Source organism: Trachurus japonicus, chromosome 7, assembly GCF_045865225.1.
Source record: "Trachurus japonicus isolate A0001 chromosome 7, Traja_1.0".
Taxonomy (NCBI): Eukaryota; Metazoa; Chordata; class Actinopteri; order Carangiformes; family Carangidae; genus Trachurus; species Trachurus japonicus.
The window spans coordinates 1,438,733-1,727,090 of record NC_140913.1 but is presented as its reverse complement, the minus strand read 5'-3'; the positions used below and the strand labels follow the sequence as shown (position 1 = coordinate 1,727,090).

At 43.2% G+C, this 288,358-nt stretch overlaps 8 protein-coding genes and 1 long non-coding RNA gene across 14 annotated transcripts in view; 5 read left to right on the top strand and 4 right to left on the bottom strand.

The window, feature by feature from the left end:
- cacna1fb (calcium channel, voltage-dependent, L type, alpha 1F subunit) overlaps positions 1-46,562 on the bottom strand; it is a 66,182-nt gene extending 19,620 nt beyond the window's left edge. Inside the window, exons 1-23 of the mRNA XM_085780753.1 lie at positions 46,405-46,562; positions 26,057-26,319; positions 24,636-24,736; positions 24,217-24,322; positions 20,306-20,445; positions 12,865-13,016; positions 12,630-12,782; positions 11,841-12,037; positions 11,640-11,743; positions 11,388-11,539; positions 10,876-10,950; positions 8,960-9,041; positions 8,817-8,843; positions 8,563-8,723; positions 6,761-6,986; positions 5,663-5,870; positions 4,697-4,817; positions 4,459-4,534; positions 4,308-4,365; positions 3,516-3,579; positions 2,940-3,042; positions 1,878-2,007; positions 78-137 (exon numbers count right to left, since the gene is read on the bottom strand). Of these exons, the coding sequence (XP_085636879.1) occupies positions 78-137; positions 1,878-2,007; positions 2,940-3,042; positions 3,516-3,579; positions 4,308-4,365; positions 4,459-4,534; positions 4,697-4,817; positions 5,663-5,870; positions 6,761-6,986; positions 8,563-8,723; positions 8,817-8,843; positions 8,960-9,041; positions 10,876-10,950; positions 11,388-11,539; positions 11,640-11,743; positions 11,841-12,037; positions 12,630-12,782; positions 12,865-13,016; positions 20,306-20,445; positions 24,217-24,322; positions 24,636-24,736; positions 26,057-26,319; positions 46,405-46,426 (2,781 nt within the window). The 5' untranslated portion in view covers positions 46,427-46,562. The remainder of the gene's footprint in view (positions 1-77; positions 138-1,877; positions 2,008-2,939; positions 3,043-3,515; positions 3,580-4,307; positions 4,366-4,458; positions 4,535-4,696; positions 4,818-5,662; positions 5,871-6,760; positions 6,987-8,562; positions 8,724-8,816; positions 8,844-8,959; positions 9,042-10,875; positions 10,951-11,387; positions 11,540-11,639; positions 11,744-11,840; positions 12,038-12,629; positions 12,783-12,864; positions 13,017-20,305; positions 20,446-24,216; positions 24,323-24,635; positions 24,737-26,056; positions 26,320-46,404) is intronic.
- Positions 46,563-66,719: 20,157 nt separating this feature from the next.
- Positions 66,720-143,995, top strand: magixa (MAGI family member, X-linked a). 5 transcript variants are annotated; one of them, XM_085780751.1, is made up of 22 exons: positions 66,720-67,222; positions 91,598-91,649; positions 91,734-91,971; positions 92,878-92,994; positions 93,091-93,210; positions 95,990-96,163; positions 97,398-97,596; positions 97,832-97,902; positions 99,066-99,233; positions 104,793-104,962; positions 105,079-105,178; positions 106,142-106,313; positions 108,386-109,028; positions 110,329-110,392; positions 110,486-110,704; positions 114,733-115,014; positions 126,696-126,890; positions 127,826-127,902; positions 128,003-128,149; positions 131,294-131,432; positions 134,573-134,660; positions 140,999-143,995. In XM_085780751.1, the coding sequence occupies exons 2-22, from the start codon at positions 91,608-91,610 to the stop codon at positions 141,003-141,005; spliced, it is 3,432 nt and encodes a 1,143-aa protein (XP_085636877.1). In that variant the 5' UTR covers positions 66,720-67,222; positions 91,598-91,607; the 3' UTR covers positions 141,006-143,995. The 5 variants fall into 5 exon arrangements, with proteins under 5 accessions (XP_085636877.1, XP_085636875.1, XP_085636876.1 ...); XM_085780749.1 differs by lacking the exon at positions 134,573-134,660 and having other exon boundaries at positions 66,975-67,222; positions 97,401-97,596; XM_085780750.1 differs by lacking the exon at positions 134,573-134,660 and having other exon boundaries at positions 66,975-67,222; positions 105,085-105,178.
- Positions 143,996-150,029: 6,034 nt separating this feature from the next.
- On the bottom strand, positions 150,030-155,626 carry LOC146983937 (uncharacterized). Its single transcript, XR_015036205.1, has 4 exons — positions 155,592-155,626; positions 155,414-155,519; positions 152,321-152,464; positions 150,030-150,059 (listed from the first exon to the last, which is right to left on the bottom strand). It is a non-coding gene; the product is annotated as an uncharacterized LOC146983937 (long non-coding RNA).
- A 7,767-nt stretch (positions 155,627-163,393) lies between these two features.
- LOC146983936 (GATA-binding factor 1-A-like) lies at positions 163,394-166,518 on the bottom strand. The gene is made up of 6 exons (XM_085783052.1): positions 166,408-166,518; positions 166,174-166,303; positions 164,965-165,259; positions 164,739-164,878; positions 163,733-163,858; positions 163,394-163,648 (listed from the first exon to the last, which is right to left on the bottom strand). The coding sequence occupies exons 2-6, from the start codon at positions 166,210-166,212 to the stop codon at positions 163,436-163,438; spliced, it is 813 nt and encodes a 270-aa protein (XP_085639178.1). The 5' UTR covers positions 166,213-166,303; positions 166,408-166,518; the 3' UTR covers positions 163,394-163,435.
- Positions 166,519-167,209: 691 nt separating this feature from the next.
- Positions 167,210-170,174, bottom strand: cdk20 (cyclin dependent kinase 20). Its single transcript, XM_085780746.1, has 9 exons — positions 170,059-170,174; positions 169,571-169,680; positions 169,316-169,429; positions 169,044-169,232; positions 168,710-168,831; positions 168,542-168,604; positions 168,097-168,220; positions 167,753-167,908; positions 167,210-167,533 (listed from the first exon to the last, which is right to left on the bottom strand). The coding sequence occupies exons 2-9, from the start codon at positions 169,643-169,645 to the stop codon at positions 167,342-167,344; spliced, it is 1,035 nt and encodes a 344-aa protein (XP_085636872.1). The 5' UTR covers positions 169,646-169,680; positions 170,059-170,174; the 3' UTR covers positions 167,210-167,341.
- A 731-nt stretch (positions 170,175-170,905) lies between these two features.
- Positions 170,906-176,988, top strand: uxt (ubiquitously-expressed, prefoldin-like chaperone). Its single transcript, XM_085780745.1, has 6 exons — positions 170,906-171,194; positions 172,178-172,259; positions 172,997-173,064; positions 175,221-175,328; positions 175,562-175,625; positions 176,582-176,988. The coding sequence occupies exons 1-6, from the start codon at positions 171,076-171,078 to the stop codon at positions 176,642-176,644; spliced, it is 504 nt and encodes a 167-aa protein (XP_085636871.1). The 5' UTR covers positions 170,906-171,075; the 3' UTR covers positions 176,645-176,988.
- Positions 176,989-178,350: 1,362 nt separating this feature from the next.
- Positions 178,351-203,416, top strand: elk1 (ETS transcription factor ELK1). Its single transcript, XM_085780744.1, has 11 exons — positions 178,351-178,608; positions 189,997-190,205; positions 190,914-191,099; positions 191,193-191,366; positions 194,485-194,631; positions 195,510-195,962; positions 196,053-196,203; positions 198,720-198,868; positions 199,564-199,647; positions 200,030-200,131; positions 202,581-203,416. Exons 1-11 carry the CDS (start codon positions 178,584-178,586, stop codon positions 202,677-202,679), a joined length of 1,779 nt encoding a protein of 592 aa, XP_085636870.1. The 5' UTR covers positions 178,351-178,583; the 3' UTR covers positions 202,680-203,416.
- A 49,922-nt stretch (positions 203,417-253,338) lies between these two features.
- LOC146983932 (leucine-rich repeat neuronal protein 1) lies at positions 253,339-264,442 on the top strand. Its single transcript, XM_085780736.1, has 12 exons — positions 253,339-253,475; positions 254,968-255,113; positions 255,204-255,305; positions 255,432-255,616; positions 257,667-257,909; positions 257,985-258,107; positions 258,276-258,398; positions 258,641-259,064; positions 259,141-259,270; positions 261,270-261,442; positions 262,379-262,537; positions 263,813-264,442. Exons 1-12 carry the CDS (start codon positions 253,394-253,396, stop codon positions 264,377-264,379), a joined length of 2,457 nt encoding a protein of 818 aa, XP_085636862.1. The 5' UTR covers positions 253,339-253,393; the 3' UTR covers positions 264,380-264,442.
- An 8,276-nt stretch (positions 264,443-272,718) lies between these two features.
- Positions 272,719-286,814, top strand: srpk3 (SRSF protein kinase 3). 2 transcript variants are annotated; one of them, XM_085780737.1, is made up of 17 exons: positions 272,719-273,219; positions 273,876-273,969; positions 275,959-276,827; positions 278,428-278,536; positions 278,620-278,707; positions 278,790-278,877; positions 278,995-279,101; positions 279,189-279,354; positions 280,793-280,818; positions 281,122-281,214; positions 281,369-281,420; positions 281,519-281,719; positions 281,800-281,897; positions 282,002-282,109; positions 284,444-284,513; positions 284,608-284,700; positions 285,976-286,814. In XM_085780737.1, the coding sequence occupies exons 1-17, from the start codon at positions 273,210-273,212 to the stop codon at positions 286,158-286,160; spliced, it is 2,457 nt and encodes an 818-aa protein (XP_085636863.1). In that variant the 5' UTR covers positions 272,719-273,209; the 3' UTR covers positions 286,161-286,814. The 2 variants fall into 2 exon arrangements, with proteins under 2 accessions (XP_085636863.1, XP_085636864.1); XM_085780738.1 differs by having other exon boundaries at positions 272,764-273,219; positions 281,372-281,420; positions 285,976-286,436.
- The last annotated feature ends 1,544 nt before the right edge of the window (positions 286,815-288,358 follow it).

The window sequence follows — 288,358 nt, the reverse complement described above, 5'->3', positions numbered from 1 at the left end:
CAGAGAATGAATGTTAACGTTAAATGAAGATAATGAGAACAGGGAACACAGTCTGACTGAATGTGGTTTTATTTTACCTTTAACAGGATCTCCACAGTGAAGATGGAGGTGAAGGCGTAGTCTGCATAGCCCAGGATCTACAAACAAACACCAACTTGAGCATTAACATAAATACAGAGAATAAACTCATTTCAGATCACAAATTCAATTTAAAAAAACAAACATTTTTTCAGCATGACAACAGAGAAATGGCCATAAGGTAGGTCCAAGTCGTACCACAGCATTAACCCTCCTTCCTTCTTTCCACAATCCTTTTTCCCCTTCCTTCTTTCCTTTCTTCCTTCCTTCCCTTCCTTCCCTTCATCCTTACTTCTTCTTCCTTCCTCGTTTGATCCAATTCTGTTCCCTCCCTCCTTCCATCTTTCTTTCCTGCCTTTTTCCCTTCCTTCTTTCCACAATCCTTTCCCCCTCCCTTCCTTCCTTCCTCCTTCCTTGAACAAATCTGCTCCCTCCCTCAATCTTTCTTTCCTTCCTTTTTCCCTCACGTCCTTCTTTCCTCCATCCTTACCTCTTCTTCCTTCCTCTTTTGAACCAATTGACCTGATCTGTTTAGTCCCTCCATCTTTCTTTCCTTCCTTTTCCCTTCCATCTTTCCACAATCCTTAATGTCAGGATCAATGAGTAGCAAGTCAAGAGAAATAAGTAGGCCTACAAATCAATATGGATGAGTCTCAAAATGTCAAGACCAACAAATTGTAAGTCAGGAGAGCAAACTATTGTCAAGTTTAGATGAGAAAGTTACAATTCAAGACAGATAACAGAGAGAGTACCAAGTCAAGACAGATTTGTCCCAAGTCATCTTGGGGGTGTCCCACATTAAGACAAAAAAGATGAGTTAAATCCTAGTTGAAAAAGGTAAACACAACACAACAAACCCCAAGTAAAGAAAGGTAAGACCTTCATCAAGATGTGAATATCAGTAGAGAGTCCTGTCTGTGGACATCAAGCCCAACCAATTAAAAGGCTTTATGTCCAGTTTGGTCACGTTTAACCATATAAGATACACACCAAACCAAACATTAATATAAGTAATACAGACAACATGGAAATCAGTACAATTTATACTTTCTATCGGCTCTTGTTTTTTGTCTTGTCCTCTTCTCTTCCTGTCTCACTTCAGCTTAATGGTTTAAACTTGTGACCTGATGATAGAACTTCCAAAATAAACACGCTGGTGGACAGATTGGCAGGGTCAGCACAGGAAGTGGGCAGGTTTTTGGATAAAATATAGAGTCAACATCTGTGTGTGAGTGTGTGTACAGTATGTGTGTGTTGTTGATTGTATGTTAGAAGTCGTTCTTCCCTCAGCTGCTTCTAATTGCTACGTCTTCCGTGAAGACAGCTGCTGCTGCAGTGTGTGTGTGTGTGTGTGTGTGTGTGTGTGTGTGTGTGTGTAGTCAGTTTTCAAGATCAGACGGTTAACTGGTGATCTTCTCTCCATGCGTTTCCATGTGTTTCCTTCTTTAACCCGGTTAGTCACTGACCCAGTTCCGCTGTGTAATCTGTGGAAGCTCCGCCTCCAGCCCCAACCATAGAGGTGTGATGATGACATCACCAGTGACCTCACTGAGCCTCACTATGCTCTAATTGGCCCTGGATCAAAAAATAAGATCCAACCCTATAATCCAACCTCCCTCCTCTTTTAGCTTAGCCATGATGCTAAACAATGCTAGTTTGTGAAGAAGACAAGGAACTGTAAGTGCAGGGACTCAGCTGCTGTAGAAGTAGGCTAACCTACATGAAACAGACAGTATGTTACAAACCATACAGCTGCTACAGAATAATTAAAGCCACTGTGTGTGTGATCTGTGACTCACAATGTTCCTGTTGGAGTGGGCTCTGATCGGATCCTCGGCAGCCAACGAACAGCTGCTGAGGATGATGAAGACGAGGATGAGGTTGGTGAAGATGTGGTGGTGGATCAGAATGTGACATCCCACGCGGATACTGGAGACAGAGATGGAGAGACATTGTCTGATGTCCACAGCTGCTCAGGAAAAAGACCTCCCTCAGTCTTAAGCTTGGACCGTTTCAGTCTAGGAGCTACGCTAATGCTAATAGACAACTCTAAAGCAGATAAAGCTGATCATCTCATGTTAATCTAAGATATGTCCCTTTCAAAGTGGAAATTCGTGGATAAACAAATGGCTGTGGCCCAATTTAGGGGCTACATCCTCCAGAGGACAGACTTGACACTGCAGAACTCTCCTGTCTGCTCCTGATGGTCTTTCTGCAGCATCTCAAAGTGATGCCTCCTATTGCCAGGCAACCTTAAAGGGGATATATTATGGAAATATCACTTTTTGAAGCCTCTTTAACATATATTTAGGTGTTTTGCCTTTCGGCCCCCAACATGTGAGAATTGACAAAGAAATCTGTAATTTGACTCCCTTGGTTGAAATCCATGAAGTTTTACGAGCTGTTCCCTCAGTTGTCTTCCAATGATGTAACTAGTTTTCGAATTTGCATAATCCCACCCCTACCTGGAACTGGTAGAGGGGGCGGGGCAAGCAGTGGTTCATGTGCATTTAAAGGGACAGACACTGAAACCAGCTGTTCTGAACAGGGCTGTTTAGAGAGGATGAAAAGAGCTGTGATGTTTGATCCTTGGGGGATTTTGACCAAAGCATGTCACAGACATGTCTTTAAGACACCTGGGAACTATTTTAATTTGTGGAAAAGGGTGTATAATATGTCTCCTTGAACAACACACAACTTTTCCGCAAAAACTTGGGACAGAATAGTTGCACGTCTGTGAGGCAATCAGTCTTGTGACACTGCCTCTGAAGGATGTCTTTGTAGCTGCAGTACCACAGGTGACCACTGGATGAGGCGCTACACCTCCTCTCTAAAAACACCCACGATGAAGACAGACTTACGGGTTTGTTTTGCTGAGACAGAAGAACGCGCTGCCTTCTGGGATCGGAAGAATCTTCTCTTTAGGAGGAGCGAGGTCGGCCATCTTTAATTGGTCTCCTGCGTCTGTCAGGAAGAGAGAATGAGAGTGAACAGTTTAGTCCGACACGTTTAGAACTTGATGCTCATCGTGTGTGCAGGTAAAAGCGACGTTAACTCTGAAGTGAAGTGAGCTGGCTCTTGTTCCGGGTCTTCTTCAGGTATCACTCAGGATTCCCACAGCAGAGGCTACTTTAGGGTTCATAGGAGCACCTGCAGACAGTACTCAGGGCTGAAGAGAAAATTATACTCACCCTCCTCTGCTGTTTAATTGGGGGAAAATAATCACATTATAGTATCTTTGTAACGTGCAATTTCAATATTCAGAGTAAAGCCACTACAAATGAAGATGACTGAGAGCTGCAGCAGAGGACAGTTCCTCCAGAGACAGCCCATGTTGTGGTTTGATGAGAGTTCAGCCAATTCACATTTCATTTGGACCGTGGTTGTTGTCCTGCACTGCGGCTCAGCTCATCCTCTCAAAGCATCATGTGACTGACCTTCGTCTCCTTCAGGAGGCTCCTCCTCCTCCTCCTCGTACTCGACCTCCGCGTCAATGTCCACCTGAGACAGACAGTCAGACTGAGACTGGGCAGAGTGATGTTGGAAGTCCTTAGAGTCCTCACTTAGGGAAAAACTTAAAGGGATAGTAGCATTTTTTTAAAAGTGGGGTTGTATGATCTACAAGTAGCCCCTAAGTACTTTAATTGCAGTAGAAGACTCTCTGCACTCCTCCCGTTAGCAACGCCAGCCCATAGCCCTGCCCAGAGATTTACAACATACAGTGTTGTGAACAGACTCAAAGAAACGGCCTATTTTAGCGGCCTAAAAGAGGTTTTACCTGAAAAAAAACACACAGTTCCATTGTTCGCTATAATACAATTTTTTCCAGCCCTTCAAAGTGCAGGAAAAACGCAGTTTTTATTTGGACCTAACCAACTCACGTATCCCTCCGCCCAGGGTTAACGCCCACCGATCAGCAGTTGGTTAGTAAATCTCTGGGCAGGGCTATGGGCTGGCGTTGCTAACGGGAGGAGTGCAGAGAGTCTTCTACTGCAATTAAAGTACTTAGGGGCTATTTGTAGATCATACAACCCCACTTTAAAAAAAATGCTACTATCCCTTTAACCATGTCCGAAAACCTATGAGCTCATCACTTCATTAATGTTAGTGTAACCGTAAAAGTACTAATTTGTGTAATTAAACTATCAAATTAAAAGCAGTTTCTGTATTAAAAGTATCACAATAATAATAATAATACTTAACGTATCACAGTAAAAGTTTAAAATCACCTTCACTTCTCCCTCTGCCTCTGCCTCCGCCTCCTCTTCCTCCCCCTCCTTCTTCTTTCTGCAGAAACAGGAAACAGGAAGTAAACATTCTGCCTCCCCCCCTGCACCATGTCACTGGCTGCCCTCCCTCCAGCCTCCCTCCATCACTCACTCGTCCTTCTTGTCGTCCCCGTCTCCTCCGGCCAGGTTGTCCACGGCAATGGCCAAGAAGACGTTCAGCAGGATGTCTGACACACGCTAAGAACATGCAACGTATATAACACGGCCGGGACAAGATATGACCCACTGGGATTTGTGTGTTTACAAGGTTTTACAGACCAATCGCTACGTTTTCCTGCAGTGCCTGAATGCACCAACAAGGGGCAGGACAGTGTGCAGGTGAAGGATACAGTTACCACAGATGAAGAGGATGACGAAGTAAACACAGACAATCATCCCTGGAAACACGGGGCCACCGTAGGCCATGATGCCATCATACATGACCACGTTCCAGTCCTCGCCCGTCAGGATCTGAGCACACACACACACACACACACACACACACATCAACACTGCTGTGTAAACTACCAGCATAGATGGACAGAGTACTCGACCTCAGTACTCGAGTAAGAGTACAAATACTACTGGTCAAAATTTACTCCGTTACAAGTAAAAGTAGCTCAGTCGACATGTTACTTGAGTAAGAGTAAAAAAGTACTTGCTTTTAAAAGTAATTAAGTATCCAAAAGTACATGCTTTACTTTAAGTAAAAGTAAGAGTAAGAGTAAATTTCTTATATTTTTTTCTAAATGAATTTAAGGACCTTTTAACTCTTGTTTCTGAGAATTAACTCTTTGAAACCAGCTGCACTGATGTGCTGCTTTTACTGTATAACCACAATGTTATATACAGCTGCAGAAACACCTATAAAAACAAATAAAATGAATGGGATCATAAGAGGACAGCAATTGTCATTTTCACGACTCGCGGTATAGTTTTGAGTTGACAAACGCAGTTGAGAGCGTGGCTACAGTACTTTGGCGGTATCCTTATGGGGAGGGATGACGTATTTCTGCTTTTACGTAGATCCCAGTGGAGAACTTGTGTCCAATAGTATTTTAGAAAAAAAAAAGAGCAGATCTGAAAGTAACGAGCTCTTTTCAGCCTTCCTAGAAATTAACTCAAGTAAAAGTAAAAATATTTGTCTTGGAAATGTATTCAAGTAAGAGTAATAAGTACCAAAGAAATCTAATACTCAAGTAAAGTACAAATCCTCTGGATATGTACTTAAGTAAATTTACTCGGTTACTGTCCACCACTGACTACCATCATCCCTCCTCCTGTGAGGACACGGCCAGTAGACAGTGAGGTATTACCTGGAAGCAGGTGAGCAGCGCCTGGGGGAAGGCGTCAAACGTGCTGCGTTTGGTCTGCGTCTCATCGAAGTTGAACTTCCCTCCGAACAGCTGCATGCCGAGCAGAGCGAAGATGATGAGGAAGAGGAAAAGGAGCAGCAGCAGGGAGGCAATGGACTTCATGGAGTTCAGCAGGGACGCCACCAGATTGGACAGAGCCGTCCAATGGCTGAGCAGAAGACAGAGTGACATGAGAGGAGGTGCTGAGCCGTGGCTCTCTGACTCTACAGGAGTGAGTCGCTGTCACCTGGGCTCCGTTTCACAAAGCAGCGAGTTTGTTAACCCTGAAATGAGGCAAACTCTGGGTTTTCCGTTTCAGAAAGGGAGGTAACTCAAACCAGGGAAACAGGAGTAACTCCAGCCCGTTTCACAAAGAGAGGTAACTGAAGCTCAGAGTCAGTTACTATGGCAACACACTCTGTGAACCTAACCTGGTCGGGAGCAGGTTTTCTCCAACTAACCCTGAGTTTCTCCTTTTTATCTGAAGCTGCAGACTGAAAGCAGCGGTTGACAGGACTGAATGTTTTATTCTCCATGAGGATTTGTTTGATCGTTCCCATTGTTCTGCACCGTCAGTTTATCTGAACAACCTTCACATGACACGACATGGACACCTCTCTTATTTTTTTCATAGTAGGACGATCCACTTCTGGATTATTTCCAGGTGATTGATAACTACACGCACATCCCTGTCACGTTATAATGGACACAAACTTGAACATATCAAACACACATTTGGAGTTGCACCTGCTCAAACACACAATGTTTAATAACTCTCGAGATTTATTTATTTTAGATTAATACTCACGTATTGTCCCGCGGTATAGAAAAAAAAAATCAGAGCTCACGTCCATTTGCCGCTGCTGCAGAATATCTTTTTTTTTAGTTTTTTTGAGGGGGGGGGGGTTACTCAGAGTTGATTGAACTAACTGTTATCACCTGTTCTGAAACCCAAAACTCTGAGTTTCCTATCTCAGAGTAGATCAACTCAGAGTTCAGGATTAGACTCAGAGTTTGTTGAACCTGCTTTGTGAAACGGACACCTGCGTGTGTTCTCACCGTGTGACCTTGAAGATCCTCAGCAGGCGGACGCAGCGCAGCACGGAGATGCCTAGAGGAGGCATGATCTCCAACTCCACCAGGATGGTCTCCATGATGCCTCCACACACCACGAAGCAGTCGAAGCGGTTGAAGAAGGCCACAAAGTAGTGAGCCAGACCCAAACTGTACATCTTCAGCAGCATCTCCACGGTGAACAGAGACAGCAGCACCTTGTTGGCGATGTCTGTGGAGATGGAGGAGACCACAGCCTCACTTATCAAAGTATCTCATTCATTTATCTGGAAAAAAGAAATCCTGAAAACTGAAATCCAGCCGTATGTTCATCATTATCCTTCTGGACATTAGTAGGGACCTGAGTAGCTGCAGCATCCAACACATTACTGTAGTGGTGGGAATCAAACATCAGCTCTAAAAACAGCGGCTGTACCTCTTTTAATATTGCAACAATGAGTCTCTGAAAATGTCCAGAGAGAACTTGATATTTGCTGTAGTGGACACTTGTGTACATGTAGGTAAAAGAGTTTGTGTAGTTGTGTAAATCCATCTGTTTCTTTAGCACCACGGACAGCGTCATGGTCCTAACGCTGACACATCCTCATGGTCCAAGCTCAGACAAGCCTCAGTGGAACTTGTGCAGTTTTGACCCAAACATTCACCTGGACTCACCTGAGTTCATGGTGACCTCATAAGCCTTATGGATAGGATATCTCTTAAAGGGATATTTCAAAGGAGGTTAAATCGAAAGCAACTGGACTTAGTTATTTGTCTAGGAAGACGTTTCACCTCTCATCCAAGAGGCTTCATCAGTTCATGTACGCATCTGACCAGGCTGGGACACACCAGTTAGTTGGACCAGTTCTAGCCTGGTCAGAGGGGTTCGGGGTCACGGTTCGGTGCACACAGTCACACGACGAATACGTCTGAGTGAATATAAAAAATAATTATTTTTTTAAAAAGTCCAGCCCTCACTCCAATCTAGGTGGCGGTAATGAGCCTCAAAGCTGCCACAACCGTCATAACAGACAAAGAAGAGAAGTGATGAGAGAGTGAAGTTAGAGGAGAGCTTCCTGCTTCATTTATGTCACCGTGTGGCTTCTCAATCAAACACAACGGCGACGGCTCGCAACCATAGACTGTAGCAGCTCGCAACTGGTCCACCGGACAAAGTCCGTCGGCGAAGTTTCACGGATGCGTGCTGCGTCGCTAGAAACGCATCAAACACATTACTGCATGTCAATCACTGGTGCAAGGAAAAAGGCAACTTGTGTGTAACAACTTATCCCGCTGCTTCTAAGCCTCTTGACATGAACACAGACAGGACCAGAAACATCACCAAAGAAACTGGCATCTAGTCTAAATTAACTGTGTAAACCAACATTGATGCAGTTTTTTTTAAATAATAGTTGCCAGTTGTCAAGTGCAAGTTTTTTTTCCTCTAGAATTAATGAATGGCATTATAAGACTCCTAATGCACTTGTTTTATTTTATATTCTATTTTTTTTCCTACTTTTATAACACAAGACAGATTTTAGTTTTAGGCTCCATTCAATTAGTGTCTGTTGTACCGAACCCGTACCGAACCCGTACCGAACCCGTACCGAACCCGTACCGAACCGTGACTTGTGTGTGTACCGTTACACCCCTAATCATCACAGGACTGAGGGTGTCGCCTCCTGGATTCAGTTTCTCCTTATTGTATCAATCAGCGTTGCCTGCTGTCTCTGTCTCTGTCTTTGTGTGTGTGTGTGTGTGTATGTGTGTGTGAGTGAGTGTGTGTGTGTATGTGTGTGTGTGTTTACCCTGGACTTGTGTGAGCCAGTCAGGTTGGTTGTAGTGCTCAGAGGCACTGAGAGAGGTGTTGAGGAAGACGAGCAGCAGAACCAGCCAGTAGAACGTCACCGATTTCACCGCAGTACGACAGTTCCTGCGACAGACGCGGTTCCAGCGACGCAGCGTCCGACTGAAAGAGAGACACACACACAGTTGTTACAGTGATGCGTACCACAAACAAACACACACACACACGTGTTCTCCAGTAAGTGTGTGAACTCACCAGCAGCCGATCTTCATCATGCGCGCGCTGAAAGGAGACGGACTGAAGTTAGTTCACACGTAAAGTGTCAGAAACCACACCCACTGACTACAGGTGCCAGACAAAGAGTGTGTGTGTACTGTATGTGTATGTGTGTGTGTTACCAGCAGGCCTGGCAGCAGTTGGTGTGTTCCTCGTCTATGTTTTCAGTGTTTGTAGAGGCTGTTTCACTGGCAGGAAGACTCGCTGAGAGAAAGAGAGACAGACAGACAGACAGACAGAGGTTAACTAGTCTCATTCCACATGTTGTTTTCTCTTTTTTTAAAAGGTGTTTACACTGTGTGTGTCTGTGTGTGTGTGTGAATATTTAATATCTCATTTTGTTTACAAAATCAAATCTTGGACTGCAAACCCGCTGTAATCTGAACTGACTGAGACTGAGAGTTAAACCTCCTGATTAGAAACAGGGTCAGACACAGACCCAGATATTTTTCAGGGACACACTGAAGGCTTTCCACATTTAGACTGACAGAGACATGAATACACATACCAGCTGTGTGTGTGTGTGTGTGTGTGTGTGTCACTCAGTGATTACTTTATTAGGAACACCACGCTGACACTGAATCTGGTGGAAGGCATGGATCCACCAGATGTTGAAACTGTTCTCTGAGACTCTGCCCCACGTTGACATGATGCATCACATCCTATCTGCAGATTTGTCAGCTGCACGTTCATGCTGCCAATCTCCTGTTCTACTATGTCCCAAAGGTGTTTGACTGGATTCAGGTCACTGAAGTTCACTCAACTCACTGACAGGTTGCCATGGGTTTTGAATCCAAATATATACAACATCCCATCTGTCCACTGTCTATACTGCTTATCCATGCGGGGTCACGGGGGAGCTGAGGGCAATCCCAGCAAACATGGGCGTTTGGGGGCGGGGTTCACCCCGGACAGGTCGCTGCCGTGAAGTAAACACACAACCTGAAGATGATCTGGATGCATGTGAACTACGCTCATAGTTACTGAACCTAAGTGTGATAAAAGCTTCAAGTAAAAAGCCAAAACTTTGAGATATTTACTCAAAGTACTCCTCGTTGTCATTTTAAATAAAATAATATTATTATAGAAAGATTACAGCCTTATGCATATGTGATAGACACAAATGCATATATAAACTGTATGTGTGTATTTCTGGGCTGTAAAAAAAAAAAACAGAGCAATGTACAATCAACTGAAAACAGTGAGCCCAAAAACATGATACGAAATGAACTGTGGAATTTGTGAATCTTTCCATCCCTAATATACAGTACATCATCTCACAAAAGTGAGTACACCCCTTACATTTATTTTAAATATTCTATTATCTTTTCATGGGACAACACTGAAGATATGACACTTTGATACAATGTAAAGTAGTCAGTGTACAGCTTGTATAACAGTGTAAATTTGCTGTCTCCACAAAATAACTCAACACACAGCCATTAATGTCTGAACTGCTGGCAGCAAGAGTGAGTACACCCCTAAAGGTCTTTGCACACTGAGTCCGTTTTATTCGCATACGTTTTTATTTTGTGTTCCAAATTTCGGAGAAGGAGACAAAATCGTCACACAGTGATGCACTTTGTGGTTCTCTCACTTGTTGAGAAATGAATTGTGTCCATCATGAGAGGACACCAATCTGCCTGCTTGTAAATGAGCAGCGGAACTATCATGATCACTTTAACAGTTTATTTTATGTCAGTGGTCGAGTTTGATAGATATTGATTATTAGCTCACACAGTAAACAGAAGACGGACAATTTCCATGTATTAAATGTTATGTAGTATGTATGTAATGATCCTGAACAGCGGCTGGCGCACGCACACACAAAGACACACACACTCAGCGGTAAACAGCGGCTGGCGCATGCACACACACACAGACACACAGACACCCAGCGGTGATCCCCCCCTCTCACTACAGATGTTCCAATAGAGTGTTAATTGAGTGTACCTGAGTGCAAGACCATGATAATACACAAAGATCTGTGTGTGTGTGTGTGTGTGTGTGTGTGTGTGTGTGTGTGTGTGTGTCACACCGTGTGTATCATTGGAGTGACTGAACCATCCAAACTTCCCTCTCTTCTTATCTGACAGATCTCCCAGAGACAGACCTGAGAGACAAAGAAACACAACAGGTCACACACTCACAGAGAAACTCGACACAATTCCACAGTCAGGAGCCAATAAAAATACAGCAGACTTCAGATGAATTCTCAGAGAAACCAAATCATCCAGACATGGCTGGGTAATGGGTCCAGGAGGGCCGGACTGACATGGCTGAGAGATGGGACTGCTTTGTTATGACATCACAAAGTGACAGGAAGTCCTAACAGCAGGTTTTAAGGCTCAGTTCCTGAATATAGGCTGTGTGCATTTCTCTGTGGACGGAGAGTTTGATACTTTCATGGAACTAACATAGAATCTAGAGCTGCTTTATAATCAAAGAACACATGGACATCTACCTTTAGACTACATGGGACCTTTAAAACAACTCATAATGAGATGAGTCAGTCATTAGTTGAAATCCATCATTATGTCCCAGTCTTACGTGGGTTTCCGTCCTCATCCAGCTCGTCCATGTCCTCGGCCTGAGTGATCCAGTCCATGTAGCCACACAAATCCTCCTCCATCTGCTGCTTCTCTCTCAGCTTCTGAAAATCCCCCCGAGCCTTCGCCTTCTCTCTCTCTTTACTGAACTCTCTGCAAAGTTCACACAGTGTGGACATAACATTAACACTGCCTTCACATAACACTTCAGAAAGGCTTATGTGTATCTGATATGTTTCAGTGAGGAACGGACCCACTCAGGACTCCCAGGACGAGGTTCAGAACAAAGAACGAGCCGAAAATCACCAGACTGACGAAATAGACCCAGGGCAGCTCGAAGCCGATGGCATCGTTCATCTGCACAGAGGGAAATATCCTAGTCTTCATCACACACACACACACACACACACACACACACTGAAGACTGAAGCATGAAAGGGGACGTTGGTCTTACCCAGTAGAGGACGTCCGTCCAGCCCTCCATTGTGATGCACTGAAACACCGTCAACATGGCGAAGAAGAAGTTGTCAAAGTTGGTGATTCCTCCATTTGGACCGTCCCACCTCCCCCGACACTCTGTGCCGTTCACTTTGCACTGACGCCCGTGACCAGCAAATGCACATGGCAGCGGGTCATCTTCCACATAATTATCTGACACACAACCACACACAGTCAGGTATGAGGTCAAAGGTCAACTCAGACCAGATACTCAGCCTGATGTGATCAGAATATTTCATTTTCATTTGTAATATAGGTTTTCTGTATGTTGAAGGAGAATTTATGTAATATTAAAAGTATTTATAAATAAAATGATAGACCTAATATCTGATCCCTGAAAAATATTCAGTTTCATGTAATCAAAATATGATCAGATAGCCAACTTGAGGAAATAACACTTGTAGTAGGGAGGGTAAGTGTATCTAATTATTATAACTTCTAGAGAAAATAAATACCTAGAAAGTGGATACGCATGAAGACAGTGACACGGCAGACCAGAACACTGCTTATTTAAAAGCACAAAAACAGACAATAGATACAAGGTCCATACTTCTTCAATACTTGGTGGTTAATAAGAATGCATACAACTCCTGTCAAACTCCACCCATGTAAGAATGAAATGTTATGAAGAGAGAGACGCTGCTTCATTGTCTATGGGAGTGTCCAAAGATCCAAACTTCTGAGAGGAAGGTTATATGTTTGTGTGTGTGTGTGTGTGTGTTTGTGTGTGTGTGTATGTGTGTACCTGTTCCTATGTAGTAGCAGGTCTTGTGCATGCGTCCGATGAAAAGCTCCAGACCAATGATGGCATAGATGATGATGACGAAGAGAACCAGCAGAGCAATGTGGAGCAGAGGAACCATTGCCTTCATGATGGAGTTCAACACAATCTGCAGACCTGAGACACAAACATGAGGCTTAGCATGTATACAATAATAAAATGACAGACAGTCACTGACGATCAAGTCCAGTAGACTCACTGGGGACTCCAGAAACCAGCCTGAGGGGCCTCAGGACTCTGAAAGCTCTCAGGGCTTTGACATCCAGACCTCCAGGTTTCCCTGGCACGTGATGATTGGTTGCTTGCTCGCCTGATTTATGAGTCATTGTCTCCAAGACGACGCTGAACAACCTGCACAAAAGACAACAGAAGAAGACCTTAGTTGTGAACAGTGAACTAAAATTTGGAGGTTTCATTTTGTGACCTTTAAAGGGACAACGAGGAGTTTTGGAAAAGCAAAGTGTTTTCACACTACATTTATGAGCCTCCGCGCACTGTGAAATTCTTTGACCGGCGCAAGACAGACTCATGTTTTCATTCATCAAGAATTAAAGTCAGAGGTTCAAATACGATCACATACCGTCGTAGTTCCGACCATAAACGGCGATTCGGCGGCGTTATTCTCATGACTCGCCACAAAACCGAAAGTAAGGAAACGCTGGTCGGCTCGACCAGCATTTCCACCACCACTAATAATAACAAAATAACGATAAAGACAAAACGATATATTTATCTAAAAAGGGCCCATTAACAAGTGTGGGTAACGTAGATTCATCCACATTAATATGAGACTTTTTTATAACCAAATAGAAACTCCTCGTTGTCCCTTTAAAGGTGTGTGTAATGATATGTGTTATTGTTTTGTTGTATTGTGTGTGGGTAATCCCCATCTTTTTGATTTTATTTTTTTTAATTTTTATTTTAGTTATGTTTCGCTGCCGGTGCTTGTTTGTTTTGTTTTGTTGTCATCGTCTAGTGTGTTTGGAGTGTATATGATTGGTTGTTGTTGTTTTGTTGTTGTTGTTTGTTTTGTGAGGGAACCAGGCCCATTTGGGATTGAATGACTGTGATATGAAGTGTTGTATTTTTTTAAAAAGGAAAATATCTTCCTTTCTTTTCCTCTCAGTGTTGTTAAGCTGACTTTGTTTGGTTTGATTTATCTGATTTTCTCTTTGTGGGGGAACATGAGATTTGGTGATGTGAGTTCCTGCTGTGTGTACCCTGTGGTTAAAAATGAAAAATATAATTAAAAAAAGAATAATAAGAAAAAAAGAAAAAAGTACGAAGCGTACCATCTGCATATAGACAGACATGAATGTTGTTTATTTCCATCCATCCATTTTCTGCTGTCTCTCTGGGGCCTGGTCACAATGACAGCAGAATACAGAAAAAAAGGTTTTCCAGGTCCTCCTGTTGGACCCTGAGGCATCCCCAGGCCAGATAAGATGGACAATCTTTCCAGTGTGGCCTGGGGCCTCCTACCTGGATGAGACCATAAGAATTACCACCTGCTGTGATGTTGTGATCTCTATCTTCATATAAACCATACTCAGTATTCTCCCTGCCATCACTATGGGTTCTCATAAGAAAGCTGTATACAATTCAGTGGAGCATCCTAAAGCAACTTGGTACAACAGCCTTTTTTTTCTGCCCGGTTTCAAAACCAGATTTTAATGTTCAAAACGTTGAACCTTTGAAGGAATAATGATGTGAAAACTTTTGTAAAACAAAACTTAGAATTGCTATCTAAAGGTTGTTTTGTCCTTCAACCATCAAATCAAGTTACAAGAGAATTCGGTCACAGTTGACCAAATTTGACCAAACTGAATGAAAACCATTCAGTTTGGTCAATATCGAAAAAACAAGTACTGTTTATTCATTGTTTCCCTTTAGAAAATGGTCACATTTGACATAGGCAATCAAAAAGTGCATAAAAACAATGAAAACTGAACAGAAACTGAGTTGCTGGCAATACTTTACCCCAAATTTGAAATAAAAAAATCAATAAATATCTTGATCATATCTAAACCCAGGAACAAATCAAAGTGCATAAAAAACTAAAAGGTGCCAAGTATTAGCAATAACTTGTTTCTCTTATGAATTTGAATAAACTATTTGGTCACCTAGGCGCACCTCAAAGTGCATTAAGAAGAAAAACCTTATTCACAGTATACTGTAGGAATTTCTGAAGGCTCATGGTTCAGGTTTTTCTACATTTCTTATGGGACCCTGGGCCGAGCCACTTGGAGGTTCTTCTGCATGTGGTCCCTGGGCCCTTGAATAGGCCTGCTATAGACATCTGAGTTGTGCTATAATCAGTGTATGAATATGTATGATAGACACCTGAAAACACGATGCCTTTGGCTGTGGCTGGCACCAGCATGGAACCATAACTTAATTTATGGTTTAATTTTGCATCTTGTCCCCAGAAGCTCTCCAGAAAAAGACTGATTCCATCATCCCTCCAACACAGAGTCTAAAACTCCCGATAGAAACCTTTGGTGTCCCACATAAAACAGCCTCTCAGAGTACCATCTCTGAATGTAAAGTGGAACAGAGCATCCTCAGGCAGAGTTACCACGACAACAAGCTTCATCATCACCTGCCCGGGGACGTCCAGTCACACTGCCGTCACGCAGCGTCACACAACACCAGCATGGAGGACAAAGCTTGGAACATGCAGGACTCATGATGACCTCAGCAGGTGACTCTGCTGTTGCTATAGGTTCTTTATGGTTAATGGTATTTTAGTCATTCATCTCATTTACCAGTGATAAAACAAGTCTGAACCTTGTCATTAGAAGATACAGGGCTTGTTATTATAAGATGAAGTTCTCATCACACAACTCAGGTCATAATGTCTGTTGCATTTCCCTGGGAAGAGGTATTACACCCTGACATTGAAATGATGCCCAATCGCTGTGAGGGTGTAGCCTAGAAATCTAGCTGCACCCTAGCAGCAGCAAATATATTTGCTCCGTAGGTGGGTCTAGAAACGAGCCATAGGAACTTTTTGAGTCTTGAACACCGTTTGTGTTCACCAATCACAGCGCTCTATCTGTTTAGAGAGCCCAGAGATTTACAACATACAGTGTTGTGAACAGACCCAAAGAAACGGCCTATTTTCACGGCCTAAAAGAGGTTTTACCTGAAAAAAAAAACCACAGTTCCATTGTTCGCTATAATATAATTTTTTTTCCAGCCCCTCAAAGTGCAGGAAAAACGCAGTTTTTATTTGGACCTAACCAACTGCTGATCGGCGGGCGCTAACCCTGGGCGGAGGGATACGTGAGTTGGTTAAGTCCAAATAAAAACTGCGTTTTTCCTGCGCTTTGAAGGGCTGGAAAAAATTATATTATAGTGAACAATGGAACTGTGTATTTTTTTTTTCAGGTAAAACCTCTTTTAGGCCGCGAAAATAGGCCGTTTCTTTGGGTCTGTTCACATGTTGTAAATCTCTGGGCAGGGCTATGGGCTGGCGTTGCTAACGGGAGGAGTGCAGAGAGTTTTCTACTGCAATTAAAGTACTTAGGGGCTATTTGTAGATCATACAACCCCACTTTAAAAAAATGCTACTATCCCTTTAAAGCAGAAGTAAGCGATCCGGTGGTTTTGGCTAACTTTCTGTCAGTAGATGGAGTTAGCAGTCCCTGCCCTCGTCCCTACATCACCACATTCACGTGCATCCCTTGGCTGCACACACAGAGAGGACCGCCCCTTTATGCCGTTCTCTCTCCTCATTGGATAAAGGTTGTAGGATACAAGGGAAGTTTTCTCCTCGGCTTACAGCAGAGCAGAGTGACTGACAGACCCGTGTTTCAGACCAAACACTCTGGGCCGGATTTACTAAGATCTCAGATAACGGGCGCTATATTGTTTGCGCCCGCTATAATATTGCGAGTTTGGTTAGTGCACGCAAAACAGGTGATCTACTAAGAGTAACCCGCTAAATGAAAACACGTGCAAACCGCAATATGTAAATGAGGGTTTTGCACGTAGTAATCGTTTCCGCCATGGAGAGAGTGGACAGAGAGCTGGATGGACGAAGGGACAGAATGACATTTGATCCGATGCATACAATGACAGCATGTGTGTTCATCTCTCTCGCGCTCTGTTTAGATAAACACAAATCGCTACAGGGCCCAACTCGTCATATAGTGACGAACAGGCAGCAGCTGCAGCGACAATCACGCACCTATAATATGTGTGTGCCGCCCATGATCCAGTGGATTAATAGAGAGCTCAGGTGGGACACATGGATCTAAACGCTCTGACCACTGACCAGAGGGATCAAAGACGGGTGAAGGCACCGGTGACGTGTCTCAGTCCGGGACCAGGACTGAGAGACGGAGCTGAGCAGCCAGGTGAGAGGAGAGGAAAGCAGAGGTGAGGAGAGGTGAGGAGAGGAGAGGAGAGGAGCGCACTGCAGGACAGACGTGTGCCGTGCGTAACGGCGCGTAAATGACTTTTAACACGGCTGAAAAACTGTTACAGAATTACCCAGACATGAGGAAATGCAGAGATGTAAGATCACAGGGCTCTGACAGGTATCAAATCAATAAACGCATAGCCTACGTTTTGGCAAAGTTGTATCAGTTAGTACATGGTTTTCAGACGTGGTGAATAAAGACGCAAAAACAGCCACCGCAATCTCTTCCTGGTTTGGTAAATCACATTGCACGCGCTAAATAAATCGATTTGCATCTACTCCTCCCAGTATTCTGCACGTTCTGGCTGAAACGCCCATATTTACATATTCATCAAGGCAAACACGCTAAATGGATCGCACGTGCTATTCTGCCCGTGTGAGAGACGCAATCCTCGGTGCGTCCGGTTAGTAGATCAGGTTCCACATGTGTTTGCGCGTGCAATCATGTTTGCACACGTTTTAATACACGCAAACCTTTAGTAAATCCGGCCCTCTATCTAAGTGATTGCTGTTGGAATATAGAACTATTTAAGACTTACCGTAATTTCCGGACTATAAGCCGCTACTTTTTTCTCAAGCTTTGAACCCTGCGGCCTGTACAATGATGCGGCTAATTTATAGATTTTTACTGGCCAACGGCCTCCGGGGGGCGTTCTAGCAGGAAGAGCTAGTGAGACAGACATGTGGGGAAAGATTATGCGCCGAAGAAGACACTGGTTTTGCGTTTTGGTGCAGAGTTTTATTTTCTAACCAGGCATGTTACTGTCGTGTTGGTGCTGTGTTGATGCCGTGTTGGTGCCTCCGAAGTAATTGTGATGGTTTAACTCGGTACATGACTTGTTAGGAGTGAGAACGGAGGCTCTCTGTCTTCACCTGGCGTCTCACGGCTGAAAACCAACCTTCAACATCACTACAGCACCTGGTCGCTGCCCCGTGTCCCAGCTCTCGTCTGCACACCGCAACACAAACGCGCTCCATAACCCATAATCTTTTGTTCATGAGGGTACTACACAAACACACGCCGTAACAACGTATGTTATGTAACGTTATCCACCGCTCCATTTATTGATTTTTCGCCGGCTTCGTTGTCAAAAAATGCACATGGCTGAGAGGAGCGGAACCAAAACAGCGGAAAAGCGAGCGGACTTGTATAGTTCCACACATCTTCCGTGTACTGTCTTTCTGTGTCTCATGTTACAACATGAAAAACCTGCGGCTTATATTCAGGTGCGGCCTATATATGTACAAAATGTATTTTCTTTTAAAATTTAGCTGGTGCGGCTTATATTCAGGTGCGCTTAATAGTCCGGAATTTACACAAATATTCCGCTTACTTCTGCTTTAACAAACAAACTGTCTGTCTGGAAACATTATTTTAAGGCCGAAAAACTCTGCAATGTTACTTTCATTTCCTCCTTCATAGGCGACAAGATGACCTGGTTGGTTTGCGTCGTCATGTTAACTGTTATTGTATAATAATGTAAAAACAGCCCTGCAGGTCAGAGTGATTATCAGGCTGCACAGGCTTCCTCAGTCCAACCTATATAGGTCAGTACCTGGTTTCACACCAACACATGAACCTTATGTGCAGATCTCACTTTCGGACACATAAACATGGACCTGAACTCTTTCTGATCCCATGAACGATCCCATGAAGCGGCTGAGTAAAATGAACAGAGTGAAGAGTGAAGAGTGAAGTTCCCTGTATCATTGTGGTGAGGAGCCTGTGTGCACCGTGACAGTTAGAGTTCCCTGTAGCAGGATGGACGTGTATATATTTAGAGCAGAGTGTACTTACAGTGTACAGTGATCACAGTCGGCTGTCACATACACTCAACACACAAAAACACCAAAATGAGATAAATTGTGGCGTCGCCGCAGGGTTTGTTCCTCCACCGGCCACAGGAGTTTACTGCAGTCAGATCAGATTTACTGCTGCAACACACACACACATGCACACACCACAAACACACACACAGACTCGACTTAATAGAGAGAGTAACAGAGGGCTACAACAATGTCCTAGTGCAAGATCCAGGGTCTATTAAGAGTCTAAAGGAAGAACCACTCTGTAGAGAAAAAATCAGGATCAGAAGAAAGAAGTAATATTTACTTTTTATAAGAAGCCAACGTCTCATGTCATTTCAACATTATAAAAAAAAGAGCCACAGAGATGACAAAGAACGACATCTTAACAAGCAACCAACATCTTATGGTCAAATCAATCTCTGAAGACAGAACCAATATCTAAGACAGACCAGACATCCACTGACAGAACCAGCAACTAGACAGACCAGACATCCACTGACAGACCCAGCAACTAGACAGACCAGACATCCACTGACAGAACCAGCAACTAGACAGACCAGACATCCACTGACAGAACCAGCAACTAGACAGACCAGACATCCACTGACAGAACCAGCAACTAGACAGACCAGACATCCACTGACAAAAAAAAGTATCAAACAGCTGCAGCTGGAGTTTTAACCAGAACAAAGAGATCAGATCACATCACCCCGGTTCTTAAGACCTTACATTGGCTCCCAGTCAGCTACAGAACAGATTTTAAAGTTCTGCTACTGGTTTACAAATCACTGAATGGTTTAGGTCCAGAATACATGAATGACATGTTAGTAGAGTCTAAACCCAGTAGAGCTCTGAGATCTACTGACTCAGGTCAAATAGTGGAGCTCAGAGTTCAAACCAGACATGGTGAAGCAGCATTTAGCTGTTATGCTGCACACAACTGGAACAAACTACCAGCAGAACTGAGATCAGCCCCAACTGTAAACACTTTTAAATCCAGGTTAAAAACATTTCTCTTTTCATGTGCTTATAGCTGAGCTCTTTTTAAGAACTTTTAATTTTATCAATTTTCTTTTCTTTTACTTTTTTATTCTTCTTTGCTCCTGCTTTTAACCGTGTGTTTTTTTTATGCTGTTCTTTTAAAAAAAAAAAGTTTTGTCTTTATGTAAAGCATTGTTGCCTTGATATGAAATGCGCTATATAAATAAAGATGCCCTGCTTGCTTTGCCTTGACAGAACCAACAACTAGACAGACCAGATATCCACTGACAGAACCAACAACTATAGACTATAGACCAACATCTATAGAAAGAACCAACATCTAAAGACAGAACCAATATATCAGAGGGAACCAGCATCTAAAGAGAGAACGAACAGTTCCATTGGTTCCTGCTTTCCTCACCCAACGATGACGATGACGAAATCCAGTAGGTTCCAGCCGTTGCGAATGTAGGAGCTGGGGTGCATCACCAGACCGTAGGCCAGGATCTTCAGGAAGGTCTCAATAGTGAAGATGATGAGAAACACATACTCCACTTGTTCCTGAAACACAGAGATCATCTCATGTAAGTTGACATCAAGAAGGATATGAGACACAGTACACCTGCAGATGTACCTTTTTGTTCCTGTTCCCCAGAAGATCAACTCTTTGGATTTAGAACTCAACTATACAGCAGCGCCACCTTCAGGGCAAATTCTACATGTCCAGCTCCAATGCTCCACTGAGACTTCAGGGGAAGATAAAATATCAGGATGTTGTTTGTTCATACTGTTAACTGCAGCATCTAGAGGGCTGTACAGTCAACTGAAAGGATCATTTCTGTGTTACAGTTGTTTTTGACACAACCGTGTTATATATACGTTATATATATATTTCTTACCAACCTTTAGAAGTGAGCACGAAACATTATCATTTAGTGATTACAACATGAATGTAAACATAACTTCTGGTCAATATGTAATACATAACACATAGGATTTTAAGTTGTAGTGATGAGCCTTTGATTCGCTGAATGACGGCTGTACTGCACGAGAACATTTATCAGGTTTTACACAATAAAACAGAGAGAAAGCTATGGCTATGGATGTGTGTGTGGTGTGTGTGTGTGTGTGTGTGTGTGTGTGTGTGTGTGTGTGTGTGTGTGTGTGTGTGTGTGTGTGTGTGTGTGTGTGTGTGTGTGTGTGTGTGTGTGTGTGTGTGCGTGTGTGTGTTCAGATGTCTGCGTGTGTATGTGTGTGTGACCTGGTAAATGTGGATGTAGAGAATTTGTGAGCACTTCAGAGGATTACCAATCTGTCATAGTCTCTGCTACACTAACACACACACACACACACACACACACGCACACACGCACACACACACACACACACATACACGTCTTTGTACACTTGTGAGGGCTCTCTCTGACAGTCTGAGGACTGTGGCTTGATGCTTTTCCTGCCACTCTCACCTTAAACATCTCACGTTATAGTATCAGTTGTGGTTTTAATTCAGCCATCACATATAATACAGGGAATTATCAGCATTATAAAACACTAACCTACATTAATGATCTGCCTGACACGTGGCCAACATTTTCAGGGTCTCCTGTATTAGTTAACATAAACACAGTGATGCTACTCCTGTTGTAGTAGTAGTAACACACACACACACACACACACACACACACACACACACACCCATGCATTGAGGCATCACTTCAATGTAAAGTGACTGGATAAACAGTGTGTACAGTCCGACTGTAACTGAAGGTAGAGAGACAGAAAGATAGGGAGGGAGTGAGAGAGAGAGAGAACCGAACCATTGAACCGTCAAGGCACAAACTCAGCTGATCAGATTTGATCACAGACCTGTCAATCACTTCCTGGATTTATGCATAATGATACTAATAACACGTTTATTGATCTGTATAATCTGTAGATAAGGATAATAACTACTAAGACACTTTAATAACTGATAAGACATTGTAATGCAGCTGTAATCAGAGTTCCGTGTTCATTAATGTATTTGTTAACAGCTCCAACTCCTCATGTGAACACTCATCAGCGGAGGCAGCTGTTCGAACAGATGACGAATGACAACAGCTGGAATAATTCAGAATATGTAGAACAAACACTGCACATTAATGTTAGCCACATTACCATCTGTTATAAACCATACAATCTTTATAAATATAAACAAATATCTTTTATAATTATAAAAGGGCTTCAGTAAAATGTGATCGTTCACTATATATTGAGAGGATGGATATTTGAATATGATAAATTTAAATATTCACTTAAGGTACAAAATAAAATATGCCTGGTAAAAATTGGAGGGATTCTGGGTAAATTCCTAAATAATTAGGGAATCGGTTATTTGAAGGGTTTTGGCAGATTACACTGATTTTTTAAAGCAATACTTAAAGGTGTACAGAAATGGCCGTTTGTCCTGTTTGTCGCACCAAGTTTCCACGAGTTGCAACATGAGTTTACCCGAGCAAGGAAAACAAATTTGATTGGTCGTTATCGAGCGGGGCGGGATATTCAATGTTTGGGGCGAGACCGAGCTCGGTGTGTGTGTGTGTGTGTGTGTGTGTGTGTGTGTCTCAGACGTTTGATTGACGGATGACGGATCCAATATCAGTGGCTGATGAATCATGAGCAGGCTGACGTATAATCCGTGCGCCTGCATTATCCAATGTGAAAAAAAACTACCCCACTTTCATCCCAGATTTACTCGAAAATAGAATTTTGCAAAAAGTTTGGCCTACATTGTCTGATAGATGAGTTATTACACTAATATTAGGACCCACAGTGGGCTCAAATTCAGTTTTCTTTTCTGTACAGCTTTAAGGACTTTCAGTTTTGGTTGAGTTTGGCGGCGCCAGTGGACCAAAGCGGTATTGTTTTGCCTGAAGGAAGACCCCATTTCCCTTGAGCACCGGCGCATAGCGCCGTAAACATCCTGATCTCCCGGTCGCGTGCAACAACTCGGTGCTGACCTGTTGATCTGCCTGTTTAGTGATTCTACAATCAGCATCTCCTGGTTCATGGTGTTAACGGGGTGAAATAATCTCTGAAAACCTCTGACCTGTTGACTTCAGGCCTCAGCCCATTACAACGTTGTCAAGGTGTAGTGCGGGAAATATGATCCGCCGTAAACATGGGGTATTTTATTTTGAAAATTAACCGGGTGTTTTGTTTTGTATTTTGTACAAGATTTCCTGTCCTGCACGAGCTGCTCTGGGCTGACTTTATGCACGGTGCTCCAGCGTCCGGCAAAAATAGAAGCTCTGCATGTTTCGGAGGGCTTCTGTCGGTAATCCCATATCGGAGTTTGCGGCGACTTCCGTCTTTTTAACGAATGGGGAAAGGGGGAAGTGACTTATGCCGTAAAGCAGTCAGCACATTTGTAGTTTGGGGTTCCTACCATCCACCTGGAAGCTGCTTAGTGCCAGTGAAGGCGATACAGACCCTCAGGCCATGACAGAGCTGTTGTTGAAGTGAAGTCGATGTACCATCACAAAAGTTCTTAAAGGGATAGTTCAACATTTTGGCAAATTGGCCCATTGCCATAATCGCTATAGTCATAGCAGTAGGTTTGTTACCTTTATTTGTCGGTGTAAGCTATTTTTAGAACGGCGGAGCAGAGCCGTGAGCTGCTCAGAGCTACGCTATGGAGGCTAAAGGAATTTCTTGGTTTCCCTCATCAAACTCATCAAATGCAAAATCCCAAAACTCCAAAACGCTTTCATGGACAAGTTGTGACCTGCACATTCACCACGCTATGAGATAATAATGGAATGTTACGAAACAGAGCTGTTTTCAAGGTAAATACAGAGACTGCTTGCTGAAAAACTGTCCCTGAACGCAACGCGCATCAGCGGTTTTGCATGAATTTACCTTTAAAACAGCTCCATCTCGTAATGTTCCGTTATTATTTCATAGCGTGGTGAATGTGCAGGTCACAACTTGTCCACCAGAGCGGAGTTTGGAGTTGTTGGATTGTGTATTTGATGAGTTTGATGAGGGAAACCAAGAAATTCCATAAGCCTCCATAGCATAGCCCTGAGCAACCTGCTGCTCTGCTCCGCCGTTCTAAAAACAGCTTACACCGACAATTAAAGGTAACGAACCTACTGCTATGACTATAGCGATTATGGCAATGGGCCAATTTGCCAAAATGTTGAACTATCCCTTTAAAATATTATATGAAGGTTGAAAAGTTATTAGTGTTGGTGTAAGTGAGGCCACTCAGCTTCATTCTCTAAAAATACAAATAATTGTTAGTCTTGTAACTGTGTAGTTATGTAGATGTGTGGTAGATCTCACCAGGTCGTGGTTGGTGGAGTTGGAGTCGTCTTCAGGAAACGGTTTGGAAACTCCCAGAGCGACACAGTTAGCAAAGATGGCTAACAGGATAAAAATATCAAATGGTCTAAAGACACGTTAAGGAAGCACAGCAGGCTCAAACAACATTCAAACATCTTCACTGCATTTGGTTATTCATGCTGCTGTGGCTCAGAGGTCAACAACCCACTGAGGTTTCACATAGTTGATGATCTTGTCATTTCCACACAATTGTTATTGTATTATACCCAGTATACTGAACATATAGAATGTGAAATGATACTTCTTCCAGGGGTCTGTAAATAATTAAAATGATGACTCATTAAATTGCCCATTAGTAGTTTAAAGAGATAATTTAACTAGTATAAAGCTGACAGCTGATTGATCAAAATAAAGGATACTTCCACTCAACAATGGAGAGAGCGGCTCGTCTGATTGGATTGTTGAGTTTCAGACAGTACAATGCTCGAGGAGCTCGCTGGACCTGATTACTGCCCTGCACCTGTGGAATGAGATCATCATCATCACCATCATCATCATATCATCATCATCATCATCATCATCATCATCATCATCATCAATAATAGCTAGGACAGTTGGTAAAAAAACTTCTGTGGTGCCACTGAAATCGCATTTCTTAGCATGTCATCTCTCTGTCACACCTGTGTCTTAGCATGAATGAATGAATGAATTTATATTTATTTACGTGTCGTGCACCAATTAAGGCGCCCAGCCTATAAGGGCTTACAAGACACATTATCATCATATTTAGACACCAAACAAAATCATCAGAGCACAGACAAAACCAAAAACCACATGGAATTCACATAAATAATTCACTTTTTCTTTTTGACCAGGCACTTTTTATGAAAGTAGCTATAGATGGTATGCGTTTACGTCACGTTGCCCTCGGCAACGCCCCGTTCGATCGGACTGAGTGGCAAAACAAGCGTCCCTCAACATGCTGGCGGATAGCGGTGGACTCATAAACTGGATAAAATATCTTATATCAAAACAAATTGATGTCAAAAGGAATCGACAACCAGCTCCCCAAAACCGTCTGCTCCACTGACACTTCCTGTAACACAGTGTGTGACCGCGGTACCTGCAGAGTGACTGACAGGCTCACTGTTACTGTGCAGAGGGACGAGATTACAGCTGTTACTGTCGTCCTGACAGTGACTCCGGACACTAAAACACAAGCTGCTTTTATTCTGAAAAACCAGTCAAACTGTAGGATGTGTTAGAGGACTAATTTATCTGTCTAAACATCAGAACTACGACACCTGAAACTGTAAACACAGCTGATCGATCGAAAAAAATGACCGCTCCAGTGAATTTACTTTCCGTCATTGAGAACAGGTTCTTGAATGTAACATGGTCAAAGTGAGACATATCCTCAAGATTTTTAGCAGCTCTGTTAGGTCATGCTGCTTTACATGCTGGCAAAGCTAGACTTGTCAGACTTGTGTGGGCTCGGAGAAAATCGCTTCGTTACTTGCTCGTTTTTAAACTTTGGCGGCTCTGCCACTCGTCTTTTTGCCACTCAGTGGACGTTCCACAGCGACTTCCGAGTACCGTGACGTCATGTGCATACCCTCTATAGTGAAGACTTCTTTCCTGAATAACCATTCCAACTTTACCTCATCATCAACCCAAAACAACTCAGGTTTCACATTTTGCATTTTCTGAAACAAAAATGCATGTTGCATGTTGCACCTCTTTCACAGCAAGTTATCTCTGTGTCGTACCTGTCATGTTATTTCACCTTGTAGTTTTACCTGTGTTATGTAACCTGTTCCTTTGCATGTTGTTTTCTCACCTGTTTCTTAGCATGTTGTCCTCTCCTTCTCTGAGTACCGGTCGAACTTGTGGTCGAGTGAAGTGTGTCAGTTCTGGTCATCCTCACGCCCCCGTCATTCTCTCCATCCAACTCTTCATCCCACTCTGCGTCCCTCTGCTCACCTCCTTCTTCTCCTTCTTCTCCTCCTCCTCCATCCCCCTCTCCTCCCTCCTCCTCTTCCTCACCCTCCCCTCCTCCCTCCTCCCCATCGACTGCATTGGTGTAGCCGTTACGACCAGCACCTGCAAACACACAGAACATATAGGTAAATGAGCAGGTGGTTGTTAAAGTACTATGAGGTTTTTGTTGAAGTATATTAGGTGATTGTAAAGTAGTATCAAGTGGTTGGTTCTGCCGTGAACTGCTGGTTCTTCCCCAGGAAAGCACAGTATGTGAATTTGTTGACGGAGCCAGAAAGCAAAGAGGGTTTTGTTGGAGGGGGAGAAAAAGAAAAAAGCGAGAAAGTGATCGAACACGAGCCTAGTCAGAGTTTTTATTCATTTACCTCTAAAACAACTCTGTGGTGAATGTGCAGGTCACATCTTGTTCACCAGAGCGTTGTGGAGTTGTTGGATTGTGTATTTGATGAGTTTGATGAGGGAAAACAAGAAATCCCATAAGCCCTGTAGTGTAGCTCTGAGCAGCTCACGGCTCTGCTCCGCCGTTCTAAAAACAGCTTGCACCAACAATTAAAGGTAACAAACCTACTGCTATGACTATAGGAATTATGGCAATTGGCCAATTTGCCAAAATGTTGAACTATCCCTTTAAGTATTAGTATGTACAGTATTAGTATGTGGTTTTTAATGTATTGTTAGGTGGTTGTTACTATTTTTAATACCAGTAATACATATGTAATACAGAGTATCACCTGTAGTAGTATTGGTATGTGGTTGTTGAAGTTTCAGGAAGGTGGTTGTACAAACAGAACAAAGCCTATCACCTAGCAACACATGGGATAGACTGACTGACCACAGGAGAGACGAGAGTAGAGAGGAGCAAAGGAGAGGAGGTTAAATGAATGGAGAGAAGGGAGAGATGTGACTCCAGAGGAGGTTAACACAGAAATATTGTAGTGAACAGCTGTGACCTAGATTTGTGTATCAGTGTGTGTGTGTGTGTGTGTGTGTGTGTGTGTGTGTGTGTGTGTGTGTGTGAGTGTGTGTGTGTGTGTGTGTTCAGGGTCCTCAGGTACTAACATATAAATCACGGCCCAGATCACACTCACACACACACACACATACACACACGCGTGCGCACACACACAGATAAACCCAGTGATGGACAGCACAGTGTGATTATATGATGATCGCTCTCTCTCTCTCTCTTCCATTTTCAGTCTTTCTCTCTCTCGACCTTTGTTTAGTGATTTCCTAGATTTCCTGCGTTTCCCATAATGCCTTGCTGCCCTGTCCAGCTGTTTTTACATGCAGTTAGAAAGTCAGAGCAGAGAGGAGAAGAACCGAGCTTAAATCCAACGATCATTCTCATCATACGAGAATCTATTACAGTAAGACACCAAGCCTGGGTCAGAGGATGAGCTTCTGGTTCGACCAGTCAACAGTCTCATCTGCATCCATAACCAGTCAAAATCAAGGTGATTGATCAGTGACTGACTGATCAGACCAAACATGATCACCTTGGAAAATAACTAAATAACTAATAACTATCAAACATAAGACATTTATTGTCATGTTTTTCTTTTTTTCTCTTTTTCTCATCATCTCATTCATTATTATTGTTTTGTATTATTCATTTATGTATGTATTTTTCCTTAATTCCTAATATTTACTGTTTAATCACTTACTTTTCTATTTATTTTTCATTATTGTTTAATTATTTCCTATGTTATTGTTTTTAAATTGTAACAAATTTGGTTTTTGAATATGTGTGTGAGATTTTTATATCAGCCCTTTTGGGTTTTATACCTCCCCCTTTGCACATCCCAGTTATGATGATTGTCCATGTTGTTTTAAATGATATTGTTTGTGCTAAATAAATAAATAAAAAAAACTATTGTTTCTAAAACAGCAACATGTTCCTTTAACGCGTCTCCTCCTCTGAACTCTTGAGCTGCTGCATCTCAGCAGGTTTGTCATCCGTCCAATGAGCAGCTGAGGTTTGGACGGTGCAAGTCACATGACTGTGGGTCACGTTGTTTTATTCCTGTGTGGAGGAGCTGCTTCACCCGCAGGACGACAAGAACCACCGACTAATTATCCCTGAATTATCCCAAGTCAACTCACATCATCATGACAACAGCATGAGTGTGTGTGTGTGTGTGTGTGTGTGTGTGTGTGTGTGTGTGTGTGTGTGTGTGTGTGTGTGTGTGTGTGTGAGAGAGCGAGAGAGAGAGAGAGAGAGAGAGAACCCATCCCATCACTCGCACACAACCCACATCCGCCTTGTTAACTTTCTACTTTTCACTGCCCAATTTCACTGAGTGTGTCTGTGTTTGTGCGTGTGTGTGTGTGTGTGTGTGTGCGCACGCATGTGTATACATGTGTGCGTGTGTATGTCACACTGCCCTCCAGCCTGGTCCAGCTGGAAGGTCATCAGTTCATTTAGTGAATGTTGGGGCAGTTTTTCTTCTTCTTCGCTGCTCAGTTCTCTGTCTCACACACACACACACACACACACAGCGAGAGAGAGATAACGACAGAGGGAGAGGGAGAGAGAAGCAGCAGCAGTGGTTGTTACAACAGTAAAAACACAATCAATATGTCTCCATCTACTATCTGTGCTGAACTGAAGCATCAATCAGTTTATTAAAATTGAAAGACAAAATGGACAGAATAGAAGGAAAATGTTTGGAAACCATTTTGAATTTTGATTAATTAATGAAAATCATCAATTATCCCATCAAATGTTCTTATTTGTCAGCTTATTTGACACGTTGAACACTCTGAAGTGTCTGTCTATAATACATACTAATGATGACGTCAAAGGTGATTTTCCATTTAGTTGACATCACTGTCTCTGAAACACAGGAACATCCTCCATCATCTCTGTTAATCCTTTTCCAAATGATCTGAGCCAATCAGCAGTCTCACTGACTACTGGAGCTCATACATGTGGAACTGTTTCAATTGAAATACAATCATCTACTGATTCTCTGTTTTCTGTCACAGTCTCTTCAGGTTTGGGACAAAAACGAGACGCCGCTGGTCCATGGGACATTTCACATTTTTCAACAGTTTTTGACATTGACATCATGAATCAACCAGATCAATTGATAATGATGATAGTTAAAGATACACCATGTGGCCAGAGGGAAGTGGGAGCGAAAGCTGTCTGTACAAGCACTGTGATGGGGGGTAGACAATATAAGTTTGCTTCTTTCTGCCCCCTTTCATTCAAGAGTTACAGTATTGTCATTATTTAATGAAAATACTGTCATTAAGTTTTATTTTATTTTTATTTTTTTTATGCTCGATAAATGAATGAAATAAATAATTAAACTAAACTAATAAACTAAACTGATGTACAACACAGTTTTTACAATGACGTAAATATCAAAACAACACTTAGGCTACATGAACTGAGCAAATCCTAAATTACGCTTAAAGGGCCTTTCACACCGAACGCGGTATGCGCTGCGCCCACCGCGAGGTACAGCGCAGACAGGCGCAGAGCAGGGCGGCAGCGCGTACACATATGGCGCGAGTTGCTGAGCAACCGAACAAACAAGACAGGATTTGGGGGGGTAAAGATTATGTTCGCCAGGAGCTACAAAACGACCGCTTCCAGGTGAACTTTAGCGTCAGGCTGAGCAGGGAGCAGTTTAACAGCCTGTTAGAGAGAGTTGGTCTGATCCTCAGGAGGATGACAACTCACTTCATGCATCCCGTCACTTTAACTGAACGTCTGGTCGTTTGTTTTCTCTCTGCAAGCGGCTGATTTTTTTTCAGACTCCACTACATCCTCTCCTATTGGACGCGCCGAGATGTCGTCACAGCGCGCTGCGCCCGGATTAAACATTTTTTAATTCAGGCGCAGCGCGCCGCCGCGGCATGCGCCCACCTCGCGTGCCGCTCAGCTCGGCGCAGAGCCGTTCGCCGGTGCGCCGCGGTAGCACGTACACAATGAATGGGTTTGCTGCCGCCTTCCGCCGCCTGCCGCGTTCGGTGTGAAAGGCCCTTAAATCAGTGTTTTTCATGGTAAAGGTCGGGGGCAGCAGGTCACAGCTCCACCTGCTGGCAGCACGTGAGGAGGCGGGACTCTGGGGTCAGTGTGGTCTTGATCAGATCTGGTCTGTGGGGGTCTATTGGTCCTGATTGATTGATTGATTGATTGATTGATTGATTGATTGATTGATTGATTGATTGATTGATTGATTGATTGATTGATTGATTGATTGATTGATTGATTGAGCTTTAAAGGGGAATTGCTCCCTGCTGGCTCATTGAAACAGCCAATCATATCCCTGGACTACGAGTGACACACAAACAGCCAGTCATTGAGCAGCTGTGCAATTCAGTTGACACAACAGAACAGCTGTAGTACAGAACATGAGGCTGAAGGAGAATTAACAAAAAAGGACACGTTAGCTGGACTGTAGCCTATGGTCAGAGTAACTGAGACTGGTGTTGTGGTCTGCCCTGACTCTGAAGCAGCAGCGGAGGCCGCTCAGCATCTCCATAGTGAACCGCTCGGGACCTCGGAATAAAAACACTGTATTTATACACTGTATACCTGACGTAGAGCAGGCGCCCCGTAAACACAGACTAGTGACTAAAGTCCCGTCTGCAGCAGCACCAGGTCCGATCCGAATGCAGAAAAAGTCAGAGGGAAAAAAAACACGCTATAGTTGATGTGTATGATGAGTCACACAAGCTGCATTTTTGGCTCTGATTTGTGTGATTTGTGGTTCAAATGAGCCATTAAGCGCAGACAGAGATCATGCACTAAGGTGTTTGGTCAGGTCACATTGATCGCTTCATAAACAGCTGTTATAGACCTCATAAGCTCATCTTCATCTTCCTCACGTGCTGGTTGTCGACTCCAATTTGTTTTGATATAACATATTTTATCCAGTTTGAGTCCACCGCTATCCGCCAGCACGTCGAGGGAGGTTTGATTTGCCACTCAGTCCAAACGAAAGGGGCGTTGCTGAGGGCAACTTGACGTAAAACGCATACCCTTTACATATTAGGGCCCGACCAATATGGATTTTTTGGGGCCGATGCCGATTACGATTATTAGGGGGGAAAAAATCCGATGACCGATTAATCGGCCGATTATTTATTTTTTTAAATAAAGTTTTAAAATTGTATTAATTTAAGTAATATATATATATATTATATCAGGGCTGACCCCAAATGGCACTGGTCGACCAAAATTTCATTGGTCGATTGGTTGCAGGAAAAAAACAAAACATTTGGAACCCTGTCTTGTCAAAATTAAGTTAAAATCAATATAACTGAACTGTATATTATGAAAGGCTATAGGGCTTTTATTTTGAAGGGCCAAATACAGGAAGTCATGAGTTGACATGTGACACTTTTTTGTTGTTATTTTTTTTTTACACGGCACAGCAGAGGCCTGTACCACGAAGCAGGATCACTGTCTTAGCGAGGTAACTTCAGGGTTAACCCTGGCTTTCCGGTACCACGAAGCTGGATTCATTCTTACCGAGGTGAGTTACCATGGTAACTTACTCTGAACGGCAAACCTGCTCCGGGGCAGGGTAGCTTTCAGGATTGATCTGAATCCAGTAAAAGGCTCCACCCACCGGCCAATCACCTGGACGGGAATAATGACACGTGTCCTCTCACAGGTAACACGGAGCCCAAATAGTGAGTAGAGCGTTATGGCTGTAATGTTTTATGATGTTCAGTGTGCTCTTATTTTGAAATCCTTGTACCGGGGGTTACTGTTACCAAGGAGACGGAAATAAAAGTAGCGAAGCTCCGGACAGAGTTGCGGTGATTGTATCCACTTGATGATACGTTATGAAAACACATGAGTCTATCACAACAACGGATGAAAGGATTTTCCATCATAATCACGCTTATTATCCATACGAGAGGTAGGCTGCCGGTTCTCATGGCCCGGACTTCTGCCAACTGTTTTTTTTTTTTGAGGGTGTGTGTGTGGACCAGTCTATAGAGACACGCGTCTATATGGGACAGGCTTTTATTTAATTTAGAACAAACCTTATGCTCAGCAAAGATGGAAAATATATACGTAGTCTAATAGGCTAAAATAAAATGGTTCTGTTGTTTGGCCACTGTTTAAAAGAATCAGAATATAAGGAAAGAATCGGATCCAGAGCAGAATTAATTTACAAGTTTAATCAGCACTGATTAAACATTTAATAACTCGGGTTGGGCCACGACCGCGGACTTCTTTTTTTTTTTTTCTTCCTCACAGGAGTGTGCGCTCCGGTGCGCTCACCTCGCTTCTCTCTGACGCGTCAGTGCTCATGGTTGTGATTGGTCAGCTGCCTTGAATCCGCCCTTTGTACGTGCGCGTTCACAGATTCACAGCAAGACAAGCCGGGGTTGAGTTACCAAGTTGATAACCAGCATCGTGGTACCGCTGATCCAGAGTCACAGTGTTGTGGATAGGTTCAGCTGGATGGGCTGAGAGTAACCCCGGGTAGGCTGAGCTCGCTTCGTGGTACAGGCCTCAGGTCTCTCTCTATTTTTTTTTTTCATCAAAAGCGACTTTTTCCAATGTTGTTCCAGACGTTTCTGGTTTGTTGATTCTGACATGGAAGCACGTATCACTGCTGTTTTCAACCGTTAGCGGGTGCATTTTTCATGTTTTAAGACATGTGTACAGATGTGATACAGTCAGTGAAAGCTTAATTAATAAACATAAAGTTTTGGCATCTGAAGGAGGAGATGCCTTGAACAGGAAGCAGACCGTGGTGGTTTTCAATCACACACTCTGACGTCACTTGTTGCAACTTTAGAAAATTTAAGGCTTAAATATAACAGACGCGCGGACACCACGGAAATTAAACAGTGTAATAATTCCTGTGACAGTGACTGCAGCTGGCCACGGTAGTCCAGGTCAGATCCACGTGTCAATCACGGGCTGCATCCGCTACATCACAGCGGGGGATTTAATTACCATCGCAGACCAAGCGGCAGACCGTCACGGATCCGTCACGGTCTTGCCGCGGACCGTGCGTGGAAACAGGGGAAATGTTTCATGGCTCCTAATGTATAATTAATACATAACAGTACGAGAAATACCAGAATACATCATAAAAAGTATTACCTACAAGTTACACCAACTCATCAGCTACAGCTGATTCAAATGTTTAACAGCTAATGGGACCAATGATCTCAGGTATCTCTGGCCTTCCTCCTTTCTGAAAGTAACAGTCTGAACTCCTTGTTCAGAGGAAGCTGGCAGCATGTACAACTACTGACTGAACCGGAGACTGGAGCAGTTGGAATGAACCTGATCAGCTGATCAGATAAACTGTCCCCTCACTCTAAAGTTAAAATAAGCCTTGTTTCATTGCCGGAACAAAAGGGCGGATTAACTCTGCTGCTATGGCAACAGATGATGTCACGTGTGTTAATGCTCATTTCCATGACAACGTTATCAGAAGGTCCATGGAGGCCATCTTAGTTCAGTGAGCAGAGAACAGGAAGTCTGATCCTCCTCCAGGATCAGGATTAATGAGTGGCTCTTTAAATGATGAAGGTGACTCGTGTTGACCGCGCCCCTCCTGAGGTCAGAGGTCACAGACTGACGGGACGTGCATACTGGAAACTGATCCCATCAGTTGACTGAGAGACAAACATTCAGGCTCTTTGACAGTTTGTCCATCTTTCCTGTCAGTTATAGTCAACATCAGCACAGACACAGAAACATCCACACAGTCTAAGAGCTGGTTCCAGACCTGAGGGTCTAAATCTGAGAGGTGTGGAGGGGATGTGAGGAGGACGGACTGACAGACATGTCTGTTGTTCTGGTTGTCTGGTTGAGAAACACTCTGAGAGAGAAAACTCTCCACAGTGAAGCTCCAACCTGCATCACAAACAGAAGCTGCTTCACCAAAGACTGAATCTACAGAGAATCTCTGACCGAACACAAACAGAGAAGCTGCTGCAGCCCGCCAGTCACACTCTAAAAACGCAACTGTCGTGCAGACATTACATTTAAGCAGAGGTGGCAAGTAACGAAGTACAAATACTTTGTTACTGTACTTAAGTAGATTTTTCAGGTATCTGTACTTTACTTGAGTATTTATTTTTCTGACGACTTTTTACTTTTACTCCCTACATTTATACGCAAAAATATGTACTTTCTACTCCTTACATTGTAAAAACAGGCTCGTTACTTTTTTTTTTTGACACGACGTAAAAGCACCGGTAAAAGACATGACGAACTAGAGAGGGAAAGAGGGAGAACAAGAGGGAGGAGGGAGGGGGGGGGGCGGTAGAGAGAGAACCGAGTTACCAACTTGTACTGTAGCAGCAACATGGAGGCAGCAGCATGGAGGAAGGAAGCGATGGTGGTCGGACTATCCAACGGGGGGGTTGAACACTGTACAATCTGCGCAATATAGCGCATTTATCGTTTACGAGCGGCAAAGCGCAACCTGTCCATGCGCCCGTGTCTGTGTGTACGTGCGCGCGCGTACGTGTACGTGTGGTGCGAGAGAGACGGCAGGTGGACTGACTGGCAGAGATGAGAGGTGGTGAAACGCTGTTTAAAAATTCTTATTGTTATTATTTTGTGAGAGTCTGTGGCGGCCCAAACGTTGGGAAACACTGCCTCTGGTCAGTTCAATCTTGATTATTCTGTCTGAACTTTTTTTGTTTAACAAAATTATCAAATGATGTAGGTTTCATTAACGGCAAAAATTCATTTTTACTTTTTACTTTTACTTTGAAAGTACATTTCAGAGCCTGTACTTTCTTACTTTTACTTAAAGCAGAAGTAAGTGATATTTTTGTGTTAATATAAGTCTTAAATAGTTATATCTTCCGACAGCAATCACTTACATAGAGTGTTTGGATCGAAACACGGGTCTCTCAGTCACTCTGCTCTGCTCTGAGCCGAGGAGAAAACTTTTCTCGTATCCTACAAGTTTTATCCAATGAGGAGAGAGAACGGCATGCAGGGCTGTGTGTGCAGCCAAGGGATGCGCCTGAATGTGGTGACGTAGGGACGAGGACCAATAGATCCATGACGAGGGCGGGGGCTCCATCGGCTGACAAGACGTTATGGTGCGTTCAAGGCAACTCGTAACTCGTGTTTTTCCGACCTGTGAAGTCGTACCAGTTCGATCTGGTACGACTTCACGGGTCAGAAGTTACGAGTGGCCGTTATAGTGACTTTCACAGGTAAAACAGGTCGGAGAAACACGAGTGGGTTGCCTGGAACGCTACAAAGTCGTAAGTGTTGTTTCAAAAGCCTGCCTGGAACGCAGCATTAGCCAAAACGACCGGATCGCTTACTTCTGCTTTAAGTACAGAATATGAGTACTTTTGCCACCTCTGTGTACAATACAAATGCCTACAATTCACCATAGTGAAGTACATTAGGATACATTTTGTGTCCGGCAGGTAAACTTAGGCTATGTGAACAATAACATTGATGAAATGGATTCAAGATGAATTATCGTGTGGTTATTTGCTTTGCAGTGAATCGTGCAATGGAAATACTTTTTACTTTTAATAATACTTTTGAGTAAATTTCAGAGCCTGTACTTTTTACTTTTACTTGAGTAGATATTTGGATCAGTACTTTCACTTTTACTTAAGCCGTTTTTTACACAGGTACTTTTACTTCTACTCGAGTAAAGAATCTGGGTACTTCTGCCATCTCTGCATTTAAGTTGGAAACAAAAACCAGGTCGATGTAAAAACTAGTGTTGGACATTGTTACGTTCAGTGATAAGTCATTATGTCGGTATTCTACATTAATTGGGATGTGACTAGTGCTGTCACGATAATTAATTTTTAGTTGACGATTAATTACCATAGAAATAATTACGTTTACGATTTAATTTTCTTTTTCTGCTTGTCAAACATTTGCAGCATTTCTTTAAATGCTGGTTTTCCAACCAACTGCATTTTATTGGCTAAATACAGCGTTACACTTTCTGTTAACATGCGCCATCTGGTACTGTCACGTTTATATTAAAGGGATAGTTCAACATTTTGGCAAATTGGCCCATTGCCATAATCGCTATAGTCATAGCAGTAGGTTTGTTACCTTTAATTGTCGGTGCAAGCGGTGCGAGTGGAAACGAACGGACGGAAACTAGCTTTGAGCTAAATCGGCACACTTACATGACGCCACAGCGTTAAATTGTTCATTAATGTGCATTGTCCTCGACAAATAAACAATAAATGAAATGAAATGAAAGCTGCTCAGAGCTATGCTACGGAGGCTAATGGGATTTCTTGGTTTCCCTCATCAAACTAATCAAATACACAATCCAACAACTCCACAACGCTCTGGTGGACAAGTTGTGGCCTGCACATTCACCACGCTATGAGATAATAATGGAACGTTACGAGACAGAGTTGTTTTAGAGGTAAATACAGAGACTGCTTGCTGAAAAACTGTCCCTGAAGGCAACGCGCATCAACGGTTTTGCATGAATTTACCTCAAAAACAACTCTGCCTGGTAACGTTCCGTTATTATCTCCTAACGTGGTGAATGTGCAGGTCACAACTTGTCCACCAGAGCGTTGTGGAGTTGTTGGATTGTGTATTTGATGAGTTTGAGGGAAACCAAGAAATCCCATTAGCCTTAATCACATAAAGTTACCTGTGTGTGTTTGTGTGTGTGGGAGAGGAGTGCGCGCATCAGTGACGTGCGGTGAGGTTTGTGGTTGGGGAGGCACTGACTTTGAAAGTCAGATTTACAATCGTAATTCTAATAAAATTAGATAATTCGGGTGAAGGGGTCTTCACCCCGCCAATGCAATAACGTCCACAAACGTAATAAAAATCAGCAGCTTTATTCCCACAACAAATCCAGCTGCTGACTCTCTGCTCCGCTATCACACAACGTCTTTCAGAACCACAGGTGTGGACAGCGGCGAGGAGGGAGAGACGCATACCGTAGATGACCATTTATTAGCCCGGGCGTTTAATATGCTAAATGGACTTAGAGCCCAGGCGTTTATAAGAACCAGGCGCGTATTTGCAACAGGCTACAATTTATTTTTGCAATGAGCAGCACCAGACCATCATGCAAAGAACAAGGAGCTCACCATAGGACCACTGGAACAAAACTACTTTTTCCCCCGACGCATCTTTATTGACATCAGACAATAAATAAAAAGACAGTTTGTCTGTGTTACCGCGACACAGGGAGCTGATCAGAGCAGTGTTATGAATGATAACGGAAGGGGAGGGTCGATCGCGGTAATTTCAACACTGTACATTAGCGCATTTATCTATATCCCTACTGTATATCCCTCAGTCTAGCGCGCCTGTGTTTGTGTGTCTGTGTGTGTGTGTGTGTGTGTGTGCGCGCGCCTGCATGCGAGAGAGAGAGCGAAAGGAGGGGCTGACTGACAGAAGAGGTGAAGCGCTGTTAAAAAAAAACTTTTGTTTTCTGTGCAAGACTATGGTAAACACTTAATCGCCCGGGCGTTTAATTGAACCGGCGTTTATGCCAAATGAGGTCGGACCCCGGCGGCTATTAGAGCACAGGCGCGTATTTGCACGCAGGCGATTATTTGGTCATCTACGGTATAATATCGTTTGCATGTTAAACTGCTCAAACGGGCGATCGTGGGCTTCAAGAGATTTTGTACATAAACAAGAACTTGCAGAAAATAGAAATAGACTGGTTCTCTCTCTCTCTTTAGCAGTGTTCGAATTACACAGTGATATTCGGGGAGCCCTGTTATATATTTTGTGAGCGAGCTGCGAGCGATCGCGTCAAGCCGGGCAGCAAGTCAAACAAAGAAACATTAGAGAATCCGGTCAATTTTCTAAATTAAAACAATTTTAAAAATAAAACACCGCGATTGACAAATACGAGGGCCAGTGTGTGTGCCTTAGTAGCCCATTTGTTTTTATTCAATCTAAACAGAGCGGAGAGAGAGATGAACACACACACACACACACACACACCTACATGCACAGCTGAGGGGCAGAAGCTTGTCGACCGGCGCAGAGAAATGCGCGTCTGGTGTGAACGGGCCCAAATCAACAGCCTATTTCAGAGCTCCAGCTCCCCCGTAATTAGAACACTGTATATAGGCTATATATAAAACACATCTTCTCGCTGGTTGTAGCATAGGCAAACATAAATAAAATAAATATAAACAGTAGCATAAACAGTGCTTTTCTCCCTCCTCGCTGCTGTCCACACCTGTGGTGCTGAAAGACGTTGTGTGATAGCGGAGCGGAGAGTCAGCAGCTGGACTTGGCGGACATTACAGAACCCGTACTTTGTTCATACACATTAAACACAAACTACACTATAGAGCGAGTTACTCCCGTTGTTTGAAGCAGATCTCGTAGGTCCGGTGTCGGTCTCCCAGTTTGTATTAATTCTTGCTTTGCTTGAAAGTCCAGTTTTGAAAAATTCCTTAGCTTCAAAATCAAATCCTCCATTTTCCAGCGAGCAAAAAAATTGCATATTGGATTGATTGATTGTTTGTTGTTAGCAACAGTAATTCGGGTATTAAATTATTGACCTTCAGGCTCACTATCGCCCCCATCGGTGAGGCACAGGTAGGCCACTGCCTGCCTCAAGGCAGGCTTTTTCCTTGTGGATTTTTCTCCGATCAAAAGACTTACTGTAAACTAAACTTAAATATTACACACATAGGCCTATGTGAAATACATTACCAAACACTATGGCAATTAAGATGTATAATTAAAAAAATGTCAAAGCAGGATATTGGAAACATACAGAGAAATGGCAACCAGCACGCGCCAGTCAGTGGCGTAGGCAGAATTAAAATTTTGGGTGGGCCAGTACAAAATTGGATGGGCCATCTTTTCTCAGGTCAGTGCATTTCATCTAGCACACATCACTGTTAACCATTTTATTGCACAACATACAACAACATACAGATGAAATGATCTTTCCTGCCACTATGATGATAAACTGTATTTAACTGTACCTGCATGTACATGTAAACAGTAAAACTCAGTAACCAATCACACAGGCAGCTCCATGTTGTCCCTGTGTGGTGTTCAGGGACAGGTCAGGACAGTCTGAGGACAGACAGCTTTGAGGTTGAAGTCCTATAAAAATGAAATGCACCTGTGACTGTGACAGGTCTGTAGCTACGTCTTGACCACATGTCAGCTGATCAAGTAGGCTAGAGGAAACTCCGCTCCACCGCGAGGAGCGCTTTTTTTTCTTCTTTTTTTTAATTAAGCTCCGGTAGTGACCGGCTAATATACGAGAGGATAGGCTACTGTAAAGCAGCGCAGATCCGCTGTATTTATCAAAGCGTCACCATGCTGAAGCACCGGGTCTGTTTGAGCTGCGTTCATGAAGTTAGAGGCTATTCAAACTCTTCAGGCAGTGATCAGTTATCAGTGTCTGCAGCTTTTTGACTCGTTATAGCCTACTCACTGGTCTCAGTGTTTTAGCGATGGTGCTACATGGCTGAGTCCAGTATTATTCAACAGGTAACATTGTCTCTTTTCACCTCCTCTCTCCCTTGTGTGCTCAGTGCGCTGCACCAACGTTTTAAACAGAGATCCGCTACATGTCTGTCGGCTTTGTTTGTTTATATTTCACAGAACAACTCCCATTGAAAACGATCGATTAACTGCATTTAATTTAATTTAATCAATACAATTTTTCTTCTTATGAAACGTGGACGGGCGGGCCAGTGATTCGTGTGGGCGGCACTGGCCCGGCCAGGCCCACTCCTGCCTACGCGCCTGGCGCCAGTGCACGCGCACAATCCACTTAGTGAGGGATTGAGCTATCTGGGGTGAGGCACGCCTCTGCGCTGCCTCACCTCTCGTCTCTTTGCTGTATTTGAACAGGAAATACAGGATTTCAGCGATTTTGACTACAAAAATGATCAAAACTGGTCGGAACCAAGGCCAGTGGAAAAATATTAATACTTATTTTATTTTATTATTTTATTTATTTTTTTCTTCTCTCTCCCCTGCCTCCCCTGACCGCACGTCCTTGGCGAGCATACGCGTGCATGTGTATGTTACCTGTGTGTGTGTGTAACTGTAATCACATGAAGCTACCTGTATGTGTTGGTGTGTGTGGCTCCAGGTGGATTGTTTATAAACATGTTAACGAGCTTATAAACCTTACGACAGGGGTGCTCACACTTTTTCAGCCTGAGAGCTACTTTTAAAGTGACCAAGTCAAAATGATCTACCAATTTTTGGTCGTCCAGTTGGTCGGACTATGCGGCGGGGGGGGGGGCGGCAGCTGCATTTACCGTGCGCCCCTGTCTGTATGTGAACCTGTGTCTGTCTATGTGCGGGCAGAGATGAGAGATGGTGTTTTTTTTAATAATCATGCTAGCGTTTCACCAGCTCTCATCTGTCAGCTGTCAGCCTCTCAACCTGCCGCCACTCTCGCTTGCGGGCGCACCGCACGTAAACACACGTGAGGAGAAAAAAAAAAAAACTTTTTTTTTTCTGTTAGTGGGAAACACTGATCAAGCTGTGCGTACGCACAACTCTGCGCAATATTCCATTGATAAATCACACCGGACCCAGGGGCGGTGCGTGGCGCAGTGGGTAGAGCGGCCGCCCCATGTAGAGGCTACAGTCCTCGCCGCAGGCGTCCCCGGTTCGAATCCCGCGTCGGGCAGACCTTTCCTGCGTGTCATTCCCCCTCTCTCTGCCTCCCCATTTCCTGTCTATCTCTACTGTCATCACTATCAAATAAAGGCAAAAAGCCGAAAAAAATATACTTTAAAAAAATAAATAAATAAATCACACCGGACCCAAGAATGGCGCAGACATGAACACACCTCATATTCCACCCCCAGAATGCCTCAGCACAACCATATGGTCAGCACGTGCATAATTAAGTAGCCATGTGCGCTCTGTGGAGCGGCAACAAAGTGACAACAAAGACAACGGGCGGAGAGCTTGATTCACCCGGAATGATGCTTCGGCGGACCTGCCCTCGCTTTTGAGGTCGGTTCTTTTACAGTCTATGGGTCGGTTGTGAGAAAAATGCCTGCTGTCCAGACAACTGTGTTTTTAATTTTTTTGTTCTTCATCACGCGATCGACCCAAATGTCTTGTAATGAGCACCCCTGCCTTACGAGCTCTGGCCTGAGGCTCAGAGGTTACCACGGCAACTTGAGGCGGTTGCCAATGACGATAGAGGCCCCCCAGGCTGAGACAGACAGAAACGTCGAGAAAAGGAGCTATTTTCTGCCCCTGCACTGGTCTCACATTTAGGCTTACTCTGACAAAACGGTAACTCCTATCATAAAAAACCCAGACCGCGAGCGTGTACAAGGACTTCCTGAACAATTTGGTACGATTTGGTGTTTCTACAGTAAATATTTTGCTGAAACGTGCGATTTTAAAGCAGTACTTAAGAACTTTCAGTTTTGGTTGAGTTTGGCGGCGCCAGTGGCCCAAGTGGTAGTGTTTTGCCTGAAGGAAGACTTCATGAGCACCAGCGCGAAGCGCCGTAAACATCCTGATCTCCCGGTGCATGGAAATTAACAGAAGACGGTTCCTACCATGCTCCTCAAAGCTGCTTAGTGCCAGTGAAGGTGATACAGACCCTCAGGCCATGACAGAGGTGTCATTCAACCTGTTGTAAGTCGATGTACCATCACAAAAATTAGTAAAATATTATATAGTTCCTTAGTGGGGCGGCGTTTAGCTCACTTGGTAGAGCTGCCGCCCCATGTTGAGGCTATAGTCCTCGCTGCATGCTCTTCACTGTGCTATCAATTAAAGGCATTAAAAGCCCAAAAATATACTTAAAAAAAAAAAGTTCCTTAAGCTGCGTTCACACTGACTGAAATAAATCACACCGGACCCAGGGGCGGTGCGTGGCGCAGTGGGTAGAGCGGCCGCCCCATGTAGAGGCTACAGTCCTCGCCGCAGGCGTCCCCGGTTCGAATCCCGCGTCGAATCACACTGACACACCTTTTGTTTTTAGAACGAGCGACGAGTTTACATGTTAAGTCAATGCAAACGAGCGTTGGAGCGTTTTTTCGCTCGAGTCGCTCCCGTCGCTCGAGATGAGAAATCCCAACTCTCCGGCCGTCAGTCGCTCGTCGCTCAGCTCTGATTGGCTGCCGTAATCCCAGTGGTGCCGGTGTAAACAGAGACACATGGCAGTGGGCATGACGTCATCAAAGCGAAAATGCGAGTATGTGGCTCTGTGTCAAATTGATGAGCGTCTGCACCTGAGCGGCGGAACGTTTTTTTCAGAGCGATACGAGCGTCAGCGACAAAAACAAAAGGTCCGGTGTGAACGCACCTTTAGTGTTGGTTTAAAACAGAAGTCCATTCTGCTTCTCTCAGAAAATCTTTGTATTGGAGTCAATAAGGAGCAGAGACAGACGTGGCCGCACCTAGAGGCTGACAATTCAAATTCTGTAAGTCTCTCTGATATTTTGAGCACATTGTGAGAGACAGAACATGATTGTCTACAAATTTGGAAAAAATCATGTGTGCAGAGCGTAAATTGTGTCCAGGAGGAGTGTGGAAAGAGAAAATTTCTGGGCTCTCTCCCACTCTAACCGATGATGTCACCCACTCTGACACAAACATTCCGTGCAATACACACCCATTATAACACAGCTCTCTTGAATACTCGATTCTGATTGGTCAATCACCAATATTCTGCGGTGTTTATTTCTCGATAGACCACCGCTGAGCGGACCGTTGCTGGGGACTCCATAGCAACGGCTGACTCTGCATGTCCGGTCACGGCCGCTGTTTTGCTGAGCCTCCTCCCGTTCGTGCATTTGAAGCCTTTGATAATCAATCAATGGATCGATGGATTACCATACACGTTACGATGTATTTTGTGTAGTCGTATCTGTCATAAACAAGAGATTACAGGGTGCGGGGTGCGTTTGTGTCGCAGAGGAGAGGACAGGAGAGGAGAGGAGCTGTGACACGGGTCAGAGGCTTTGATGCAAGTTTGCTTTTCAGCCACGATGTGGAAATAAGGAGACTCCGGCCTCCACTCTCCCTGTAACAGGTTACAAGTCATTTATCTAACATCACAATTAGTCCGAAGCTGTTTAATGACGGTAAAAATTAAACATAAGGTAAATATCCTGCATAGTTTCTCTTTTCTGTGCTGCGCTGATCAGAGCGGCGTCCCTAGCAACGGCATAATTTTACACGAATAAAATATATTTTAATCATTATTTTGTGTTACATTATTGAATGATTTAGTTGTAGGCCGTGTTCTAAGCGGGATAATGTATAGTTGGTCGGTTGTTATGGAGAAATAAACCCCGACAGGGGTATGGAACCCCAACGCGAAGCGGAGGGGTTTCAACAACCGACCAACTATACATTATCCCTTACATAATTTCTCCAAAAATGATCATGGTCATTGATCAGGGATTGATTAAAAACTATATGACCTATCAAAACGTGGAATAATACGCCAATACACAAGACTTGTGTCTGCTGTTTTTAGTTCAAATGAAGTCTCTAGGTGAAAGTATGCCTGAGCAGTAGACGTTTGTAAAACTCCAATGATTATTCTTTTTCGCTCTTTTTTTTCCCGCTCGTCCCATTGACTTCATTGCAGCTATTTCATAGCTGTAGGGGCCAGTGCCCGGTGCGCTTGCCCTGTGGCCCTAACTATGCAAAACAATGGCGGTCAGGTCATTTGTGATCAGCTAATCATGTAATAATTGACCCTTCGCTAAGCCCCTCCCACAAACGGCTATTGTCCAATCCTACGTTAGCAACTGTAACTATGCACAAGAGGCCAGTCAAGCTTTCGGCAGAAAACAATATGCTGAGGCGGTGTGCGTACAGGACATGCAAGTCCAACACCCGATATTCCAAAAGTATAGGGTGGTGTTGATTTTTTCTCCTTCTCTAAGCCCAAGACCTGAAGATTTGTGTCATTAGACGTTAATGCAGCAACTAAACAGCACCGATCCATCCCTCCTTCTCTACAGCAATGCAGGCCATCTATAGAGGCTGTGACGGGGGGGGGGGCAGTGATGTATATGGTTCCTAATCGCCCAAAAACTTGCAGTTTGACAACGTATCTTTCATAATCAGTGAGATCACCTAAGTCTTTGTGGGTTGATAGACGGGATCCTCCTGCGCGAGTCACGTCACTGAAAACTATGAATGATCTTAGAGACTTCTTCTCTCTGATATCTCAGAACAGTTTATCCACAAATTTGCTGATATTTCCTTAGAAATCGATGCGGAAAGGGGGGCGGGGCTTAGCGAAGGGTCCCTGAGTAACACAAACATCATTTACAAAATTCTAACGTCAACATCTGAATAACTGACGGTGGACATTAGATACTGGTCACATTATGTGACAACCTACAACCAACCAGATATCAAGTTGTGGAACAGGTGTCATTCACCACCTATAGTGACTCACTATTAGAGAATCACTAAACTGGGTCTATCATCTCTGGATGTGAATCTAGTCTCTGGATGAGAATCTAGTCTCTGTATGAGAATCTAGTCTCAGGATGAGAACCTGGTCTCAGGATGAGAACTTGGTCTCTGGATGTGATTCTAGTCTCAGGATGAGAACCTTTGGTCTTTGAATGTGAATAGTCTTTGGATGAGAACTCGGTCTCTGGATATGAATCAAGTCTCTGTATGAAAACCTAGATGAGAACCTGGCCTCTGCATATGAACCTGGTCTCAACCTTTACCCTTGCCACTATGATATAATTGACATACACACACACATGAATGATAATGATCATGGTGGTGCTGTGATGTGGGTCATCCTGAGCTGAGTGTTACAGCTCATCAGGAGATTCCACTGCTCTGGTCCCACAATGTTTTATGACATTCACTCCCTGGGATGACACATCCAGGCTGCCGTAGATTGAGTGAGTGCAGAGGGGTCTGGACACTGTGAGTAAGAAGTGTGAGGATATCTACGTTTCTTGGGCCTGCTGCTGAATGAATCACTGATCTCTCTTCAAACACACAGGAGCTCTGAGCCGCTGTCGGCCATTCAGTTTCCTTTGATTCACATAAAACCCGTGATTGTTGTGTGAATATCTGATGAAAGGCAGGAAACAGGAGCTGATCATAGTGAATTCAGTTTGAATCATTTTTCAAATGTGAACAGACACAGACTAAAGGACGGCACTCAAGTTGTAGCCCACAGCCGAACTCACTGATCCATGACAGCACTTTACTTCCTGTTGATTAAATCACTGATATCTAAGCTCTCATTCTGCACACTCTGATTTAAAGTTGGGCTCTTTTACAACGACTGGATCAGATCTGTTCAAAGGGGCTCTTGACTCACAGCAACTGATTGACTTCTGGTTTGGTGGTTTGGTGAGGAACTGAACGACCAACAAAGAAAAATGAACAGAAGAAAAGAAAAAAAAACATCTAAGGATAAGACAACAGCTCAGACTGTTGGAGATGAAGACAGCCATTAAGAGCTGAAGCCTCTGTGAAGGCACTGTCACCTCTCTGCTTCTGAACAACACGTCGATGCTGCTGATGAAGGTGTGAACGTTCACTCCATCACTGCATAAATCATCATGTGAGTCAGAGTCAGCATCAGTGAGAAGCTTCAGGTCAGACAGCAGGAGGCCTTCTCAGATTTCAAAATTGTCATAGAAATGATTCTTATCTTATTGAAATATGGTGAGGTCACCATTAAATTAAATTTGACAGCTGATCCATCCACTGATGAAGCCCACAGATGTGGCTGAAGGATCGGTAAAAAAAAAGGCAGTAAGTGGATGTTAAGCTGATCCTCTGAAACAGGTTTGTTATGATGGTGAATCTGTGCAGCTGAATTCTTCCAGAAGAGTTTCTCACTGAGCTCCAACTGCATTGATTATCAGATGTATAGGTGATCGATCGATTAAGTCTTTGACACATGTAAAATAAATGGTCTGTTAAGTTCCTGTGACAGACACTGGCCGCAGGGGCTGGTGGGAGCATTGACGGCACAGGCAACTCACATAGGCTATCTTTTATCAAAACAATTGCTATTTTATATCCTGTCGATTAACTAATCAATTTATTGATTTATTATTTACTGGGCGGAAACAGAATCTTGTTGCTAATAAAACAATAGTTTGATCCAGTGACAACTTGCCTCAGGTTCACATGAAGCAGCTGATCGATCACATCTAATTAATCGATATCAACTTTTACCATTTGTACACACTCAGATCAGCTGAATGAAAAAACCTGAAACAGTCGTTTCTTACTTTTGCGGCTCTCCTCATACATCTCCGCTGCTTGTTTCCTCTCAGCTCCAAACACCGATAATCATCCGTAGTTTGATCAGTTTCCCGTCGCGTGCATCCCCATCTTCTTTAGATTCACGAACGCGAACAACTTCTCCACATTTTCCCGCGGTCACTGTCAAATTTCTCCCCCCCCAAAAAAATCTATCGACTTTTCTTCTGCTGCAGCTGCCGATCAATTCATAGAATCATCGATTTATTAATATAACAGCCTATGGATGAGGGGGAAGTGAAGAGATGAAATAAATCCAGAGAAATCCGCGGAGACGAATTCTGCTTCTTTTTCAGCTTCAGTTCACTAATCTGACTCTCTCTCTCTCTCTTCATCTATCTGTTCATCTCTCTCTCTCTCTCTCTCTATGCCAGTGTCTCTCTGCCTTTCTCTCTTTCTCCCAATTGGGGATTAAATAGAAAAAAGCTCAGTGTGTTAAAGGGGAGGGCAGCTGGAAGCGAATTAAAGGCACAGAGAGAATAAAAATGGGCCTGAATAGACTTGTTTTTAAAGACAGATATTCAAAGATATCTAATGAAGATGATGATGATAATGACAGTGGAGATTAAGTACAGGCTCAAGAGTCAGACTAGAGGTATGACCCTGCAGAGAGCAGACAGCTCAGAGATGAGTGTCCCTGAACAGTAAAATGATTTGACCTTTTGTTTAATGAACAGGAACCGGAGGAAAAAGCTGTGATTTCCTTCTGTGATTCGTCTCCACAGAGAGAGAGAGAGAGAGAGAGACTCAACCCAGACCTTTGGTTATTTCATCTCACAGGGAGCAGAAAAAGAAGAAAATGTAGGAGGATCCTCCAGAACTGGACTCAGACCTCCTGCCTATGGAGGGGGACACCAGGGCACAGTGGAGGGATTATATTACATCACCATCTCCAGTATGCCCAGCACTGAGTGCTGCACAGACTGTAGGACACACGTGCACAACTATGGTAGTAAAACAATGTGAGTCATTATTTATCAGGACATGGAAGATGACAATAAACTAACAAGTGAACACTTTACCAACACATTATTGTATCAAGTCATATCAGCTAGAGTGGCTGGTCTGGTTGACTTGAGTTAAATCAAGTCAAATGGAGATTAATCAGAATGAGATTAATTAAATTGAGATGAGTCAAATCATGATAAATCAAAGCGAAATGAGTCAGGTCAAGAAGAGTCAGGTTTAGATTAGTCAGGGTTAGATGAGTCAGAATAAATTTAGTCAGATTAAGATGAGTCAGGTTGAGATGAGTTGGGTTGAGTTGAGTCAGGTTTAAATAAATCAGGTTTAGATGAGTCAGAGTTAGATGAGTCCTGAGGTGAAAGCCTTATTCAATGAGTCAAATTTAGTTGAGTCAGCACATTCTGAGTCCCTACACTCAGGTAAGCTTTTCTTTGTCTGATTGGAGGTTCTGATGACAGAGGGTTGCTGTAGCGACACAGACCGTGGATTTAAACAACGCTTGACCTGTTTTCAGCCGGTGGCCACTACTGGAAAAGGTGAGAGCCGTCGTCATGTCGACCATAGAGCACAAGATTACACTTGTTTCCAGGAGGCAGAACAGACCTGGAACGACCTGAACTCACAGAAATGTCAGTAAAGACGTGTTCATCCCATGTCTTGAATCTCAGAGTTCAGCCAGAGAGACAGAGACAGAGACAGAGACAGAGACCAGTAGTCTGCGTAAGTGGTCAAATCACAACTACTTGAAGGTAAATTGAAGCATTAAGTGGAGAATGATGAAACATTGACCTTCACTGCTGAGACAGAGGTGAAGGATCTCTGCTTTAATAAAGCATGCACACACACTATTAGAGTGTATAATGTGTTGGTTGAGGGAGTCTTATTGTTAATTTCCAACACAAAGTCAAGAAGGAACTCCTCTGACCCCTGACCTCCTTGACCTCCTCTCCTCTTTCTGTTTTTTCTATTTCTACATACTTCTTGCTCCCTCTTTCTCCTCTTCTCCTTTTGTCCTCCTCATCCACTCATCCTTCTATACATCGCTTCCCCCCTCACTTCTTTCACTACATCCTCCACACCTCCTCTACCTCTTCATCTCCTTCTCCCTTTGAATGATTTTCAATTCCTTCACTTTTCTTTACGACAGACAGACAGACATATAGATAGATAGATAGACATATAGATAGATAGATAGATAGATAGATAGATAGATAGATAGATAGATAGATAGATAGATAGATAGATAGATAGATAGATAGATAGATAGATAGATAGAGATGGCAGGATGCAAGGCAGTGTGTTTGTGTTAGTGTGTGTGTGTGTTAGTGTGTGTGTGTGTGAGTGTGTGTGTGTGTGTGTGTGTGTGTGTGTGTGTGTGTGTGTGTGTGTGTGTGTGTGTGTGTGTGTGTGTGTGTGTGTGTGTATGTGTGTGTGTGTGTGTGTGTGTGTATGTGTGTCACTAAGCTTCTATATTAAGCCGTCCATAATCCTGCTGCTGGACTCACAGAGAGGATTTACCTCTCTCTCTATCCCTCTCTCTTTTCTCTCTGTCATTTGTTGTTTCTGTTAAAATAAAATAAAAAGGTGAAATTAAAAACTAACCCACGAACAGATTGTTCACAAACAGCTGAATGAATCCAGATGTTTCTCCAGCTTTTCCTGTTCATGTTCTATCAGACTGTGACACAGGTGAACTGATCTGTCACTACAGGTGTGTGCTGCATTTGCTGTTTTTTCTGGCTGTTTATTCATGCAAGTTGATCCTAATAGGTTAACATTGTCTACTGCTCTTTTAAATGTCATCAAATGTAAGACACTGCTATATAAAGTTAAATAATTAAAATCAATGATATTTGTATACATTTTTGTATCATAACAAACTATCTCACTGGTCTTTACAGTGTCAGATACAGACCTGCCAATATTATAAAGACAAACCAACAGTTGCTACAATCAGCAGCACATAGTGAGGAGGAAAAACTCCCTGTCCTGTTATCTCATTTTTTTTCTATCCCATAATCCTCTCTGGCTGACCTCATATCCCTCACATATTAAACACATCTCTGCTGCCTCCTGCTGGGAAAACAGCATTCTACAACCAGTGAGGGAGAGGAAGAGGAGGGAAGAGTGTCCAGAGGAGGTAGAGAAGGAAAGCAGGATGATCTGGAATTTAGAGAACCTGGAGAGAAGGCACAGGGCGAACCTGTTAACTCCATCTGAAAAGGCTGCAGTCTTGGGAACTGAACCCAGAACCAGGGTTGCAAGTTCTGTGAGGCAAGCAGCCAAACAGCAACTCAAAACCACCAATACCAGAACTCAAAATATGCCAATAAAAATCCATATTATGTTGCTTTAAAAGTCCAATAACATTGTTATTGTTGTAAAATGTACTACAATATTTAGGCTATAAATAACACCATAAATATTAAAGGCAATTTTCCTGAAACAGATCTTTCAACTATATGTCCTAAAAAGGTTTCATTTCCAAGTACAAGTTGTTTTAGTAAGTAAGTAAGTAAGTAAGTTTAATTTATATAGCACTTTTCATAGATAAAATCACAAAGTGCTTTACAACGAGGATAAAATGCAATAAAATACAGTTGATTCTGTTTTACCTGCGTCTAGATGAAGACATCCAATCGACGTCGCGTCACGTCGTAACTATAATTCGACTGTTTTTCAACATGATCAAATAATATCAGGGGAAACATGACCTAAAAAATATGCATTTTAGAGGGCTTTAACTGAATAAATACTGCCAGCAAACATTTTCTCGATCTGTGTCTAGATGAAGACAGCCAATCGACAGCATCAATTTACGTTGTTTTAACGTTGTTTAGACGACTATTAGTCTAAACATCGTTTAGAAGACTATTCGAAATGATGGAAATATGTTTGTGAATTAAAGCCCCTGTACGGAGCTTTTAACTGGATACGCAAAAGTCTCTGGTTTCTGCTGATGTGTCTCTGTTACCTACAACAGCAAATGAGCACATCAGTGTGAAGATACGCTCTATAGTCTTCTATACCTCTGGAAGGCATGGTCGGGTCGGACCACTGACGAAACGATACCAATAGATACATTACGCTGCTAAAAAAAAAAAAACGTTTCCAAAACAAATCTACACGCACCGGCCAGACAAACGTCTTCATGACAGTGGGAAATGCAGTCTTCATTCCACCGCTTTCGTCCACGGGGGCCACCAAAATCTACACTAAATGAAAAGTCTGTACAGGGGCTTTAAAGAAAACAATGTAGCTATCGTGTATATTGGCAATGTGGGCTGAAATGTTTGTTATTCTAGCATCCATCTAGGAATAATTTTTCGTTAGCGCACCTGGTGTCTGACGCATGCGCAAGAAGAAGTAGTTTGCAGTTGGCGAGAGAAGCCCCAGGCTGCAGCCCGCGGATCGGGGCGTGGCTCAACGTGGGCGGACATAGGGTCCGGCTGCAGCTCGAAGCCGTTCACGGAATGCCCCCACAGTCGTGGCTCACGGAATGCCCCCTTGCTCACGACACGCCCCCTCGTTCCTTATTCTTCAAAATATGGTAATATTAGAGAATTAAAGATATGTACATGATTGCTTTAAAGAGACAACAAGGAGTTTCTTCATCGGCAGAACAAAAAATTCTGCGACAATAAAAAATTAATGTGGATGAATCTACGTTACCCACACTTGTTAATGGGCCCATTTTCGATAAATATATGGCTTTGTCCCTATCGTTATTTTGTTATTATTAGTGGTGGTGGAAACGCTGGTCGAGCCGACCAGCGTTTCCTTACTTTCGGTTTTGCGGCGAGTCATGAGAATAACGCCGCCGAATCGTCGTTTATGGTCGGAACTACGACGGTATGTGATCGTCTTCCAACCTCTGACTTTAATTCTTGATAAATGAAAACATGAGTCTGTCTTGCGCCGGTCAAAGAATTTCACGGTGCGCGGAGGCTCATAAATGTAGTGTGAAAACACTTTGCTTTTCCAAAACTCCTGGTTGTCCCTTTAACCTGTGCCCTCAAAGCTTTCCCTTGTTGTTGTGTTTTTCTTTTCTTCTTTTTTTTTTGCTTGTTTGTTTTTCTTTTTTCATTTTCTTTTGTGTCCTTGTCGTGTTTTGTATGATTGGTAGTTGTTTGGGGTTTTGTTGTTTGTATGTTTAATAATGATCTGTACTGTTTGGTAACTTACATTTGTCTCAGGTAAATCACTCTTGTTCTGCCATTACAGAAAACCTTGTTGTCCAGAGTTGGTGGCAAGAACATAAAGGATTGCACTACCAAGTGCATGAACAGGTATGTTTACGTAATAATTAAATATTATTACAGGTGTGAAGTGTGAGAAAAGTCTATACAACTTGTCTACAGGGGAGTTGTGCTGGGCGTACAGATAACAATTGTTAACCCTGTCAGAATAAATGCTTACTTGGGAGCTCTGACATGATATCAGATGTGTGAGATGTTGAAACAATCTGATAGCTGCAGTTCATCATGTATAGTGTTATGTTCTAATAACATGGTCACACTGTGATACATGGGGTTTACTGTATGTTGCTAAATAGTGGTTAAGGTGCCTTTAAGAGACTGGGTGATTATTATGGGATGCTACGTTACGTGTGGCGCACACGCAAAGTAGCTAAACAAGGAAGTGTTGATCTACACATGAGACTGAAGTAAAAAGGCAGTGGATGTTCTGAAGTAAAACGTGTGTGCGTGTCAGTCTTTCACACACAACATAAGTTGGACCTGTGATTTCACTTTTCCTAAAACGTCCTATATTACTGATCCAATGATGTAAATGACAAACTCTTTTGGTGCTGTTTTTATTTTGTTATATGTACAAAATGCTAACAGGAATTTTGTCTTACAGGGTCATAACAAATGGAGTTACGTATGTCAAATTACAACATGCATGTAGGGGGACAACGCGACAAACGTCTGTTTAAGGCGACAAAGTTGTGTCATGTGATCAAGTATAAGATTAACATTACTGGGGCGGTGCGTGGCGCAGTGGTTAAGGCGGCCGCCCCATGTAGAGGCTACAGTCCTCAACGCAGGCGTCCCCGGTTCGAATCCTGTTTATTGTTTATTGTTTATTATTAAGTTCCCCATTAGCTGCAGCAAAGCCACAGCTTCTTCCTGGGGTCCAACAGTATCAAACATACAGCTGAAGACACCAAACATAAACATTATAAAAATTAAAAACAAAAAAAAAAGTGAGCGATATGCTTAACCTAACAAAACAAAAACAGAGCAAGTACTCACATTTCCTAACTGTGCCCCATCCATTCCTCGTCACATTAACTGCTCACACACCAATCCCACTACCCACATTTCTACACATCATACATGTACGTATACTGTACATCATTACACATCACACATCATACTTGTATATACATTCACTCCACAGAACACACACCACAATAACACATATCATATATCCATCTAAATATACTCCATACATAAATATACCATGTTGTCCTACTTTGATAAATGCTGCTTCACCAATATTTTGAATTTCTTTGTGATTGTGGTGAGTTTGATATTTTTCGGCAGTGAATTCCATTCTTTCATACCTCTATACAAAACTGTACGCTTGATGGCGTTAGATCTTGCTTTAGGTAATGTAAAGTTTCCTACAGCTGCATGTCTGGTGATATATTTATGACTCTCTGCACTAAAAGCGAGGTTTTTAAACAAGATGCAGGTGTTTTTAGGACAGATATATTTCTAATAACAACAAACAGTGAGTACAATAGTCTGTCTTTGACCAGTAACCAGTTAAGCTTCTTGTGCATAGAAATTATACTTGTCCTGTAGTCACACTTCAGTATTGTGCGGGCAGCTCTATTCTGTATACATTGTAGTTTATTTAACATGTCTCCAGTGGCATTTGACCAAACTGCTGGGCAATAGTCGAGATGTGATAATATTATCGATTGGATTGCTGTTTTCAAGATGTTTACATTTATAAAAGTTGCATGTCTTCTTAGAATTGATATACCTCTACCCATCTTTGCAATCATATTATTAATGTGTTTTTTCCATGATAATTTGTTGTCAACTGTCACTCCCAGCAATTTGTTCTCATGTACCTGGTGATATCTTTGATTTTAATATTTAATACAGGATTTCTATCAATATTATGATTTGAGCCTACAATCATGCACTTAGTTATATATATGTTCAGGACCAGCTTGTTTTCTTTAACCCATTCAGCCACACTTTCTAGTTCCTTATTCATAGTCATTTCTAATACATTATTAGTAGATGCTGATGTATATATGGTTGCGTCATCCACATACATAACTGTGTTAGCTTTCTCTAATACATACAGTAAATCATTTGTGAAAATACTGAATAATAAAGGACCAAGGCAGCTCCCTTGAGGTACTCCACATGTCGTGGTTTTGGTTTCTGAGTAGCTGCAGTTAAAAAAATACTGTTTGTGTCCTGTTTGATAGATAGCTATAAAACCAATTAAGTGCAGTTTGCTCAAAGCCATAGCAGGACAGTTTTGTTAGTAGTAAGTGATGCTCAATTACATCAAAAGCAGCTGAGAAATCCAGAAATACAACACAAACCATATTTTTGTTTTCAATTGCTCTAAGCCAATCATCAGACATGCTTGTCAGCGCCGTTGCCGTGGAGTGAGCCGTTCTGTAAGCATGTTGAGAGTTACAGATAATGTTATTAGCAGATAAATAATTATTAATTTGTTCAAATACAATCGTTTCCATTATTTTTCCTAATACTGGTAATAAACTAATAGGACGGCTATTTGAGCCGGAAAAGGGCATTCTCTTGTTGCTTCCATGCTTGTGGACATGTACCACACATAAAACTTAAATTAATTATATGGGTTAATGCAGTAGCTATCTGATCAACAGCTATTTTGAGAAGCCTGCTGTCAAGGCCATCAACACCCAATGGTTTGTCTTTGCAGTTTTTTAGGAAATCCTTTACCTTTTAATGCTTATATTCTCCAGTTTAAACTTGGGTTTTTTTCCATTCCCGTGTCGGGCAGACCTTTCCTGCATGTCATTCCCCCTCTCTCTGCCCCCCAATTTCCTGTCTATCTATACTGTGTGCTATCAAATAAAGGCAAAAACGCCAAAAAAAAAAAAAAAAAGATTGAAATTACTGAAATGACTGAATGGGTTTCATTTGCATGTGGCTATCCTGGACTCGGGGCTGGGCTAACATAGCATAGACTGTTCATAGGTAGATTCAGGCTACTGTGTGGGTCTAAGAAGTGGTTCTTTCATTACTCTTTCAACTCCCAAAACAAATTGTTCCTGCCATCTATAAAGTGCATTCAACATCTGAATTGGTGCTCTGTAAAAATGTTTAATTTTTTCTTGTGCTCTCTCTCCAGCTGCATCAAGGCCACAGACGCAGACATTGAAACTGTGATCCAGACCAGGGCAGGAATTTCAGGAGGGCTACGAGGGCCATGGCCCTTGTGCCCGTGCGATTTGGCCTTGTGCCAAAAAAATATCTGCCCTAAGGCCACAGTGGCCTTGATGCCACACACTGCCCCGGTTGATTTGGCAGTTTTCTCCTCTGCCTCTTTCCTGTCAACACGGCTTTGACACCTGCGTCTTTGAAGAAAATACAATGCGTATTTTGATGCCATTCTGGCAGCAGCATCACCAGCAGTGGGTTTGATTCCTAGACTGTAAAAAGAATGGACGTAGCACCCGTGACGTCACCCATTGGTTTGGGGGAGTCTGTTTTGTGCTCCTATGGGCGTTTGAGCTGCGCCATCTTGGATTTTAGTGAGAGTCTACTTTCCATATTTGGAGAGGTGCAGCGGTTTGCCGGCCGAGAACCCGCCCACTGAACTCGAAGCAACCAATCAACGGCCGGTAACTGTCTGCAAACCTGTCACTCAACGGGGTGGCGTTTAGCTCACCTGGTAGAGCTGCAGACGGCCCGGTTCGAATCCCGCATTGAGCAACCCTTTCCTGCATGTCATCCCCCCTCTCTCTGCCTCCCCATTTCCTGTCTCTCTCTCCACTGTGCTATCAATTAAAGGCAATAAAAAGCCCCAAAAATATACTTAAAAAACAACCAAAAAAAACCTGTCACTCAACGTAACCACGCCCCCATTTATGAAGCCTAAACAATACTAAAACGGTTGTGGTACAAAAAAATTCACCCCCCCCCCCCCCCACACACACACAGTGTTCACGAAGGTGGAAACTATCGGTAGAGACCAAAAAAATAAAATGTACCAGGCTGTAAATATGTTTTTTTAAGCTGTAAAGTCGACTATTTTAACACGGGGCTCAATGGAGAGTTGCTCACTTCCGGTACCAGCCCCCAGAGGCCGGACGGGAACTGCAGCTTTTTGAACGCGGAAGTGGTCTTCACTTGTAGAACCCACAACTCCCCCCTTGGTTTGATTCGAACCTGGCATAAACCGCTCGGGCGTTTGATGACCAATCAATCACCAGCCAACCAGGAGACTTCATCAAACACCCCCACCCCCGTGTGTCCACATCCGCGAGGCTGTGACTTGGGTCTGAGACTGAAGAGAGGGAGAAAGTCGCCGGGTCTGGGCGATAAAACGATAAAGATATATATTGCAAAATAACTTTTCCTAGACAGAAATACGAGGCGTAGACAGAAATAGATGGCGGGAAAATAAGGGTTTAGATCCCCAATGTGCGGTTAGTTCAGTGTTTTTCAACCTTTTTTGAGCCACGGCACACTTTGTTCATTAAAAAAATCCCGCGGCACACCACTAACCAAAAATGTTAGAAAATGACACAGTGCAGCCTAATGCAGTAAATATAATACACATTATACACGTCTCTTACAGTGTATTTAGTTTGTTCTGACTCAGTAATGGTCACTGTGCAGGCTTCTGCCACTACACTCATTGACATAAAAAAAAGTCCTATTTTATTAGCCAACTCTGCCAGACAGTCACTATTGCAGACACAGATGCTCAACAAAGCCTTTTTTTTTTAGCTGTCAATCAACTCATGGGAGCTTGTCAACACATGCACACTTCCACTCGTGCCTTCAGCCATATTTCACAGCAAACATGAGAGGACTTAAACTTATGCTGTGCACTCCCTGTGATAGAAAGTCAGAACAAACTCTGAGTGCAACCTGCAACGCGTGCTTCACTCTGCCTGGTCGCACATCTCGCGCTCTGGAGCACAGTGCGCGCGCCTGCAGCGCTTCAGATCGGTTCAGTTCTATTTTTCACGCGAGCCGCGAGCGAGAGCGCCGACTGTCAAGCTGGATAGACCAGATCGTACCAGACAGGAAGTCGGGCACAGAAAAGGCGAGAGAATCCGGTCAATTTTCAAAATAAAATAATTAAATGATGATTAATTAAAGCAGATATCAGTGGAATGTTTTTGTTAATATAAGTCCTAAATAGTCCTATTTTCCGTCAGCAATCACTTACATGAAGTATTTCAGCCTAAACACGAGTCTCTCCGTCACTCTGCTCTGCTGTAACCCGAGGAGAAAATTTTCCTTGTGGGATACAAGTGTTATCCAATGAGGGGAGAGAACGGCATGAAGGGCTGTGTGTGCAGCCAAGGGATGCGCGTGAATGTGGTGACGTAGCACGAGGACCAATTGATGCCTGACAAGGACGGGGGCTGCTAACTCATGGTGCGTTCAAGGAAACTCGTACTTTGTGTTTTTCCTTCCTGTGAAGTCATACCAGTTCGATCTGGTACGAGTTCACGGGTCGGAAGTTACGAGTGGCCGTTATAGGGAACTTTCACAGACAACAGGACGGTAAAAACACGAGCTACGGGTTACCTGGAACGCTACCAAGTCGTAGTTGTGACTTGAAGCTGTAACTTACGGTTTCAAAAGCCTGCCTTGAACACAGCATTAGCCGAAACGGCCGTGCCACTGATATCTGCTTTAAGTTGTTGCTCGTCCGTCTATACATATTTGACCGTTGCGTCTGCACACGAGACACACACACATGTTTAAAATGACGTGTGTGTGTGTGTGTGGAAAACCGAGTGAATACGAATAAGGACGGTGCCCCTAAAATAAAAAAGGAGGGGCTCTCAGCCGGCTCCCCGTCACTCACCTGCAGCTGCACAGACGAGCAGAGGAGCGCTCCGCTGGCGTGGATGAGCTGCAGCACAGCGGGAGCAGCGCGCGTGTGTTATAAAAATAAAAAACAAACAAAATGAGACTGGCCGGTCGGCACGAGCCTAGTCAAAGACACTCGATGGAGTGCTGAATCTCACTCGTTAACGGTTATAATCGCTTATGAGCGTCGGTTATCGGTCTGAAAAAAAAAAATCAAAATTTGCATCACTAGTTTGGATCAATTAGCCTAAGTTAAATTTGGTGATTTTCCACGGCACACCTGGCGAAAGCTCACGGCACACTAGTGTGCCGCGGCACAGTGGTTGAAAATCACTGGGTTAGTTTATCCAAATGACGGCTGTTTAGAAGTTTGCTCCGACGTTGGGAGAAGTGAAGCTCCACCACAGCAGCGGCTCCTCAGCAACCCGTCTGCAGAGCTCGTTAGCCGGCCAAACTACGTCGTCATGCCGGGAGGAAATGATCATTAATTAACTTACTCGCAGGTTTGTAGAGGTTTACCGCCGACTGGTTAAATTCTTTTTAGGAGATAAATGTTGGGCTCATTGATGAAATACAATTGTGGCAGTCCTATTAGTTTGTTTGAATGAAAAGTGAAGCTTCACACAGAGCATCAATAAATACATGTTTTACAATGAACCAATTAAATTTTTTTTATTTTATTAAGTTATATAACATGGTTACGGTACACGACAGAGAGCAGCATAGTATGCGGTTTCCAATACAGCCTGCATGTAGCCCACTGGGCCAGCCACATTCCGGCTCTGTCCTTCCTATTTCTGCCGTGTGATATCAAAGAAATATGACCATAATAACCGATAATAGAACACAATCTTTTTTTTCACGATCTCGTTTCATCTCCCAGCCGTATTTGCAGCTCAGTGGAAGCTAACTGGCAACCCAGAGGCTGAAATGCCACAGACGCTGTGACAGGGAGAAAGCGCTGGGTGGCGACACATGCCAACCATAGTAATTCAAAACATAAACATGATTTGCGGTCTGCAAAAAAAATTTTTTAATGCGAATATCTTGGCTGTAGGATTGTTGTTGGTGAGTTCAGTATGTTATATAAATATTATTCCTGAGTCTCTGTTACATATTAGGACGATTTTACAGCCAGTTGCTTTAGATTTCTTACATACTGTACCTTTAATGTGTGATGGCATAATGTGCTAGACCCCACAGTGCAGGTGGCCTCACGGTCTGCAGCCAGACTCTCCTTCCAGTTTATTTGTTTTTATTTTGAAAAGAATCAACTTACGTCCCCACAGTGCAGGTAGCCTCACAGTGCAGGTCTGCAAGGAAGTGCCCTGACAGTGCAGGTCTGCAGCCAGACCCCTCTCACCCCATCATGCATTAGGTGCAAACTGCAAACAAACCAAACACGCAGCCTAGATTGTGTGTGTCTGTCTGTAAAATAAACAAAACGCTCATGTTTACCAAAATAGGCAACAAGAACAATAACTAACAACAGTAACAACAGCAGGGACACACACACACACACGGTGGCTCGCATGCTAAGTTAGCATTGCTAACATCACTCACGATTGGCACCTGTTGAGAAACACTGGTGGAGCAGGTGTGTCTGCGAATGATGGCTGAACTTGAGCTAAATTCTCTCCTCCTGTCATATAGAGAATATGAAGCTGATGTCACGCCGCTTTGCGGTGTGGGATGTCGGTGCCATCTTTGGAGGAACGCAAACGTAAACAGAGAGTGGGGACTGGATTCAAGACCCAGATTTACTCCTTCCACTGACTTATCCAGACATCGTGAACTATCTGGTTTTTGGTATTAGTGCATACTACTGTGGCATTTTTTTACGCAGCAGCTGTCCCACCATGATTACTTTTAAGCGACTTTGGGGAACTTTTTTTAGGGAGACGAGCAAGTGTTTACATTCGCGATCCTCCAAAGATGGCGTCCAACGTCCCACGGTGTGACGTAACTTCACATTCTCTATAGTATTTGTCGTCCTTCTTTGTTTACTTTCACAATCAAAAGCTATGAGCTAGATGGACAATGCATCGCGCTGCCATGTTGGAACTTTGTTTTTACAAAGATTGTCAAAGCACAGTGAGATGTATCACTCTTCATCACGGCTGCATGACAGGTTCATCGTATTTACGATGTTCCTTTATTTGTGTGGTGTTGGCATAACGTAGCCATAGACTGTAAAAAGAATGGACGATTGGTGAGTCTGTTTTGTGCCGCTACTACGGGGGTTTGAACCGCGCCATGTTGGATTTGACTTTCCATATTTGGAGAGGTGCGGCCGTTAGCCGGCCGAGGGCCCGCCCACTGGCTTCGAAGCAGCGGCCTCCGGACCTGTCACTCAACGTTTCCGCGCCCTAATTGGCCAGAATTTTAAACCTAATAACAGTAAAACAGTAGAGTTTTTTAAAAAATTCACCCCCCTCAGAGTGTGTGCGGGGGTAGAAACTATCGGTTGAGACCAAAAAACGTAATGGTACCAGGCTTTTAACATGTTTATTGAGGACGTAAAGTTGGCTATTTTAACATGGGGGTTTATGGAGAATGCTCCCTTTTGGTACCAGCCCCCAGAGGAAGCCGGGGGGATTGCAGTTTTTTGAACGCGGAAGTGAGCAAATTTGCAAAAATTCGCATAAATTCCACCATTTTGACGGCACATGTATAAAGGTGCTGTGGTGGTACCAGCTTGAAAATTGGAATGAGTTGACTCCATCAGTCACTCGACAAGAAATCACTTTAAATTTCAAGATGACTGCAATTTTTCAAGATAGCCACATCCTTAGTAGAGCAACATTTTTTGTTTGTCTTAATGTAAGTAATCAACTCAGTAATTTTCATGGAGATATCTAAAGGTTAAAAATGTTACCCTATTCACATGAGAAAAATAATGAATAGGCGTATAAATGGGATATATTTGGGTCTTTTTCGAAACTTTCCCCTAATGGGATTCTTCAGGGCTTTTTCCCCCTCACTCAGGACATGTTGAGGATACAAAATCAGTTGAGTTTGCTTCTGTTGCAAGTTCAACCTTTTTTCATAAAATGGCTGGACTATTAATGGAATAATCTGATAACAACTGTCCTCCCTGTCTGATCATCAAGACTTGATGAATTGATTATCACACATTTTCATTTCATCAAGGGGAAAGTGACATTAGCCAGGTAACTACACACACCAACATTACACCTGCTGCCTCCTCGGTCCGTCTCTGACGTCCACTGAGCCAGTCACTGCTCATCGCCACAAGAGGGAGCAGTTACACAGGCACACACTCACGCGCACACACAAAATGATGAAGTGATCATTAGGCTTCATATGACAGCGTACAGATGTGTGTGTGTGTGTGTCAGAGTGAAATCCTTGGAAGCACTGGCTCTACATTATTCTTCAGCTGTGATTGGCTGAGTTGCGAGAGGCTGATTCCTCAGTGACGTCAACTCTCTGTTTGGAGTTACTTTGATTTGTAATAGTCCATGAGCCAGACCACCAATCGCAATCGAAAGGGTGGGCAAATTCTTGTTGCTATTTTATTATTCCTATATATGTCCAGATTATTAATTGGTATGATAACCTTCGCACAAGAGTAGCTTAACAATATTTATCATGCATTCACTATTTTGACCATAAAAATGCCATATACACCAATTATGGCCATTCTCCGATGTTGCACATTTCATAATTTGTGTGCCACTACTGATGATTTAGAGCGCCTTTGCAGTTGCAGAAAGGCCCTGCAGATAATATTTGTTTGCACCACTAGTTGGCGCTAATTCCACTGGGTGCATGAGGGAGCGAGGGGGAAAATCGGCTTTAATACTGCTGTTGGCAGGAAGTAGCAGAGGACTTTTGTGAAATCACATTATACAGGGAACATTTTTAATGGTTTATATATACATCCAAGGTTAAGAAGGCTAAGATGTAGTGAGTAAAGATGACATTAACATTATAGCATATTACATCCATAGGTTTAGGGTTATTTAGGGGGAACTGGGGCATTGTTCATTAGGCTGACTGCAGAGAGGAAGAAACTGTTCTTGTGGCGTGAGGTCCTGGTCCGGATGGACCGGAGCCTTTTGCCAGAGGGGAGGGGCTTGAAGAGTTTGTGTCCAGGGTGAGAGGGGTCAGCAGCTATTCTGGCTCTGGTCCTGGAGATGTACAGCTCTTGAAGAGATGGGAGGCTGCAGCCGATCACCCTCTGGGCAGAGTGAATGACACGCTGCAGTTTGGCCTTGTCTCTGGCTGTAGCTGCAGCACACCAGACTGACATGGAGGATGTGAGGATGGATTCAGTGGTGGCAGTGTAGAAGTTCACCAGCATCTTCACAGGGAGGTGAAACTTCTTCAGCTGCAGCAGGAAGTATAGCCTATCCTCTGCTGAGGCTTCTTGGTGAGGGAGCTGATGTTCTGCTCCCATTGGAGCTCCTGGGAGATGGTGGTGCCCAGGAAGAAGAAGGACTCAACCAGGGTCACTGTAGAGTCACAGAGGATGACAGGGGGGAGGGCAGCTTGGTCCTTTCTGAAGTCCACTATCATCTCCACTGTCTTCAGAGCGTTCAGCTCCAGGTTGTTCATGTTGCACCATGACACCAGAGGGTCCGTCTCGCTGCTGTAGGCCGACACGTCCCCATCAGAGATGAGGCAGATGAGGGTGGTGTCAGCAAATTTCAGGAGCTTGACAGACTGGTGTCCAGATGTGCAGCTGATGGTGTACAGGGAGAACAGCAGAGGAGAAAGGACGCAACCTTGGGGGGATCCAGTGCTGATGGTCTGGGTGTCAGAGACATGCTTCCCCAGCCTCACGAACTACCGTCTGTCAGTCAGGAAGTCCGTAATCCACCTGCACATGGAGTCAGGCACATTAAGCTGGGAGAGCTTGTCACGGAGCAGAGCTGGGATGATCGTATTGAAGGCAGAGCTGAAGTCCACAAACAGTATCCTGGCGTAGGATCCAGTCCAGGTGCTAGTGGAGGGCCATGTTTACAGCATCATCTACAGATCTGTTGGCTCTGTAGGTGAACTGTAATGTCCTTAAGGTGGGACAAGACGAGGCACTCAAAAGTCTTCATGACCACAGAAGTCAGAGCAACAGGTCTGTAGTCATTAAGGCCAGTGATCCTTGTCTTTTTGGGAACTGGAACAATGGCTGAGGCCTTGAAGCAAGCTGGCACATGACAGTTCTCCAGTGAGGTGTTAAAAATGTGTGTGAACACCGGAGACAGCTGATTGGCTCAGTGCTTCCCACTGGCCAAAAAACCCTTTTAAACCCATAAACGCACCGACCCGCGTCAACCCGGCACGTCTGTCTGACTACCCATTTCTCCGACCATACATTTCTTTATTTTTGAGTCCATTAGTCCGACCTCCCATTTCTCCGACTTAAGTAGCCCTAACTCTCAACCTTACCCTAAACCTAACCTTAACACTGTAGAATGGGTAGTCGGAGAAATGAGCTGTCGGACTTTTCAATCGGACTGATGTATGCCCCCCCGTCGACCCGCGTCAAATGACTCGGCAAGCGACGCGGGTTAAAATCGCCTTCAATCGGCTCGACTCTGATCGGCTTGCAGTGGGAACACCAGACCCGGCTCAACCCGCTAATTTATGTGATGACATTGGGCGTTACGTGATGCCACATCATCGTACCAGTCGCGTCTCACGTAGGCTACCAAAACAAAGCTCTGCTTGCATTCAAGACTGGGATTTAAAGATCAAAGAACACTGACCAAAAAAGATTGAAAAAAAAGAAGCGACAGTCTGTTTAACTGACATGTTGTGCCGCGGACGTCCATCATAAGGCGGCCGCGGCAGACTCGCTGTCCTCCGTGGCGGGCGGCTGGGGCATGACACGGTGTTTCTCGCACTGCGAATGAAAGCGGGGCGACTGTTTTATGCGGGGGTTAGACAGACAGACCCGGCTCATTTTGGTCAATGGGAAAGAAGCCAAATGCCGATTGTTAGCGGGTCGACCCGCATTTAAAAAACCTGCGTCGACCCGCTGATGTTAGTAGGAAAACGGCTAGAGTTTGGGCCTGCAGCTTTGCACGGGTTCAGCCGTTTAAACAGTCTCCTCACCTCTCCTTCTTTGATTTGATTTGATTTCTACGATGGAGAGAGGTGTGAGAGGTGTGGGGGAGGGTGGCACTTGGGTGTGGGGCTGTGTAGGTGATCCAGGTTTGGAGGAGCTGTTGCTGATCGATGGCTGGTGGTTGGAGGTGTGGGGGATATCAGGTCTGTCCCATTGTCTTTCAAAGCGGCAGTAGAACTCGTTCAGGCTGTTGGCCAGGCGTAGGTCATTGACAGAGGGACACTTGAAATACTGTACTGGCAGTATGCTCCACATTATTTGTGACAGAAGGAGCAAGCTCTTTAGTTGATTTTAATTGTGTAAAAAAATATTTGTTTGTTCTTGTTATTGCATGAAAAGTAAAACACTCTAAAAACGTTGGCTATTTCATGTGTAGGCCTATGTTCTAATTTTTATCACATTTTCATTCACATATTTCTGAGGTGAGTCTATTATTATTACAGTAGGGTCTTGATAAAAGGGAAAAACATCCTTGAAGTGATTTAGGCACTGAGTGGTCAACAAACAGCATAATACCGAACAAGCACTATACACAGTTTTCAAGTTTCCACTCTACCGGTCCACCTATTCAACACATGATAACCACCACTAAGCTACCTGTTTGCAATGGTTATCATGCCAAACTGTTCACTAGAGATGTCTACCAAGTCAAAAAAACAAATTAGAAATTGCCCACCCGTTCGATTGCGGGAGGCCAATTTTGGGGTCTTGGCTCATGGACTATAATGAATAAGATCGATTTACACCACAACATTACAACAGTTAGTGTGAGACTGTGTGTGCATGTGTGTGTCTGAAAGTACAGTCTTTAGGTCTTAATTTATTCATCCAGTCTCTGTTGTTGCCTTTCTGTGTGATAATAATTCTTCAGCACACAGAGATGAAGCAGCTCTGACCTTTGACCTCTCCATTCTTTATTAGATTATTTTGATCAACTGGCAGATCTGAGGAGAAGCCTCCATCCATCCATTGTGAGGTTGAGCGAGGTCCAAACGTCCCCCTCCCCTGGGATGAGATGTGACATACTGTATAGAGCCTCTCCAGAATGTTCTGGATCTCCTCCAGTCAGACGTGCCCTGGATAAGCTCCAGACAGACCAGACCAGATCAGATGCCAAACCCCTTCAGCTGGCTCCTCTAGATGTGAAGGAGCAGCAGCTCTGAGCTCCTCAGCTACAGAGCAAACTCCTCCATCCATGAGCTGCTGCTTGTATTCATGATTTCAGCCTTTCAGTCTACACAGAGCTCATGGAACAGAACATGGTCTGAGCCTCGTTCAAACCCTACTTTTCTTTTTTTTAAGTTAATGTTTGCGCATTTTGTCTTTATTAGTTAGTGGAGGTATACAGTGGAGGTATGGCAGGAAACAGGGAGAGACAATGGGTGGAACAGACACATAGTAAATGATCATGGTGGTTGGGAGTCCTGTACAAAGGACCAGAGGCCTCATGGGACATGCTCTCCCATACCACGCACTCACCCACCAGAGCCAGAACAGTCATTTTGATCAGTGACATCAGCTGTCGACTCTGTCTATCACCAACGAGTCAGAAATCCGCAAGCATCAAAAAAATGAAGCAACCGCAGAACGAAAACCTGCACTTCCTTGAATGACCACTAGAGTCAGCAGTGAGTCAAGTCTTCATAGACTCCCATGTTAAAATGTCCAGCGTTACTAGCAGAAATAAACGTGTTTACAGCCTGGTAAAAAACAAAGTGTTGGTCTGTATAGCTAATTCCCTCCTTCATATAACTTTGTAATTTTAATCATAGTCATATTCTGTTTTTAGGGTGACTTTTTAACATCCGTCTGGGGACTACAGTTTCTGGCGCATTTACAGTGATGTTATTAATGTGCACTGTCCCTGTTTTCAAATCAACTTATTATATCAACTGTACTGGGGTGAACGTTTATATCACTCACCTGTTTATTTGATTAAAGGTCGATTTTTGGTGAAGTATCCCTTTAAGTGTAGCCTACAAATGAATATGCCCAGAATTCTCAGCTCCATCCAAGCCCCATCTCTTTGCCCATTTCTGGATTTCATGAAAGTTAGGGGCGGGGTCAGGTTGTGCTAAAATGACGATAATGGAGCAGCTCACGCTTTATTCTTTATTTACAGACAGAGGAGTGGGACCTGAAGGGTGAGGTTAAAATGTAGACATGTCGCTTGGTTTGTCTTGGAATGTGTAATTACGGTGAACAGGTGAGCTGTGAGCGTCACACACACACACGCTCCATGCTAATTTGGGTCCGTACTGGAGCCTAAATATCTGCAGAACTAACAGAATACCAGAACTCAGAGGTCAGAATGATACCTCTGTATTTCTATGTGTCTGTTTACTGTTGCTCTGTGATGTTTGAATTGAACATCAGTGAACAACACTCTGTCTGCACACATATCAAACTGAGTGTGCTTGTCTCAGATGTTGTTTTCTATCGGCAACAGTGAGTCAACAGGGAATAGACTCTTTACTTTTACTTTTTATGGAAACAGAGAAAGAATTCCGGCTTTTTTCTGCTGTTAAAGAAACAGGACCAAACAGAACAGCAGCTAATGAGCAGTGACATCAGGCTGAACTAAAGTCACCAGGAATCAACCTGAGAGACGACTGTGAGGGTGAAGCTGCACAGGAAGAGACACCTGAAGCCGTGGCAACCAGGCACAATGTGCTGGTCCAGCTCCAGCAGACAGCTGTTTCCAGATGTGCTGCTCACCTGTGCATCAGAAGTCAAGAACTGGACTGTAGAGTACCAGGCTCATTCCTCTTCAACACCAGCTCCTCCTCAGCTCCTCTGTGACCTCACCTCACATTTATCAACACCTCCTCCTCTGTCATACATACTGTCATACTGTGATGTGCTTTTGGTGTCTGGTCATCTGTGAATCTGGACCCCCCCCCCCCCCCCCCAACTCCTCTCTCTCTCTCTCTCTCTCTCTCTCTCTCTCTTGCTGATGTCAGCCTATTACCCTGAATACCCCCCTCATCACGCAGACTCCTCCCTCTGAAGGTGGAGCTCTCTCTCTCTCATACTTCCTCCCTTTTTCCTTCCTGGTGCCCCACCCCCCCCCCACCCCCCCACCCCCACACGCACGCGCTTCCCTTATCATCACCCTCTCTTTCCTTATTGCCTCTATGAAAGAGAGAGAGGGAGGTTGGTAGAGAGACACTAGTCGTCATTGCTTTCACTGTGTAGTAAAGCTCCATTAAGCTGCTGCACAGTCAGCTACCTGCGGGCACAAACACACAGAGACACACACAGAGACACACACAGAGACACACACAGAGACACACACAGAGACACACACAATGTTACACTTAAATACCAGTGCACGGTGCGTGCACGCGTCTTTCAGTGTAACACTGTGTGTGCTTGTGTGTGTGTGTGATCTTCCACCTTTCAAGCTTTGAATTTTTACCTGCAGTGGACATCACGCACTGTCACGCGTGCACGCGCACCATCGCCGCGTACGCTCGCGCACACACGCACGCACGCAAGCAGCAGCAGCAGCAGCGGCGGCACCGAGGGAGAGATCAATACGCTAAAAGCCCGGAGAGGATTTTTAACCGGAGCGGAGAAAAGACGCGTCGCGCGGCGCTGGAGGAGGAGAAGAACCGGAGGAAAACGGCAGGAAGAATGAAGGTAACGGAACCAGCGGGGTCCCGGTTTGTTTTTGCCATCTCTGTAGCACGAGGCACCGGGGCGCGTTCTCGGTCGTTTTGACCGAGAAACCCGGTTTTTTTTTGTCGGAGCGTTTTTTTTTCTCCTGCAGGTACAAACGGCGCTGTCAGCACATTCACAGCCGAGACATGCAGCCTGCTGCCGGGATGAGGAGCATCCTCCACTACCACCACTACCACCGTGTGTGTGTGTGTGTGTGTTTGTGAGTGTGTGCCTGAAGGTCTCATCTGTCACCCTGTTAAACCACCATTGTAAACTAGTCTACCAGCTGCTCTGGGATCAGAGTGAGTGAACGGAGTTGACCGTGTGTGTGTGTGTGTGTGTGTGTGTGTGTGTGTGTGTGTGTGTGTGTGTGTGTGTGTGTGTGTGTGTGTGTGTGTGTGTGTGTTTGCACGGTGGACAGCAGCTGGATATGCGCTATAGAAGCTGCTCTTTGTCTGCTCTGACCGTTTCTAATGAATGGCAGCAGGAGTAAGAGGAGGAGGAGGAGGAGGTGTAAGAAGGAGCTGGGTACAGTATGAAGCTGTGGGTCACTGATGAGGACAGGAGGTGGTGTGTTACTGTAGCCTACAGAGGAGCTGGTGTGTTACTTTCCACAGGCAGAGGTGCATGCTGTGGTTTTCAGTAGTAAACACCATGATGCATGAACAGAACCTCCTCATTGTTCATCACAGGTCAACAACAACACGCTGCTCAGACCACTCAGACTGCTGCTGGATCAGAGACTCTGGACACATGTCCAGTTTGGTGTTTTTAGGAGCAGATTGGTGTTTCACTGACGCTGAGGGAAGGAGGTGTTCTGTTATATGAAGAAACGATGTATTGAGGCACTGAGAGGAGGCGCTGTCCAAGGAGGAGCATCACCAGGAAAGAAAGGGGAAGTAAGGGATAAAGAGGAGAGAGGTGGTGGCATATTACAGAGGAGTTGGTATATCGAGGAGGAAGTGGTGTGGAGAGGAGATCAGAGAGGAGATGGTGTACTACAGAGATACTACCGAGGAGATGGTGTACTACAAACAAATAACACAAATGAACAAAATTAATTATTGGAGTGTAATTGGAATATGGTATACAGATAAAAAGATGTTGACCTTGCATATAACGAGTTTCTAAGAATATTTTCCTCATTATATGATAAGCATTGTCCAATTAAGAAATATAACAGAAAACTAGCAAACACAAATTGTCCTCGGATTACAAAATGTCTACAAAATGCCTGTAAAAAGAAAAATACACTTTACAGAGATTTCATAAGACAGAGAACTAAAGAAGCAGAATATAAATATAAAAAATATACAAATAAGTTAACTGATGTTATATGGACAAGTAAGAAATATTACTATAAGAGGATATTAGAGATGATATTAAAAATGGAAATATGGAAAATACTAAATAATATTATAAAAAATGGATCTGCCTAAGTATTTCATTGATAAGGATATTGAAAATTATAACATGAAAAATGTGGCAAATAGTTTCAATGAATTCTTTGTAAGTGTGACCTGAAAAAGAAAATCCCTGACTCAAGGACATATGATGAGCATCTATTAGAGATAAATCATTGCTAATTGTTTCTTCAAGCAGTGGATGAAAATGAAATTTTGAATATTGTTAAAAAATGTAAGAACAAACAGTCCACTGACTTTAATGATATAAATATGTCACTAGTAAAAAAGGTCATTGGGGAAATTTCAAAGCCATTATACATCTGTAATTTATCATTTCAAACTGGTTCATTTCCCAAAAAAATGAAAATAGCTAAAGTCATACCTTTGTATAAGGATGGAAACAAACATCATCTCACAAACTATAGACCTGTGTCCTTGCTACCACAATTTGCAAAAATACTGGAAAAAACTCTTGAACCACAAATTGGACTCATCTAATTTCTAAAGCACAAAATACTTGTAGAGAATCAGTATGGGTTTCGGTCAAACAGAGCAATATCATTGGCAATAATAGAGGCAATAGAAGAAATCACAAATGCCATAGATCACAAGCAATATGCTGTTGGAGTATTTATTGATTTAAAAAAAGCTTTTGACACAATCAACCATGAAATATTAATCAAGAAACTGGAAAGATATGCTATCAGGGATACAGTAGTGCTGAATTGGGTAAACAGTTATTTAAAGTGGGAGACAGCAGTTTGTGAAATTGGGTGATTGTGTTTCTTTGTGTTTGGACATTGCTTGTGGTGTACCCCAGGGGTCAGCGTTGGGCCCTTAGTTGTTCATTCTGTACATTAATGATATATGTAAGACCACTAAGATATTGCATTTCATGTTGTTTGCAGATGACACAAATATTTTCTGTTACGGAGATAACTACAGAAGGACATTACTATAGAAATGAACAAACTGAACAAATGGTTCGACAGAAATAGATCATCATTAAATTTTAGCAAGACAAAAATAATGCTGTTTGGAAATGGTACACTGAATACTCAGGTAAAAATAAAAATAGATGGAGTTGAAATAGAAAGAGTTCATGAAATTAATTTTTTGGGGGTAACCATAGATGAATCAATTGGAAATCACACATCAAACATGTACAAACCAAAGTCTCAAGAACCATTGCAATAATAAACAAAGAAAAAAGGTTTTGGATCAGAAATCACTCCACACTCTTTACTGTTCCCTGGTCTCACCATACTTTCAGTACTGTGCTGAAGTTTGGGGCAACAACTACAAAACATCACTACGGCCACTAACCAACCACCATGCAAAAAAGAGCAATACGGATCATTCACAATGCTGGCTATCAGGAAAACACAAACTCATTATTTCTACAGTCCAAATTACTAAAAATTTACAGACATCGTGGACTATCACACAGCTCAAAGCTAAAAATAATCTATTACCAATAAATATAGGCTACAGAAATTATTCAGTATTCATGTGGGGACTTATAATTTAAGGGGAAAAATTAACTTTAATTCGCACAAACAGGAAAGGTTTTTGTGTTTCAGTCAGTTGTTCTATGGAACAAGTTTACTACGGAGTTGAAGCAATGTCCTAACATGACACAGTTTAAAATGAGGTACAAAGATATTATTTTCCAGAGGTACAGGGATGAGGGAGATGTTGGGTAGCACCAAGTGTTAGGAAGATATTGTGTGTGTGTGCGTGCGTGCGTGCGTGCGTGCGTGCGTGCGTGTGTGTGTTTGTGTTTGTGTTTATTGAATGTGAAGGTGGATGTTGGTATATTATATGGGTACATGACATGTATGTATGTTTGTATGCGTGGAGGTGTGTGTACATATGGATGTTTATGTGGACATGTATGTAGATATGTGTATGTGTATGCATGCGTATTGGTATTTATGTATGTATGTATATGTGGATGATATGTGTTTGTGTAGGTATGTATATATAAATTCTGTACTAAGTGTAGCTACTAGGTGGGTCCAGGTGGGTGGTGCTCGGGGCTGCTGACAGCACTAAGTTACAGGAAGAGTGTAAAAATATGGAAGAGAGGAGGTGTCATCACCAGCTCCTCCTCCTCCTCCTCTGTTTCTGCCTCCTGTTCTCCAGTGTCCTTCACTGTACACACTGTAAAACATGATGTTGGGACATATAACTAAGTGGCTTGGCTGTAGCTGCAGGCTGCAGTGACAGGTGTGATAGATGCTACATTAAAGACAGTGCTGTTTGTATTTTTCACCACAGTAACACAACAGTGAGAGGCTGCAGGTACTCGACAACCTGCTGGAGATGGTGTAGAGGTGGTCACTGTTCTGTCAGTGACAATGAGGAACCTGCTGACATGTGGTATATGTGGGAGTTTATTTATTTATTTGACTAGGACAATGCACATGAATCAACATATCAGCAAAAGCATCAACATAGATATGCTGGAGTTGGCACAGTTGCTAAATTGAGGATCTGGTGTTGAAGATGAAGAGCTGGTCACATGTGTCCAGAGTCTTCCTCTCTCTCCTGCAGCGTTAGTGCTTAATTATTCTTTTAGTTAATGGTTGTTTAGCATGTTTTAGCTTGTATGTTTCTAATAAAGCTAACGATCCTGCAGAACCTGCTGCAACAAGCCCGAGAACAAATGTCAACACATATTCTGTTATAGACTACTCTGGTTGTAGATGGTTAAACTGGTCAAAACTGGAATAGATAGAATATAAACTGAACCTATTGTGATGTCAAACACCTTAGCTGGAAGCTATTTCCATTTGATAAGATACTGCAGGTAGGTAACAAAGACTGTTTCTGTGGAGGAATAATATGATAGTGAAACCATGTTGTTCAGATGAAGCAGAAAAAGTGTGTGAGTGTGTGAGGGGTGTGCTGGGAAGGCGTTTTCCTCATGTTAATATTTAGCCAGCGTTCCAGCAGGTGACAGATTAGTGAACACACACAGGTACACAACCAGTTGACAGAAACTCACACAGGAATGTAATGAAAGCACAAGTCAACAATGACAACAACTAAACAAACAAACAAGTCTGAGGCTGAAATCTGATCACCTCATGTTCTCTGTAAAACGCTGAGGTGACAATGACATTAGCCTATACAGTTTAATCTCTAGGATAGGTTTATTTTAGCTCTGCATAAAGGAGCAGTTCACACACAAAACACTGAACAGGATGAAGTCAACCAGTCGTCACATTTTCATTATTTTAACTAGTTAAATATATATTGTCAGAGCAGGGAATGGGGGTCATCAGACATGTAGTTAATACACAACATAGACCTCCTGGATTAGCCCAGCAGTGAATATTAATCTAGGGTAGCTAATGTCAGAGCTAACAGGCGAGGCTAAGTGGCTAACGCTAGGCTATGCATATGTTTGTATTGAGCCATGTGTGAGGTGAATGACAGGTGAACGTTTACCTGCTGACATGTCACCCTCTTGGGATTGACCTTTAACCTCTCTTGACTTCCTGTCTGAGACCTTTCATTACTGTCTGATAACCAGATGAGTACACTGACTGTCTGACTAACTGACTGTAGTCACCTCCTATAGATTTTCTTCCAAGCAATCAACTGACCAATCAAAACCTACCTAACAAAAAACTAAACAATAGATAGTGTTTGTGTTCAGGACAGTTAGCCTAGCTTAGCATTAAGACTGGATGCAGAGGAGAACGGCTTAAAGGGACAACGAGGAGTTTCTAATCGGTTATAAAAAAGTCTCACGTTAATGTGGATGAATCTCCGCTACCCACACTTGTTAATGGGCCCATTTTCGATAAATATATCATTCTGTCTCTATCGTTATTTTGTTATTATTAGTGGTGGCGGAGATGCTGGTCGAGCCGACCAGCATTTTTTACTTTCAGTTTTGCAACGAGTCATGAGAATAACGTAGCTGAATCGCCGTTTATGGTCGGAACTACGGTGGTATCTGAACCTCTTTGAACCTCTGACTTTAATTATTGATGAATGAAAACATGAGTCCGTCTTGCGCCGGTCAAAAGAATTTTACGGTGCGCGCGGAGGCTCATAAAGGTAGTGTGAAAACGCTTCGCTTTTCCAAAACTCCTCGTTGTCCCTTTAAGAGAAAGAGAGCAAAGTGTGTTTTTATTTTTCTGGTTTCATTCAGATTGAATGTGTCAGTCTGTGAGTTTAGAGACGTCTCTCTCAGATGCAAATAACTGGACAAACAGACAGACCAACACAGTGAGGAAGAAAAGAGGATGAGGGGAGAGGGTAAAAATGAAAAATGAATAGGAAAAAACAAACAGGGAAAGAAAAGAAAGTACAAGGAGGTAGAGAGGGGGTCTGACTGAGAGGGAGAGAGAGGAAAGCACAGAAAGAGAAGAGAGGGATGAGGAATGACAGAGTGTAGAGGAGGAATAGAGGGAGGAGGGGACATGGTTTCTTCAGAGTCAGCACATCACAACAGAGTGAGCTGTGTCTGCAGTCAGGAGGATCTGTCTAAGCTCTGCTCCGCACCGGTCTTCTTCCTGGAGTCTGCTCTGATCGCTCTGATGGGTCCATTTCGCATTGATTGCAGATGTGATCAGGATCTGCTCTGGTGGTCTGGGTCTCCTCTGTGATCACAGCTCTGTAAGGGACTCTGGGTCTGAGGTGAATCTGATCCGTCAGCAGCTTTGGTTTCTGCAGTCTGACACAGCTGATCCAGGCTCAGGCAGTTGATTATTGTTTCCTGTTTCCTTTTTAATCCTACAGCTGTTTTTCTTTTTTGTTTTTTTTTTTATAAATGAGCATGCAGATTAGATTAAGATTCCAGATGTGCTGAAGTTATGAAACTATCATCATCCTACTGAGGAGAGCAGCCCTGATGTCTCGGTGTAAGAGGATCATTTGTTTCTCTGAAGGTGAAAAAGCTGCAGCTGTTGTTGAACCAGGTTGGAGTGTTGTGGACATTAATATCTCACTAAGTACACCCTTACAGATCAGGACACGTCAGTATGGTTGAACCATCTGGAGCATCTTCCCTATTTTGAAGATAATAGTGTTAGTTGTTCTGTGATAAAGGGCAGGTTCACTCTTATTAGACAGCAGACTGGATATGAATAGATACATATCACCTATACAGTGTGTTTCCAAATGGAGTCATCGGCAGGAAAAGTTCAAATGTAGTTAATATGGGGCTGATGGGACAAACCAAGAGGACATCTAAACTAATATGCTGCACTGATTCAGGCAGTTTTTTCAAATTAAAAGCCGACTTAGTGCTGACGGGATTATGCAGCTTGCAGGATTTTAAAGTGAAATGTGCACGAAGTGTGGAGACCGGTTCTTGACCTTTGACCCCAGGTGTACATCAGTGTCGGACTGGTTTTAGCCCATGCTCAGTCCATGCTCTGCCCATGACATCATCAGAGGCTCCTGTCTGCGGTGATGTCATCAGTGGCTGCTCTGCTCGCTGTGTGTCTGCAGACTCCCCCGGACTCAGACTGACAGCCGCTGTCAGACTCGGTCAGCCTCACAGGACACCGAGCCGTCCTCCCTCCTCATCCACATCGTCGTCATGGCTGCACACTCACAGGAAGGAGGATTTGTTCCTCTGCTGTCAGACACCTCTGACCTCTGACCTGCTGGTTTGATGCAGCAGAGTCTGAACACAGAAACATGAGAGAAGAAGAGCTCCAGCATTTACTTAGGTACACACAATACACATATAGTAAACACAATATGCACTCCACACATACACACACACTACATATAGTACACACTTTTTGAATGTATTAATCACTTTATTGAGTCTTTGATCTGAGCATTTGTTATTTTTTATTAATAAACTGACTTGATTATTAATTATTAATCTGTAGATTCTATTTACACTTAATATTTACAGATGTTTTCACAAGTCCAGGTGGAGGAGGGTGGAGAGGAGAGTGTTGTTGGGTAAATGATTCTCTGAAGGGGTTAGTGAGTTAGGTTTGGGTTAGTTTGGTTTAGTTTGAGGTAGTTTGGGTTATTTACAGTGGCAAGAAAAAGTATGTGAACCTTTTGCAATTTCCTAGTTTTCTGCATTAATTGATTTGCTTTCCTTCAGGCCTGAAGTTTGCCACTCCACAACACTAATGGGTAAATGTTTTGTGGACTGATGAAACTAAGATTTCATTTTTATTTTTTTATTTATTTAACCTTTATTTAACCAGGAATAATCCCATTGAGATTCAGAATCTCTTTTGCAAGGGGGTCCTGGCCAAGAAAGCAGCACAGTACATCCACATTTAGACAACATCAACAAAACAAACATAAAAACAGCTAAAACAATAACAGCAAATCGCATCAATACATTATAATCACCAGCTGCGTTCGGTGAGAGAACATGTGCATTCAGTAGTCAAATAGTCCTTGATCCTAGCTTTAAAATCTTCCATACTTGGGAGATAATCCAATTTAAGATGACTCTGTAATTTATACCAGGACGAGGGTGCGAATGCTCTGAAGGCACTTTCCCCAAAGACAGTCCGTGTACGAGGAATAGTATTTTAGTATTTTTTGGACATGGTGTAAAAATGGCTCTGCATAGCAACATGTAAACATCATGTCAAAGGTGAAGTACGGTGGAGGAGCATCATGGTTTGGGGCTTTGCTGCCTTAGGGTCTGGACAATTTGACCTCATCCAGAGTTTCTCCAGGCTTCCTACAGGATGATGTCAGGGTGGCTCCACCAGCTGAAACTCAGCAGGACAATGAGCCTAAACATTGAAGTAAATCTACTATCTAGATCAACTAGAGTAGCTTCACAAAAAATAAAATCCAGCTTTGGGAGTGGCCCAGTCAGAGCCAGACCTGAATCCAACAGGGATGCTATGGAATGACCTCCAGAGAGCCGTTCACACCAGACATTCCATAATAACATGGCTGAGCTGAAGCAGTTCTGTCAGGACCAGTGGTCCAGAATTCATCCTGAGTATTGATCAGTCGTGATCTGCAGCTACAGGAAACGTTTGGTTGAGGTTGTTGCTGCCAAAGGAGCTTCAACCACTTATTAAATCCAAGGGTTCACTTACTTTTTCCACCAGCACTGTGGATGTTTAATTATGTTAAATAAAGACATGAAGTATTTAAGCACATTGTGTTTGTTTATACTTGTGACTTAGATGTAGATCGGATCACAGTAAATGGCCAATTAATGCAGAAAATTATGAAATTCCAAAGGGTTCACATACTTTTTCTTGCCACTGTATTTAGAGTTGGTTGGGTGTACAGTTTGGTTTGGTACGAGTTAATTTGGGTTAGTTAGGTCAGAGGGCAGACACAGCTGAAACTCATCAGCTCTGTCTGTGAACACAGGTTGATCATTAAATGCTCTCTTTGTTCAGACATCGCTCATTAGCTCCTCTCGCCTCTGAGCTGTTGCGTAGCAGAGTACAGATCTTTGACGTTAAAGACTACAACTCCCAGCGGGCGCAGCGAGCCTGTGTTTGTGTGTTTGTGAGTTCTGAGTGAAGAGCTGGAGATGAGAGAGACGAGCCCTGGGGGTCACGGCGCTCGTCTGAAGCTGACTCTGTGTGATCCTGACAGGTCGTCTCCTCTGAGACACATCACTGAGTAGGAGGCAGCCTTGCACTGTAAAAAATGAGCTGTTAAACACACAGGACAGATACAGTCTCTGCAGGATGCTCCATCACTCTCATTGGTTTTAGAGGAAATCCTCCAGAAACTGAAAAGGGAAAGGCCTTTAATATTTAAACATCATTCTAAACTCCCCAATGAAAGAATGTTTTCACCACCACTCCCAAGATTTGTAAAATCTTCTTTAATAATTTACTGTCCAGTTACATCTTCTGTGTCTGATCTGTCTGGTGGAGGTTAAAACCTCTCTGCTCCTTCTCAGTGAGACAAAGTCAAAACAGAGCACAGTCTGGGTGAACTCTTCTCAACACTGTGTGCTCTGTGGTCAGTGATGTTCAGATAACCTTGTGATACAGTCGGTTTTCAGTGATTGAGCACCTGTCCTCTTGACCACCAAGATGTTCATATGTGGTCCAACTGCAGTGGTTCTGGCCATAGACTGTGAATAAAGGTGGATGTGGTCTCTGTGACATCATCCACAGGGTTCTGGAGTTCAGAGTGAGCTGTTTCACTGTTGCCATCTTAGCAGCACCGGACTCTGCCCCCGACTCTAAGCTAAGCGCAAAGTCGTGGAGTGTGTGGAGCTGAGACAATAGTTGCGTTTCCATCCACCTTTTTTTATTCGCATTTTCAAAAATTGCGAATAAATACTTGGATGGAAACGCCGGAAATTCGAAAAAAGGCAGTAAATGCGCATAAAAGTTTTTACGCTTTGGGGGGGTGGATTTGTCAGCGTATCGATAAAAGGAAAATGCGACTTTTTGTTATGGAAACAGATTATGCGAATTGAGCCAGAGTTTGTGGGTGACTTCACCCGCTGACGTTCAAACAAATGGAGAACGACGAGGTGTCCCAGCTCTCGTCTCTGCACCGCAACACAAACGCGCTCCGTAACCCGTAATCTTTTGTTTATGACGGTTAAGACTACACAAACACACACGTCGTAACATCATATATGTTATGTAACGTTATCCACAGCTCCATTTATTGATTTTTCGCCGGCTTCGTTGTCAACAAATGCACATGGAGGAGAGGAGCGTAAGCAAAACAGCGGAAAAGCGAGCAGACTTGCACAGTTCCCGACTGTCTTTCTGTGTAAATATCTCATGTTACAACATGAAAACCTGCGGCTTATATTCAAGTGCGGCCTATGTATGTATTTTCTTTGAAATTTAGCTGGTGCGGATTATATACAGGTGCGTCTAATCCGGAAAGTAAGTAAATTGTCCATGATGTTGAGTGTTGGCTGAGTGTCAACTGTTGTCATGGATAAATTCACGCTCTCTTATGATGTAATCTCACGGCGCACTTCTCCTCTCCCAATAATCGCAAAACAATAACGAATGGAAACGGGAATATATTCGCATTTGCTTTTTGCGCATTTTCACAAAATCCGCTCTTAAATTCGATACATTTGGATGGAAACCCAGTTAGTGACTGACACTTTAAGGAAAGCATAGGCCCACCCACCTGTCAATCACAGAGGCCCTGCCCTCAATTGTGACTGTAAATTTAAGCCTTACTAAAATGTAAACAGGTCATTTATATACTGTACAGTCATCATGAAGGAGGAAGTTAGCCATAGGGGCCATGTCTGTTTTTGTACCAGCCTATTGCTGCTATAGTTAAACACTCCAACATAAGTCTATAGCCACGTTTAAGGCCTTTTCACACCGGGGACGTAACGAATAAACAACACCAAATTCATCAAAAGCATTCACACCGGCGCCGACATGAACATGCAACAGATGCGACAATTATATTCCAAAGTTTCACTTTGCGTCGGTTGGTTCTTCACCTCCACGTCATGTCACGGCAGCAGGTTTACCAGGCCTAGGTCGCCATAGTTACAACACAAAACATGTCAACAGCGCAGCAGCATGCCTACCTTTGTCACTACAGTTGCTGTAATATCAGTCATGGCTTGGTTCGGTTTAGGAGTAGATGGTGGTTTGGGTTCAAATAAGTTTGTCCACAACATGATGATGATGATGTATGTCGTTATGGTTGCAATGGGGTCATTCCTATGTTCCCACAGCCTTATGTTCCCACATTTCTAACTTTTGTTGTCACTGAAAATTAGGCCCTATGTTCCCACAGCCCTTTGGTCCCACCATTGGTTGGGTTTAGTCAATGAAGAAAGGAGTTGGTTAAGTTTAGTAAAAAGACCAGGTAGAGGCTAGACAGGTCAGATAGATAGAGTCCAGATAGGTAGAGAGAGTCCAGTGGGAACATAGGGCCTAATTTTAAGAAAAATCTTAGAACTCTGGGAACATAAGGCTGTGGGAACATAAGGCTGTGGGAACATAGGCATGGACCCGTTGCAATAACAACAACAAATTATCCTGACAACAGTAAAAAGAAACTTCTGCCTTCCTGTTAGAATGGAAACATGGCTCTCCTGTGTAATATTCACCCATCTAGCTCTACAACCCAGCGTGTGGTGTCATCTGGTCTCTGCTGCTGTGAGTGGAGGTTGGAGGCAAATGAAATGATTTGATGGAACAAATTATGAATGTGAGGCTGTTGCTGTTGTGTGAGAGTGGTTTTATATTTACAGGTCATATGTAGGTCAGTCACATTCAGAGATCCTCGCTTCACTGAGGTCTCATTTACTCTGTTTTTCTGTCTAACTGTATGTAACCTATTTTTCATGCTCTCTCTCTCCGTATCTGTGTGTGTGCATGCGTGCGTGTGCGGTCTGACATTTCAGTGTCTCTAATGAGGCTGTAGATCTGCAGCTTAGTCTAAACCAGCTCTGACACTCAAACACTGATAATAAAACACAACCGAGCAAACCAAGTGAAAATAAAAGTCTGAGATCCTCAGCTCAACTGGAAACATTTCACACATTTCATACAAAACATCCTGGAAAACCTCCCCAACCACAACATGTATCACAACATCATTACCAAAAAGAAAGTAGGTCCAACACAGCACTGTAAAACCTCACTACTGTAAAAAAAAAAAAAAAACAACAACTACTGACTGATGTCATAATGACCTCTCAGTACTCATGGGTGTGAATGTCTACATGTTGAGGTGTTTGTTGTCTGGTTTGATATTGATTTCTATTTACATATATGGATGGATGGATGAAAGGGTGGATGGATGGATGGATGGATGGATGGATGGATGGATGGATGGATGGATGGATGGATGGATGGATGGATGGATGGATGGATGGATGGATGGATAGATAGATAGATAGATAGATAGATAGATAGATAGATAGATAGATAGATAGATAGATAGATAGATAGATAGAGATTTTACTCTTTGAATTTTTTTTAACAAAATGTATATAATAAATTATTGTTGATTACTACTATGGATGATCACAAAATAACTTTAAAAAGATAAGGTTAATACTGTGTGATATGATATTTGAAAAATAAAAGGATTCCTCTAAATCAGCTCTAAGCAAATGTCAGTTTTATTTAACATCAATCAGGATTTCAAACCTTTCATCCGTCAGATGCATCATGTCTGAATATAATCAACATTTGTCATCAAATCATTTTAATAACACAGGGCATGCTGAGACTTAATTTGATCACTTTGAACATTTCTCTCTGTTCACGCTCTTTAATCCTGACTCGCGACCAATAATCCCGTCAGCAGCAGTGAAAATACATTTCATCAAATTTATAAAACCATATTATAGAGTTACCTCTGAGTTAGTGTAAAATTACATAATAAAGCCCAGTTTTCAATAACGTACTGTAAAAATACACAGATACTGATGTATGTACTGTTCTATTTGATATTATCAGAAGATTATCACTGATACATTAAAGTGCTTATTAAGGTATTTATTATTAACTTTGATTTCCCATTGTGAAATATTTTACTTTCACAAGAACTAATTACAACACAATTAAACCGAGGAATAGAAAAATTGTCATGAGCCACAACAACCATATAAACTATAAATATCATAATTTCAAACAGCTATTATTACAGTTTAATCCCTACCAGCATAGAATCATATTTAAATTAGGATTACACACTATGCTGTTATTTACAACAGTGGCTCAAATTTTGAATTCATTCTAGTGGACTGCACATCTGAATTTAATGTAGTTACAACGATGTAGTTCTTGTTATAAATAAATGGAATAAATGGGAATAAATCAGAAATTTACAAAATTGAAGGTTAGTCCTTAACAGGGAACTTAAATATAGTTGTGAAAAATATATTGTAGCAAACTAAAACAACCAGATTTAATGCAAGTACACTTGAATATCAATGGAAAGCATAGACTGTAAAAAGAATGGACGTAGCGTCCGTGACGTCACCCATTGGTTTTGGGGAGTCGTTTTTGTGACTCAAATATGGCGGCCTGAACAGCGCCATGTTGGATTGGCCGGCCGAGAACCCGCCCACTGGCCTCGAAGCAGCTGTCCACGGAGCTGCTCGGACCTGTCACTCAACGTTTCCGCGCCCTGATTGGCCAGAATTTTAACCTAATAACAGTAAAACTATAGAGTTAAAAAAAAATTCACCCCCCTCAGAGTGTGTGCGGGGGTAGAAACTATCGATTGAGACGAAAAAACGTTCTGACACCAGGCTTTTAACATGTTTACTGAGGATGTAAAGTCGGCGATTTTAACATGGGGGTCTATGGGGAATGCTCCCTTCTGACACCAGCCCCCAGAGGAATCCGAGGGGATTGCAGTTTTTTGAACGCGGAAGTGAGCTTCACTTCTCAGACCGACAACTGCCCCCTTGATGGAAAGCGAAGTGTTTTCACTACATTTCCCATGAGCCTCCGCGCGCACGGTGAAATTCTTGGACCGGCACAAGACGGACAAAAGCGAAAACACTTGGCAAGAATGTTTTCACTGATCAAGAATGAAAGTCGGAGGTTCGCAGATGATCAGATACCATCATAGTAATTAGGGCTTTCCTTTTCTTTTCTTTTTTTTGCCGCGGTCGGGTGAATTAGTTAATGCTCGTGACTCCGGCCGTGTTGGGTCCGAGATTCAACAAGCCGGTCGGGTTTTACCGTAGGCTAATTACCGGCAGTATGCCCGTTTATCACCAATAAACACAGTAAATTTAATACCTAAATGAGGTGGGTGAGTGACTGAGCTGACTGAGGCTGTAACGCGGGGGGAGGAGGGGCGGCGGTGCGGGTCTCTGACTGCAGTGGGACTATCATGTCTCTGCTCCGTGAGACTGTGAGACTGACCGCCTGTGAGCGCTGTGGGACCAGGGCTCGCGGCAGCACCCGCTAAACATTGAAAACAGCGGTGATACGTGCTTCCACGTCGGAGTCAACAAACCAGAAACGTCTGGAACAACATTGGAAAAAGTCGCTAAAAAAGAGAGAGAGAGAGAGAGAGAGAGAGAGAGAGAGAGACCGCCGTGCCGTGTAAAAACAACAACAAAAAAGTGTCACGTGTCATGACTTCCTGTATCTGGCCCTTCAAATTAAAAGCCCTATAGCCTTTCACAGTTCAGTCATTGATTTTGACTTAATTTTGACAAGACAGGGCTCCAAATGTTGTTGTTTTTTCCTGCAACCAATTGACCAAGGAAATTTTGGCAGCCCTAATTTATATATTATATAATTTATGTAGATATATGACTTAAATTAATAAAATTTTAAAACTTTATATAAAAAAAAAAAATCGGCTGATTAATCGGTTATCGGATTTTTTCCCCCCTGATAATCGTAATCGGCATCGGCCCCAAAAAATCCATATCGGTCGGGCCCTAATAGTAATATAGTGTATATCGAGGGCTTGGAGCCAGAGGGGCGTAAGTGGCTTTTGACAAACTTTACAGGAGAGACAAAACAAAATTTTGACCACACTTCAATCAACTGTATTCATTAACCTTAAACCACAACATTGCAACCACAGACATACTTATATGAATGAGTATTTATGTAATAAACTTATGGCATATTAACACAATGAACATGTTCTAAAACATTTTAAAATCAAAAAAATATGGCAAAAACGTCAGATACGCCCTTTTGGCACCAAACATTTCCAAGTCTTCTATGGACATATTGGGCGTATCTGCTGAACAATGCATTGAATTGATTGAATAATTAACACTTAAATAACACTTGAATAAGTAATTAATTTTCATTTAACTCATTCATTAATTATTTCAAAAGGATCCTATGTTCCCCGCTGTTGCCGATCAATTGACTCTCTCTACTTATCTGGACTGTCTCTCTCTATCTGGCCTGTCTAGCCTCTACCTGGTCTTTTTACTGTATTAAACTTAACCAACTCCTTTCTTCACTGCCTAAACACAACCAATGGGACAACTACACGTCCCACTCAAAGTCACAACTCAACTTCTCACTCCAAAATAGGCAAAAATCTGCAAAGTCACAACTCCACTGCAGGTATGGGACCAAAAATGGCATGTTCCCTGGGTCCTTTTGGGGAAAAGTTCTATGGTTCCCCAGGTTCTATGTTCCCCAGTCACACACAAAACAGCTACATAGGACCCGGAGAACATAGGGATGACCCCAGTAAGGCTCTCAAGGCATGATTCTGTCTTACTGTCATCACTCTTGCGAGGACATACATTCAAAAACAACTCTGACTCATCTTCAACTTCTTCAATATAGGATTAATCAGTTTGTTTCATAATATTCATCAAAATCTTTTCTGCCACAGACAGTTCCATGTCTGCAGTTTTCTCAGCCATTTTCAATGCTGTTTAAGGGCAACAACTACACTTACGCCCTTCTGGCTCTGAACAAACATGTGGGTCCTACATGTATTTACATGTATTTTTCAGGGCCAGAAGGGCGTAAGTGCACTTACGCCCTTCTGGCTCCAAACATTACTCACACTTTTGTGTTAGGTCTTTATTGTTTTGTTGCTTTATTCAATACAGTTTGATCTCAGATAGGTCTTTTTGGCACCATTGGATAGAGCTCATCAAGACCTTTCTTTTGATATATAGAACTCATTTTCGCCCAAAATGCCACTTACGCCCCTCTGGCTCCAAGCCCTCGATATATACTATGTATATATAGTAGTATTTTAGTCAACATTCATGTTTTTGTTGTTCAGTAAAAGAATTGATTGTTCATACAATAATTAAATTCCCAATGATTCCTATAAATTCCCATAAATTCCCATAATTCCCATGGAAAGTTTCCAATTTGGAATATTTCCAATATTCCCCGGCTTAACTTCCCATGGAAAGTTTCTGGAAATTTACCGGAAATTTACTGGAAATTTTCCGCCCCTTTGCAACTCTAGGAGTGACCGAGGTAGATTCAGCCTGGCGTTCTTAATAAACTGACCACTGAGTTAACAGGAGAAGTTTGTGACCTGTTTGACTTAACTAGTGTGTGAGCCATAATCACTGAAGGCAGTTTCTATAGATCAAAGCACACACACACACATTCCTGTAAACAGTACACATAAAGAGAGTAACACAGTCCACTCCCTGAACATACTCTTACATCACACTGTACTCTGACCACCTTATCAGAGAGAGAGGGGGAGGGCGAGAGAGAGAGAGAGAGAGAGCAACGGACAGAGAGAGAGAGAGTGCGAAAGAAAGAGACGTGAAAGTGAAAAACGAAGGTCAAGAGACATGAGAAAGAGGAGAGCGAGACCAACAGAAACACTGAGGTAGTCTGGACATGTCCACTGAACACACACAGGTATGACACACACACACACACACACACTCACCCGTGTACTGAATCAGTGAATGCTGTAAAAGTCTTTTATTTTGACGTGAACGAGGCGACGGAAAGGAAGAGCCAGAGAGAGAGAGAGGCTGAGTGAGCGAGCATGTGTTAATGATGTGCTAATGGCAGCTCACACTGTGATGAGTGTCACTGTGAGAGACACCACACACACACACACACACACACACACAGGCTCCGCCTCCATTCACACACACCCTGCGTCCCCTCCTCCTTTATGTCCTTGCTCCCTCATTAGCCTCATCACCTTCTTTACCTCCTCGTTACCTACTTCAACCCCCTTTACCTTCTCATTTCCTCCTTTACTTCCTCACCATCTTCTTTACTCCCTTGCCACCATCTTTACCTTCTTGTTACTTTATTTACCCCCTCATCACTTCCCTCACCTCCTCATTACCATATTTACCTCCTCACCACCTTCTTTACCCCCTTGCTACCTTTTTTACCTCCTACTGCCTGTTTTACCTCCTCACTACGTTCTTTTCTCCCTCATTATCTCCTTTGCCTGTGTGATACTAATTTCTCTTCTTACTAACTCCTTTACCCTCTGGTTACTTTATATAATATCCTCTTTACCTCCTCATCACCTTCTTCACCTCCTTGTTACCTCCCTTACTTCCTTGTTACTTCCTTTACCTCCTATTGCCTCTTTGACCTCCTTGCTGCCTTCTTTACCTCCTCACTCCCTACTTAGTATTACCTTATTTACCTCCTGATTACGTTCTTTACCTTCTACCCCCTTTACCTCTACCTATTCACCTCCTCATTTCCTCCTGTCTTTCCTCACTACCTTCTTTACCTCATTGCTTCCCAATCCCAACAAAGATGCCTCTTACTCCTTCCTTCCTAACTAGGAAACTTCTTTGCCTCATCATACCTGCCTAGGATCCTTCTTTAGCTCTGTCCTTTATCCTATAGCTCCATGTCAAGGAACCTCCATGTTACCTGATTATAATTAAGCAATATATCACGACAGGCCGTGGTATATATGCTCATTATACCACGGCTAAGGGGCGTTGTTTGGCCAATAATGACAATATGAAAGAGGGATCATACGCAATCAATTTCATGTAGTTTTATTCAACCAGAAATGCATATTATTCAATAAAATAGCCTCACTGTGAAAAAAATAGTCCCACCTCTCCAGACGTTAGCTCCAAGTAGCTCTGCATCTCGTTTTTTCCGCTTTTTTTCAGGTGAAAGTCACTGCTCAATCCCCTCTACCATTGTTAACCCTCCCCGGAGGTGAAAGTTCACCTTAAACATGTGAATTCAACTACTTTAGTCCATTTTTTAACATCGTAAAAACACAGACTGTCTTTGGCTACGGACTGCAACAGTCCGTTGTCATGGATACATGACAACAACTTCCATTCATACCAGTCATACGTGCCTGACGCGGAGTGATAGCTTACGCCAGGGTTATTCAACTATATATATATATATATATTTTTTTTTTTTTAAAGTATATTTTTTGGGCTTTTATGCCTTTATAGATAGTACAGTTGAGACAGACAGGAAATGGGGAGGCAGAGAGAGGGGGGATGACATGCAGCAAATGGCGCCCGACGCGGGACTCGAACCGGGGCCGACCGCAGCGAGGACTGTGCCTCTATACATGGGGCGCCCGCTCTAACCACTACGCCACGCGACGCCCCTCAACTATATTTTTGAGGTGGCCAATTTCGTTGGAGGGCTGTGGCCCGGAGGCCGGTCATTCTTCTGAGCTATCTTCTGTTACCATTTCATCGACAGCAGTGTTGGGCAAATTACTCTTGAAAAGTAATTAGATTACTGGTGGTAGGCTACTGATTACCTCCTAAATAGGCTAATCAGGTTACAGTTCTTATTACTTTATTTGAAAGGTAATTAGTTAGATTACTAGTTACAGTAGGGTATAGGAGCAGTCCTGGCGGACGTAATTTATTTAGAAATAAATGAATGAACTTATGGAAAACACTCATGTGGTGTGGGAGGATCGTGGAGGTGAGGCGGGGAGGAGGATGTGTAGTGTGGGTGAGAAGAGCTGAGAGGACCATGGAGATCAAGCAGAGCGGACAAACTTTGAAAGCGACATGTTTACACCTCTGGCCAGACTCTCTCTGGTCTGCTGTCGGTAGTGTGTGTGTGAATGTATCGTTTAGGAGCGTCAAACATTTCTTTTGGCAAATATATTGCACAATTTCTTTGCTCCTCACATTTAATGTTGGGTTTTAAGGAAAAAAAAATTGCAGGACCGTTTTTATTTTTTGTATTCTTATGATGATGATTATTCTTTTTATTATTATTGGTTGATGGGCCGGGGGCCGGTCCAAAAGACTGGCGGGCCGGATCTGGCCCGCGGGCCGCTAGTTGAATAGCCCTGGCTTACGCTGTGATAAGGCTTTAGAATAGTAGCCGTGGTATATGCTCAATATACCACGGTTAACAACCAATCAGATCGCCGGATTTCACCTTTCCGTTTAATAAAGCTTCGTAACCCACTTGTTTACGGTCTAGGAAGTATCCTTGTCTCCTTATTATCTAAACCCCCTGACTTCATTCTAGGATTATTGTCTAGTTGCTGAAACTCATTCACAGTTTGTGTTACTCCTCACAAGGGGCAAAAGATCACACAATGACCTTCATCGTCCCCACGTGGTATTTTGTGCGTTGTTTAAATTTGTGGTTAAGTCTGAAATCTGTGCTTGGGGACGATGTTGTTTATTTCTCCTACTCCTACCTTCACATATGTTCATCCATATTTAATGTACAACGTCTAGCAGCCTGTGTGTGTGTTGTGTGTGTGTGTATTTCCCTGTGGGTATGATTGTATAAATGAAATGGTGTCAGTGTTTGGTCTGCATATATTAGTGTTTGTGTGTATGTTTAGCTGTGTGTCTGTGTGTGTGTGTGGGGGGCTCCCTGCTGTCTGACACCATCTGCTGTTCTCTCAGACTGAGGCAGTGAGTCGATGAGTTGATGGAAGAACTGATCCCAAACGCTCAGAGGAAACAGGAAACACTTCTCTGCTGATTAAACATTTTACTGTTGCTAGGAGACAAATTAAAACTGCAGGTGGATTAAGAACAGGTGTGTCAGGTGTGACTGTCTGAAAGAGAAGAGAGGAGGTGAGGAAGCTTTGTGTTTAGGTAGTAGGAATATGAGGATGCCGGTAGGAACTAAAAGACCTCTCTGATAAGGATGCAGGGTGGGAAGTTAGGGAGCAAGGAAAGGAGAAGTTTCTTAGGATGTTTCCTATTACTCCTACTAAATAGCTTTTCTCTTCTCATTAGGTTAGGTAGCAGTTATCTAAAGAAATAACCTAGGTAGGTAGAGAGAGAAGAGAACACATTGGGTCTAGAAAGACCAGGAGGTCCAGAAACAGGGCCGGCCCAAGCCTCCATGGGGCCCTAAGCAAAATCTTTATTTTGGTGCCCTCTATTACTGCCAATTAGAGGTCTTCACGGGTCCAATTTGACGGACCCGAACCCAAATGGACCCGTGAAAATTGGACCCGGACCCGACTGGCCCCTGCGCCAACAGGGTGTTGAGGGCACTGCACTCGACTGGCTCACCTCCTACCTCACCAACAGACAACAGTTCGTCTCCCTCTCTGGCCACACATCCACCCTCTCCCCGGTCACGCAGGGGGTCCCCCAAGGCTCAGTCCTCGGCCCCCTCCTCTTCATCTGCTACCTCTTCCACCTTGGTCACATCATCCGCAATCTCAACCTGGACTATCACTGCTACGCCGACGACACCCAGATCTATATCAGCACCAAATCCACCCAGAACCCTCCCCTCACCCACATCGAAACCTGCATCTCCACAATAAAAACATGGCTGACTCACAACTTCCTCAAACTCAACAGTGATAAAACAGAGCTCATCCTCATAGGCACTAAATCCACCCTCAGCAAAACCGGACCCATCTCACTCACCATTGACACCTCGACCATCACTCCCTCCCCCCTGGCACGCAACCTTGGCGTTATCCTGGACCCCACCCTCTCCTTCGATCACCATGTCAGCTCCGTCGTCAAGACCTCCTACTTCCACCTCCACCGCATCGCCAAAATCCGACACTGCCTCTCTCCCCCTGCTGCCGAATCCCTCATCCAAGCCTTCATCTCCTCCCGCCTCGACTACTGTAACTCCCTCCTCACCGGCATCACTTCCCATTCCCTCCATAGACTTCAAATGGTCCAGAACTCTGCTGCCCGCCTCCTCACCCACACCCGGTCCGGTGAACACATCACTCCCGTCCTCCACTCTCTCCACTGGCTCCCCATCAAACAGCGCATCAACTTCAAGATACTCCTCCTCACCTTCAAAGCCCTCCACCACCTGGCCCCCCCCTACCTGTCTGACCTCCTCATTCCCCACCGCCCCACCCGTGCCCTCCGATCCTCCTCCACTCTCTCCCTGACAACACCCATATCTAAACTCAAATCCTTCGGCGACAGAGCCTTCTCCCGTACTGCACCCCGACTCTGGAACTCTCTCCCCCCATCTGTCCGCGACTCACCCTCACTCCCCACATTCAAGTCCCGGTTAAAAACATACCTCTTCTCCCAAGCCTATGACCTCCCCTACCCATAGCCGGTCTCTCCATCACCTCGCTCATTAATGTGTCACTGTGTACTGTCTCTCCCTCGTCTCCCCCTGTATGTCTCTACCCTGTTTCTTTTGTGTCTTTGTAAGCGTCTTTGGGTTATTGAAAAGCGCTATATAAATTAAATTAATTATTAATTATTATTATATGAGTTCCGAACCTGAACTGAACCCTTAAAAACCCGTGGACCCGAAATGCCCGAGTTGCTTTATGATTTAATACAAGTTGTCTAGCGTTAAATAAGACTTGTTTTTATTAGCTACTACTTTCTGTTTCTTACCTAAACGTAGTCTTCTTCCGCTGCCAGCCCCCCTGGCCATAATGTGATGTAAACAGAAATAAATCCACGTCGTCATTTTCTTGTTTAGATGGTCATGTACTGTAATCCTTCTTCTTAGCCATTGCTAACGCCAATCCACCAGTCATTTCCTCTTGTTTAATTAACGTTATAATTTTGGAGTTTCCATGTGCTTTGCGGAGCGTAACGTTACCGCGGTAACAACACGCTACGGCAACTTGATTATTTAACTATTTTGAACCATTAACCATAACATTACGTTAATAAACAAACTTTTTAACTGCCCCGAGTCCTGACCTAGGCTCTAACTTTTGCTTGAACTGTCACCTTTGACGTCATCATCAGAGTCGTGTAGTTGTTTTGATCACGTGACATAAGTCACACAGGCAGCTCGCAGCCTCGCATTGGACGGAAGGGGGAGGGCGGGGTGATTGACAGCTGTGACAGCCAATCGGCGGGTCCTCTCGGGTACTGTAGGACCCGGCCTTTCACAATAAGCCCGAGCCCCGAGACAAACCGGGGCCGGGTCGGAACCTCGGGTTTTCGGGTTGTCGGGTTTTTCCGAAGACCTCTACTGCCAATAATACTATTTCATTTTTTACTCCATCATTACGAATCATCATATCCTGGCAGGTTTTTACCCATCTATGGTTTTTATTCTGAAGTGGCACCAAATTTAACTAAAAGTGCAGCTTGGGGTTGATTTACATTACTTCAAATTGATATAGTACTTGGATACTGAACGTCACCTCGGTCGACTGAAAGTAACAAAATAAACCAACAGACAATGCATTTACTGTAAACACGTCATCTGCTTTTTAAAATTTTTACAGAAAAGTGCAACAACAATTTGAAATGCAACAATAATCAAAGTTTTTTGTAATTACGCAGTGTTTCTATAAGGATCGACAAAAGTTACGCACTACAATTTAAAAAAGTTACTTGCCTTTTGGGGGCCCCCCAATAGTCACGGGGCCCCAAGCAGGTGCTTAGTTCGCTGATGCCTTGGGCCGGCTCTGTCCAGAAATGTCCGAGTTAGTAAGGGTGGAGGTGCAAAAAAAAGGAAAGGGGTTTCCAGGGGTGGCCAGGTGTCAACATTAATGATGAGGTGTTTACAGGTGTTCACACAGCTGCATCTCCAGCAGCTTACAGGTGTGCTGTCTGTAACAACATCTACTGCACGTCTGTCTGTCCTGGGTGACGGATCCCTCCTCTGTCCCTCACCCTGAGCTTTCTCCTGGTTTTTCCCGGGAATTTTTCCTCAGTGGATGTGAGGGTCTGAGGTCAGAGGATGTTGTTATGATGCTGTGTAAAGCCCTTTGAGACAAACTGTAAAAACAGGCTATACTAATCAAATTGCCTTGCCTTGCGTAAAACAGTTAATGAATTTGTGTTTGGTTCATTTGTCTACACAGACATTTCAAGGTGTCTACAGACATCTATGAGGGTTTTCGTGTGTCTAGTAGTGTTAACAGGTGTTAAAGGGATACTTCACCCAGAATCAATTCACCAATTTTCTACTCACCATCATGTCAAGGAAGGGTTTGGAGAACTTTTGGAGTTATTAAAACGCTTTTGGAGTTCCAGGGGGGGGTCCGGCTGGCAACGGATTTTCATATAATGGGGACAGATTCAATTTTGAATCATCCAAAACACACACTATGAAACATCCAGATACCTCCATACTGCTCGTCTGTACTGACCCAAGAGTCCTGAAGCCGCCACATGGAAAAGTTGTTTGGAAAAAATAAATGTGATCTCTGTTTTTATCCTTGTTGTAGTAGGAGCTCTCTGTGGCTCTGTTGATGTTTGTGCGTGCGAGATTTGCTGAGAGATGTTCGTCGTAAAACATGGATGTTTGATATAAACACGGAAGAACATCTCGCTGCAAATCTCGTGCAGCCACTGGGAGCTACTGCTACAACAAGGCTAAAAACAGAGATCATATTAATTTTTTACAACTTTTTCATGTCATGGCTTCAGGACATTTGGGTCAGTATGGACGAGGATAACTTCGAAAGTTCTCCAAACCATTCCTTGGCATGACGGTGAGTAGAAAATTCGTGAATTGTTGATTTTGGGTGAAGTATCTCTTTAATAGAGTTTTAGGGCGTTAACTGTTGTTTACAGGCAATGACAGATGAGGTGTCCACAGGTGTGATTGGGACTGTTCTAGTCTCGCTCGCCAGACCCTCCTCCAGAGAAAAAGGAGAGTCTGGCTGCTCCGCCTATGATTCTGCCATCAGAGAAAAAAACACTCCGGCCGTTTGGAATTCTTTCAACCAGTCACAATCGTTGTGGTCGGCGCCGTAGCAGCGGTGTAACGACGGTCGGCAACCGTTGACGGATATTTATTCTTTTGTTCGGTTTAACGGCGGTTGACAACCGCTGACGGATATGTCTTCTTTTGTTCAGTTCATGACATGGATGTACAATAGATCCGTGGTTCGGTTCCTAACTTCCTGTTGTTGTTTTTTGATGTTTCCCTTACCGGGTGGCCCGTTCCGACCAATCAGAGGCTAATTGCAGCAACGCACTTCCGTCAGGCCAGACTAGGACTGTTCTAATAATCTGTCTTTGTTCAGCAGAGATACTGTATATATGATAAGGGAAATCAGTAAATCAAAGTAAAAAAGAAAAAGTAAAGTTGTGTTGTGTGATCGAGGTGTGTTGTTTAGAGAACCCGTAACCTTTCACATGTCTCCTCCTGTTTCCTGTAAACAGCTTGGCCGCCATGTCTAAAGCGACGGTGAAGAAGCTGCACTGGCGCTCCAAGGTAACGACAGCTTCACCTCCACAGACCAGATTCTCTGAGTGTGTGTGGAGACGACACTAATGAGTGTGGACCTGTGGTCTCCAGGTGCAGGAGAGCTTCGTCCCTCTGGGAGGGGGCTCAGGAGAGCTGGGTCTGGCCATCGGGGGCGGGGCCGACTACGGTGAATTTCCCTTTGTCACAGCAGCTCCCGGGGGCGGGGCCACCGTTGGTGACATCATCTTAGAGATCGGGGGGACACCCGTGTTAGGGATGACCCTCGGTGATGTCAGAGGAGTCCTCAACTCCTGTCCTCATCCAATCAGAATCAAGACGGTGTCACCAGGTGAGAGCTTGAGTGGTTCCTACAGGTTTTTAATGGAAACCGTCCTCATCATCACCTGAACCTTCAAACAGCAGGATGTTTCTTTTGGCCTCTTTTTCACGCCTGTTCATCATTTTTAGTTTTTCCATATAAACTCAGCAGACTGTTAATGGCCTAACTGCAGCAGCTCCTTTCTAATTAACATCACACTGTGTCGCCTCTGGAGGACACATCTGAGCCAGTAACAGCAGTGATCATTCAGGAAATTACGGGGGAAACTTTCCAGGAAAATACAGAACCAGAAAGAAAGACAAATGGATGGATGACTTATGCTGCGTTCAAGACAACTCGGAAGTCGGAAAAAAACGAGCTCCGAGTTGTAAAAAATGAATTGAACGGCGTCGAACTCGGAAATTACAGGTCGGAAACTCGGGTATCATATCAGAGCTCTGGCTTTCCGAGTTGACGTCACAACAACATCAAAACATGGCAGCCCTCAACATTTTAAGTTATTTGTTGAGGTTTGAATGCATATTTTTGTGTATTATTGCAGTAGCCTATATGAAATACGTTTATATTAAGCTGTGATTGTTGTATGGTGTGAAATTGCGGTCCTCGTATGTGACGGAAATAATGTTTAACTGTTATCAAGGCTATAACATTAAATGTGCACTCATCTGCAGCGTCTCCTCTCCTCCAAAATAAACATCATTTACTGCTGCATTTATTTTTCGTATTCAGCTATGAGCCACAATACGCCAAACTACTTCCTTCAGGTATCCATGTTTTTTTTCTTCCGAGTTCCTGCAGCGTGAACGCAATGATGCCGGAAGTCGGAGATTTCCGAGTTGGGAATTCCAACCTCCGAGTTGTTATGAACGCAGCATTATGACATAACTGTGACATCACTTCCTGTCTGTGTCTCAGGCTCCTCCCTCTGTAAGGACCTCAGGTTGTATCTCAGCAAGTGTTTCACTCCAGGCTCCATGGACAGTCAGCTGCAGCAGCTCATCAGAGAGAATCTGTATCTGCGCGCTGTTCCCTGTAAGACACACACACACACACACACATCACACTATCACACATCACACCTGTGTTAACCTGTGTGATGACATCACAGTGGCTCGCCCCCCCCTACAGGTACAACCAGGCAGCCTCGGGATGGGGAGATCTCAGGTGTGGACTACAACTTTGTGTCCATTGAGGAGTTTTTCTCTCTGGAGGAGTCTGGAGCTCTGCTGGAGAGCGGCAAGTTTAAAGGTACAAAAAGCAAACGCACCCACAACAATACATTGTAAACACAGCAGACTGTCCCTTTCTTATATATAATACATTCATAACACTGAAGTGCTTTAGAGGTGTTTATACAGTGTGGGGTAACTATTTAGTTTTAAGGCGTTACTGTTATCCCTTGTTGATGTTTGCTGATGTATTTTCTATGTATTGATTTCTTTCTCTTTGATGCCAGAAAATAAATGAATGAATGCTTTATTGTCATTGTACACACAATACAATTAAATTAAAAGTGCTGAAACTCAAAACAGTGCAAATAAAACAGTCACATACAGTACATAAGAGACAAAACAACTCCCATATACAACAATCACACAGCAGCATGTGCAATAGGATAGTGTGCAATTCATAAGGACTTACAGACATATCGAATTGGGCAGCATGCACTAAACACGTCAACTAGCACTAACAGCACTTCAGCACCTTGTACTGTAAGGTTTGACTAAGTCCCTGACACTGTGGGAGATGTCTGGTGACTGGTCTGGAATCAGTGTTTGGTTTTTCAATTTCAAAAAGAAATCTCCTTCCATATTGATAGTTGTTGTTGCCTTGTTTCTCCTATGACTAACACCAAATTATTAGCCTGGGCTATAGTCTCAAACATATTTCTTACATGAAAGTGTTCATTAATATGTATGTCCCATTTTTTAAAGATAAATACATCTCAAACCAATAAATACCATTATCAATACAATAAAGGTGAAAGAATATATATATATTTTTTTTTATTAATAGTTACAACCATGATTGAGGTAGTGTGTACTAAAATAGTTAAAATGCATGTTATAGTCCTGGTGACAGAGTCAGAGACACTTTAATGTGACAATCTGTGTTTAAAGGTACGATATGTAAGAATGTGGCCAAAATTGTTGCTGCAGTCAAATTCAAAACACAGCAGCGCGTTGTCCCCCCTCCCCTACCCACCAGACTCCAGGTTGCCAGACAGTGACGCGCTAACCTCCACTCTGCTCACTCAGTCAGTCTCAAAGCAGAGTAAAAAGCTAAATATTCATCAACAACCTCACTGTTTTTTATTGCTCCGACTCACAGTAACTATGAGCGGAGTTCACGTCACCCAGGTGATCTGCAAGTTATTGTTAACAGTTACATTACTGCTCCGACGCTGTGTCTGTGACACACACACACACACACACACTGTAACCCTGCATCTACAGGAGCCTTAGTGCGTGTTAATCACGCCGTAGATGAGCCAACATAGAGACGTCTTACCGCAGAATAAACAACATGAGCCGCTCCGTTTCATTCCGTTTCTCCCTTTACAGTCTATGGTTTCTCCTCCACTTTCTGACGATGGATCATAAAACATGACTACCGGAGACAGGCTACACATTCACAATCACTTTATTTACCATCGGCTCCATTTCGCCACATTTCCTCCCTCTTTTCTAACTTTCACTTTGTAATTCTTCCCTTTAGCTTAGCGTTAGCAGCAGCTGAAACTAACTAGGCTATAGCTCACAACAAGCTGTGTATTAAAAGGCAGAGCGACAAGCCTGCTTTTTTATTTCTAAAAAAATAAAAAATAATTTCTACCATGTGATATCAAGGAAATATGACTATAATAACCGATAATAGAACACAATCTTTTTTTTTCACGATGTGGTTTTATCTCCCAACCGTATTTGCAGCTCAGTGGAAGCTAACTGGCAACCCGGAGGCTGAAATGCCACAGACGCTGTGACTGGGAGAAAGCGCTGGGTGGTGACACATACCAACCATAGAAATTCAAAACATAAACAAAAAAAAATTTTTTTTAATGGGAATATCTTGGCTGTAGGATTGTTGTTGGTGAGTTCAGTATGTTATATGAACATTATTCCTGAGTCTCTGACTGTGACATATTAGGACAATTTTACAACCAGTTGCTTTAGATTTCTTACATATTGTACCTTTAAGTCATGGAATCTTCTGTCTTCTGATCATCAAATCAGCGGATCACTGCGCTTCTATGGTGAATTACACTCAACAGAGCTGATGAACATCAGATGCGTTTATCTGCTCTAATTGTCTTTTATTTTCAAATACACATTCTCTCAGATTCACACAGCTTTTTAAAATGTAAAAAAAAAAGAAAAGAAAAAAGAAGTCAGAGTAAAAACCAGGAAGCTGGTCTCACTGCTCCGGTAACTTGACACTAATGTGGATGAAGCAGTGACAAGGTGTCATATATACAGTGTCATCATTATATGTACAGGTCAGGACAGGTGTTCCTCCTCAGGTGAGAAGGCGACAGGTGTGTGTGTGTGTGTGTGTGTGTGTGTGTGTGTGTCTGTGTGTGTTATTTTGTGCAGTGCGTAGAGACGTTGAATGAACAGTGTTTGGGAGGAAAGAGGATTTTATGTCTCTAATCCTTCAAACCTCAAACACCAAACCTGCTTCACTCTGTCCTACATCTCTCTCTCTCTCTCTCTTTAACCCACCATGTGTGTGTCTGTCTCTCTGCCCCCCACCCCCACCGGTCCCTTCAGTATTAATCTGATGGGATTCATGTGACTAAAATAGAAGCTGAATTCACACATAAATATCTGTGTTCACACTAAATGAAGTGACAGAGGCTGATCAGAGGCTTTGAGTTTTTTTCAACTTTTCTCTTTGATATTGATTTTCAATCTGATCATATGGACTAGAAGTTTAACCTGAGCATCAGGTGTCACTGTCTGTCACTGACCAATCCAAGCACTGCGTTCCTGCTCATCCCTTCTTCTGTTTCTCCTTCCAATCACAGGAAACTACTACGGGACGCCCCGCCCCGTCCACATCGGTCCAGAGAGTCCACCAATCACATACCAGGAGCATCGAAACCTGCTGAGGAACTTCAGGACGAGGAGCAAGTCTCTAAGCAACCTGGAGAAAGCTGTGGAGGAGGGGGACAACAGTGAGGAGGACAGTGGACTGTCGGGTAGAGACACACAGAGTTTATACTTCACACACACACACACAGAAAGGTATACAGGCTGAATGCTATTCAAAGTCGAGCTATTCGTTGTTTTCTAGGTGTGCATAAATTTACTCCTGCTCTGGCTCTCCAGGGTGACATGGGCTGGGAACCCTGTTTGATTAAACAGAAAGGGGAAATGCTCAGGCTTTGGAATCGCTTGTCTTCTATGCCAGAGGATAGAATAGCCAAAAAAGTCTTTAACTGGGATAAAACACATAACTATCCTTGGTATCGTGACATCATGAAAGCTATTTTTAGTGAGGCTCAACAACATATTTTCACTAATGGTTTGCGTTGAAATGTTAATTTTGTGAAACACAAGTTAATTCTTGAGTATAAAGAAAAATGGGCTAATGATATCTGGTTTAAACCAAAGCTCAGAACCTATTGCCAATTGAAAAACGTATATTGTTCAGAACCCTATATGACTTTGCCATTGGATAGATCCAAGAGATCTTTATGTGCTGGGATTCTCCCTCTGGCAATAGAAGTTGGTAGGTTTAACTCAGTACCTGAGGATGAAAGACTATGCACATTATGTAATTTAAATGTAATTGAGGATGAAGGGGCGGTGCGTGGCGCAGTGGTTAGAGCGGCCGCCCCATGTGGAGGCTACAGTCCTCAACGCAGGCGTCCCCGGTTCGAATCCCGCCGACCTTTCCTGCACGTCATTCCCCCTCTCTCTGCCTCCCCCTTTCCTGTCTATCTCACTGTGCTATCAAAAAAGCCCAAAAAAAAAAAATGTAATTGAGGATGAACTGCATTTTGTGTTTCATTGTCCGTTATATGACAAAGCCAGGCAGTTTTTGTTTCAGAAAATGCAAAATGTGAAACCTGAGTTGTTTTGGGTTGATGATGAGGTAAAGTTGGAATGGTTCTTCAGAAAAGAAGTCTTTACTAGAGCTGCTTTCATAAAAAAGTGCCTGGTCAAAAAGTAAAATTAATTATTAAAATTATAAATTAATGAATTATTTATGTGAATTCCATGTGGTTTTTGTTTTTGTTTGGTTTTGTCTGTGCTCTGATGATTTTGTTTGGTGTCTAAATATGATGATAATGTGTCTTGTAAGCCCTTATAGGCTGGGCGCCTTAATTGGTGCACTACACGCAAATAAATATAAATTCATTCATTCATTCATTCATTCAAATTCATATACACACACATACACATGCACGCTCTATCTCTCTCTATCAGCAGGTTCAGCTGGAGCCCCGCCCAGCACCCTGCCTCTCAACCAGTCCTGGGAGACGGCGGTGGGGAGTCGGGAGCCGCTGGAGAACGGAGGAGGAGGAAGAGGAGTGGGGAGAGGAAGAGGAGCAGGAGGAGCAGGTGGTCCCCTGCCTGAAAACTGGGAGCTGGCCTACAGTGATTCAGGAGAGCCGTACTACATCGAGTCAGTGTCTCTATCAGTGATCATTAATCGATTCAAACATCAATAGTCAGCTGATTAGACCTTTCATGTTCAGTAAAAAAAAAAACTAACCAGGAAGAGAAAAGACTGAACAAATCCTACCCAGCATTCATTCTGTATGATGATGATGATGATGATGATGATGATGATGATGATGATGAGGATGATGATGATGAGGATGATGATGATGATGATGATGATGATGTGTCTCTGTCAGTCATAACTTAAAGACAACCAGCTGGCTGGATCCTCGAACTCAGAACAAAGAGATGACTACCTGTACAGAACGTAAGTTTATCTTCTTATCTGATTGATTGATTGATTGATTGATTGATTGATTGATTGATTGATTGATTGATTGATTGATTGATTGATTGATTGATTGATCTAAAGTCACTTGGCACCACCTTCCAGCTGCTGCTGCATTGGTCATCTGTTACTGATCACAATACGTTTATAATGTTCTTTTTGTCACAATTATTACAGTATAATAATTACATTGTAATGATCAGATCATATCGATCAGATTGTGACTGCATTTACTGTCGGATGAAAGTTGATTTGTGCTGACACATTAAACATTAAAGGGGTAGGGGTATATAAGCTTTGGCTTCAACCTACACACTTTCGGTTATATAAGCTTGATATATACCGAAATAAATAAAATTCATTCATTCAAACTGATCTAGAGTCAGGACCAGACCAATGCTCTTCCTGTTGGGCCTTTTATTTTTACAGCAGCAGCCAGCAGGGGGCAGCACAGATTCACAGATGGGTTCTGCTTTATTCTACTGCATCTTCCACTGTCCATCAGCCTGCCATCAGGTTGATGGACAGGCAGATGGAACAAGGGGGGAGTTGTGGGTTCTACAAGTGAAGACCACTTCTGCGTTCAAAAAGCTGCAGTACCCCGGCGGCCTCTGGGGGCTGGGACCAGAAGGGAGCAACTCCAATTGAGCCCCATGTTAGCCGGCTTTACAGCTTAAAAAAACATATTTACAGCCTGGTACATTTTATTTTTTTGGACTCTACCGATAGTTTCCACCTCCGTGAACACTGTGGGGGGGTGGTGGTGGTGGGGGGGGGTTTCTCTTACTGTCTTCTAGTGTCTTCTACCAATGTCCACTCCACTGTCTTCTACTGACCCCTATGTCTTTTGATGAGCTTTCATCTGTTGTTGTCTAATGTCCTTACTTAAAGGGATAGTTCAACATTTTGGCAAATTGGCCCATTGCCACAATCCCTATAGTTTTAGCAGAAGGTTCGTTACCTTTTAATTGTCGCTGCAAGCTGTTTTTAGAGCGGCTCTGCTCCGCCGTTCTAAAAATAGCTTGCACCGACAATTAAAAGGTAACAAACCTACTTCTATAGGGACTATAGGGATTATGGCTTTTGAACTATCTCTTTAAGCCTTCCTGTCCTCTCACTTCTTGTCTTGTCCTCTATGTCAGTCCCGGAGTTCACAGACGAGCCCAGTCAGTTAAAGGGTTACTCCATCCACACCCGACTCTCCAAAGGACCTCGAGGTTTCGGGTTCAACATCGTCGGAGGAAGTCGACCACGGGAGTTTCTCCAGGTGTACAGTGTCACACCAGGAGGACCGCCGGCTCTCAACACAGGTACTGATCTGGTCATGCTGCTGCTGATCCTGCTGAAGGTTCTACTGCTGCTGCTGCCAGGTGCACAGCCTTTCACCATGTCACTGACTTCTGCAGCCAATCATGTCACAGTCTGTCATGTGTCATGTGAAGGTCTGTGATAAGACATCCAGACATCCACAGTTCATCTGGGTTTTATTGTACGGCGCCCTCTAGTGTCCGTGGCCGTTCTGAGGTCAGCTGACAGGTGGTGGAAACTGCTCTGATTCCCATGTGAAACTGATCATCACTGTTTCTTTTCCTTTTCCTTTTCCTGACCAACAACCGATGACACACAACCAGGTGTTTATTATCATTGCCATGACGACTGCTCTTAACAGGCTAGGACCTTGGGACCACGATGTCATGATGTGCTACAACTAATCCACACACACACACACACACACCAATTCTTTAATCTCGCCGACACACAGCCTCTTTTCTCTCCCAGACTGTCAGACCTGCTCACGTGCACAGAAGTCAGGAATGTAACACACACACACACACAGTGTTTGTTCATGAATACTCTTGGGAAAATGAGGCTCTGTGTGGTACTGCTCAACGGCACAGAGGAATAGGGGAATAACATCATTTTAATAGAAAAAAACTTAGAAAAACTTTTAAATAGATAAATAATAAATAAATAGAAAACTTTAAGATGGAATGAAAAATAGATAAACAGTGTTTGAAATCTCAATGACAAATTTGCTTTCATATCCTGCACATGTTCATGTCTCACAGATAAAATATGCAAAAAGCAGTGCAGGCTGGAAACAGTCACTGAACATCAATAGAAACACTCTTGTGCCTTACATCATATCACATTTCATGATCAGCTAATGCAGGAAACCAGGTCATTGCCACTGTACGTCCGATGAACATGGAGCCACACACACACGCATGCGGTGTAGACACACAACTGTATGTATTATTCAAGCAAGGTCATTTATTTAAAGCTGCAGGAGCAGGAGCAACACGTCACCCTAAACCAGGGCCACCTCCACTACAGCTCTGTATCTGCAGACTGGAGGAATGTTAAGGTGCGTTCACACCAGACTTTTTATTTTTGTCGCTGTCGCTCGTATCGCTCCAAAAAAATTTGGCACAGAGCCACAGACTCGCATTTTCGCTTTTATTTTATTTATTTATTTTATTTTTATTTAAGGAAGACAATGCACATTAATGGACATAATAAAATGTAAAAGTGCCAGTGTTAGCCAACGGCTAGTTTCCGACTGTCATGCCCACTGCCATGTGTCTCTGTTTACACCAGCACCACCGGGATTATGGCAGCCAATCAGCGCTGAGCGACGAGCGACTGACGGCCGGAGAGTTGGGATTTCTCATCTTGAGCGACAGAGCGAAAAAACGCTCCGTCGCTGTCGCTCGGAGCCCTAGCGATTTTTCGCCTGGGTGATTAAACGCTCAATCACTCGTTTGCATTGACTTAACACAGAGGTCTTCAACAGGGGCCCCCTAGGGGGTCCGCGGAGGTACTGCAGGGGGGGTCGCGAAAGTTTTGGTTGAGGGAAAAAAAAAAATATGAAAAAAGTTACAAATGGAAGTTATGAAAAAAAGATCCATTGTGAATATAGGGGTGTTCCCTGCAGCTTAATTTTGGATTTTTACATACAAGTCCTTTGTTTTCCTATAATATAGGTGTCAGGAGCCTTTGTATTGTATCCGATACAAACACGGCACACCGTCTCTCTCTCGCTCTCTCTTGCTCACTCCCCCCCACCCCCCTCTAGAATCAGCCCGATCGCGGGCGCGGGCGCGGGCACACACACACACACACCACTGTCACTGGTGCTGTGACACTCGGCCCCTGAACCGTCACAACGATGGGACTTTAGTTTTCATTCTCCACACACTCGTTAATTAACAGCACACACTCACACAACGGTGACATTTACGCGCCGCCGCGTCTGCTCATAGCGCAGCAGTAATGAAGCAGCGTCAGGCCGTCACTGAAACGCTCCGTGGAACCGAGACATGACACGGTGCGCCCGGTGGAAATGTTCTCAGAATCAGCTCCGGTGACCGCGGCGCTGACGACTGGGGGTGAGTTGCGAGCGTCATATGTCTTGGTAGAGCACGGCCTCTGCAGCGACCCTCCAACAGTCCCATCGCTGCGTGTCAACCCCCCCTCTCACTTTCTCTCCGCGCCCCCCGTCTCTCTCCAGCTGCCCTTCAAAATGAATGCATGAGAAAAAAAAACACAGTAGGGGAAACACTGCTTTGTGTTCTCTTTTTATGGTTTAGTAATTCTTTCATTGGTGCAGTAGCAGCGTTCAGTTACCACAAGCGTAGTTGTGACCTGTTGTGATCATACTGTAGATCTATGACATGGCTTTTTTTTTTTTTTTTTTTAAGTCCCTTCGAAATATAGGAGTGGCATGACCACCAAAAAAAGCGAGACTTATAGTTCAGAATAGAGAGCCTAAGCGGAAGCAGGAAGTAACGTCGCCATGGGACCTCAACTCTGAAAAACTATCTATGCAAGTGAACGGGACTGAAAATTTTATTTCGTGATCCGATTGAATTGTGCCATGAGAAAAAAATATGACCTCTACCTGTTTAAAACATCACGTTTCATCCGGGGAAAAAAGCAGTTTATCATAAAACGGCAACAGAAGAATGTATTTTGTGTGACGACGCTCTACGGACTACAGATCTGGTGTCCCACAAAAAATACGTCACCAACTGACACGGGAAAGGGCGGCATTTGGTGTGTGACGTCACCTACGCGACTTGTAGTCTTTCTGGTTACGGATTCTTCCGAATTTTATTTTACAATAGTTTTACAACAAACTGCTGATTTCTCGGCATGAAACGTGATGTTTTAAACAGGTAGAGGACATCTTTTTTTCTCATGGCGCAATTCAATCGGATCACGAAATAAAACTTTCAGTCCCGTTCACTTGCATGGATAGTTTTTCAGAGTTGAGGTCCCATGGTGACCGTTACTTCCTGCTTCCGCTTAGGCTCTCTATATGGCAGTTAATATAAACAGAGAATTTCTAATATTGAGGAGAAGTGCCACTCTCGTCCAACTTCCGGGTTTTCAGAACACGTCTCTGTCCATGTGGGGGCGCTCGCAGGCGAGTGCAGAATGAATGGGAGTCAATGGGGATACACCCCTAAAAATCCACTTTTCTCTGGAAATAATTTTTTGTCAAGTAATTTGAATATTATTATCAAAAGGGGGAAGCAATAAAATGCACTTGGCTGAATATTGGATTTTTTAAGTTCACTTTTCTGTTCTAAAAAGCTGTTCAAAAAACATGATGACGTCACAGACAACTTCTGAGTCACCTCAGAGCACGATGACAGCCCGTCCAGCCCGTCTACGGAACCGCGGACCGTAACCATGTTAGCGCTGCTCTCTGTCCAATACACACATGAAGCTTCACTTTTCATTCAAACAATAAACTAATGCTACTGCTACAATTGTTAGATTTCATCAATGAGACCAACATTTATCTCCTAAAAAGAATTTAACCAGCCGGTGGTAAACCTCTAAAACCCTACGGGTAAGTTAATTAGCGACCGTTTTCTCTGCCGGGATCGACGACAGAGGTAGGCCGACCGAGCACGTCAGCAGACCGGCTGCTGCCGCTGTGATGTCCCGGTCATTGCTCCACAGGTGGAGCTTCACTTCTCCGAAAACATTGGAGCAGACTTCTAAACAGCCGTCATTTGGATATATTGGGGGACTAAACAGTTACTTTCTCGCTTGAAAAAATATTAAAAGTTAAAGCAGAAGTAAGTGATATATTTGTGTTAATATAAGTCTTAAATAGTTATATCTTCCGACAGCAATCACTTACATAAAGTGTTTGGTCTGAAACACGGGTCTGTCAGTCACTCTGCTCTGCTCTGAGTCGAGGAGAAAACATTTATCGTATCCTACAGTTTTTATCCAATGAGGAGAGAGAACGGCATGCAGGGCTGTGTGTGCAGCCAAGGAACGCCGTGAATGTGGCGACGTAGGGACGAGGACTGTTATGGTGCGTTCAAGGAAACTCGTATTTTTCCGACCGTGAAGTGGTACCAGTTCGATCTGGTAAGAGTTCACCAGTCGGAAGTTACGAGTGGCCGTTATAGTGACTTTCACCGGTAAAACAGGTCGGAAAAACACGAGTGGGTTGCCTGGAACGCTACAAAGTCGTAAGTTGTGACTTGAAGCTGTAATTTACGATTTCAAAAGCCTGCCTGGAACGCAGCATTAGCGAAAACGACCGGACCACTTACTTCTGCTTTAATAAAGTGCATAATAACAGCGTTACAGAAGGAAATAAAACAGCTTTTCGCCCGTTTTACAGCTATTGTGTCATCAGGTGGGATCTCTGGTCGTAAATGGTCGCAAGTCCGTCACTGACCAATCAGCATTCATTAGCAGAATGCTAGCGTTTTATGGGCAACAACAGCCCAACCTATAGGAAATCGAAAGGACAAAACTTCTCAACAATTTCACTTTTAACCTATAATCCATATTGATCTTGCAGAAAATACAACAATATTTGCGATTTTTTGACTATTACCAGGTGAAAGGGACAAATTTAGCCTTCTAGCTCCATAGGGCCCCATTCATTCTGCACTCGCCCGCGAGCACTCCTAGTGGAATTCTGGTGGAACTGCAACCAAGTTCGATACAATGGGGCTAATGGAGAGTGGCAAGGCTCGTCAATAGACTGGCTCTGATATAAAACACATTTTATCCACCACTTTATTTTCCCATGATCCATTGCGTCACATAACAACGGAAGTCGGTTTTCAACTTCCGTTTTACCCGTAATATAATCATAATACATCCATGAATATAATACATCCATGGTTTTACCCCGTAGTAGCATTCTAGCGAGCGGCTAACTGGTAGGCGTTGGCACCAAATGCGGGGGCTCCGGGCTGCCAAAACTGCCCTGACTAATCTGATGTTTGTTAAGTCTAGAAAACGAATTACCGAACAAACACCACCACTTCTGTGTGCACGCCTCTGCAACTAGTCATGGCTATCGTAGCCGTTAGCTTCGCTGCCGCTTACAGCCAACAGCAGCAGCAAACCAACATCAGGACGTCAGCTGTCAAAACCCTCCCGTTGTCGGAAACGACATGAAACTACTCCAGTTTAGCTCAGTCATGTTGTAACTAGGATATCCGCTGGAAAAAAAAATGTTATGGGCTGTTTATTGAGGTATTGAAGACCCTGCTAACAGCTAACGGTTAGCCCAGCTAACGTTAATCTAAAATGTAATGAATGGAGTGTCATGGCGACACCCAGCGTCGTTCTCCGGAAAGTGGTGGATACAATATATATAAGTAGGGGGTCCCCGCTCCATCTCTCCATCAGTTTGGGGGTCCTTGGCCTGGAAAACGTTGAAGACCCCTGGACTTAACATGTAAACTCGTCGCTCGTTCTAAAAACAAAAGGTCCGGTGTGAACGCAGCTTTATGTGAGCTTACTCAGTTCTTCTTCATGTCACTGCTCCTGTCAGACTGTGACATGCTAACCTGCTCTCCTGGTCTGTGGTCCTGCAGCCGACATCCTGGTCTACATTAACGACAGCTGCGTGCTGGGTCGTTCTCATAAAGAGGTGGTGGAGATGCTGAAGTCAGTGCCAATGGGTCAGAGTGTGGACGTGGTGCTGAGGAGAGGATACCCCATGCTCTACAACCCCGACGGCTGTCCCAAGCAGAGTCTGGAGACGGTGCGCTTCGCTTTTTTTCTGCTTCACAGTTGTTTTATGTAATCATTGCTCTTTGTATAAACAGAGTCATGTGTCCTTGAATTAATCACTAACCTTGTATGCGACTCATCTCATAGCCACAGACCCCCAGCGAGCCCTCCAATCCCCCCACCCTGAACCGAGGCCTGACACACCTGACCTACAGCTGCTCGCTGGACGCCAACGGCAGCACGCCAGGTCGCTCCACCACACCAGCCCCCAAACACCAAACACAATTCACACAGTAAAAACGTTAACCCAAACACCCAGAGAGGCTGGTTCACATCCAACCTGAAAAACACCAACCACTTAGAAAGGATGGATGTCTACTTTGTTGAATCAGAGTCATGACATCACTTCCTGTCTCTCCCCTCTAGCTTCTGTAACTGAGTCTGATTTCATGAGTTCCTGCTTTAAAAGAATAGTTCACCCAAAATTCTAATTGCACTCTTTATCTACTCCCCCTCATGTGGACTAAGGGCTGGGAGAAGTTTCAGAGTCCTCCGTGGCTTCTCTGAGTTACAGGGGGTCTCGGCGTAGCAGTGCATGTCCATATAACGGTTGCAAATGGATACAAACTGTCTTCGTAACAAAAAGACACACCAAAAAACATCCAAATACCTCCATGCTGCTCGTATGTAATGTCCGTCTTGTATTGAAGCCCCGAAATGCCGTCCATCCAAATCTCGCGAGATTTGGACGGAGCAGGAAGAGGAGCTTCCGTTACAAACAAGCTTGAAATATAGACTTATTTAATTTTTTTCGGAACAATTTTGCATTTCGGGGCTTCAATACAAGACGGACATTACATACGAGCAGCATGGAGGGATTTGGATGTTTTTTGGTGTGTCTTTTTGTTACGAAGACAGTTGGTATCCATTTGCAACCGTTATATGGACATGCACTGCTACGCCGAGACCCCCTGTAACTCAGAGAAGCCACGGAGGACTCTGAAACTTCTCCCAGCCCTTAGTCCACATGAGGGTGAGTAGATAATGAGTGCAATTTCAATTTTGGGTGAACTATTCCTTTAAATATCATAATTTTAACCTGTACTTTATCCATCTATAAATCCATATATACATTTGTCTATTTATTATTTATTTTGTATGAATTGATTAATAATTATCTGTCTTCTATCTTTTCCATACTCAAATCTAGGACTGGGACAAACCCCGCCCTCCTACACTGCTCAGCCGATGACTAACGGGTTGACAGGCCCACCCACCCCCACTTCCTCTGATGCCCCACTGGGTCCACCTCCCCCTCCAGACAGGATAGCAGCCAATCACAGTGACTCTGATGGTGGCTTGTCCAACGCTGGAACTTCCAGGTCAGTGTTGCTATCAGCTTTGTAAGTTCTGACAGCAGAGGCCCCAGTCAGCTGAGAGCCTAGTAGGATAAGCAGTACAGAAGATGAATGACTGTTATACTATTACCAAGTCTTACAGTTTTTTTTTTTCGATTACTTAAGCATGACTTTGAAAACTGGGTCCGGTTTGTCAAAACACTACATACAATTAGCACAACCATACACCCAATTAGCAGAACACCTCAGATCTTTTCCAAAATGAAACACTCTTGTAAAAACTATACACTACTTTACAAAAATCACATTTTGTTATCATATGGAAACAGACATGTTTCATATGCCATTACTGTAAACAACCCTGTGTTTATGCACCTGATGGTTGTGTTTAACCAATTGGCTCATGGGTGTGATCATTTGATAATCAGTGCTTTGGAGTTGCAAAGAAGTGACATTATCACATACATCACTGTGTTTAGTGTTTTTCAAAAAGTGTGAGGCTGACATTGTGCTTATGTGACCGATGTGGTTGTTATTAGGGATTTCTGATAATACCAGCTGACTGATAATATTGGCCGATATTAGCATAACAATGTAATATCTGTCCATATCGTTATCGGTTTATAGGCCGATAATAAAATCCCGATAACGTAATGCCTGGAGTTTATAGTGAGATAGTGGTGGACCGACGCTAGTTAATTCGCTACTTAGTTATTGCCGTCACTGATTCAGACGCACAATAATAGTCCACATGTTCTACAGGTGTTCCGTTGTAAACAAACTAACATGGCGATGGTGCTGCAACCAAGCTACACAGCTGTTACATGATTGGCTGTTCGCTGTCACTCGTAGGGTCCAGTGATAAGATGAGCCAGACAGAGAGCACGTGTCTGTAAGATGATTGGCTGTTCACGCGTCACTCCCCGATTTCCTTATAATCTGTCTCTGCTCCAATCGTCGCCATCCCGCACGTTGTAGCAATGCAGCACCCCCATTCAAGACAATCAGCGTGTGCTGCGGTACATCGCACAACGTGTGCAGTGGCTGATGGTTTGGTCCGTCAGTCAGAGCGCTTTGTGTCTGTGTCTGTCTGTCTGTCCGTGTGTGTGTGTGTCTGTGTCTGTTTGTCTGTAAACAAATAAACAATGTTAATTTGTGGAATGCATCCACCGGGCGCACCGTGTCATTCCAGTGGAATGACACGCAGGCTTTTTCCCAAAAGGCAGGCTTTTTCCCAAAAAACTAATTAACAACATACCACCCACCGGCGGCCAGTCACACAGGAGTGTCACGGAGCTGCTCCGCTGCAGCCAGAGACCCGCACCGCTGCACTCCACACTGCCACACCCCCCAGATTTGCCTACAAATATACTTATTTAGCTGTAGAAATGATTTGGGAGACATGCCACACTGCAGAGTAGCGGTAAAATGAGCCGATTGCCACTTGACACAAAAGTGCATTTTTCTCTGAAACTAGAGCGGGAGCTCCGTTTTTGGAGAAACCCAGCTCTCTTCTTCTCCTTCGTACTCACGAACGAAACGGCGGAAAAACTCACCGTTTTTTCGAGGAGCACGTTGGAAAGTCACTCTTCAACCACGTGAAAACCGTTTGTTTCTAGGTGATGTACAGAGTTCGGTTCGATGTGAGAAAAAAGGTAAAAAATAGCCAAAAACATGTGGTCCGGAGCGGATGTGCTGAGCAATTAGTGTGGTCGCGAAAGAGTTAACGGTGCGTTCACACTGGGCGCGAGTAAAATATTCACCTCGCTCTTCTCGCTCGAATTTGCCCGCTGGAATATTTGTTTTTACTCGCGGCATTCACGCGAATATTTAGCTTGAGTTCAATATTTTGAACTCGAGCGAACGGGCGAATTTCGCGTTTTCGCTTCATTCGCGCCACACCATTCAAGTCATTCGCGCTGCTGGCACAAATTTGCGTCCATTCGCGTCTGTACATTGACTTTGTATGTAATCTTATCGTGCGAAAAATTCGCCTCACGCCCGGTGTGAACACGCCGTAAGGTTTTGATAATTGTGTAATACATTTTTAAAAAGTATTTCCTGTCCCCGCTCCCTCCTCTTCCTCTTCCTCACAGGTCTTCACTGATTCGCTACAACAGCAGCACTCTCCCCGCCCTCTCCTCCTCCTCCCTCCACCATCAGAGCTCCAAGTCGTCAGAGAGCGACCAGTCTACCACCACCTTCCCCATCTTCTCCTCTACGCTCCCCATCGTGTCCTCGTCGTCCCACACTCTGTCCAAACTGCCCCTCTCTCAGCCAGAGACGGGCCCCCACCAGAGCTCCCCGAGTCCCACCGGAGTCGTCAACAACAACAACAACCCCCCCGCGGCCTCCACACCCCCAGCCCACCCTATACACCGGCCGCCGATGCCCCAGACCTCCCTGGCTCCAACCCCACCCAGAGACATCCCACCCTGTGGCTTTAACGGGTGTCCAGCCAGTCACCAAGTGCCCCCCCCGGCCTCCCGAGGCCCAGGATTTGCGCTCCCCCTTGGGGCTGGGTCACCGGCGTCGGCCCCCGGTGGAGAGCTTGTACCGGTGGCCCTGGGGCGCAGCGAGGGTGGGGGCCTGGGGTTCAGCGTAACAGCTGGGGGCCAAGGGGGTCAGCTGGCGGTGGTGAGGCGGGTCTGGGATCGAAGGCAGTGCCCCTCCCTGCAGCCGGGGGACACCATAGTGAAGATCAATGGAGCCGACGTCCAGAGCCTCAGCTTCTCCCAGGTAAAACTTCATATGGAATATGTTTGGATCCTGGAGTGAAACTGTGATTGGTCAGTGGTAAAGATTTTAAATTTGAAAGCCTCTGAAATGAACATGACATTAAAGCAGAAGTAAGCGGAATGTTTGTGTTAATATAAGTCTTAAATAGTTATATCTTCCGACAGCAATCACTTATATAGAGTGTTTGGTCTGAAACACGGGTCTGTCAGTCACTCTGCTCTGCTGTAAGCCGAGGAGAAAACTTTCCTTGTATCCTACAACCTTTATCCAATGAGGAGAGAGAACAGCATAAAGGGGCGGTCCTCTCTGTGTGTGCAGCCAAGGGATGCGCGTGAAGGTGGTGACGTAGGGACGAGGACGGGGGCTGCTAACTCCATCTGCTGACAGGAAGTTAGCCAAAACCACCGGATCGCTTACTTCTGCTTTAACCTAAGAAAGTACACTCGTGGTTCTTGTGCTGCGTTCCAGGCAGGCTTTTGAACCCGTAAGTTATGACTTCAAGTCACGACTTACGACTTTTAGTGCTTCCTTCCTGATTGAAGTAGTAACAATTAACCAATGAGGTGTTTGGCCAGGTGGCACATATATTGACCAATTAGCTCATGTAGTGTCATTTTGAATGGCAGTGTTTTGAAATGTGACTTTATGTCAAGAGTGTCTTATGCAGAGAGCCGTGTTCAGTGCATTTAAAAAGTGACATTTTGAATTGCAAAACATGTGTAAAGCAGAAAATGTGTAAATGTTTTGGAGACTGACGTGTGTCAGTTTAAATATTTGTGCTATGCATATCGTTTTAGTGTGTAAGCATGGGAAAGTCTCCATTAAGATCTATCAGAAATAGTAACTACGAGTGTCAAGTGGCCCTCACTCTTTTTAACCTGCAGCTTCCCCCACTTGAACAGGCAGCTTGCTTCAGAAGATTTGTACTGGAATTCACTTAATGACCAAGAATCAATTATTTCTTTTCTTTCTTTTATTTTGAAAGTTGTCGAGGCCAAAAGCAGGTGAAAAACCTTAAAATACAACCACAAATAGAAGTTCAAGAAAAATGTAACCCAATAAAACCATAATAACTCAGATATCAAAATCAAATACCTAATTTTTCAATCTTGAAAGTAAGTTGAAAATCCCCACATTTAAACTCCCAATAAAAATTAATTACATTTTAATGCACTGTTCAATGATGATTTTTAACCTTAGAAACTTTCAACTGCTGTAAATACACAAATCACATTTACCAAATGACTTTTAGCTTGAAACTCTTTAAAATACATCACACTTGAACTGTTTCCTCCCTCAGGTCCAGAGAATCCTGCAGGATCACACTAAACAGGGAGAGGTGGTGCTGCTGGTCTACAGAGGAGGTACGACTCCCCCCTGTTTAATGTCCGCTCCATCGTGACTTCTGCTCCTGTCTCTGTGAAAACAATCCAAACTGTTAACTCTCTCCCCCCCAGGTCTCACCCTCTCTCCCGTCATTACCCCCAACCTATACAAGCCCCTCCCCTCCCCTCACAGCGGGGCCACCCCCACCTCGTCCCACCCGCCCACCTCAGCTGACTTGCCTTCCCCGTCCACGGGTGCCTTGGTGGGGAGCGTCCCCCCACTCAGCCAGGCTGGTTTGGCCCTGGAGAGCCCCCAGGAGGGCCACCCGCTGGCCTCAGGGACCCACCAAGGTAAGTCCTGCGCTGCCTGATGCTGGGAGTCCTTGAGAGACCCTATGGAGAGAATTTTGTTCCTTTATCATTCAGTCAAGTAGAACAGATTTGAAACCAAAAAAGAGATTTCAGAGCAAAAGAGAGTAAGTGGCAATCAAAAAATATTTTTTGGAGATCGAAACAGAACAGGTTGCAATTGAAAAAATAAATTGAGAGCATATTTCTTCAACTTCAATCAAAACTAATGTTTGTAAGTAAAAACATACGACCATTTTGCTTTTAAATCAGTCCTCTTTGCTTGCAAGTTCAAAGGTTTTGTTTGCGAATTCAACTGCACTTGATGGGCGGGGCCTACGCTGGTGGATGAGAGAAGAGTTTCTATTGGTTGGTTTGACCTGGCTCGGGCGCCAGCTAGGCCTTCTGCATTACACCCACTTCTCCCTTGTGCTGCTGCTGCCTGGAGGTAGCTGCCACTACTTACTGTAAAAAAAAATCCTAGAGGAAAACACTGCGTATAATATTGTTTGCACTTGAAAAAAAAAAAAAAAAAAAATTGTTTTGTTTAATTTATTTTAACTTTTATAAATTTTAGTTTTAGTTTCAATTTGTGGAAGAAGAAATTTATTTAAAGCTCATGCTTACATCATGCATGTAAATAGTTACAATAAAACATTTCAAAATGCATCTACAACTCGAAAATAAAAGTCTGTTGGTCCAGTCATATTTTGTCATTGTAGTTTTCTTAAAATCTCGTCTTGTCTCGATCTCGTGAACCCAATCTCATGTCTCGTCTCGTTTCGTAAGATGAGTGTACAGTATCGTCACACCCCTACCCTTAACGTTTCCCATAAGTAATGAATTGCGCTAAATATGGTTGGCTCCAGCCTGCCGTACATTCACAACAACAGCAACAACAATACAAGTGTAACGGAGGTCCGCGGGTATAGCCACTGACAGTCACGGGGTACCAGTGAGGAGAAGTGATGACGTGTGGCAGTTTGCAGTACTAAAGTTAAACTCACTCACCCATAAAAAATAAAAAAGACATGCAAACCCACTTGCCAAGTGGTCATTGACCTCTTGGCGAAACGGTTTGCATCGTCGCCTGCAGTGTGAGAGACCTGGGTTCGAAACCCACTCAGGGCAGGCCAGACAACATTGGTCACACAAGTAATGAATTATAATGCCCGGCAGACAGCCCGCTACAGAGTGGAAACTGTCACCGTGTTCAGCGGTAGTTTAGTAATCCACGGTACTCACGGTACTCGCGGTGCCAAAACATCACAGGACTACTACCGTGGATTACTATACTACCGCTGAACACGGTGACAGTTTGCACTGTGTAGCGACAGCCGCAAACACACGTGGTGAATAAGTTCGCCACATGTGTTTGTTTACATTAGAACAGCTGTAGAGGAGGAGGAGCGGCAGCCCGCTACACAGTGGAAACTGGCACAGCGTTCAGTGGTAGTGTAGTAATCCACGGTACTAGGAACCGCTATGTTTTGGCACCGCGAGTACCGTGCAACACTGAATGTTTAAATCACAGCCCTACTGTATGTTGTATAGGCCTCCCTGTAACTCACTCACTCACTAGGTTACTCTGCTCAGGCAGCAGAGGTGGTAGTAACGCGCCACATTTACTCCGTTATATTTACTTGAGTAACTTTTTGGATAAATTGTATTTCTAAGAGTAGTTTCAATGCAGCATACTTGTTACTTTTACTTGAGTATATTTCTTCAGAAGAAGCGGTACTTTTACTCCGTTACATTGAGCTTCATTCCGGTCGCTACTCGCTACTTGCTACTTTTTCTTATAGATCTAATGTGAAAATTGTTTTGTTTTAATGAGATACTTCCGAGCCTCTGTCACATGACTGCGTTTCACCAATCAGATGTAGCCACTCGCGACGTTTGCCTCCGTGTAACCAATCAGACAGAGCCAGGCAGTCACATGACTGCACACAAAATCTCCGCGGTAAACAGGACAGCCACTCGTCCTCAAATTTGAGAAACTGCGGCTACTAAATAATTAGGATGACGTCAGCCCTGGTATGTCGTGGATAATGTCCGTGAAGGCAAAGATATTCAATATAAACCGTCTTTGGTGAAGGTTCTCAGTCATCCAGGTGCGGTATCGTAAGGAGAAGCAGACGTGAATTTACTTTACTCACTTTTATTAATACAAAACAATAAACCGGGAGGACGTCGTAGGTAGCATTCACAGGTAGCATTGCATGTAGCTTCAGGCAGTAACCAAGGGGGCAGTTGTCGGTCTGAGAAGTGAAGCTCACTTCCGCATTCAAAAAACTGCAATCCCCTCGGCTTCCTCTGGGGGCTGGCTCCAGAAGGGAGCAACTCCAATCGAGCCCCATGTTAAAATAGCCGACTTTACAGCTTAAAAAAACATATTTACAGCCTGGTACATTTTATTTTTTTGGTCTCAACCGATAGTTTCTACCCCCGCACACACTCTGAGGGGGGTGAATTTTTTTTTAACTCTACCGTTTTACTGTTATTAGGTTAAAAGTTCTGGCCAATTAGGGCGCAGAAACGTTGAGTGACAGGTCCGGAGACCACTGCTTCTAGGCCAGTGGGCGGGCTCTCGGCCGGCTAACGGCCGCACCGCTCCAAATATGGCAAGTAGAATCCAACATGGCGCGGTTCAAACCCCCGTAGCGGCACAAAACAGACTCCCCCAAACCAATGGGTGACGTCACGGGTGCTACGTCCATTCTTTTTACAGTCTATGGCAGTAACTTATCTTCTTCTTCTCTACTCTACTCCTGCTCTGTCTACTCTTACTCATAGCGCCTCTAGCGTTCAGGAGGAAACACCACACCAGGTCATCTTATTTTTCTTCCTCCCCAGGAAGTTTAAACCCCATACACACATGTGACTCCTAGTCACATGACCACCCCTCCAGTTTCGGGGTGTGGTCATGTGACTTTGGTTTCACTAGAAACCAATCATAGGACCACCCACTCTGGGTTTAAATACCTGGTTCTGGCATTAGTCTCAGACAGTTCATAGGCCTATGTAAGTTGTTGTGGCTGAATTTGTCTTAATTTATGTTACTTTGTTAAAAAATAAAAAATAAAAAATAAGTCATTTAGGCTATTGTCTTAGTTGTTAAATGTTGTTCTTTGGCAATATCTGAATTTTTTCATTGCTATTATATTTCTGTGTATTTGATTAGGCCTACATTTACGCACTGATGATTAAACGAACAAATCAGAGGTTACTCAGCAGTTACTCAGTAGCCTACTTGAGTAGCTTTTTCACCAAGTACTTTCTACTCTTACTCAAGTAAATATTTGAATGGCTACTTTTTACTTTTACTTGAGTAATATTATTCTAAAGTAACTATACTCTTATATATTACTTGAGTACAATTTTTGGCTACTCTACCCACCTCTTTCAGGCAGTGACTAGCAGAGACAACCATGTTGCTGCTAATCAGTGTGCTTGCAGCAGCAGGGCATTATAATTCATTACTTGTATTGTTGTTGCTGTTGTTGTGAATGTACGGCAGGCTGGAGCCAACCATATTTAACTTATGGGAAACGTTAAGGGCAACAGGCTATCAGCTACCTCCAGGCAGCAGCAGCACAAGGGAGAAGTGGGTGTAATGCAGAAGGCCTAACTGGCGCCCGAGCCAGGTCAAACCAACCAATAGAAACTCTTCTCTCATCCACCAGCGTAGGCCCCGCCCATCAAGTGCAGTTGAATTCGCAAACAAAACTTTTGAACTTGCAAGCAAAGAGGACTGATTTATAAGCAAAATGGTCGTATGTTTTTACTTACAAACATTAGTTTTGATTGAAGTTGAAGAAATATGCTCTCAATTTATTTTTTCAATTGCAACCTGTTCTGTTTATTTTAAATAATATAAATATAAATATTTTTTGGCTGCAACTTACTCTCTTTTGCTCTGAAATCTCTTTTTTGGTTTCAAATCTGTTCTATTTGATTGAATGATAAAGGAACAAAATTCTCTCCATAAGCACCCCCCCCCATCGGTCTGACTCCTCTTGATTTTCCAGGGACCCCTCCTGCCCAAACACCGAATGGGCCCCCACCGACGACCCTCATCCAGAGCACCAGCTTCTTGGACTCGGTTCCCGTGACGCTGACGTTAGAGCCCCGTGATCTGCTGGGAGTGGAGGAGAGTTCAGGGGGGAGCGGCCCAAACAGAGGGGGAGGAGCCCTGGGAGCAGTCACCAAGGATGGGAGGGGAGGGGGGAAGATGGTGGAGGTGGAGCTAAGGAGGCGGCCGGGTGAAGGCTTCGGATTCGTCATCGCCTCTCAGGAAGTGACCAGCGGCGGTGAGTCACAGAGACGCCCTGTCCCATGTCTTTACACACTTGGCTGAGTGCGCTTGGTTACACACACACTCTGGTGACGTTTGGCTGGTGGAACCTACATTTACATACAGTGTGCAGCATGTATTAAGTGGCCGATTCAGAAGCAATCAGGACATAGCCTACTTGACAAGTGCAGCCTGTCATCTGGGCCATTGTGCACACTAACACAACTCCGACACCTTTTCTCCAAACATATTTTGCATGAACATCTAGAAGGTTAGAGTGAGGATTAGTTGTTTGAAGGTGGGTATCTTCTTGTCAACAGAGCTGAAGCGCTCTGCATGAGCAACTGGTACAAACCTGAACCAGCCAGGTTTGTAATTCATTATGTGATGTCCAAGCTTTGAACAGAGTCCATCAGGAGTGTCTGCTTAGATATTTTCATCTGTTCATGTAAAGAACTCCATAACAAAAGAAACAGTGCACAGCAACAGTTTTAAAGGGATAGTTCACACAAAATTCAAATTTCACTCATTATCTACTCACCCTCATGTCGACTAAGGGCTGGGAGAATTTTCAGAGTCCTCCGTGCCTTCTCTGAGGTACGGGGGGGTCCGCGCAGCAGTATTTGTCCATATAATGGTTGTGAATGGGGCTCACTTTTCTTCATCCAAAAAGGCACACCAAAAAACATCCAAATACCTCCATGCTGCTCGTCTGTAATGTCCCTCTTGTATTGAAGCCCCAACATGAGAAATTGTTCCGAAAAAAATTAAATAAGTCTATATTTTAAGCTTGTTTGTAGCGGAAGCTCCCAGTGTCTCAGTTCACTGCTCTTCCTGTGTCAGTGCAAATCTTGCGTGATTTGCACTGACCGGCGGAACAATTTCTCATGTTGGGGCTTCAATACAAGAGGGACATTACAGACGAGCACTATGGAGGTATTTGGATATTTTTTGGTGTGTCTTTTTGGACGAAGAAAAGTTAGCTCCGTTCACAACCATTATAGGGACAAATACTGCTGCGCGGACCCCCCCCCCCCGTAACTCCGAGAAGGCACGGAGGACTCTGAAAATTCTCCCAGCCCTTAGTCAACATGAGGGTGAGTAAATAATGAGTGAAATTTGAATTTTGGGTGAACTATCCCTTTAATAAACAGTGCTGCTGGATCACAGTCTCATCTACTCCTAACGTATCTCTATGCGCAAGATTCAAGTCACAAATGTGTAAGCCCAACTCGGTAAGTAAAAAAAACAAAAACACACAGGATTAAACAGAGTGTGATGAAAATATTCACAAAAGTTCAGTCAATAGAGAAAATACATAGGCCTAGTTATGTGATAACAGGTCAAACTGATCAGATGTAGATGCTGCTCCCGGTGACGGCAGAAGTGCCCAAGTGTGTAAGTGTGATCGAGTGTGTATACTGACAGGCCCAGAGTCAGTTACACTAAAGGTTCAAGCTCAGTGTGTGTGTGTTTTTGCCAGTCATCAGGTGATGACACTTGGAGGCATCAGTAGGCTGGACAGTAACACACAGTTCTCTGACGGTGACAGTAATGGAGACAGGAGTGAGCAGCAGGATCATCAGTAATAGTGAGTAAGCAGCTGTTCTAGCCATTACTGCACTGGTCACGTGATAGTGCTCAGCCAATCACAGGAGAGAGACGATGATGATGATGATGATGACAACAACAAAGAGGACTCACCTGCTGCTGCAGCCCCACAGGGCGCTCACACACTATGAGCTGCATGTAAATGAGTTCAAACTAATTATGTAATTGTGTCAGATTGTGTGTTGTGACAAGGTTCCAGCTCCTCTGCAGGTGAGACTGTGAGGAGTCCTGCAGGCTGCCAGGCCCTTCCCCTAGCACCAGGCCCCTCCCCTCAGCACCAAGCCCCTCCCCCAGCTGTTTGTGTACCTGGCCTGCTTCTCTGGTGCAGCATACAGATGTTGTAGGCCTCATAGGACGAATCTCCTTGTTGTTTACAATTACTTCCGGGTAGAAAACCAGCATGAGAACAATAGTGACGGACGAGAGTTTCGCTATATATAATTTTTCATGTCGCCGTTTAGACTAATCTGATGTTTGTAAAGTCTATAAAACCAATGATTGGACAAACATTACTATTTCTGTGTGCACATTTTTGTAATTAGTCATGGTTATCATAGATTAGCAGGGCTAACGGTTAGCTAGCTGTTTAACTTTAATATCTCAGTGACTTAATAAACGGCCCATGAAAAAATATTTTCTCCTATCTGAGTTACAACATGACTGAGCTAACTGGAGTAGTTTCATGTCGTGTCCGACAACGGGAGGGTTTTAACAGCTGACGTCCTGATGTTAGCTTAGCTACCGCCGTTAGCTTTGCTACCGCCGTTAGCTTAGCTACCGCCGTTAGCTGTCCCTGTCAGCTGCAGCCACTGATGCTTTCTAGACACCGTGATTCCTCCAAACTTAATAAATACAACACATAGCAACACAAAACACACACACAGAGATAGTAATGTTTTTCAATAATTTCAGATTTGTCTAAACGGTGATAGGGCGTGAAAAATATGATATATAGGCTATAGCTAAACTCTCGTTACTATTGATCTCATTCAAATTACGTGCTGGTTTTCTACCCGGAAGTAGAATGTAAACAACAAGGCGATTCGGTCTATAGACATCAATGTGTGCAGCTCTGAAGAACACACCATTCACCAGGCTGTGGGTTCATACAGCAGCTGTAGTGAGTAGTGCAGCCTGTGGAGGGCGCTGGTGTGTGTGTGCAGCCCGCCGCGCCGCGCCACGCCGCCACCACGACCCACTTCACATGATGTGGCCAACCAGTGTGTGGCTGATGAAAGCAGCACCTGAGCTCCTGTTTGTTCAGTGGTTCAGAACACAGAGGTTCACGCAAACTATAATCTCTGCTGTTAAGCCCCCGCCATCCACCCCCACCCCCACCCCCCCAGAGCATGTGCTACCGCTAGCGCCCGCCCACCACTATCTGCTCTCCTTTAGCCACACCCCCACACTCCCAGCTGTCTCCCTCCACAGCTCTTACTCAGTCTGGCTGGTCGGCTACGAGAGGCACAACCTGCCTCACAGAAGACAGACAGAGAGAAGGACAGACAGAGAGTAGGACAGACAGAGAGAAGGACAGACAGGGAGTAGGACAGACAGAGAGAAGAACAGACAGGGAGTAGGACAGACAGAGAGAAGGACAGACAGGGAGTAGGACAGACAGAGAGAGAGTGAGAGAGGCAGGAGAGGTGCAGGTGTTTGTAGTGGTTCAGTTCATCATGTTGGAGCGACTGCAGTCAGCTCTGAAAACTGTCAAGGAATCCAAACGTAAGTTACCATGACGGTGTGTGTGTGTGTGTGTGTGTGTGTGTGTGTGTGTGTGTGTGTGTGTGTGTGTGTGTGTGTGTGTGTGTGTGTGTGTGTGTGTGTGTGTGTGTGTGTGTGTGTGTCCTGTGCATGTGAAGAGTGTTTGGTGTGTGATCATGTGACTTGACTCTACAGTGGTGATGATGATGATGTGTGTGTGTGTGTGTGTGTGTGTGTGTGTGTGTGTGTGTGTGGAGATGATCTGAGGCTTGGTCGGTCCCAGCGAGCGCTGCTCAGTGTGATGAAGCTGAGTGTTCCATGTGGCTGATGGGTGCTACATGTTTCCACAGGTGCTTCCTGATTGGTTTATAGCCTATCACATGTTAGGGTGTTGTGACCCTGGTGACATCATCACCTGATGTCACTCACCAGACTCTTCCTCTGGCCTTTTAGTACGACTCTGACACTTTCACCTGGAAACACTGTGACTATGTCTACACTAGTGTTTTCATTTTGAAACACCTCTTCTGCTAGCAGCACTGCCGCCTGCAAGAAGGCTTGGATTCCCAGGCCAGTCTATGGCTTCTCTAGCTGGATGGATGGACGGACTTTTCTGTCTTCTCCTGTTCCAGTGTCTCAGCACTGAAACTCCTACTTTTGGACAATCTGCTTCCTACAAACCAAAGGACAGATAGTTTGATCACACACACTTACTAAACATGACAAAAGTAAGCTGTTTATTTATGAATGAGTTTAAGTATATTTAATAGAAACAAGATGATGTCATACACAACATACTGACACACTACACTGACTGACGCCGTGTGAAGGGAAACAGGTCAGGGACAGAAACTCTGCCTGTAATGTGGACTGTGGACCCTCTTATCTCTGACCATGTTCCCTTCCTCCCTCCTTCCCAGTCTGCCTTCTCCCTTTCTCCCTTCTTTCCTTCCCTCCTCCCCTCCTCCTCCCTCCCTCTGTTGTTATCAGCTCTCAAGAATGTCTGAAATATTTTCGCCTCATTGAAACCAACAGCAGTCATGGCTGTGTGTGTGTGTGTGTGAGAGAGAGAGAGAGAGAGTTTCAGTACCAGCTGGTTTCACCTACACAGCTGCTCAGTGTTCAGGAGTAAAGGAGTGTTCCACTAAAAACTAAATGTCTGAGTTTCTTAAACTTAACCAAAATAAACTAAGTTAATCTCATTCAGTGATTGAATAAAATCACTGGGTCAATCAGATTGGTTTGAAAGAGTTTTACACATGTTTTCACTGTGCCGGTTTCTTGTACTGGGGTCGTGTTGTGTTTGATCAAATAAGTTAAATTTTCTCATACATACATTTTTTTGTTATTATAAACCTGATGTCAACTAGCTAACAACACATGACACAAGGAGCATCAACATTATCTCTCAGGGTCTGTGTTTTGGCCCTCAATGTTCCTCCTTTATCTCAGTGATGGCAGACGTTGCGATTACGATATGCAATATCAGTGCTAATGTTCGTTTTGGCTTCATTTTCACTTATGAAATATGAAATTAATAATATGATATTTGTTGGGTCTTATATCACACAAAAATGTCCAGGGCGTCTCTATAGCAACACAACACTTACCGTGCTGCACTTCTTGCCATATTACAACTTTGATTACATTGCAACACAGCCCTGGTTTCTGTCATCTAAAATTGTCATTCCCTATAATGTTGTCCAGACATAGAAACATTCTGTCTTTTCTATGTTTTTTATGTTACACTCATTAAATCTCATATTTTGTGTGTCTGCACTGAAAGTCCATCAGTCTCCACTGGAAATTTAAATCTTTAAAAAATATCAAATTTTCATTTCAAAAACCTGCTGAACAGTGACACTGTCTGGGACTATTAATCCACATTTGCTGCTGTAGTGACTGTTTTTAATCTGTGGCTCAGGGGACTCGGATACATCAGGCTGTGATGGACACAGTGTTTGTTAGTGGAGACTTCAGTGTTGGTTTGAGTCAGTATTACTGTTCAGAGTCAGAGTGTGAAGGACACCAGGTTAAAGAACATTTACTGATAAAACTAACAACTGAGTAAACGTGTTGTTTGGTCTAGAGAGTTTAATTCATATGGCAGTGACCTTAGTGGCTTTAACTCACTGTATTATTTCTATTCAGAAAGATAGAAATATCATGGATAGCACTGAAGTGAAATGTGGTTTGGTGTTTTTTTCTTAATTGGTGAACAGACTAAGAAAAGTAAACTTAGGCTGTCTTGTGGGTTTTGAGTTTGTCTATTTATTTTTGCTTTGTTTTGCTTTTTATTTTTCATTTTTCTGAAGCTTGCATCAGTCATGGCTGGAGGGGCATCATGTTTTTTGAAATCTAGTTTTATTTTGACCCCCTGCATGAAAGGGCTTTCGGTATTTGTTGTTTGAAAGTCAAAGAGCTTTGTTAGAAAACACAAAGAGACACAATATGACATTCAGTCAGAGGAGGTCCTGTGTAGGAGGGGTGGAGGCCTTTTCCTTCTCCCTCCAGACCTGGACTTTGATAAGCAGCTGAATACTGATGGATGGATTAACCATGAAGTATGTTATTGTCCAGCAGGAGTGGACAAGCCTCTAACAAACGTCTCCTGAAAAATTACAACTAATGTTACAGAACAGAAAACACACTCAGGAGCTTTGGAAAGGAAATGTAAGCCTTTCAAATGTTTTTAGAAGCTTGTACTAATCTCCAGTATTGTGAGATCTTGTATGATTCTGAGTGGAATGTGTGTGAGCTGTTGTGTTGATGTATCAGGGTTTATTATATTGTAAGAATTAACAACAATCTTCTTTTTTTATTGAATTAGCACAGGTTGACTATTAATCATAGGGTTGCTGGTTTTGTCTTTGAGCAAGACAGTGAACCCCAAATTTTTTTGTTCCTGGTGTGTATCAAAGTTTAATACACACACACACACACACACACACACACATACACACACACACCACACACAGTCCCTGAGTGTGTGAGGAATATTACATGTGGCAGATTCAGCACTCATTACACTGAATACACTGGACTGTGTGTGTGTCACTGTTCTATTTTTAGGTTCCCGCAGTGGAGAGGAAACACACACATACACACACACTGGCAGCCAAATTCAGAGTTAAATGTAAATTTCAATGTTCTGACAACATGAAACCATTCTTCAATACACTACTAGGTGACGGACACGTCTGTGTGTGTGTGTGTGTGTGTGTGTGTGTGTGTGTGTGTGTGTGTGTGTGTGTGTTATGTAACCTTAAGCCTCAGTGACGCGGCCTAGCTGCTGACTGATGGAACTCTATCCGTTTCTGTCCAGATGTGCCATCTGATTCCAGCTGTGGTTTCATATTAAAACAACAAACTGAATGAACATTCCCATTTCATCCAAAGTCTCTTCACAATCTGTTTAATTAAGAAATGGTCCATCAGGTCTGTGAGGCCTCAAGTCCAGGACAGAACCAGGTCCAGCTTAGGCTAGCGTATAGGGCCAACTGTTGGCTTATCTTACAGTAGCCTAGCATAGTCACTGGAGACAAGTGGAAACGGTTAGCCTAGCAAACTTCTGCTGGAAGCTAGGGAATCTTTTAGCCTAGCTTAGCACAAAGACTTGGAACAGAGGGAAACTATTAGCCTAGCTCTACCAAAGTCAAAATCCAACCTCAGCTCTAAACCAGATGTAGGCTACCGGTAGGCCTACCTTGTTGATTCTGGGTCTCATTTATCATATCATATATTCCTGTTATCTGTATCAGGACGCTGTGTTCATCTGCCTACAGCTGCACACCACAGCACCACAGCTCATTCAAGCTATTTGTATGTTGTGTTTTAATCCTCAGATCAAGTTACACAGTAACAATATGATAATGTGTATTTAAATGCTTCACTGACATTGACACAGACATATGATGACAATCCAACTGTGTTTGTGTATGTGTGTGACAAACTGGAGCGCAGGTGAGTCTGAGTTTATTGTACTGTGAAATTGGACAGAATTCACCAGGACAGGAACACACAAACACACACTGGGTGAACAGAGTGTCACTGGAGCTGCTTGGTTGATGTTTGGACTTTCGTCAGTCCCCCCCCCCCCCCCCCCTCCCCTTTTTACTCTTTCTGCCGAACTAAGCCGTGCTAAGCTGAGCTAGTTTTTTGTCTCTTTGTGGTGGTAATTTTACATCTGTGTGTTGTTTTTTCATTTTACTCGTCTCTCTTTGCTGGTTTAAAGGCTCTCCTTGGTGGTTTTAAGTCTCTCTTTGGTTGTTAAAAGTCTCTCTTTATTGGTTTTAAGTCTGTCTGTGGTGGTTTTAGTCTCTAAAAATCTAGTTATTTGCAGATGATACACTGTAAGGCATTCCTCTGGATATTAACTTATTGGGCCCTAGTTTCGTGGTGCAGCCGGCGCAGTGCAAGTTTCGACCAGCGCAGCCCAGCACACGGTCGGTTTGGTAGACCGCGCTGCGCCGAGATGGGTGTGGCGGCGCAGCAGGGGGAGGTGTCACAAATTCCGCTAGGCGCAGTTAAAGTTTTGTGCCAAGGGTGCGCCGAAAGCTCGCCTGCTCCAACCAGGTCTACTCTCGGCGCAAGGCGAAGTGCAGCCGGCGCAGTGGGAGATTGGCTGACCGGTGCGCAGTGCACACACGTCACCAAGACCTCACAGGCAGGTTTCCACAGTTCCAGGCACATTTAAATGCAATAAATAATCACAACAACCACTATTTACAGTAATGCAACTAATGGAATCAATACGTGAATTTATATAAATAGATGCGCTGTGCCTAGACTGCGCCTGGTCTACGAAACTAGGGCCCATTATCTTAGGGAGGGAGTTTGAAGTGGCCCAGGTTGTTGCTGTGTTTTTATCATCTTGTTAAGATAATCTGTTTGTACGGACTGCCCTGACAGGAGCCTTTGTTACACTCTCAGTGATTATTAAAATGACATCATCAGAGGAGAAACATGTGACAGCGATCTTCATCAGTCCTGAAGGTTCAGAGAGAGTAACTTCAGATCTGATGTGGTTTTACAGAAACACGACACATGTCTGTTCTGATGGTTTTATGATATTTTTCCTCTCCAGCTGTCAGGATGAATACATCACACTCTCCTCCTGCTGTTTCCTCCATTTCTCTGCAGCTTCCTTCTCCTCCTCCTCTCTGAACATGTTGATCTCAGCACTTTCCTATCAGCTCACACGCTAACATTCACCTCCCCTCACCATGTGTGTGTGTGCGTTCAGTTTAAACACACAAACTTTTGACTCTTTGATACTTTAAAAGGTCCTTTAATGTGGACGTGTTTTTTCCTGCTTCAGTCTGTTCTCTGTGGATCCTGTTGACCTGAGTCCTGCTGAGTCTCTGCATTTGTTCAGACCAGAGTCACACCAGCTCTGGTTCCTGAGCAGCAAGAAAAACAAACTGTTTCAGGTGGATCCAGACAGTTGGAGATTTCATTTCATTTTAGTGAAAGTCGAACAGTAGAAACCTGAAACCTGCTGCAGGAGAATCATAGAAAATCTCTACAGCTTCTTCACAAGCATTTAACACTGGTTTAAGTGAAGTTAGTCAAAATGTGTAGAGATGAATCATCACATTCAGCTGTTACTGAAGTTTTTACCAACAGCAGCAGATGAAGGTTTAGCTAGTCTTTCTGTGTGCATCACTGCTTTGAGTTACTTTCATCCTTCATCACTGTATGGTAGTTTTGCATCTTTCTGTGGTAGTTTTGCATCTCTTTGTGGTGGTTTTACATTGCTGTGTGGTGGTTTTGCATCTCTCTCTGTGCTGTGTTTTGGGGTCTCAGTGGTGGTTTTGTGTCTTCATGTAAATGTGCCGCATCTCTTTGTGGAGCATTTACGTCTTTGTGTCTGTTTACATATGTTTTATCTGCTGTTTGCTGTTTGATTTCTGAACATGAAGCTCTGTCTGTCAGTCACAGGTGGCCTGTACAGCCTGTTACAGGGGCGTTTCCATCTGTCCGTCTGTTGGTCATGTGACCTCTGACCTCAGAGCAGGAACAGTGTCTTTGTTCTCAGTGATTAGTCTCTGAGCCAGAAAATCTTTCTGAGAATTTCCCTCCCACCTCCCCCTCGAGGTTTGGATCAGGTGTGTGTGTGTGTGTGTGTGTGTGTGTGTGTGTGTGTGTGTGTGTGTGTGTGTGTGTGTGTGTGTGTGTGTGTGTGTGTGTGTGTGTGTGTGTGTGAGAAACTTGGCAATCTGTGTTGTAAGACCCAACTCCCACAAATGTTGTTTTTCTCTCTGTTCAGTCCTGAAGAGTGAGTTCAGAGTAAGAATTGAGTCAGATACTCTGGGTTTAGTCCCAGAGCTCTGTCATATATGTATGTATAATAATACGTAGGCTACGTACTATGTATGTAGTGTTCATTTCATTTTCATTTCATTTATTAGTTTATTTGAGATGGGACTCCACATATTCATGAACATACAAAAACAATTATTTGATGTAAATATGCCAGATTTAGCTAGAAAGCTAGTGTCCATCCGTGGTCCCATGGTACACAAACAAATAAAATTACATTCAGACATTTAAAACGATAGATAATTCAAAGATGTCTATGGATATTCTCATTCATCCAGGTCATCCAGGTCATTGTTCTTTTCTCACTAGACTAGTGAGACTTGTTGCATACGAACTGATGAAGCCCCTTGGATAAGAGGCGAAACGTCTTCCCAGACAAATACAAGTCCAGTTGCCTACGATTCAATTTGCCCAGAAAAGTGTTAAAAGAGGATATCAACTAACAGACTGAGAGTTTTACTGTAAAGCACCTCAGACTTTAGGCCATACAAAGTTGTTTCCACACAGAGTAACCCAGTGAGAGCAACCCTCAGCCACACTGTACAGACGCCACTGTCTAAACTGAACTACACACACCAGACAACAACCTGACAACAAAGGATAAGTTATTAGTAAATGAGTCTAAAAGGTTTTTCTTTGGTCCTGCTACATGACCCATCATACCACCGATGCCCGTGCAGATGGGTTTGTGGTGGTGCAGATGTTGTCAGGGTGATGTGGTGCATGTGTCCCTGCATCAGGACAGTGACATCACAACCAGCTGATTGGTTGTCTGGTCACGTGACCTGTGACCTGAGCACTCGTCTTTCACACTGCGTCAGGCTTCATGGTTCAAAGGAACGTTGAGGTTGTGAATGGTTTATTTTTATTTTTATTTTATTTTTATTTTTTAAACAACTTTATTATTGCTTTACAAAATACACAAACAGTGCATAAAACCATATGATGAGCATCATATTAATAACAATTGGATAACAAATAGACGTGACAATAAAATAAATACATACATAAATAGAAATAAATAATAGTAAAAAAAAAATTTAAAAAAAGGAGAAGAAAAAAGTAAGATACACCAGGGGATATGAGCAATGGAAATTAAATTGAATTAAAGATATTAAAGTGGGAGCACAGATTTATAGTTTTGATAGCTTTCTTGTTATTAGCAGAGGAAACTGACTTGAAATACACCTCCAGTTCTTTCATGAAAACACAAAAAATGGGTTTTACTTTGGTAAATTTACACTTGTGGATATAAAACTTCGCAAGAATTAAAATGAGATTAATTAAAAAATATTCTTTTTCAGCTGGAGCGTCACTCTTTATAAATCCAAAAAGGACATTTTGCAAGAGGAGCTCAAAGTCACAGCAGATATTATCTAAAATGAATCTACAAATATCTTGCCACAGTTTACGGGTATATTCACATTTCCAAAACAGATGAATAACAGTCTCAATATGGGAGTCACAAAAGGCACACTTCAGATCTAGGTCGACATATTTGAATTTGATAAAGAAGGATTTAACCGGGTAACATCTATGAATAATTTTAAATGACACTTCTTTCACCTTATTAACCACAAAAAAAAATTGAGGAAGAGACCAGATTGTTGTGAATGGTTTATTGGTTTGATGATGATGGTGATGATGATGACGATGTCACTGCTTCCCCCCTTGGTACCAGTCACTGTGAGGTGAAGGCAGATAGACATAGAGGACCCCCTCTGTCCTCAGTGGTTTGTCTATCTCCAGCTCCCCCCCACCACCACCACCACCACCTCCTCCTCCTCCTCCTCCTCCTCCTCCTCATGTGCTGCAGCAGCTGTTAGTTCATCCAGGCACACTGAGTGGGTTCAATTATTCAGCTCAGACACATGTATTATTCCACAGCTGGCAGAGGAGGAAGAATGAGTCTTCATCACCAAGGAAATCACCTCAGCTCTGAATTTTCATATTCTCATTGTCTGTGATAACGGTGTAACGATGACTACGCTGGACCACGTCCGGTTTCAGGTGTGATTCAGTCCCACCATGTGACCCCTCCTCCTCCTCTCTCTGCAGCCCCCTCCCTGATGTCTCACCGGTTCGTGACGGTGCGGCGTGGCAGCCCAGCGGCGCGCAGCGGGCAGATTCAGCCCGGAGACCAGCTGGATGCGGTGGAGGCTCGGCCGGTCGGAGGTCTACAGCACCGAGACCTGGCCCAGATCCTGAGGAGGGCCGGGAACACCCTGAGACTGAGCATCACACCCAGACACCGTACGACGGAATTTAAAACAATACCACACATCTGTCCACATCTGCTTTCAGCTCCAAACAACAGAGGAGAAATGAGTCCCTTTTTTTTTTTTTTTAACTTTTTTTTCTCTCTCCCTCATTTTTGCTTTCACCCTTCTTTCTTGTTCACACTTTATTGAATCATTCCAGCTCAACCTCAGCCCAATCCCAGCACATACTCTTCAATGCTCATAGGCACAGACACAGAACAACACACACATATTCACATACATATGCACTAGGGCTGGGACGATACGCTTTTCTCCCGATTCGATTCTTCTACGATTTTTTGGATGGCGATTCGATTTAAATTGCGATTCTACGATACTGCCGATTCTCTCGATTTTTAGTCTTTTTTAACATTTATCTGCACACAAATACTGTAGGAGCCTATGAATGATCATACTCCATTATAAAGTGAACTTAAACCCTTTTCAAAACCTGTATGTAAAAAAGGCTAACAAATGCACATTGCACAATATTTCGAAAAATTAAAAAAAAAAGAAGAAAAAATCGATTTTTGAAAAAAAAAATCGATTTATACATCATCAAAAAAGATATTGCGATATTTATGTGAATCGATTTTTTCTCCCACCCCTAATATGCACCTTCCACCACAATATATGTACAGCACCGCTAACACCACAGCACTTGTCTTTGTTATTTTGTCTAATTTGTCAATCCTTGTAATAAGTTGTTTTCTTTGTCCTTCTCTGTTTGTGTTTGTTCCCTGCCTGCAACTGCAGCACCTAATAAAGAAAAAAGAGAAAAAAAAAGGATTAAGCGCAGGAGGAGAGAGATGGAGGAACAGCCTCTCCTCTTCCTCAAGTGAAGCAGTTTCAGTCACTAAATGAGTAAACACCACGCTGCCTGAAGTCTAAAACTCCTCTGCTCTCTCCTCCTGCCTCCTCTTTCAGACTCCTCCTCTGTGTCAGAGGGAGCAGACCTGGACATCGACGGCCGACTGATGAAAGGAGCCAGGGGGAGGTCAAAGGTCACTCACATTTAATATATTATATATTCAGCAGTAGCAGTAGTATGCGTAGCCTCTGTAGAACCAGTACCAATCTTGTTCGGGGTCTCTGTTCTTTCAGGATGAGTCCAGGTTCTACAGTGTGGATCTGGAACGAGGTCCTACAGGTTTTGGTTTCTCTCTGAGGGGGGGCAGCGAGTACAACATGGGGCTGTACGTACTGGGACTGATGGACGGGGGGCCAGCCCAACGCAGCAACAAGATACAGGTACGCATGGACACACAATACACACACACACACACTTTCTGCAGCTGCTTCACAGTAAAAGCTCCAATCATTGAACTTCAGTGGAGGGTTTTCACTGTAGCTGCTAGGGGTGTCACGATTTCAATTTTTTATCGAAATCGATCGACATTACGTCACGATCTCGAGCATCGAAGTCAAAGAGAGGATCGACGATCCTCCCCAAGCTACAACTGCCCGTTGTCCCCATTGCGCACCAAGCGTCTTGTCAGTCACTGGTCCGAGTTCTCCTTTACTTTTTATTTCGAGACAACACTCACTCATCCTCTCTCTCTCTCTCTCTCTCTCTCTCCCTCTCTCCCTCGCTCTCTCTTTTTTTTTTTTTTACCGGCGGTGTCAGCTGATGTGCAGTCTGCAGCAACCCAAACAAATGCACATGTTGACTGGCTCTGTTCCAGCCACGTGATTGGTTCGGCACGGCGCAACTCTCAATATCATTGCGTATTTGACAAAACATGGATGAATGAAACCTATCGACCCGTCTCATATTTCTATGGAAGAAAAGTTATTTCACAATTATAGCGTTTTATCACCCAGCCCTGGTGGGTTATTGTCCCCCTCCTACCTGGGAAACAGGAGGGAGACACAGCTCTGACTACACAACACCGACAAGCACTGAGAGCCGCATGTTGCAGTGACGTTATAAGATTAAAAAAAAAAAAAAACCCCGCAAATAATAAGCCGACGAAAAGGTGCAACTTGCCACTTTTTGTCGATGTATTATTTGCGGGGGCTTTCGGGGGATCTGGTGACGGTGGAGGATCTCATGACATGTCACATGACTCTCGCGTATCAGCGCAATCTCGTTTACATTACATTAAGCCGACATCAGGAGAATAATGAGACACGACGGTAAATGAATGAAAATAAAATTATGATAATGTACAGATATAAATATATTTGTTTCAAAACCTTGGGGGCAATTTTGGCCCCTGGATCATGATTTTTGGGGGCATGTTACCTTTATATTGTAAAGAAATTATTTAAATGTGACCATTAGTGCCTGATGTGATACATTATGGAAATTGCATCACTTATATGTATCCCATCTTTTGAAATAAGATTTACTGTACAAAATTTGATGAATAAAACCAATGATCGTAGACTAGACTAGTCTGAAAATAGCATAGGCATCTGTGCTGTAAGAAAAAGAAAAAAAATCGAGAATCGAATCGAATCGTGACCCTAAAATCGAAAATCAAATCGAATCGAGGATTTGGAGGATCGTGACACCCCTAGTAGCTGCTCTCACACAGCAGAGCTCTGATGGCTTCCAAGCGTCCTCACAAGAAGTCGTTAGATTTTTAACCCGACTGACTATCTGTATTTTAGACCAGGAGAGACCAGGAGCAGGACTCAGATCTACTCTATGATATCAAAGGGATGGTTCAACATTTTGGCAAATTGGCCCATTGCCATAATCCCTATAGTTTCTTGGTCTCCCTCATCAAACTCATCAAATACACAATCCAACAACTCCACAACGCTCTGGTGGACAAGTTGTGACCTGCACATTCACCACGCTATGAGATAAAATGCAACGTTACAAGACAGAGTTGTTTTCGAGGTAAATTTATGCAAAACCGCTGATGTGTTTTCCCGTCGGGGGCAGTTTTTCATCAAGCAGTCTCTGTATTTGCCTGTAAAACAACTCCTGCGCTCTTGTTGGATTGTGTATTTGATGAGTTTGATGAGGGAAACCAAGAAATTCCATTAGTCTCCGTAGCGTAGCTTTAAGCAGCTTGTGGCTCTGCTCCGCCGTTCTAAAAATAGCTTGCACCAACAATTAAAGGACAATTCCAGGCGAATTCAACTCAGGGGTGTATTTTCATATCATTTTAGGTCTAAAAGAATGAATCTGAAGATTTTCAGTTTAATCGCTCCTGTTTTGCGGTAGTTGCGTCTGTCCCCGCATCGCCACGGCAGCAATGAATGGGAGTGGATGTAAGTTCCGCTGTTTAGGCTGTTTACAGCCCTCAAAGCCGCAATTTTTTTCCACAGACAGCATCAGATGGCTACTCAAACATGCACCGAGAAGTTTATTTACTTCAAGCAAGCCGACATGTTTGTAAAAGTCGATCTAATTCAAAGTCTCCCGGAGTCTCACGCGAGACCCAGTTGCCGTGCTCGGTGTGTTCACATGCAGTGGGAAAAGCTACCGTTTGTGTCATAAACACAGGAATATCAACTCTTTACTTGCTTCAAGTAAAAAAAACTTATCGGCGCATCTTTGAGTAGCCATCTGACGCTGTCTGTGGAAAAAAATGTACACTTCAAGCAAGTAAAGAGTTGATATTCCTGTGTTTATGACACAAGCGGTAGCTCCTACTGCGCCTGAATACACCAGCACTGCAACTTCGGACTCGCGCGAGACTCCGGGAGACTTTGAATTAGATCGACTTTTACAAACATGTCGGCTTGCTTGAAGTAAATAAACTTCTCGGTGCATTTTTGAGTAGCCATCTGATGCTGTCTGTGGAAAAAAATTGCGGCTTTGAGGGCTGTAAACAGCCTAAACAGCGGAACTTACATCCACTCCCATTCATTGCTGCCGTGGCGATGCAGGGACAGACGCAGCTACCGCAAAACAGGAGCGATTAAACTGAAAATCTTCAGATTCATTCTTTTAGACCTAAAATGATATGAAAATACACCCCTGAGTTGAATTCGCCTGGAATTGTCCTTTAAAGGTAACAAACCTACTCCTAAAACTATAGTGATTATGGCAATGGGCCAATTTGCCAAAATGTTGAACTATCCCTTTAAATTGTCTGAGGTAAATGAGTCTCTGGTTCTCAGATTCTCTCACTCTGAACATCAAACATTCATCATCCAGCTGGTTCCACTGCTCTGCTCTATGAGCCTTTAATGTTGCAGTGGACAGCTGTTAGCGCCCCCCACAGGCTGCAGGGTGTCATTAACACCTGAGAGCTCAGGATGGAGATAGGGAGCATTTAAATTAGATGACATTAGGACACCTCCAGGCCACCATACAGCATCGAATCCAGGACAGGACTCCAACAACAACCAGGAAGTGAGAGGTGGCAGCGAGATTTTTGTTGCTGATGTTGTTGATGGAGGTAAATGAAGGCGTGGCTGTGTCGTCAGGTGTCTGATCAGCTGGTGGAGATCAATGGGGACAGCACATCAGGAATGACTCACAGTCAGGCTGTGGAGCAGATCAGGAGAGGAGGACATCGAATCCACCTTGTCCTCAAGAAGGGCAACGGATACGTGCCCGACTACGGTGAGACCACACACACACACACACACACACACACACACACACACACACACACACACACAGATGATGGTCAGCTGTGATCAGACTTGCTTCACCTTCAACCTCCTTCACCACAACAGTGGTTTCTACTTTACTCACAACAGCACAGACGTGAAGTCAGAGCTTAAAGGACAAGTTCATGTTTTAAGAGACAGACAGATGGACACATGAAGACAGAGTGTCACTGTGAACAGAACATGACAACAAGCTTTTACAGTGTAAATTAGTGACATGAAGTCAACTTATTCACAGAATTTTTTACTTAAAGGAGTCATCACCTGGAAATCGCATTTTTCCTTGTTAAAACATGTATACTGGTGTTGGACCTCAGTGGAAACTTGCCTGAAAACCTGGGGTTTGAAAGTGGCTGAGTTTTTTGGTTTGGGCTCTTTGTTTAAGCCAGAGTAGCTCATGAGGCTGCACACCACAAAATTACCAGATTTTGATTCTGCTCCTACGGTGACGTCACCGTGGAGACTGCTCTCATAAACACACCTCTCTTCCACCACCCCGACTTCCGCCGTTACTTATTGTTTTATTTCCCACTGTAGCGCTGTTATTTCATCACTTTATTAAGTTTTAATAATTTTTCATGCGAGAAAATAAGGGTTTAGATCCCCAATGTGCGGTTAGTTTATCCAAATGATGGCTTAGAAGTTTGCTCCGTGTTGGGAGAAGTGAGGTGCAGCCAGCTGCAGCAGCACCAGAGGAGCGGAGGAGTGACTCCTCAACCCGCCTGCAGCTCGTTTAGCCGGCCGAACGACGTCGTCATGCCGCCGGAGGAAACGATCGTTAATTTATTAAGTTTTAATATTTTTTCATGCGAGAAAGTAAGGGTTTAGACCCCCAATGTGCGGTTAGTTTATCCAAATGACGGCTTAAGGCTCATTTATGCTCCACTTACGGACGTAATTGTATGCGTCCGTTTCAAACGTTGTTACCATCACTGCCCACATACTTTCATGCGTCCTTAACGTTGGCATGGATGTTAACCAATACTTCCACCAGGGGGCAGCTCAGAGTCAAAAGTTTATGACAACAAACATGGCGACTACGGAGGACATCTTGATAATGTACATAATAAATAAAAGAAGAAAACGGACTCGTTATGTGATGCGGTGGTCGGTAAGGCCGTTAAATTCATCACGGCTGGAGGACGGAGAATTTTTTTCTCTTGTTCAGCCATCGTGTCTTCTTCTTCTTCTGTCTCACACTGGATCTAGGCTCCGTATCGGGTAGTGACAGCAACACCGCCCCCACGGTTTCCGGTGGTACTGCTCCGTTTGGTGCGTATCCGTAAGCTTTGTGGAAACGGCCGAAAAACGGACGAATTGAACGCAGAGTACGGACGAAAGGCTCCGTCCGTATCCGTATGCGTATTTAACGTTGAGCATAAATGGGCCTTTAGAAGTTTGCTTCGCGTTGGGAGAAGTGCAGCTCCAGCGAGGCAGAGGAGCGGAGAGTGACTCGTCAGCAACCCGCCTGCAGCTGCTCATTAACCGGTCAAACTACGTTGCCATGCCCGCGGAGGAAACGATTGTTAATTAACTTACCCGCAGGTTTGTAGAGGTTTACTGCCGACTGGTTCAATTCTTTTTAGGAGATAAATGTTGGTCTCATTGATGAAATCTAACAATTGTGGCAGTGGTATTAGTTTGTTTGAATGAAAAGTGAAGCTTCACACAGAGCAGCAGCAGCTTTGCCCCGGGGCTCTGTAGCCTACGTACAGAAATCACCACATTTGCATCAATAAATACATGTTTTACAATGAACCAATTAAATTTTATTTTATTTTATGAAGTTATATAACATGGTTACGGTACACGACAGAGAGCAGCATAGTATGCGGTTTCCAATACAGCAATGCCTGCATGTAGCCCACTGGGCCAGCCACATTCCGGCTCTGTCCTTCCTGCGTCCAATCAATGAGCGCCCCATTACATATTAATACAATGAACATCCAGACCAGTCAAAACCTTGCGCTTACTCTCACGAGAGAAAGTTGCCGTATGAAAAAGTGTCAGAACAAGCTCTATGTTTGAATTTAAAAAAAAATGTTTCCAATAAGTTTTAAGAATTGATTCAAAGCAATTTAAGGGGGACTGGATACGTAAAAGACCAGGTGATGACTCCTTTAAAACGCTGATCATTTAAGTTGAACAATTTCATAACCTGTAATTGTTATTTACACTTAGATATCTTAAAGGGATAGTTCAACATTTTGGCAAATTGGCCCATTGCCATAATTGCTATAGTCATAGCAGTAGGTTCGTTACCTTTAATTGTAGGTGTAAGCTATTTTTAGTACAGCGGAGCGCAGCAGCAGGCTGCTCAGAGCTACGCTATGGAGGCTAAGGGAATTTCTTGGTTTCCCTCATTAAACTCATCAAATACAAAATCCCAAAACTCCACAGCGCTTTTGTAGACAAGTTGTGAGCTGCACAACCACCACGCTATGAGATAATGACGGAACGATACGAAACGGAGCCGTTTTCGAGGTAAATTCATACAAAACCGCTGATGCGCGTTGCGTTCAGGGACAGTTTTTCAGCAAGCAGTCTCCGTATTTACCCTGTATTTACCTCGAAAACGGCTCCGTTTCGTATCGTTCCGTCATTATCTCATAGCGTGGTGGTTGTGCAGGTCACAACTTGTCTACAAAAGCGCTGTGGAGTTTTGGGATGTTGAATTTGATGAGTTTAATGAGGGAAACCAAGAAATTCCCTTAGCCTCCATAGCGTAGCTCTGAGCAGCCAGCTGCTGCGCTCCGCCGTACTGAAAATAGCTTACACCTACAATTAAAGGTAATGAACCTACTGCTATGACTATAGCGATTATGGCAATGGGCCAATTTGCCAAAATGTTGAACTATCCCTTTAAAGGGCAGCTTTTTTAGTTCACGGATGAATCACTTCCTGTGTCTGATGAGCTCACAATTAAGCAAAATAAAAGATTTTAAATTTCTATTTGAGAATTTAAAGTAAAACACTTCACGGCTCTGGTTTCTCTGGTTTCTGCTCTTCCTGTCTGACTGAACTCTCTGTTTTTACTTCCTCCTACCTTCCTCCTGTACTTCCTGTTGCCTTCATCCTCCTCTTCCTCAGTGGAGCTGTCCAGCCTGTCTCTCTGTATGACCAACTCTAAACAGGGTGAACCCTGTTTCTATGTGATTGGACGCACTGAGAACTCTCGGTTGGTAACTCTCTGCTCTTCTTGTTTCCGTCACTCTCACCCTTTCATCTTCACCCTTTCATCAGCTGCTTTATTTATAAAGCATTATTTCCATGCATGGCCTGGTCCATCACATTTTCAAAATAAAATAAAATTCATTCTCTGACTAAAAGCATGCTTTAAAGTAAGAGTACTTCATAGAAATGCTGTGGAGCCAAAAGTACATTTGTCTTTAAAGCAGAAGTAAGCGATCCGGTGGTTTTGGCTAACTTCCTGTCAGCCGATGGAGTTAGCAGTCCCCGCCCTCGTCCCTACGTCACCACATTCACGCGCATCCCTTGGCTGCACACACAGAGAGGACCGCCCCTTTATGCCGTTCTCTCTCCTCATTGGATAAAGGTTGTAGGATACAAGGAAAGTTTTCTCCTCGGCTTACAGCAGAGCAGAGTGACTGACAGACCCGTGTTTCAGACCAAACACTCTATATAAGTGATTGCTGTCGGAAGATATAACTATTTAAGACTTATATTAACACAAACATTCCGCTTACTTCTGCTTTAAGTGTAGTGAAGTAAAGTCTGTGGATTTCAAAGTAATTCAAGGATTCAATGAAGTTTATCGTCAGTGTATACTTAAATGAATTCAGTCTACCCTCTAAAAAGAAAGCAGCAAGTCAGAGGACAAGACAAAATAAGTCAACAGTAAAACAGTAAATAGAAATATGTTAAAGCAGAAGTAAGTGATATATTTGTGTTAATATAAGTCTTAAATAGTTATATCTTCCGACAGCAATCACTTACATAGAGTGTTTGGACTGAAACACGGGTCTCTCAGTCCCTCTGCTCTGCTCTGAGCCGAAGAGAAAACATTTATCGTATCCTACAGTTTTTATCCAATGAGGAGAGAGAACAGCATGCAGGGCTGTGTGTGCAGCCAAGGAACGCCGTGAATGTGGTGACGTAGCGACGAGGACTGTTATGGTGCGTTCAAGGAAACTCGTATTTTTCCGACCGTGAAGTGGTACCAGTTCGATCTGGTACGAGTTCACCGGTCGGAAGTTACGAGTGGCCGTTATAGTGACTTTCACCGGTAAAACAGGTCGGAAAAACACGAGTGGGTTGCCTGGAACGCTACAAAGTCGTAAGTTGTGACTTGAAGCTGTAATTTACGATTTCAAAAGCCTGCCTGGAACGCAGCATTAGCGAAAACGACCGGACCACTTACTTCTGCTTTAATATACAGCTCTGGAAAAAATTAAGAGACTACTTTCACAAGTGTTTCTTAAAAGCATCTCTACATGTACAGTTACAGTCATTCTTTTCTTTTCTTTTCTTTTTTAAACACCAACACCAACACAAACTCATTCTACTTAATGAGACACTGATGAGGTCATCACCTGAACCACATCTGGTTTTATAGGAAGATTATAAATAAAAACCACTGCTGGATTAAACATCGACATTATCCCACAAAAACTGATTTATAAACTCTTCCTGAGTTAAAATATTCTTGCTGTGTTCTTTAGGAATACATATGAACATTCTTTGCATTATTATTATTATTATTCAAGGTCTGAAAAGACTTGATATTTCTGTTATTTAGACTAGTTTAGTCATTAGCCAATAAAAGCTCTAAATGACAATTTTTTTTTTTTTCAATTTTGGGAGAAATGTTGTCGGTAGTTGACAGAATAAAACAAAAAAAATTTAATTTAATTTTACTCAAACACATACCTATAAATAGTAAAACTAGAGACACTGATCATTTTGGGAGTGGTCTCTTAATTTTTTTCCAGAGCTGTATATAGAGTGATTAAGTAAATGCATTCCAAGTGTTGGTTCCAGTTCATTATTATGGGCCAGGCAGCTGCCAGTACCCTATTGTTTTCCGCCTCTCCTATAGGAGGTGGGCACATGTCCTTGGTGAATCAGGTCCCTATCAGGTCCCTCAATCAGGTCCCTAGTGAATCAGGTCCAGGTGACCTGAACTTAATGATATCATGGATTATTATGACAGGGATGTAAGAACATAGGAAATGATACTGGTGTTTTCATCACACTCTCATTCACTGACCAGTCTGACAGCGACACTCAGCAAATGTTGAGCTGGTGAAGCTGCAGACAGGACGTCCTGTGTCTCTGACCCAGCTGCTCTCAGTCACTCTCAGCAGATTAGAGTCTGTTGAAAACAGATCAAACCGCAGAGAACAGTTCAGCATTGTTCTCTTCAGAGGGGCTGAAGGGGCCTGAGGGGGCTCCTCGCTGCAGTCATGCTTCACAGAGTGTAAAAGGACGGGAATCGAACCTGTCACTCCAAAGCTGCAGCCCCATCTGACACACACACACACAGCAGAAAGTTCATATCAATCTGCCTCGCAGCAAAGTGTTTAAAGGAATATTTCAACATTTTGACAAATTCGTAACGTAAAATTTGTAACGTATACAGCAATACATGTTCTTCATTGCTGTCCCCCCAAAACAAACAAACACACACACACACACACAATCATTTATAAGTTATTAGAGACGTTATATGAGCTAACGTTTAGCGCTAGTAACGTTAGCCTACTAGCTAACTAACGTTAAAGGAATAGTTCACTCAAAATTGAAATTTCACTCATTATCTACTCACCCTCATGTGGACTAAGGGCTGGGAGAAGTTTCAGAGTCCTCCGTGGCTTCTCTGAGTTACAGGGGGTCTCGGCGTAGCAGTGCATGTCCATATAACGGTTGCAAATGGATACCAACTGTCTTCGTAACAAAAAGACACACCAAAAAACATCCAAATACCTCCATGCTGCTCGTATGTAATGTCCGTCTTGTAATGAAGCCCCGAAATGCGAAATTGTTCCGAAAAAAAATTAAATAAGTTTGACGCTGGCGCAAATCGCGTGAGATTTGGACGAAGACAGTTGGTATCCATCTGCAACCGTTATATGGACATGCACTGCTACGCCGAGACCCCCTGTAACTCAGAGAAGCCACGGAGGACTCTGAAACTTCTCCCAGCCCTTGGTCCACATGAGGGTGAGTAGATAATGAGTGAAATTTGAATTTTGGGTGAACTATTCTTTTAAACTCTGTGACTGGACCACCGCAATCCACTGGTCTGGCATTTACAAATACAAATCCTACAGGATACTTCCTGTCCTCCTGTAGTATTTGTAGTATTTACAAATACTACTGCGCCTGTCTGTCACTCTTCCGGTACCGCGTCCTGTGTTTTAATTAATCCTGTAACACACACCGTGTGGCCGCGGTACCGGCAGAGTGACAGACAGGCTCATTGTGCAGAGGGACAAAATGACAGTTTACTTTCCCTACCCCCAACACTTAAACCTGGGTTGCTTCTATATTGAAAAACTCTGACATGTCAAACTTTAGGATGTGTTAGCGGACTAATTCATCTGTCTAACCATCATAACTAGAGGTCGACCGATTAATCGTTTTGGCCGATTAATCGGCGCTGATAGGACGTTTTACAAACTATCGGAATCAGCGGAACTTGGCTCCGATAGTGGCCGATGGCTGCAGTTTTTTCCACAGCGCCATAAACTGCTTCTTCCCTGCCGCTGTCTGTCTCTCTGATTAGTGATGTGCGGATCGATACTGAAATATCGATACTTCCGATACCAGGTCTGTGTGCTCAAAAATCGATTCTCAAATGAAAATATCGATACTTTTGATACTTCATACTTGTGGTAATGTATATCATTAACAGGAACATGGTGGAAAGTAACTAAACTATTGAGACCTTGTCTAAATGACATGCAGTTTTTAGGAACTACTTTTTCTTCCGCCTGGGTAAGTGCGTAATGCGTAACCCGCTGCTCACTCAACAGTCAGTCTGTCTCAGTCTGTGTAGAGTCAATGGCAGCTCCACAAACAGCCAAGACAGATATCTGTGGGAAAATTATAAATAATATTTTGGTTGAATGGTTTTATTATTTTACAATATGTTCTTTTTTTAGTGTCTGAAACACCATTTTCACATATTTTGTACGATTGTGTGAGTCCTCTGTTTTTTCTGTTGTTGTACTATTAGCTTGGCTATTGTAGTGTTATTATACACCTTATTGTAAACGAGGCCGCTACCTCAATATACTTCAGAGTTTAAAATAGATACATATGTTACTCTGATGTCTTGTATCCTTAGGAAGCTATGACTTGAAATACACTACTTTTTTTTTAGATTTACCAGGCATATTAGGTGCATATGCACAAAGTATCGGTATCGGATCGGTATCGCCGATACCAGCCTGAATTTTACTCAGTATCGGATCGGAAAGAAAATTTGTGGTATCGAACATCACTATCTCTGATCACTGAGGGGCGGGGCTGCTCTTCACACACACACACAGAGCAGGGGAGAGAGAGAGAGAGAGACAGCGTGCAGCAGCAGCAGCAGCAGCAGCAGAGAAGTGACCCAGGTGAGGGTACTGTAGGTGCGGTGCGACCGCAGTAAGAGAGAGGCGGCAGGTGGAGGGGCTGACTGGAACGAAACTCTCTTGTTATTTAATGAGAAACACTGTAGTATTTTCTCTTAATCATATAAGGGTTCCTGCATAGATAATGTGGTGGCGGCTGCCACGCTAAATATCTCACCGCCACCAGCTCACGAGTCAGTGTTTTTTTTTTTTTTTTCCCCCTCCGGCTTTTTGTGCTTTTATTTTGAAAGGACAGCTAGAGAGAGACGGGAAGGAGGAAGAGAGAGCGCCGCAGAGTTGGGGCAGACGCACAATAATGGCTCTTTACACTACAAAGTTGGGCTCTATGGGCTCTACTCGACTTGGTTTAGGTCCTGTTCCATAACAGCAGAGTTCCGGGGACGGGGTCGTCATATCACGGCCGCTACGTGCGTCTCGCTCTCTTTTTTCTCTCCTCCCGTCAGCTCCAAACACACTCGTTCAACTCGATCACGATCATTACAGCGTCAGCGTGGTTTTTCTTTTGACAGTCTATGGGTTTTCCACACAGTAGCCTAGGCTGATTGTAGTGAAACAGTCACCTGTTAATGTACGGCGTAACCACACCACGAGCTAACGTCCTGTTTAGTTACAGTCTCCTCACCTGCAGCGTCACGTCACTACAGCTGTTCTGATGTAAACAAACTCACGTGTGGAGTTTGGCTGTTCGTCACTCACAGGGTCCAGGGATGATTCAGTGTCCCACATCCTTTAGTTTTACAGTAGCTAATAGCTATATATTATTATTAAAAAAAAAAAAAAATTAAAAAAAATTAATTAATATATAATTTTTTTTTTTTCGGTGGGGGGGGGGTATCGGCCAATTAATCGGCTATCGGCTTTTTCCTGCTCCAAACTATCGTTATTATATCGGAATTTAAAAATCCACTATCGGTCGACCTCTAATCATAACTATGACAGCTGAAACAGTAAACACAGTCGATCGATCAAATAAGTTTTTTTAATTTAAAAAACATATATATTGAGGCTATATTGTCCATTGTATTCATAAACATGAATATATATGTTTATTTATTCATAAATGAAAGCTCCCGCGGTACTTTTGACCCAGCTCTGCCTATTGTTTCTGTTCTGAATATCCTGCGATTGGACACAGAAGTGACGTTTTGGACCTTGATGACGTAGCCACTAGCCATCCCCATAGTCTTAGGAGTAGGTTCAGTACCTTTAATTGTTGGTGCAAGCTGTTTTTAGATCTGCGGGGCAGAGACGTGAGTGGGATTTCCGGCTTTCCCTCATCAAACTCATCAAATACACAATCCAACAACTCCAAAATGCTCTGGTGGACAAGTTGTGACCTGCACATTCACCACGCTATGAAATAATAATGGAACGTTGCGATACAGAGTTGTTTTAGAGGTAAATACGTAGCCGACATTCCAGACACGGCTGCTGGGTGGAGTGACTTGAATAGTTACAAGTATTTGCTTCATGTGTCGTAATGTTACAAAATTATACGTTATTATCTCATAGTGTGGTGAATGTGCAGGTCACGACTTGTCCACCAGAGGATTTTGGAGTTGTTGAATTGTGTATTTAGTTTGATGAGGGAAACGTTGAAATACCATTTGCCTCTGTAGCAGCTCACGTCTCTGCCCCGCCGATCTAAAAACAGCTTGTACCGACACTTACAAGTTATGAACCTAATCCTAAAACTATAGGGATTATGGCAATAGGCAAATTTGCCAAAATGTTGAAATCCCTTTAAGTTTCAGTATTAGAATAATGAATTGATCTCCATGGAACATCTACTGCGACTGTCTCCTGACAGGAGGAAACTCAGGGCCCAGAGCTCAACTCATGCTGGCCAGCAGCACCTGGTGGACACTGGAGGAACTGCACATTAATAATATTTTCTGTTTGTCTCACACAGGCCCTGAGGAAGGAGCCCTCTCCCCCTCCCCCTCTTCACACACAGAGGAGCAGGATATGGATACAATAACCATGGCAACCGCCTCCTTCAGCCAGCAGAGGAGAGGTGGTGGTGGTACTGGAAGAGGAGGAGGAGGAGGAGGAGGAGAGAAAAGGAGAGAGAGGAGAGAGGGAGAAGCCAAACGAAGAACAGGAGGAGGAGGAGGGTTAGGGCCTCCTGATCTGGACCTGGACCGAGTAGAGGAGGAGGCACGGGAGGAAGACAGGCGGAGGGAAAAGGAGGAGGAGGAAAGGAGGAGGGAAGAGGAAGAGGAGAGGAGGCGGGACGAAGAGGCAAAGGATGAGAGGAGAAGACAGGAGGAAGAGGAGAGGAGGAGAAAAAGTCAGACTGTCAGACACAAGAAGCAGGACAACCAGAGAGAGCAGGGGAGAAGGACCCGGAGCTTACCCAGGATCAGTGCTCAAGCCTGGGACACGTCGCTGCCAGAGGAGAGGGTGGAGGAGTCTGAAGGAGGAGCAAGGGAGAGGAGGAGAAGGAGCGGGACAAAGAGCAAGAGGAGGGAGAGAGAGGCCAACAGAGAGGAGGAGAAAGAGAGGGAGGACCGAGACAACAGCTCCACCAGCCACGCAAAGCATTCTGGGAGTACGGGTCCACCCCAGAGAGCAGCGTTTTCCTTCCTCATGCCGATGGATGATGATGACGACGAACGCCAGCGCCAGTCTGACAGCGAATCAGCAGCCAGCTTCTCAGAGGTCAGCCTATCAGCTGCCAGCATTGCCACGATGGGATGGAAGGAGGAGTCTTTCTGGAGGAGAGGCGAATCGCCACGGCGACAGGGGAGCACCCCAGGCCCATGGCTGAAACCCAGCCCACAGAGACTGACGCAGGTTCTGAATGGTAGTCGTCTCCGTGGGCAACTAGCAGCTGGGCTCTCTCTCTGATTGGTCAAAAGTGAGGACCATCTCTTTTTTCACATAATACTTTTTTTTTAATTGGCTACTTAAAAGGGCTTTTTTGATTGGCCTGTGGAGAGACAAAACCCCGCCTCTTCCCGCATCTTATTGGATGATAACAGACATTTCTGGTTGGAAGATGAGATGCAAGAAAACAAGGACTTGTTTCTGATTGGCCAGGCGGGTTTTGGGTCCTGTGATTGGCCAGTGACATAACAGCTTCACACATGAGGAGTTCCTCTCATTTTACCCATCATCCCTCAGTGCATCCTGATCATTAGGTCAATGTGTTCTCAGCTCTCACTGGGATGAACTCAGACTCTGTGGTGTCATGAAGCTGCTGCACTTTTGACTGGGTTGGATCACTATGGTAACCATAGTAGATCGCCATGGTAACCACAGTCGACCACCATAATAATCACCAGATTCATTATTGTAGTAACTGGGGTACATCACCATAATAACCAGATTCATTTGACTAATCAGATTACTGGAAGAAGTTGAGTCATCATTCCTACTGGATCCCCACAGGGACAAAACTAGTGAGTTTATAATAAAGTGGTAAAAAAACAATATATATTTTTATAGGTCAGTAGAATTCTCGATAATTATGTCAGAGAAACAAGAATCATTTCCCAGATGCTCATTAACAGACTTAGTGGCTGCGCTCAGACATGTTTCACTCTACCTGAACAGGATTCCTCAAAGTGCACAGAGAGTTTTTACATCACACCTCAAATTAGTTCAAAGGAAGGAGGAAAAATACAAAATAAGCAGAGAAATTATTCTTTAAAGTGTTTCATAGTATTTTAATATGAACTCATCACAGATTCAGAGGCCGTCTGAGTCAGTATATGAACAGGATCAATTGTTAAACAGGACTTTGCATTTGTAGTGATTGTACTGAAGTGAAATAATTCTTTCTGGTCTCTCTGGTCTTTGAGCTGACAACTTGTGGCACAGAGTTTTCATGTAAACTGGTTGATGAAGTGGAAGGCTTCATGTGTTTATGTGGTGGGAGTAGAATGAGTGTCTGCACAGCTTCATGCCTCTGATCCCAGAGCAGCTGCGGCCAGGTCCTGCCCTCAGCTTCTGATGGTGACTGAAGCAGCTGTATGAAGGAGTTCAAACCCAGACCAGTCACTAAGTGAGGTGGGTGTCACATCAGTGTGCCCCCTCCCTCTGTGCAGGCTGAAGCTTCACGACACCACTCATGATCAGGATCACTGAGTCCAGCCCCAGTGAGGTCTGGACACCCAAAGAGAGCGGAACTAAGCAAACACAGGCTCCCTGTCCACCGGGCCACCGGGCCACCGGGCCACGACACCCTCATCATCCTCATCTGCATCTTTCTAACTTTAAATCGTATGCAAATAACATGTGGACCTTCACCAGGATGAAGGCTGTGTCTGTGATTCTCTCTGTGTAATCTGAGCATGTGAATATCACTGGAATGATTTTTTATTTTTATAAAACTCAACATGTAAAGGCTCAATGACACTATTATTACTATTATTAATATTATTATTATTAGAGATTAAATAGGACCAGAGATGATCTGAATTGCCTGCTTACTTGTAAAAAAAGAAAGAAAAAAAACTTACAACAGAGCCATACAAATACACACACACACACACACACACACATTCATACATATGTCAGGTCCAGCCGCGGTCCTGTTGGCTTTCATAAACATTGCCATGGCAACACGGTCATCGGGACGGATGACCCGTTTCTATACCAACAGCCACGGTGGAGCAGGAGCGTGCTGCCAACATGGCCGACGACCTGCAGCTCCGGATCATAACAAGTGCCTCATTTTATTTTCAGCCTTCGTCCTGCAAACTGACGCCCGAGGCTGCAGAGACACCACCCACACCACCCACCTGTCCCCACCCGTCCCCACCCCACACCCCCGTCCCCGTCCCTCCCCCCAGCTGAGCCCCAGTCTGTGCCTCATTGTTTTTCTCTGAGTTGAGGATCAGTTCTTGTCTCAGAGTCAGAGACGAAACAAACAGCATCAATAAAACCAAAACAAGCCTCACGTGGTGTGGACATGTCTCCATCTTGTCTCTGTTGTGCTTCACATTCAGGCTGAAACTAATGACTCTGAATTAATGTTCAAGGAACAAAATCTTTATTTACAAAGCAGCTAACCTTCTTTTCATTATGGATTCACCTGCAGATTGTCTGAGCAGAGATGCAATGAGTCAATGAAGCGTTTTGTTTGATTGACAGAATATTAAATCAGCAGCTATTTTGATAATTGATTCGGTAGTTTTAGTCCTTTATAAAAGCAGGAAGTATCTTGTTGCAGCTTCTGAACTGTCAAGAGCTGATGTTTTCTTGTCTCACATGAGTGTTTTTCTCAGTTTTCTGACATTGTCCTGGATTCAATTCGAAAATCCTCAACTGGTTAATCAATAAAAGTGATCATCAGTTGTAGCATCCTATCTGAGACACTTTGAGGGTTGAGACACAGGACATGTCTCCATCTCGTCTCTGTTGTGCTTCACATAAAACTAATGATTCATTGATAAATCTGCTAATTATTCTCTCCAATGATCGACACAAAAACAAACATTTTTTTAAACCATTTTTTGCTTGTCTGAGATGAAACTAAATGGATATTTTTCTGATATTTTATGGATTAATCAAGAAAATATTTAGCAGATTATTCAAACATAAAAGTAATCAGTAGTTGTAGCATGAGGACAAGACTCTTCCTCTACTGTTGAAGAAACATCAGAGACAAAGAAGAAGAGTGAGAATGCAGTTTCCTGTTTGTACGACTGAAATGATTTGTTACATTAACTTCATGTTCATTAAAAGTTTACATTCGTTTAACTGTTAATTTCAGCCTCCAGAGATTTAACAGACGTGATGCATGAAAAACCTGATCCCACATGAACGGACGCCAGACTAGCGTCCTCACATCAAACAGTTTATAGCCAATGCAGGTTATGCAACGTTTAAAAATAATATATTGGGTCAGTGATATCAATTATTATTACTGTGATTAATTCATTTTAATTTAGACACAGAACTGGTCTGTTTAGACGTTGAGACTCTTCTCCACCAGGAGGCATCTGATTGGTCAAGAGATTCATCCTGCAGCTGGAGTCCAAACATAAGAACCAGGAGCCAGGAGCAGATGGTCTGGACCCCACAGAGTCCTGATCCCAGCCTCATGGACAGAAGGACTGAGGGAGGTTCCCCAAGATGCTGGAACAACTTACCTGACAAGAACCTGAAGACCTGTGAGCAGGTCTACCAAGGAGAGCTGCAGTTTTTATTCTCTAATAAACTTTGGATGACCTTCACTGAGAAATGTCAATTTAATACCAGCAGATTTTTTAAGATAGCTATCTCAAAAATCCAGTATTTGTTTGAACTTATTTAGGCCCCACCCCCTTCAGAACCAGGTTTTATGATGTATTAGTAAAAATGCTTCACCTCTGAAGGTCTGTATCAGCCAATGACGTGGAAGCATTCGCCAACACAGTTGTGTTTCATCATCATGAGTGTGGGAAAATTGATAACCCTTAATCCTGCTTCATAGTACAGGAGTCAGGTGTGTTGTAGTTAACCTTTATGTCTGACACAGACCTTTTAGTCCGTTTTTGATTTTCACTTTTGCGACATTTCATAGTAAGTACTAAGGGGGTAAAAGTCTGAAATTAATTAAAAAATTTATGAAATCAATGGTTTGAATCAATAGAGGAGAAGTGGATAAGAAGATTCATGCAAAAAAAAAAACTTGTAAAATATAACTTTTTTATGGCTTCAAACACGTTGGACACTTTTGTCCAATGTAGCCCTTGTGCCAGTTTGGTTGCGAGAGTCCTGTGGACAAAAAACTACAAACCCCAGGAAATCAATGTTGCTACTCATCAATGACATATCCAAGACTGATCTAATCTCCTCAAACCAAATTCAATTTGCATTCAGTTTTTTGGAAATAACCCCCTTTTAATGTGCTTTTTTCAGCACTTTTTTTCCAGGGACTCTATTTTCTGGCATTGAAGGGGTTAGAAGTCTGAAATTAAATCAATGGTTTGGATCAATAGAGGAGAAGTGGACAAGAAGATTCATGCAACTCCAAAATTGTAATATGCCTTTTTTATGGCTTCAAACACGTTGGACTCTTTTATCCAATGTGGCCCTTGTGCCAGTTTGGTTTATCAAACCACAAAGGTAACTCACCTGTCTGAGCATCAGGCCCTTTACTTCCACTAAACTTCCCCTGACATTCATAGCCACCGCTCCATCCCTCAGTCTCAGGTAACACTGTGCTCACCTGTCTACAGGTTCAGACAGGGTGTGTTTGATTTGTCTTCCAGAGCGTGCCGGCATGCCAGGGAGTAAATCAGGCTACTGTGGTGGTGGTATGTTCACTGACGACAAGGATTTTTAGCTTTTTCTACTTCATGCTGTGTAATCTGTGTTACGTCTGTTCTGCTGTTTCTGACCAGAACAGGACAAGAGGTGCTGGTGATACTACAGTAAATGACCACACAACACATCTTTATAAAAACTCTTTATAATAGTATCAACAGTTATATATCTGTGCTCAAAGTTTTTTCTTCCTTCACAAACTCTTCATATATAAAATCTTGAACACATGGAACAGGAAAATGTGAAAGAGAAGATCAGTCGAGCAGAACGGACCCTCAGACTCATCTTCTCAAATCTTCTCAATTGAGCAGGTTCATGAGACAGACGCCATAGTAACATATGTGACCAGACTCTAAACCACATACACTAAAACACAACTAATGTTCCAAAAGTTTTGACTCAGGAAGAATTCAGCAGAAACTTTTCCATCACTTTGCCTTCCTGCTCCTTTAAAGGGCAACTTCGGTTTTTTTCAACCCCGGCCCTGTTTTCATATGTTTTTCTGTATATGTGAGTGATGGATAATACTTTTATTGAAGTGGCTGCAGTATTGAGCCGGGCAGGCAGCCTGCTAGGCAGGCTAGCGCCGCCTACTGGTTCCGGCTAATTTCATTTGCCTCAAACATGTAGTCAGGACACTAGCAATGCGTTTCGGTTTGCTCCGTCCGCTCTGGTGGACGGACCAATCAGCGAACAGATGGGGAACTGAAGGCAAAGCCGTTGAACTCAAGCGCTCAAGCTAACCTATGAGCTTAACCGGTGTATAGCACACGTGACCACCAAGCAGCAGCGATTAGTTGAAGCAAATGTAAGCAACCGCCTCCCGGAAGCAAACGAATCCCTATGGCTCGTGTTCAGACGCTATATGAAATGTAATGAAATAAGCGGCTGATGCATCAGGCTAGCAGCCTGCAGCCCAGCTAACGCTCTTCCAAGGGGCAAGTGGCTCCCGTCAAAGTTCGCCCTATAAACGGGCATTTTTTTAAAACTGACAGGCTCAGATAGTTACAATGAGTGTCCCACAACATACTAGAAAGGAGAAATGGACGTAATAGAGTGCCGAAGCGGAAGCAGGAAGTAACGGCCCCATGGGTCCTCAATTCGAAAAAAGGCTCCATAGAAATGAACGAGACTCCAAGATTTATTTCGTGATCCGTTTGAATTGTGCCATGACAAAAAAATATGTCCTCTACCTGTTTAAAACATCACGTTTCATGCCGAGAAATTAGCAGTTTGTTGTAAAACGGCAACAGAAGAATGTATTTTGTGTGACGACGCTCTACGGACTACAGATCTGTGTCCCACAAAAAATACGTCACCAACTGACACGGGAAAGGGCGGCATTTGGTGTGTGACGTCACCTACGCGACTTGTAGTCTTTCTGGTTATGGATTCTTCGGAATTTTATTTTACAATAGTTTTACAACAAACTGCTGATTTCTCGGCATGAAACGTGATGTTTTAAACAGGTAGAGGACATATTTTTTTGTCATGGCACAATTCAAACGGATCACGAAATAAATCTTGGAGTCTCGTTCATTTCTACGGAGCCTTTTTTCGAATTGAGGACCCATGGGGCCGTTACTTCCTGCTTCCGCTTCGGCACTCTATAGGTCGCTGTTTGCTGTGATCTGTGTCCAAATCTCACCACGCCAGAAATCTCGCGATAACTCGCGGCAAAACACCGGTGGGGAATACTGTTACCTGACTGAGGTGAAGAGAGACGACCGGAGAATTTACGAATTGTAACAACAAAATGTTGGGCTGCTCTTCGCGCAGCTTTCACAGAGCTTTCATAAGTTAGGGCTAACAGTTAGCTGTGCTACAAATGGATGCTAACACTCCTGTGGATGCACTGCACCGTCGCCGTGCCGACCACAGGGTCTGCACTAGTGACCACTTTGACCGGGGATGACTACTGCCAGTCAGAAGAAGAAGAGACGTGCTAAAGGTAGAGACACGTCCATTTCTCCTTTCTAGTTTGTTGTCAGACACTCGTAACTATCTGAGCCTGTCAGTTTGAAAAAAATGCCCGTTTATAGGGCGAACTTTGACGGGAGCCACTTGCCCCGTGGAAGAGCGTTAGCTGGGCTGCAGGCTGCCTGCCCAGCTCAATACTGGAGCCACCTCAATAAAAGTATTATCCATCACTCACATAAAAACATATGAAAATAGGGCCCAGGTTGAAAAAAAAACGAAGTTGCCCTTTAAAACTGCTTTGTTTTCATATGTAGAATTGAACTGAAGTCACTTTGTTGTGGTAGAACAAAACAGGAGAGTCAACAGAATCTGTGAACATGGGGAAATCCCTGTTTGTAAATCAGCTACTAATCCAACATTCAGTCATTCACAGCCATAGAGATGAAGACAACTCTGGATGCCCTGAGGGGAACAGTCACAAGTAACAAGTGGGCCATGTAGGAGGTTCACAGACAGTAAACCTCTCACAGACGAGGTAAGGCAGCTCATGGTGGGTTTGTTTGTTCTTTCTCAGTCTTTAGCTGCTCTGGTAACTTCCTGTTTGAAAAGGAGGCACTGTTTTAAAGGGATAGTTCACCCCAAATTCAAATTTCACTCATTATCTACTCACCCTCATGTCGAATAAGAGCTGTGAGAATTTTCAGAGTCCTCCGTTCCTTCTCTGAGTTACGGGGGGTCCGCGCAGCAGTATTTGTCCATATAATGGTTGTGAATGGACACCAACTTTCTTCGTCCAAAAAGACACACCAAAAAACATCCAAATACCTCCATACTGCTCGTCTGTAATGTCCCTCTTGTATTGAAGCCCCGACATGAGAAATTGTTCCGCCGGTCACACAGGAAGAGCAGTGAACTGAGACACTGGGAGCTTCCGCTACAAACAAGCTTAAAATATAGACTTATTTAATTTTTTTCGGAATAATTCAATTCACAGCTCTTAGTTGACATGAGGGTGAGTAGATAATGAGTGAAATTTGAATTTGGGTGAACTATCCCTTTAAGAGGAGAGGAAGAGTAGAGGAAATTTTCTAGTTCATGTTCACTGAACATGACTGACAGCTCCACTGACCAATGAAATTCAATCTTGGTGGTCATAAATGATGTCAGGCTCTCTGTCCTCCCCGGTCACATCTATGGTGACATCGTCGTCAGTGACGCTGGAGCAGAGTGATGACGCCGTGTCCTCGCCTGAGTCGGTGACCGGGAGCTCCACCTCTATCTCGTAGTACGTCCCTCTCTCCATCCCTCCTTCACTCCACTCCTCCTCCTCCAGCTCTCCCACCCTCCTGTACTTATCCATCTCCACTTCCTCCTCCTCCTCTTTGAGCCGGAGGAGCTGAGGATGGAGGGAAGGAGGAGCAGGTGGATGAATGAAGGTGACACCAGAGCCGTCCTAGACAGATCTGGGCCATATACATGTTTGTAATCATCATCATCATCATCATCATCATCATCAGTGATGATGGCCTCTCCTGTCTTATCCTTGTGCAGGGCTTTTCCTTGGACCTGGTTCACTTCAGTTTAGTTACACTGTGATAACAATTTATTGCTATAAATAATGATCAATAATCAGGATTGATTAGAATACCAACCTCCTCTGTCTTCATATCCCGCTGTCTCCTCCTCTGACGACACTGGGCTTTAGTTGCTGTGTTTTCCATGGTTGTGGTGCTCACCTCTTCAGCCTGGACAGGGTCTGGTCTGGACTGCTTCAGATTTCTACTCGTCTCCTAAGAAGAGGACAGACTCTGAGCTGAGAGGGAACAACACACACCGGTAACACCAGTATAGGACGTGTGTGATGGGAATAGCGGCGTTACTAGCGGCTCTACTTTTTTCAGTAATGAGCAATCAAATCATTACTGTTTTCCCCGTTACAACGCCATTATGACAATAAAATGCGCCATTACACTGTTACACTCAAGAAGTCCCATCAGAAAATAATACACTGTTTAAAGGGATAGTTCAACATTTTGGCAAATTGGCCCATTGCCATAATCGCTATAGTCATAGCAGTAGGTTCGTTAACTTTATTTGTCGGTGTAAGCTATTTTTAGAACAGCGGAGCGGAGCAGCAGGCTGCTCAGAGCTACGCTATGGAGGCTAAAGGAATTTCTTGGTTTCCCTCATCAAACTCATCAAATACAAAATCCCAAAACTCCAAAACGCTTTCGTGGACAAGTTGTGACCTGCACATTCACCACGCAATGAGATAATAATGGAACGTTACGAAACGGAGCCGTTTTCGAGGTAAATACAGGGTAAATACAGAGTCTGCTTGCTGAAAAACTGTCCCTGAACGCAACGCGCATCAGCGGTTTTGCATGAATTTCCCTCTAAAACAACTCTGTCTGGTAACGTTCTGTTATTATCTCATAGCGTGGTGATTGTGCAGCTCACAACTTGTCCACCAGAGCGTTTTTGAGTTGTTGGATTGTGTATTTGATGAGTTTGATGAGGGAAACCAAGAAATTCCCTTAGCCTCCATAGCATAGCTCTGATCAGCCTGCCGCTCCGCTCCTCCATTCTAAAAATAGCTTACACCGACAATTAAAGGTAACGAACCTACTGCTACAGTATGACTATAGCGATTATGGCAATGGGCCAATTTGCCAAATTGTTGAACTATCCCTTTAAGGATGTTATATACATATTTTATACACCGTTCATCATGCGGTCGGAAAAAGCCGTTTATCTGGAACTAACCAACTCACTAGTACTCACTCAGTATTCCTCCACACAGACAGGCTCTGCGACGCACTGTGTGTGAGTGATACAGCGCGTCGCGGAGCCTGTCTGTGGAGGAATACTGAGTGAGTTGGTTAGTGCAGTAGTTAGATAAACCAGGGTTAGGGAGGGAGGTAATTAGACATACACTTCAGCCACTTTTCATACTGCAAAAAAATAAAACAGCATTATAACAGTAAGTATTATATAAAGCAAGGAACTATCTGCTACCAAGAAATATTCAGAGAATGTTTCATGAAAGAGAGCATGGTTATGATTTAAGAGAGAAATCAAATCTAAAGGTTGGCAGAGCTCACACAACAAAGAAAAGTGTCTGTATCACCATTTGTGGAGTAAAACTGTGGAATAATATGAGTACTGAAATCAAAAACATTTCGAGTGTAATTCTGTTTAAAAAGAGACATAAAGAAATGATTCTCCAGAGGTACATTGAATAATTCACACAAGGTGTTTGCTTGCTTACTATTTGGATTAAAATGTGGCAGGAAATGGTACATAGTGTAATGGAGGAATGAAATAATAAATGTATGTTTTTGTGCTATGATTTTAATTAGAACATATAGTTAAAATTATAGGGGTAGGATTAGATAAGTTTATACTTCTTCCTACTCCTTTTCGCTCATGTAAACTGCGTTGCTTATGAGATGTTACTTTTTTGTGTATACATTTTTGCTGTTCACTTATTTCCTTATTATTATTATATTATATTATTAATTATTATATATTAATTTTTTTTTTACATTGTCGTTTACATGATCAAAATAAAGATATCAATCAATCAATCAATCAATCAATCAATCAATCAATCAATCAATCAATCAATCAATCAATCAATCAATCAATCAATCATATGAGCGTATAATAAAAAGGTAGCGCAGCAGTTACTTTCCTTAATTAATTACTAGAAACTAGTGACTATAACTAATTACTTTTTCAAAGTAATGTGGCCAACACTGACTAAATGTGACTAATAATAATAATATGAAATGTAGATGTTAGAAGTTACAGTCACAGCTAAGGCTAGTTCAGGAGCTGAGAGAAGATGGCATCCTCACTTCATCCATTTCCTTCAATTACATGTACTGTGCATGCTTGAATTACAGTTCTTATGAAAAACAAAGGAGGAATCTTCAGTCTGAAACATTTTGTGTCTGACAGTTCACAGACATGCCTGTGTTGGTTCAGCCTGGTTACCTGTGGGTCACATCTGTCTACATCTGGAGTCATGTGATCACACACTCACCGCCATCAGACATTTTCTGAACTGACACCTCTGCTTCCTGGTTTCTCGTCCTCCGAACTTCTTCTTATCCAGGCAGGAAACACACTTCCCACAATCCTCTCTGAGACATGCAGCACATGACCGACAGTTCGACCGACGCTTGCGCTGCAGGGACGGAGGGAACACGGGTCAGAAGTCAGGGATCAGGGATATACAGTATACTAGTGTGTATGTGTGCGTGTGTGTGTGTTTCCATGCACCTTGAGTAAAGGGAAGGTTGTGTCAGAAACCTTCCCTGTGTCTCTCTCACTCTCTGGACCTGGTGTCAGTGTCTCTGTCGGTGAGGTTTCACTTCTGTCCATCTTCACCTGGTGGACCAATCACATGCCAGCGGCCAGTCACATGGTGGAGGAGAGACTTATGGCTGCGTTTCAAAAGCGGGTTGAGAACACTGGGCAGGCGACTTGGCTATAGACATATCTCCTGAAGATTGGAAGTCATGTTTAAATAACATCAATACAATGTATAAAGAAATGAGTAATAGATTTATTCAATTGAAAATAATACATAGATGGCACCGGATGCCACAACAACTTTATAAATGGAACTTAATACCTGTAGACTTTTTTTGGAGATGTGACGGGAGTGGTGCTTCTATACTACATATATTTTGGACATGTCCAGCGCTTAAGGACTGGTGGAACAACATTCATCAGGTTATATTTGAAGTCCTGCGCAAAAGGTTCCAAATCTCTGCAAAAATGTGTGTCTTGGGATTGACCACTGAGCTTAAGGACAATGACTTCACATGTTTTGAAAAAAGGTGGATTATTTTAGCTCTCACTACAGCAAAACGGATACTATGTACTAAGACACTGGAGGAAAAAACTGCCACCTCCTTATGAAGAATGGACTACAACAATGGTACAGTTGGCTGCCTACGAGAGGGTGACATACTCCCTACTGGATAAACTGGATCAATATATTCCCACTTGGAGCCCTGTTACTGACTGGCTGTCTGTGGGTTAATGGTTGCCGTGACAATGCAATGTTGTCGTTGATTTGGTGTGCTTGTCTGTTGAGAGGTGTCAGTGTGGTGGTCTGTGGTTGTGTTTGTTTTGTTTTTATTTGTTTGTTTGTTCTTGTTTTTGTTTTTGCTTGAAAAAAAGAAAAAAACAAAACAACTTAGGGAGTTAATTTTCTGGCCTTGTTGGCCCCCTGATTGAATGAATGGATCTCTCCCTGTCTGTATTATTTATTTGTCAAACTTCAATAAAAAGTTCATTACAAAAGCGGGTTGAGTGTCCCTCGCTCACTTGCCCTCAGCCCTTGGTAATACGACACATGGAGTCCACTTGTAGTCCAGCCATTTTATGAAAAAAGGTTGAACAAATTGCAACAGAAGCAAACTCAACTGATTTTGTATCCTCAACATGTCCTGAGTGAGGGAGAAAAAGCCCCGAAGAATCCCATTAGGGGGAAGTTTTGAAAAAGACCCAAATATATCCCATTTATACGCCTATTCATTATTTTTCTCACATGAATAGGGTAACATTTTTAACCTTTAGATATCTCCATGAAAATTATTGAGTTGATTACTTACATTAAGACAAACAAAAAATGTATTACAAGTTTTTTGAAATTCTTTGTTAACATGAGCAAATTTGCAAAAATCTGCATAAATTCCACAGTTTTGACGGCACATGTAAAGGTGCTGTGGTGGTACCAGCTTGAAAATTGGAATGAGTTGACTCCATTGGTCACTCGACAAGAAATCACTTTAAATTTCAAGATGACAGCAATTTTTCAAGATAGTCACATCCTTAGTAGAGCAGGTATGACATTACGTATGGCTAATTTGCATACATACCAACACCTGATCTAAACATTGGGTATAGCAGGTGAAAATGTCTTGTTCACATATTACAGTTAAAAAACTTAATATGGAATGGAACCCATTTAGGCCATCAGGTGTTGTATGTATGCAAATTGGCCATACGAAATTGGATTATGCACTGTTTGCTCATACCTGCTCTACTAAGGATGTGGCTATCTTGAAAAATTGCAGTCATCTTGAAATTTAAAGTAATTTCTTGTCAGTTGACCGATGGAGTCAGCACCTTTATATATACATGTGCCGTCAAAATGGTGAAGTTTATGCAAATTTATGCAGTTTTGCTCATGTTAGCAAAGAATTTCAAAAAACTTGTAATACATTTTTTGTTTGTCTTAATGTAAGTAATCAACTCAGTAATTTTCATGGAGATATCTAAAGGTTAAAAATTTTACCCTAGAAAAATAATTAATGCGTATAAATGGGATATATTTGGGTCTTTTTCTAAACTTTTTGAAGCCCCGACATGAGAAATTCTACATTTTAAGTTTGTTTGTAGCGGAAGCTCCCAGTGTCTTCTTCTGGGCTTTTTTAAAAGTTTTTTTGTGACAAATAAGTTATTAAAGGGATAGTTCACCCAAAATTCAAATTTCACTCATTATCTACTCACCCTCATGTCAACTAAGAGCTGTGAGAATTTTCAGAGTCCTCTGTTCCTTCTCTGAGTTACGGGGGGGTCCGCGCAGCAGTATTTGTCCATATAATGGTTGTCAATGGATACCAACTTTCTTCGTCCAAAAAGACACACCAAAAAAACATCCAAATACCTCCATACTGCTCGTCTCTTGTATTGAAGCCCCGACATGAGAAATTCTACATTTTAAGTTTGTTTGTAGCGGAAGCTCCCAGTGTCTCAGTTCACTGCTCTTCCTGTGTCAGTGCAAATCACGCCGGCGGAACAATTTCTCATGTCGGGGCTTCAATACAAGAGGGACATTACAGACGAGCAGTATGGAGGTATTTGGTGACCATGGATGTTGACTCGATCCCTCAGCCCTCCAAGGGGTTGATCTCCCCAAGTTCACTTCAGCTGTTCAGAGAAGTAGAACAGCCCTTATGATGGCGGCGGAGGGCAAGTGAGCGAGGGCGACTCAACCCACTTTTGGATGCAGCCTTTATCTGTTCAAATCTTGGGAAGGGCTGAACCTGATGAAGACCATGTGACACGCTTAAAATGTCCAGAACAAGCAATCATCAATGATCAGTCTGTGAGATGTCACCTGGTCAGTGCTGATGCTGCTGCCCCCCCCCCCCCTCTTCTTTTTCTTTGACCTCTGACCTCCTCAGCACCAACGGATCCTTTCCAGCCTGAGCACGAGCAGACGACTGGACAGCAAAGACCAGCATGCAACAGCTGCTGCATGAAGCTGAGTGTGCAGGAGTAAATATGAGTCTTACCTTTCTGTCCACAGCGTTTGGTTGCTTCTTCTTCTTCTCTGAAACAAAAGACAGAACCATGAAGACAAAGAAGAAGCTCTCACCAGCAGACAGACAGACAGACAGACAGACAGACAGACAGATGGACAGATGGACAGCTACCTGCCGACTGGCTGTAGGAGCAGCAGGACGGTGGACTGCAGAAGGCAGAAGAGAAGAAAAAGACTTTTAATTGGTCTGTTCATTTGTCTGTCAGGTGATTTTGTCCAATGACTCCTCCCCCTCTTACCTGGGCTCTTGTGATTGGCTGTAGCTATCAGGTGTGTATAGCACTTTACTATAGATGTGGTCTCTCTTCATCCTTTTATTGTTTACTTTGCTGCGTTTGTTTTGTCTCTGGCTGCGGCGCAGACGGGGGTGGCGGGCGGGACCAGGGGTGATGACATCAGAACTTGCAGACTGCCCCAGCAAACCAGACCCTCTCCTCCAGGTACAGGGTCTCCTGGACCTTTTAGCAGAGACAGGGTTTCTTAAAGGAGTCATCACCTGGTCTTTTACGTATCCAATCCCCCTTAAATTGCTTTGAATCAATTCTTAAAACTTATTGGAAACATTTTTTTTTACATAGAGCTTGTTCTGACACTTTTTCATATGGCAACTTTCTCGTGAGAGTAAGCGCGAGGTTTTGACTGGTCTGGATGTTCATTGTATTAATATGTAATGAGGTGCGCATTGATTGGACGCAGGAAGGACAGAGCCGGAATGGTAGCTGGCCCAGTGGGCTACATGCAGGCATTGCTGTATTGGAAACCGCATACTATGCTGCTCTCTGTCGCGTACCGTAACCATGTTATTATATAACTTCATAAGATAAGAGAAAATTGTATCGGTTCATTGTAAAACATGTATTTATTGATGCAAATGTGGTGATTTCTGTACGTAGGCTACAGAGCCCCGGGGCAAAGCTGCTGCTGCTCTGTGTGAAGCTTCACTTTTCATTCAAACAAACTAATACCACTGCCACAATTGTTAGATTTCATCAATGAGACCAACATTTATCTCCTACTGTAAAAAGAATTGAACCAGTCGGCGGTAAACCTCTACAAACCTGCGGGTAAGTTAATTAACGATCGTTTCCTCCGGCGGCATGGCAACGTAGTTTGACCGGTTAACGAGCAGCTGCAGGCGGGTTGCTGACGAGTCACTCTCCGCTCCTCTGCCTCGCTGGAGCTGCACTTCTCCCAACGCGGAGCAAACTTCTAAGCCGTCATTTGGATAAACTAACCGCACATTGGGGGTCTAAACCCTTACTTTCTCGCATGAAAAAATATTAAAACTTAATAAATTAACGATCGTTTCCTCTGGCGGCATGACGACGTCGTTCGGCCGGCTAAACGAGCTGCAGGCGGGTTGAGGAGTCACTCCTCCGCTCCTCTGGTGCTGCTGCAGCTGGCTGGAGCTTCACTTCTCCCAACGCGGAGCAAACTTCTAAGCCATCATTTGGATAAACTAACCGCACATTGGGGATCTAAACCCTTACTTTCTCGCATAAAAAATTATTAAAACTTAATAAAGTGACGAAATAACAGCGCTACAGTGGGAAATAAAACAATAAGTAATGGCAGCGCGGCGGAAGTCGGGGTGGTGGAAGAGAGGTGTGTTTATGAAAGCAGTCTCCACGGTGACGTCACCGTAGGAGCAGAATCAAAATCTGCTAATTTTGTGGTGTGCAGCCTCATGAGCTACTCTGGCTTAAACAAAGAGCCCAAACCAAAAAACTCAGCCACTTTCAAACCCCAGGTTTTCAGGCAAGTTTCCACTGAGGTCCAACACCAGTATACATGTTTTAACAAGGAAAAATGCGATTTCCGGGTGATGACTCCTTTAAAAACACAAATCTCTTCAATCTGCCACAGTCTCTGACCAACCATCAGGATGACACACCTCCTCATTTCAGGGGACAACTCCCTCCCTCCGAGCTCCCCTTCTTCTCTCTTCACTGCTTCCTCCTCCTCCATCCTGCTGGTTTCTACGGTAACCACACCACAACTGCTTTTTGGAGTATCCTGTTGTTCACAGTTTGTGTGGAGCCCCTCCTCCTGAGGACGTCCAGACAGATCCTGGGTCAGGGCTGGCGAGGCAATGATTATAAAAACCACAGGGGTCAGACAGATAAATATTCTCCTTCAGTTTCAATTGTCTCCACTGTCACAGACACACAACTAAAGATACAACACAACAATTCACATGTTCATTTCACCTAATCAAGGCTGAATCTCCAGTCAGGCCAAGTGGGCCGCCACCCAGAGCCTCAACACCTCCAGGTTTACGCCACATCATTTCTGTCTGCATCATATGAATCACTAATTTGTCAGAATCAAACAAAACAAAAAGTGAACTGAAGACTTCTCTCTGTGCCTTTGAGATTGTAAATGCCACTTTTGAGACAATAATCAGCTGATTTATCAGCAAAGGAAATAGCATGAGGACTGCTGTCTGACTGAATAAGACAGGGTTTTTTAGGCTGGAAACCCACATATACATGTGTATCATCAGTGTACAATGAAAAACAGACTGAGAACACCAGAGGGCTCCACAGGGAATCTGGTTTCTGTCTAAATCTGGATTTACCGATGAAGTGATTCAGAAGGTCATGGATACTTCACAAAACTAAAAGTTTAGGCCTCTTGAATGTGGTATCTCAACAGCACCATAAGAAAATTTGATTCGGCACAAACATTCATTTGAATTCAAGGGTTAACTGTCTAGATTTTAGTGGACAAAGCTCAAAGTTTAAGGTCTAACTTTCTTGTGAATGCGATACATCAGACACACTCAGAGGAAACTGTCAGTACTTTTGTCACACTGTTACCTACCTCATAGTAATGACAAATGAATTCAGTAAATGTGACACAATACAATTCAAATGTCTGTGGCTGAAAATTAGCCTGAATTTCTAAGTTTTTTCTAAAATGGGGGTGTTGGGGTAAAGTGAGACAAATGCTGCGGGGTAAAGTGAGACCATGGATGTATTATAATAAATCCATGAGTGAGACTGTGAGCACACCACACACAAAGACTTACACTAGAATCTCGTCCCCCAAGCCAGAAATCTCACGTGATCAAACATGATCTGTAGCCACACTGCTTTGTTATGATGTGCTGTCAGTCAGCTCGCTTCTTTATTGGTTAATTAACTCAATTTTAGTCACATTCCACTTTGTCGGCTCCCCCCACATACAAGAGGACTTTTGATAAAAATCCTCACAATTGTCGGGACCTACAATCTGACCCCCAGACTATCTAACTGGTTCTATCTGTCATTTGAATGTTAATTAAAACATTTTGTGTTGTATTTGATTTTGTTCTTGAGTCACTTTGTGTTAAGAAAAAAAAGTGCTTAATTGACTAATCCCCATGATTCTGTTAGTCCGACATTAGTTCTGGGATGTGTGGTTGTCAAGCTAGCTGTCAGGACTCAACATGTGTTGTTATGGTAGTTTCAGCGTGGAAAAAGTAAGGATCAGTTTACCCCACTGATTTCTTTGGTTTGTCTCAGTTTACCCCTGAGCTGGGGTAAAGTGAGACACGAGACCACTTTTTTTTAAAAACAATCATATTTTCACTGCCCTTCGTCCTAAATACATTCTGATCATTTCCATTGCTAGGAAACATCCTGAATTAATGGGAAATGTGTAAATTTTACCGATAAATCATTTTAGCTCGCTTAGAGGGGAGCAAATGTAAAAAGTGTCTCACTTTACCCCACTCTCCCCTAGTCAGAGCACATGGAGCAGCTGCAAGTCTCCACCACTGTCCACCACTGGCCTAAACCGGAGCACATGTCCGGCGTCTGTCCTCACCTGTCTGTCCTCCCTTCACTCTCCCTCTTCGCGTTTCTTTTATGTCATGTGATATTATTATTGTTGTTGTTACACAGATGAAATTAAACCAGTTGTGTCACCTCTCTCCGCCAGCTCCTCCACTGTTCTTCTGCCTCCGTCCGTGTTGCTGCAGTGATGCCTTAACTGATCGCGGCGCGCATCGGAAAATAGAAGAAATCCCATAAAAACACTGAGAAACGAATCTGAGGAAAATTACTGTATTATTAGGCTATGTTACGTCATTGGATTTTTTTTTTTTTATCATTATTATTATTTTATGACAGGAAACAATTAGTATTTCAGATGTCAATAGTAAATTAGCCTACTCAAGTAGGCCTTTTGCACTAACTTTAAATTCTGACATTTATTTTTCATTGCATCATATTTAAACTATCTGACGAGTTTACAGAATCCAACCAAAGACGGTTGATCCAACCCAAAACTAAACCACTGTAAAATAGGCCTACTAACTGTAACATAATCTGATTATCATCAATTCCTAGGTAAAACATTGCATAGTTCCAACTTCAAAGAGATCAGATTGTCCTGGTTTCCCATTAAAATGTATTGATTTTGATGTATTTCTTATAATTTTGTGTATAGTTTGCTGCTGCTGATGATGATGATGATGATGGTGGTGGTGGTGACTCGTACCTACAGTATGCTCCGTACCTTTACTCTGTCACCACCTTCTGGCCAGCTCCATACACTGCAGCTGTAGTGAGGGTCACACATCATCAAGGTGTTGGTGGTTCTGTCCAGAGGTGGATCACTGAACGGGCTCAACAAGTGCAGGACCACAGAGGGCAGAGGGATCCTGGACCCTGACAGAGTCTGTGCTGAAAGGTCTCCTGTTGTAAAGAGATGTGACCCTGTGATCCAGAGTCTGTGTCCGGAGTCAGTCAGGATGTCCTATGCTACAGAAGAGGGCTTGTGGGCCTGTAAGCAGTCTGAATTCAGGGGCCCGTTGCCTCATAATAATAATAATAATAATAATAATAATCCCTCCACAGCTCTGTGCAACACTGTGTGGGGTCTGGACCTTGACTGTGGATCCATGTGATGAAAGGAAAGCCACCAGAGTCCAGAGTGTGTGTGTTCAGGCTGTGGTCTGGTGTGTTCAACGTCTCTCGGCCTTGTATGCCTACCAACCGTTTGCTGTGCGTGTGTGCATCTGTGTCTGTGTGTGTGTGTGCTGTCAGGTCAAACGAATGAACGGATGCCACTGTGTGTATATGTGTGTGTGTTGTGGTTGCTAATCTCCTGGTGTCATGCATGAGTTCCATCACCAGGCGAGAGAGAGAGAGAGAGAGAGAGAGGTAGGGAGTCTCTGGCCGGCCTCAGACCACTAACCGTCCCCTGTTCATCTCCCTTTTCCTCTCTTGGCCTTTTTTTTTCTGGGTCCGGAAAACCAGAAGCCTCCTGCGTTGCACAACATCGGCCTCCAGCAGGCAGCCTGAGGGGCTCTGAGGTGGGGGGGGGGCTGACACTCAGGCCAGTCATATAGCATGTGCCCTCACTGCTACACATGATGTTCAGTCACTTGCTGAGGCCTCTGGTACAGCTGCTTTGTTAGTGTGTGTGTGTGTGTGTGTGTGTGTGTGTGTGTGTGTGTGTGTGTGTGTGTGTGTGTGTGTGTGTGTGTGTGTGTGTGTGTGTGTGTGTGTGTGTGTGTGTGTGTGTGTGTGTGTGTGTGTGCAGCTCCTCAGTCTCCTTTAGCTCCAGGTTTTGCTTTTCCAGCTTACTTCCTGTTTACTTCAATCATGTATTCAGTCTCCAGCTTGTTGTGCAGCAAACCACTGAGCACTGCTTTAATTCATAAGAAGATATCAGCTCTGAGCTTGTGTGATGTGCAGTGGTGGACAGTAACGGAGTAAATTTACTTGAGTACTGTACTTAAGTACATATCCAGATGATTTGTACTTTACTTGAGTATTAGATTTCTTTGGTACTTATTACTCTTACTTGAATACATTTCCAAGACAAATATTTTTACTTTTACTCAAGTTAATTTCTAGGAAGGCTGAAAAGTACTCGTTACTTTCAGGTCTGCTCTTTTTTTTTTTTTCTAAAATCCTATTGAACACAAGCTGTGTTTGTCAAAGAAGGAAACCCTAACCCCTAAAAGCAGCACATCAGTGCAGCTGCTTTCAAAGAGTTAATTCTCAGAAATAAGAGTTAAAAGGTCCTTAAATTCATTTAGAAAAAATTATAGTCATTCATTGATGTGAAAAATAAGAAATGTATTACTCTTACCCTTACTTTTACTTAAAGTAAATTTAAAAGCATGTACTTTTGGATACTTAAGTACCTTTAAAAACAAGTACTTTTTTACTCTTACTCGAGTAACATGTCGACTGAGCCACTTTTACTTGTAACGGAGTAAATTTTGACCAGTAGTATTTGTACTCTTACTCAAATACTGGGGTCAAGTACTCTGTCCATCTCTGGATGTGTGTGAATGTGACCATTACCCTCTCTCCCTGCCTCTTTATATCTTTCACTCTGAATTCAGACAAGAAAAAGACAAACATAAAACTGGCACAAGTCAAAACTCACAATTTGGCATTGAACAACCAATCCAAGCCAGGCCTAATGCTTTTTAGTGTCTCCTGGAAACACCGCTGTTGTGTTGTGTGAGTTTGCAGTGCATATGTTGTCAAACTGATGAAGATTTTGAAATATGTTTGTCTATTTACACGTGTTTTATTAAGTTGCCGTGTATTGAGTTATACCATGGGCCATGGTATATCTCTGATCACAGTGAATCACTGAAATAAAGGTTAGGGCAATCCTCTCCTACAGAAACATAATTTTTCAAACTAATTAGGAGGCAGATTCAGTTGTATCTATAAAGCCTAAATGTCACTAAAATACTTAGTCACCCAAATATTAGGATACACGTGTCTTAGTTTAAAGACCTCACAAGATAAAAAGCTTCTGGAAGCAACTTTTTATTCAAACCTAGTCAATGAATACAGAGAGATAAAGAGAAGACACACACATGCTTTAAAAAAAAAAAAGAAGAAGCAAAAATGCAACATTTACATTTACAGGTTCACATTTTAACACTCTTCATTAAGTTACATCTCCTCCAGAATCAAATGTCTCAGTTCAGCTTTACTTGTGGGTCCTGGGCCACCACAGGTTTAACCTATCTACACAAAGACTGGAAGCAGGGGGATAGCCTATCTTAGCACTATGATGCGATTTAGGTAAAGCCATGTTAGCCACTAGAGGTCACTGCAACCTGTGGATACTGCATGCGTTACAATGAAGAAGGGACTTTTGGATAACGTTCTGAGTGATGTTAGCAGTTCATTCTTTGAAATTGAAGTCTGCTTGTGAATGGCTCATTAAAGCAGAAGTAAGCGGAATGTTTGTGTTAATATAAGTTTTAAATAGTTATATCTTCCGACAGCAATCACTAGATAGAGTGTTTGGTCTGAAACACGGGTCTGTCAGTCACTCTGCTCTGCTGTAAGCCGAGGAGAAAACTTTCCTTGTATCCTACAACTTTTATCCAATGAGGAGAGAGAACGGCATAAAGGGGCAGTCCTCTCTGTGTGTGCAGCCAAGGGATGCGCGTGAATGTGGTGACGTAGGGACGAGGGCGGGGACTGCTAACTCCATCGTCTGACAGGAAGTTAGCCAAAACCACCGGATCGCTTACTTCTGCTTTAAACAGTTTACTTCAACAGCATTGGCTGGTAAACTTCAGGAAAAGAAATTCAAAGTGTTTCACATGAAGCAATTAAAACATTTAAAAAGAAAGAATATCAGCTAAAACATTAAAATGGATAGCTAGAATACACAAACTGTAAAACAAGACAAAACACTGTAACAAAACACTGTAACAGCCTGTGTCAAAAACACTGGACCCACTTCTCAAAGGCGTATCCATACGCCCGGTGGGCCTGGGCTGCAGTGACTCAGACCTGTGATGATGTAAACAACAAGAAATAGTTCCACAATTGACGTTCAGCAGAGCTGCAGAGGGGGTGAGGAGGAGGTGCACAGGTTACAGGGGAGCAGCTGTGTGAAGGACTGGAAGGTGACCTCCTCGATGGGAGGGGCCAGCTTCAACTGCTTAGTTTCTGATTGGTCGCCTCTCCTCTTCTTCTTGGTCTTATTGGTCACTCTACGGTTTCTGGTTTGGATGCCATCTTTCTTCATCGCCAGCGGCCTGTTGACCTGAAACACAGCAAAGTAACTCTGAGTACTCTGTAGCAGAGACACAGCACCTGCTGTAGTACTTTGTAGAAGGGTTCCCAGTACCTGGTGTAGTTTGTAGTACAACCCACAGGCATTGCAGACCGGTTCTCCTGCAGCGTTTCTCCTCCACAGTGTTGTTGTTACTGTGTCACAGTTGACACACTGAGTTCCTTTTCTCTGAGTCACCGTCTGAAAACACAAACCAGATGAAACCTGTTAGCCTATGTGGTATATTGATGTGTTGATGAAAAGAAGGGATCACTGCCAACACGTCTTCACCTGCATTCAAATTTAAGTTTATTACAAGAAAAAGAACAGTGTTCAAAAATGCTGACTCGTGGAGTATCTCTGGTGCCAATATGAGATCTCTCTCTCTCTTGGCCTTAAGTTTATTACAAGAAAAAGAACAGTGTTCAAAAATGCCGATTCGTGGAGCATCTCTGGTGCCAATATGAGATCTCTCTCTCTCTCTTGGTCTAAAGCTCTAGCCTTATATACGTTTTCTAATTCTCCACCTTCTCCCACAGAAGGACATAACTGACCAGGATGGTCAGACAAGGACAGGATCTATAAACAGAGTCTAACCTATACCTTCTGACATTTAACCTCTTGACCAAGCTAACTAAACATAGATACAGTGTCAAGTATCCCCAAAAACTATGACCCACAGAGATGGGTAGATGACAAGGAACACATTTCTCAGGGTACATTCCACACTACTACTAGACACCTAATCTAAACATCTTGCTGTAAATGTATGTGTGTGCCTTTCTCTCTTATATGATCTACATTTATTTATATTCATTCTATTTGAATATAAACTGTAACTCATCACAAATGAAGTTCCTATCCAAATGGTGACTGACCTCTGACATATCCATTAACTTTTAGGCTAAGAAAACACCATGAAAAACATAAGATAATTCAAGATATTAAAGCAAAAATGTTCAGGTGGATAATACACTACACCTAGCTTAGCATAAAGCTGGGGGTAACTGTTAGCCTAGCATAGTACAATGATTGGAAACAGAGAAACTGTTAGCTCAGCACAATAACTGGTGTGTCTTACAGTTCTCCTCTTTGGTCTCAGCAGGGGTCTGTTGCTGGTCTTCTGCTGCAGGCTGCAGGCGTGGCAGAGGTGATGACCGCCGCTGTCTCTCCTCCACAGGGGGGCGCTGCTCGTCCCACAGCTCACACACTTACGCTGCTCTGAGCAACACACCAAAGGCAACATGAAACATCCTCTGAGAGAGAGCACACAGGTAGAGCTCAGACAGGCCTATACGATGTCTCACCTGCTAGGTTGTCATGCCCCCATGACAGCCTGCCAGGCAACGCCCAGTCGCCAGAAGTGGGTGACGACGGGGAGGGATAAAAGTTGCCATAATAACTATTCCATCCAGATGTTGAGGAGAAGAGGCAGGTGGGAGGCATGGTCAGAACAGGGTCACCACAGGATGAAGGAGGAGGAGGCAGGATGTACTGACAGCCTGAGTCATCCAACCAGTGGCAGGTACTCACAGCCTGGTGACCGGCATCATGGGATAGGAACGGTGATTGGAGGAGGTTGGGTGTAGGGCAGGGGCTAACCTGTGAACAATAACAAGGAACATTAAATTGTTTTTCTCAGAGGATCTGACAGAATCCTGGTTCATGAACTGGACGATGGTCAGGTCACCAGGTGGGCTGCAGCAAGATATTACAAATAGTCAGGCAACAGACAGATGTTCAAATTCCTCCATTGCACAAAGACTGTCTGGGTCAATTAAGATCTTTTTTTTAAAAGTATATTTCTTTGGCTTTTTGCCTTCATTGAGAGCACACAGTAGAGAGAGATAGACAGGAAAGGGGGAGGCAGAGAGAGGGGGAATGACATGCAGGAAAGGGCTGCCTGACGCGGGATTCGAACCGGGGCCACCTGCGGTGAGGACTTTAGCCTCTACGTGGCATATATATATATATATTAGGGCTGTCAATTGATCGAAAATAAAAATTAACAAATTAATCGCACAATTTTATGTAATTAATCACGATTAATTCATCAATTAATTAATTGCATTTGTCCTCTTAAGACTGAAGCTTATAATGAATATGTATTCATGTACAATCATCAAATTAATGTAGAATAAACACAAAAAAGTATATTTCAATTCAAAGACTATTTTAATGGCTTTCTTCAAACGTTGAACACAGTTTCTCTCCTGTGAAGTACAGATGTGGCATAAAAAAGGCCTTTCTTATATCCTCTAACAGAAACTAATCTGAGAAACCAAATCCAACCAGTAATCCTTTGCAAGATTTATGAACACCTTTGAGGAAAAAACACGAGAGTAGGGTAATGTTTTGTTTCATTCAGTAAGTGGGAGATCTCCACAGACCAGAAACCTGAGACAGATATTTGGTTCAGATGAATGAACAGTGGACATGTGGTCCAAGGTAAAACAGTGTCACTATGACAGACTGAGAGACAGCAGTAGGTAAAAATGATGGGTGATGAGTCTGACCTCTGAGTTGAAGGCTGTTCTTTCAGATCGAGTCGTCATAATGATCAGGTGGGAACAGTCTGATGTCACTGTGTCAGAGGAGGGAAAAGTAAACAGGATAACTGCACATGATCTCTGCAACCAGCAAAATCTAAAGGTGAAATTAAGGTGACATCTCCTTAAAAAGAACAGAAATGTGTTTCTTTGAGCTGAGAACAGTAATTAACCTGCTGTGATGATGGTGATGATACTTACAGAGGAAGAAGAGCTGTTCAGAGTCACCTCGGTCTGAATAAAGAACTGAACCTGGCTGTTGGTCTGAGGTTAAGGAGGAGAAGGAGGAAGTGGAAGAGGAGGAGGAGGCGGGTGGCAGTGGCAAAGTTTGGGGGGGGTTCCTTCTCAGTATTTGACAAGTGGAACTCTAATATAAAACAGGTTTGCATATGGTGACAGAACTGTAGAAACAAGGGAAGAATGGAATCACCTCACAATAATTAAGAATGGAAATATAATGAGTTTTCAGGATGAGAAATAAAGATATGGATTAGAAAATGTTTTTAGGACTATTTTATTTTTTAGATATCTTCAATCAAGGGACTGTTTTATAAAAGAAATACCAAACATAAGAGCCTTAAATTGGGTGATTTATCTGATACACAGACTTAGACTTAGATATTATGGGACAAGATTTAAGACCTTGTCAACATCAAGGCTGAATGGAAGAGGGAGATGGAAGAATGGTCCAATATGTGTGAAACTTAACACACCAAGGATCTGGAGGGAGTATGGGTGGAAAAACCCAAACACAAAGCTTCAGTGCATCTGAAGGGTGAACAAACTAAATCACAACAATTATGTTCACTGACATGTGAGATCAAAGAAGTGAATCAGAAAGACATTTTCTGGAAATGCCATCAATGACACAATTCAGGGAAAATGCTTACTTAAAGAATACTGTTCCCTGGAAATATAAATGATTATGTCATTGAGAATAAAAGGTATTCACCAGTGTATTATTGATCACTGACAAGAAAGCAAATACAAAAACTTGTATTGATTATCTAAAGAGCAGAAATCCTGCAGTGTATTTGTAGTTCTAAATCAAAACAAGAATACGTTAAATAAACAATACATTTAATCAGATAAATGTGTAAAGCACAGAGATTTGTTCAATTCATCAGTTATTTGTTCAGAGGCAGGAAGAGTGTCCCCGCAACAAGTCGGGGTTGACCACGCTGTTCTGCAGGGGCAGATCCACTGAGAAGTCAGTGGGTGGAGCCTGCAGGCGCTGACGGGGGGGTCGACCCCCCCTCCGAGGGATGGGGAGTTCCGAGTGGTGTGCAGGAAGAGGAGAAGAAAAGAAGTACGGATGGAGGAGAGCCTGCAGAGAGGAGGAGAGAGAGCAGGGGGAACACCAATCAGTACGTCAATTAATACATCTATCAATATCAAGAACATTCTGATGGACAGGCAGTCAGGAAGCTGTGAAAATATGAACCACTGTTTATGAGAAATGATCCTGCATGTCCCATGATGCACCTCAATCATGGAAAAGGTCTAAATAGGAGGGGATCGCAGAAATCCACCTTCTGTCTCCTACCTGTCTGGCTGAGCAGCGCTGTTTGGATGGATACACCAGGAACTTGTAGAGAAGGTTGATGGCTTGAGGGCATGTGTCAGGGACGATCTCCTCCAATGGGATCGCTGGATTCTCCTTAAAGGTGATTTTATTGTAATCTGGGAGCTCCACTATTTCCTAGACAGGGAAACAAATAGTCGTTCATACCATGAGTGTATCATCTCTCACATACATTTTGATTGGCAGATTTAAAAAATAAAGCTGATTCAGTCTTTAACTTCAGTGTGTGTAAATATCTACAGACATTACTTATGAATATTATGTGTGTGTGTGTTTGTGTGTTTGTGTGTCTGTGCGTGCCGTACAGGCCAGCTCTCCTGTGTTGGTGTACCCAGCACCCTGAGGACGCAGCAGAGCTGTTCGATGTCATTCTCTCCAGGAAACAGAGGAGACGAGTTCAGCAGCTCCCCGAAGATACAGCCCACTGCCCTGAAACACACACTCACAACTTAATCAACAGTGTACCTTGTGAAGCTGCTCCTTACAGAACCAGGTTATCAGTCAGAAGTGCACTGAGTACATCTGTGGCCCCAGACTGCCCCCTGCTGCTCAGCTCTGAGCACTGCACAACGTTATTTTAGTCATTGGTTTGGCTTGGCTAGTTTTAGTAACAGTCTCAGCATCAGCAGTATGATAGTAGCTGTATATCTATCTATCTATCTATCTATCTATCTATCTATCTATCTATCTATCTATCTATCTATCTATAGATACACACATTAAAATTTGAAGTAGTTATAGGTTTCTCACCACAGGTCAACTCCCTCGTCGTACTTTCTGGCCCCATAGAGCAACTCAGGAGCTCTGTACCACCTACACACACACACGCACACACACACACACACACAAAAACACATCTATAATGTATATGTATACGATGAGTCTTTCTGGATGATGATGCAGAGCTCAGAGTGTTACCTGGTGGCCACCTGGTGGCTGTACAGCCTCTCTCCCTGTTCACTGAACAGTCTGGCCAGACCGAAATCTGCGATCTTCAGGTGACCTGAAGAGCTGATGAGGAGATTTGCTGGCTTCAGGTCCTAGACACACACACAGAGGACTTTTATTCTGGTGGGCAGACAGAATAAAAGCGGAAACTCTCTGCTATTCAATGAACACATTCACTGAAGTCTGAGTGTAACTTCAGACTCTTTGTGGAGACTCATGTGTCTATAACAAAGACAAAACAACACACACATGTGTATCTCTGTATCTAGACCCTTTTGATGTAGTGACTGCAGTGTGTTCTCACCCGGTGCATGATGTTATTATGATGCAAGAAAGCAACACCCTTCAGCAGCATCATCATGTAACCTTTGACCTGAGCCGGGGTAAGGGGTCGCTGGGAGTTCCTGATGACCTCAGACAGGTCAGAGAGCATGAAATCAAACACCAGGACGAAGCCTGTACCATGAGGGAAGACATCCTTCAGTTTCACTACCTGGAGAGGAAGAGCAGGAGGAGGAGGAGGAATGAGTGTAAAATTAACATCCGACCGCTGACCTGATGTCCCCCGGTACTCACGTGCTGGTTGTCCTCGATCTCCTGCAGGGCCTTGATCTCCCTCAGAGCCTGGTTGGGGATCCCGTCCTCCAGCCTCCTGAGGGCCACTTTCTTCAGAGCCACTGTCTCTCCGGTCTGACAGACAATAATCAATACATCACTATCAAGATATTCATCACTGTTAATTTAACGCACTAAAATGTGTGCAGATTATCGCTGACTCATCCTTCCATTTTCAAACTAATCATTTGTCAGTTGTTGTGGAGCAGCAGTTACCTCGATGTGTTTGGCCTTGAAGACGATGCCATGGGCTCCTTCTCCAATCCGACCCAAAATACTGTACTGCTCCATGTCTCACAGTCACTGCACCAAGTTCCTCTCTCTCTCTCCACACTGGATCCACGTCAACCTGTCCCAACTGAACTGGGTCTCCAAAAACTGTCTAGCACTTTCAGCACTTTGCTCTTATTTAAAACTGAATTGAGGTAAAATTCTGTCATCACTGTTTGTGTTGAACACTGTGAGCCATTGTTTCATTATGTTCAGGGCCAAATGCACCTGATTTGTTTCCACTATCCTGTTATTTCATTCACTGTCAGTCAGTAGGACATAGATAATGGTATTATTCTTTGCTCTCCAAGAGAGGCTCTATCTGTGACCCAAATTCCTGACTTAAAAATGAAAGTGACGTGTCCAGGGAAACTGTCAGTAACGGTAAAAAATACTGTGACACGAGTTATAAGTTATTTACATATACAAAATACCAGTATTGCTCTTTATTGTGGTTTCCAGTTGATGAGAAGAAGCCGAAAAGCAGTGAACACTGAAGCGAAACACGGGCGCCATTCATAAATCTGGTGATTTATTGATCATTTCCTAGACGGTTCAATAAACTATTAAGCTATAAACATTAATTCTAAAGGCTAGTTGAAAACACTGTGTCCTTCCATTCGGCATAAAAACAATCATAAAGAAACAACCAGTGTCAAAGAAAAGGCTTCTTTTGTAAAATACAAACCCGTCGGCTCCTGCACTGAGCCAGCTAATGTTTGGCTAACGTTACCTTGGTAACCCTCTAGCTAAACTAACACGTCTCCAGATTGAACGACAGGTCGAGTTTGTCAGTCCCAATCTTCTGCTTCTGACCTACCACACAGGCCCGACACGAACTGTGGAGACGTATTTTATCAACGCACACTCTTTTCTTGTGTTTGAACAAACAAAATAAGCATTAGCTGTAGCGTTAGCTACAGGGCTGACGGAGGCCTGCCATATTTGTTTATCGTGACGTCACGACAGTGGTCCTGTCTTTTTTTTTTAAATAAACTTTATTTACACAAAGCAGTGACAAGGCAAACAGCGTCCTGTCACATATTAAAAATGGATCGCTACATCATCACTACGGCGAAGAAAAATACAGGCCACGTCTCTAAAGGAACGCTGCAAGAAGGTTACCATCGTTGAATGTACACTCGAAACTTCAGTTTAGTCAAAAGAAAAATAATGATGAATATGGTGTGGGTGTTCCACAATCCACACCCCAGTCCACTCGGTGGCGCTAATGCATCTAAAAGCTGGTTTGCCTCTCGTCGCCACTAAACACAAAAGAAGAAGAAGCGGTCCACTTCTTTTGCGGAGACGTGTGTTTGGTGTTTACATGCGGGACCTGGTCCAGACTAGAGTCCAGACCGGGTAGTGGGCTGATACGGAGTCAGAAACGTGAACTTTAACCAGTGAGACCGTCGTTGGGCCGCTGCTGCCGGTGTTGGTTTTCTTCACGGATGGAAGAGGAAACGGAGAAGATGTCTCTGCCCGTCAATGCTAATGCTAATGCTAATGTGGACCAGAAGGTTTTGCAGTATGAAACCTTCATCAACGAAGTTCTGAGGAGAGATTTACAGTAAGAAAACAGACAGCCCCAGAATTTAATTTACAGTCTGAGTCAGTCGCAAACCGGCGATGCAGCTGTGTTTACCTGATGTGTGTGTGAAGAGTGAGTCTGGCATAAGTAGAAACGGAACACTAAACTCAGTCTGCACAGGAAACTACACATCTGGGCCCGTGTCATCAATCTGCTGACACACTCAAGAGTTTATGAACATGACTTACACATCAGAGTGCTGCAGAGTCTGAGAATGTAATTACGGTATGCAAATCCACAGCAGATAGATAGCTGACGGTGCTGTCAGAGAGTCAGGGATGATGGCATCATCAGAGCTTTGATTGATTATTTTCTCTTCATATCATGCAGTCCTAGTTAATAATGCTGGCCCAGCAGGCCACTATACAGAAGGAGGGAAATGTACGGTGGCCGTGAGAGCTCGACACAGTTCAACATAAAACACCCTCATCAATTTGACACTACAACATATGCTACAAACACACAATGCAACAGAGGTGTTCTCAGGGGACATTGGAAAGTGATGAACCAGGCTGGGACATGGTTGTTGTTCAAAGCTTTTAACTTGAAAATTCACAAGGTCTCAGCCAGGTTCATCACTAGTTTTCCCTGCACTGATCTGGAGGCAGTTCTGCTGGCACTGGTCCACAAAGTCCTGGATCAGGTGTCTGGACTCCCTGTTGTCACCATCTGTGATGAGGCTGAGTTTCTTAACCGATATTAGTCTTTAGATGTTTTCCGAGGCCAGAATTAACACACACACACTACACAGCTGTGAAGAGTGACTATTTAGGAAGTGGTGGTGCAGTGGTGATGTCAGGTAGTGTTGGCAGAAAGGCTGAGCTAAACCAAAACTACCTGCCTTTGATACACATGACAAGAACAGAGAGATAGAACATGTTGTTTAGTGACTGTCTGAGTCTGACCCAGTGTGTGTGTGTGTGTGTGTGTGCATGTGCGTGTGTGTGTGTGATGTTTTGCAGGAAGGTTCTGGAGCAGAGAGACTCAGTTTATGAGAAGATCTCTCAGTACCTGCTGCTGAAGAACACCATACAAAGCTTACAGGTAAACACACACTATGGAAAGCCAAATGGGTCATAATTCATCTCCTGGCACCTATATACATATTGTAAACAGCCTTCTGGTGTTTGTTAACGTCTGGTGATGCTCAGAACAGCTTTTAAAAGCAGGTGTTGTGACGATATATTGTGGAACTCCACCCTGTGTTTGCTTTAATTTATGAGCTTAGAAGCTCAGAATCTTAGAAGCAGATGGGAGACCACACCAGTCATGACAAAGTACCAGCATGAAGAACTGTAGCAGACGAGAGCTGCTCAGTTATTGCAAAAATTAATGCAAAATCACAAATTTCAAAACAAAAAGTGTTCATCCTGTGTAGGTATTCCCATTACACATGATCATTTGAAGATATGGGACCTTGGGATTCATTTTACGAAATACTTTTTTTTTTTGTGTCGCCACATGCTGATGAAATGCCTGGTTGTGTTTAAACATCAGATGCCATGTGAAGGAGGCAGATTATGACTTGTATGGCTTTCCATAAGACACAAAGAAACACATGCATTCTTTTTTCTACTGAGTAGGCGCTCATCTATTGAATGACACCTCAGCTCTTCTCACTGTGTGTGTGTGTGTGTGTGTGTGTGTGTGTGTGTGTGTGTGTGTGTGTGTGTGTGTGTGTGTGTGTGTGTGTGTGTGTGTGTGTGTGTGTGTGTGTGTGTGTGTGTGTGTGTGTGTGTGTGTGTGTGTGTGTGTGTGTGTGTGTGTGTCTGCGTCTGCAGGAGTCAGGCTCTCAGCGGCTGAAGACAGATGTAGATCTGGGCTGTAACTTCTACGTCCAGGCTGACGTGTAAGCTGCTGATATCCTCATCAAGAAAATTAAAAGACAGACAAAGAATGGGAGGAAGTACATTGTGCAGTACCATAAGTTACCATTGCCATTAGGGATGTCACGATAACAGTGTTGTTTTTGGCAGGCATTTTAGATTTAGTCTTAGTCTTAGTCTTTTTGATGAAAATACTTATTAGTTTTAGTCAATTTTAGTCATTTCTATATGTGATAGTTTTAGTCTAGTTTTAGTCGACGAAAACTCAACAAGGTTTTCGTTTAGTTTTAGTTAGTTTTAGTTAAAAAAAAAAAGTCTTTTAACAAATTAATTCAATAAAGGAATGGTTTACATAATGTTTCCACCCAATGGCTTATGGTCTAAGGATTATGCATTACCCTACACACAGATAGTGGTAACAGTAGCCTGGTGCATTCAGTTTTTTTCTGCTGGATTATATTTAAAATACGTCCATATATCTTCTGGTCGAGTGACGGCAGGTGTGTTGAGCAGAATGTGCGCTGCATGCCAGGTGGTGGGCGTGACCACACAAGGATGGGATGCAGCAGCGTTGCAGATACTTGTTGATTTTTAATTGACAGGTTATACGCACAATAAGCAGAAATGTCGTGCATTTTGAACGTCTGACCACCCGTCAGCGCCGCGGAGCCGCTGCACCGCGGTCACCGGAGCAGCTGATCACTGCCTGGCTGCTCTCTGCCGCTCTAATCACAAGCACCGGGCGCACCGCGGCTCGTTTCAGCAGCGTTGTTCTGTTGTTGACGGAGCCGTTGCTAAATCATGTGAAGTTTAGAATAATGACAATCCATAATATGGAATTTAGAGGCGATCACAGCCCTACCACTAACATTTTCGTCTGTTCTCGTCTCGTCAACGGAAACTCACACACGTCTCGTCATGTTTTCGTCATCAGAGAGCCATGTTTATCTCGTCACCGTCTCGTTATCGTCATGAAAAAAAGGTGCGTCAACGAAAATATTTCGTCATCGTCATCGTTAACGAAAACAACACTGCACGATAATAGATTTTTTTGGTACGATTATTGTCAGAGAAATAATCACGGTATTACGATTATCACGATTATTATGCATTAATTAATTTCACAACACTATGAATGTGTAAAATCAAATATAGTAAAAATATAGATTACTAATTATAAGATATTTTAAATATCTATTAAAATATGACCAATTATTAATCCGCCAGGGGAAGTGTTTGAAATATTCAAGTCATTAATTGTCGATTCGACACCAAATGTTTAAAGGGACAACGAGGAGTTTCTATTTGGTTATAAAAAAGTCTCACGTTAATGTGGATGAATCTACGCTACCCACACTTGTTAATGGCTCCATTTTCGATAAATATATCGTTTTGTCTCTATCGTTATTTTGTTATTTTAATTAATGGTGGAAATGCTGGGCGAGCCGACCAGCGTTTCCTTACTTTCGGTTTCGTGGACGCTCATGAGAATAATGCCGTCGTATTGCCGTGTATGGTCGGGACTACGACGGTAACTGAACCTCTTTGAACCTCTGACTTTAATTCTTGATGAATGAAAACATGAGTCCGTCTTGCGCCGGTCGAAGAATTCTACGGTGCGCGCGGAGGCTCATATGTAGTGTGAAAACGCTTAGCTTTTCCAAAACTCCTCGTTGTCCCTTTAAGTTACTTTTAATCTTTTTTTTAAAATTACAAACGACACTCTAGCATTTAAACTCCTACCAATCCAAAGCTACGTTAGGTAAAGGGACCAGTATCTGTGCATTCACCTTTACTTTGGCGCCACATTTGCCGACACGGTTCATACATAATCTTTTTTTGGAAAGTGACGGTATTTAGGAACCTTTGCGATCAATTAATTGTGGCATTTAATACCGCAATTAATTGTGAAAACAAGTAATTGTGACATCCCTAATTGCCATTATACATACATTTTACATAAATATACACAAACCATACCTTCATATAAATGATGAGCATTTATTACGAACACAGCACTGATCACAAAAACAGCAAGGCTCCATCACCATGACAACCATAACTAATTGATTTATTGATATCATCTTGTTCCTGCTATTGTCCCACTGACTGTTTAGGTTTGTGCAGCTCCCATTAGAAGATCAAGGTTTTTGACCCCACCCTCTCGTCTGTCTGTCAGGGAGGACTCGTCCAGGATCTTCGTGGCAGTCGGTTACGGTTTCTTCGTTGAGATGACTCACGACGAGGCTCTGGGCTTCATCGAGAAGAAGACGAGTCAGCTCACAGCGTCAGTTTGAACTCACACAGCATCATTCCTTTTTCCTCTGAGGTTTTTTTTTTTTTTTTTTTTTAAATCTGCAGCCAGTCTTGTTTGGAAACTTTGGAGAGTAAAATCAAGTTTGAGGGTTTGGATGAAGTTTATCAAGAGAATTAAGGAAATAAAGTCACTGATTAAAACTGACTTTACAGAAACATCAAGTGACTGAGAGATGCTAACTATGCTAATGTTGTGTGTTTCAGCTTCACGGAGCAGCTCACCAAAGACTCTGCCAAAATAAAAGCCAACATCCGCATGGTGCTGGAGGTCAGTTTGTTTTGTACAGACTAGCCTCTGAGAAATATTTAATTATTAATTATCGATTATAAATCCTTTAAAGGGATAATTCACCCAAAATTCAAATTTCACTCATTATCTACTCACCCTCATGTGGACTAAGGGCTGGGAGAAGTTACAGAGTCCTCCGTGCCTTCTCTGAGTTACAGCGGGGCTCCGTGCAGCACTGCATGTCCATATGACGGTTGAGAACGGAGCTCACTTTTCTTCGTCCAAAAAGACACACCAAAAAACATCCAAATACCTCCATAGTGCTCGTCTGTAATGTCCCTCTTGTATTGAAGCCCCGACAATGAGAAATTGTTCGGAAAAATTTAAATAAGTCTATGTTTTAAGGTTGTTTGTAGCGGAAGCTCCCAGTGTTGCTCTGCTGGAATCTCGCGTGACTTGCGGAGCCGTGAACTGGGTGTCAATGCAAATCGCGCAAGATTTGCACTGACACAGGCAAAGCAGTGAACTGAGACACTGGGAGCTTCTGCTACAGACAAGCTTAAAACATATACTTAACAATTTCTCATGTTGGGGCTTCAATACAAGAGGGACACTACAGACGAGCACTATGGAGGTATTTGGATGTTTTTTGGTGTGTCTTTTTGGACGAAGAAAAGTGAGCTCCGTTCGCAACCATCATATGGACATGCAGTGCTGCACGGAGCCCCGCTGGAACTCAGAGAAGGCACGGAGGACTCTGAAACTTCTCCCAGCCCTTAGTCCACATGAGGGTGAGTAAATAATGAGTGAAATTTGAATTTTGGGTTAACTTTTTATATTTAGAAATAATAATTATTATTGTTGTTGACTTTTTTTTCAGATGTCTTATTAATATTGTGTTACTTGCACTAATATTTTTTATTCTTACACAAATACTTGTAACATACTCAGAAATCTTAAGAGACGTCTGATGGCTGCTTTCTTCTTCTGCTCAGGGTCTGAGGGAGCTGCAGGGACTGACTGATCTCCCAGAAAACAGAGGAAGAGATGTTTTCTAGTCTGCTCCACATGTTGGTCGACTGCAGGACGACCACAGGACAGTTTTAAATACTGATCACTGCACCCTCTGGATGGTCTGTTAATGGACATCGACTGTCAGAGAGGGACTAAAGCCTCCCACAGGGGGCGCTGCAGAGCTGAAGGAGGGGACTGCAACCAGAAGAACGGAAGCTGTTGCAGCAGAGTATGCTGTGGCCACATTCTGTTGGACGCCCACTCTGAGCTGTAATAATCTGTTTGTTAACATAGTAAACAACAATGTACAACAGATTTGATAACTGTGAAATATAAGAAGCCTAATGTTGAAGCCAGGAGTAATAAAGTTGTAGTAATGAACACATGAGCAATCAAAGATGCATCAGTCAACAACACAGGTCCTGTTGCCATGGAAACTGGATGCTAAATAGAGGCAGTGGCGTAAGAAGCTGAGAGATGACTCTTGAAATAGGCTCGCACACTCAGTTTGGTCCCAGATGAATGTTCATAAAGAGAAACGTGAATGAGTGGAACAGATTGTTCAAACTGGCCTGACTCCTGTCAGCAGGTCAACCCTGGTAATGTGTCCATATGGTGCTAATGTTTCTGATGATAATAATATACTATACTATATATACTACTTGTGTCATGTATTTTAACTAGGTAGAGACATAGTTCATAGTTGAATTCTAGCTTGTAAGAAGTGAGTTCTAGTTAGACGTGAAATATGATGGGGCATGATGACAAGAGTAACACGAAAAGAGCAGCATGAGAAGGAAATACAGTGCACACACGTGCAAACACCTCAACACCGAATTCAAATGCTTTAAGTAAATTTTATTTGGTTACTCCCCAGCACTGAAATTCTACACAAATGAAACTTTAAGGTCAGCTGACCTTTATTTTGAAATGCAATACCGGAAATGTAAGTGTGTTAATGGCTTGTAACTTAACCGAGGTGGCAGTAACGTTACTTGGTGAGGGGGCGTCCGTCTAAACAGGAAGAAACGGAGAAACACACCTGAGTGATGAAGTTAGTTTACAAGAGCGGACGCTACCACCTGTTCACTGACGATAAACCACCGGGCGGGTTTTACATACTGTTCTCCTGCGCCGGAGGCCTGTGGCTCCGACCACAGCATCAGCGCTGTCCGGGGGCTGACGAGGAAGTCGGCGCGGAGGGTGGAGGGTGGGCTGTCATAGCTGCTGTTAGGCTAGCTGTTAGCACGCTAGGCTAACAGCTTCAGCCCCCTGAAGCCCCTGAACTTGGGGAAACTCTGAGGAGTCTCAGGAATATGAAAATGAACATAATTTTACCGACACAAGCACAGCCCGGTGGCGTGAGTATTGCTAGTTAATGAGCTACTTAGTTGGCTAGTTAGCTCTGGTCAACGCTTGTCAATAGATCTAGCGGAGATGTAGCTGAGGGAAAAAAAAAACACCTCAACTACTTTATCTACATCCGCACAAACAGACTTAACTCGTTTTAAGTTAACACAAGCCTGTCGGGCCTTAACTGACGCCGCGCTTCATAATTAGCACCGAGTTTAATGCGGCTTAAGGTGCACACGTTCATTTATTGTTTAAACGTACATTTTAATATCTGTTTTTGTTGGGATTTTTGATTTTTGGCGGTGCGCTTTTGTGACGGTGCGCTGTGCTCTCGGTGTGTTTCTGGGACTGAGGTGAATTGTTGTTGAATGGTCGTGTCGGTGAGAGCTAGCATGGAGGCACGGCAGCCTGGAAGCAGCAGCTCGGAGCGGTTACATAACGACAGCAGGTCGGGAGAGAAGCTGCTGGTATCGTCCTCCTCAGCCCGGCTCTGACAGCTGTAACCTGCTCTCCGACAAACCTCCCCAACACACACACACATACATAAACAGACAACATAACACCACGCCACCATGGAGGAGCTCTGAGGCTGCAGGGAAACAGGAAGCTGAACAACAAGACGGGCTGAAGATGGATTCAAACCCGCTGATAAACGGTAAGAGACGGAGCGTCTTCATGCTGTGTTTACATGCTGCTGAGGAAGGACACAGCTGAGTGTGTGTGTGTTGCAGGCCAGGGTGTGTTTGTGTGCAGTTTTAGAGGGAGGCAGCAGCATTGCAACAGGTGTGTGGAAGCTGCTGAGGCCTGCAGCAGCCTGCTGTGTGTGTGTGTGTGTGTGTGTGTGTGTGTGTGTGTGTGTGTGTGTGTTCAGGTAGGACATTAAAGGCCTATTTACTTTTTGGCTGCTTGTAGGCTGTGTGAGGCTGAGGTTTACAGTTATTAGAGAAACATGGTAAAAATCTGAGTTTAGCTCGGAGTGGTGGTCCATCATCATAGATATGTTGACTGGCTGTATACTGGGAACTTTTTTTTTAATCAAAGACATGCTGCAGCAAAATTCAGACAAACAGAAATTTTAATTCCGACAGTGTAACACTGTAAACCACAGACTGACCAATAAGCATGCACTGTGGAATTACACAGAACACACATTGTTTTGCCAGATTTGTAAAAATGTTCACACTGGAATGATACAGTTATCATAAGGCTGCAGCAGTCGGGCACATCAAGCAGGTACATCTGGGGGTGCTTGGTGGGTAAGCGGTTAGAGCACATCCCATATGGGAAGAGTCTGCCTCAAAGCAGCTGATCCCCAGTTTGACTTCCAACTGAGATGATCCTTACTGCCTGTGGTTCCCCCCAGTCTGATCAAATAAAGGCATAAAATGTCCTCAAAGGAACTTTTAAAAAGCAAGTAAATCTGAGAACGCTTCTGTTGCTATTGTGTTTCAGGTTTTTTATACCGCAGTCCTCAGTCAACCTAGGGTCATAGCTAAGAGTAGGCTATGTGTTGAGAGAACTTCTCCCATGTTCGATCAGTCCTTCCAGGGGACATGTAACACTTTATAATAAGTAGCCTACACTATTAAGCATTGATTAAGCTTTAAATACTGAATTCATAACATATAATACTCATTAGTATGTAGTTTATAAACACAGTTAAAATGTTTTACTCATCATTGATAAGCACTAACTGTATTTATAGACTACATATGAGTATTCTTGAGTATTCTTGCGTTATAAATGAACAAGTAGCCTATTTATTAATACTTAACTAATGCTTAATAGTGTGTATTATAAAGTGTTACCTATTGGTGCTGCAGCTGAGACAGGAGTTATCACCTGCGTACAGCTGACTGGTGCCTTGATGCAGCGCTGTGATGTCATAGTGGTTTGAAATGTCACATCAATCCTCAAATTTGATAGATTACAATTAATTTGATTAGTTTTTATTTCTCAAAGTGAGCGGCCAATTAAAGGGTCACTGTGGTGCTGAACAAGGTTTGTGGCTGAAACTAATGAGTCAGACTTACACTACAGGCCAAAAGTTTTGAAGCAAGATGAAATTTGTGTAAAAAAAGATCATAATTTCACTGAAACAAAATATAAATATATAAATAGTCACTTTTCAGGATATGTTTCTTTATCTGTTTCTGTCTAGTCATTTCTGTGGTAGTTTGTCAGAGATATGAACACAGTGGAGATTTATTTTGATTTTTGTATGCAAACTCTCACATCTTATTAACCCTCTTTTGTTTTGGTAACATTTATTCGGCAATGGTCTGGTCTGGTAACATCAATGTATAGTCTAAAAGTACATTGAGGAAAATGGTGCATATCAATGAAAGCTATGTCTGATCATACAGTAAATGCATCCCAAATTCTTTTATTTTTTATGTTCATTTAACAGGGACAATACATACAACATTGCCACAGAAAATGGGAAAATGTGATGCATATAAGATGTCAAGCTTCAGCTGATTTGCAGTCTTTGTCCCCAATCAGGCTTAAGAATAGAATAAAATATACTGAATACAATAAATACAACAAATACAGTGGATAATACGGTGAATAGGTAACATGAGTAAATAAACACAGTTGCAGTTGTAAATTTCAGATTAAAACACACGTTAAATTGAGCATTAAACATTAGTAAAGTGCTGGTGTATTGACAAAGACTTGTGAGAAATTAATGTTAATTTTTAATTAATTAATGTTCACAGCCAGTGTTTAACTTTCACACTAAACCTCTTTAGCTCTGTTTAGCATTTAATTTCTGATGGTATAGAAACTCACAGTTTTTTTCTTGAAGTTGCTTCCAAACTTTTGTCCTGTAGTGTACATCAGAATAATGTCAGTAGTGTCAGTGCCCAGCTCTATTACACACAATGATGTTGACTATTGTCATGGCTAGTGGAAACACGCAACTAGCGCGCCGAGCCGAGCCGAAGCGCGCTAGTGGAAACGCGCCATAAGTCTACTCTTCTCGTTGGTGAAGAAAGTGACAGAGCTGTGGTTTTGTTCTCATTTGTCTTTACCTCTCCCTCTGCTCTGTGTTCACTTGAGGGATCCAGACAACAATTATTATCATTATCCCATGATAAATGGTGACAAATTTTCATCTTATTATTAACTCTATGAAAAAAAAATAGAGACAAAATTCCAAGCAAAGACTGAGGGGTCATGTTTTAAGAAAAAGAGTTTACAGCAGTTTAGAGGCTGGAGTCAGAGTCTGTGGTATTTTTTCGCAGTATCCATTAAAGGGATAGTTCACCCTAGAATGATATTTCGCTCATTATCTACTCACCCTCATGTTGACTAAGGGCTGGAAGAAGTTTCAGATTCCTCCGTGGCTTCTCTGAGTTACAGGGGGTCTCGGCATAGCAGTGCATGTCCATATAACGGTTGCAAAGGGACACCGGAGCTCTTCGTAAAAAAACACACACAAAAAAACATCCAAATACCTCCATGATGCTCGTATGTAATGTCCGTCTTGTGCTGAAGCCCCAAATTGCGTAATTGTCCCGAAAAAAATTAAATAAGTCTATATTTTAAGCTTGTTTGTAGCGGAAGCTTCTCGAAGCTCCTCTTCCTGGTCCGTCCAAATCTCGCGTGATTTGCGCCGGCGTCAGCATGCGTCAGTGCGGTTACTGCGAATCACGCGAGATTTGGACGGACCAGGAAGAGGAGCTTCGAGAAGCTTCCGCTACAAACAAGCTTAAAATATAGACTTATTTAATTTTTTTCGGGACAATTACGCAATTTGGGGCTTCAGCACAAGACGGACATTACATACGAGCATCATGGAGGTATTTGGATGTTTTTTTGTGTGTGTTTTTTTACGAAGAGCTCCGGTGTCCCTTTGCAACCGTTATATGGACATGCACTGCTACGCCAAGACCCCCTGTAACTCAGAGAAGCCACGGAGGAATCTGAAACTTCTTCCAGCCCTTAGTCAACATGAGGGTGAGTAGATAATGAGCGAAATATCATTCTAGGGTGAACTATCCCTTTAACCCCTTGGTCACACTGCACGTGGAAGCTGCGCGCGCGCCTTCTCGGGCGCTTGGGTGGTCGCACTGGGAGCGTACTTCTCCTCCTCTCTCTGCGCCCGTCAGACATCGACTGCAGTCGCCCATACTCATATTCACTCGGTTTTCCACACACACGTAATTTTAAACGTGTGTGTGTGTCTTGTGTGTAGACGCAACTGACAAATATTTAGGCTATAGACGGACAAGCAATAACTTAATTAATCATCATTGTATTTATTTTATTTTGAAAATTGAGCAGATTCTCTCGCCTTTTCTGTGCCCGACTTCCTGTCCGGTACGATCTGGTCTATCCAGCTTGACAGACGGTGCTCTCGGCGCTCGCGGCTCGCGTGGAAAATAGAACTGAACCGAACTGAAGCGCTGCAGCCGCGCACACTGCGCTCCACAGCGTGAGATGTGCGACCAGGCAGACCTGTTAACATGTGCAACTGCCTCCGCTCCAGGGCGCTGCGCTTCGGTTCCGTGTGCAGTGCGACCGGGCTGTAAGCTTTCCACTGATTTCAGCCTTTTATTTTAAAAACATACCATCGTCTGGGGCGTCGCGTGGCGTAGTGGTTAGAGCGGGCGCCCCATGTATAGAGGCACAGTCCTCGCTGCAGTCGGCCCTGGTTCGAGTCCCGCGTCGGGCGCCATTTACTGCGTGTCATCCCCCCTCTCTCTACCTCCCCGTTTCCTGTCTGTCTCAACTGTACTATCCATAAAGGCATAAATGCCCAAAAAATATATACTTAAAAAAAAAACATACCATCGTCTAATGGGGAAATGGGACTGTTTTTACTTATTGAAGAGCCATAAATAACATCAAATAACATCCATAAGAACACTCTGGCCTGTTGGGGGTGATGACGTTAAATGTCCCCGATGGGGTTTGTAGTCGTATTGAGCAACTTGTTAGCAACTGCCTTTTTTATCACAGGTAAAAGCTTCAAATTTCACAAGTAGGGTATTTACTGACGTGTTTAAGTTGTAGAACTGAAACTGGCTTAAGCCTCTGTCAACCAGACCTAATTTGAGGTATTTTACCCAAATCCCATTCAGAAAACATATTAGAGACATTTAGACAAGGGAACCGGAAGTGCTAGAAGCACTGACCGATTTCCGGGTTTACTGGCAGACTCTATAAGTGGTAATGTAAAATGTACCAGTTGGTTGTATTGTTTGTGTTGGAGCGCAGACGTCATTGTACCATATTAGGCGTCAGTGTGTGCGTGGTTTGATCAGTGAGGGGGGGCAGGATTCTGGTCTGACCACAGGAGCAGTTAATAGTTCAGGTCCAAGGACACTTCAACATGCGGACCTCAGGACTGAACCTTGTGACTGACTCCACACACACACACACACACACACACACACACACACACACACACACACACACACACACACACACACACACACACACCTCCCACTGTGAGGTGACAGTGACACCTGAGTGGAGCTCCTGCAGTCAGAGCTGAACAACAGCAGCCTCTTCACATCTCCCTCCTTCTCTCTTTGTGTTTATACCTCGCTTGCTCCTGCTGTCCTTTTTCCCTTGGTTACCATTGATGAAAGGTCTCTCACCATGGCGATGGTTTCCAAGGGGGTTTGATAGGTTAGTTGCGTAACAGGTCAGCCAATGGTAATGAGGCTCATTTGCATGGCTGACTGGCATCTCTCTCACTGTAATCTGCTCACTGTGGACCTTCCTCAGAGAGTCGTTCACTAGAGAGCTTTTTCACACCACCACACTCTGTTTCTCTCTCCGTGTGTCACTTTGAGGCTGCAGACTTCAGGTCTGGAAAATTCCTGAAACCAGTGAAAAAAATCTGGGCAGCTCTCCAGACTAACTTTTGGTTGTACAGTTAAAGCGATAGTTCACCCAAAATTCAAATTTCACTCATTATCTACTCACCCTCATGTGGACTAAGGGCTGGGAGAAGTTTCAGAGTCCTCCGTGCCTTCTCAGAGTTCCAGCGGGGCTCCGTGCAGCACTGCATGTCCATATGACGGCTGCGAACGGAGCGCACTTTTCTTCGTCCAAAAAGACACACCAAAAAACATCCAAATACCTCCATAGTGCTCGTCTGTAATGTCCCTCTAGTATTGAAGCCCCGACATGAGAAATTGTTCTGAAAAAAATTAAATAAGTCTATGTTTTAAGCTTGTTTGTAGCGGAAGCTCCCAGTGTTGCTCTGCCGGAATCTCGCGCGATTTGCAGAGTCGTGAACTGGGTGTCAATGCAAATCGCGCGAGATTTGGACGGACCAGGAAGAGCAGTGCTGGGAGCTTCCGCTACAAACAAGCTTAAAACATAGACTTATTTTATTTTTTTGGAACAATTTCTCATGTCGGGGCTTCAATACAAGAGGGACATTACAGACGAGCACTATGGAGGTATTTGGATGTTTTTTTGGTGTGTCTTTTTGGACGAAGAAAAGTGAGCTCCGTTCGCAACCGTCATATGGACATGCAGTGCTGCACGGAGCCCCGCTGGAACTCAGAGAAGGGACGGAGGACTCTGAGAAATTTGAATTTTGGGTGAACTATCTCTTTAATAAACGATCAAAATACTGTAGTTACTGACCATTGTTCTCTTGACAGACTGACGGTTACAGCTAGAGCTGCAACAAGTAATCGATTAATCGAACAGTAATGGATTATTTAAAAAAAGTCCAGATTCTCTGATTCCAGCTTCTTAAATGTGAATATTTCTGGTTTCTTTGTTCCTTTATGACAATAAACTGAGTCTCTCTTTGGTTTGTGGACAAAACAAGACATTTGAGGACGTCATCCGGTGGTTTGGGAAACACTGATTGATATTTTACAACATTTTTTTTAGCATTTTATTGACCAAACAACTAATCGATCAATCGTTTAAATAATCGACAGATTAATTGATAATGAAAATAACCCTTAGTTGCAGCCCTAGTTACAGCTCTGCGTAACGATGTAAAACTGTAGCTGTTAGTATATAGTTTGAAAAGAGAAGCATGCTAGAAATGTGAACATGGTAACACACTTGTTTGTTTCACGGCACGCTGACATTTACTCCCCAATGAAGGGTGGGAATCAACCAGTTCCAACTTGTCTGAAGCATGGGTATCATATGGCTCTGAGCCTATTAACTGTATATTAACATTATCATAGCAGCATATTTTTGCACAATGACATTAAGTCCATCACGCTGCACAGAAGGAAACAACACACACATAAAGCGCCCTGCCCAGGAACATTCAGACGGGAAATGTGCTTGACCCTCCTCCGAGGATAAAAACAACAGTCTCACCCCAGGACCAGATGGGTTATAGTAATGATAATTGTGTCAGACTATTCTTTGGAAATTACAAAGTGCTTCACAGAAAAATCAAACCAGATAAAATAAAAGCTGAAGAATAGAGATGTACAACTACAGGCTGTGAAAAGTATTTGTCACACTTAAATGTTTAAGATCATCAAACAAATGTAAATATCAGACAGAGATAAGCCAAGTGTATATAGAACGTTTTTAAATGATTGTTTCATTTATTAAAGGACAATTCCGGGCAAATTCAACCTGGGACTGTAGTTTCCTAATATTTAGGTCTAAAAGAAGGATTCTGAAGACATTGTTCTGCAGTAGTTCTGTCTGTCCCTGCATCACCACGGCAGCGTATAATGGGAGCAGACCCATCTTTCCTGTTTAGGCTGTTTACATCCCACAAAGCTGCACATTTTTTCCACAGACAGTGTCAGATGTCTTCAAACATACATTGAGGGGTTTGTTCACTTTAAGAAAGCCATTTGTACACAGAGCTGTAATACAAAGTCTCAAAACAACAGACATCTGTCAGTCTGGAAAGCGTTGGAAAGCCTTTGATGGTGAGAGTCCATAAAATATGTAAAAACAGTTATTAAACAGACAATGTGTAACTTTTACTGTTATCTATTCAGGAAAATCCATTATTTGGTTCTTCAGTATGTTTTTCATTAATCAGTAATCCCCCCATCAACAGCTCTGAATTAGCCGTTCATATCATTCATATCTCCATGTCTTCAAACATGGAGTAAGCTTGGTGCTGGCTGCCATGTGGTGTCGCATTGTTTTTACGTTCAGTGGCAGCATGACGGTAGGAAACCACGGAAACTCAACGGAGACACCGGAGCTGCCGGCTCAGGTCGAGGTGGCGTCTGTGAAAAGTCACCGCGGTAACGTAGTGAGGACGAATGGAGCGTCGCACTGATGCTGCATTCACCTGCAGTCGGGCAGACGGCCGTCGGTAACAAACCAGATGTCATTTTAGTCACAGAAGTCCAGAGAAAGCTGGTAAAACGTGGGTCAGGTAAACAATACGACATCGCCATGACAACATATTGTCACATGTATTGTTTTGCCTCGTGCTGACGAACCACTTGTTTACATAGAGGCTTGTTTATGTCGTTACGTGCAGCGGCTGTCATCCGTCTGCCGTCTGCCCAATTTCACATGAATGCAGCATGAAAAATACGACTGAGTTGCTTGAGATATACAACCGCAACGCTAGATGGGAGTAATTCCTACACAATGTGCCTTTTAAGGATAAAACGGTGTGAAGCAGGGCTTTTGCAAAGGCTGAAACAAAGTTCAATGTAGAGAAGGAAGGAAGTTCATGAGTTTCCAGCGCTGACACCCCACATTCCCACAGCACCCTCCACAAGATTCAGTCAGGGTAGGCTCGTTCGAGATGAACTGCGTCTCGCCTGGACGGTCGGCGAGAGCAGGCGGCAGCAGCAGGGGGCGGTGACAGAAAGCTGCAGTCAAGTCGGACAGTTTCCAGCCGCCGTCAATACAAACAGGAAGTCACCAAAGTATATATTTCTTATGCTGTACTGCAATTGTCCAATAAATAACCAATATATTTCTCAGGATATAAGTTTGATTCAGTGTGAATATTTTTTTAAGCAGTATAGGCCTACAACATGAGATTCATATAATCTAGCATTATACAACAACACGTAGTGTTTGCAGTCCTAACTAAGAGCCAATCAGCTCATGATCCGGTGCGTTTCCCATCATGCCCTGAGGCTTGCAGGCGGTTGCAGTCGGTGGAGAGCAACTGCGGCGCCTGGCTCTAAAAGCTGCGGCCGCCTTGATCTCGTGAGGTTATCGTTGGAGGCGCGTGCATGACGTCAGAGCAAGTCGGGATCAAGTCGGACACAAATCTAACCGGCATGCATTGTGCGCTGGTCACCGGCGATCGATTCTGCGCACGCCTGGCTCATCTCGAACGCACCTATTGTCACCATTGGAAGCAGCTGAATCAGCTGTTATCACTTCCTGTCTACAGCATTTCATGATCAGACAGCTGTCAATTACTATGAAACTGAAGAAAACCTAATAACCAGAGGTTTCTGTTTCCTCCGATCACAGATAATGACCTCCTCAGGAAGTGAAAGTCACATTGAGTCCTGTCTGTGTGAGTCTCAGGACTCTGCACCCCTCATATCAGATGCTACAGTATTTTGATCAAGCAACTAACACCGAGTAAAAGAAGTGCTATGATGTCAGACATAACAAAACCACCAGAACTGCACTGTTTTCAGTCAAATCCCTGTGGTCTGTAGCTGTGGTGGTGTGATCGTTCTGGTGAGCTCCCAGTTTGACTGGATACTGTCAGACTGGGATGGAGGCAGTGTGGAGCTCAGTTAACATCTCTGTGGAAAATAAAAACGACTTGCTTTTGTTGTGGAGATGGCCCTGAGGACAGATGAGCTGCTGCATCTATCACTGTATACACACACACACACACACACACACACAGGGTGGCCTTGTATCTGATGTGTTATTGTGACATATTCTGTTCCTGTGTGAATCCTGTAAAAAGAAAAAAGCAACCCTGCAGAGATCAGGTTCAGGTTTCCTCTGTCCAGCCCTCTGTTGACGTGGATCACTTTAGACCAAGGGTGAACTTGATCTCAAGTTGGCCGGACCCGTAAAATAATAGGATAATAACCTATAAAGTATGAGATCTCTAAACTTTTCCTGTTACAGTGCGTCATTACGATGTTTACATGTAAAGAATTGTCTGATATGCATAATGGGTCTCTGCCACTACTTTAAAAAATCCTAGAGGAAACATACTGCACATAACATTGTTTGCACTTGGAAAAAAAAGAAAGGAATATTTGATTTTATTATTTTGATTTTAACTTTTATAAATTTTAGTTTTAGTTTCAATTTGTGGAAGAAGTTTATTAAAAGCTCATGCTTACATCATGCATGTAAAGAGTTATATTAAAACATTTCAAAATGCATGTGCAACTCGGTTAAATAAAAGTCTGTTGGTCCAGTCATATATTTTGTCATTGTAGTTTTCTTAAAATCTCGTCTCGTCTCGTGAGATGAGTGTATCGTCACACCCCTAAAATATATACATACATATTATGAACTACCTGATATTTCTTGAAAAGAATAATGCAGTTTCAACAATATTATGCTTCTTCTGTCTTCTGTGTCATTTTTTCACTTGGAAAATTCATCCAATGGGCTGGATTGGACCCTCTGGTAGGCTGGTTTTGATTTTAACCCTGTTTAACAGGGTTAATTTTCTGCATTGCGTTTAGATGATGTCAGAAAATCAGCTCTGTGGCTAAAACACAAGTGTATGATACTTCCAAGTTTAGTTCAGTGAGATAATCTTCATATGAACTCCTTTTCTACTGTATTTGAAGCTTAAATGTGATGTCCAGAAGTAAAAAGCTAACGTTAGGCTTTAACAGACTATTACACAGTCACATGACTGACGTCACCACCACTAAACTAGACGATTTGGTGATTTGGTCACACCATGTTATTAAAGGTTGAGTCTGGAGGATTTTGCTCAAAAATAAATGCTAGACGTATACAAAAGAAATCCGTCTTAATCATCACTATGGGCTTCTAGTCCCGTGTGGTGGTGACTGTGTCTGCAGAGCCCCCTCCCCCTGCATTTTGGTCTTTAGCTTTTGTTGTGCACGGGGACGCTTCTGGGTGGAGAGTCGTGTTTTCTCTCCAGCCAATGACAGAGCTTAGGGGCCTGTTGTTCGAAACCTAGATAAGGGATTAAGCCGGGATATGTTGGTTATCCTGGCTTAATTTAGCTTCAAGTCAGTCGTTCGAAAGCAGGTTAAATTTATCCTGGTCAAATTACTGTTGTGATTTATTCTCTGCAGCTAGCCTGCTGCAGAGAATGTATGGATGTATGGAACCCCGACGTGAAGGGTTCCATACATCCTGTCTGGGTTTATTTCTCCATAACAACCTCTGAACTCTACATTATCCCTTACTTATAACCTGGCCTTTCCACTTATCCTGGATTTCCTTATTCTACTTTGGAACAACAGGCCCCAGGTGAAGCTCTGCAGCAGAGTAGGAGGGCTGCTAGCTGCTGCGCGAGCTGTCACGGATGCTAGTGAGTGCTAGCACCCGCTTCCCAGCTCACCACATTACAACGGCCCTTCTTCTCGTTAGTTGTTGTGACGGCCGGGTATCTGTCGCCACTCCAGCGCTACACTCGGACTGTATTTCCTTTACTTTGCAGTCCTGACTAGTCCTGACCATAGACTGTAAAAAATATGGACTTAGCATCCGTGACGTCACCCATTGGTTTTGGGGAGTTGTTTTTGTGACTCAAATATGGTGGCCTGAACAGCGCCATGTTGGATTGGCTGGCCGAGAACCCACCCACTGGCCTTGAAGCAGCTGTCCACGGACCGCTCCGGACCTGTCACTCAATGTTTCCGCGCCCTAATTGGCCAGAATTTTAAACCTAATAATAGTAAAACGGTAGAGTTTAAAAAAAATTCACCCCCCTCAGAGTGTGTGCGGGGGTAGAAACTATCAGTTGAGACCAAAAAACGTAAGGGTACCATGGTACTTATTTGAGAACGCGGAAGTGAGCTTCACTTCTCAGACCGACAACTCGCTCACACAATGGGAGTAATAGCAGATTTATGGATATATCATTGTCACGCGTGTCTACATGCCGCCCCCCCCCCCCCCCCCCCCCCCTCAGCCATGGACCCATCCATCACACTGTGGCAGTTCCTGCTCCACCTGCTGGAGGACCAGCGGCAGCGCCACCTGATCTCGTGGACGGGTGAGGACGGAGAGTTCAAGCTGCTGGATGCTGAAGAGGTCGCACGGCTGTGGGGGCTCCGCAAAAACAAGCACAACATGAACTACGACAAACTGAGCCGAGCCCTCAGATACTACTACGACAAGGTATTACTGCTACTGATTATACTACTGATGAGAGAGGGTTTAAAGTGCTATTCTCAGCGCAATATTTTTTTTCGTAGGATAGGTCTGATAAAGTCCTGCCTTCCCCGCCTCTGATTGGCTGGATGAGCTCTCCTCCGATTGGTTATTTGATTTGGCCGTGTAACGTCATCTCACAACAGTACTGTAGTAAACTAAAATGCACACCAACTGAAGATCTTGATGTGACCAGATGCCATGGCGTAGCGGTTTGCGATTTCGCCTGCGGTGTGGTGAATCTGAGTTCGATACCCGCTGGTTTCACAATCCGAAAAATTTAGTTTTTAAATTTATATTCCAAGTTTACATTTTGAATTTGAGAGAAGTGTAATTGTGCCATTGGTTAGGTTTAGGCAATGAAGAAAGGAATTGGTAAAGTTTAGTAAAAAAGACCAGGTAGAGGCTAGACAGGCCAGATAAGTAGAGAGAGTCCAGGTAGATCTAGGCACTTATCACACTTTGCCGACAGCCTGCGTTTCACAGCCGTTTCACAGCCAAAACAAACAACCAATCAGGCGAGAGCCCTTCTAGCCAATCAGAGTCGAAAATGGGGCCCATCTAGCCAATCAGAGGCGGGAAAGGCAGGACTTTCCCGGACCTATCCTACGAAAAAAAATATTGCATTCTCAGCTGGTCTCTACTTAAATTTGGTTATTTGCCATCTGCTTTCAGAACATCATAAAGAAGGTGAGCGGCCAGAAATTTGTCTACAAGTTTGTCAGTCAGCCCGACCCCTCCCTGCCTGAGGGGGTCCATAATGGAGAGGAGGGCCAGAGGAGGGACAGCGCCGACCCAAACAGCCAATCAAAAGGCCTTGGAGGTGTGGCCTCAGCCTGTCCTACAAAGGGTTTGCCCCAGGTACATTTGATCTGTTGAGAGGAAATTCTGCAGAAAGCAGAACACGGTGACTAACTGACCAATCGACTGATTGATTTGTGTATTGATCCCCAGCGCTCATCACCCAGCAGCTCACAGAAAAGCTCCAGAAACGACTACATGAAGTCCGGCCTCTACTCCACCTTCACCATCCAATCGCTGCAGGCTTCACCCAACCCACGGCCAATCAAAACAGAGCTGCTGCTGCAACAAGACCCCGCCGCCAAGGTCGATCGCACGCCTAGAGAGGTGAGAGAGACCTTTCAAAAAGCACCATCAACATCACCCTATGTAAAACAGTTAACTTATTATAATAATAATAATAATAATTCATTTAATTTATATAGCACTTTTCAATAACCCAAAGACGCTTACAAAGACACAAAAGAAACAGGGTAGAGACATACAGGGGGAGACGAGGGAGAGACAGTACACAGTGACACATTAATGAGCGAGGTGATGGAGAGACCGGCTATGGGTAGAACTTCTACTTCATCCTACATTTGCCATCTTGTAAATTCATTTAAAGTTATGACAGTTAAAGGAGCCTGAGGCAAGATCAAGGAATAAAACTCATTAGCGCAGTGGTTCTCAAACTTTTTTCGTCATTCCCCACTTTTAACAAGTGGGGATTTTCAAGCCCCACTTCCCCCCGTCGCCCCAACAAAAATTACTTCAAATTTATTGAACTTACTAGCACCAAGTATATCAGTCATATTTCATGAGTCAAAATCAAAAACATGAAATAATACAAAATTCAAAAAGAGAAAATAAAAGTGCAGATCAAAAACGAAAAGTAAAAGTAGGCTACAGTAGTCAAATAATGAAACAGTGTTTCATTTGCAATCTGTGCAAAAAACAAAAACATGAACAAGTGAACTTTCCCTGCATTAGTGGCTGCAATGTGCCTGTTTTGCACTGCACATCCTCGGGGTTGCAGGCTTGAAACTGCCTCAAGTCATGCTCAATGTTGAGCTGAAGTGTGTGTGTGTGTGTGTGTGTGTGTGTGTGTGTGTGTGTGTGTGTGTGTGTGTGTGTGTGTGTGTGTGTGTGTGTGTGTGTGTGTGTGTGTGTGTGTGTGTGTGTGTGTGTGTGTGTGTGTGTGTGTGTGTGTGTGTGTGTGTGTGTGTGTGTGTGTGTGTGTTTTCATCTCTCTCGAGTCTGACATAAGCTATAAAACACACACAAATACAGTATGATCGCATTTGTCAATCGCTGTGTTTTATTTTGAAAAGTGCTTTATTTTGACAATTGACCGGATTCTCTCGTTGTTTCATGTGTGTGTGTTCCTGCCAAGATTGATGCGTTCGCTCGCGGCTCGCGCACAAAATTGACCAGATGCCGAACCGATTGCTGCAGGGCGCGACTTCCACCACTGGTCTGAACTACACAACCGGTAGCCTACTTGAGCACCGAAGGGAAGCGGTCTCTGCTCCGCGCTATTCGCGGTGCTTCGGCGTCCGGTGTGAACCCAGCAGCCTGCTACCAGAGCCAGTCTCTATTAGAAATTCCCTGCTGCTGCTGCTGCTGCTGCTGCTACCTTGTTGTCCCACTGCAAATGTTGGCCCGCTGCAATTAACATCCCGACGTCAATCATTGTTTTTGCACTTTAGTTCTCCCGGTCTCCTAATGCTTTTTAATAATTTTAGCTATTCATTATTACTTTGTTTGTGTGTGGCTGTTTTGTTTAGAGTGAATTATCTTTATTATCAATAGCATTTACAGTAAGATAGGCATGAAATTGAAAATTCCCTCCCGTTTGTCGCGCCCCACCTGTCATGTCTCCGTTCCCCACCAGTGGGGCGCGCCCCACACTTTGAGAAGCACTGCATTAGCGATGCAACGGCCGTAGCGGCCGTCAGGGTTACTGCAGCCATCAGCCAAGCTGGTGCGGGAGCGTGCATCAACTCTCCACAGCAGTGCAGCTGATGATGTGACAGTGACACTGTGGCTGAATTGGAAACGGCATAACGTTACTATACCAGTGTTTTCCATTAATCAGCCGCCACAGTTTCGTTTGGGTCCGCCGCAGCAGTCTCTCACAGAAAAAAAGAACATTTTTTACTATCTCTCATCTCTGCCAGTCAGCCCCTCTACCTGCTGTCTCTCTCACGACACACACACACACACACACGTCGCGCTTGGCTGTTAATAACCAGTAAATGCGCCGTGCCGCGCTCATTGTACAGTGCTCAATTTACCACGACACCCGGAGGTTGACCGCCCAGGCATCAGGTCAGCAGCAGCAGCACACCGGCCGCCGCCGCCGCCGCCTCTGTGAGCCGCTGGTGCCGCTCGGCTGCTCTAATGGCTCTGCACTCCTCCGAACACGTCGGAGAATTTCCTTACAGGCGTTGTTTGGATAAACTGACCATGGATGAATCAATCGGCTCATTGTAAAACTATTTATTTATTCATTGAAGTATATGCTGATTTTTGTACGTACAGAGCCCCAAGGCTGCGCTGCTCACACACACCTGAAGCTTCACTTTTCATTCAAATGAACTAATGCGACTGCCACAGTGTCACTGTTAGATTTCATCAATGAGACCAGCATTTATCTCCTAAAAACAATTCAACCAGCCGGCAGAAAACCTCTAAAAACCTGTGGGGAAGTTACTCGACTGGTTTTCTTCCCTGGGAGGAGGACAAAGTTTGCCCGGCCGATGAGCTCAGCTCCCCGGCTGCAGCCCCTGTGACGAGCCGCTGCTGCCGCTCGTGTGTGGCTCTGCACTCCTCCGAAAAATGTCGGAGCAAATCTACTTACAGACGTTATTTGGATAAACTGACAACAGATTGGGAATCTGAACTGTCACTTTCTCGCATGAAAAAATATTAAAATTTAAGAAAGTGACGTTATTTCTCTACTCGCTGCTCACATAACTGTTCAGGCTGCAAGAAATCCGCCAACCGCTGGTCGCAAGCGGTGCAGAATTGCAGCGCATTATGCAGCACACAGCCTGTTCAAGGCAACGGAGAGATACGCGAGTGGGCTCATTCTTTTTGGTTTTGAACGCTTCATCGCCCATTAGCAGTAAAAAACTTAAAACGCATGTGCATTTCTTCACAAATCTTGCCTCATGAACCTTTAAGTTAGTGATTTATTAGTCTCTAGAGGTGCTGGCAGTTTTCTATAAGACTCTGTGGAGTAGATCTGCAGGAAACGTGGATATGAAGGATATGTATCCATGTGGAGGCATACAGTAACATTTTTGAAAAAAAAATTAGATCTGGTCTAGGATAAGTTTTTATTTTTTCTAGATGCTGTCTGTTTAGGTTGTGAGATTTGATTTTGAGACACTGTTTCATCCTGATGTGACTCCATGACATCCTCTCCTCTGATCCACTTCGTTGCTCTTGTCCTCAGGTCTGTGTGATACCGGAGTCTAAATCCAGTCCATCAGTAGGTGGCGCTGTTGAGTCTGCTCTTCAGGTGATTGTCACGCAGCCGTCACCCTGTCCCACTCCTGCTCTCAGTCCACAGATACCAGCCAACACCTCCAGCCAAGCACAGGTCAGTATCAGGTTCTGTCCCCTGATTGGTCCCATAGTCTGATGTTTCAATCAACTATAGTATGAATGTGATTCTCTAGTGCAGGGATCTCCAACACGACCAGTAGCTCGCCAAAGGATTAACGAATCATAGATAAATTTGAAAACTTGATTGGTCACTCGGCAAACCTTCACCTCATATCCAAGATTTTCCCTGCCTATGGCGGGCCGTCTTCGTCTTGTTAGCTTGTAGACACGGGTCATGTGTGCTCACAACCAACCGACGGTGCGCCTGTTTTTGCGTGCATGACCGCGACGCACAGAGGAAAAATCTCAACTTTTTGGAAGGCAGCCAGCACACCGCATGCCATGTGATAAGAATCGACCAATCAGCTCCACGGACCTGCTTCTCCTGCACCGCCATGCTACCCGACTATCAGTGTTGTTGGTGTTTTGTCAAATTCCGGTTCCCTGTCCAGCTGTTTCTCCCACGTAACTCCGCCCCCAGATGTAGCATAATTATGTATTATAGAAGAGAAACACACATTTCAGGACCTCTAACTTGGATCATCTGAACAGACATGTCCTGTGATTTTCAGCCTCCTTTCATATTTAATAGAGGGCGGGGCAATACCTGACAGTAATTATTTCAGCTATCAGGATGACAGAGGCTAAAAACAGACTATTTTGTGGTAAACACAGTTTTGTTTTACAAATGTAAATAATTAATGTTCCAAAACATGAGCAGCTCTCAGTCATTTTAATTTTGTAAAAGTAGCTCTCAGAGGGAAAAAGGTTGGAGACCCCTGATCTAGTGCTTCACCCAGGACATACCACCTATTGCTCCACTGACATGAGTCACAGTTTTAATGAACAGTTATGCTGCTTTTTCCCCCCCAGAATCCTCCTGCCCCTCCTCTGAGCGACCCTCCCCCAATTTATCTCACCAGCGTCGGGGATTCCTCCTCCCTCACCCCTCTCATCCCCCTTGCTCCTGTGGGGGGGTCGGTGAGTCCCATCCCTCCCTCCCATATCCCGCTGAGCCTCCAGGGGCCGCAGCAGGACGACTGTGGGGGAGTGGCCAACACCGCCAGCTTCCCCCCTCAGCCCCACGCGGCTCCTCATCCAGCTCACCCATCACCCGTCTTCGTCATCATCAACCCCCCACCCACTCAACAGCACCAACACCAACAGGCGACCATGGTGGCCGTTCCTCCCTCTGTGGCTCCTGCTCCCTCCGTTCCTTCCCCGGCCCGTCCTCCCCCTCCCCCCATCGTCATCAAAGAGGAGAACCTGCCGTCAGAGGAGGAGCTGCTGGAGATGGTGTCTCTGGAGGAGAAACGGGTGGACGAGGTGAGAGGGTCAGGAGAGACCCCGGTCTTGTTTCCTGCTTAGTCCTGGTTCAGTCTGAAGTCTCATGACGTCCCTGTGTTCCTTCTTCAGGTTCCTCAGCTGGTCTGTGGTTCTGGGGAACCAGAGCCCCCCCTCACCATCGTGGAGAGCCCGTCCCCTCCTTGCATGGAGCCCGTGGTGGGAGGGCAGCAGCCTGCTGGAGAGGGGGGGGAGGAGGGCGAGGGCAAGGACATGCTGACAGGTAACAGGAAACAACCGTTTACAAATCTTGAGATGAAATTGACCACATTTTTATGAACTACTTGATCCAAATACTGTCCTGTGAAGGATCAGCTCTCGATCAGGTCCTGATCAGCTACTCTGCTACTGATCCATTTAAAACATGCTCATAGTCCCTGATTTAAGCTGGGGACACACTACACAGGTTTCACAGTCGTTGCTGCTTTAGAAGACTGAGTTCACACTAACCGACTGGCTTCAGCAGATTTTCATGACGACTGGGGATCACACATTTAACAACTGCGCCAGATGAGGGAGCACAGACTACACCATTTGTCAAACCAACTGAAGGCACCTGAACGCACCACACTCTTGCAAAAAAACTCCCGTGGGAGTGACAGTTTAAGAGTGTAGTGCAGTGGTTCCCAACCTTTTTGGCTCATGACCTCATTTTGACATCACAAATTCGTGGCGACCCCGCGATCACATGACTGCACATGATCGTGGGCTCGCCAGGTTGTCGTCAATCAAGATGTGTTAGCTCAGATATTTTTATATGCTGAATTTCATTTGAACTCGATTTGTATTTGAGAAAGTGAAAGTATAGAATACAGTTGTTTAAGATTGTGTGTGGTGTTTTTAATCAGAATTAAAAAGAATAATTATTAGTTAAAAAATATATTTTTATCAGTTATTTTTTAAAGTCAGTTACTAGACATTTCAGGCGACCCTATTTGAATTCCAGACCACCCCACGTGGGGTCCCGACTTTTATATACAGTCTATGGTTCCGACCCCAAGGTTGAAACAACACTGGTGTAGGGTGTAGTGATTTCCACAGATGCGGTTAGTTCATGGATGGGTTAGTTGAGTTAAAGCTTCAGTTGGTAACAATTATACAGTCATATTAGCTGGAACTATATTCTGATAGTCGGACATTAAATGGGTAATTTAGGACAAAATCCAGCTCCTCTGGCTCCACCTACAGCCTGGAATCCTATTTGCCGAAATCCACCGCATCCGACGATTCTCCACCAGTCAGGTAGAGGGAGCAGGAGGAGCAGCCAATCACAGCTCCTACACGTCGTAGTAAACTGACCAAAGTGAAAGTAAAATTTTAGACTTGGTCGGACATTTCAAGACGATACACCGTCGGCTCCCTCTTTTCACCTCTGTCAACCCCCTCCCTCCCTACACACACACACACACACACACACACACACACACACACACACACACAAGAAGAGTGTGTTTCATGGTGAGAGAGACAAGATCGTTTTGGAGTCTCCGGTTGCTATGGAAACGGTACATCTTTTGTCAGTGCGTTTATGGCTACTTTGTGTGCGTACGCCTGTGTCTGTCTGTGTGTGTGTGTGTGTGTGTGTGTGTGTGTGTGTGTGTGTGTGTGTGTGTGTGTGTGGTGCTTGGCAGAGGTTCATAAAGGGACCTGACGGTGTATTGTCTTGAAATTTCCAACCAAGTCACAGAGTTTACTTTCACTTTCATCAACTTATCAACTGGAGCTTTAATATGTGTCTTGCTTTTATTAGCGGAAGTGATTCCCCCCCGTGAATGCTGTTGCTAGACAACCATGTCAACACATTTTACAAAATGTAAACAAACATGGACAGCTATCTGCTGTGAGAAATCCATTAAAAAGAAAGAATGGGTCTGGATCAAGTTGTGGAGGAGATGTTGAGTTCATATGCTGTTTCATTTGTCCCACCACCTCTTTTTCATTGGCTGTGGGCGACGTGTTTGTGGTTGGGTCGGTGACCAGTACACACTACCCGACTGCGTCCAGAATCGGCTCAAAAAGTTCAAACATGTTTGAATTGCTGCAAAGTCGGGCGGCGTCTGTTCCCCATCACACACTCGCCGATTTGAGTCTGTTCCCCATCACACACTAACAGACTTCTGTGCCGAGTCGACTGTCCCCAACTAGTGCCGACTGATGCAGGCTAGACCCCACTGTGAATTGTGGGTAAAATGGTGTAGTGTTTATTATAAACTTGAGGCCAGTTGGCATGTGCAATCTCTTCTATTGTTATTATGATCAGTATTGTTGTTATTATTATTATTATTACATGTATTACAATTTAAAACACTAATAGTCGAGCACTACTGTACAGTTTTATTTTTATTTTATAGCTCCTTCAATGCTATTTTTTATAATTGTCTGATTTCCTATGCTTTGCACTACACTGTATAATATTATAATTGTATTGTGCTGTATTATTTAGTTTTATATGATGGCAGATTGCTGCCCGCACACCTGTATTTCCTTGACTGTATTATTGTTACTATTGTTTTTGATTTTCTTTTAAGGGTCTGTGCCTAATAACACCCGGCAGGGGGACTGGCTGTAAATCAGCCAAAGGCTGCAGTTGGGTACAGCCGCACCCCCTTGGAGGGAGTGCTGAATGCTGTACACTGTCCTCCGAAAACAAATCAATAAATTGAAATTGAAATAGTGTGTCTGCCTGTGTTCAGGTGAGTCTGTGTCTGTGTGTTAGAATAAAGTCTCTTTCTCTGTCAGGTCCCTCCGACCCTCCCGTGACATCGTTGTCAGCGGCGACCCCTTCTGTGACCTCCGCTCCGGACGCCGCTCCTCCCAAACCAAAGAAGCCACGAGGCCTGGAGCTGCCCTCCTCCCCCTCCCTCCCCCCCGGCCTCTCCCTGGATAAGGTCTGCAGCCTGCACTCTGTCCTTACATTACATCACATTACAGCTGATTTAGCAGCTCATTAAAGCAGAAGTAAGCGGAATGTTTGTGTTAATATAAGTCTTAAATAGTTCTATCTTCCGACAGCAATCACTTACATAGAGTGTTTGGTCTGAAACACAGGTCTGTGGGGCGGTGCGTGGCGCGATGGGTAGAGCGGCCGACTCATGTAGAGGCGAATCCCGGTTCGAATCCCGCGTTGGGCAGCCCTTTCCTGCATGTCATTCCCCCTCTCTCTGCCTCCCCCTTTCCAGTCTATCTATACTGTCATCACTATCAAATGAAGGCAAAAAAAGCGCCAAAAAAAATACTTGAAACACTCTGTTAGTCACTCTGCTCTGCTGTAAGCCGAGGAGAAAACTTTCCTTGTATCCTACAACCTTTATCCAATGAGGAGAGAGAACGGCATAAAAGGGCGGTCCTCTCTGTGTGTGCAGCCAAGGGATGCGCCTGAATGTGGTAGGGACGAGGGCGGGGACTGCTAACTCCATCGGCTGACAGGAAGTTAGCCAAAACCACCGGATCGCTTAAACTGCTGATGGTGAAGCAGTGAAGGAGCTTCCAGGGTTGGGAATTGAACCTGTGTCCCAGCTGTGCAGTAACAGCTGTTTGCAGGTGAAACCTGTGACATCACATCCTCTTTGTGTTTCCTCTGCAGGTGAATGCAGCCGTTAACAGTTTACTGGCTCCTGGATCAGCCACCAACACGCTCACCCCGACTGTCATCACCTCCCACGCTCTGGTAAACACTCTCTAAAGATAAGCTAACCAGCATTACTGATTAATCTGCTCATTATTTCCTTGTTTAATTGTTCTGTCTTAAGAAATCTTCAGGTCTTCACATGTGTTACATATTTTTCAGGTCTTACATCATTTTCAAAGAGACAGTCTTGTCCTTTATTACTTTTTCCCAGAGTGATCATTGAAGTCAGTAGGTGGCAGCAGTTGGTCCTGACCTAGTTTTGTTAATAGGGACCCAACATCATACTTATCCAGGGGTTTCCTCACAGCTCACTGTGGTGAGAGCCACTTGTTTGAACAACAAACTCCGATCTGCAGGACTCTCCTCCAGTTGTTGTGGTTTTGCTCTGATGAGTTGCGTGTGTGTGTATGTTGTTGTCCAGACTCCGGTGCTGCTGACTCCCAGTCCTCTTCCCTCCACCATCCACTTCTGGAGCACGCTCAGTCCCATCGCTCCTCGCTCTCCAGCCAAACTCTCCTTCCAGGTAAAACAACACAACTAAACCAGCTGCAGCCTGCATCTGACATAAAACACACACTTCCACATGCTTACACTTAATTAACATTAGTCTTGAGAAAAGAACAAACATGCTAAATAAACAGGATGCAAAGTAACGTCCACACAGAATGAGGACAGACTGGTATGTTCACCACTTTCCACAGAAAATCTAAGTATGCCTCTCATTGTTGAAGGATGGCTTCACAGTTCAACAGTATTAATCCTACAAATTAAAAGATAGGTAAATATATGTTTAGACTGATAGGTTTATATTATGTAAAGAGCGTTCACAAGCTAAAGCTGTGGACAAGGCAGAGACAACCTGAGGCTACAGTCAGTGATCTGCTTTCTACACTGGGAGCAGCAGCTGCTGCCACAGTCAGGGGGTCTGCACAGGTAACAGAGCCCACAGTGCTGTCCATCCAAATCCCAACACACACTTTGTCTTTTACACACTGTTGTGTGGTGTAGACTGCAGAGAATAACTGGTAGAAGAGTTCACATTTAACTCACAACCACAACAAGTTTCACAGGTTTGTGTGTTGTGCTGAAACTACAACAAGCTTCACTGTTTCATCTTCACACCTCTATGCATCTGTGCAACATGGTTGCAGCAAGCAGATCAAAACCTCACACACCTCATCACACAGGTACAACACAGGTCCAGATGAAACATCTGACACGTATGTCTCGAGCAACGTGAATTTTGCTTCACACATTCACGCATGATGGGACTTCAAATCTGTACAAGACACGACAGCACCATGTGTGCAGAACAAACCAAAATGGCTCTACCAGAGTGTAGAAATGAGTCCTGATCATCCTCTCCTTCTCCTCTTCTCCTTCTTGTCATTGTTGAAAAAACAACCAGATAACATTGGAGCATCCTACATGAAACACAAACAATTACATCAGTAGAAATGGAGATATGAATAGAAATACCCCAAGAACCCTCGTGTTCAGTCCATCTAAAGTGTTAAAGTATTATTATTATTATTATTATTGTTATTATTATTATTATTATTATTATTATTATTATATCTTATTAAACTCGTCAGATCTCCTACACACACACACACACACACACACACACACACACACACACTGCACTGTGTGTATCTGTACCTTGTCCAAGTCCCTCACACACACAGAGCTGGTGTCTCTGCAGGTTTCTGGATCAGTTTTTGCTCCATCTGTTTTCTGATAGCAGAGACTTATTAAAGGTCCAGTTCACTAAAATCACAAAAAAACTTGCCTGCCTGGTCTGGTAGTTCTAGTTTTAGTGTCCAGATTTAAAGATGCTGGTCTGAAGGGTCACATTTGGTTTGCTCTGCTCACAAGAACTAAACTGTAACGTTTCAATCTATTGTCTGCAACAAGCTCCTCAGAGATGGAGTCCCTGGTGCTCCACTGGAGTTAGTTTAGTTCACATGAGGATGTTTACATGTTTCTGTACTGAAGAGGAAACAGTCAGCTGGAACTGGGGTTCTTGTAGCTTTCTGTGTATTCATTTTTGGTAGCAGCACTTTGTCGCCTCCATGTGGAGCAGCTGAGAACTATATGAATGAAAATTCCCACTTTACATCTTCCTGTTTGTGTTCACAGTACACTCTGTGAACCATTATGAGTCAGATCCCACTGATAACAGATTTAAACGTTGAGATTCAATTTTCACACGACAGCGTTTTTCACAGTTTGTTGTTGATTTGACCACTGAATTACAGGCTACAATAAAATCTTAAAGGGATAGTAGCATTTTTTTAAAGTGGGGTTGTATGATCTACAAATAGCCCCTAAGTACTTTAATTGCAGTAGAAGACTCTCTGCACTCCTCCCGTTAGCAACGCCAGCCCATAGCCCTGCCCAGAGATTTACAACATACAGTGTTGTGAACAGACCCAAAAAAACGGCCTATTTTCACAGCCTAAAAGAGGTTTTACCTGGAAAAAAAATACACAGTTCCATTGTTCGCTATAATATAATTTTTTCCAGCCCCTCAAAGTGCTGGAAAAACACAGTTTTTATTTGGAGCTAACCAACTCACGTATCCCTCCGCCCAGGGTTAGCGCCCACCGATCAGCAGTTGGTTAGGTCCAAATAAAAACTGTGTTTTTCCTGCACTTTGAGGGGCTGGAAAAAATTATATTATAGCGAACAATGGAACTGTGTTGTTGTTTTTTTCAGGTAAAACCTCTTTTAGGCCGTGAAAATAGGCCGTTTCTTTGGGTATGTTCACAACACTGTATGTTGTAAATCTCTGGGCAGGGCTATGGGCTGGCGTTGCTAACAGGAGGAGTACAGAGAGTCTTCTACTGCAATTAAAGTACTTAGGGGGTTTTTGTAGATCATACAACCCCACTTTAAAAAAAATGCTACTATCCCTTTAAAATCATTTAACAAACTGAGACAAGATTTATTCTGATGTCCCTCTTTAGTTTCCCACAAACGGCAGCAACCAGATCCACATCCCAGCTCTGAGTGTCGACGGTCTCTCCACCCCTGTGGTCCTCTCCCCCGGTCCCCAGAAACCCTGAGCCCCCCGCCCACCTCGCACAGCCCCCTCGTCGGGCACGGAACTCACCTGACGCTCCTCTGACCTCCTGGAGGGGACGGAGGAGAACTGAACTCTGGAACGCTCCACTGAAACCAGGAGGCGTGAAGTGTTGGAGCAGCATCGTCTCACTGGTAAGACTGGGAGGTTTGATGGTTCATGTGGACCTTTCACTGGAGGAGAATCCTGGAGAACGCAGGAACCAGTTTGACGGTTGGAGCTGCTGAATGTTTAAGACGTCTGCCAACATCTCCCCTCACTTTGCAAGCTGACAGACCTTAGACTGGTAACGATGATGATGATGATGATGATGATGATGGATGAAGTGGAAGAATGTTGAGGGCTTCAAATGATAAAACTGTAGATAAAGATAGTTTTGGACTGACTGACTGTTCCCTCGGTCCGACCAGTGTCTGAACACAGACTCAGTTTACCATGAGGTTACACGGGGAGACTCACAAAACTGGAACCAGTTCACGTTTAAAGGTTTTACTGGAGAAATAAGAAACATCTGTTAATTCTTGGTTGGATCCAGCGACGACCTGATTCCTGTGAGTTAACCTCAACTCTGTCAGGAAAGATCTTTACTTTGAATCAGCTGATCAACTATAAACGACCTGAGCCTCATTAATATTCATGAGGAGTTGAAGTCCGGATCAGTCTTGGATGTTTCCTGCTGGATCCTTTTGGGGCTTTTTGCTCTTTGTCGTCGTTTTTTTTTTTTTTTTTTTTAAAGAACATGATTATTTATCCCAGTTTGGTGTTTTCAACGTTCGCTGCAGATTATTGAACATAACTCGACTGTTGACAAAAGTCATGGCTCTGGACTGTAACAGGTGTGTTTGATGTCAACACTCCCACGTGACTTCTCCGCCGTCGGAACAGAAAAGTTCTCGTGCTCTAAACTCACCTTTGCTCCTTTTAGAGCCAGTTCAAGATTTGTGCTTTGCTCTTATTGGCCGCTTTTTAAGGCCACGCCTTCCCACACTTATGCATGGGCTCTCATTGGACTGAACTCCTCAGCATCACTTGAACTGACCAATCACAGAGCAGGGATGATGGTGTCGAGGAGGAGGATGACAACGATGGACCTGAGCTGCAGAGTTTTTACACAGCCAAGTTATTTCTCTATTAAAGTCTCTCTATGGGACAGATTGTATATTTTTTAAGAGTCTTTGAATTTCAAGAAGCTGAAGCGTCGTCCTGTGACTCTACAGGAGTGAACTGTTTAAAGGTTGTGTTGATGACAGAGTCACATTCCTTTGGCTTTAAAACGTCGATAGATGTGCTTATTGGTTAATAACTGTTTAATTTCATTCCAGTGAACAGTGGATTTTAGTCGAGCAGCTCTGATGGATGAATGTTCTTTCTTTGTATTCATGGCCTTGTCAATCTGCAGCGATGTTGCCTCAAGTCAACACAGCATTCACGTCGTTTCCATCCAGAGTTCAGGCAGAACATTGATCACACTGATCTGAGTTTGAGTGGTGAGACGCCTCGCTCACAAACACCCGTCTTAGCTTTAACTTTGAACTGAGGCGAGTGAGAGGAGTTTAGGAGGAGGAGCAGGAGTCAGCTGTCAGTGAAGCTGGATCCTCAGGCACCGCAGCAGAAATCAGCTCAAAGCTTCAGTCTGAGTTTTCACCTGACAGCTAAATCATCTGTCTGACACCTGAGCCGCTCCACTCACTGTACAGAATCACCTCAGATTTACCTGCACAGGTGATGCAAGTCCACACGTCCACACATCCATCACTCACAGAGTTCAACTTAAAGTTCAGGCCACTGGTTAACAGTAAAGTGACAGCTGACCTGAGTACAAGCCTCTGGTCTGGTATGCACACAACAGCCATGTCCCCACAGTGGGAAACTCCAAGTCTGTCACAGAAAGCACAATGTTGTACTTTTGTGTCCAAGGTTGTGACTCAGAGATGAGTGGTGGTGGTGGTGACAGCAGTTTGGATCAATCCGACTGAGGTGGTGCTGCTCCACTCCACTCAGCTGACATCTAGAACAACACTGTCTGTGATGTATCACATTTGGGCAAAAATCCAGTGAAGTGATTTGTCACCTCACAACTTACTGTAAAGGAATAGTTCACCAAAAAATGAAATTCAGTCATGATTGACTCACCCTCATGCTGATGAATACTCCAGAGTAGTTTTTGATTCCTCAGTGTATCTGGAGACCCGGGAGGGGGGTTCGTAACAAAAACTTTATATGAGAGAGGGGGGGGCGTTGGGGCATCTTGTTGTGGACCTGTAGTTTATAGCCAATACAGTCACATCGACATCAACTCACGATATGTTAATAGACAGGCGTCTATATGGGACAGGCTTTTATTTAATTTCGGGAAATAGTTTTGGGAAATAATAGCCTATAATCATTATATAATTCTCAACGGGCCGAACAACTCAACCGGACGCACCGGGTACAGAAACATTTAATAACTCGGGTCGGGTCTTTTCTTTCTCTCTTTTTTTTGCCGCGGTCTGGACGAGAATTAATGCACTTGAGTCTGGTCGCAATAGCGGACCGGACCAGGTCAGGTCTTTGAGAACTGTAGCAGGAATGAAGCACTTTGAGAGGTTTTGTTCATTCACAAGAACTTGTAGAAAACAGACCCGGCTACTAATTGAGACTAGCTTTTATTTGCTCAAACCTGGAGACAGACCCGACCCAGTGCAACCGGCATCTCCAGACTCTCCTTTTTTTTTTTGAGAATTTACAGTAGGCTACCGTAGCCTACATGACGGTCTGGGAGATGCTGTGCGCTACTGTAGGGGGAATGAGAAGGCTCGCGGTTCAAATGATGTAGACTTGATCTTGTCATTCTCCAGTTTTTGAAAATGCCCCCACACAAAACTGGTCCCAGACCCAGACATCATTAGCGGAGGCAGCCTGCTGCTGAATAGTGAGCCTGTATTACCGTAGTTACGGTGGCACAGTCGCCTCTATCAACGTTACTGCATTAGACGCGCACCATTGATTTTTTTTTTATTTGAGTATTTTCTCGGTTTCCCGTCATAACCTTTCCCGGGAATCGAGAAATAGTTTTGATCAGATTTCCCGGGATTAAACCCTACAACAGTCCTGTAATGAATTTGCATGGTGCGCGCTGCACGCGATGCATGCGGACGTGACGTGATGTGACGGGACGGGACGGGACGGGATTTGCCTAAACAACGTAATTTCGAGTAAACTCTGGACTATATCCCTTCAGGACACTTTGTGTAGTTTTATGGACCTTTTTGTGTCGGGTACTATTGACTCTCATATAAGTATTTCGTTGGACTACGAACCGGCATCCCGGGTCTCCAGATGCACTTTGAGGAATAAAAAAACTACTCCAGAGTATTCATCAGCATGAGGGTGAGTCACTAATGACTGAATTTCATTTTTTGGTGAACTATTCCTTTAAATAAGGCTGACACTGACATTTATAACTGGTATTGACTCACACTCAGCTTTTACAGCGTGGGCTACTCTGAGCTTTAACTTAGATTTACGCCTCAATCTACTCGATGAACTTTTCGCGACAAAAGAAAAATTCTTATTCTATTGAGAAAAGTAATAGCGTGCCGATCCCGATCAAGCCGCACATTTTGATATATAATTTGTCCTACAACTCAAGTAGCGAATCGAAATTTGTCCGGAAGATGAAAAATAATAAGAAAAAAATCCACCCAATAACAATAGTGCTCTGTGCTCGGTGCCCCGTGGCCCTAATAATGTACATTTTCACCTCATGATGTAATAACACCACATTTTGTATTAAAAGACAATTTTATTTTATTACAAAATGTGGCAGATTAAAAGGAGAATTCCAGGCAAATTCAACTCTGGGCTGTATTTTCCTAACATTTTAGGTCTAAAAGAAGGAATCTGGAGATCTTTAGTTTAATTGCTCCTGTTTTGCGGTAGTTGTGTCTGTCCCCGCATCGCCATGACAGCGATGAATGGGAGCGGATGGAAGTTCTGCTGCTTAGGCTGTTTACATCCCTCAAAGCCACAGACAGCGTCAGGTGGCGACTCAAACATGCACCCAGAAGTTTATTTACTTCAAGCAGGTCAAGAGTTGATATTCCTGTGTTTATGACACAAACGGGAGCTACCGACTGCACGTGAACGCACCGAGCACGGCAACTTGGGTCTCGCGTGAGACTCCAGGAGACTTTGAATTAGATCTAGTTTTACAAACATGTCGGCTTGCTTTAAGTAAATAAACTTCTGGGTGCATGTTTGAGTCGCCATCTGACGCTGTCTGTGGAAAAAAATTGCGGCTTTGAGGGATGTAAACAGCCTAAGCAGCGGAACTTCAATCCGCTCCCATTCATTGCTGCCATGGCGATGCGGGGACAGACGCAACTACCACAAAACAGGAGCAATTAAACTGAAAATCTTCAGATTCCTTCTTTTAGACCTAAAATGTTAGGAAAATACAGCCCCGAGTTGAATTTGCCTGGAATTCTCCTTTTAATCTGCCACATTTTGTAATAAAATTCTTGAACGCAATGTGTTATAAACTTTTTTTATGAAAAACAATGTAATAATTCTGTGCAATATGTAACAACTTATTACAAAATGCGGCAAAGTTTATTACATATTGCGTTCAAGAATTTAATTACAAAATGCAGCGTTATTACATTATAGCTAATGCAGCCCTACAATGCTTCAAAAAGCCATCTGCCCATTTATCAATTTTGCCAAATGGAAGAGAAGTAGATACGTTTTTCAACCCTCTCACGATTCTCCCAAAGAATTAACATAGAGACGTTATAGTGGCCTAAAGTGGCTTCCTCCTCTCAGCGTGACATCAGAGGAAAATGGCCGGTGTGTGAATATGGTCTGTTTTGAAAAGATCACTTGTGGCAACATCGTCTGTGGAGCAAAGAGCTGCAGCTTGTTTGTACCTGAAACATCCAAAGTGTCGTTGAACTGGACGGTTCTTCTGAAAAGACTGTTGTTGTTGTTGTTGTTGTTGTTGTTGTTGTTGTTGTTGCTGTTGTTGTTGTTGTTGTTGTTGTTAATGATGATGATGCTGTTGTTGTTGTTGTTGTTGTTGTTTGTGTTTGTGATGCTAGCTGAGCTCTGTGGTTGCCATGGTAATCTAACCTGACTGTTGCTGACCTGCAGGTCACTGTTGTTGCTGTTGTTGCTGAAGCACCTCATGGTGGCGCTGTTAACGTTTTTCTATGCTTCAGTGTGTGACGACAAGGCTGCAGACACACACACACACACACACACACACACACACACACACAGACGATCAGGAACAGAGATGAGCTGAATCAGTGTTTTCAGGTGTGACTGTTTGAAGTCTAAATTAGAAAAAAGTGGAACAGGTGTTTTGATGAGATCAGGACATTTAGACATGATGATGATGATGATGATGATGTCTACAGTTGAATTCTTCTGCTGGGTTCTGGTTCTGTGTCATTTTCTAATGTTTCCAGCACAGAGTGTGAACTGTGTTGTTGTAGCCTAGGAGGTGGACAGGGGACACCTGGTGGACAGGGGACACCTGGGTCAGTCTGAACTTTATGTCCAAACTGGGTATTTCCAGACAGTGGTCAGTGTAATCACTATTGGATTTTTTCCAGCATTGATAAAATGACAATTGATGGATTGATGGAGGTAGTTGTTGATGTGACTCATAAACACCTGAAGTTGTTGACTATAAGGAAATGTATTTATTCATTTTTCAGAGACAGATGAATGAACATGTGGTTAGGGGTGGGAGAAAAAATCGATTCACATAAATATTGTGATATCTTTTTTGACGATTTTTAAATCGATTTTTCTTTTCAAAAATTGAATTTTGAAAAAAAAAAAAAATCGTTTTTTTTGGGGGGGGGGGGGTTGGGATTTTTTTAAATATTGTGCAATGTGCATTTGTTAGCCTTTTTTACATACAGAGAGTCCAGGTTTTGAAAAGGGTTTAAGTTCACTTTACAATGGAGTATGTTCATTTATAGGCTCCTACAGTATTTGTGTGCAGATAAATGTTAAAAATGCAGACTAAAAATCAAGAAAATCTGCAATATCGTAGAATCGCAATTTAAATCGAATCGCCATCCAAAAAATCGTAGAAGAATCGAATTGGGAGAAAAGCGTATCGTCCCAGCCCTACCTGTGGTACATCCAGCTGTTTCTCCTCGGTAACGTCCTGTTGTCACAACAGGATTGATCCTCTCCTCAGCTGCATGTCTCAGTGTCCAGCTGTCACTGCACATATTATATTATGGTATGTGATTACATGCTGAACAGTGAATAGTTGAGTGAGTCCAGGACGGTGTCCTGAGCTGCCTGACACTGTTATCGTCATGTATGTAGCTGGTGTCATCTTGAGTCAGAGACTATTGTATTTTTGGAAATTCAAATGTTTCGTTAACACAGAACCAGATCCAGAGTAGATCCAGAAGCCAACCTCAAAATTCTTCAAAGAGCGAAATGTCTGCAGACATGTGAAATGGTTCAGCCTCAGCTCAGTTCCTGACACTGTGATTTCCCAGCTTCAGCAGTGACATAAACGCAGCACCAAGCCATCGTGTCCGACTGTTCTCCTTTACAGCATGACTCTATTTTTCTATCAAGTTTAAAGAGCGACGAAGCCTTAAAGATTTCAGCTCTGCAGCAGCAGATGTTTTAAAAAGTGTCGGTGGTTTGAATTGTTCAGAGCTTGACGTGAAAAAGCCATTTTATACAGAAAAGCTGAAGGTTTGAGTCTGACATCTGTGGAACGTTAAACTAACATTTCTCTCACCAGCAGAACATGAAGAATGTTTTTATATTCATCAATAACAGCATTGCATTCTGGGTAATGTCCAGATCCCCATTTAATAAAAGAAACAAATGTGCCATGCTGCTGAAGTACACTGCAAAAATGATGTGCCACTTGGAACAACAATGTTAGTTTGTTTTTTATCAGAGGAACCAGAGCTGGGCAGACTGGTCAAACACTATCACAGTATTGATCAAGCTCAATCAATTCAGATCAATACATATTGTGATGTAATGTCAGTGTCATCAGTAACACTCCTGGCGGTTACTACATTAATATTCTCTCTGTAACATACAGTACTGTAACAGTCATTTTTATTATTGATAAATTAATTTCTAGCTCCATAAAAGTATCCGACCCACTTTGTCAATATCTTATTTTGCCCTGAAAATTTGACACATTCAGATTTTAATTTGTTTACTTATTAAAAATTTACATAATTTCCAGTTTGTTGATAAAAATTGTAGAGAATCATTAAAATGATGTCATCACACAATCTTGAAACTACAAAATACATAAATAAGAAATGTATATTTGATTTATTTCAACAAAAGTGTTAATTTCAAAACTGTAACATGCTGAATAATTAATATTCAGTTATTGCCCAGCTCTTCACTGCACTTTCAGATGCTGCACTTTGTAGTGTGGTTTTATTTTATGAAAAAATGATTAAAGGATATTAATATGATAGAATGAATAAATATATATAGATATATATTTTAATGTGAATTGAAGTAAAAACTAATGATTTAGTGAAGATTAAGTGAAATAAATAAACTGGAGACGTGATAACAACACAGTGATTCTAGCAGCCTCCTCCTGACATGTCAGTCCTGTCTGCATCCTGCTCCTCAGGTTTTAAAGTGGCTCTCTGCTGCTTCATATCAGCTCAGAGTGAATTTTAACTTTAGTGTAAAAATAGAGAAAGTTCAACATGTTGATGCAGATACACTGTCATGTCAGAGTCACAGCTTCTATGTCTCAAGATAAAGGGGAGGCAAAGACACTGTGGAGGTAGACTAGATGAAAATCTCTTCTCTTGTCTAACTCACATCTGGTGTCCCTCCAGAACAAAGCTCCAGAGAAACAGAGGCTGCGGAACTTCATTCACAATTCTCCTGTTTCTTTCAAATTTCCTTCAGTATCAGAGTCAAACGGTGACAGCTCTCTGAACATGGTGGTTGAGTGCAGACAGGAGCTGATCACAGTTAGATTACAGGGAAACAGAGAGAGCAGCGTCACGGACCTGTAGCTACATCACAGCAGAACATGTGATGAGTCTCCCCTCATACACCGAGTCGGCAACCAAGGAAATGTCACTTCCGGTCAGAGCCGTGGGGGGAAACAAACCGATTCCCCCATAGACACACGTGTGAAAACACAGCATTTTAAACCTTTGTCTAACGCTTGTCCGCTGTCATGTCTTAGTTTGAATCACTTGTATCTGCTGACAAAGAGCTATATATTAAAAAACTCATCAAGATCCGGGTCGATTGTTGTCCGTAGGGGAGAGTGGGGTAAGATGAGCCAGTGGGTAAGTTGACCCACCCCTTGTTTCTAGGAAACTATAGGAAAAAGTTAGCATGCGACCAAATATTTGGGAGGCAGGCATCATTTCATGGAGTCTGTGAAGATTAGAACCACGTGAGTAAAGTGGTTTAACATTTATGACCAAAAAAATCATTTTTCACTCTTGAGAGTGAATTTTGTCGATCATAAGTTTCATGAGAATTATGTTTAGACCAAAAGAAAATTTGTTTTATACATGAGTTGTATATCATCATGTATGTCATCCATTTGGCCAGGGGTAAGTTGAGCCACCTATCCTATACACTTAATGAATGTATTTTGGCTGTATATGTCCAAATGATTAAATCAAGATTCTGTATGTTTGTGATTACAGTAAGTATGTTCCTATAAACAGGAAAAGTTGTTTATAGTGTGCCAAACTTTACTTTCAAAGAAAAATCTCTGGCATTCTTCCCAAAATGCCACGTAATTGCAAAACTTCCCAAATCTCAGTGAGTTGGTGGCTCAGCAGGAAGTCCCTGCAGTTTGTGTTCACCTGTAGCCTGGACAGATGAAATATTAAGTAAAGGGGGAGGTAGGAGATGGATGGAAGGAAAGAAGGGGGGGTTGATCAATTTACCCCACTCCTGTGGTCAACTTACCCCATTCATGGGGTAAGTTGAGTCACAAGACCACTTTTTTTGAACATGCTATATTTTAAAAACAGTTATATTTACACTCATTCTGTTAATTTGTAGGGATGCAAAACATCCTGAAATATATGCAGATGTGTTAGTTAGCAACAAAACTATAATTGTCTTGATGTAGTGATCCTGAATACAGAAAGTGGCTCAACTTACCCCACTCTCCCCTACATTTAAAAATATTGGCTCTTTCACAGTCAGTCACATCCGTCTGTCTATGGAGGAACTGTTTGTCTTCCCCCACGGCTCTGACGTTTAGGTGGCGTCCCTTGGTCTAGACACTCTGAGACGATGCCTAAGAGTTGTTGTGTACCATTTTGCACCGCAAATAAATTGAAAAACCACAACCTGAACTTTTATATCTTACCCAGCCGTGTAATGGCTCTGACCGGAAGTGACGTTTCCTTGGTTGCCGACTCGGTGTAGGCGAGATGTGACTGACTGTGAAAGACCCAATATTTTAAAATGTGTGGACAACAATCGACCGGATCTTGATGAGTTTTTTAATATATAGCTCTTTGTCAGCAGATACAAGTCATTCAAACTAAGACATGACAGCGGACAAGCGTTAGACAAAGGTTTAAAATGCAGCGTTTTCACACGTATGTCTATGGGGGAATGGTTTGTTTTCCCCCATGGCTCTGACCAGAAGTGACGTTTCCTTGGTTTCCGACTCGGTGTAGGGTTTTATTTTGGGTCACAGTGTGTAGGTGTCAGGTCTCCAGTTTGTTTGTGGGTCTTTGCTGAATGTGAAACAACGTCTCACATCAACCGACCCGCCCATGACCATGTTCCAGGTTAAAGCAGAGTAAAACTGGCACAACAGTTTTCAGGTGTCCTCCAGCTCCAAGTGGACTCGGGGTCCGTTTCACAGACGTGACCTGTGAGCTCTGTGCACGCAGGCGGCGGCGGCGGCGCCTCCTGGTGCATGTGCCTGGTTGACAGGTGAAGCGTCTGTTCATCCTGCTGCTGCGCTCTGAGGGGTGAGGGGGAAACAGCTCTCAGCTTCATGGATGTTCTCACTCAGCTTTGATGTTTGAGTTTAATTTCAGATCATGAACGTCGTCATCCTCTGAACTCAAACGTTTCTTGACATTTCTGATAATGGGTGTTTATAAATCCTAATGAGGGACGGTCTGTTGTCTTCTGGAGCTTTCTGCCTGATCCACCTTTGTCGCCGTGGAGACCACACAGCTTGCTGTTGCTGTGGAGACGACCCGTGGGCTGATCCTAAACCAGAAAGGGAATTTGCTGAGCTCTGCAAAGATCGACCTCTGACAGATGCTGAAGCTCTCTGATTGGATGATTCTCAGCAATGCTCTTGTAGTGGTCTTCAGCTCAGCATCACCTGAAGGAAACTCACATGGACAAAAGTATGTGGACAAAATTGGAATTAAGGACCAGTCAGCTTGTTGAGTGTCTCGCCTCCTCCCCTCAGGTGAATGAATGTGAAAACAGCTGATGTGGACTGAAACAATTCTGAGTTGGACCTCGGCCGTGTCTCAGTCTTAAAGGGATATTTCAACATTTTTGGCAAATTCTCATATTGCCATAATTCCTATAGTCTTAGCAGTAGGTTTGTTACCTTTCATTTTTGGTGCAAGCTGATTTTAGATCAGCAGGGCAGAGACCTGAGCCCTGCACAGCGCACAGTACTTCTGCCTTTCCCTCATCAAACTCATCAAATACACAATCCAACAACTCCAAAACGCTCTGGTGGACAAGTTGTGACCTGCACATTCGCTACGCTATGAGATAATGTAACGTTACGAGACAGAGTTGTTTTCGAGGCAAATACGCAGCCGGAACTACATCCCAGACACGGCTGCTGGGCAGACTGACTTCAAAAGCGCAAGTAGTTGTGTATTTAGTTTGATGAGGGAAACGTGGAAATTCTATGAGCCTCTGTTGCGTTAGCTAAGCAGCTCATGTCTCTGCCCCGCCAATCTAAAAACAGCTTGCATCGACAATTAAAGGTAACAAACCTACTGCTAAAACTATAGGGATTGTGGCAATAGGAGAATTTGCCAAAATGTTGAAATATCACTTTAAAGGGACAGTTCAGGATATTTGATGGCTGGTGGTGAGGTGCTGTCCCACTGTCAGTGTATTACCTGCAGTAGGAAAACTTTACCCACTTTTTCTATCATCAAAGACAAAAACTTTACATGGGAATTTAATTTTCTAACCAATGAACTACTGTGTCTATCACTGGGTGACTCAAACAACTTTCTGTGGATTAATATAGTGTGCACTAAAACCTGCTGACCCCATCCACAGCAGCTCATGGTTCTGTACCAGAGCTCCTGCTGCCTGTCTGAACTAACACTGATGTCAGTCTACTCCTGTAATACACTGACTGTAGATCAGTACCTGATAGCCCCACCACCTCTTCAGATCAACTAGATGCTCAATATTTTCTATTTCTGATGCCCATATCCACATACTTTTGGCCATGTTGTAAGTTCATATTTAAAAGTTACTGTACACTCCCATGATCCTTTGTGCAGGATGAGCTCAGTCAGAAAGCTCTGGAACCAGTCGATGTCTCTTCGGTCTTGAATTGTAAAGTTTTTCTATCAGCAGGTTCGTGTGGATCTTCTCTGTACATAGATATAAATATAACCTGAACATATATAAATCTCTAGACTCTGTTCCTGTGTGAGTCGGCCAATCAGCTGAGGCACCTTTTTGGTCTGTGGCCGACTGTTCTTGTCAGACCCTGTGTGGCCCCGCCCCTCCTCGCCTGTGAATGGTGGAGGAGTTTATTGATGTGATGGGGTGGGGCCCACATTTAACTTTGTGAGCCAGAGCTCGACACAAGTTACCCCTCAAGTTATTTACTGGAAAACTAAAAGGAAAACTATTTTTTATGGACATGACTTTAGTTTCTCTTTTTGGTGTAAATGTTCTATAGATGATTCATCTTGTTTTCTACGAGCTAACATATGTCGCAAGGATGATAATAAAACTATTTTGTTCTGTACAGGCTGGTCTGTCTCATCACTGACTCGTCTTATTCATGAGGATGTGGAAATAATAGTTTTCTGTATTTCATCTTCACATGTCCTGTGTTGAGGGGCAGGGACAACACTGACGTGACCAAGGTGAAAGAGGTTTACATAGACTACAGTAGACTCAACTACAACAAACAGGTGACTGAAGCTGAGCAGTGTGTATCATCCGTATACACACACACTGCCTTTGTGAACAGGCACATTCATAGAAAAAACACTTTGCATTGTGGAAGAATGTGGGCATCTGTTCCACCTTCAGCTGCTCTTTCAAAGGTCACTAACTGACCAATTTGGAAACAAATAGAAGCATTAAAGGGATAGTAGCATTTTTTTTAAAGTGGGGTTGTATTATCTACAAATAGCCCCTAAGTACTTTAATTGCAGTAGAAGACTCTCCACACTCCTCCCGTTAGCAACACCAGCCCATAGCCCTGCCCAGAGATTTACAACACACAGTGTTGGGAACAGACCCAAAGAAACGGCCTGTTTTCGCAGCCTAAAAGAGGTTTTACCTGAAAAAAAATACACAGTTCATTCAGTCCATTGTTTGCTATAATATAATTTTTTCCAGCCCTTCAAAGTGCAGGAAAAACACAGTTTTTATTTGGAGCTAACCAACTGCTGATCGGTGGGCGCTAACCCTGGGCTGAGGCATACGTGAGTTGGTTAGGTCCAAATAAAAACTGTGTTTTTCCTGCACTTTGAAGGGCTGGAAAAAATTAAATTATAGCGAACAATGGAACTGTGTTGTTGTTTTTTTCAGGTAAAACCTCTTTTCGGCCACGAAAATAGGCTGTTTCTTTGGGTCTGTTCACAACACTGTAAATCTCTGGGCAGAGTTATGGGCTGGCGTTGCTAACGGGAGGAGTGCAGACAGTCTTCTACTGCAATTAAAGTAGGTACTTACGGGCTATTTGTAGATCATACAACCCCACTTTTTAAAAAATGCTACTATCCCTTTAAGACTAGAATTAGGTGGGAAAGTTAGTTTAGCTTAGCTTTAAAGGACTGGGGCAGGATCAAGAAATAAAACTCATTAGTGACACGATGGCCGTTACTGCTGTCAGGGTAACTGCAGCCATCAGCCAAGCCAGTGCGGGAGCACACGTGAACTCTCCACAGCAACTGATGCTGTGACACTATGGCTGTATTCAAAACCGCATACCGTACTATACTGCTAGTACGTAGCCTACTGTTTTGGCCCTAATGTAGAATGCGAAAAATTCACGGATAAATAGAATATCTTTGGTGAAGTACTAAACAAGGGAGCCAATCACAGAACGGTTGAGTGGGAGACCATGACGACACACCGAAGCAACTTTGTTGATAGCTTGTCGATCCAACATGGCGGCAGATGCTTGACCATGTGCTTGACCTTTCGATGCAGAGTTAGAAAGTGTTTTGAAAAAAGAGCAACATTTAACGAGCGGAGTATTTTGAGATAGCAGAGTCTAGGGATTTGAACCAGGAGGATGGGGGCATAATGGGGATCATTGAGAAAAGGTAATTTATCATGGGTAGTATAGTCATTTTGATTGTAGAGATTCTGCCTATGAGGGATATTGGTAGGTTGGTTCATCCAGCGCTGTAAACTGTGTTCTATTTTTTTGAGAAGTGGGTTAAAGTTGAGATTAACCAACTCTGACAGCCTGGCGGAGATGTTGATTCCTAAGTATGTGATAAAACCAGTGCTAATTGTGAGTGGAGGGGTTGAGACTGCCACATCTCAGCTATAGTTGTTTAGTGGGAGAATAATTGATTTGGACCAGTTGATACTATAGTCAGATATTTTGGAGAATGCATTTATGAGATGAATTTCACCAGAAATAGCACCATCGTTACTATGGGAAACAGGGAAAGCAGTTTTAAGAGGAAAAATCATATCATACTCAACACATAAGAAAAAGAAAGATAATGAACAGGAAATGTACCTAGAACAAAAGATTAAAGAATTAGAGAACATCAATGCTAATAACCTAACAGTAACAATAGAGAATGAATTGCGGCATTACAAATTACAGCTAAGTGAACATATTAGTAGGAAAACTCAATTTCTTATACTGAGACTCAGGCATGAAAATTTCGAATACAATAATAAATCTGGAAAATATCTCGCCAACCAAATAAAACAAAACAGAGAAAAGACGACAATCTCAACCATTGTGAATTCGGAAGGGAGAATAGTACAAACACCGGAAGAAATAAATAAGACTTTCCAAGATTTTTATACTAAACTATACATATCACCACATAAACCAAGCCAGGAAGACATTCATACATTCCTAAATAACATTGAGCTACCTCAACTTACTGAGGACCAAGCAACTGTTCTTGACAGACCGTTTACAATATTAGAATTTCATACTGCACTCAAACTCCTTCCGAATAATAAGTCACCAGGACCAGACGGATTCCCAGCTGAATTCTATAAACACTTCTGGAGCATTCTCTCCCCAATTTTCAACAGATTGACAATCGACATCAAAGAAAAATCCAGACTTCCCACTGACATGAACACGGCTGCAATATCTCTATTATTAAAACCTAATAAGGACCCTACCTACCCATCAAGCTACCGCCCCCTATCTCTTATCAATACAGACACAAAGATTATCAGTAAAGCATTGGCATTACGAATTGAAACAGTTACACCACATAGTATCCATTCAGACCAAACAGGCTTTATTAAAACAAGACAATCATGTAACAACCTACGTAGATTATTTAATTTAATTCATTATACATCCCAGATCAATACATCAACGGCTATAATATCACTAGACGCAGAGAAAGCTTTTGATAGGGTAAACTGGGTTTTTTTGTTCTCTGCACTTAAAAAAATGGATTTGGTGAATCATTTATACACTGGGTGAGGGTTTTGTACACTACACCAATGGCCACAGTTATCACCAATGGAATGGGATCACAATGTTTCACTTTGCACAGGGGCACTCGGCAAGGATGCCCACTCTCACGATCACTATTCGCTATATTCATCGAACCACTCGCAGCTGCAATTCGACAAAATGCAAACATCACAGGAATAATAACAAAAAACGTACACCACAAGATTAATTTATACGCAGACGACATACTTCTATATCTACAAAATTCCCTCAGTATCACTACCCGAAACCATTCATCTCATAAATGCATTCTCCAAAATATCTGACTATAGTATCAACTGGTCCAAATCAATTATTCTCCCACTAAACAACTATAGCTGGGATGTGGCAGTCTCAACCCCTCCACTCACAATTAGCACTGGTTTTATCACATACTTAGGAATCAACATCTCCGCCAGGCTGTCAGAGTTGGTTAATCTCAACTTTAACCCACTTCTCAAAAAAATAGAACACAGTTTACAGCGCTGGATGAACCTACCAATATCCCTCATAGGCAGAATCTCTACAATCAAAATGACTATACTACCCATGATAAATTACCTTTTCTCAATGATCCCCATTATGCCCCCATCCTCCTGGTTCAAATCCCTAGACTCTGCTATCTCAAAATACTACTGGAAAAATAAAACACCCAGAATCAAATTAGCTACTCTACAGAAATCCAAGTCTCAGGGAGGCCTGGAAGCACCAAATTTTCTCTATTATTTCTTAGCCCATCAATTACAATATATTCATAAATGGATGCACCCCACTGACACGGACAATTCCTGGATAGACATCGAACAAACATTATGCAAAGAAATCAGTATATCAGATCTACCATTCATAAGTCACTCCATCACATACCACCCCTGCTTCAAAATTCCAACCATAGCCACAACTCTGACAGCCTGGTGGAAGATCCACCAAATCTCTGGCACCACAATTTCACCTACCAAGCACTCTCCGATCTGGAATAATCCTGACTTTTTAATTAATAAAAAGCCACTATACCTTTCATCATGGATCAGTAAAGGCATAACACATCTCAAACACTTACTTCACAATAACACTTGGTCCACTTTTTCTTTTTTGGTCCAGAATTTTGGCATTGGGGAAAACCATTTCCTGGAATTTATGCAAATCAAATCTGCTATTCAAGTTAAAATCAACCCACCCTCCCTTGACCTCACCCCATTAATATCAAGCCTTATAGAAATTACAACAAGGAAAAAACTACTCTCCAAAATTTACAAAATACTATCAACATACGACCAGACAATGTCCCTTCTATCAAATAAATGGGAACAGGATTTACAGCTCACCCCCAATCCCGACTTCTGGACCCAAATCTGTAAAAACATCTTTTCCTTGTCCACCAATACAAACATCCAGCTTATCCCATATAAAATCATTCACAGAACACATTACACGGGGGAATGTATGTTCAAAATGGGCTTCATAGACACAATCATCTGTCCACACTGCTCACAAAACACTACAGATAACTACTTGCATGTCATGTGGAACTGTACACCGATTAAACAATTCTGGCAGGACGTCACAAACAACCTTTCACACATCATGGACTGTCACATCCCACAATCCCCCACATTGTGCTTACTGGGAGACACATCTGGCATCAACCTTGACAACATATCCATTAGAACACTCTCTATAGCCCTAACAATCGCCAGGAAGACCGTTCTCATGAACTGGAAGTCACGAAAGAAAATTAACATTACACTATGGAAGAATCTACTAATAGAATATATATCAATGGAAAAACTATCTGCCTCTATGAAAAACCAAACTGCCGACTTCGATACAATCTGGCACCCATTTATCAATTGTCTAAATTTGTAATTACTGCATAGATTCCTTTTTTCGTTTCCTTTCTTCTTTCCTGGCCTCCCCAACGTTTATCTGCCTGTGCCCTGCTTAATTATCATTTATGCACTTTTTTGCCTGCCTACCAACCACATCACACATACCATTAACACACGTAAACGTACAAAGATTCCACACACATCCAAAAGAGGGAGAGTGAGGAGGAGAAGGGGGGGGGGGGGGGGAGTATGTACATACAGTATGTCATGGATAGGGGAGGAGGTGGGAGGGGGGTCTGGAGTGGTGAGGGGTGATGGGGGGTGGGGGGTGGGTATTGCAAATGTTACATGTTCAAACTATGTGTTTGCTCATCTATCTATCTGATGTTTTTTCTTTTTTTTTTATTATTATCATTATTATTATTATTATTATTTTGCATTTATTAATTTTTATCTGATTTATTTTTTCTCTTTTGTATGTACACCGAGCCAACAGCCCACTACACTACAGTACATGCATCAATTTTCCCCTCTCTACCTTAATTTTCACTCTCACCCTCTATTCTCATCATTCTCACTCCTCCTTGTTTTTTTTTTTTCTTGCCTAATTATTTCACCCTCTGTTCTGCCCTCTCTTCCTGCCCCCCCCTCCCTCCATTCGTGCATTTATTTAGTCACCTAGTTACCTCCCTCGATGCCAGAGGTGGGGGACCATCTCGGCTGCCCACGGGAGCTGAGGGGCTCCAGGGATGGGTAGGCTGGGGGACTGGGGGGAAGATTGACGGATATGACTGTTTTTGGACAAGACATGAACATGATCGTAACCCTCTCCAATCATAAAACTGCCCTTCGGACCAACCTGAGTGGAACCCTCCCGTAGGGGTGGGTTCCACTCTAAAAGGAACCGACTTACAACGGACTGGCCACCTCCCTCGGGTCTGGTGGCAACCCAAAGTACGCAATAATTAATGTGATGGAGAGAGGTAAGAATAATTAAAACTAATCCAATATTTTAAGAATAAAACAAACAAAATAAACCCAAATCAGGGAAGGAAGGGAAAAAGAAAAAGAAAAGAAAAGAGAAAGAATGATTAATTAATTGATACCCCTCCAGCCCCGCCCTCCTCCCACCCTGGAGGTCTTGGCCCCCGGGGCATGCTGGGGATCTAAAACAATGTTACCCCCTATCCTTTCTTACGAGACTATTTTACTTCTTCCTGTCTCTCATCTGTCTCCTCCCCCTTATCCCCACCTCCATCTCATGCTTCCATCGCATTCTCTCATTCCCTCTGTACTTTCTCTGCAATCCTACACAAGAAGTCATTCACACATGTGCACGCACACACACACACACACACACACACACACACACACATGCACACTCTCACAAGAGAAAAATAGCCTAAATTTTTACCTACCTTTGATTCTTCATTTTCGCATTCTATTTGTATTTATTTCTTCATGATATATATCCTTCTTCTTTTCTTTCCTTCTTTCATTTTATTATGAAGTATACTAACTTTATTACCATTATCATATGTATATATATATATATATATATATATATATATATATATATATATATATATATATATATATGTGTGTCTTGTTTTGTTCTTGTCTCTTCTCTGTTTGCCTATTTGAAGTCTTGTTCGTATGATATTGTTATTTGTTAGTCACCCACGTTGCACCCTTGTAGTTTGTCCGTAGTAACTGTATGTCTTTTCACGATATGGCACTATTAATAAAAAAAAAAAAAATAACGAGCGGAGTTCTGTCGCTCTACATACGTCATCGGGTATGATTGATACGATTGGCTATAAGCTACATACAGACGCATTTGATAGACATTTGTAGCGCCCAATAAACAGCTCTGGGCTTTCGTAAACCACGCCTCAAATATGAAAAAATGAACGGGTGGTTCCCAGACCAAATCTCAATCTACATTGAAATGAGGTCTGGTGTTAGCCAGGCTAATTTAAGCCTGGATTCAGGTAGAAACAGTTTTTTTTTTTTTTTTTTTTTGGGGGGGGGGGCTTTTTCCTTTAATCGATAGCACAGTTGAGAGAGACAGGGAATGGAGAGGCAGAGAGAGGGGGATAACATGCAGTAAATGGCTGCCCGATGTGGGATTCGAATGGGGGCCGACTGCAGTGAGGACTGTAGCCTCTGTATATGGGGCGCCTGCTCTACCCGCTGTGCCACACGACACACCGTAGAGACAGTTAGCCTACCCTCAGTAAACTGATAGTAAACTTAACATGAAGACTAGATTTAAGTAGAAACAGTTAGTTAGCATAAAGACTTGATTTATTTATTGATATGATGCCTTTATTATGATTGGACAGTATGAGAGATGGGGATATCATACAGCAAAGGGCTGTGAGCCACCACAGCGTCCCATGAAGACTAGATTAAGGTTGAAACAGGTAGCTTAGCATAAAGGCTGGACTCAGATCCTGGTCATCATCCCTCAGGTCATCCCTGTCTTCATCTAACAGTAACTCTGACTCAGACTGAAGATTTACTGGATCTGTGACATCACTGAAGAAGAAGATGATGCTCTCCCTCGGTTGTTGTGGACAGAATCTGACACATGATGCTCTCACACACACACACACACACACACACACACACACACACACATCGACCCAGTGTATGCCCCATCAGATTACATCATTCCTGCTTTTAAGACAATCAAAATCATTGCCTCTCTAGAGTCAACCTGGCTGAAACTTTATTTTAAAAACAGTTGAAAAACAAAAGATGTTTTTTATGTTGTTTAGATGTTTTTTTCATAAGATTTTTCTGGTGTTACCTTTATACTCTGCTAACATCTGAGACAACTAATTTATGATTTGACATAATCAATGTTGTTGCTGTTAATTAAAGTTAGTCTGTTTTAAAACTTAAAGGGACAACGAGGAGTTTCTATTTGGTTTTATCCTCCTGAGACCCGGCAATGCATTTTTGTACACTGTAGTGCACATCATATTCAAACCCATTTCTCTCATACTAAACATGTCACCTTATTAAGTCCTGTTGTTCACTACAGAGGACAACTGGCCCTTTCCAATGATATCTTGTGTGGGGGGGGTGTGACCTTCCAAACTTCCTGTGCATCTATTTTAAAAACGGCCGACATCGCAACAAGCAGATTTTATGGGAAAGAGTACAAGTGAGCATGATATTTACAATTTTAAGTATTTTGAGTCTTATATGTCGATTGTTTATTATAAATAAACATCTCAGCAACACTGAAGTAAATTTTCAGAACTGAATTGTTTACTTTAATAATTAAATTTTAATTTTACTAATGTACACTGTAGTGGACATCGGGACTCTGTACTTGTGTTTCCGTCACATTTCTTTGGGAACAGCTCATTGACAGAGGCTGAGTAAATTCTTATATTCTTAAATAGTTGAGGGGGATTCAGAAATTGATTTATCAGAGGATAAGAGTCCATGGTAAGATGATGACCCTGTAGTAGAGTGTAAAAGTTCAGATGTGGAAGAGCCAGATGAGGGAGATCAAGACACAGAGCTGACATGGTGCACCATTGGTTTCTATGGGCCGAAACCAAAACATAGGGTTTTGAGGTTTTAAATCAGTGCAAAATGAATGCCCATGGAAATATACTCCAGAAAACAGGTACCTTGATTTTGTTCTTGACTCTAAATAATGATTAATCAATGAAAACTGTTCATGGATGGACAACAAGCCTTTTGTTGAAGCATTAATCATAACAGCATAAGATGCAACCTGTTTGTCTTTTGCTCTAAAACGTCTGAATGGTCAATGGAATACCTTCTCGAATGATGAAATCACAAAGATAAATAGTGTAGTTGATGAAAAAGAATGAAAACATTAGTTTTTATAATATATTACTGTATTTTACATGATAATTCTAGTCTTTCCATGTACATTATAAGCATCAAAATATTGCACGTTTGAGAACAATATAGTCCTGTTGTACACTACAGTGCACAGGTTATAAAATTAAAATAAAATAAAAATTTAAAGCAATACTTACCGATCTGGCATTTCACTCAGCACAGCACAAACATTTGAAAATCAACAGCCCCACCTCCCTCACAAGTCCCACCTAGAGCACTGGAAAAGAGAGTAGCGAGACTATGGAGTTATTTTTGTCTCATAAATATCTGTAAACGCACAGAAGGTGATCTACAAATGTTCCTTGGTTTGCACACGTGTTTTGCTATCCACAAATACAAATTTCTAATTTGTAACTTGTATTTTGGTTTTTACAAATAAATGTGCATTTTGTAAATATATTGTATATTTGTAAATGTATAATTTTCCATTTGTAAAAACAAAAAAGCCATTTGTAAAACCGAAAATTCTGTCTGTGAAGTGTGACTCTGCATTTGTGGATCACCAATCACACACACGCATCTCTTTCCGCAATGACGTATTTCTGAGACATTCCTGTCGAGATCCACACAGATCCACAAACTCACAGCTGCTGATTCACAAAGGGCCGCTCTCCTCACCAGGAGGGGCAGTGTTGGCGAGTAGCTGAATTAAAACAAATGAAGAAGACTGCTACTGGTTTATCTCGAGAAATTATTTTAATTCCCACTGTTAATGCGTCACTTTATTAAGTTTTAATGTTTTTTCATGCGATAAAGTAACTGTTAAGACCCCCAATATGCGGTTAGTTTATCCAAATGACGCCTGTTTGGAAGTTTGCTCCGCCGTTCGCGGAGCAGTGAAGCTCCATCTGTGGAGCAGCTAAGCTAACTAGGCTACCACCGGACGAGCGGTCTATCACAGAGGCTACCGCCGGGCTGCTGTGGTGGTCGGCCGGCTAAGCCGCGGTCTCCTCCCAGGGGAGAAAACGACCTGCATTGTTAATGTCAACTGACTGACCGTTTCATTGTAAAACATTTATTTATTGATGTAGCGGTGGTGACTGTACATAGCCCATCATAGACTAAATAGTTTTGTTTGTTGATATAGCCTACAGACTACACCGCTGAATGAGACAACATTTATCTCCTAAAAATAATTCATCCAGCCGGCGGTAAACCTCTAAAAAAACTGCCGGTAGATTGATGGGCTCCTTTTCTCCCCTGGGAGGACGACGCAGACTAGCCGACCGACCACCTCAGCAGCCCGGCTGTTGCTTCTGTGATGATCCGCTCATCCAGAGGCAGCAACCGGGTTGGGGCTTGGTTTCTCCCCTGGAATGACGCCGCGGCTTAGCCGGCCGACCACCACAGCAGCCCCGGCTGCTTCCTCTGTGATGATCTGCTCATCCAGAGGCAGCAACCGGTTTACTGAAGTGCTCGTTTTCTCCCCTGAGAAGACGCCGCGGCTTAGCCGGCCAAACACCACAGCAGCCCGGCTATAGCCTCTGTGATAGACCGCTCGCCCATGGCGGAGCAAACTTCCAAACAGGCGTCATTTGGATAAAAATAACCACATATTGGGGATCTAAACAGTCTAACATCTAAACATCTAATCAGATCTAAACAGCAGCCGGGCTGCTGCGGTGGGCTGGCTAACCAGCTTCGTCATTCCGGGGGAAAAAACGAGCCGGGGGAGACCTGGATGACAGCGGAGGTTAGCCGGCCGACCACCACAGCAGCCCGGCGGTAGCCTCTGTGATAGACCGCTCGTCCGGTGGTAGCCTAGTTAGCTTAAAAAAAACATTAAAACTAATAAAGTGACGCATTAACAGTACAGTACAGTTAACAGTAGGAATTAAAATAATTTCTCGAGATAAGCCAGTAGTCTTCTTCGTTAGTTTTCATTCAGCTACTCGCCAACACTGCCCCTCCTGGTGAGGAGAGCGGACCTTTGTGAATCAGCAGCTGTGAGTTTGTGGATCTGTGTGGATCTCGACAGGAATGTCTCAGAAATACGTCATTGCGGACAGAGATGCGTGTGTGTGATTGGTGATCCACAAATGCAGAGTCACACTTCACAAACAGAATTTTCGGTTTTACAAATGGCTTTGTTGTTTTTACAAATGGAAAATTATACATTTACAAATATACAATATTTACAAATACACATTTATTTGTAAAAAACAAAATACAAGTTACAAATTAGAAATTTGTATTTGTGGATAGCAAAACATGTGTGCAAACCAAGGAACATTTGTAGATCACCTTCTGTGCGTTTACAGATATTTATGAGACAAAAATAACTCCACACGACACCACCATAGACTCCCGTGGTCACTTTATTCTCCCCCTAGTGGCAGGATATGGGTATTGCAAATCCGCCCAAGAAACCCATTCACTCCAATGTATGTGTGTTGCCAACTTGCTTGTAAATTGATGAAAACTGCTGTGTTTTTGCTTTTAGGTGCCTTGGTCATATTAAGTTATGCTTATAATTTATTTATTTCAAAATTTAAATTGTAACATTAATGTGAACAACTGTTTTTTTTTTATAAACATAGATATAACACACAAAATAAAAGATGACAACACTTAAAAACCATTACAAAATGTGACAAATCAAACCCAAAACGTATTATGTTAAAGCAGATATCAGCTTCACGGCCGTTTCGGCTAATGCTGCGTTCAAGGCAGGCTTTTGAAACCGTAAGTTACAGCTTCAAGTCACAACTACGACTTGGTAGCGTTCCAGGTAACCCGTAGCTCGTGTTTTTACCGTCCTGTTGTCTGTGAAAGTTCCCTATAACGGCCACTCGTAACTTCCGACCCGTGAACTCGTACCAGATCGAACTGGTATGACTTCACAGGAAGGAAAAACACAAAGTACGAGTTTCCTTGAACGCACCATGAGTTAGCAGCCCCCGCCCTTGTCAGGCATCAATTGGTCCTCGTGCTACGTCACCACATTCACGCGCATCCCTTGGCTGCACACACAGCCCTTCATGCCGTTCTCTCCCCTCATTGGATAACACTTGTATCCCACAAGGAAAATTTTCTCCTCGGGTTACAGCAGAGCAGAGTGACGGAGAGACTCGTGTTTAGGCTGAAATACTTCATGTAAGTGATTGCTGACGGAAAATAGGACTATTTAGGACTTATATTAACAAAAACATTCCACTGATATCTGCTTTAAGTTTTTCCTCCAATTTTGATTAAAAAAAAGATAATTAATAAAAACACACGGAGCTGTTTACAGTACTACCGGTCACACAGCGCACAAACACAGAAGGGGACGAGCGAACGCTTTACCGTTGCTTCGCTTTTCCAAAACTCCTCGTTGTCCCTTTAAAGGCTGTGCAAGATGTGATTCTGCTTTAGTGATGAACAGCTGGATCAGCTGCTGTAGACAGATTACAACAGGAAAAAATAAAAACTCAGCTCTGTGTCATCTGTCGTTCAACACATCTTGAGGACGTAATGTGTGTGTGACATTGTTTCAGGCTGTCCGTCTGTCCATCCACACATGTTAAAAGCTGCATCCTCTGTCAGTCTGGTTTATCATGTGTGTGTGTGGGGCTGTGTTTAAAAACATCTTAACGAGCGGCCAGGCTGCACCTGCACTGTTCTATTTATAGACGTTGATAACGAGCTGGCCACTACAGCTGGCCACCTGCACACAGAGCAGAGCAGAGCAGAGCAGAGAGATTTGAGCTCGGAGCAGCTCCCGAACAACAGCCCATAAAAAGAGAACCGTACCTCTTATCAGAATGTGGTCGAGACTAAATGGGTCAGAAGACCTTCCTGGATTTTACATGTTAATTTAATGTTTGCAGGGCAAATACTTCTCTCAAAATCCGGAGTTAGAAAAAGCTTTTCTTAAAAAATCAGCTCCTACTTTTTTTTTTTTTTTTTTTTTGAGGCTCCTACTTTTGTATTGAAGTCAATGAGCCACTGGAGCCAGGACAAGAAGAAAATCATGTGTCTAGAGTTTAATTTGTGGCCGTGGTGACAGTTTAGTGTTGTGTCTGACCAATTATCTCGTGGTCCCAAGACACGCACGTCCGTTTGATGAAGTATGACAGGAGAATAACTGAATCTTAACTCTATTTATTTGTAATAGTTATCTTGTTACAACATGTTTAGATTATCAAAAAGTATTCAATCCAATAATTCAAATCAATGGTAAACAGATAGATATATCAGAGTGAACAGAGAATAGAACCAAAAGGAGAATTGCTTAGCTACAGTATACTGTGCCAAACTCCGCTACCCTGACCATCGATCAGCAACCAGTGTCAGCGCACAGCTCACCTAGTTTCTTACTGATTAAGTGTCAAGAATATATATGTTCAGTTATATCGATTTATTAGTTGTATTAGTTACATTAAGTTCCTTCGATTTCTATGTATCAATACTTGTGTGTTGAGAAAAATTCCAGAATGTTTTTTCGCTCTCTCCCACTCTACGTAATGATCTCACGCACTCTAAGCTCTGCTCGTTAGACACAATGCACCCATTATTAAGTTGGATTTTGTCAAAAAATACAAATGATTTTAAAACTGCCAAATATCAGAAACTGTTGAAAATATCAATAAGCTGAGTCATAGAGGAATACTTCAAAAGTTTGTCTACAGGTTAGAATTTGAATGAAGTCTGTAGCAGAAAGTATGCTGAAGTTATAGGGGTTCAAAGAAGCACAAGATTTTAAAAGTTTCAAGACTGTCAAAAAATAATTAAAAATAATTTTAAAAGTATAAATAGTATGAAAGACAAAAATCATGAATGTCCAGAAAAAGCTGCACGTTTTGATATATGAATTGTTAAACAAAGTATGAAGAACTAGTTAAATGCAGAAAAAGAGCGGAAGACGTAAGAATAATAAGTTTAAAGAAATAAAATGGCCAAACCAAATAACAATAGTGTGAATGCTAAAACTTATTATTGTGAATAAGTTTAAAGAAAATGTCCGAACCAAATAACAATGCTGAAAGCATTCACACTAATAATAGGCCTAAGTTTAAAGAAATAAAATGGCCGAACCGAATAGTATGAATGCTTTCAGTTTTAATATAGATGATTAATGCAGTGAGGTAGTTCAGTCATCTCCAGCTCCATCAGTGATGATGAGTTTCATTTACTTTGTCCTGCTTCATTTGGTTCTTTAAATACTTTAGATGTTTATGTTTTTGTGCTTGGAGTTAGTCTAGTACGAAGAGGGGGGTATCATGCACCCCCCGGAAATATACTTCTAACCAGTGTTTCTAGATTGGAAAAAAATGTGTAGAAAATGATGAGCTATGTTAAAAAGTTGTCAGAATGTCCCATGTATCATTTTTATGCAAATTAGTGCCGCCATTATCGAAAAAACCTAATTTCACTATATCTCAGCCAATATTGCAGATATCTGAACAAATAAGGTGTCTAGACCCATGTTTTGGGGGTCAGAGATCACAATAAAACTATTCATAAAGTGATCACATGTTGGTGGCATGCTTGTAAGCAAACCTAACCCTTTTACCAATTACAAGACGCCAATATTGGAGATACCAAATAAGGTGTCTAGACAGAGGTTGTTGTGTGTTTAACCAAGGTTTATTTGGATCAAACATCATAATAGAACTCTTGTTGATGTGACCACTCTTCTCTTTCCCATGCCAGATAAACAGTCAAGTAAATGGTTCTCCACTATGCATCACTCATCATCGTTTTCACTGAAATCTTCAAAGTTAAACTCATCCTCTCCTTCCTCTTTCTCCTCCTCTTCCTGTTCATGCTCTCCAGTGTCATGGGGATCAACCAGTGAAGTTGGTAGGATAGGACCACAGGACCACACAGGTTTCAACACTCCTTCATCAGTCTTCATCCATCCCTGCCCCTCATCATAGGGTTTTGGTTTTTCCAGAATAGGTTCATCAGCTCGCTAGTACAAGGCGACGCGGTAGTTCACACGTCAGGCTGCAGGCATGTGGCTTCAGAGCAGAGTGGCACGGAGGAAGGTGAGCCAGGTCAACCTTAGACTTGCAAGTGAGTTTCCTGTCCTCCCCCACCATGTTGCGGAGCAACTTGGCACGGACAACATCCACTGAAGACTCACAACTCTGTCCAGACATCAGACTGGTGAATTGCTCCAACTGCCTCAGCACCTCAGGCTTGACACTCTAGCAGTCACTGAGTTGACTGAATACGTGAAACCTGTGATTCTTCTTCAAGGGCCCCACCTTCCTTCTCCCTTTGATGGCACTGGTACAGTCTTCTCCACTGAACACATAGAACCCAAGAAGAGTGGTGCAGTAGTCTTCTCCCAGGGATTCTGCAATACTACTGCCTGGCTTCTGGTGCACCTGTCCCCACTGATGTTGAGATGGATGTGTTACAGTACGAGCAGAAGCTGTGGGCAAGGCTGCTACAGCTGACTTCATCAGACCCCTACAGTGTGAAGATCCAGGAAGCTTCTCAACATCTCTGAGCTTGCAGAATCCCTGGGAGAAGACTACCGCACCACTCTTCTTGGGTTCTATGTGTTCATATCAGTGGAGAAGACTGTACCAGTGCCATGTATATATTTTTGGCTTTTTCATGCCTTTATTTGACAGTACAGTTGAGAGAGACAGGAAATAGGGAGGCAGAGAGGGGGGGAATGACATGCAGGAAAGGGCCGTCAGATGTGGGATTCAAACCAGGGCCGCCTGCACGAGGACTATAGCCTCAATATATGGGGCGCCTGCTTAACCCACTGCGCCACTCGACGCCCCGGAAGGTGGGGCCCTTGAAGAAGAATCCCCGATTTCACGTATTCAGTCAACTCAGTGACTGCTAGAGTGTCAAGCCTGAGGTGCTGAGGCAGTTGGAGCAATTCACCTGTCTGACGTCTGGACAGAGTTGTGAGTCTTCAGTGGATGTTGTCCGTGCCAAGTTGCTCCGCAACATGGTGGGGGAGGACAGGAAACTCACTTGCAAGTCTAAGGTTGACCTGGCTCACCTTCCTCCGTGCCACTCTGCTCTGAAGCCACATGCCTGACGTGTGAACTACCGCGTCGCCTTGTACTAGCGAGCTGATGAACCTATTCTGGAAAAACCAAAACCCTATGATGAGGGGCAGGGATGGATGAAGACTGATGAAGGAGTGTTGAAACCGGTGTGGTCCTGTGATCCTATCCTACCAACTTCACTGGTTGATCCCCATGACACTGGAGAGCATGAACAGGAAGAGGAGGAGAAAGAGGAAGGAGAGGATGAGTTTAACTTTGAAGATTTCAGTGAAAACGATGATGAGTGATGCATAGTGGAGAACCATTTACTTGACTGTTTATCTGGCATGGGAAAGAGAAGAGTGGTCACATCAACAAGAGTTCTATTATGATGTTTGATCCAAATAAACCTTGGTTAAACACACAACAACCTCTGTCTAGACACCTTATTTGGTATCTCCAATATTGGCGTCTTGTAATTGGTAAAAGGGTTAGGTTTGCTTACTAGCATGCCACCAACATGTGATCACTTTATGAATAGTTTTATTGTGATCTCTGACCCAGGGGTGTAGATCCGATGCCAGGATTGGGGGGGACACAAAGGTGATTTTTTTTTTTTTTACCCATATAGAACTCATACCATGCCGCCATAAATCACAACTCTGCAAAGTCTCGGCATATCATTCAAAAAGTACTGCACAGGGAATCATTTATTGTGCTTACCTTTCTTGTTTATTTGTCCTAAACAGCCAACAGCGAGTATCACTGCTGTTATATTAGTAAATTATAATTTAAAGGGTCTCGGACATGTAATGTCTACTCGCGTTCTTATCTTTCGCCTCCCACCGACCCTCCCAGATCCCCAATTCTTCTCACCATCTTCCTTTTCCCCCAGTGTATGGAACTTTATGCACGATTAATTGATATGGATGAATATCAAAATATGAAGCCATAAGATTGAGGGGGTTGTTTTTTTAAAGCCTGCTGATGTCATCAGCGTCTGTGTAAGAAACTACCCGTTCATCTGCATCGTAGTGGAGGAGACCAGAGGTGGGATGTGGAGTCAGAAATATTTTTGTCAAACATTAGGCTATTTGTTCCACCATTTCAATCATTTCTTTTTAGATGTGAAGAATGTGAAGTCTGAAAATACATTTGTTAAATTTTGAATAGTTTGGGGTATTTTTATTGGGGGGGACAATTCATGTTTTTCAGAAATTGGGGGGGACATGTCCCCCCCGTCCCCCCCGGGATCTGCACCCATGCTCTGACCCCCAAAACATGGGTCTAGACACCTTATTTGTTCAGATATCTGCAATATTGGCTGAGATATAGTGAAATTAGGTTTTTTCGATAATGGCGGCACTAATTTGCATAAAAATGATACACGGGACATTCTGACAACTTTTTAACATAGCTCATCATTTTCTACACATTTTTTCCAATCAAGAAACACTGGTTAGAAGTATATTTCCGGGGGGTGCATACCCCCCTCTTCGTACTAGACTAAGTAGAATGTTGAGCAGAGTTTCTGCTGGTCTGAGATCTGACGACTTCGTCTGATGTGTCACTGTGCTGAGAAACAGGAAGCGACACCAGAGAAGAAGTGAAGTAGAAAGAGAAGAGCAGAGACTCAGACACAGTCATTAGGAGAATCTGGAGCATTACGTCATGGTAGCAGGTCCCCCGCCCCCCCTCCAGCGCCTCTGTGCAGCATCCGAGCGCTGATTGGTCGGTCACCCAGTGGCCTATAAATACCATTGGTTGGGCCAGAGTCAGCTGCTGCGGACCTGAAAGAGGACGGGAGAGAGAGGGAGGGAGAAGAGAGGGATGCTTCGGATAAAAGCGGCAGCAGCAGGACCCAGTCCGCCCTCATCCGGATCAACAAAACACCCATAAACCAGGGAAGCTCCCGCTCTGACTGGACTCTTTTGGTTTCTGCCGCCTACTCTACCGGACCGTACCGGACTTTGCCCCCGCGCGGCTCGGAGCAGGAGGAGCTGCAGGCGACAGAGCAGAGCAAGGTGAGAACATGGGCGTCTGTCCTCCATCAGCATCTGAACCCGGCGGCTCTGCTGCTGAGAGGGTCCGGGCCGGGGGGGGGGGGGGGGGGGGGGGGGGGTCGAGGGATGTGTGTATATGCGTTGTATGTTGACGACATTAAGGTGAATAGACCCTGACACACCTCAGACCTTCACCAGGAGGACTCTGTGAACCTGTTAGTGGTGGACTCTAACTCACACACACACACACACACACACACACACACACACACACACACACACACACACACACACACACACACACACACACACACACACAGGCTCAACTCTGAAACTACATTATTGTGTACTGATTGTGTTGAACAGAATATTCGGGCTATTCAGTGTTTCCCTACTGTGTGCTCAGTCAGGACATTATTTGCATAAAGCCCGGATAGTTACTTTAGTAAGCCCAAAGCCTGGATTAAGAGGAGAAAAGAGTCAGTCTGTTTTAACGTGAAGGCTGGATAAAGGAGGATGCATAAAGACGAGAATAAGATGGAGACAATGAGTTTGTTTTAACAGTTAGCCTCTCTGATCTGCACGTCCTTGTACCTCACTCAGTGTCTTTCTCCTTGTTAGGGCCACGGGCCATCGCACCGGGCACTGATCCCAGGGACTAGTGCCAGATTTTTTTTCATCTTATTCCTCTTCCGTACCAAATTTCGATTCGACTAATTATATATCAAAACATGCGTCTTGATCGGGATCTTTATGCTATTACTTTTCTCAACAGTTCACAAATTTTTCGCGACGTAAGTTGCGAAAAACTGCGCAAAATTTTGCATTGAAGTCAATGGGACAGGCAAAAAAAAAAGAGCGAAAAAGAACAATCATTGGAGTTTAACAAACGTCTACTGCTCAGGCATACTTTCACCTAGAGACTCCATTTAAACTTTAAACAGAAGACATAAGTCTTGTGTATTGTCGTATTACTCCACGTTTTGATAGGTCATATAGTTTTTGATCAATCCCTGATCAATGACCATGATCATTTTTGGAGAAATTATGAGATTATAATGGGTGTGTATTGCACGGAATGTTCGTGTCAGAGTGGGTGACATCATCAGTTAGAGTGGGAGAAAGCCCAGAAAAACTCGGCCCGGCCACAATTTACACTCTACACACATAATTTTTTCAGAAAATTGTAGACAAACTTGTTCTGTCTCTCGCCATGTGCTCAAAATATCAGAGAGACTTACAGAATTTACAGAATCAGCCTTTGAGTGCGGCCACGTCTGTCTCTGCTCCTCATTGACTCCAGATTTTCTGAGAGAAGCATAACGGACCGATGTTTTAAAACTGCCAGCGTCTCCAAAATATTTACTGTAGAAACACCAAATCGTACCAAATTTTTCAGGAAGTCCTTAGAGCACCGTTGATCTGTGTTTTGTTCTGATAGGAGTTACCGTTTTGTCACAGTAAGCCTAAATGCGAGACCAGTGCAGAGGCAGAAAATCACTCTTTTTCTCGACGTTTCTGTCTGTCTCAGCCTGGGGGACCCCTATCGCCGTGGTAACCTCTGTGATTCTCAGGCCAGAGCTCGTTAACTTCATAAACAATCCACCTGGCGCTCGTTTAAATGTTCATAAACACAGACACAGCTAAATCAGACTGACACAGGATGCAGCTCATAACATGTGTCAAGTCAGTCACACACACACTAGTCAGGCCTGACGGAAGTGCGTTGCTGCGATTAGCCTCTGATTGGTCGGAACGAGACACCCGGCGGAAGTCCCGCCTCCGTGCTGCAGCTTTCACAGTCCGCCCGGTAAAGGGAAACATCAACAAACAACAACAGGAACCGAACCATGGATCCGTGTCATGAACCGAACAGAAGAAGACATATCTGTCAGCGGTTGCCAACCGCTGTTAAACCGAACAAAATAATAAATATCCGTCAACGGATGCCGACCGTCGTTACACCACGGACCGAAATCCAGTTTCCAACCGGCAATATTTTGCAAGCGCGCCGTTGCTACGCCGTTGCTACGGCGCCGACCACAACGATTGTGACTGGTTGAAAGAATTCCAAACGGCCGGAGCGTTTTTTTCTCTGATCACAGAATCATAGGCGGAGCAGCCAGACTCTCCTTCTTCTTTGGAGGAGGGTCTGGCAGGCGAGACTACACACACACACACACACACACACACACACACACACACACACACACAGGTAACCTAATGTGATTACAGCTCCTCCATATCAGTGCTTATATGGTGATCATGTGTCTGTCTGATCAGCTCTGTCTTGACCTTAAGATCGTGGGTTTGATTCCCATGTTGACAGAGATGGCAAAACCGGCAGTAGCCCCGTGGCCCATTCAAAATTTCCCCAGAGGAAATGTTCTAGTTTCCTCTCCTCTTTGCTCGTGTTGACTCTAGTTGGGCATTGGTACTTAACTTAACAGTTGGGGCACCATTATGTTTGGTATTGATTATTTTTTGTCCAATTTATTGGCTCTCATAAATTGATCAAATATTAATGTTCAAAGTATGAATCTGACCTGATTATGCACTGGGAGTTTTGTTGGTCCTGAGAGCAAAGAGAGAGGAAACTGTGGTTCAGAACAGGTTTTGTTGTCTGTTCACATGTCAGACACACTGCAGGGAAGTGAGTTCTTTCGTCTGTGGTACAAAAGGACGTGTAGTTTCCACCATCTTAAATGTACTGATTCCCAGCACTCCTCTCCTCTCCTCTCCTCTCCTCTCCTCTCCTCTCCTCTCCTCTCCTCTCCTCTCCTCTCCTCTCCTCCCCCTCTCCTCCTCGCCTCAGACTGATGGGGATGCAGAGAAGTGGGATGAGTTGAGATGTTGTTGCGTAATGCTTCTTCTCAAACTCCTCTATGAAGTAGGTCAGAGTTTCTTCACTTGAGTCGAGTTTCACAGTCAGGAGGTTTCCACAGTAACTGCCGCTGCTTTATATAATCACTGCTCTTCTGCTGCTGTCTTCACCTCTTCAACTCTCAGTTAACCCCCCCCTCCTCCTCTCAGGGCTCCTGCAGCTTGGTTAGATATGTCTCAGACTCATCTCTCATGTGAGACTAACCCCCCCCCCCCACACACACACACACACACACCCCTCGGGACGGGTCCTTTAAGTCAGACAGTTCAGAGAGCTCAGTGTCTCCTGCTCACCATGAGCTGCCTCAATTTAACATGTTCAAGGTGGAAACAAGTGGCTCACAATGCAAAAATTCAAAATCTTACCAAGAATATTTATTTCTAGTCAAAGTGTCATTTCTAGTCAAAATAAATCTAATTATACTTAAAATAAGACTCATCACATTTAAAAAGTAGCTTGTTTTTAGACACTTTAATTTTTTCAAGCAAAATTTCCACTTAAAATAAGTCGAAAAATCTGACAGTGGAGCAAGTTTTTCTTTCTTATTACAAGCACAAGAAACTTGCTTTCACTGGCAGATTTTTCTACTTATTTCAATTGAAAATTAGTTTGAAACAAGTGAAAACTGTCTAAAAACAAGTTAATTTTTTAGGTGACGAGTCTTATTTTAAGCGGAAAGAGATTAGTTTTGACTAGAAGTGAGACATTTTGACAAGAAATAAGACAAATATTCTTGGAAATATTTTGAGTTTTTGCAGTGCATGGGAAGTCAGAGGTGGAGTTTTCACTGTTTTCAGTCTCTTTGTATATTCAGTCATTCTGTGTTGTGTAACATGACTCACTGTGGGCTGACCCTGGGACTGGTAGGGTCTGGAATCAGTTCAGTAGCAGTTGAGCCTCAGTTCTGAAACAGAAGGTGTGGTGGGAGCAGCTGCAGGTCCATTCAGTCTGATTCCTCCTGTCACAGCTCACCTGACTGACGGAGACACAGCAGGTGACAGGTGAGCAGGTTACAGACTCACTGTTCTCCTTCACCTTCAGCACAGCTGTACTGATGTTACCTCAGCAGGTGAGCTGTGATGTTTTACTGTTTCATAGTCAGCTGGACTGTCAGGTGTCGTCTTAGTTCTAAACTTCACATGATTTTGTAGATTAGAAAAACAAAATTCTCCAACCCCCCTTTTTTAATTGAAATTTCAAGTTTATATCAGAACATACACATCATTGTACAAATATATAGTATATTCCCTCATAAAGTCACATGTTCACACAGACAAACGGAATAACATGAAACATGATAATAGGCTACCAATAATAATTATAGGATTATGAATTTATGAAAACAAATATATGAAGCATTAGATAAAAATCGCAAAGTAATATAAAAAATATCAAAGTAATAAAATCAAACAAAATAAAAAGCAGCATCAGTACTTTCATGTTATCTATATAACGTTTACTTTACGTCTTGAGAATAGGATTGGTTGTCCAGGGTGTCTCTGTTGAAACACAACACTTGTGGTCTTTACAATTCACAATGATGTTGTGACATATTTTATCTTTATTAATACCACTGCAGCTCCTGTGGTTTGGATATAGCATCATTTTTTTAACAACATATAATAACCTCTCCACCTCAGGACTTATCATCAATTCCCTTTTCCACACTCCAATTGATGGTGGTTTCACATTTTCCAACACAGTGCACTCATCCTCTTATGAAGAAGTCCAAAGTCATTCATTTTCTTTGGGGTGTATTATGATGTTTCCATTTTGTTTCTTAGATTAAACGGGACTGCTGATGTGACAAACAGCTGCAGGAACATTAGAACCAGCAGAAACCAGTCTGATCAACCAGCAGTCAGGTTGTCAACGGTCGGAGACGAAGTGTTCAAGGTCGCCACTAATCTCAGTCAGATTAAGATTTTAACAGTCGTTACTTCTTGTGTCTAGTTATCTGTCTGACTTCAAACTTCATAGGTTTGATTTTACTGCCATAATGCTCTTGACTGTAGTGTTGATGAAACTAAAGCAGAGCCCAGTGTCTGTGACTCACTGTTCGTGGGCTGAAACTGCAGTTTGTCCACAACACAAACCTTCAGATGATTCTGCTCTGACACATCTACACAACTTTTACGGTTTCATTTGGCAGCCGTCAACAGTTTGTCGTATTGTGAAATATTCATCTTCTCATCCTGGAAACAAACAGATGTGAAGCTGCTTCCTGTCGGAGTCTTGTTGTTGTTGTTCTGACTGCAAAGCCTGAGCTCGTTAGCATTGTGGGTCGGTTTGTTCTATATTTATGCCCCCTCCCACCTGTGTGTGTGTGTGTGTGTGTGTGTGTGTGTGTGTGTGTGTGTGTGTGTGTGTGTGTCAGAGTTAATTAACCAGTGTCTCCTTCACTCCTCCAATCACATCCTCTGCAGCAGGACACTTAACAAGGCACTCGCAGCTTGTTAAATAATTAATATCCACTCATCAATATTCCATCTGCTCAGCAGCAGGAGGGGGAGGAGGGGGAGATGTATTCAGATGTTGGAGCGGAGATGTGAACCCTCCTTCAGCCTGTCGTTAACAAGAAGAAGGAGGATCAGAGAGCTGGATGACTGTTGCGTTTAGGGTCCACCTGGGAAACTAGATGCGCCTGGGACAAATGTGGCCATAAAGTCCGACGTCCCGGCGTCACGTGTAGGTCAGCGTCTGTTCCAGACAGAGTGAGTCTCTCATCCCAGCGTGGGGATCAGATATGTGATCTGTAAACAGCTCAGAGACAAAGTGAAATCTGTGGAGGAGGTTTTAATCCAGATGTTGAAAAGATGAGAACGCTGCTCTCCGAGGCACATCTGTGTTCAGTGGAACTGTGTCAGAGTGAGGAGGCATCCCCGTGTGCAGCGGGTTTACCTCTGCAGACTGAACCCGAGGGCACAGCTGTGAGCTTTCAGTGGTCACGTCACAGCACAGGTTGAAACTGCGGCTCGGCCAATGACAGAGAAGTCGCCCTCCCCTCCCCCCGCTGCTAGAAACAAATAAATAAAACAGTTGCTGCGTCTTAATCCAGACTCTGCGCTGATTATCAAGCAGGTTTTAGGCTGACTTGTGTTCACAGTGGAGAATGAAGGTTGTTCAGAGCAGAAACCAGACTAAACATTAAAATAAACAGCCATCTGATGTGTCTGTGTGAAGTTAGATGTTAAACATTTTAATTTCTTATCAGTATAAAACTTTGTGAAAATACTACAAAGTAAAGCATCTTACTGAAGTCTAAAAGCAGAAACATCAAAGTGTATTTATTTTTAAGTAGCAGAAGTAAAAGTTGGATTTATGTAGTTGGTTCATTAATGTGTTCATCTCTTTAATGTTGCAGCTGCTTCAGGCTGAACTAGAAAATACATATAGCCTATCTAAAGAATCAATAATCACATCATTTTGACCTTAATGTGCAAAGTAACTATTAAATAATACAGAAAGATAAAAAGAAAGTACAATATTTCCCTTTCACCACTACAGTAATAAATGAACACACTGTGTACAGTTGGTGTGTTGTGTGATGTGTGAGAGTGAATGCTCCAATCAGAGAGCAGCTCAGAGGTGGTTCCAACCACTTATCCTCCTGTGTCACTTGCTGGCTGGTTGCCATGGCACCAGAGGCAAGGTGCCCCTGTTTCCTGAATGTAGCTATGTGGAAATCCCCAACAACAACAACAACAACAACAACAACACGACTGTCTGTTTCCATTAAGCATGTGTGTGTGTGTGTGTGTGTGTGTGCGTGTGTGTGCGTGTGTGTGCGTGTGTGTGCGTGCGTGCGTTTGCGTGTGTGTGTGTGTTCTTGTACATGCTACATTGTGAGGACCGGAACGAGTTTTTAACCAACAGAGTGAGGACATTTTTGGGAAGTGAGGACATTTTTGTTTTGGATGGTTAAGGTTAGGGTAAGGGGCTAGGGAATACATTATGTCAATGACATGTCCTCACAAAGATAGATTTACAAGGATGTGTGTGTGTGCGTGTGTAGAGTCCAGGCGACCCGGTGACAAACATCATCACATCAGCGGATCCTCTAGCTCTCCTCCTCTCTCTCTGCCTCGGTCTCTCTCTCAGTCGACCAGTCATCAACATCCTTGTTCTGAAACACACATATAATAATAGGCTACACACTGTTTACATCACTTCACAGGGCTTTATATATATTGACTTCTATTCATTTCCTGGAGACTGATTCTAACTAGGGGTGGTGAAAAAAATCGATAATCGATTAATCGCGATTATTAAATGACTGATTATGAATCGATTATTAATTTTCCAAAAATCGATTATTTATATTTTTCATTTATATATATATATATATTTTTTTTTTTTTCAATTTTTCAAATTGTAATACAAAGGCGAGTCCTCCTGTTACTGGATGTCATACAGGATTTAACCACAAGGTGGAGCGGTCTGTCTGTCATAACAAGACGCCGTGTAACTGAGCCAGCGAGCAAGTGTGTAGGCGCTAACAAGGTGCTAACCAGGTGCTAACGGTGCCGGAGCGAGACAAGATCGATACAATTGAGTGGCGACAGCTTTTGATGTCGCCGCCAGCGCGGTCACGTGGTTCATGTTCCAAACTAGGCTGCCGCTGTCTTGTTTTTCTATGGGACAGACAGCAGTGAGCTTGCTTTTGAAGCATAAAGTCCGCTAGCTTAATGCTAACGTTGTATAATGTAAAACACCATAGACGGGCTAACAGAAATTAGCATCGCTACAACCATAGCAGTAAAGCTGCTAAAAACTGTTTTAATTCTGGCTTTAGCGCTGTTAACACAATGTGGACCAGCTGGTCTTCCTCCATAAGAATCTGGTTGCTCCAGAGCAATGATTTGATCACTGAAGTTGAAGTTACACAGCGTGCTCTGTTTTTATAACAGTAGGCTAAAGTAAAATGTGTGCAAGCTGGTTGTTCCAGAGCAATATTATTTGATCACTAGTTACGTGTGTTGTGTTCTGTTTTTATAACTGTGTACATTATCTAAAGCCTACAGTAAAATATGTGTTGCATCTGTCTTTCAAAAAAATAGACTTACTAATTTAAATCTCCTTTGTGACACTTCCAAAAATAGGGTCCATGATCAGTTAAAGTAACTTATTGTAACAAAAAATCCAAGAATCAAAAAATGAGCCAACAAGCAATCAACGCACAAAGAGAAAATTAATCTGTGGTATTCACAGGGGTGCAAACTCATCAGGGGTAAAAAAGGTGACAAGATACCGACCCCCTAGGGGGGTCCGGGGGCATGCTCCCCCGGGGAAATTTAAAAAAAAACCAACTTTAAAGGTGAATTTACAGTCAATTTTAGCATGAGACTAGGGTCCAGATTTACTCAGGTTTGCACAGCTTTTGCTCCTGTTAAACCTGCACAATCTGTCTCTCTGTGTTTGGTTTTGAAATATGTGAAGGGGGTCTTCAGCCTTTGCAGGTTTAGCATGAGCAAAAGCTGTGCAAAACTTAGAGAATCTGTCCCTTGATGTCCATCAGATGAACCTTGCAAACCTTGCCTTCAAACTAAATAAAATTTAATACAGACTGATTGGTTCATTATGAAACATTTATTTATTGATGTAAATGTGTTTTCTGTAGGCTACGTAGGCTATGCTCCGAGGCAGCGCTGCTCTTTCTGTCCAATAACACACATGAAGCTTAAAAATGCCATAGGTTACATAAAACATATTAAGCGGCAATATGTATTTAAAAGATGTTCAAGCAAACGGTTCGGTTCACGGTTTTGTGGTCATGGTTTTCGGTTCGGTTTCGTATACTTTGATCGTTGGGAAAATCAATCATGTCTTGTATATTCAGGTTAAAACTTAAAGAATGAGGCAGTCTGACATCTGATAGGCTACATCATTGTGACAGTCTGAGGTTAAAAGTAGTGAGATTCTGGCTGCGAGAGAGGAGACATCGATAGTTCCAACATGTTTTAATTTATTGGGAAAATAAAGTTATCTAACAAATGCTAAGAACAATTAGATATTCACTGAAATATATAACCTATATTTATTAATTGTGGTTCTTACAAAAAATATATCTTATAAAATATAAAAGCTAAAATGTCTCTTAAAGCTCTGCCCCTTTAATTAGTGCATACTAAATAATTTAACTTTAGCCTACTACTTTTACAACCACATTATTTACCAGCAACATGAAGTGAAACAGAGGCAGAGGTTTTCCTGCCACAGTCAGTCAACCTCCTCCTCCTCCTCCTCCTCCTCCTCCTGCTGCTCAGGTCGCTGCAGCGCTAATAAAAGCTAAACGCGCTAATCGCTAATTGGCCGCGATTGCGATCATCACACACACGCGGTCCCATACAGCAGACCTACAACGCTGCTGGAGCATCTTCTAGCTCCGACTCTTTCACTCGCCATGCTCAAAAAGTCGCGTTAGTTAGTCTGTATTAAAAGTGAAGCTTCAGGTGTGTATTGCTGGACAGAAGAGGAGCGCTGCCACCACTTGTTGTCATCCAGATAAGGTGCATGCGCCTTAAAGAGACAGGTGCATTGGCTCGGCTCGGCTCGGCTTGCCTCGCCTCGCCTCGCCGGACCCCCCCCCCCTCTCAAATTTTTTTTTTATTGCGGATTTACACGAATCACACAAATGACCAATTTGGGATCCAAAACGGCGAATTTCGCCGAAAGGTGACAAGTTTGCACCCATGATTCAATAAATAAAAATAGGCTAATAATAATTCAGCAACTGACTGATAATAATCATAACAATAATCATTAATAATCGAAAATCGAATCGATAATCGTTAATAATCGAAAATCGGTCTGTAATCGAATCGAGACTTCAATAATCGTAATCGAATCGAATCGGGAAATTGGGCCAATTAACCACCCCTAATTCTAACCCCAACCATGACCTCAGCCTGACCTCACCACCTCACTTCACTAACCAGTGATTTTTTTTTTTTTAGATCTGAGACTTTTTTTTTTTTCCCAACATTATCTTTATTGAGTTTTCACAATATTTCAAAAATACATAAATATACAGAAAAAAGAGTGCTCTCACATCAAGGAAGACGTCAGGGATAACAAAATTATTGTCCAGCATTCAAATTGTCCTTCCTTGCAAGTCAGGTATTTATGAGATAACATAGAGCAACACTTAGGTGAAAGTATAAGTATATAAAAAACAAAAACAACAACAACAACAACCCGAACAATAAAGGTTTCTCTGCCTTATCAAGAGTTAGCCAGGTTATTTCACTATTGTGCTTGGATCAAAAATACAAATTTAGATGTACAGTTCACACAGAATTAAGTAATCAAATATCAAAAGAAAAGAAATTATTTTGGATCACTGCAAAGGACTACCGACAACTACGCCTCGTCAGCTTCATTCCCCACATTACTTAAATCCACACTCTCCATATATTCCATAAAATGACCCCAAATGTTTTGAAATAGTGGTAGTTTTCCTTTTATAATGTAAGTTATCTTCTCCATAGGTAAAGTTGTGGATATTTCCTTAACCCAGTTGATGAGTTTTGGTTTACTGGTACTCCTCCATGACAGTGCTATGACTCTTTTTGCAAGCAGTAAACATAAATCCAGGGCAGTGATTATTTTCCTAGACATGTGATGTCTATCAGGATATAACCCTAGAATAAATAGTTTAGGGTCAAGAACTAATTTTATACCTAGAATAGTCTCTAAAGTTTGTTTAATCTCCCGCCAAAACTGTTGGACTTTACTGCATTCCCAAACACAGTGAAAGAACGTCCCCTTCTCCTCTCCACACCTGATACACAGGTCTGGGATAGTATCGTTATACTTACTAAGTTTTTCTGGTGTCACATATGTCCTCATTAGCCAATTATATTGAAGTATTTTGAGACGAGTATTGGTAGTTTGTGTTTGTGCTTCAGCACACACTTTTTCCCAGTCCTCTGAGGGCAAGTCCTCCTGTAAATCTTCCCTCCAGGCATCAAGTTTCCTTAATGAAGACTCATGGGATCCCTCTGCTAACATGTTATATAGTCTGGAGATAATTCCCTTTCCATAGCAATCTTTTTTCATTTCCATTTCCAAAGTGGACAACGGGGGGATCGACAAACACTGGTTTTGAGATTATCTAATAAAATTTCTCACCTGCAGATATTTAAATTGATGTTTGTTTGGAATATCATACCTGGTAATCAACTCTTCAAATGACATCAAAATCCCACCATCTGATCCCATGAGATCCCCTATTGTTTTTAAACCTTTTTCAGCCCATTTCTTAAAACCAGGGTCTGCTCTGCCTGGAGGGAAAAACTGGTTGCCCCATATTGGGCTGAAGCGTGACAGAGAGGAGGGTTCACCTAAATACTTCTTGATCTGATACCAAATTATAATCATATTTCTGAGTATAGGATTTTTTGTCTTTTTTTTCAACATTTCGACTTTTGCTGAGTATATGTACTGAGGGAGAGGGAGAGGAACTGAGCAGTTTTCAATATTCATCCAAGGTAGAAGGGACTTATCTGTAAAGTAATGCATCATAGTCCTCAGTTGAGCTGCCCAATAATACCAAAGTGGATTAGGGCACTTGAGGCCTCCTCGATCATACGGTAGGTACAAGAGTGATAAACGTAGTCTTGGTCGTTTATTATTCCACAAAAAACGTACAAAAATTTTCTTTAAGAGTGGGAATAAATTAACAGGAGGTGGCAATGGGATGTTCTGAAACAGATACAGAAGTTTGGGCATTATATTTAATTTAAGAACATTAATTCTTGCTATAAGCGATAAAGGCAAGGAGTTCCATCTATCCACAGAGGATGTAATTGAGTCTATCATGGGGTTGTAGTTAGCCGCAACAATGTCTCTTATACATGGTACTATCCTAATCCCCAGATATGTAAAACAATCTACATTTTTGAATTGGAAAGAGTTTCCGGCATTATTTCTTTCTTCTGAATTAAGTAACATTAATGAAGATTTGTCTTTGTTTACTTTATACCCTGATATCCTTCCGAATGTGTTTATTAGATCTAACAAGGCTGGAATAGAATTTTTCAGTTTTTCCAGGAAGAGAATGACGTCATCAGCAAATAAAGCAATTCTGTGTTCCTGTTGGCCTACTGACATACCAGTTATATTTTCATGAGACCGCACCGCAATGGCAAACGGTTCAATTGCTAAAATAAATAATAAGGGGGACAAAGGACACCCCTGCCTACATCCCCGTTTGATTTTAAATGATTTAGATATAACTCCATTTGTTATTATTTCAGCATATGGTTCATTATATAAAAGTTTAACCCACCGACAGAAATTATCCCCACAGCCAAATCTTTTTAGTATTTCGAATAAATAGGGCCACTCAACTCTATCAAAGGCCTTTTCGGCATCCAATGATAGCAAAGCAGAATCTGGTTTTTCTTCCCGATTATGAAGAATATCCAACACACGTCTCACATTATGAAATCCCTGTCTACCTACAATAAACCCATTCTGGTCACAAGCAATTATATTTGGTAAAATTCGCTCCAGCCTTCTAGCCAAAATTTTGCTAAGTATTTTTAAATCAACATTAAGAAGACTTATTAGGGTCCGGGCAGCTAAGCTGCCGGGACACTATTGTATTCCTAGGAATTCTTCTTCTTCTTCTTCTTTCTTCTTCTTCTTCCAAGGAAGTCATACTTCCCATGGGTGAAAACTCACCAAACTTCACAGAAACATCCAACCCCATGCCAGATTCACTCAACTCCAAGGACATGTGCCCCCCCCTCCTAGGGGGGGCACAATAAGCGTTTAAATTTAAAAACTTTAAAAATTCCTACCAAACCAACGGTAGATACTACAGTGTTGAAACTTCACCACAATGTAGCCTCAATACTGCTGAAACTTTTGTCCACTTAAACTTATTACAAATTATGAAGTCCATCACTCTAAAATGTATCTCCTCCCACAATTTTTGCTCAATTGACACCAAACTTGCTACAGAGCATCTCCAGACTGTCCTCCACAAAACTTGTTTCTCGGATTTTTGATTAAGCAAAAATTGAGCCTACAGTGCATGAAAACGTTTGACTGTAAACACTACTGTAAACATATACCATCAAATTCTTGATAAATACATTTTCAATCTTCCTGAAAAAAAATGACAATATTCTGGAGTCATGGTTGATGAAGTTTGGCAAATATCAGAATTTTATCTCAAAAACTGAATTTTCTAGAACATTTTGAATTCTGCTCTCATGGGAACAACTGCAGTCAATGTGAGACTGGAATTTATAAACATCATATTTTCTCTTATGAAGCAAAACACTTATCATTAAAAACAAATCACCAACATTTCCATGCTGTCAAGATGCAATTTATGTATTATCAGATTTTTGTTTAGATGACTGAATTTCAGAAATTTTGACCATTTCATCACAACAGCTGCCCGGGCACTGGCTCACCTGAGTGGATAAATGAAGCTACACAGCAGGTCTCACCACCAGCCAATTAGCTCAGCGAGTTAGGAGCTGGTTCTTGGTGTCAGAGATTGTGAGGTCGAGACCCAGCGAGGGTGATGATGATGATTACGGCTCAAAATATCACATGTCCACAAGCTGTTTTGCTGTCTAGATGCAATTTATGTGTTAACTGATTTTTGTTTAATAGAATTTCTGACTTTCTTAAATCTGCCTTGACAACAGCTGCCCGGGCACTGACTCACCTGAGTGGATAAATGAAGCTACACAGCAGGTCTCACTACCAGCCAATTAGCTCAGTGAGTTAGGAGCTGGTTCTTGGTGTCAGAGGCTGTGGGTTCGAGACCCAGCAAGGGAGATGATGATGATGATGACAGATCAAAATGTCAGTTGTCCTCAACAGGAAACACAAGACAGTTGTACTGATGGTGGCATCACAGCAAGCCTCTAAGTTTAAAAATCCAAATAGTTTGGACTGGACCATGTCCGAAGGCTCCTAATATCTTAGAGTCACAGTAGATGTTTAACAAATACATATCATTATTTTACCTCAAAACGGATTTTTCTTTTTACTGTGGTTTCAAATCTGCCTGCGCGACAGTGAATGGCTTACTCAATTTGTGAAGCCACTGTTAAATGCCACTTGGCAATTAGCTCAGTGTGATAAACAACGGTCTTTGGTTCTTGAGGTTGTGGGTTCAATCCTCAAATGATGCAAATTGGACATTATAAGGTCAACTGTATTGTCTTCCTATTCTCCTGTTTGTTGCTCAGAATTGCCTAAATTTGCCCAAAAGTAGCCCGGACCCGACCCATTGCTGCGCAGCAGCTATAATTGGTCTTAGATTTCCACATTTGTTGCAAGGTTTGCCAGGTTTGGGCAGTAAAGTTATCAGAGCTCCTCTTAGTGAAACAGGGAGGATTCCTTTTTCAAATGAATCCGAAAACATGTCAAAAAGAGGGGAGAGCAATTTGTCTTTAAATTTTTTATAAATTTCTGTCGGCAGCCCATCTGGGCCTGGGGTTTTGCCTGTTTTCAAATGATCTATTGCTATAGATATTTCCTCCTTAGTTATAGCTGCCCCAAGATCTGCACTTATTAATCCTGAAATGTTAGGTATTTGGAGAGTATCTAAGAAAATATTTTGTTCTTGTCCCACGTGCGTTATGTCTGAGCTGTATAACTTCTCAAAAAAGACCTTAAAAGTTTCACTGATTTCTAGTGGGTCAACAATAATCTGTCCATCACTATTTTCAATTGAGGTAATGTTTTTCTCATTTTGTAATTGTTTGAGGCGCCAGGCCAATAGTTTCCCGGGCTTCTCCCCCTGGTCATAAAATGCCTGCTTAAGACGCAGAAGATGTGAAGCTGCTTTAGAGGCAGAAAATTCGTTATACTGTGTTCTTAGTAGCAGAAGTTTTCGATGAATGTTTGGACATAATGTTTGATAGTATTCCCCCTCAAGCAATTCAATCTCTATTTCCAACTTTTTTGTTTTCTGATAAGTTTGTTTTGCCTTATAACTCGTAAAGCTAATTATCTGACCTCTTATGTAGGCCTTAAAGGCTTCCCACCTTGAAGAGGGTGGTGTTTCATCTTTATTCGTTTCGAAAAAGATATTAATTTGGTTATCTATGAAAGATATAAATTCTGAGTCTAGGAGCCATTTTTGTTTAAATCTCCACCGAGGGGGGTCTCTTCTTAGTCTTAAATCTTCATATATTAATGAATTTGGTGCATGGTCAGATATTAAGATGCTATCATAGTGACAGTCCTTTATTTTATGTTTTAAATCAGCAGAAACTAAAAAGTAGCCTAATCGATACGCGAGTATGATTTATGTGTATTTGAGTAACAGGAGTATTTTAAACCCTTGGGATTCATATCCCTCCAAATGTCTGTCAAATTAAGTTCCTCCAAAAAGTGTTGAATAGTTTGTCTACTTTTGTTATGAGAGTTATCAATACCTGAGCTTCTATCCAATTCTGGGTTCAATGTGCAATTAAAATCCCCTGCTATAATACAGCTACCAGCCAGAGATGAAATTGTAAGAAAGAGATTATGAAAAAACTTTGGGTCATCAATGTTAGGAGCGTATATATTAATCAGGTTTATTTTTTCCGTAATAAGTGTGCCCTGTAGAATAATGTATCTCCCATTCTTGTCCTTAATAACCCTTGTCACATGAAATGGTATGGATTTATCAATCAAAATCATAACCCCTCTTGCCTGGGAAGTAAAGGGTGCTGAATATATATTGCCCTGCCACCTCCTCCTAATCTTCGCCTCTTGGCTAGATAACAGGTGGGTTTCCTGAAGTAGCATAATATCAGAATGTATAGATTTTACCCTAGTCATTACCTGTTTTACCTTTTTCAGTTTTTGTAGCCCCCTGCAGTTCCAAGAAGATATTTTAATTCTTAATCCACCAGACATAACGTATAACATTGCATTGTCTTCTCAGTACATTCTGATAATTTAAAGACAGAGAAACAAAAAACACCTGGATGTTAAAAACCTCATCCATAATAATAAACACTGAACAATATACCCCCTTTAATTTAAAACTTTGAACTTTGTTACCCACTTCCCTCCCCCCTATATATATTGGTACCTATCTAACAGCTAAAGGCTGTTCCACACAAAAGTGAGGATCAACCGACTGTGCCTGAACACGGTTCCTCTTACCCCACCCCGTTATTTACACAGGAAACTCGTTATTATATAGGCTACTTTCAGAAAATTAGGCTACAGTATTAATATTAGCCGTGAGCCTCTGGGCCAGCATATGTCAGACATAGTAAGCAAATTATTTATCTCCTCCTTTTTCTTCTTCTTCTTTTTTTTTATTTTTTTATTATTAGTTAACTTAAGGCTCAGTGTTTGTCCACCCATATCCATAGGCCTACACTGTAATGTGATGGTGACTACATTATCTTACCCAGGTCTACTTTCTGCTCTCAGATTCCCAACAAAGTTCTCTGCTTCAGCTGGCTGGTTAAAGATGCGAGACTGTCCGTTGTGTGTCACCAACAGCCGTGCGGGAGGAGTCATGCCGTATCGGATCCCCATGTCTCGGAGCTGCTGTCTCACAGCGTCAAACTCTTTCTGTTTTTTGTGTACGCCGGTTGCGAGATCTTCGTACAGTCTCACCTGGTGGTTCTTGAATAGTATCGGTCTCTTTGCCCTGGCGGCTTTTATCACGGTTGTTTTATCCTTGTAATTTAAGAACTTCATGATAAGAGTCCTTGGTGCAGCAGTATTTGATGTACTCTTCAGGCCGACCCGATGCGCTCTCTCCACTATCAGAGCGGTGCGTAACGGTGCCAAATTCAGAGCCTCGGGCAGCCAGTTTTCCAAGAAGGCGCACGCGTCCTCTCCCTCCGCGCCTTCGGGTAGATTAACCAGTCTCAAGTTAGATCGTCGCGATCTGGCCTCCAGATCCAGCACTTTTTCCTCAAGACCCTTATTTTTTTTTTTCAAGAGCTTGAACGCTGGCTTGCAGACTGGTGATGCTGTCTTCTGCTGTGGATATCCGGATTTCCGCCTCACCGACCCGTTCAGCACACTCATTAACATCTTTCTTCACATTCTCCATTGCTGACAAAATGCCATCTAGTTTGGAGGAAAAATCAGATTTCAAGTTTGCAATTGCAGCGAGTATTGCGTCTGAGCCTACTTCGGCCGTCATTCTCTTCTCAGTCGGCTCGTTGTTTTCCTCCTCCATTGCCTCGCATGTGCTAGTATTAGCCTCATTAGCTTCTTGGCTAGCTTCAAGGCTCATGCTGCGTTCGATTGCACTCGGAACTCGGAAAGATCCCGGTCGGAAAGTCCGACTTCCGAGGTAAATGCGTTTCATTGCGCAACCTCGGAAAACATGGCCGGCCACAGTAAGCTCATATCTTTCGAGCATCAAAAAGTACTGCTGGGGAAGAACATTAGCTGCTTGGGGGAGAGAGAGAAATAGAAACGCCACTTCTGCAACACACAGTCTTGAACGCACCAGAGAGGGGAATCCTGCATGTGTCACAGCGAGCTGTGCAGATTCAACTCTTGCTGCAGTACGCATGGAACTAGGCTATATTCCCTTTTCCACAACTTCTCCCTTCTAGGTTGGAAAATAAATAGCCTAAATAAATAAATACCTCTCGCGGTGTGCGACGCCATATTGCTGTGACGTAATTCCGACCGACTCGGGCTGCTTGGATCCAACCCGAGTTCCCGAGTCGGAGTTCCGACTTCAAGGGCCGTTCTATTGCATTTTTCCGAGTTGGAGGTCGGATCTTTCCGAGTTCCGAGTGCAATCGAACGCAGCATCAGCTTAGACGTGAAGTTGGATAACTTCGACTGAACCGGTGTCTTGCTGGCGGTTTTTGAGTTTCTTTTAGTGTGAGGCATCACGGCTTTCCTTAGACTTCGTTCAGTGTCTCATATACCGAGTATTGTCCAGAGATTTACAGAAAGATAGCGGAGCCGAAGCGAGCACGTCCTCTCAGCAAGCCGCCATTACCCGGAACCCAGATCTGAGACTTTTACTATGAAACATCTGTTGTGCTGATCCAGTCAGCAGCTGTAACAGTAAGTGTCAGTACAGTGCTAGTTAGGGTCCGGGCAGCGCAGCTGCCAGGACACTATTGTATTCCTAGGAATTCTTCTTCTTCTTCTTTCTTTCTTTCTTCTTCCAAGGAAGTCATACTTCCCATGGGCGAAAACTCACCAAACTTTGCACAAAGGTTCAGTCCCATGCCAGATTCACTCAACTCCAAGGACATGTGCCCCCCCCTCCTAGGGGGGGCACAATAAGCGTTTAAATTTAAAAACTTTAAAAATTCCTACCAAACCAACGGTAGATGCTACAGTGTTGAAACTTCACCACAATGTAGCCTCAATACTGCTGAAACTTTTGTCCACTTAAACTTATTACAAATTATGAAGTCCATCACTCTGTTTTTTTCAATAACTGTAAAACTTTTAAAATGTATCTCCTCCCACAATTTTTGCTCAATTGACACCAAACTTGCTACAGAGCATCTCCAGACTGTCCTCCACAAAACTTGTTTCTCGGATTTTTGATTAAGCAAAAATTGAGCCTACAGTGCATGAAAACGTTTGACTGTAAACAGTACTGTAAACATATACCATCAAATTCTTGCTAAATACATTTTCAAACTTCCTGAAAAAAAATGACAATATTCTGGAGTCATGGTTGATGAAGTTTGGCAAATATCTGAATTTTAATTCAAAAACTGAATTTTCTAGAACATTTTGAATTCTGCTCTCATGGGAACAACTGCAGCCAATGTGAGTGTGGAATTTTTAAACATCATATTTTCTCTTATGAAGCAAAACACTTATCATTAAAAACAAATCACCAACATTTCCATGCTGTCAAGATGCAATTTATGTATTATCAGATTTTTGTTTAGATGACTGAATTATTGACATTTTGACCATTTCATCACAACAGCTGCCCGGGCACTGGCCCGACCGACTCGGGCTGCTTGGATCCAACCCGAGTTCCCGAGTCGGAGTTCCGACTTCAAGGGCCGTTCTATTGCATTTTTCCGAGTTGGAGGTCGGATCTTTCCGAGTTCCGAGTGCAATCGAACGCAGCATCAGCTTAGACGTGAAGTTGGATAACTTCGACTGAACCGGTGTCTTGCTGGCGGTTTTTGAGTTTCTTTTAGTGTGAGGCATCACGGCTTTCCTTAGACTTCGTTCAGTGTCTCATATACCGAGTATTGTCCAGAGATTTACAGAAAGATAGCGGAGCCGAAGCGAGCACGTCCTCTCAGCAAGCCGCCATTACCCGGAACCCAGATCTGAGACTTTTACTATGAAACATCTGTTGTGCTGATCCAGTCAGCAGCTGTAACAGTAAGTGTCAGTACAGTGCTAGTTAGGGTCCGGGCAGCGCAGCTGCCAGGACACTATTGTATTCCTAGGAATTCTTCTTCTTCTTCTTTCTTTCTTTCTTCTTCCAAGGAAGTCATACTTCCCATGGGCGAAAACTCACCAAACTTTGCACAAAGGTTCAGTCCCATGCCAGATTCACTCAACTCCAAGGACATGTGCCCCCCCCTCCTAGGGGGGGCACAATAAGCGTTTAAATTTAAAAACTTTAAAAATTCCTACCAAACCAACGGTAGATGCTACAGTGTTGAAACTTCACCACAATGTAGCCTCAATACTGCTGAAACTTTTGTCCACTTAAACTTATTACAAATTATGAAGTCCATCACTCTGTTTTTTTCAATAACTGTAAAACTTTTAAAATGTATCTCCTCCCACAATTTTTGCTCAATTGACACCAAACTTGCTACAGAGCATCTCCAGACTGTCCTCCACAAAACTTGTTTCTCGGATTTTTGATTAAGCAAAAATTGAGCCTACAGTGCATGAAAACGTTTGACTGTAAACAGTACTGTAAACATATACCATCAAATTCTTGCTAAATACATTTTCAAACTTCCTGAAAAAAAATGACAATATTCTGGAGTCATGGTTGATGAAGTTTGGCAAATATCTGAATTTTAATTCAAAAACTGAATTTTCTAGAACATTTTGAATTCTGCTCTCATGGGAACAACTGCAGCCAATGTGAGTGTGGAATTTTTAAACATCATATTTTCTCTTATGAAGCAAAACACTTATCATTAAAAACAAATCACCAACATTTCCATGCTGTCAAGATGCAATTTATGTATTATCAGATTTTTGTTTAGATGACTGAATTATTGACATTTTGACCATTTCATCACAACAGCTGCCCGGGCACTGGCTCACCTGAGTGGATAAATGAGGCTACACAGCAGGTTTCACTACCAGCTAATTAGCTCAGCGAGTTAGGAGCTGGTTCTTGGTGTCAGAGATTGTGAGTTCGAGACCCAGCGCGGGTGATGATGATCAAAATGTCAAATGTCCTCAAGCTATTTTGCTGTCTAAATGCAATTTATGTATTAACAGATTTTTGTTTAGATAACAGAAATCTGCGTTCACAACTGCTGCCCGGACACTGACTCCCTGAGTCTATTTGAGAAGACACACACCATGTTTCACTTCCAGATAATTAGCTCACTGAGTTAAGCGCTGGTTCTTGGTGTCAGAGGTTGTGAGTTCGAGACCCAGCCAGGGTGATGATGATGACAGATCAAAATGTCAAATGTCCTCAACACAAAACACAAGACAATTGTCCTAATGGTGGCATCACAGCAAGCCTCTAAATTTAAAAATCCAAATAGCTTGGACTGGACCATGTGCGAAGGCTCCTAACATCTTAGACTCATAGTAGATGTTTGACAAATACATATCATTATTTTACCTCAAAAACTGATTTTTCTTTTTCTGCCTACATGACACTGAATGGCTTACTCAATTTGTGAAGCCACTGTTGAACTGCCACTTGTCAATTAGCTGCGATTAGTGCGATAGACACTGGTCTTTGGTTCCCGAGGTTGTAGGTTCAATCCTCAACTGATGCAAATTGGACATTATAAGGACAACTGTCTTGTCTTCCTATTCTCCTGTTTGTTGCTCAGAATTGCCTAAATTTGCCCAAAAGTTGCCCGGACCCGACCCATCGCTGCGCAGCAGCTATAATTTTAGTTTTGTATTTTCACTTCACTTTCAGCTGTCATCTTCCCTGAACAAATAAAGGAATGAATAAACAGCTGACTTTAACTCGGCCCACCTCTGTGTTTCCATCCAGCTGTGGATGTGGACGCCTCCCTCTGACCATCTGGAGGCAAGTGTCTTCATTCAACCAGCACTTCCCCCAGCCCAGTGCACCATGGGATGTGCAGTTCTTTCCGTACTCCTCCTCTGCCTCATGACATCATCAGTGTGTGCTGGGCTGGGCATGACCAGCCAAGGTAAACAACAACAACAACAACAACAACAACAACAACTCCTGATATATAGTCCAGCCATTTTATGAAAAAAGGTTGAACAAATTGCAACAGAAGCAAACTCAACTGATTTTGTATCCTCAACATGTCCTGAGTGAGGAAAAAAAAGCCCCAAAAAATCCCATTAGGGGAAGGTTTTGAAAAACACCCAAACATATCCCATTTATACGCATATAAAACATTTTTTTCACATAAATAGGGTAAAAATTTTAACCTTTAGATATCTCCATGAAAATTACTGAGTTGATTACTTACATTAAGACGAACAAAAAATGTATTACAAGTTTTTTGAAATTCTTTGTTAACATGAACAAATTTGCATACATTTGCAAAAATGACACCGTTTTGACGGCACATGTATATGTAACGGATGTGCACTCACTCCACCCATAAAAGACGTGCTAACCAACCTGCCAAGTGGTTGTCAACCTCTTGGCGAAGAGGTTAGCATCGTCGCCTCCGGTGCGGGAGGTCGTGGGATTGAACCCCACCTAGGGCAGGCCGTGAGAAACACAACGCAGAGGGCCAGACATGACATCGGCTATAAAGGTGCTGTGGTGGTACCAGCTTGAAAATTGGAATGAGTTGACTCCATCGGTCAGCCGACAAGAAATCACTTTAAATTTCAAGATGACTGCAATTTTTCAAGATAGCCACATCCTTAGTAGAGCAGGTATGACATTACGTATGGCTAATTTGCATACATACCAACACCTGATCTAAACATTGGTATAGGAGGTGAAAATGTCTTGTTCAGTCTTGTTAACATATTACAGTTAAAAAACTTAATATTAAGGTCTGAATGGAACCCATTTAGGCCATCAGGTGTTGTATGTATGCAAATTGGCCATACGTAATTGGATTATGCACTGTTTGCTTATACCTGCTCTACTAAGGATGTGGCTATCTTGAAAAATTGCAGTCATCTTGAAATTTAAAGTGATTTCTTGTTGAGTGACCGATGGAGTCAACTCATTCCAATTTTCAAGCTAGTACCACCACAGCACCTTTATACATGTGCCGTCAAAATGGTGGAATTTATGCAATTTTTTGCAAATTTGCTCATGTTAACAAAGAATTTCAAAAAACTTGTAATACATTTTTTGTTTGTCTTAATGTAAGTAATCAACTCAGTAATTTTCATGGAGATATCTAAAGGTTAAAAGCTTTACCCTCTTCACGTGAGAAAAATAATTAATAGGCGTATAAATGGGATATATTTGGGTCTTTTTCGAAACTTTCCCCTAATGGGATTCTTCGGGGCTTTTTTTCCCTCACTCAGGACATGTTGAGGATACAAAATCAGTTGAGTTTGCTTCTGTTGCAATTTGTTCAACGTTGACCCCTTTTTTGGCCTAAAATTACTGGACTAATAGAGGGATGTGGTGATCTGCACATGTAGATGGATTTAAATCATATTTTTGAACTGAGGTTTGGTGTGTGTTGTGTCCTGTAGGTGGCCCTGTGCTGTGTCCTCTGCAGTGTGTGTGTGAGACACGGCCGTGGTACACATCTCAGTCTATGTATCACCAGGCCAAGACGGTCGATTGTAATGAACTCCATCTGCAGCGAGTTCCAGCCAACATTTCATGGGACACACAGGTAACAGTGACATCACAGGTGACATGGTGTAGGTAAGGCCATGTTGTGAATGTGAACGGACTGTGAACATGTGCTGTTGTTGTGTTGCAGGTGCTGCTGCTGCAGAGTAACAACATCTCATCCATCACTACTGAACTACAGAGTCTGACCAACCTGACAGAGCTCGACCTGTCACAGAACCACTTCACCCAGGTAACACACACACACACACACACACACACACACACACACAGACACGGAGGTCTTTGTTTCTTGTCCGTATCACCATAACAACCCCCTGAGCACCAAAGCAGCTTCAGGTGGTTTCTCTCTGTCCAGGTGAGCTCCATGGGCCTCTCCTCTCTGGGCCGGCTGGTCACTCTGTACGTGGAGGAGAACCACATAGAGGAGCTGGAGGACTTCAGTCTGAGGAACCTGTCCAGTCTAGAGGAGCTTTACATCAACCACAACCGCATCTCTTCCATTGGACCCCAAGCCTTTGCTGGCCTCACCAATCTGATACGGTAACTTCTTCTTCTTCTTCTTCTTCTTCTTCTTCTTCTTCTTCTTCTTCTTCTTCTTCTTCTTCTTCTTCTTCTTCTTCGTCTTCTTCTTCTTCGTCTTGCTGACATCTCTTAAGGACCAGGAGAATCACCTAAATCACACTTAGAATACTTTTGTTCTTAAAGGGATAGTTGATTGAAATTTCACTCATTATCTACTCCCCCTCATGTGGACTAAGGTCTGGGAGAAGTTTCAGAGTCCTCCGTGGCTTCTCTGAGTTACAGGGGGTCTCGGCGTAGCAGTGCATGTCCATATAACGGTTGCAGATGGATACCAACTGTCTTCGTAACAAAAAGACACACCAAAAAACATCCAAATACCTCCATGCTGCTCGTATGTAATGTCCGTCTTGTATTGAAGCAAAAAAAATTTAATAGGTCTATATTTCAAGCTTGTTTGTAACGGAAGCTTCTCGAAGCTCCTCTTCCCGGTTCGTCCAATTTGGACGAACTGGGAAGAGGATAGACCCTGGTTCGTCCAAATTTGACGAACCGGGAAGAGGAGCCTCCGCTACAAACAAGCTTGAAATATAGACTTATTTAATTTTTTTGGGGACAATTTTGCATTTTGGGGCTTCAATACAAGAGGGACATTACATACAAGCAGCATGGAGGTATTTGGATGTTTTTTGGTGTGTCTTTTTGTCACGAAGACAGTTGGTATCCATTTGCAACCATTATATGGACATGCACTGCTACGCCGAGACCCCCTGTAAATCAGAGAAGGCACGGAGGACTCTGAAACTTCTCCCAGCCCTTAGTCCACATGAGGGTGAGTAGATAATGAGTGAAATTTCAATTTTGAGTGAACTATCCCTTTAAAAACCTCCTCTGCAGAAGCTTATTGTGACCAGTAGAACCAGGTCAAGAACCAGAATAGGAGCTTCAGAATGGACTTCCAAGCCCTCTAGACTAAAATGATTACCTTCAGATGTAATGACTCTTGAATGATCAATCAGACCTGTAGCACTAGGACCCTCAGTCTACGGGACAATTAGAACCTCGCAAAAGAACTTCACAATCACTGAGCAGTCTCTCTGGAACACACATGAGCCACTCAAATGGTAGTCTCGCTCGCCAGACCCTCCTCCAGAGAAGAAGGTCAAATGGTGACTAAAACCACCTACAGGACTTTTAGAACCTCCTTGATTACCACAAGAATCATCTCAAGAAACTCTAGAGCAAAGAGGGTGGGGGGTGGGCTGGTTAAAGGTTCATGTGATATTTTTATTTTGTTTAGATTTTATATATTTTATTTATTTATTTTTTATTTTCTTATTATATCTTCTGATGTTTAGAAATCATCCTTGTGGTGTATTTGTAAGATTATGTACAGTATGTTCTCTCTGTAAAATATCTAATTGTAACAAACTGTAGATGCTTGCTATAAACATCCTGTAAGAGATTCTGTTAATAAAAGACAAATCTTTAAAAAAAAAAGAAACTCTAGAGCAGTGGTCGCCAACCTGTCCACTGCGATCGATGGTCAATCTTGGAGACTTTCCCTGTAGCTCCCGAAAACTAACAGAAAAATGAATTCAGAAACACATAATTCCTGATTGATGTTCGAGTTAGGCGATCCAGCTTTTCCATTCAGAACTTATGTTTGAGACTCTGACCTGTAACACTAAACGCCATGACACGGTCAGAGACAACTCCCCAGCCTTAATGCCCCACATGACTATATATGAATATAGAGCTGAACTACACGGATACTGCCACCTATCTGCACAAACATGCACAACACCCAGAAAATGAACAATTGGGCTCTTACAGAAGTGAAGGCATTACAGGTACAGTGTGTTGTTGGTGACATCAATTTGAAAGCTGGGCCAAAGTGTTGTGATATAATACAATTACAATTAAACTAGATAAAAAGCCTTGCTTCAGTAGGTAGATCTTGGGCTTAGAAAGGTTGGTGGCCTTTCATGAATGGAGTTCTTCTCAGTTTTTCAGGTTGCAGGTTTTTGAGTTTTCTGATAACTGACCCGGTCTTTTCTCCATCTTGTAGACTCCACCTCAACTCCAACCGGTTGGTGGCCATTGACAGCCGCTGGTTTCAGTCTCTGCCATCCCTTGAGATCTTGATGATCGGGGAGAACCCCATCCTGGGTCTGGAGGAGAAGAACTTCCTACCTCTATCCCGCCTCCACAGCCTGGTGCTGGCTGGAATGGGACTGGCCTCCATCCCTTCTGCTGCCTTCTTGGGTCTGGACTACCTGGAGAGCCTCTCGTTCTGCGACAATCGGCTCAGGTGGGGACATACACACTGCCCTCAGTGTTTACTCATTGTTCTGGGTGATGCTGATCTCCTGTTATTCTCCCGCAGGTCTGTTCCTCGGGATGCCCTAAGTGTCCTCCCTAACCTGAAGTTCCTGGACCTGAACCGCAACCCAATCAGCCGAATCCAGCAGGGAGACTTTCAGAATCTCCAGCACCTGGAGGAGCTCAGGTCAGTCTGAGAACCTGATACTGGACTGAAGGAGGAACCAGCTACTGACAAACGTTCCTCCTGAGTTGTGTTGGTGTGTCCTCCTCTCTGTGATGTTGTGTTATTTGAGTGTTATGTGCAGATTCTTCTTTTGTGTGTTAGAATAATGTTGCCTGTGTTTGTGATCAGCCTGAACAACATGGAGGAGCTGCTGATGGTGGAACGAGCAGCGTTCCAGAACCTTCCAGAACTCACCAAACTTGACCTCTGCAACAATCCCTGGCTGTCGTACATCGACCCACAGGCCTTCAGGTGAACATGGTCACATGATAGAAGTTCCTGTTTTCCAATCTTCTTTGTTTTAAAGTTTTGTGCAAATTCCACATATTAACAAATCTGTTTAATTTTTTTTCCTCTACCTCCTTCTGTCTCCTCTCCTCTCCTCTCTCCCTTCCTCTCATTTCCTCTCCTCTCCTCTCCTCTCCTCTCCTCTCCTCTCCTCTCCTCTCCTCTCCTCTCCTCTCCTCTCCTCTGATGTCCTTGCCTTCCCTCAGTGACCTGTCCTCCCTCAGGACTCTGCTCCTCCATAGTAACCAGCTTAGCCTCCTCTCTGGAGACCTCCTCTCCTCCCTCCCTTCTATTGAGGAGGTGTCCCTTCATTCCAATCCCCTGCGGTGTGATTGCCTCTCCTCCTGGGGGCCTCACCTTGGCAACCAATCACATCTCAAGCTACTGGAGCCATCCGTCACGCTCTGCTCCTCCCCGCCTCACCTGGTTGGTCGAGAGCTACAGGAGGTGGTGGCGGTAGGATGGGGCGCTGTTGGCGGAGGCGGGGCTAACAGCTGCCTGCCTCACATCTCTCCTCACTCCTTCCCACCAGTCATGAACGTCAGCGCAGGGCAGCCAATCACGCTGGAGTGCTGGGCAGATGCTGACCCCGCCCCGCAGTTCTACTGGGTAACACCAACTGGAGACAAGGTGAGTGGGCTCTGAACCGTATCTATAATATGTGACTGTGCTGTCTATTAATATTATAATCAACTCTCTTGGTCAGGTGAGCTCTGAGGCAGTGGCTGCACCAATCATTTCAGAGGAGGGGCGTGGCCTAAGCAGGAAGAAGAAGAAACACCGTATGTCAGACCCTGGAGCGTTGGTGATCGAACATGCTGAGCCATCAGATGCAGGTAAGTCTGGTTCACATCCAGCTCTAAGATCTGAGGTCTGTCAAAGTCAAATCAGAGTTTATACAGGAGCTCTGAGATGCTGAGAAAAGAATTTCACAACATCTGTGCATCATTTTAACTGAAACTACCCCTCTGTCTTGCCCTTCCTGCCCATGAACCAGTCTTCCATCCACTGCTCTCCCTGCCTTTCCTCCCTCCAGAAGCTGCCTCCATCAACTCTTGTTAACATTTCTATGTTTTCCATATTCTGTGTTGTAAAGTGTTTTCTTGTCTGTAACAACATCTATGTCACGTCTGTCCGTCCTGGGCAGTGGTGGACAGTAACGGAGTAAATTTACTTGAGTACTGTACTTAAGTACATATCCAGAGGATTTGTACTTTACTTGAGTATTAGATTTCTTTGGTACTTATTACTCTTTCTTGAATACATTTCAAGTAAGACAAATATTTTTACTTTTACTCAAGTTAATTTCTAGGAAGGCTGAAAAGTACTCGTTACTTTCAGGTCTGCTCTTTCTTTCTTTTTTTTTCTAAAATACTGTTGAACACAAGCTGTGTTTGTCAAAGAAGGAAATCCTAACCCCTAAAAGCAGCACATCAGTGCAGCTGCTTTCAAAGAGTTCATTCTGAGAAACAAGAGTTAAAGGACAATTCCAGGCGAATTCAACTCAGGGGTGTATTTTCATATCATTTTAGGTCTAAAAGAATGAATCTGAAGATTTTCAGTTTAATCGCTCCTGTTTTGCGGTAGTTGCATCTGTCCGCGCATCGCCACGGCAGCAATGAATGGGAGTGGATGTAAGTTCCGCTGTTTAGGCTGTTTCCAGCCCTCAAATCCGCAATTTTTTTCCACAGACAGCCTCAGATTTCTACTCAAACATGCACCGAGAAGTTTATTTACTTCAAGCAAGACGACATGTTTGTAAAAGTCGATCTAATTCAAAGTCTCCCGGAGTCTCGCGCGAGCCCGAAGTTGCAGTGCTGGTGTATTCAGGCGCAGTAGGAGCTACCGCTTGTGTCATAAACACAGGAATATCAACTCTTTACTTGTTTCTAGTGTACATTTTTTTCCACAGACAGCGTCAGATGGCTACTCAAAGATGCGTCGAGAAGTTTTTTTTACTTGAAGCAAGTAAAGAGTTGATATTCCTGTGTTTATGACACAAACGGTAGCTTTTCCCACTGCACCTGAACACACCGAGCACGGCAACTGGGTCTCGCGCGAGACTCCGGGAGACTTTGAATTAGATCTAGTTTTACAAACATGTCGGCTTGCTTGAAGTAAATAAACTTCTCGGTGCATGTTTGAGTCTCCATCTAACGCTGTCTGTGGAAAAAAATTGCGGCTTTGAGGGATGGAAACAGCCTAAACAGCGGAACTTACATCCACTCCCATTCATTGCTGCCGTGGCGATGCGGGGACAGACGCAACTACCGCAAAACAGGAGCGATTAAACTGAAAATCTTCAGATTCATTCTTTTAGACCTAAAATGATATGAAAATACACCCCTGAGTTGAATTCGCCTGGAATTGTCCTTTAAAAGGTCCTTAAATTCATTTAGAAAAAATTATAGTAATTCATTGATGTGAAAAATAATGTACTCTTACTCTTACTTTTACTTAAAGTAAATTTAAAAGCATGTACTTTTGGATACTTAAGTACCTTTAAAAGCAAGTACTTTTTTACTCTTACTTGAGTAACATATACTTTTACTTGTAACAGAGTAAATTTTGACCAGTAGTATTTGTACTCTTACTCAAGTACTGGGGTCGAGTACTCTGTCCATCTCTGGTCCTGGGTGAGGGATCCCTCCTCTGTCTCTCACCCTGAGGTTTCTCCGATTTTTCCCTGTTAAAAGGGTTTTCTATGGAGTTTTTCCTCAGTGGATGTGAGGGTCTAAGGACAGAGGATGTTGTTATGATGTCATGTAAAGCCCTTTGAGACAAACTGTTGGTAAAAATGGGCTATACAAATAAAATTGCCTTGCCTTGTCTCAGGTGTGTACACCTGCGTAGCATGGAACATGGAGGGAGCAGATACGAAGAGCGTCTCAGTGTTTGTGGACTCTCAGGGGTTTGTGAGCTGGTGGTCAGAAGAAGGGTCCAGCAGAGAGCCGTCCTGGATGGGGAGCTCCTCCAGCTCTGGAGCTTCTCTGGTGGTTCTGGCTAAGGTACAGAAGCTGCTTCAACACTCATATTAATATCTCTATGTATATAATATGTTCTTGATGCAAGGTTAGAATACTTCTGTCATCAACCTTCCGACTCATTTCTAGTCCTTTAAAGGGATAGTTCAACATATTGGCAAATTGGCACATTGCCATCATTTTTTAGCATTTATTTGTTTATTTCGGGCATGTCAATTAAATCATCATCATCACACTTCATCTTAGTTCAAATAATACAATACACATGGCCGAAAGGGAAAGCGGGAGAAGCAAAAGCTTATCTAGTCCCGCCCCCATTACCCACAGAATAAAATCTTCATCATAATCTTTTCTTTTCTTTTGCTTTTTACATTTTGACATAACATTTTCTTTTACTTATGACATTTTGACATAACATGTTACAGCAGTAGGTAGTATACAGAGCTGAAGTCTAGCTCTAGATAGTACATACAGATTACGTGTGTGTCTGCACATGTGTCCATATATTTGTCCGTCATGAGTGAACAACAGTCTCATCTTGTAGCCTGGCATGTCACAAAGTTAATAATCCCTATAGTCCCTATAATCCCTATAGTAGCAGTAGGTTCGTTACCTTTAATTGTCGGTGCAAGCTATTTTTAGAACGGCGGAGCAGAGCCGCGAGCTGCTCAGAGCTACGCTACAGAGGCTCATGGGATTTCTTGGTTTGCCTCATCAAACTCATCAAATACACAATCCAACAACTCCAAAACGCTCTGGTGGACAAGTTGTGACCTGCACATTCACCACGCTATGAGATAATAACACAACGTTATGAGACAGAGTTGTTTTAGAGGTAAAGTCATGCAAAACCGCTGATGCGCGTTCCCGCCAGGGGCAGTTTTTCGGCAAGCAGTCTCTGCATTTGCCTGTAAAAAACTTTGTAAAAAAACTCTGCGGATTGTTGTGTTTCCTGTACAGGTGGTTCACGCCCAGTCGGTGGTATTGGAGTGGAAGTTGTATCCCAGCCGAGGAGCCTCATCTCTGGGTCAGAGCCAGCAGGACGCCCCCCTCCCTCTGCCCCGGTGGACCAGCGCCACCGTGCACATAGACAACCCTCAGATCAGCTACACTGCTAAGGTGAGCACATCTACTACTTGTCTACCTCTCTGAATGTTTGTGGTGAGTTCACTGTCTGTAAAGCAGAAGTAAGTGGAATGTTTGTGTTAATATAAGTCTTAAATAGTTATATCTTCCGACGGCAATCACTTAGGCTGTGTTCGAAATCATCCACTCATCCACTCACTCCCTATCCACTACATCATGTATAGGCCTAGTGCACTACATCATGTACACGATGTAGGGAACGACGGAAGGAGAATTCGGACACTAGACGGTAATTTTCGGAACGTGGTTGCGTCAGCTGATGCGCCAGGTGTTGCTGTGACGGAAGCAGACGCGCCGAGAATCACCATGGATGTATGAAACAAACCGGACACATAAAAAATAAAATAAGAAAAACCGGACACTTGCGGGAACATTTGAGGATGTGATTCTGTGTGGTTGTGTTTCTCAGACAATGAACTGTTGAAATATCCGAAGTTTGGTTTGGTCAACTGCTGTTGTGTGTCCCGATCGTGAGCCGTTAACGGCTCTTTGGCTATTAACTCGTTAGCTCGTATTTACTTCATATTCTACTACAGTTTCTTTTTTAGATTGATTTAATGCTGCCTGTTAATGTTCGGATGCTGCTGTCCAACTCCTGCTCCCCGGGCGAGGCAAACGGAGCGAAGGCAAATACGTCTGAGGAGTTTTTTTGGTATTTTTGGCCTAAATAAATCGTAGCTAACATGCTAATTAGCTTCCTCTTCTTCTCTGGCAAAACACGACCACATTGCATTGTGGGATACGGGAGTAGAAAGTAGTGTACATCGCTTGTTCACTCAATTTTGTGGTGCATTGTGGGTGTTTTGTCATCCACTAGTGGATGAAATTAATTGCGGAGAATTCGAACAACACTACAAAATGGCGAACACACTATATAGTGCACTACATCCGTGATAGGGGGCGATTTACAACACAGCCATAGAGTGTTTGGTCCGAAACACGGGTCTGTCAGTCACTCTGCTCTGCTGTAAGCCGAGGAGAAAACTTTCCTTGTATCCTACAACCTTTATCCAATGAGGAGAGAGAACGGCATAAAGGGGCGGTCCTCTCTGTGTGTGCAGCCAAGGGATGCGCGTGAACGTGGTGACGTAGGGACGAGGGCGGGGACTGCTAACTCCATCTGCTGACAAGAAGTTAGCCAAAACCACCGGATCGCTTACTTCTGCTTTAATGACAGTGGGAGACTCAAGTATCTGTGATAACTCAACTCTCTCAGGTCTGACTGACTGTCCTTGTTTCTCTGCCCAGGTCCCTGTGGATGTTCAGGAGTATAATCTGACTCACCTCCTTCCTGCCACAGAGTACCACGTCTGCCTCACCGTCTCCTCGTCTCCTTCCTCCCCCACGTCCCCATCCTCCTCTCCTAGCTCCTTACCCACCCCCGTTTCTCCCTCCTCCTCCTCCTCCTCCTCCTCCTCCCCTTCCTCCCTCTCTGCTCCCATCCACACCTCTTGTCTGAACATCACCACGAAGGAGGCGGGCTTCTCCGTGGAGCTGGTGGCGTCTCGTCGCAGCAGCGTGGCGTTGGCAGCCGTCATGGGCTCCATGTTCGCTCTGTCCATCATGGCTCTGCTGGTGGTCTACATGGGCCGCCGCGTGCAGCAGCACAAGTCCTGCGGCCACTCGCTGAAGAAATACATGCAGCACGCCACGTCCATCCCCCTGAACGAGCTGTACCCGCCACTCATCACACTGTGGGAGAGCGAGGCAGAGAAGGACAAAGACGAGAAGGAGGAGGAGGAGGAGGGGGGAGGTCAGAGGGGGGAGGAGGCAGGGGGGAGTCAAATTGACACAACAAAGACGTACATGTGGTAGCTGGTGGATGGGGGGAAGAAAAAGACATTCACAGTGGGGGGGGGGGGGGGCACGATGGATGAAATCAAAGAGAGAGGTCATGTGACTCACCGAGGAGCCTGACAGACAAACAGGAGGGTAAAAACAAACTGCTGAAGGAAGAGAGGGAGGAGAAAACTGCTCCGATCACCGACCCATCAGATACTTAAAGGAGCATTCTGGTGTTTTGGTCTTGTTTTAGCCCATTCATCACAAACCTTCTTCCTGGCTGCTGATTGGTAGTTTCACTGCAGCTCTGTGGTAGAGTGAGTCGTCCATTAATCAGACGGTCAATGGTTCCATCTCCACCTCCTCCAGTCTGCGTCCATGGCTGTGATGTGTGAATGGGGCAGGTATTGTAAAGCACTCTGAGTGGTTATTAAGACTAGAAAAGTGCTTTAATAGTGCGGCCCATTTACCGTCTAGCTACATACTGGAGCCAGTCCCACTCCCAGCTGTCTGTGGGCAGAGGTGAGGTTCATCTGGACACTCTCAGTCTATCACAGGACTGACAGGCAGAGACCAAGCATCAATCACACATTAGAGAGAGATATTTGAATGTTTTGTGGTTAATGGGCTTAAATATGTTTAAAAAAAACAGTTTGTTTCTGTTTCACTGTGTTTCAATCAAACTCAGTTTCTCAGAGACTGCTCTCTGAGGGAGCAGCAGGACGTCCAGAGGAGAGACTGGACAGAGACAGAGACTAAGACAGAGACTGAGGTGGATCTGTTTTCCCACAGTTCTGTTTCTCACACTGAGGGTCAGTGGGTCTCGACGAGACAATTCTTTCTCAAGTGGGACTCAGAGCAGTTGAACTGCCGACCTGTTAGTCCAGATGTTTTCTACTTTCAGATCTCGTCTCCTTCTTCTTTTCATCCTTCTTACCTTCCTCCTTTCCTTCCTACCTTCCTCCTTTCCTTCCTGCCTTTCTTCTTTCCTCTCCGTTCTTCCCTTCCTGTCAAGCACATGGGCAGTAGCTGTACTGTTGGAGAAATCTGATTATTGTAATTTAGTTCATGTGATGAACCTGAATGCAGCACTGACACTGAGCACAGGAAAATATACTTTATACATCCTCACAGTTGCACTTAAAGGTCCCGTATTCACCTGAATATCACGCTGCTGCCCCAACATCCAACAAACATCACACCTCTGAGACTTTCCTCAACACAGAACACGTCTTCAGCAGTCTGCAGGTGTGCTGGTCCTCATTCTGCTGGTCCTCGGTCTGTTGGTCCTCAGCCTGCTGGTCCTCATTCTGCAGGTCCTCAGTCTGTTCCTAAGTCTGTTTGTCCTCAGTCTGCTGGTCTTCAGCCTGCTGGTCCTCAGTCTGCTGGTCCTCAGTCTGTTGGTCCTCAGTCTGCAGGTCCTCAGTCTGCATGACTTAAGTCTGCTGGTCCTCTCAGTCTGTTTCATCCTCAGCCTGCAGGTCCTCAGCCTGCTGGTCCTCAGTCTGCAGATCCTCAGCCTGCAGGTCCTCAGCCTGCTGGTCCTCAGTCTGTTGATCCTCAGTCTGCAGATCCTCAGCCTGCTGGTCCTCAGCCTGCTGGTCCTCAGTCTGTTGATCCTCAGTCTGTAGGTCCTCAGCCTGCTGGTCCTCGGCCTGCTGGTCCTCAGCCTGTTGATCCTCAGTCTGTTTGTCCTCAGCCTGCAGGTCCTCAGCCTGCTGGTCCTCAGTCTGCTGGTCCTCAGTCTGTTTGTCCTCAGCCTGCAGGTCCTCAGCCTGCTGGTCCTCAGTCTTTTGATCCTCAGTCTGTAGGTCCTCAGTCTGTTTGTCCTCAGCCTGCTGGTCCTCATTCTGCAGGTCCTCAGTCTGCTGGTCCTCAGTCTGCAGGACTTCAGTCTGAATATGGGACCTTTAATCCTCCTGTCTCCATCCGCATGAATGCATCACTATGATTATTATATTTAATTCTGTCTGTTCTGCATCAAGATGGTACACAGTGCCATGACGGCAGCTGTGGTCACATCCATGTGAAGGAGTCAACTTTATCGACAGCCTGTTCACGGACACTGACAGTGACAATGTTGAGCTTCAGTTTGCTGGACTCACTGTGACATTGAGTTCTCCTGGGTGACGGTGCCCAGGGAGCTGGAGGCTGGTGGAGGTGGGAGGAGGTGCTGCATGCCTTTGCACTCAAGTTTAGGACTGTTTGTATAAAAACTATGTCTGTGTGACAACCTACAAACTGCTGAGTGACGATGAAGTGAGTCAGCTCACAGTCAGGGCACAAGGGAAACCTCCACTCCCTGAGTGATCAACGAGTTATGATACAATGTTAATGTACAGCTTGACAAAATCTAGAAATTCACGATTCATGATTCTTTTACAGAGGATGCTGTATTTGCATCTTAACAACGATTTTTCCACTGTTTAATGATCTGTTGATAGACCAATCACGTAATTAAGTGTGTAATTGATTGATGGACAACGATGGTTACCTGCTGCCAAAGTTAGGTTTTTGTTGTTGAGTGGAGTGTGTCTGTTGACTCACAACAACCAGACAGAAGCAGTTACTTCAACCATCTAAATTGCTGGATTGCACCACCAAGGTTCAGTTTAATCACCTTAATTAATTAGAATTTAGTAAAACATGGTTTAAAATTAGCTGATCCCGGTTTAAAATTAAGACCAGCTCTGTCTCACCATTTCAAAATTAATTCAGTTTAGTAAAGCCAGGTTTATTTATTCAAACTGAGTTTAATCAAAAGGGACCTGTGTGAATATCAAAATGATTATGTAAATTAATATATAGATAATCTGCATACTGTCAGAACCTAAAGTATAAAAGGGTGGTGGAGGGGGGGCAGTTACTGTTTACAGCGGCTTTTCCCAAACAAAACATCACCTTGTTGCTGGATAGCTAAAAACTGCTAGCTTAACAGTATCCAGTCTGTTTCTCAGTTTTCTTTGAGCTGCTTGACCTCAGTTGATCCATCTCAAAAACTCAGCCACTGAAAAAGTTAAACCTCCTCAACTGGCGGTTTATAGTTAACCCTAGATTACAGTTTCAGTTTAAAGTTTTGGTGCAACAGAGTTCAATTTTAACCTTAGTTTAATGTAAAAGCTAAACTGGCTTTAAAGTCCCACTCCCGCGACCCTTTTCGGCCATTTTAAAACCAGCTCATTAGCCATGCACATTAGCAATGCACCTCTGGAGGGTGGGCGGAGACTGCGCTGCTCTGCACCCGCCCAGCCACCTCCTCGCACCCCACCCCCCGCTTGCTGACAGCTGGACATTGTACAATTACAGATTCAGCGCGTTTAGCATAAAACTCCACACTGGGATTCAATCCCAGACTGGAGCATAGTCCTTGCTCACAATGCCAGCTGCTCTACCAGGTGAGCTATACCTGTTATACCTTGACAGCTACACTGAGCTGTCAAGCCTTTCACCTCTGAGCCAGATGCAAGCAGGGCGGGAGCTTGTAGCACTAGTGCCCTCCCCTGGAGCTGTGACACCCTCAACTCCAGTCTCCCTGAAACTGCCAGTTTGCGTCTGCCATTGGTTCACAGCAGTTTGAAGGCAGAAAAACTCAGAAATGCAATTTTGCACTTCCTTTTCTGCTGATATGTGCTCTAACACAAGAAAAATGCCACAGGAACATGTGAAAAGCTCAAAAAACACGATTTTCACGGGAGTGGGTCTTTAAGGAGAGGTTTGAATTGAATTTTATTATTGATATCATTCTGAACTCAGAGTGAAAGCTCTGACACTGAATCATCCCCTACAGTTTGCAGGTTTGTCATTCAGCTTTTCAGCCAAATATTCCCTCAGCTGTCTGTCAACCAAAACACTTCAGGAACAAACTCCCAAAGGAAGCTCTCTGGGCATTTTACACAACATGTACTGTACATACAAACATCAGATACTGTTAAACAAATGTTTCTCTGCTCCTCTGCTCTACACTTTTCTATCACACTGAACTGATGCGATTCTGTTTCTGACGGTGTTGCTGTGAACTCTGGGAAATTGAAACTGAAAAATTCATCTGGATGCGAACTGTTAACGAAAATAATCCTCAATTGTTCAAACGCCTTGAACCAGCTACAAGATGAATTGACTTCTTTCTGAATTATCCAGACTGTTTTTGCCTGTGTCACTGGATCAGAGACTGTGATGTCACACACTGACATCTAACCTCTAACCAAGGGCCAAGCTCACTCAGTTCATTTTTGATTAATTGAATGATTTCCCCGAGTTTAACCAGTGATGATCAGTCTGAAACGTCAGAGTGACGGCGCCCTCTGGTGTCCATCTTAGTTAACACCAACGTCATGTAAACTTGACAGTAATATGCAGGGTATTTTGTACAAAGTGTATCGCTCTATATTTGAAGAAACTATTGCTTATATTATTATTATCATTATTATTATTACTCAACACTGAGCACCAACTGTAACTAAAGATGTGTGTATGTGTGTGTGTGTGTGTGTGTGTGTGTGTGTGTGTGTGTGTGCGTGTGTGTGTGTGCGTGTGTGTATGTATGTGTGTGTGGGAGGAGAAAATAATATAAATACACACTTTGTCACTCCACAGTCTGACTAATAACTCATCTATGCAATGCTGTATATTATAATATGAAGGGATGTCATTTCACATTTTAGATTAGAAATGTATCAGGATTAAATGATTGACCAGACCAAGTCATGTGACAAACAGGAATCCAGGGTGAAGGGGCTTAAAAGAACTTTGTATAAACAAACAAAAGCTAATTGGGATACATTTTAGTTGTCAAGTAAGGTAAGATGTGGGGAACTTCTCAAGGAAGGTATAGAGGATGTGGATAAATTTAACACAGCGCTTGTCTTGCAATAATACAGTCAGCAGAGGAAAAAGAGTGTTCTATTAGTCCAGTCATTTTATGAGAACGGTTAAACAAATTGCAACAGAAGCAAACTCAACTGATTTTGTATCCTCAACATGTCCTGAGTGAGGGGAAAAAAAGCCCCAAAAAATCCCATTAGGGGAAGGTTTTGAAAAACACCCAAACATATCCCATTTATACGCATATAAAACATTTTTTTCACATGAATAGGGTAAAAATTTTAACCTTTAGATATCTCCATGAAAATTACTGAGTTGATTACTTACATTAAGACAAACAAAAAATGTATTACATGTTTTTTGAAATTATTTGTTAACATGGCTACATTTGCATAAATTCGCATACATTTGCATAAATCCCACTGTTTTGACGGCAAATGTATGGTGGTACCAGCATGAAAATTGTTGAATAGTTGACTCCATCGGTCAACCGACAAGTTGACCACTTTAAATTTATATATGGTGAATGAGACATCACTCAATGGAAACATTAATTTTATGCTAAAATTGAAAAAGAAAAAATCCCCCTCATCAATCTACACTCGCCACCCCATCTGATTCTTTCATCTGCACATCCTGCTAGCAGGATGACTCATGTTGGAGAAGGATTTGAATACATTGGTTAACCACCACACACAGTGTATTGTTGCCTCAAGTCACTCAGTGTTAATGTGCCTGTGAAGAAGGTAACATAAATTGCAATAACTAGCAGCTTTTAAAGTATTAATCCCCTCTTCACACATAGAGTACCAAGGTGCCTGGAAGAGTTCTTCATAGGACGGCCCTGTCAGCAGTGCAGATTGTATTTTCAGGGTAGAGCTTAGCGAATCTTGGAAAGTGGCCATAAATTACAGAGGAGGATCTCTGCTCAAGGTCAAGGTAACAGTGACAGCGTTCAAGCAAAACTCACCGTCAGCTGAGGCATCATCAATAATCACCCTTCAACTTTATCAGTCACCCAGTGATGCTCCTATCAAAGGCCAGTTGAGGAAGGAGCTGTAGATGTCAGTGCCTCGGGCATTAGCCCCGTGGCACTAATAAATGAAAACCAGCTCTTACTATGGACCTTCTACATGCTGTAAGTATTGTTGCTTCAGTGTACAGATACACTGATCACTCAGAAGTGCACAGTTTATGAGGTCGTCTACGAGTTAAAGGGAAACTATGCAGTTCCGGTCGCTTTTTATATTTGTGTTTGTGTCATAGTCCTGTAAAATAGTACATTTTTCTCACAAGAGGAGATCTGGGACACCAGGTTGGAGGCTTGCAAGGTTGGTTTTTCAGCCAAGAGATGCTACAGTAGGTGGAAGGCAGAGAGCCTCCATTCTCCCCATAACAAATCATTTGACAATTACTGTTTAATTAGGGTAAAAATCTTGCATAGTTCCTCTTTAAAGATAAATAAGGACACATTTCAAAACAGAAATTTGACTCTTACATAGGGGTTAAAAAAAATGTTGTAATTTTGTTTTTGTGGGTCCATTGTTCATTTTGTTTGTATTTTGTCAGTTATAGGCCTAACTATATATTTAAAAAAAAAAAAAAAAAAAACACTCACTGCGTCTTCACAACAGAACCAGAGTGAAGTTTCAACTGAAAATTTGGAGTTAAAGATAAATTAAGACACTTTCCTAGTAATTTGACACTTTTATTAGGCTAAATCCAACCAAGTGAACAGTGGGAAGAAACCAGAGCACCCAGAGAAAACCCATCTTGCTACAACATTATTGAGCAAAGACAGTGGCGTAGCTAACTGGGTCATGCAGATGGGGGGCCTTGTAATAGGCCTATAGGAATGTGCTATACAAATGTAGTCTAATACATTATTATTATTATTATTATTATTATTATTATATTGTTACTGTACAGAGTCAAAGATACTAATTTATGTGGTAAAATGCTATTTCAGCACTGTAGCACAACTGTAGAGAAAAACTCTTCAGCTGTTGAGTGGTCGTGATCAAGCTGAAGTAAGAGCAGACTTTAGAATTTATGGCAAATTTCATCCTTATTTCCCAGACCTACACAAAACTGTCGTAAGTATAAAGTTTAAATCAGTGTCCAGTGTCAGTGTAGCCTATTGTTTTTACTGTTGTAATCTGCTATCCACATGGCCTCATGTGATTTTTCATCAGTAGGTAATGTCTGCAGATTTGTCTTTAATATGGTAAACTGGGCCTCCCAATAAACTTCATTAGACTCAAGGTCCAGATAAAACAAAAGGTAGCCTCCAAAAGGACATAAAAGATAGAGATAGCCTTGGGAGTGGATCCTTCCTTTGTTTCCTGGATCACAGACAAGGCCACAGTTTGTCAGGTTGGGGAGCTGTGTTTCTGGGACATTAATGAGCAGCACGGGGGCTCCACAGGGGACTGTCCTGGCTCCATACCTGTTCACATTGTAGCCTATACAGCGGACTTCAAATACAACTCTGAGTCCTGCCACATCCAGATACATTACCCAACTTCCAACTCGCAAATTCCAACTTAACCCTCTCTATGGCACCATGTTGCCCTCAGGCAACAAACCGATCTTTGGCCTGTCACATCTCCACAATGCATCTCTTTTAATGATATAATACTTCAAAAAAGAGAGAAGACCACAGAGAACCACTAACAATGCTTTAATTTATCAAATGACTTTCAGGAAGCCATACTGAAACCATTTTTTGTAGACTTTCTCAAAGGAGACAGGTTTGCCATTTTGCTCCACTAAAACGGTCTGAAAACATACAGTAACGTCCTGGCCCTTTTCATCTGGAAATTTTTTTTTACACTAATAGATTAGTAAAGTTTTATTTTTAATAGTTCCATGCAATTTATTTACTTATTAAATAATGGAAACTTGTTCAAATGTACCTGTTGCCCGAAGGCAACAACGTAGGCTACCATTGTAGAAAATTGCAATGTTGCCTTGAGGCGACAGTGAACCATTATGGAATCAACATTGCATAGGAGATTATGGTAGTGTGTGTTTAGGTGTAAATATAATGTTCAAAAATGAATCATTCATCATAATTTTGTTTTGATCCTTGTAATAAATTTGATTTTGGTTGCTGTAAAGCAAACTTCAGGCTATTATGATGATGATGAGGAAGATGAGAGTGAGAATTGAGATGAGGATGAGGCCAGTGAAGGTGAAAGTGTATAGAGACTGGCATTTCTAGTACAGTAGAAGACAGTAGGCTATTTATGGTAGCCTACAATGTTGCCTACAGACAACAAATCCCAAAAACTTGAACTTGACATTTTTTTTTTAGATTATGTTTATTTAGTCTATTTTGAGACAAAAAAAAACACTCAAAACATTTTTTACCCCAATGGCATCATAATGCATACCATAGGGTTAAGAGGCATTTATATCTGATGAAGGGGGGAGACAACCGAGACGGACCCCCCTTGTTAAGACGTTGTAGATCCGCCACTGGTCCCAGTTTGGGTCCAGTATCAGTGTGCTCGGTGTTTGCGCATGCGCCCAGCCCGGTGTCCGGTGTCAGACAGTCAGCAGCTGTTGAGACCATGAACGGTAGGACCGACACTGCAGAGAAAACACACATAGAATAACCGAGCGGTCCCGGTGCAGACCCAGAAGAGACCAGGACCAGAGGCACCACAGACCGGGGCCGGATAGTGCAGGGAGCCGGCTGATCTGCAGTCGGAGCTAACGGAGCTAACGGGGATAACTGTGAAGTGGCTAACTGACAGCAGACCAGCAGAGCGTCAGCTGCTGGAACGGGCTAACAGGCTAACGGACAGGCCACCGACTCGTGTTGACCACGCTGCACTGCACTCAGACGGTCTGACCCGGGACACTTTGTGGACCTAAGGCGGCTCCAGTCGGACTGCTCGGCTTCACCGCCGGGTTCTGGTGGAGTTGAGCCCGGCTAACGGAGGCTAACGAGCTAACTGTCAGACCCCGTCAGTCCAGCTGGGAGAGAGAGAGAGAGAGACCGCTGTGACCCGTTTACGTTAGAGGAACAGCGATGTTGATAGGTAAAGTAGTCCTGACCCGGTTCCATGTCCCGGGTCAGCTGTCAGAGCTGTCGGTGCAGTTTGTGTCTGATTTAACGTCACAACTCCGCTGTTGGCTAGTTAGCATTAGCTAACGGTACCAGGCTGTGACTGCTGCTGCTGCTGCCGACACACACACACACACACACACACACACACACACACACACACACACACACAGATGAATGCTGAAATGAATTCTTACAAACTCCCCCAGATGACTCACATGTTTACATGTCATGTCTGATGATAGTCCTAGCCCTAGCCAGGTCAATAACAGGATCACGTTTGAGAGATTTCTGTCCTGTGTGGTTGGTGTAAGTAGTAATAAATGTCTGAACAGTTATAAGTGTATATTTATTGGATGTTTTATGCTTTTAATTTGTAGGCATAAATTGAATTTCATGCCATATCAGATGAATAATGTGTCTGTGTAGCAGGGATTGTCCCAGCAGCTGAGAATGTTTTGTAATGCAGAATGTAATGTAGACGTCCACTCTGGTGTATGGTGTTAAAGTCTGAGTAAAACGTCTGTACAGGGGTTAACTAATGCTAATCAACTCAGTGAATTTACAAATGTTCTTCAATGAAGTTTGTGTGATGTGTTGATGGTGTGTTTGTTTGACTCCTCTCTGCAGCGGTCAGCTCCGGGACTGGAAACTCTGCTGCCACGGGAAAGAAGCACCGACGCAGAGGCAAGAAGCACCGGAGAGTCCGGACCGACGAGAGTCGGTGAGAAACAAGCAGGGATGTTAGATTAGACTCACGGGTGACCCCCAGACACACACACCATACACTCAGATGCTATATTTAGCTCTGAGTGTGTCTCTGTGCGTGGTGTTTTTTTTTTATTGACAATTGACAATTTTACATGGTGATTATAAAGCAACCGGATTTTGGGTGAAATTGAGCCGCACTGAGTTCAAGTGTTGTTCTTTGGCCTTCTTAGCTTTCACCTCAGCTGAGGTCTGACCAGTGGGAACTTAGTATTCACTACATTCATTAGTTATTCAGTAATTAGCCCAAATCTGGGGTCCAGCCCTTCACAGAGACCAGGTCCTGGTTCCCCTGAGTTTGGAACAGAAAAGGTTGAAATTTAAAGGTGAAGTTCATTGTGTAATGCTCATGAAAAGTGTTTGAAGACCCTCTTTAAACAGTTAACGGTTGAAACAACCTACTGATGAGTGCAAATTGCAGGAGTCTTTGATGAATGACACACACCTGTTCACTAAACAAGAGCAGCATGGGAAGGAAAGAGCCACTGGCAGGCATTGTGCTAAGCTAACTGGTGTCCTGCTTACAGAAACAGGTTTGGTTTGGTGCTGGGCCTGCAGAGACCCAGCTCCAATAATAGACCTGGAGACTGAATCATGATCCCACAACACACGCACACACACACACACACACACACACACACACACACAAACACACGCACACACACACACACACACACACACACACACACACTCTCCCTCTCCCTCTCTCTCCCTATCTCTCTCTTCAGTCTATTTCAGTGCAAACGTGTCCGACCTCAACAATGTCCATGACTCAGAGCAGCTGTGTGTGTGTGTGTGTGTGTGTGTGTTGGTTGAAGAAACAAATCAGTAGAGTTCATGGTGAGAGTGACATCGGCTGGTGTACAGACAAGAAACATTGCTGCATTAAACCATGTGTTGTGTAGGTGTGTGTGTGTTGTGCAGGTGTGTGTGTGTTGTACAGTTGTTTATAGGTGCTTGTGTGTGTGTATGTGTGTGTGGCACAGGTGTTAAGCTGTGTGTTAAAGGGATAGTTCAACATTTTCATAAACCCTATAGTCTTGCGAGTACAGTAGGTTCGTTACCTTTAATTGTCGGTGCGAGCTGTTTTTAGATCGGCGGGGCAGAGACATGGCTGCTCAGCAGAGTGACTTCAAAAGTGGAAGTAGTTCTGAGTATTTGCTTCGTGTGTCGTAATGTTACATAATTATACGTTATTATCTCATAGTGTGGTGAATGTGCAGGTGTAGCCGATGTCATATCTGGCCCTCTGCGTTGTGTTTCTCACGGCCTGCCCTAGGTGGGGTTCGATCCCACGCACCGGAGGCGACGATGCTAACCTCTTTGCCAAGAGGTTGACAACCACTTGGCAAGTCGGTTAGCATGTCTTTTATGGGTGGAGTGAGTGCACATCTGTTACACAGGTCACAACTTGTCCACCAGAGTGTTTTGGAGTTGTTGGATTGTGTATTTGATGAGTTTCTTTTTTTTTTTTTTTTTTTTTTTGGGGGGGGGGCTTTTAATGCCTTTAATTGATAGCACAGTGAAGACAGAGCCAGGAAATGGGGAGGCAGAGAGGGGGAATGACATGCAGGAAAGGGCTGCCTGATGCGGGATTCAAACTGGGGCTGCCTGCAGTGAGGACTGTAGCCTCAACGTGGGGCGGCAGCTCTACCAGGTGAGCTAAACGCAGCATTTGATGAGTTTCTTAAGGGAAACGTGGAAATACCATGAGCCTCTGTACAGTAGAGTTAGCTGAGCAGCTCATGTCTCTGTTCCGCTGATCTAATAACAGCTTGCACCGACAATTAAAGGTAATGAACCTACTGCTGTGACTATAGGGATTGTGGCAATGGATGAATATGCCAAAATGTTGAAATATCCCTTTAATAAAAATCAAGCAGGACACTTCCTCCGGGCCTTTGCTGCTGAGCTCTGATGTAACGGCTCATTTGGTCTTTTCCAGGCCGGATGACCTCAGCGACATACAGAATCTGAATCCTGACAGCAGCCTTCCCCCCACACTGACACAGACCTGCCCCCAAAATACTCCAAAAACCACCACATCGTCACATCCAGAAGATCTCCATGAAAACACCAATGTAGCCCAACGAAAGCCCCCAAGTACCACCAGGCAGTCCAGGAGTGACCCCAGATCCTCGTCCCCACATCTCCACAACACTCTGAAGACCGCGCCCCCCATTCTAAACTCAAGAGATGTAGCACCTCCTCCACCTCGCCTGCTGATCACCCCACAGCCCCCCCAACAAGCACCAGTGACTTCTCTGATCTTCACACAATCCTCCCTCGGCACTTCTCAGAGTCCTGCTCACAGTCCCAGCCAAACACCTCCAACTGCTAACCAAAATCTTACCCAGAATTCCTCCAGGTTGCCTCACAGAACTCTTGAGACCGTCACTCCAAGGATTTCTGAGACAGATCCCTTGGAATCAGCTCCAATCTCATCCGGAAATGTTACCCACAATGCACCACAATCACCTTCGGTATCTATTCCACACGCAGCCAAAGTCCCTCCAAGCCCTCAATTAAGCCCCTCCCACCCTGACCCCTTCCTGTTGACGTCAGTGACCTTCACCTCCAGTGCCTCCTCCCACCTCTACTCCCCCCTCTGCTCCTCATCTTCCTCCTTCCTCCGTTCCTTCGACTCTCTGGGCCCTCCCATTGGCTTGCCTTCTGTGATGTCATCAGCCAACCATCAACTAACCCCATCCTCTCCAGTTTTGAGCCCACCCCCTCCTGAGTTAACCCCACCCCCCGCCCAGTTGCTGGGTTCGGATGATGAAGAACAGGAAGACCCGTCAGACTACTGTAAAGGTCAGTCTCTGTCCATGTGTCTGACTCTGTCTCACTCTGTCCCTGTTTCTGTCAGTGACTCTGTGACTGTGTCTCTGACTCTGCCTATGTCTTACTCTGTATCTTACTCTACCCCTACTCCTGTCTATGTCTCTGTCCCTGTCTCTAACCATGTTTCTATCCACACATTTTTATTCGCATTAAGCAATATTGAATTAAAAATGCCTCATAGAAACAGTAGAATTTGATGAAATTTCATGAATATCGATAAAAAGTGAATACGGTCGGTCTCATCAGATTTTCTCTTGATTGCTGCAAAGTTAATGCGACAGATGCTGATGGAAACAATTCTTTGCCTGATAAATGTGAGTTGCATCATGTTTTATGTCCGTTCCGCTACGTATTCCAGCTGTTAAAGACACGGTGGGATAAACAAAGAAAGATGCAGGTCTAAAGCGCTGCCGATCACAAACCCCAGGTGACAGGTCCATCCAGTGTGGGTAGTATTTAACACACGGTGCATCTGCATCTGAATCAAAACGGGGTTTCCACGCCACTGTCTTCTAAAGACAGGCATGTCGCATTACAGTATAAGCACCAGCCTATAGCCTATAGACAACTTAAAGGGACAACGAGGAGTTTTGGAAAAGCGAAGCGTTTTCACACTACATTTATGAGCCTCCGCGCACCGTGAAATTCTTTGACCGGCGCAAGACAGACTCATGTTTTCATTCATCAAGAATTAAAGTCAGAGGTTCGAAGACGATCAGATTCTGTTGTAGTTCCGACCATAAACGGTGATTCAGCTGCGTTATTTTCATGATTCGCCACGAAATCGAAAGTAAGGAAACGCTGGTCGGCTCGACCAGCATTTCCGCCACCACTAATACGGTAATAACAAAATAACTAAATATTTATTGAAAATGGGCCCATTAACAAGTGTGGGTAACGTAGATTCATCCACATTAATATGAGACTTTTTTATTGTCGCGGAAATTTTCATTCTGCCGATGGAGAAACTCCTCGTTGTCCCTTTAATATAATAATATAATAGCATGCGTATAACCAGAGACGTTCTAATATTGAATAGAAGGACTTTGGTATGACTCAGTGGTTTCCAGGCAACAACCTCAGATAGTCGGTTAAAGATGAAGGATGGATGTCCTTCTATTTTGCGATTTAGTACAAAAATGAATGGAAACACCTTAAACTGCAAGAAAACAATTCGATACAGCAATATGATCGCAAAACAGCACATGACGTCATTACGCACGGCTTTTTATTTAATTTAAAGGTCTTAGATGGAAACTTAGATAGAAATGCACTTTCGCATTAATGTGAATACTGCATTATTCATTCACATTAATATTTTTTCCGATCTTGAGATAATTGGATGGACAAGTAGATGGAAACATGGTTTCTGACTCCTCTTAGCAGGTTCAGGTCTCTTGCAGCACTGGTCAGTCCTCTCCATGACTTCACCCAGAGTCCAGGAGGCCCACACTGACATTCAGTTCCTCAGAGTGATGCCACCTGGGCAGTGGACCTGGGGATCCCTGGTCACTATGGTAACATTTGCCACCCTGCTGTGATGTCTGATGTGTTTTGTGTTTCCCTGCAGGTGGTTACTACCCGGTGAAGATCGGTGACCTGTTTAATGGGAGGTACCATGTGGTCAGAAAACTGGGCTGGGGACATTTCTCAACCGTTTGGCTCTGCTGGGATCTGCAGTACGACAACACACACACATCAGCAACACACTTCAGTTACACACACAGCAGAATCACACACCTGACTCTGTGTTTGTTCTTAGGAAGAAGCGTTTTGTGGCGTTGAAGGTAGTAAAAAGTGCTCCACATTATACGGAGACAGCTCTGGATGAGATCAAACTACTCAGATGTGTAAGACACACGCACACACACACACACGCACACGCACACACACATGCAGACTTACTCAGACTAACTGAGTTGCTGTTTTCAGGTGAGGGACAGTGACCCCTCTGACCCCTACAGAGAAACCATCGTCCAGTTGATCGATGACTTCAAGATCTCTGGAGTCAATGGAGTCCGTATCCTTCATCATCATCTGTCTGTCTGTCTGTCCACCTGTCTGTTTACCTGTCCATATGTCTACCAGTCCACCTGTCCTTCTTCATGTCTGTTTGTTATTCCTCAACCTGTTCCAGACGTCTGCATGGTTCTGGAGGTTTTGGGTCACCAGCTATTGAAGTGGATCATCAAGTCCAACTACATGGGACTACCTCTGGTGTGTGTGAAGGCCATCATCAAACAGGTAAGAGACAGAGGTGGCCCTGACATCACCTCAGGTACCTGGAGTTCACCTCAGGCTGAAATTGAACTGGGTTGCGTGTGCTCACAGGTGCTTCAGGGTCTGGACTACCTTCACACAAAGTGTAAGATCATCCACACTGATATCAAACCAGAGAACATCCTGCTGGACGTGGACGACGTCTACATCCGGAGGCTGGCAGCTGAGGCCACCGTCTGGCAGAGAGCCGGAGCCCCGCCTCCCTCAGGATCATCAGGTGAGGAGAAGTCATTTGATTGATTCAGACATGAAGGATGCGATCGACTCGGTCTGTCTTGTTTTCTCCAGACATGACTGTGACTGAACATGTTGTAGACTAGAGCATTGGTTCCCAATCTGGAGTCTGAGCCCCCCTCAGGGGGCCGTCAGAGACCTCAGGGGGTCCACACAGCTTTATCTGTTCTTAGGTTGTGAGGTTATTTTGTGTATATTCAAATTTAAAGGGATCTTTCAACATTTTGGCAAATTCTCCTATTGCCATAATCCCTATAGTCATAGCAGTAGGTTCATTAACTTTAATTGTCGGTGCAAGCTGCTTTTAGATCAGTGGAGCAGAGATGCGAACTGCTCAGCTAACGCAATGGAGGTGCACAGTATTTCTACATTTCCCTCATCAAACTAAATACACAATCCATCAACTCCAAAACACTCTGGTGGACAAGTTGTGACCTGCACATTCACCATGCTATGAGATAATAACGTACAGTTATGTAACATTACGACACATTAAGCAATTACTCGGAACTACTTGCGCTTTTGAAGTCACTCTGCCGAGCAGCTGTGTCTGTAATGTAGTTCCAGTTACGTATTTCCCTCTAAAACAACTCGTGCTAGCGTGGTGAATGTGCAGGTCACAACTTGTCCACCAGAGCGTTTTGGAGTTGTTGGATTGTGTATTTGATGAGTTTGATGAGGGAAAGGCGAATATACCACGTGCCGTGCAGAGCTCACGTCTCTGCCCCGCCGATCTAAAAACAGCTTGCACTGACAAGGAAAGGTAATGAACCTACTCCTGAGACAATAGGCCAATTTGCCAAAATGTTGAAATATCCCTTTAAAAATCCCAATAACACACCCAATTGGATACTCAAAATCATGTATTAAAAAAAAGGAACAAAAACCTACAACTGCTTATTTTTGTCAATAAAAATCAAAATCACTTTATTCTTTTGATGTGTCTGTGCAGGCAGGGGTTGTGGATGGGGGCATGACATGTCTTCAACACAAGCGGGGGGGGGGGGGGCTTCAAAAAAAAATGTTGGGAACCAGTGTTGTAGAGCACCATACAAGACCTCAGAACCCAAGTCTCAGAGCTGACAAAGTGAAACCAGGCTGATAGAGACGGGGAGCAGGACTTCAGTAGACCACCCCAAGGACATGAGGGAGGAGGGACTGAGAGTCAGGCTGTAGCTGATTGGGAGCTGTGGTTTCTGATCTGGAATCTGTCTCTCTCTCTCTGTGACTTGTCTGTCTGGAACCTTTCTCTCTGTAACTGTGACCTGTCTGTTACCTGCTTCTCTCTCAGTGAGCTGTCTGTCTGGAACCTGTTCTACTCTTTCATCTTTTCCTTCCTGTGTTTCTGATATTTTCCTTCTGTCTCTCTCTCTCTCTCTCTCTCCCTTTCTGTCTGCCTCTTTATGTCTCTCTCTCTCTAGTTAGCACGGCTCCCAGGGACCTAGAGGTAAGTGTCCAGGTGTGATGCCTGCTGTGTTCTCATTGGTTACTGCTATTTCAGATAACCTGTGTCAGGTGTTTGTAACCACTTGATTGGATAAAAGCCCATGAGCAGCAGTGAGCAGGTAGAGAGGAGACACCATGCATGATGTCACCCCCTCCCATACATAGAGGATGTGTGTGTGTGTGTGAGTGAGTGAGTGAGCACCTGAACAGCCAAGTATCGGGTGCAGAATCTTCACCATGTGTTCTCCTGTCTCTCTCCTGTATGTGTGTGTGTGTGTGTGTGTGTGTGTGTGTGTGTGTGTAGCATGGTAAACTGTCCAAGAACAAGAAGAAGAAGCTGAAGAGGAAAGCAAAGCGTCAACAGAGACTGTTGGAGGAGCGACTGGTGGATATACAGGTACTGTAGTACTACTGTAACTACAGTAGAATGTCTACAGCTATGATGTACTGTCACTATAATGACGACTAATGAACACCAGTTAGCCAATCGGAACAATGCAGAAAATGACGAATGACCCATTTAAAATAAGTTTCCTCTTTGTCCTCTTCAGAAGATGGAGGAGGAAGACGGAGTGTGTCCACCTGAAGACACAGACACACACTGTGAGCATACACGCACATGTGCACACACTGACACACACACACCTGTTGTACTCTGAGCACATGCAGCAGCAGCGTGAACACAGTGTTGGTGTTGTCAGGTTCTCTGGTGGTCAACGGCAGCAACAGTAAAGCCAGTCCAGACTCCAGCTGCTCCTGGTTGGAGGACGGCTGTAATGGCCACGCCCCCGGACGCTTCTCAAGCCCCGCCTCCGGCCTATCAGGTTTCTCTAGCTCTGTGATGTCAGCGACGTCTGAATCAGCACTTTCTACTCAGTCGGGATACTCGAGCGGGCGAGATGGTGAGAGAACAGTGGATGTAAACTCACACACCTGGACACACACAGCTCACACACCTGACACCTGTCCTCTCTGTCCTCAGTCTCCAGTGCATCAGACTTTGTCCTCAGTCCTCTGGAGCCTCAGAACGCAGACAAACTGAGGGTGAAGATCGCTGATCTGGGAAATGCCTGCTGGGTGGTGAGACAACCTTCGTCCTATCCTCTTCCTGTCTGAGTTTTCCACCAATCAAATTGCTCCTCTCACGCACACACACACACACACTCTCTGTGTCCCTCTTTCAGCACAAACACTTCACTGAAGACATTCAGACCAGACAGTATAGAGCACTGGAGGTTCTGATCGGAGCAGAATACGGACCACCTGCTGACATCTGGAGCACTGCCTGCATGGTACACACACACGCACGCGCACACGCACGCGCACGCACACACACACACACACACACACACACACACACACACACACACACACACACACACACACACACACACACACACCAGGGTTCCCACTCCTGGTAAATAAAACCTTGAAGCAAGAAGATTTTGCCTTTTTGTTTGACATTGATGTACATACAGTAATTCAATAACAGTTATAAATAAGGTTTATTTTTTAATATTTTACATTTCAAAAGTAAGCTCACTGCTGTCTGTCCCATGGAAGAACATGATAGCAGCAGCCTGTCAGCCAGTAACAGGAGGACTCTCCTTTGTATTAGAATATAATAATAATAGAAAATAATAATAGAAAAATATAAATAATCGATTTTTTTCACCACCCCTAATATCGGATCAATATCGGTACCGGCCGATATTGAAGGCTGCAATATCGGTATCGTATCGGAAGTGAAAAAGTGGTATCGGGACATCCCTAATACATATGCCACCAGACAGGCAACAAAGCCGGTTCACGCTTCCCAAACCAAACACAAACTTTTTGAAGCACACAATAGAATACAGATCAATGGAACTCCTTACCACTGCCAATAACTAAACTCACACACAAACTAACATCAAAAAGCAAATAAAAAAATATCTTGGAATTTCATATCTGTAAAATAACATACGCACACACACACACACACACACACACACACACACACACACACACACACACATACACACAAAGGGTTTTATGTAGGGTCATAGATCTTTGTTAGGATACATGTTAGATACCACCCCCCCCACACACACACCCCCCACCCCCCGGCGTGGTGGTACTTGGAGAGGCAAGTATTTTCTGGGGTGGTACTTGGTGTAAAAAGTTTGAGAACCACTGCTCTAGAGCAACATGTTTTTTCATTGTTCTATCATTAATTTGTCATCATTTCTAATCATGTCAGAGATTATTTCATAGATAAGTCAGAGCTATAGACTGCACATCTTTAAATCAGACTTCTGGGGCTGAGAGAGGAAGAAACATAGAAGCTAACGGGTTCAGTGTATAAAATAAGGTACAAGTGTGGAAAAGAGTGGGACGTGGGATGTTTTAGTGTATTGCATAATAACATGTCTGTCAGACTGTAGCAGCTGAAAAGTCCTGATAAATGATTTCAAGAAAAGAGTGGGAACACTGACACACACTGGATGAGACAACACACACTAGACAGTTGAAGACCTGGTGTGATGGATGTAGGTTTGTGCTGCAGCCAGGGGCGCCGTATAGGGGGGAGAAGTTAGGACAATTCCAAGGGCCCATGACTGACAGGGGCCCCAAAAAATAGGTAAACACTAATATAAAATTATTCAACCATCATCATTGAGTATATATATTTCAAATATAATAATAAAATTAATGATCTCTTTGTTTTTACTTGTTTTTGGCAGTCAAAGTTAAATATCCTCATTGACCAGAAAGTCCATATTGACCGACCACCCCTGCATGAAATGGTTTGGTCCTGCCTGAGCGCACTTACCAGTGACGGTGTTAGTCAGTAGATGCGCCAGAGCTACAGTGTTCACAATGTAGCCTAAACCAAAATCTGGTTTTCAAAAAAGGAAAGAGAGAAAAGAGAGAGATGAAAGACAAAGGAAAGGGTGTCAATTTGTAACCCAGTTTTTCACCAGTCTGTGTCTCTGTGAGTGATATTAACCTGTTGGCTTAAAGTCCGTGTAAGTAAGAATAAATATGTGTTCTAAGTTTGACATACCACAGAAAAGTGTGTTGCTAACCACCCTGCCAACTTTGAATGATAAAAAAAATCGCCAAATATATGAAATTCGGCTTCAAAATTGTGTAAAACCATAGACTGTATAGAAGAAAACTTTTTTTTAAAATTTAATATATCTTTAAGTTTGTTCACTTTTCTATTTTTAAATGTCCATTAATGTTAGGAGAATTTTCCATTTTGAAATTTTACAATAAAAATACATTGAGACTGTAAAAGATGGCCTTTAGCACATTTTTTATGGTGGCTTTTAAACTTGCATCAAATAGTGAAGTGCATACTGTATGCAGAAATCACCAGCAGTAAATATTGTGCTAGTACTAGTATTGAACTGCAAGAAGCAAGACAGTTGCAAGCCTCTAATTAGAGTTATGTAAAGCTTTTGATGGGATAGTTCGGTCCTAGAGATGTGGTGACAACAGCTGCGCAGAGGGGGCCCAATTTGACTTTTTTGTTATGGGGCCCAAATTTCCTGGTGGCGCCCCTGGCTACAGCCCAACACGATGACGATGATGATGATGATGATGATGATGATGAGATGCTGATGTTTGTGTTTCAGGCGTTTGAGTTGGCGACAGGAGATTATCTGTTTGAACCTCATTCAGGAGAAGACTACACCAGAGACGAAGGTACCTGAGTCAGGACTGTACTGTACTAGTACTACAGAGTACTACTAGTACTGTGGAGTACTTCACTATGTGGACTTTTACTCTTTCTGTTCAGATCACATCGCTCACATCATCGAGCTGCTTGGACCCATTCCTATGCCCTTTGCTCTGTCTGGCAGGTACTCCAGAGAGTACTTCAATAGGAGAGGTGAGAGAGCTGCTCTGTGATTGGCTGTTTGTTTTAGGGCTGAACGTTATGTCGCTATCGTATATCTAGATATAAACATGCAAGATATTAATATCACGAAAGGCAACGATATTGGAGATATAAAGTTTTTCCCACATCGTGTAGTAAGAACGTGAACGCTGAGGGAGATTATAAACTAAAAAGGACACGTTATATCGTCGCTATGGTAATGGTAACAGGTGACTGTAAAAATACGCTGAGAAGTGAGAATTGTATCTCACTTGGTAGAGCTGCAGCGACCTGGGTTCAATTCCACCTGGCCGTCCCTTTGCTGCGGGTCGTTCTTTCTCATCTCACTCTCTCTCTCCTCCTCCCTGTCTCTCTCCAGCTGTCCTTTCAAAATAAAAGCACAAAAAGCCAGAAAAAAAGAAGAAAAAAAACAAATTATGTTGTCTTTTGAAGAAGACTGTGACTGATGCTGCGTTCATAACAACTCTGAGGTCGGAAATCCCAACTTGAAAATTTCCGACATCATTGCGTTCACGCTGCAGGGACTTGGGAGAAAAAAAACATGGATACCTGAAGGAAGTTTGGCGTATTGTGGCTCATAGCTGAATACGAAAAATAAATGCAGCAGTAAATGATGTTTATTTTGGAGGAGAGGAGACGCTGCAGATGAGTTATAGCCTTGATGACAGTTAAACGTTATTTCTGTCACATACAAGGGCCGCAATTTCACACCATACAACAACCACAGCTTAATATAAACGTATTTCATATAGGCTACTGCAATAATAAACAAAAATATGCATTCAAACCTCAACAAACAACTTAAATGTCTAAATTCTAACCGTTTAAGACGAGGGCCGCCATGTTTTGATGTTGTCGTGACGTCAAGTCGGAAAGTCGGAGCTCTGATATGATACCCGAGTTCCCGACCTGTAATTTCCGAGTTCGACGCCGTTCAATTCATTTTTTTACAACTCGGAGCTCGTTTTTTTCCGACTTCCGAGTTGTCTTGAACGCAGCATGAGTCACAGCAGAGCTGCAACAGTTCTGTTCAATAAAACTGCATTTTCCACATTCTCTGGTTTTATTATGCCACTTTATTTATTTATTGAAGAATGCTCAGTTTTCCCTGAAACCATAGCCGTATCGTATCGTATCGATAGTGAGATATCTGGCATAAATATGAAGATATGAAATTCTGTCCATATCGTTCAGCCCTAGTTTGTGCACCTTGGGAGTTTGAGTCCTCTGCTTGTCCCACCTCTCATACCTGTGTGCCTGTCCCAGGTGAGCTCCGTCACATCTCCAGCCTGAAGCCCTGGGGGCTGTTTGAGGTTCTGCTGGAGAAGTATGAGTGGCCCCTGGACCAGGCGGCCCAGTTCAGTGACTTCCTGTTGACCATGTTGGAGCTGCATCCTGATCACAGAGCCACGGCTGCACAGTGTCTGCAGCACGCATGGCTGCAGACATGAAGACTAACTAACTTATACATGAACACACACTGGACATGAAGCAAACACACACGCACACACACGCACACACACAGTCAGTGGTTGAGGAGTGTACGTCTCTCTCTCTGTGGTGATTTCATGTGATGTAGGAAATAATCATCTTGACTGTCTCGATACTCTGTGGTCTTGATTCCTATATTGATTCATTGATTGGTTGTGCAGGTCAGCAGAATGAATTGAGGCTGAATGCAGATGTTCCTGATGGTCCAGCTCTTTCACTCCTAACAGACCTGAGATCTGCTGCACAGAGAATTATTGTGGACGTCATCACCCTGGCAACAGGAAGGAAATAAACAGATGAGATCAGAGACTTCTCTCTCTCCCTCTCTGTGGTCAAACATCTGGATTCAGCCTCACTGTTCTCCACCCTGCTGACCTTTGACCTCCATCATGTTATCACAGTGACAGTGGATTTCACATCACAACATGCTGATCTGATGATTTATCAATAACAGAGTCTGAGGAGAAACAAAAAACACAACATGAATCAGCTGCACCTTCTGTAACCTGCTCAGTGTTTCTGTTGCATTTTCTTATTTCTGTTGATTTCTGCAGATTTCTGTTGAGTTTGCAGATTTCTGTGCGTAAGATTTCTGCTTATTTTTGTAGATTTCTGTAGACTCCTGCTGACATCTGTAGATTTCTGCTGATTATTGTAGATTTCTGTAGACTCCTGCTGACATCTGTAGATTTCTGCTGATTATTGTAGATTTCTGTGATTTCTAAGGAAATCTGAAGGATTAGCTGTAAACAATTTTTTCTGTTTCGACTGAATTTTCCCGTTTTCCTGCTGACCTCTGTTGATTTGAGTTTGTCCTGAACTGACTCCTGCTGTACCCGTCTGTAAGCTGTGAGAGGGTTTTTGTTGTTTTGGTCATGAACGACTTGTAATGGTGACGATGAGTTTGGTTTTCAATGAGCACATTGTAGCTTTCTTACAGTGGCCGACCACTCACTGACTCTGATGACAGTATTGATCGTTTGATCACATCATTGATATCTGTAGCTGAAACTGGGTCGTCCTCTGATGACATCTGACCTCCTCACCTTCACCTGCCCTCACCTGTTTCTATGTTCATATAAGAAATAGTGCCTTGAAATGACCCTTGACCCTGCCTCCTCCCCTGTCACGGTGACATCACTAGTGACGTCACCAGAGACATAGTTTTTTCTACACGTGTCATCTGTGTGGAACATTTCTTCTGTGAAAATAAAGATGATATTGAAAGATAATGTGTCTCTGACCTCAGCCTGCAAGATGGAATTCTCTAAACTGTAAACACCAAACACAATTTTCACACAACATTCACAAAACTTCTGACTCTTCCTACGATTTCCTCAAAACAGTTTAAACTGCTCAAAAGCAAACATTGTTGTCAGATAAAAGGAAAACACAATGATCAGATCATAAAGCTGTAGAAATAATTTTCATTCCATGTGCTGGGTCAGGCCACAGGACTCTGTGGTTGTTTCTATCCAAGGTGAAACTTCAACAACCAACTGGATTAGACCTGTTTCTTCACATCATTAGCCACAAGTGTGATCAGTTTTGAGTTGCTGTGTCAAGTTTAGACTCCTGTGCTTTACAGTTTTTTCCAATTGCTAAAACACAATTTTTCAAACTTGCATGGTTTTATCTAAAATACTAAATAACACAATTCACAAAACCACACACCCAAACTGCAGAATACCTCATATATCCTGCAAAATGAAGCACTGCAACTAAAACTACATAGCATTATCAAAATCAAACTTTTGCACCAAACAGCACACACTTCATTCATATTACCAGATTTTTGCACACACTGTTGGGCATGATGAAAAGCACTCTCATCTTTAGTAGGCTTTGCCATAAAACTAAAATAGTTCAAATTGTAGAGAATTCTTCATGCACAGAAATATTTGCAGATAAACACATGTATACCCCCAGAGTCTCCCGAGAGGGGGGGAGGATGAGAGACTCAACGGGATGGACACAACGGTAACGGCTATGGCAAGGACACGGATTACGAGACGGCTCACCCAAACCACACTAACGGGGAAAGTGCTAGAGGTAAAGTGCCATTGCGGGAAGATCTGCAAAAATGCAAAGGGACTTAAGATACATCAATCCAGAACCACCTGTGGAAGAGGGGAGAAACAGATGCAGCGCATAGTGG

What these genes read in the sequence shown, in the direction of transcription:
- cdk20 (XM_085780746.1), bottom strand. Translation starts at nt 169,645, where the DNA reads ATGGAGCAGTACAGTATTTTGGGTCGGATTGGAGAAGGAGCCCATGGC. An exon ending in AGATCGAGGACAACCAGCAC is followed by an intron (nt 169,233 to 169,315) that starts GTGAGTACCGGG and finishes CTTCCTCTCCAG; the next exon opens with GTAGTGAAACTGAAGGATGT. An exon ending in ATAATAACATCATGCACCGG is followed by an intron (nt 168,832 to 169,043) that starts GTGAGAACACAC and finishes GTGTGTGTCTAG; the next exon opens with GACCTGAAGCCAGCAAATCT.
- LOC146983936 (XM_085783052.1), bottom strand. Translation starts at nt 166,212, where the DNA reads ATGACGACTCGATCTGAAAGAACAGCCTTCAACTCAGAG. An exon ending in GAACAGCCTTCAACTCAGAG is followed by an intron (nt 165,260 to 166,173) that starts GTCAGACTCATC and finishes TATTGTTCACAG; the next exon opens with GTTAGCCCCTGCCCTACACC. An exon ending in GGGGCATGACAACCTAGCAG is followed by an intron (nt 164,879 to 164,964) that starts GTGAGACATCGT and finishes TGTGTTGCTCAG; the next exon opens with AGCAGCGTAAGTGTGTGAGC.
- srpk3 (XM_085780737.1), top strand. An exon ending in AGCGACTGGTGGATATACAG is followed by an intron (nt 281,215 to 281,368) that starts GTACTGTAGTAC and finishes TGTCCTCTTCAG; the next exon opens with AAGATGGAGGAGGAAGACGG. An exon ending in AGAGTACTTCAATAGGAGAG is followed by an intron (nt 284,701 to 285,975) that starts GTGAGAGAGCTG and finishes TGCCTGTCCCAG; the next exon opens with GTGAGCTCCGTCACATCTCC.
- uxt (XM_085780745.1), top strand. Translation starts at nt 171,076, where the DNA reads ATGGAAGAGGAAACGGAGAAGATGTCTCTGCCCGTCAATGCTAATGCT. An exon ending in ACACCATACAAAGCTTACAG is followed by an intron (nt 172,260 to 172,996) that starts GTAAACACACAC and finishes CTGCGTCTGCAG; the next exon opens with GAGTCAGGCTCTCAGCGGCT. An exon ending in ACATCCGCATGGTGCTGGAG is followed by an intron (nt 175,626 to 176,581) that starts GTCAGTTTGTTT and finishes TCTTCTGCTCAG; the next exon opens with GGTCTGAGGGAGCTGCAGGG.
- elk1 (XM_085780744.1), top strand. Translation starts at nt 178,584, where the DNA reads ATGGATTCAAACCCGCTGATAAACG. An exon ending in TCAGATACTACTACGACAAG is followed by an intron (nt 190,206 to 190,913) that starts GTATTACTGCTA and finishes ATCTGCTTTCAG; the next exon opens with AACATCATAAAGAAGGTGAG. An exon ending in ACACCTCCAGCCAAGCACAG is followed by an intron (nt 194,632 to 195,509) that starts GTCAGTATCAGG and finishes TTTCCCCCCCAG; the next exon opens with AATCCTCCTGCCCCTCCTCT.
- magixa (XM_085780747.1), top strand. Translation starts at nt 91,608, where the DNA reads ATGTCTAAAGCGACGGTGAAGAAGCTGCACTGGCGCTCCAAG. An exon ending in AATCAAGACGGTGTCACCAG is followed by an intron (nt 91,972 to 92,877) that starts GTGAGAGCTTGA and finishes TCTGTGTCTCAG; the next exon opens with GCTCCTCCCTCTGTAAGGAC. An exon ending in TCAGGAAGTGACCAGCGGCG is followed by an intron (nt 115,015 to 126,695) that starts GTGAGTCACAGA and finishes CTCTCTCTGCAG; the next exon opens with CCCCCTCCCTGATGTCTCAC.
- LOC146983932 (XM_085780736.1), top strand. Translation starts at nt 253,394, where the DNA reads ATGGGATGTGCAGTTCTTTCCGTACTCCTCCTCTGCCTCATGACATCA. An exon ending in GGCCTCACCAATCTGATACG is followed by an intron (nt 255,617 to 257,666) that starts GTAACTTCTTCT and finishes TCCATCTTGTAG; the next exon opens with ACTCCACCTCAACTCCAACC. An exon ending in CTCTGGTGGTTCTGGCTAAG is followed by an intron (nt 261,443 to 262,378) that starts GTACAGAAGCTG and finishes TTTCCTGTACAG; the next exon opens with GTGGTTCACGCCCAGTCGGT.